This window comes from Leucopleurus acutus (genome assembly GCF_964270905.1).
Source record: "Leucopleurus acutus genome assembly, chromosome: 7".
NCBI classification, from domain to species: domain Eukaryota; kingdom Metazoa; phylum Chordata; class Mammalia; order Artiodactyla; family Delphinidae; genus Leucopleurus; species Leucopleurus acutus.
The window spans coordinates 50,800,951-51,030,357 of NC_139150.1; the positions used below are offsets into that span (position 1 = coordinate 50,800,951).

A 229,407-nucleotide genomic window follows, 5' to 3' on the forward strand; every position below is an offset into this window, starting at 1 on the left:
TACAGCCATGACCAGTAAGATCTGAACTGTGTCCAAACAAGTGCATGGAAACAGGCCCTTATTGGGAGATAAGTTAGCAGAGTGAGAAAGTCAGAGAGACAGCCAACATGGTGGTATTCTGCCTTCTCAGCAGGAATTAGTATCAACTCATGTACCAACCCACGTGATATAATCAAGACGGGGCCCGAAAACGTTCAGCATTCATTCTCAGAGTCCTGCTAAGAAATGACCTCCCACCTGTGTAATGAATGGCTGAATTTGAAGGAATGCAGCCTGCTTAATAGCTAGTATTGATATTATTTACAAAACAAGAGAGAAAAACACCCTTTGATATGTTTTGTTGAAAGTGTGTCATTGTGGTTTGTAGAAAGCTCTTGAAGATGTGAAGGGGGTGGCATGGGGACTTTGGAGATGGGAAGGAGGGTGAGTGGCCATCAGGTGGTTGGTGGGCATGAGGTGGGCTATTAGGAGTTCTACAACTTTCACCCATGGGAGACCTAACCTGGGATGAAAAGTTAAATCCTCCCGCTGCTGAGGAGAGCCTTCTTAGGTCTGTCCGGGAGCACCTAGGGCTCAGGGTCAGCTGACTTCTGGCACTGCACTCTCCTCCGTTATTCCAGAACCTTCTCTCACCTGACGCCAACGATGCACAGATGCCCTGACTATTCCCAGCCCACTGATCCTCTCTCAAAAGGGCAGGTTCCCTTGTGTGATAAAGCAGATATCAGATGACAGTGCAGCTTTCAGAGACAACCGAAGACCCTGTTGCATTTGCAGAAACTGACTAAAACCCAAACAAAACAGACATTTTTTTCTTTCCCCACCTACCCCGCCCACCACCAAATCAACCTTTGTTTTTTTTTCAAAGTCATAAGAGGCACAAACAGGTAGCAAGAAGGCATGAGTGAAGCGTCCCCCGCCGAGCGCGTTCTTTTGGCTGTGGTGAGTGATCTGTCCTCCGTTCAGGTGATGACAGTAGGGCCCCTCCGGCCGGTTCTCTCGTGAATCTGGGATATTTTCAGCGCGATGGCTATGAGAGGGCTTAGCACTGCCTGGAAAAGGAGGAAGAAAGTCTGTGAACAACTCGAGTCAGTCACAGGAGGGCCGCAGGGATGGGTTTCTATTCCAAGCATCTGGATTCAGTTCTGATTTGTGGATCTGGACACCTGTTCGCTGGTCCCTGGTTTCCTCTTCCGTAAGAGGAGACTCAGTGGGCGGGCGGTTAGGGAGAGGAGAGGCAGCAGTTGATCTCCAAAGTCTTACCTGGCTCCCAAACACATTGCTCTAAGATAGGAACTTGCACAACCCAGCTGCGAGAGTATTGAAGCATTTCGGGAACAGAGCGCTGTGAATCAAGGAAGTTCAGAAAACCCCACAGTCTTCCTCTGCTACATTCCCTCCCCAACACATACCCGCCCCCGCCCCCCGCCACACACACGTGCGTGAACTTGAGGAAGAACACTCATTCTACATCCTAAGTCCATGGACCTGATGAACCTACTCTCCTGATGTTTTGGAGAAGACAGACCAATCCATCAGCTAGCGCTGCAGAGAATAACAGCTCATTTCTTCCCATCACATAACACAGTGGTTCATGGGGCACCTCAGCGTCCCCTAGAAGGAGGTGGGGAGGTTTGGAGGCCTAGGGAATAGATTCTTGGAAAGGTGAAGGACATGAAGGGGAGTGAGAATCACGTCTTGCCCTTTAGCTGCTCATCATTTCATGAGACTCAGGCAGCGTTTTCCAAAGTGAGAGCACACACCACTCAAGATGATTTTAGGTGGTGCAGGAGATGATTTTAGATGGTGCATGGGCATGGCACCGGAACACTGAGAAAGTCAGTCTATTTTCCATTCTTCTTCAATCCTCCTAATTTCATCAAAGAGAAAATCTATTTGCTGCCAATCTTTAACACTTTTACCAGGACAGAGCATGCCTCAGGCAAGGGTTACCTAGATAGAAGGTAATATCATTGTATTTTTTATTGCATTTGTTTTTTATGATGAATTTTATTTATCAAGGGATGCTGTTTTATTTATCAAGGGAGTTTACCTAGGTATACTGTTTTTTCCTTGGAGAGCACTGATGTAAGCTTTCTAGAATAAAAAAAATAGATTTAAGTGAAAACAAAGTTAAGTCCATTTAAAGATGAATACTAATATAGGGGTACTGGCAGAAAAGAAGTTTGGGAAATACTGGCATAAGGGGAAAAAAGATATCATATTGAGGAAAATAAAACCTGTATTTTTGGAGGGGAGAGAAAGATTCTATTACTTGCAACCTACACGTATTCCTAACAGATAGAGGGACGGAGGGAATGCATGCATTCTAATCAGACAGCAAGAGCCCAAGCAAACACCCAGGGCGCCAGAAGCACAAGTAGCCCAGTTGTCCTGAGGGAGTGTGGACACAGGGCATTCCTGAGCCATAAGTGAGCAACACTTGTTTGGAAAGACCTAACCACCAGGGCCAAGTGTAAGGTTTTAATTCATTAGGTAAGGGGAGATGTTGGAGGTTCCTGAGCTAAAAGTTGACACTGTCAGAACTGTGCTTTGGAAAGAATGCTCTAGCAGCAAGTCTCACAGTTTAATATATTTATGGCTAAATGTATTACATTATCTCACTCTATAGAGATGACGAGATGAAGCAGCACAGATGTAATCCTGGAAGCCAGAAGAGAAGTGAAAATCTAGAGCCTTTTCACAACTACACAAGCAAGTGCTGCTTCCTTCTGGTTCCACGTCCATAAACTTGATACACAGAAACAGAAGCATTTCTTTTCCTTTTAATAACCCAACTGGTGCCCAGAAAAATTTTCCACTGGCACATTTTGCCAGGCCCTGTTCCACAGGATGCCCACAGGGCAGCATCTGGATTCTTTAAGGGCCAAGCATCCACTTTGTATAGATGTCAGAGTATTAGCTTTCCTCCTCTTCCTGTCTTCTCTCCCCTCTTTCCTTCTTCCCCCCTTTTCGGCTATCTAAGTCTACATAACACCTATAAGAGAGGTAAAGTGAGGACAGAGAAAGAGAATAAAGCTAAAATCAATCACTTTGAGGTCCTGGAGGATGAATAAAGCTAAAATATCTTATCAATTTAAGAAAATGCAGTGAAACTGAATTTGAAACCCTAACCCTAACCCTCACTTTTTTTAAAACCGAAAATTAAGACCTATTTTGTTTGACAGCATTGTAAGTTTCAAGATTAAGGATTTTCTACTCCTTACCTTTAAGTGGTGGTACCTATCGGCAAGAGGGTAAGGGAGCACAGTTGTAACCGATACTGTAAACACTGCAGGTGTTCTGCTAACTGATCTCTGCTGAACTCTACAGATGAACCTATGGTGCCCATTTCTTCTGTACCATCCTGACTGAGGTCCACTGCACACTGGATGTCTGTGACCAACACATGACTCTCTAACATGCTCACCTACTTCTGCCTCTAGCAGTTATGTGCTTATTAGGAGTCAGTTACGTTTGTTCCTAAATATGTTAATGCCTGTTGTACTTGTTATTGAAACTATGAATTTATTAAATTATATGTAAACCACGGAAATGTGAGAATAAATAGGAAGAGTTCTTTTTATGAAAATTAAGTTGAATGTTTTGGAAAGAGTTAGATAATGGTGATTAGCCATGCCTGTCCAATTAGATGTGAGTGAGATGCTGTAAAGTACTGGGGAGAATTTTTTAAAGTATAGAACGTTCTTTTTGCAGATTGCCTCACAAGTGGCCTTAAGTTCCCACTGACAATAAAGAAATTAAAGGTGAACATTACAGATGATGAATTATGAGTGGGAATCTTTTGTAGAAAGATAATCACAACACCAAAGAGTATGCTCATATTGAAAGAAAAGGTGTTGGACCAAAATTAAAAGATTGACAAACAAACATACATTTATATGTTTTGTGCTAAAAAATAGAATGGTCAAGATATGTGTACATTTAATTACCCCTTTTAACTCTCTTTTTGGAGTAGTGAATTAAGTACTTGTCCCTTATCCTGACCATGTCAGAGAAGAAGGCTTCCATGGTAATTATGCAAACTGAAAGGAAGGAAACACATTTTTGGAAATTCTCCATGAGGAAGACCTTGAACATGGGAACTCCCACCCTGAGCAAAGAGTTCCAGGCCAGCCTGACACAGAAGCTGTGGAACAATCTGCCCTCAAGAAACCGTGAGGGTTTGGGAAGAAAAACATCAGTGATGATCACCATGGACTGAATACTACTGAGGTCCTTTCACACATTTTTCAGGAACCCAGAAAGTCTTCAGATGCTTGTAGGATCCTAGGGAATTCTGGGAGAGATCCCTAAAAGTGCCCAAGTTTGAATTTTTTGCCAGCCTTGTGAAATGGGAGCTTCAAGTCATAATTTAAGGATCATAAAGTATTTGTTTTTCTTGCTTGAGTGTGCATGTGAATGTGTGTGTGTACACAGAATGCATGGTCTAGAATGAATGGTTACACCATGAGAGCACGAGCTTTGTCTAATTTAGGGCTAGAAAAGTGCTGCTACTTCGGAGGCATTGAATAAATATTGGTGGAATAAAAGCATGCTATGTCAGCTTGATGAAAAGAAAATGATGAGGCTGATAGAGACTTCTGTGGCCATTCATGAAGGGCACTCTGGGTGAGCCGGAGGGTCAGTAGTACCGAATTTTTACTGTCACGTTTTTCTTTAGAAATCACAGCTTTGGTACGTGTGACTCCCAGATACTTTTCTCATTTCATCAACCATTCATCATGGAAAGGAGAGAGAGGGAGATTCATTTTTCTGAAGCAATTGGAAAGGCCCTCAGACTGGGGAGTGAGAAGAGGGGTAAAAAATTAGAAGCCTGCGGATGTGAAATTTCTGAGAAGAAGCTGGACACAGCTTAAGAAACAGAGAGGAGAACAGGATGATGTAATTTGATTCTTTCACGTGACAGATGAGGAAACTGAGCCCAGAGAGGAGATGTGATTGGCCCAGGGTCACACATCTGTTTGGTGGTTGAGCTGGGATAAGAACATAGTGATTCTTCCTCTACCGCCCTTTCCATGCCACAATTCTGAACACGAGACCCGTGAATGACAAGGAAAAACAGAGCGGACAAGATGAGCCTAAGAGGAGAGATAAAGAAAAAGTAGGATCGTCATCCCACTGTACTAGACCAGTCCCACATCAGATGAGGGGTCAGATAGGACTGATTAGCCATCCCCACTGGCCAAGAACAGGTGGACAGTGGGGAGAAGAGCATTTCCGGTTTTGTGAATGTATTAGACGTTCCAAGATGACTCTTGGTGAATGAAGGAAATAAACTAATAGAGACTATAATCTATTAGAAATATAGCATCTTTTTTGTAATTCCAGTGCTTCTTAGAGCGCTTGACATAGCTTTTCTACACTCAAGGGTAGGCAGAGAGTGCTCATCCTGCAGCAAACGGCATCGGCAATGCCTCCATTCGAGGGTACTCACACCGCGGCCCCATTCAACCTTGGAGGTTTGGGTGGCTTTTGCTGTCATCTCAAGTTAATAAGCCTAGAGAGGGAAACGGAGTCTGCCTCTATTTCAAATTCTGATACTTAGCTCATCATGGATTTTTCTGCATTGGTTTTGATTTTTTAAAGTATCGCATTACAATATTTATCTTGAGTACTGAATTTTTTGGCACCCCCTGAAATTCTACACCCTGCTAACCTCAGCCTCATCCTAGCCCTGTGTGAGGCTTTAACCTGTTCATACCCCCCCCCACACGGAAAGAGGTTTCTTCTTTCCCTTTCTTTTTCATCTTCTCTCTCGTTTTATATTGTTGTTGTTTTGATTCACATTCATGTAAATTGGAGCCATAAAAACCATCCCCTAACAAATGAACTTCTTACCCTGACCGGCAACAGACAGGAGAGGTGTAAATGATCTGAATGTCACAAGACTCAAAGTAAATAGTTAACGGATTTTTTTTGGAGAAAAACAAATGCTAACCAGAAACACAATCACTTATTAAGTAATATTTGTTCGAATCTGTGGAGGGAGCCCAGGGCTTGGCTGGTCCCAGGGAGGACTGTGCATTAGGAGAGTCAGAGGAGTATCCACGTGGGAAGGAGGGCGTGGGGAAGACGGTACTTATCCTAGTTCATGGTGTGAGGCAGGTAATAAAACCTAGAGAATGCAGATCATTCAACAACATAAAACACTGCCATTCCAACATCCACAAAATAGGGATACAACAAATGCCACGTTCGCCTGATGCTTGGAGGCAACTTGCATCAACACGCCTGCTTGGGTTAAAGATGAACCACCTTTCTCTCATGATTTCATTCAAACATTCATTTTTAGTCCGTGTGCAGTCGGCTTAGTCTAAGGCAGTGGTTCTCAAACTTGAGTGTGTAGCAGAATCACCTGGAGGGCCTGATAAAATGCAGATTGCTGGACTCCTCCCCTGGAGTTGCTCATGTAGGACATCTGGGCTGGGGCCCAAGAATCTGCACGTCTAACAAATTCCAGGTGATGCTGATGTGCTGGTCCAGGAACCACACTTTGAGAACCACTGTCCTAAGCAACGCCCATGGATGTGCCTGTCAAATGCCTTGCTCCAGCTGGAGCCTAGGTTGCCTTGTTTGTTCACATGGTCCCACTCCTTGGCCACAGCTGACTGGACCAGGAGTAGGTCCCTGACCTACAGGCAGCTGATCCACAGGCTGGCCAGTGACTGAGCGATGGCCTGAGGCAAAACCTGAACCAGCTGATCAGATTTTTTCTGATCAATTTTTTTAAACTGGTAAGTAATGAAAGAATAAGCCAGCCAGCGGTGGGAGCTAAATTAACCACGAGGTTATAATTCACTAATCACAAGGGCATAAGGCACCGGGGTAATCCAGGATTACGAGAAAGCAGAGATTCTGAGAAATATGAAAAATTCTAAGAAATTTAGAAAAGATCTTGGAGAAATAAAAATTAAACAGAGCAGAGGGAAATAATAAAGAGTTGGGAGAGAGAAAAGGATGGCGTACGTCGCAATAATCTCGAAAGTAAAGATCTACTAACTCCTGCCAGGCGGGCCTGAATCAATAACTTGCTTGAGGTCTAGTGTCTGAGACCTGGCCCTACTCTTGGATTTCTTGAGTTACCTTTGGTCTGTTTGTGCACTAAAATAAATCAAAATTTTAAAACAACAAAATCACACTAATAAGCAAACCCCGAGTATGTTTTTCTTGGATCACTTTGAGGAACCACCACTATCCAGCTTTCTACCACCGGTGAGAAAAAGCTTTTTTTCCTCCTAAAACTCAACCTCTTGCAAATTGAAAGTAACTTCCTCACCAAATCAGCTCACGGCACCACCTTCCCCTTTCCGCTACTAGCAGATCCCACCAATCTCTCCATCAGCTGGGCTGGAAGTGCACTTTGGTGAGTCTTTCTCTCTTTCCCCACATCTAAGCAATCACACACTCCTTCTCATCCCATGGCTCCTCCCTTTAACACAGTCCCCTATTACCCCTGGCTTGCAGGAGTCTGCTAACTCTTCTCAGGCTCACCAGAGTGCGCTTTTAGGAACCCTAATGTAAAAGTCCTGGATGGTTTCCTAAGCCTAAGGTCTGCCCTCGCAGTATGGCTGTCAGCTTCTTGACAGTTGGGTCTTACCCTCTGTGGTAGGCAGAATACTATGCCTCAACCCCCAAAGATATCAGGTCCTATCCCCTGCAATCTGTGAATGTGACCTTATTTGGAAAAAGGGTCTTTGCAGATGTGGTTAAGTAAAAGATTCTGAGATGACAAGATTATCCTGGACTTTCCAGCTGGGCCCTAAATGCAATCACAAGAGTCCTCAGAGGAGAGGGTCAGAGGGAGATCACATGCACACACAGAGGAGAAAGTGATGTGGCGATGGGGACAGAGATGGTGGTCACCAGCCAAAGAACGCCTGCAGCCACCAGAAGATGGAAGAGGGAGGAAAAGATCCTCTCCCAGAGGCTCCAAAGGGAATGTGTGCCTGCCGACACCTTGATTTCAGAATTCTGGCCTCTTGAACTCCGAGGGAATACATTTCTATTGTTTTAAGTAACCCAGTTTGTGGTAATTTGTTACACAGCAGCCAGAGGAAATGAACACACCCTTCCTTTCCACCATTCCTCCCCAGTCTTCTGCCTGCTCCTTGTCTCACCCCACTGCACCCCTTGAACAGTGACCTCTCAGCCCATGCTCTTCTCCACTTTTACATGTGTTGTTCTTTCATTTTGGACCGATGCTGAAATCTTAGCCATCCCTCAAGGCCTTTTTCATGAAATCTCTCTGATAGTCCCAGGAAGGATCTCTCCATTCTCTGACCCCTTCACTTGCTTCTCTGATGATTCCTTTTTATCTTGATTTACAGGAATTTGTAAGGGTTTTCTTTTCTTTCCTCTATCACATTTCAACTAAACTCTAAGTTACTAGAAGGCAAAATTTTTCCTAAATGTGTCTGTTTCCCTCCCTACACTATGTCTTGCCCATAAGAGATGCTGAAAGAAATGGTGGGCTTGGGATATTGTTTCGAGTGCTTAGTGCAGTGGGCGGTATACTGAGAAACTAACTTGTGCTTTGCACCCCCTTCATCAGGAAGGTTCACCAGGACGAGATGAGACTGTCCATCCAGTCTCCCTCCTGCCTCTTCCTCAGCCCAAGGGGAAGCCAGGAACTGCTCTGCCTGTGAAGAGTTAGCAGGTGCCTGGGTGGTTCTAATTAGCACTAACTGCTAATGTGGAGATAGGGTTGAATGAAACCTTCACAATTCAGAGTTCAAAGAAAAGGAAAGCTGTCCAATCCGAGGAAGCAGGAAAGGGAAAAGAACTCTGAGAAAAGGATGGCCTGTGGCAGTGGAAAGGGCTATTAGGGAAAAGACTCTGTGCCCCTGCCCAGAGCAGTGCCCCAGACAGAGGACAGGACAACAGCAGAGGTGAAGGCAACCACAGAGACCTGCGCTCTCCCTCAGGACGGCGTGTGCCCTCCCCCTGCTCCATCCCCTCTGATCTGGAAAAGGGGAGGAGCCCCAAATGGCTACTGCTGAGCTTCTTGCCAATTCAGACAGGAGTTAGAGGTCCATACAATACAGAAATGTGACATTCCTTGCCTCACAGGAGTCGTGGAAAAGTCCATTCCTGCTATAATTATAAACTTGGAGGCGTCCTCTGGCTTTGTTTCCAATACATCTCAGCATTGGAGAAAGTTTCTTTCTTTTCTGTTTTTTTCTGAAGTCTTTTTGTAATTGAAGTATAGTTGATGTACAATGTTGTGTTAGTTTCAGGTGTACAGCAAAGTGATTCAGTTATATATTCAGTTATACATATATAATTCAGTTACATATATATATATATTCTTTTACAGATTCTTTTCCCTTATAAGTTATTACAAAATATTGAGTATAGTTCTCTGTGCTATACAGTAGGGAGAAAGTTTCTGATTACATTGCCCTTCAAATCTTGAACACTTACACAATGTAACAGAGAGAGCCAAGTATAGGAATCTGTAACTAACTGTCAGGGCAAATTTATAAGGGCCCTGCCCAAAGAGGCAAGCAGGGGTGGAAATCTATGCCGGCTTCTCTCAGCAAGCCAGGCATCCTGGCAAGGGGCTGCATTTTCCCAGAGGAAGGGTGCCTTTGTCTTTTCACAAAGATGCCATCCCCTAGCCTCACCACCCTGTGCATTCCCGCTGATGGAGGCTTTTTCTAATTTGCACAAAGGGGGCCTAGAGGCGAGATGCTGCCCTGTTTACAGAAGCCCAGATTTTGGGTAACAAAGATGACTAGCTATTTCAAATCCACCTGAGAAGTGTCTAGAAGAGAAACTGTAACAAAAAAAAATCAAATACATTTGTTGCTAATAAAAGTTAAGTGAGGGCTTCCCTGGTGGCACAGTGGTTAAGAATGTGCCCGCCAATGCAGGGGACGCAGTTTCGAACTCTGGTCCGGGAAGATCCCACATGCCGCGGAGCAACTAAGCCCTTGAGCCACAACTACTGAGCCTGCTCTCTAGAGCCCGTGAGCCACAACTACTGATCCTGTGCACCACAACTACTGAAGCCCACACGCCTAGAGCCCATGTGCCACAACAAGAGAAGCCCCCTCTGGCTGCAACTAGAGAAGGCCTGCGCTCAGCAACGAAGACCCAATGCAGCCAAAAATAAAAATAAATAAATTTTAAAACAAAGATTAGTCCTTAAAAAAACAAAAAGTTAAGTGAAAATGCTGCAAACATTTTGCTCTTTAATATAATACATACAACCATGGTCCTAACTGTAATCCTCTTTTCATGTAATAAATCTATCTATCCATCTTGATCCAAAATGGACCTAAAATTAACCAAAATAGAGGATATGAAAAATGACTATAGATAAATCTGAATTCCGAGCCCAGCCCTGAGGGAACCCATCTATTTTGTGAATGTCAGAAAACAGGCCTCCATAAAAGCTCTCTTCTGAGGGGGAGAAAGCCATTCCAGGATATAAGCGATGAGATACTCGCAAATAAGTTCAATCAAAGCAAGAACTAAGCTAGCGTTCTGGGAATGCAGTAATGAGCCTAACAGAAACCACACTGACCAGGCCAGCTGGGCCTCCTTCTCCACGGCCCTCCCCACCTTTGCAACTGACTTGGGACTTCAGGAAGCAAAAGGCAGTGCTTAGGCAGTGCTTATTTTATCCAAAATAAATCAGAGGAGTCATGAAGCCATTTTTCCTATTTATTCCTATAAATTGGAGCTGCATTCGGTCCCTACTCAGAAGTATCGTGTTGGGCTGGGGAAGGAGAGAAAACAAACATGCTGGCCAGCATTTGGGGGCACAGCCAAAAGGCACTAAGCAGAATCCTGGTGGCCTTTCATTGTCCTGTCACGCAAACACAGACCAGCCTGCGAGAGTTCACAGCTTCCATTTTATAGAAACGCTCCCCTGGTCACTCTTTCCCTTTTCCTCTTTCCTCTCTTCTCTCTTTCTATCCCCTCATCTGCCACGAAAAACGTTGCAAAAAAGGTGGGAAATAGCTAAATGGTTCAGATCGTCACAATTTCTGCTTTCCTCCTCCAATGTCCCTATCGTGTCTTCACGTTTCGACTCCACAGCAGACTTCAAAGGTTTCCCTGATGTAGAATGCACTTTCCAGTTTAGAGGGAACCTAGAGTTGCCCACCTCCCTACCGCCACTTGCAAAACTGTTACCAGAAATATAAACTGCAAGACTGAAAGCAGAGGTTTAGAAAAAAAGAACTACTCTCCAGTTCAAGTTCTCAAAGGACTCTCCTTGTAGCCATTTGCCTCCTCTTTTGAAGCCAAGGTCTAGGTTATTAGTAGTCGTCATTTTTTAAAAACTAGGTTCCTAGGGTTGGAACAATAATGTGATTCAGCTTGGCTTTCTGCATATAGATCCCAGAAAGCCTGGCTCCTTAGAGATGGATTAAAAGCATCAACAGAAGTCTCCCAAAGATTGGTCAGCAGACTGCTACCTGAGGACGAGGTAAGAATCACCTGGGGATGCTGTTGTGGGCTCCAGTCATGGAGATGCTGTTTCAGTGAATCTAGGGACCAGGCATGGAATGTGTAGCTCTACAAGCTCCCACAGTGATTCTGCTGCATACCCAGGTCTTGAAAGCACACTTATTCTAGAATCTGCAGTGAAGAATGGTGGTTATAAGCATGGACTCTGAAGCCAAACTGCCTGGCTCTGCCCGTTATGAGCTGTGCAAGCTTGGGCACCCGCCTTAACCTCCCTGAACCTTCATTCTCTTTCCGTGAAAGAGGGAGCACTTACCTATTGTGATGGGGCTAGACTGGGGCATGCAAACTGGAGATCCATGGCCACCAGATCCACTCAACCATCTCTTATTTTTGCTGGCACAAACTTAATATATACTTTAAAAAATATGAACTGAATGCCTTTAGATGGCATGCCAGTTCTAACTAACAACTTCCTACTGTCCTATGCCCTGCTGCCCTATTCACATGGGTGAGCTATCTGCCTGTCATTTGAATTTCTGACCCCAGGGTTTGCCATGGGGTGCATACCCTGCAGTCACCCATCCCTGTCACAGGAAGCTGGCCGCTGTCAGCGATGTGGGTGCTGGGTCTGTTGGTGAGAGGATGTGCACGCCCCCAGGGCTGCTCCTGAGTGCAGCTTTTGCTCCTGAGGGTGGCTTCACATGGGGAAGAAGAGACCTATGGATACAGTACCAAAAAGCTCCTGACTGAGTTTCGAGGTGTCCTGACCCCAGATCTTACACCCTCTCCACCCTGGAGGAGCACCTGCAGCCAGCCTGGGTTTAGTGGCTGTACAACTTGAGGCCCAATATGGAACGTCTATCAGGACTATAGGGTACCCCCGGAGACCTGTGATCCTTAGACATAGGTGGTCATAGGTTTTTCCTCAAGGTGCACTTTAGGATCATGAAACCAAGCTTGGAACCTCAGCCAGCTTCCCTGTACCTTCCTCAATCTGCAGTGTCCACTGGACGTTTTTTGTTTTAGATGTTGGGGGTAGGAGTTTATTAATTTATTTATTTTGGCTGTGTTGGGTCTTCGTTTCCGTGCGAGGGCTTTCTCTAGTTGTGGCAAGCGGGGGCCACTCGTCATCACGGTGCGTGGGCCTCTCACTATCGTGGCCTCTCTTGTTGCAGAGCACAGGCTCCAGACGCGCAGGCTCAGTAGTTGTGGCCTACGGGCCCAGTTGCTCCGCGGCATGTGGGATCCTCCCAGACCAGGGCTCGAACCCGCATCCCCTGCACTGGCAGGCAGATTCTCAACCACTGCGCCACCAGGGAAGCCCCCTCCACTAGACTTTTGAATTTGGTTCATTTAACAGAAATTGAACACGTTTGCACACTGTTCATATTCAACCAAACTAACTCACCTTTCCACACTTCCAGAAGACCAGTTACAAATATTTGGTTCCAAAGCCCTCGTAGGTCTAGGCTCAGAAAGACTATTCCAGATAATACATTTAAGCTTCCTTTCTTTCATGGCATTACTGGATCACTGTGGTGTCATCAGTGCCACACACCGATACCTACTGTTTCTCTCCTCCCTGCCACAGAAGGCTGAGCTTCCAGGCCTTCTCATGGTAAGGCAGGGCCCTTTGACAATTTCCAGGCAGTGGGTGGTCACTTTCAGCCAAAGCTCTTCCTCTCCTTATGGTAACCAGCTGCTGGGGAGCAAATCTGCCACTCCAAAGTGTCTCTTTGGCACGTAGGTTATTTCGAGCTGAAAACAATGAAGGCCCGAAAGACCCAGGAAGAAATTTTGACTTTCCCCCTAACTGCCTAAAAAATAAATTAGATAGAGGGCCTGTTCCCAGAATAGAGCTTTCACCAGAGACATCTGCAAAGAATATGGGCTTGGTGTCGGGGGAGAAACAGGGCCTAGAGATGCATCGACTCTAAGTCCCATTGTTTCTGCACAGCCCAGAAAACATTTATTTACCAAACCTTTGCTTTTCCATCTCCAGATCAACTGCCTTCCCCCTTTTTGAAGTCCCAAGCCCTGACAACATCTTCTTTTATCTTTAGCTGAAGATGGTATTTAAGGTGAAGGTTTCAGCCATTTGGGCAAGTTACTCAGTTTTTCTGGGTCTCCCCAATTGTAGACATGTTATTAAAATTTTGTCTGATTTTCTCCTGTTAATCTGTCTCACGTCAGACCAGCCAGAAGAACCTAGAGGGTAGAGGACAATTTCTCCCTCCCTAACACAGCGATGTTCTAGACACCTGTTCTGTACACTTGGACCCTGGAGTAAGAACACAGAGGCAAGCACCCAGCCAAGCTGTGCTGAATATATAATAGGAATTAGAAGTAAACCTTATTTTCAGTGGTGGTTTTAAGCCAGTGAGATTTTGGGGTTGTTGGTTACTATGGCACTGGTCTAGCCCATCTGGACTAATGAAAATATTATTCACTAAAACGAAGTGGGAAATGCCATTTCAAAAACATTTTCCAAATCAGAAGGTGTGAAGAAAGAGAGTATGTCTTGGAAACTCTATACTGCTGAACTATTGTTTGCCTTTAGGCCTTAGGCCATCTTTATTATATTGGATATTCTGAAGCCAATTAAAAGGATAAGAATGATGGATTAGTTTTCAAACACGGCTGCAAATTCTTTGGGATTCTTTCCATTAAGAGGTGGGCCTAGTCCCTCTTCCCTTGAAACTTGGCAGCCTTATTCAACCAATACAGTTTGACAGAAGTGCTGTTCTGTGACTCAGTGAGCCTGGGTCACGAAGCCCGGCGGCTTCCCCATATTGCCCTCAGCAATGTTGTATGCAAGAAGACTTACCATCTAGAGGCCAAAAAGGTAAAGAGGCCTCCAGAAGACTCCGGCTCCCAGCCATTTGAGTCACTCCCAGTTTTTCTAGTTTTCCCATCAGAGACCCCAGACATCAGGGAGCAGAGGCAAGCTATCCCACTGTGCCACGTCCAAATACTCCTAGCCTACAGGGTCCACGAGCGGGCATACATCATTGTCGTAGGGTGCCACCAAGTGTTAAGGTGATTTGTGAAGCAACAACAGGCAACCAGAGTGAAAGGTGAGCCGTCTACACAGGACTTTAGGCTGATACGTTGCTTGGCCATTCATGAGGCGGGGAAAGAGGTTAAGGCTTGCGTACAGTGAGAGGACTTACAGTGTGTTGGTTAAATGCACGGATCCATTAGGCTTGGGCTTACTTCCATCTCCAGCCCTCACCAGATAAGGTTCTTAATCTCTCTGTGCATCGTCGTGTTTTACTGCACACCAATTTTGAAACTGGGACACTAATAATCGTTCCTGCTCCACGGGGTGATAAACGTGAAACGAGATACAGCATGGTCCTCAGCAGCATCTCCAGCCCTGCACTTGTGACTCTGTCACTGAAGGCTGCCAGGAGGCCTCACCCTGCTCAATATGCAGCTTGCACATATGAACATCAGATAATTCCCGCTCTTGCCTAAGCAGTCTTGGAAGCCAGAAGATGTTATGTTTCCTGGCCGGGTTTAGGTCACAGGCAATAGAATTGGCTACACAAGGAGACAGAGAATTGATTTATTGACGTGCAAAAGTCTTGGGAAAAGGAAATTCCTTTCCTTGCTCTCATCTATAGTTTGTGCCTCGGGTTCTGAAGTTTTAATTCTTCTTCAGCAGTTTTTAATAGCTGACACTGAATATGTACCATGTGCCAAGCACTATTCCAAATTCATGCGTTGAGTTAATCTTTATAATAGATGGTTATATTTTATGTAATCTCTAACAGATATATCTATCATGTGAGGTAGGTAGTATTATCCCCATTTTACAGATGAGAAAACTGAGGCTCAGAGGCGTTACATCACTTGCTCAAAGACACACAGCTGGTAAGTGGCAGAGCTGAGCTCTGAACCCCGTTGGTGTCATGATTTTAACAGCAAAGCTGGGCTGTATCTCACTACCCTAGGCTGCCCTTCTACTGAGGGAAAAATTTCCATTTTCTGAATATTTAAAATATTTGTCTTCATGCCTTTACTGTAAAAGGTTTCTCTGTTTCAGGTACGCTATGAAAACTACCTTTTTAAGGACTGTGAAATGCAGCAATCACAGGGAAGTGCATAAAAGTTACATACTTGAATAACATGTAAAGCTGACGCTTGTACTTCTGAGGCCCTTGAGCATTTGAGTTCTATATGAACTCATCAAATTTTTTCCCTAGTTAGCATGACATACTGTCAGCACATATAGCCCATGTCCAAGATTTTTCTTTAGCAATGTTCTTTATGAGATTAAAGGACTTCCTTTTGATTTCTATCTGCAGAGTTTTTATCAAGAATAGATGATTTAGGAAAGCATTTTATCAAAGGCTTTTCTGTATCCATTTTGTTATTATTGATACTTTCTAACTTAATTGCCCTTGTGATAATACTCTGCATTGTTTCATTGCCTAGTTAATTTTTATACATGGTTAATTTTTGTTTTGTTTTTTTGCGGTACGCGGGCCTCTCACTGCTGTGGTCTCTCCCGTTGCGGAGCACAGGCTCTGGACACGCAGGCTCAGCGGCCACGGCTCACAGGCCCAGCCGCTCCGCGGCACGTGGGATCTTCCCGGACCGGGGCACGAACCCGTGTCCCCTGCATCGGCAGGCGGACTCTCAACCACTGCGCCACCAAGGAAGCCCCATAGTTAATTTTTATAGTGAATTTTTATACATGTTCCCTGTGTCATGAAAAGAATTTATATGTTGATATTGTTTGCTGTAGTATCTATATAAGTCCATTAAATAAGGCATGTTAACAATGTCGTTCAAATATTCTACAGCCTTATTAATTTTTCTATCTCCTTGTTCTAATAATTCCTGAAAGGGCTGTTAAAATATCCCAGGGCTATTGTCAGTTTCTCTATTTCTTCTTATAGTTTTACCAGTTTTTTGCTTTATAAATTTAAAATTATTAGGTCTTCCTGGGGGGAGTTAAAGTTTTGATCATTTTGAAGAGTCCCTCTTTATATTAAGCAATACTTTTGACCTTTATCTGAAACTAACAGAGTCAGATTTTTGGTTGTTAGTTGTATATATTTTTCCATTTTTTTAACTTTCAAATTTTCTGTATTTTTATGTAAAACGTGTCTCTTATTATGAGCTTATATTTGTCTTTTTAAAAAAATCCAAACTTTGTCTTTTCCCTGGAGCACTTAGTTCATCTATATTTAAAGTAATAACAAATACATTTGTGTTTAAATCTACCATCTTATATGCTTTTTATTTAACCAACCTGTTTTTCTTTCTTCTCTTGGATTGATTTTTTTAAGTTATTCTCTATTTTTCCTCTCTTAGGTTGGAAGTTATATTCTATTTTTGTGTGTATGTCTGTGATGGTCCCCTAGAAACTACAACATGAATCCTTGACCTATCAAAGTCTAATAATGATCCATAAATTTACTTTCTTCCAAAATATGCAAGGACCTTAGTATATCTTAAGTATGATTACACTCACAGTTCTTAGAGCTATTATGGTTGTCTATTTTAGTTCTTTATAATATTAATATGATAAAAATTGTCAGCACCATAAGACATTACTATTAAGGTTTTATACAGCTAATGTTCACATAAACCAACCCCTATTTTTAATTTTTCTTTACTTTTTGTTCCTCGATGCATGTCTGAGGTTCATGGGGGATAATTTTCCTCCTAACTGAAGAATATCTTGGAGAATTTCTTTCTGTATGGGGCTGCTGATAGCTCATTCTCTCAGTTTTTGTCTGTCTAAAAAGTCTTCATTTTGCTTTCATTTTAGAAAGATCGTTTCTAGACTGTCACTTATTTTATTTCAGCCTTCTGATTGTCAAGGTTGCTGTTGAAAAATTAGTTGTCAGTCAAACAACTTGTCTTTGATCGTCTGTAGTTTTAGTCTGATGTGTCTAGATGTGAATTTATTTTTATTTACTCTGCTCAGGCTTCTAGCACCAGTGGACTGCTTTCCTTCATTGGTTCTGGGAAATCCTCAGCTATTATCTTTTAAAGTTTTACCTATACGCCAGTCTCTCTCCTCTCCTTTTGAGACTCCAATTAAATTATGCTGGACCTCAATGTATCCTCCATGTGTCTTACCCTCTATTCTATATTGTCTATTGATTCTGGTGCACACTGCTTTGTCTCTTCAGGTGCTTTGTAACCTTTTACCGTTTGCTGGCCATTTTGTTTGAAAAAGTTATTATAGAAATAACTTGAGACCTAGGATACCACTAGCATCCTTCATCACCTCCTGTGAGATCCCTGCGGGCACTAGTAGTTCAGAGCCGTGGCTTTATAACCCCTGGATTACAGTCTGTAGTCTACCTTTGGAATGATTCCCTTCAAATTTACAATCTAGAACAGGGGTTACGGTACCAAGATCTCTGCCTTTGGTGAGTTCTTAGCTCTAACTATTTTTCCTTCAGCCACAGGAATGTGCCACACAGGTCTGCCTCTTAGCCTCCTTCGGTTCGTCCTTTGGGTGGCAGAGGCAGGTGGAAATAGACCAGGTTCTGCATTGGACCTGATGCCTGTCACCGACACCTTGTGTAATTTGCCAAAAGCAGCTCTTCTTAGCCCTTCGCCTGGGTAGGCAGATGCCCCGGGATAGAGAGAGCTCTGGCTCATTTCCCTGAGCCCCAACCTCCTTCCTATTCATGTTGCTATCTTATTAGGTCATTGGTCATTGATGCTTTTCCCAAAGATACTTTTACAGATTTCTTTCAGCTTTTCTCTTTTCAGAGGGAAGGTTAGTTTGAATCATCTAGCCCACCCATACTAGAAGTCCTTCACACAGACAGGGTTTTGTTTTGGTTTTGGTGATCATTTTCCTGCCAATATTAAATTTCCTATGAAATCTAGATTTCTGAAAATTCGGGGGATCTGGCAACCCTGGGCTCACAGATTAACAAGGCAGTAACTGGAGAGAGCTGAGTGTCACCAGAGTTCCCACTGTGCTCTATGGTCTTAAACTAGCCCCAGTCTAGAATTGGCTGCCTGTCTTGACAGGCATCTGAATCGGCCACCACTGAATACGCAGTAATGAAATAGAAGCAATTAGATGATGTCAATATTAATGAGGATACATCTTACCTGGATAGTTCTATATCCAGGAATCTAGGACATTCTAACTTACATGTTTTCTTTTTCTGAAATAGGCAGTCTCACTGTGAGGGGCTTGAAGGCTGTGAGTGAGGGCCGGCAGATTTGCACGAGGAGCCATAACAGTTTTGGGGAATGAAGGGGCTGAGGTCGCCCCCAACCTGCGGTCTCTGAGATTCAGATTCTCCACGTGGACTGAGCTGTCTCCTCTCAACCCAGCCCTCCCAGGGGCACTCCCGAGGCTGGCAAAGCAGCGTGCAAAGGAAGCCACGGAGAGACATGAGGAGACTCTAGGTCCACTTTGGCAGGGAGAACTCCTGGCTGAGCGCTGTTCTGAGAACACAGGCTCTTTTCCTTTCCCACCTTGAGAAACCACCGAGGCCTAGGGGGATCTTCAGTGGCCTAGCCCACCATCTCCTTTCAGGCCCACCACTGGGGAGCCCACCCTGGGGTGGTGATACTACTTCTCCAGGGGAAAAGTTAACAGTCTCTTTGCATGTCCCATAACTGCCACCCCCCAGCCCACTTGATGTAACTGGTCACAGGTAGCATTGTGGCATTCTCTAGCCTCTAGAAGGTACAGCCTTCTAAGAGAGGACTAGTTCTTTGGAAAGGATTTGAGGACATAAACAGGGGTAGGAAGTCTAAAGGAGAAACTAGACTTCCCACTGCCCTGGAATTGTGGGGCTCAGGGGTTGCATCTGAGAATACTCTTAGAGGATGGGTTGGGAGCATCAGTGATATACCAGACTGAAGACGGGCACCCTGATTACTCTATTTTTTCATAGTTGGGTGCACATCCATATATATATGTGTATATATATATATATTTTTTTTTTGTTGTTGTTGTTGTTTTTTGCGGTACGCGGGCCTCTCACTGTTGTGGCCTCTCCCGTTGCGGAGCACAGGCTCCGGACGCGCAGGCTCAGCGGCCATGGCTCATGGGCCCAGCCGCTCCGCGGCACGTGGGATCTTCCTGGACGGGGGCACGAACCCACGTCCCCTGCATCGGTAGGCGGACTCCCAACCACTGTGCCACCAGGGAAGCCCACCCTATATTTTTTGATACCACATAGCACAGCACCCTAGCTAAGACCATGGGCTCTGGGGCCAGAGCCTAGGTTCAAATACCAGCTATATCATTTAGAAATAGTAGGTTATTCAAATCCCCAGGGCCAAAGTTTTATTATTTGCATAACAAGAATGGATGAGTACGTATCCCATTGGACTGTGGTGAGAATCAGATATAACTCACACAAAACACTTAGCATTCTACCCTAACCCAATACAGGCAGGCATGTAACACAAGCTCATGAATATATTATTACTGTTGTTGTTATTCTTGAAGCAGGAAGCCTGGCTTGCTAAGACCGCAGGGGGCAGAATTGAGTAGACCAGCATTCCAGCCCCAGCGTGTTGACCTTTGATAGACAGACAACAACTCCTCTGCCTTGTGCTTCCTTGTCCATAAAATGAAGTTCATACGATCTTTTCTGACGGAAGATCAGATACAAAAAGATTAAGAATATCACCAGTGTTCTCAGCTCTTTAAATGAAAGACACCCAAAGTCACTCTGGTCAGAACTAAGATCTCTCTGTATCAGTCAGATGCTCTGGGCCCCAGGAAATCCCTTCCTTTTTTGTTTGTGTGCACGGGGGGCCCCTCTATCCAGCCAGAGGGAACACAGTCAGATGGCAGGTGGACAACACAAAGCTGAAAACAGACGGAACAAGCGTGCCTACACTTGGAACACATTCCTTCAGGGTGTGTCTGTGTCTAAAGCAGTAAGTTAGCAAGGACCACCACAGGAAGAAAGGGCAGAAGCAACCGGGGAAGAAAGAGAACTTGGGCTGTGAGGCTGTCTGAGCAGGGGCAGCACAGCGGAATCCTCAGCGCCAGGCTCTAAGGCGACAGCAGCGAGCCCTCTACGTACAGCCTTCCCTGCGATATAAACACCGCGCCTGGAATTTATGGGCGGTGAATATACATTTTACGAGTGCAGTGACTGAAAGTTTCTTCCACTTTTGACAAAAGAATATGTTCTTCCGTGGACTTTGCCTCTGTGACGTGGCTGCCATACTGCCCTTAAGTCCTTGAAGGATGCTGTTGGCCTTTTCATCGAAGTGGTGCTAGACTGTCTACCTACAATTTTGGCAAGGCTTCCTATCTCTGTAAAATCAAATCAGAACTTTCTTCATCCCCAGGTTATTTTGAATCTTTCAGTTTGACTAGTGTAATTGTGTGAAGAAAACACAGTCTAACACTACGGAGTTGATACTGAGGTAGGGTTTCTATGGTGATGCAAAGGAAAACTGACTTTCTTGTTTTGTTAAGTTTCTGAGAAGTGGAAACAGGTCTTCAAAGGTCTTGGGACATTTGTCTGGGTTATTTTCTGCACTTTTTGTAATCTTCCAGGAGGAGAGAATAGCAGAGGCCAGTTACCCCTATAAATGCCTCCTAGTGGTTTGGCTTTAGACAGATTTATCTGGTCTGGAGGGAAAGTCAATCCTGCCAAACAGAGGTGGAAATAAGGATGCTGAAGGTTACCAGAGCAGGAACGCTCAGACTTGAATGTGGACACAGATCCCCTGGGGAGCTTCTTAAAATGCAAAATCTGATTTGGCAGGTCTGGGGTGGGGCCTGAGATTCTGCATCTCAGAAGCAACCAGGCGATGCTGATGCTACTGAACCAAGGACTACTCTTTGGGTAGCAAGAGTTTCAGGTACTGATAGAAACAGTATAAATTATATCTGCTTTTAAACTGCTTAGGGAATCGTATTCATTACACGGACGGTGAATTCATCAGGACTGCAAATTCTGAGCAGTATCAAAATGAAATACCCTCTGTTGATGTAAGTGGGGGTCGGCAGTTGGATTCACCAAGAGAGAAATGCCCAGGTGGTTAAAGACAGCACAAAATGTACAGCTGGAAAATCTTAGTCAGTTATCAAAGTATCTTAGCTTTTGTTAAATACCATACTGCCCATCCTCATTGTGATACCTGAGGCTGTAACTAAAAGCAAACCAAGAACAAAAGGCAACAATAGACTTGGCTTCCTAAGGGGTGTGGGGCTTCTGTGGGCGGTGGGTTTGCGGGTCACTGAGAGAGCATCTGAAATGCAATCATGCCTTGTTAGCCACTCCTGGGAGCCCCATTCACACCAGGACACAATGTCAGGGCACTCCTGGCTTTGCACAAGTAGAAGTGGCCCACACTTGCTGCCCACGTGTTCTAAGTACTGTCCAGGACTCTCTCATGCCTTTCTTTTTTCCCACCATTTTCCCACAAGTTCCTCCTGAACAGTTCTCCTTTGTCTTCCAACATGGTTCTAATGCTGCTCATCTGAAAATCAGTTGTAAGCAACTGCTTTAAACAGAAAAAAGAAGGAATCCTTCCTATAAGAAACCGAACACCTGAAAAAGGAATTCGATTTCATGAAACAAACACACTCGAAGACATTTTCCTTTCAGGTTTTCTTGCCATCAAATGCTGGGGATTCAATCTCAGAAGGCCAATTTTGGAGATTTCCAGGGATATTTGATACTTGTTTTGAAAACATTAAAATTCATCTCTCTATATAAACACACATGTGAATACGAATGTAATTGTACCTTTTACAAAATGTATTGTTGAGCCAAACTCATTTGGATGTATGCTTCCCTGAATATAATCAGAAATTGTGCATAATGTTCAAAAAGGCCAGGGTCAGCAAACTAGAACCTCGGGCTAAGTCTGGTCTACCACCTGGTTTTTGGATAGCCTGTGAAGTAAGACTTAGCTTTACGTTTTTAAATCATTGAAAAAAAAATCAGAAGAATATTTTGTGACGTGTGAAAGTTATATGAAATCTAAAGTTTAATTTAATACCCATAAATAAATTTACTTATTCATTTATGTATTGTCTGTGGCTGCTTTTATGCTACAGCGGCAGTTGAGAAGTTGCAACATGGACAATATGACTAGTGTTATGGGTTGACTCGTGTCCCCCACTCCCCCATTCAGCTGTTCCAGCCCTAATCCCCACTACCTAAGAATGTGACCTTTGGAGATAAGGTCTTGACAGAGGCAATCTAGTTAAAATGAGGTCATGAGGGTGGGCGCTACTCCAATATGCCTGGTCTGCTTACAAGGGGGGAAATTTGGACACAGGTACACACAGAGGGAAGATGATATAGAGACAGAGGGAGAAGACAGCTATTTACAAACCAGGGAGAGAGGCCCGGAACACATCCTTCCCTCACAGCTCTTAGAAGGAACCAACTCTGCCAACACCTTGATCTTGAACTTCTAGTCTCCAGAACTGTGAGACAATACATTTCTGTTGTCAAAGCACCCAGTCTGTCAGACTATTACATCAGCCCTAGCAAACTATTACAGCGAGCAAAACTTAAAGTATTTACTATCTGGTTTTTACAGAAAAAGCTTGCTAACACCTACTCCATGGGACTAATTTTTAAAAAATTTTTATTGGAGTATAGATGATTTACAATGTTATGTTAGTTTCAGGTGTACAACAAAGTGAATCAGTTATACTATATCAATACATATATCCACTCTTTCTTATATTCTTTTCCCATATCGGCCATTACAGAATATGGAGTAGAGTTCCCTGTGCTATACAGTAGGTCCTTATTAGCTATCTATTTTATATATAATATAAAATAGTATATGTCAATCCCAATCTCCCAACTCATGGGACTAATTTTTTGCATTTAATGCTGTGAAGTCAGCGAGCACACGCCTCATAACAAGCAACAGAGACTCCAGAAATCCTCTCTTTATCTCACACCTATCCTAGTCTTTAAATACTTTTTCTCTGGCAAATGAGTTGGGAACAACCAACCAATGGCACATTATCTTGGATAAAACAGAATTATTGAACAACCCCAACTCAGTACCTCTCGCTTCAAGCCAGGAGGGCAGCAAATTTGTTCCACTAGCTCCATGGATGTAAGAATTTTAAATAACGGGAGGAGGGAGAAAAGGAAAGGAGAATGCACAGACAGGAAGAGAATTTCAAATTCATTTTTGAACCTTTCAATACAGTATTATGTAACTAAAACATTGTGTCACAGGGCCCCGGCACCCTCTTATAAGACCAACATCTTTAAAAGCTGCCGGTTCGCTTGGGATATCTCCCATAGATCCAGTTGGCCCTCAGAGAATTTAATGGCAGATGATAAGACAAGACAAGTTAATTCCATTATAAAACAAATTGCTAGTTAGTCTGGGGCTTTTTGATCCTCACATGATCAAAACTCTGGTCTACATTGCTATTAATAAAAATAATGGCAAGAACGAAATTATTAATGACAGCAAACATTTCGTGAGCATTTTTTATGTACCAGGCATTGTCCAAAACACTTTAAATGAATTAGTTCATGTAATCATCACAATAATCCTATGAAATAAGTATTTTTATCCTCATGTGACTGATAAAGTAACTGAAGTTTACAGAAATTAAGTTGCCCAAGATTACAGAACTGGAAAATGGCAGACCCAGGGCTCAAGACCAAGGATGTAGGGTTCCAAAGCCCAGCCTCTCAACGTGGGCCACGTGGCCTCAACGGTATATGAAAAAAGCAAAATCTTGGTGCCTCCACAGTTTTATTCCCCTGAAAAAGTCACTGTGTTTTCTTCCTCTTTGTATTAAGCATGTCTCCATTCTGATGCTTTGACATTTGGGACCTTGCTGACACTGGAAGGGACAGCTCCTTCAGGATTAGCTAATTTCTAGAGAGAGTAGAGAGCTCTCCTGGGGGCCCCCTCTTTTACAATTAGAGCTCACTCCCCAACCACCTGCTTTGTTGGGCTCTCACACTCAGACCACTAGCCACCTGCCCTAATCACCCCAGGGCCAAGTACCCGACAACTAGGAACGTAGGAAGCCCTATGCCCCAGCGCCTGCTGAAATTGTTCAAACTAGCTAATCCTAAGCCTACGAACCCTGCCTCCCTTCTTCCTTTCCATGGAAACCACAATAAAAGCTCTTAGCTACATTTCCCCCATTCCTTCTGCCTCATAACCAACCCTGGTTCCTCCCCCTCCCCGTGGCAGTGCATGGAGTGACTTGTCTCACCTCTTGGGAATGGTGAGTAACAAGCTACCTTTTCAATGACAATCCTCTCCTCACCTACTGGCCTCACCATACCGCAATAATAATAAAACCTACATTTTAAAACACTCTTATAGCCTCATCTACCTCCCATGCCCCTATAATTAAGTTTCGAATACCTACCAAACAATGCCTTACATGATGACTTCTACCAACAAAGGTGCTCGGAAATGAAACCAAGCAACCAACCACGCGCTCCTCCCCTAAAAAACAAACAACGAAAAACAGTACAACAAGAGTTTCATAAACCTTTCGTTGTTTTCCCTCCTGCCTAAGGCTGAAGTATTCTGCTATTGATATGCTGCTCTCCCGTTCTCCCAAAGTTTGCGTCATACCTCCCAACTTTCCTGGGAAGCGAAAACAAAGGATGCGGAACCGCCCCACCCCCCAACCTGCATCTTGAATAGGGTTTCTCTTTTGGGGATTAGGGCATCAAACTTAAAATCAGCCAAGAGCAGACAGGAGAGCTAAAAACAGCCACCTTCCTCACCTCTACTGCCCAGATCCCGCGTTCATCATGGGAAAAAAGCGTGACCATGGTGGGGAAGCCAGACAATGCCGCCTCCTTCTCAGGCTGCTTCAATGCATGGTCTCGTCCTGAGCCTTCTTCTGAATGTCACAGGCAATCTCAAGGTTCACCATCAGTGTTTATTTGCCAAGGTACACTCTTAACTTATGAGTGAAGCAAAGGATTTACTCTCCACCAAAGAAGGGCACTGATTCAAAGAAAGCCTGAATCACCACCGGCCTATGAGCCTTCAGTAGCTTTCTGCTGAAAGGCATGGAAACTTGGTTGTGCTGTGCGTCTGGGCTGGAACAAAGAGGATGCTGGGAAAGCCAGATTGTGCCGGCCACAGCTTGTCAAGCCCATTCACCTGGTGAGAGGAGTTATGGCCAGTGACCCTCTGTACTTGTGTGACCAAGGCAAATTCATTCATGCTCCCTTTTCAGGCTGAGTAAACAAGATCCAGCAAGACTCCAGGTTAACCAATAGCTGGTTAAGTATGTGCTTTGGGCACAATAAAGCAGAAGCGCCAAAATAAATAGCCTTGTAAGGAAAAAAAATACCAAAGTTTTGTTAGATTTCCTTACCTTTATTTTTAAAGCTGATTTTGTTTTTAGTTTGAATGACACGCGGGGATGTGGGGAGAGGAAATCTAATTTGTTTTCAGAGCTTTCGGTCTGTAAACCTTAATTCAAAATTGACCCAGAGCCAGGATCAAGGCATGACTTTTAGCTGTTCTACTTCTTAAGACCACTAGGTTCTTGGGATAAATTAGCAACATCAAGACAGTCTGACAAGATTTGGAGCAAGGGTCTTTTTTGCATATACTGCAAAAAAAGGAGGATTTAAGATGGGCCCTATTTGTGGGATTGACATGAGTGACAGCCAGCTGTCATCAAGGCACACGCTTTCCCACAAGTCCCTGAATGTCCACAGTGTGGGGGGACAGGGTGAGTCTCTGCCCCAAGCCAGCACACACTCAGTACCTTAAAGGGAGTTGTGATCCCAGCAGAGGCCGAGGGAAAGGCGCATTGTCGTCAAAACCCTAAACAGCCCTGGATTGCGACAGTCACTAGCCCCTTCAAAACACCTGCCAAATTCCAAGCCCAAGGGAGTTTATCACACACCATCAGATGACCATCCCAGGAAAGGTCCCTCAGTTCCAGGGAAAACAATCCACAGTAATAGCAGAGCGTGAGTCCAGATTTCAATATCCAAGTGAGAAAAATAAGGACTGTTTGCCCTGTCTTTTTTTTAATGGGCAATTCACCTAAATGAGTAGAAATAAAGAAAACCCATACATGTTTGCTTCTTCCTCAATTTTAATTCAGCTCCAAGTGACTCTGATTGGTGAAAACAGTTGTACTAAATTCCTTTCTAGGCCACTAGAGGGAAATCTAACCCACCTCACCAGAATTTGTTTCTTTTCTTTCTTTTTTAAAAAGTAATAATCACAGAACCAAAATTTTTAGGCTGAAGAATACGTTGAAATGTTACCTTCCTCTGTTCCTTCCACCCTTGCCCATATTTAAAAATTATTTGAATCTTTGTGGTCATGGAGACTTCTAGAAAAGCACAAACCAGCCATCTTAAGTTGGGAAATTGTTCTCACAGGCAATCTGAATCACTTCCAGTTCAGCTTGAATTTATTTCCTCAAATTACATATTCATCAGTTATGGAGAACAGCTGGTCATCTTTCTCTGCATCACATTATTCTTTAAATTCCTGAAGACCTCCAGCTCACGCCTCTCTTTCAAGCAAAATGAGCCAGCTCTTCAACTTGGCCACAGAGTTTACATCCCAACCCTTTAACCGCGTGCTGCTCTTCTCAGCTCTCTCTGCATCACTCCACCCTCCCCCATACCTCCAAACTACAGCAATACAGACTAAACTCTGAGGAGAAAAATGAAGTATTTCATGGTTTTCCTTGCATGTATGGCTATTAATACATCTGTGTGCTGGTTTTCTTTTTGAATACGACATACCGTTTTTGATACATATTTATGTAGTATGATTCCAAAACCATGTGTATACATGTGTGTATATGTATATAAATATACAAACACATACATAAACACACACATGTATACATACATATACATATATATTTTTTCATCTTGTTATGAAAATTGAATGCCTAAGTTAACGTCCATTTATGTGTCACTTCTTTTTTTCTTTTTGCAGTACGCGGGCCTCTCACTGTTGTGGCCTCTCCCGTTGCTGAGCACAGGCTCTGGACGCGCAGGCTCAGCGGCCATGGCTCACGGGCCCAGCCGCTCTGCGGCATGTGGTATCTTCCCGGACCAGGGCATGAACCCACGTCCCCTGCATCGGCAGGCAGACTCTCAACCACTGCGCCACCAGGGAAGCCCTATGTGTCACTTCTGAATTCCATTCTATTTCCAAGTTTTCCACAACACGCCCTTTATTTCAGTATCTAACTTTATTCTCCAACTTTTTAACCACTTACTTTAGATCCCTATTAGCTATAAAACATAACTGGTATGTATTTATAACATTATTCTTTTAATAATTTTTAATAACCTATTTATTGCTAATTCAAATTAAGGAGGAGAAAACTGGTTGTTCTCAAAGCACTCACCGTTATCAACATTTGTAAGTGCAGTATAATAAAGAATAGATTCGGTCTTTGTCCTGGCACAGAACTTCCAAAATCCTTTGAATTTCCTGAGTGACAGGAGTGTCAAGCATAATAAGCCCGTTTCAACCATGCCTGAGTTTATGTTAAGGAAGTGACTCTTGGTGAGCGCCCAGACAGCATCAGGATGAGGACTGTAGCCCAAGGAACCAATCAGGTGATGAGAGGATTGGAACCCTCCACCCAACCCCCATGTCCCAGGAAGGGGGAGGGGCTGGAGACTGAGTTCAATCAGGAACACTCAGTGATTTAATCAATTGTGCCTAGGTAATGAAACCTCCAAAAACTCCTAAACAATAGGGTTCAAAGAGCTTCTGAGCTGGCGAAGACCTCAGGGCGCTCCGGCAGCAGCATACCAGAAGAAGGCGTGGAACCCTGAACACCCTTCCCTGTGTACCTTGCCCTGTCTCTTCCATTGGGCTGTCCTCGAGTTGCATCCTCTATAAAAAATCACTGAGAGTAAGTAAAGTGCTTTTCTGGGTTCTGTGAGTCATTCTAGCAAATTATCAAGCCTAAGGGGGAAATCATGGGAACCCCTGAATTTGTAGTCAAATGGGCGGAAATGTGGGGAGCCTGGGTGCCCATTTGCAGCTAGTGTCTGAAGTGGGGGCAATCTTGTGGGACTGAGCCCTTAACCTGTGGGTCTGGGCTAACTCAACGTAGTTAATCTCAACTGAATTGAACTGTTAGACACCCAGTTGGTGGCTAAGAATCAGAGAATTGGTTGTTGGTGTGAGAAAAAAGTCTCTCAGTAACACTGAACCGAGGCTCCAGGTGCAACCTTGGGTTCCAGCACAGGTAAGAAGAAACTCTCTCTCCTCGGGACCTCCTCAGGACCTCAAAACACGGGTTTTATTAAGACCTAGTATGAATCTCCAATCCAGACCTTACCTGATCCGTGGGACTGAATGTTCCCTGACTCAGTTTACTCACTTGCAAAAGCGGGACGATAATTCCACTCTGGGGGCCACTGGAACCATTAATAAAATATTGGATACATCTAAAATACTGGGTTGGCCAAAAAGTGTGTCTGGGTTTTTCCATACAATGTTTCGCCCTTTGGGCCAACCCAATATGTAGAACGCACCTTTTGGCCAACCCAATATGTAGAATGGTGCCTGGCACATTGTAGACCTTAAAAATGACAACTGGTTTTATTCAAACCCTCAATCACAGAAGAAAACCTGATGGTAGCACCAAGGTTCATACTGAGTACAGTTTCCTGTGTGATACAATCAGCGTGAGATATTGCAAAGTAATTAACACTGAATACAGATCTTCCTTGATCTACGATGGGTAACCTCCTGATAAACCCATCTTAAGCTGAAAATACCACAAGTCAGAAATGCATTTAACACACCTAACATACGGAACACCTTAGCTTAGCCTAGCCTACCTTAAACGTGCTCAGAACACTTACATTAGCTTACAGTGGGGCAAATTCATCTAACACAAAGACTATTTTATAATAAAGTGTTGAATGGCTCATGTAATTTATTGAATACTGTACTGAAGTGAAAATCAGAACGGTTGTAGGGATACAGAGTGGTTGTAAGTGTATCCATTGGTTGTTTTCCTTTGAGATTGTGGGGCTGACCGGGAGCTGTGGCTCAGTGCTGCTGTCCAGCATCACCAGAGAGTATGGGACCACATATCGCTAACCCAGGAAAAGATCAAAATTAGAAGTACGGTTTCTACTGAATGCTTATTACTTTCGCACCATCAAAAAGTAGAAAAATCAAGTTGAACCATGATAAGTCGGGGACTGATTGTATTTACGTTCATTTGGCAAAATTGTACTGGACATTTACCATATGCCAGGTGGTATTCTGTGCATTAGGGATACAGTGAAAAAAAACTAAGCGCTGGCCTCCTGGTGTTTTATTCTACTGGGTGGAGACAGACAATAAAACAAATAAACAAGTAAATATATATGTGACGGGACTATGTACTATGGAGAAAAGTAAAGCAGGGCAAGGGAGCTAAGTCGCACTCGGGTATGAGGGCTATTTTATGTAGAGTGGCCAGGGTAACCCTCATTGAGGAGTGAGGGGGAAGGCCATGCAGATATCAGAGGGAAAAGCATTCCAGGCAGAGGGAACAGCCACTGTTAAGTGCCATGAGGCAGAGTATTCTTGGCATGTTCACCAAACAATGGCTGCAGTGGAGACAGAAACAGGATGAGAGGTAGGAGGTGAAGTCAGAGGGAGAAAAGGGGCCATTTCCAGTTGCGTCTGAGACCACAGGAAGGGTATCGGCTCTTCTCTGAGTGAGCTGGGGACCCACTGGAGGATTTCAGAGTCATGAGGTGATCTAACATGTTTTTTAAAAAAGTCTTCTGGTTGCTGTGCTGAGACTAGGGTGTGGGCAAGACTGGGAGGAAGGAGGCCAGTGAGGAGAGCACCGCAATCGTCTAGAGAGGACAGTAGTTTGGCCCAGGGTAGCAATGGTGGGGATGGTAAGTCGGGGTCAGGCTCTGGTTGTGTTCTGAAGGTCAAGTTGATAGGATTTGCTCTTGGATGTGGGGTAGGAGAGAAAGAAAGGAGTCAAGGATGAAGCTTAGATTTCTGGCCGAACCTACTGGAAGGATGAAACTGCCACTTACTGAGATGAAGAAGACACTGAAAGAAGCAGGGTTTGGTGGGGGAGGGGAGCAGAGCGCTGGCAGGCGTCAAGATGGAAAGACCTACAAGACATTCACGTGGAGTCCACCGGGCAACTGGGAAGTCTAGAGGACAGCGGCCCATGCCTGCAAGGGCACTAAAAACAGGTGTTGTCCCTTCGACCATTTTAAAGATTTCAAGGTCGATCAAATATACTTTAATTTTTTTTAAAAAAGTTTAATTCTGAAAATGGAAAAAATATCTAAATAAAAATCAAATTTCCCCCTTAAAAATTTTTTTTCAAGGTCCTGTTTTTAGGGCTTCACAGTTCATCTAACTCTTAGCTGTTCAAGTGCGGCCCCTGTACCAGCAGCACAATATGCCTTGGGGCTTGTTAGAAATGCAGACTCTCCAGGCTTCCCCAAACCTGAGTCAGAATCTTCATCTTGATAAGATCTCCAGGTGATTCATACACACCTTAAAGTCTGAGACGCACTCGGCTAATCAGAATCATCTGGGTAGCTTTTTAAAACTATAAGTCCAGGCGGAATAATTAAAGTCAATCTCCGAGAGTGGGCCCAGGCGTGTTATCCTCACCAAGGCCCCCAAATGGTTCTGATGTGCGGTCCAGGTTAGAACCACTGATCTAACTCTTCCCTTCCTGGCCTGCTCTCTCTGTACTACTGGGTTTATATTGCTGACGCTCTTAGAAACCCGTCTCCAAAGAGGTGTGCAGATCTCAGAGAGCAAGAAGGTGTGTAGCTAGGGTAACCAGCTGTTTATCTGGGATCAGTGCCCCCTTTCACTCTCAGAAGTACCGTGGTTTAGAAGATAAATTATATGCTCTCCCAGCATAGTACAAAAGGGCTCTGGGCTTTATATTGCTGGATTATAAAGTCAAAATAAGAACAGCTAGGACAAAACACCAGATGGCCTTTGGTTTGACAGACGAATCCAGTGTAGAGAGACTTCTGGTGCTTAGATATTAGTTTTTAAGGTGTTGTATGTACAGCTTATCAGAAATACATACATAAATTCCCTCAATTTGTAAGGAGGGTTAGAGATGATCAGTCTCCTTCCAGGGGCTGGATGGGGTGGAGCGCGGTTACAATCTGCAATTATAGTTCCAAAGCCAACTGCTGATTAGCAGGGAACTGATTATCAGCCTGTGATTACCCCAGGCCTTAGCTAAACTTCTCCTTCCTTTTCCTTTTGGATCTTTCATTGTTTATTAGCTATTCCACCCTCAGGCTCAAAGGGACAAGGAAAGAAGGTGAAGAAAAAGTGAATTTAGCGGTCCTGCTAATAAGCTTGGTGGGAAAGAAAATGGAAATAACTGGACTGTTTCTGGTTACCTGTGAATTTAAATTCTTTTGGCTCATCCCTTTTTCCAAATTATTCCCAGCTGGTGTGAGGGCTCATTGAAGGCCTACTGATTGCCAGTAAAATTCAAGTAAGCTTGTATTTTGAAAACTGTGTCATCTCCAAGAAATAGGCCTTGGAAGCTTTCCTTCCTAATTTACCAAGGACACAGGGTGAGGGCAAGGCAAGCACCTCTGCAACTCATCAGAGCCCTCCCCCCGCTTCCTCCCCTCACCACCAATTCTTAGGTGCACATGAACAGAATTTTTTAAAAAATACTTTCTGATGTAGATAAGAAATTATTTTACATCAGCTTAAGACAAATAGCATAATCACTGTTAGACAAAAGGACTCAAATGGAAAATCTACACTCAGGAGTAGAGACTTACGTGCATACAGATTGTATCACAAGTTTTCCTAGTTGCATCACTAGGATAGTTATGAATACTTCCACAAGGCAACCACAGTATAAATGTTTAAAACATGTTCTGTTCACATGTGTCTAAAACGTCTGGAAAAGAAACTATCCATGTGCAAAGTAGAAGAGCCAGATGCTGATAAGCTAGTTAAAGGGAACTCCTGTTAAATGACAGTAATAAGGGAGTCTTCTTGTTAAATAACTTGTTAGCGTGGGTAAAACAGCCAAAAATACCTGTGGCATTAGAATAAGATTATCAATGGAATCTCTATTAGACCAGAGACGTACTTTTATGGGCTTCTGAGTGCAAGTGGGAGTGTGTGTGTGTGGGGGATCTGTTCTCTGCTTTCTGGGCTCTGAGTCAGAACAAGCTAAAAAGGTGGAAGAGGGACTGCCCTGGTGGCGCAGTGGTTGAGAATCCGCCTGCCAATGCAGGGGACACGGGTTCGAGCCCTGGTCCGGGAAGATGCCACATGCCGCAGAGCAACTAAGCCCGTGCACCACAACTACTGAGCCTGCGCTCTAGAGCCAGTGAGCCACAACCACTGAGCCCGCGTGCCTAGAGCTCGTGCTCTGCAACAAGAGAAGCCACCGCAATGAGAAGCCCGCGCACCGCAACAAAAAGTAGCCCCTGCTCGCAGCAAGTAGAGAAAGCCCGCGCATAGCAACGAAGACCCAACACAGCCAAATATAAGTTAATTAATTAAAAAAAAATAAAAAGGTGGAAGAGGTCTCTGTAGCTAAGAAAGCACCACACGCTGGTGTTGCCCTGCCAGGCCCTGGACCAATAATAATATTAGCAGCTTGAGCAGAAGGCCTTATCTTTGATCTCTGTTAACAGTTAACCGCAGGCTTTTCCTTCCAGAGCTCTTGGAAGGCAGAAGCAGGTGGTCCTGGAAAGCAGTGCTGGAAGGAGGCCCCCCAGTGGTTAAACTTAGATGCCTAGGGACAGTTCAGCAGTAATTGAGACAGGTGGGCCTATTGAGAGATGCTGCTTCCTCTTCCTTAGGGGTTTAGATGCCTTTTAAAATCTTACTCTAAATTGTACCTTGACTGAAATATATTACACAGTACGGCTTAAGATGGTGAGCCAGGGCTTCCCTGGTGGCACAGTGGTTGAGAGTCCGCCTGCCGATGCAGGGGACACGGGTTCGTGCCCCGGTCCGGGAAGATCCCACATGCCGCGGAGCGGCTAGGCCCGTGAGCCATGGCCGCTGAGCCTGCACGTCTGGAGCCTGTGCTCCGCAACGGGAGAGGCCACAACAGTGAGAGGCCTGCGTACCGCAAAAAAAAAAAAAAAAAAAGATGGTGAGCCAGTGATGTCTGGTCTTTGAACAAGGCGTTCTATTTTTATCTAAAATTTTTAGCTAGATCATAAGCTAAATATTCTGAGGCCCACCTAGCTACGTCCGGCAAAACCCTCACTTAGGGTTACAAAGGGAAGGAATACCAGCGATCAGAAGAAGAGCCCTATCAGTGAAGGGATTTCCCAACCATTCAAAGTGGCAAACTTTAAACCAACAGGATGGGAAATACACAGCAATGGCGATTATAACCAGCACTACTTATGGTTTCTTTGATGTATATACTTACCACACAACCTTCTAGCAGCAGACCTGTGGTGGTTTTCAACTTCAAAGTAAACCTTAAAAACAAAGTGGTACCACTTGGCCTTTGGGGACCACCTCAGAGAGAGACTCATATGTGTATAGGGTATTTTTACATGTGTCTAATGGCTTGGACATACTTCTGCAGTTAGTGCAAAGGTAAATAAAAATAAGAAAACATCATAACCACTTACCCCGTGCAAATAGGGAAAGGAATGTTGAGGAAAAAATAGCCTCGAATCAGAGTGAGCCAGAGCTGGTGAGGCCAGGAATAGCATTCCTCACCCTGTACGTAGCTCTGGACTTTCAGGCCCTTGCTTTAATCTCACTTCCCAACATGAGACGTAGAAGAGTTTTATATGGAAAGACAGTGTTAGCCTCCAATTCTTGCATGATTTGGTACCATCTGGGGTGAAATATACTCAGTAACAAATTATGCTGGCAGAGCGCAGCACATCCCTGCGTGGAGAGCCTGGGATCCTGAGAAGGAAAGGCCAAAGTCTCAATGCTGGCTTCGTGCTCTGCCCCTTCACACTCTCAGTGACCCTGACAACAGAGGCCTCCCAGGCCTCTTCTTCCCCATCTGGGGTAATTTTACTCCAGATAGATCCACTGGTTACAGAGTCAGGTGTAAGGTTCTATGGTACCATTTTCATCAAGTTCTTTGAGACCCTCCAAAGAAAGATACTATTAAAAACAAAACCAAAAACCACTAAATTACTTACAAAGAAAGATAACCCTCCCTGGTATCTTATTCCATCCATGGCGCAACTTTGGCAAATGATACCTGAAAATCCTGGGCAACTCTACACTGAGAAGCAGTGAGTTTTTCTTTGCTTCTCTACTTCTCCACAAAAGAAGCATTGCAGTTGGAACCAATGGTTTCATCTCAAGGAACCATTTCCTCAAGGACTCTGCCTCAAAACCCAGGCTGAACTAGAGACCAAGGCAGGGAGGGGCAGCTAGCAGTGTAGATGGAAGTGCCCAACATTATAATGGGTACTTTCTGGTATTCAGTAATGTTGCCGGGAGCTTTAACGAATGCGGGGGTGAGGATGTGGTTGTGCTGTTGCTTCTCTAAGTGAGTTTTTAATTAGCTCTGTGCTGACAACTTGAGGGGGCCCTGCCATACACAGGCCAGCCCAGCTGTGTCAGCGTCCTCCCTTCACTTTAAATTCAGACCAGCCACGGCCCCTCCTCTCACAGTGGGCCACGCAGCAACCTCAGAGAGGACGCCCTGGGTAGCATCTACAGTGGCACCTCACGGACATGGTCCAACCCAGAGTTTTCCGAACACTTGGGAACCCACCATTTACATGAGTATAGACAAGGCTCTGAAGAGTTTGACCCGCTTGACTCTAACTCAAAATTTCCTTAACTGGTGTATACAAGGTCCCTCTCTTGAGCTTACCACAATCAACAAACTGCAGAACAGTCAAGAGAGGCAAGTGGTTTCGGAAATGCTGGTCTAAACTCATAGATGCTTGAGAGCAATTTTTCTGTTTCAAACACTGCAATAAATGAGTTAAATCTGCTTAGAGTCACTCGCAGTTTGTCCTTGATAGCTGGAGCTATCAATACACCTCTCTAGAAAGTAAAATCACCCCCACTAAAGCTCCTTAAGTTTTCCAGGAGCAGTAAGACACACAGTGCTGAGAGCACAGCTCCATTCAGGTACCTGGGGCTCCTGGTCATGACCACTGGGATCCCTCTCATAGCTTTCTGCATACAGTCTGATGGTGGCCCGCACACCACTGGAGGAACTGAGCCGGAAGATGAGCCGAGATGCATCTGAGAAAATGATCCTCAGGCCCTAAGACCAAGAATATCAAAGGATGGATCAGTGAACAAATGAATACACAGCTAAAAATGACGAATACTGACCTTGGAGATTAGTGTATTCTTATCACGCAAAGATGCTCGGCATTGTGACAATTTATAATTGGCTCTCTACATGCACCAAACAGGACAGTGAGGTAAACCTAGAAGTTACTTAAGGTTATCTATTTGTCTCTATTCTATTTCTGTTGCCTTCTGGTTCATGTTGGGGGAGGGTTAGGAGCAAAACTATGAACAGATGCTCAAGATCCCTTGGTCTGGTGATGTAGAAATCAGAAAGCGGTAAAGGTAACAAGGATGGGGTGGTATTTAATAAATGTCCCTGGGGTAATACCTAGGAATAAACCTACGTAATGAGACAAAAGACCTGTATGCAGAAAACTGTAAGACACTGATGAAAGAAATGAAAGATGATACAAACAGATGGAGATATATACTATGCCCTTGGATTGGAAGAATCAACATTGTGAAAATGACTATACTACCCAAAGCAATCTACAGATTCATTGCAATCCCTCTCAAACTACCACTGGCATTTTTCACAGAACTAGAACAAAAAATTTCACAATTTGTATGGAAACACAAAAGACCCCGAATAGCCAAAGCAATCTTGAGAACGAAAAACGGAGCTGGAGGAATCAGGCTCCCGGACTTCAGGCTATACTACAAAGCTACAGTAATCAAGACAGTATGGTACTGGCACAAAAACAGAAAGATAGATCAATGGAACAGGATAGAAAGCCCAGAGATAAACCCACGCACATATGGTCACCTTATCTTTGATAAAGGAGGCAGGAAAGTACAGTGGAGAAAGGACAGCCTCTTCAATAAGTGGTGCTGGGAAAACTGGACAGGTACATGTAAAAGTATGAGATTAGATCACTCCCTAACACCACATACAAAAATAAGCTCAAGATGGATTAAAGACCTAAATGTAAGGCCAGAAACTATCAAACTCTTAGAGGAAAACATAGGCAGAACACTCTATGACATAAATCACAGCAAGATCCTTTTTGACCCATCTCCTAGAGAAATGGAAATAAAAACAAAAATAAACAAATGAGACCTAATGAAATTTCAAAGCTTTTGCACAGCAAAGGAAACCATAAACAAGACCAAAAGACAACCCTCAGAATGGGAGAAAATATTTGCAAATGAAGCAACTGACAAAGGATTAATCTCCAAAATTTATTAGCAGTTCATGCAGCTCAATAACAAACAAACAACCCAATCCAAAAATGGGCAGAAGACCTAAATAGACATTTCTCCAAAGAAGATATACAGACTGCCAACAAACACATGAAAGAATGCTCAACATCATTAATCATTAGAGAAATGCAAATCAAAACTACAATGAGATATCATCTCACACCACTCAGAATGGCCATCATCAAAAAATCTAGAAACAATAAATGCTGGAGAGGGTGTGGAGAAAGGGGAACACTCTTGCACTGCTGGTGGGAATGTGAATTGGTACAGCCACTACGGAGAACAGTATGGAGGTTCCTTAAAAAGCTACAAATAGAACTACCATATGACCCAGCAATCCCACTACTGGGCATATACCCTGAGAAAAACATAATTCAAAAAGAGTCATGTACCAAAATGTTCATTGCAGCTCTATTTACAATAGCCTGGAGATGGAAACAACCCAAGTGTCCATCAACGGATGAATGGATAAAGAAGATGTGGCACATATATACAATGGAATATTACTCAGCCATAAAAAGAAATGAAATTGAGCTATTTGTAATGAGGTGGATAGACCTAGAGTCTGTCATACAGAGTGAAGTAAGTCAGAAAGAGAAAGACAAATACCGTATGCTAACACATATATATGGAATTTAAGAAAAAAAATGTCATGAAGAACCTAGGGATAAGACAGGAATAAAGACACAGACCTACTAAAGAATGGACTTCAGGATATGGGGAGGGGGAAGGGTGAGCTGTAACAAAGCGAGAGAGTGGCATGGACATATATACACTACCAAACGTAAGGTAGATAGCTAGTGGGAAGCAGCCACATAGCACAGGGAGATCAGCTTGGTGCTTTGTGACCGCCTGGAGAGGTGGGATAGGGAGGGTGGGAGGGAGGGAGACACAGAGGGAAGAGATATGGGAACATATGTATGTGTATAACTGATTTACTTTGTTATAAAGCAGAAACTGGCACACCATTGTAAAGCAATTATACTCCAATAAAGATGTAAAAAAAATAAATAAATAAATAGAAAAAAATGTAAAAAAAAAAAACTCAAAATGGATTAAAGACCTAAATGTAAGGCCAGACACTATAGAGGAAAACACAGGCAGAAACTCTATGACATAAATCACAGCAAGATCCTTTTTGACACACCTCCTAGAGAAATAGAAATAAAAACAAAAATAAACAAATGGGCCCTAATGAAACTTAAAAGCTTTTGCACAGCAAAGGAAACCATAAACAAGATGAAAAGACAACCCTCAGAATGGAAGAAAATATTTACAAATGAAGCAGCTGACAAAGGATTAATCTCTAAAATATACAAATAGTTCATGCAGCTCAATAGTAAAAAACAAACAACCCAATGCAGAGATGGGCAGAAGACCTAAATAGACATTTCTCCAAAGAAGATATACAGATTGCCAACAAACACATGAAAGAATGCTCAACATCACTAATCATCACAGAAATGCAAATCAAACCTACAATGAGGTATCACCTCACACCAGTCAGAATGGCCATCATCAAAAACTCTAGAAACAATAAATGCTGGAGAGGGTGTGGAGAAAAGGGAACCCTCTTGCACTGTTGGTGGGAATGTAAATTCATACAGCCGCTATGGAGACAGTATGGAGGTTCCCTAAAAAACTAAAAATAGAACTACCACATGACCCAGCAATCCCACTACTGGGCATATACCCTGAGAAAACCATAATTCAAAAAGAGTTATGTACAACAATGTTCATTGCAGCTCTATTTACAATAGCCAGGACATGGAAACAACCTAAGTGTCCATCGACAGATGAATGGATAAAGAAGATGTGGCACATATATACAATGGAATATTACTCAGCCATAAAAAGAAATGAAACTGAGTTATTTGTAGTGAGCTGGATGGACCTAGAGTCTGTCATATGGAGTGAAGTAAGTCAGAAGGAGAAAAACAAATACTGTTTGCTAACACATATATATAGAATCTCAAAACAAAAAATTGGTTCTGAAGAACCTAGGGGTAGGACAGGAATAAAGACACAGACATAGAGAATAGACCTGAGGACACAAGGAGGGGGAAGGGTAAGCTGGGAGGAAGTGAGAGAGTGGCATGGACATATATACACTACCAAATGTAAAACAGCTAGCTAGTGGGAAGCAGCCACATAGCACAGGGAGATGAGCCCACCTAGAGGGGTGGGATAGGGAGGGTGGGAGGGAGATGTAAGAGGGAAGGGATATGGGGATATACAGGTACATATGGCTGATTCACTTTGTTATACAGCAGAAACTAACACAACATTGTAAAGCAATTATACTCCAATAAAGATGTTTAAAAAATAAATAAATGTCCCTGGGGCCAAAGTTTGTCCCTTATGAACCTGCTGAATGCAGTCAGGTAGGCAATTTATCTATTACAGTATGACAAATTACCCGTGTTAAATCTACCCTCACATGATCTTAGACTTTGCTTAAGTTCTGCTCTGTTTCTGTCCTCATTCCCACATTCCTCTGGTAGCCATGGAAGCCTACAATGAAATGCTCAGGGCTGGAGCATCTGCCGGGTTCTGAGGGTTTCTGTGTACGTCCTCATCCTCTTGGTTCTCTCCTTCCTTCCTACTGGTAAGACCTGGCCACCAGGGTGGGGTCGGGGCAGAGCTGTGGCAGCACGTCACACTGCTGCCCAGGATTTGATTTTTGGCTCGGAACGTCACTATTCTCTATGCATCTCTTCTCATTAGTGGCAGCAACATTTTAAAAAGTATGACTGGGTCTTCCCTGGTGGCGCAGTGGTTGAGAGTCCGCCTGCCGATGCAGGGGACGCGGGTTCGTGCCCCGTCCGGGAAGATCCCACATGCCGCGGAGCGGCTGCGCCCGTGAGCCATGGCCGCTGAGCCTGCGCGTCCGGAGCCTGTGCTCCGCAATGGGAGAGGCCAGAACAGTGACAGGCCCGCGTCCCACAAAAAAAAAAAAAAAAAAAAGTATGACTGTAAGATCATGTTGTGACTTCTGTTGAAGGAAATTGGTTTCCTTAAGGCAACTGTGAAAGTTATTGTTATAAATAAGCATACTGGCAGGGGCGAGAAGAAAGAGAGCCGGGAACAAAATAATATGTCTGGTCACTTGTTACTTCCTAAAAAATAGAAGTCTCAGGCAACTTTGATACCAGTCATTTTCCCTAAGAAATTTACCCTGGAAACGTCTCTGGCCTCAAATCCTGCTTGTTAAGAATAGCATTATTAAAAATATTCATACATGCCACGTGAACTTGATCGCTAATCTCTTACTCCCTCCCCCATCTGGTGATATCTGCTGGGAAACACTACGATTCCATCTGTGTGGTTTTCTGCTTTTTAAGTTGTGTAGGCATGCTTTGTCCCAATACCCAAACAAAAAGCTTAGTCTCTTTTGGAGGGTTCAGTGTCTGCCACAATTTGTGTAATGAAAAGGAGCCGTGTCCTTTCCTGGCAGCCCATCACTCTGTGACACTAGCTACGCAAACAGGTTGATTTTGTCTGGGATTCATTCATTAGGCACACATTTTACAGCAACCCTTAGGCATCTGGTATGGGGCTAAGCCCTGGGTATATGAAGATAAAGACAGTATTTGCTCTCCATAAGCCTGAAATATTCTATCACAATGAGCAAAATTATTTTCTTAACCACCTTATGCTGCTGGAGAAGTGAATAGTTAGGAAATTCCCAACAGAGCAAACAAAACAATTCCCTGCTATCCAGAAAGTATGGTATACCAAATTCTGTTCAGACTGACAATGAAGCCCCAAAGGTTGGTTCCACCATTATATTCACAGCCATGTTTATATATATATATATTTAAAATTTTTTAAATTAATTAATTAATTTATTTATTTATTTTTGGCTGTGTTGGGTCCTCGTTTCTGTGCGAGGGCTTTCTCTAGTTGCGGCGAGCGGGGACCACTCTTCATCGCAGTGCGCAGGCCTCTCACTATCTTGGCCTCTCCTGTTGCGGAGCACAAGCTCCAGACGCGCAGGCTCAGTAGTTGTGGCTCAGGGGCCTAGTTGCTCCGCGGCACGTGGGATCTTCCCAGACCAGGGCTTGAACCCATGTCCCCTGCATCGGCAGGCAGACTCTCAACCACTGCGCCACCAGGGAAGCCCCACAGCCATGTTTTTACAGACTTTAAGGCCGAAGCCCTAAAGCGCCTGTTGTTGCAGATACTAAATCACTTGAAGCCACCTCTTCTGAGGACTTCCCAGACTTAACCCTTTAAAGTAGTTCCATTACACAACTGACTTCCCAGATTAGTTTATGGCCAGTGGGGGGTACTTACGAATTCAGGCCATGATAAACCTTCAACATGTATTATCTGCTCATAGCTAAGCCCCTTTTACAGTGAAATCATGTTTTGTTTTGTTTTGTTTTTTCACTAAGTGTAGCCATATCTTTGGCTGTACTCATGGAAGGTCGGTTAGAATCTGTATCGGGTAGCCTGGAATAGATTTTGCACTCGAAAAGATGATAAGAGAGTGAATAGCACACATCAGCCTGCTGGAAATAATCCAGTGTCTTCTCTCTGTCCTAAGGAACCATGAGATCTTAATAGAGAATCCATGTTGCTTTGTGAGACCTCCCAGTGAAGACCATAACAATTCTCCTTCTCCACATGGAACAGAAAATGTTTAGACCCAGCCCAGCTCTCTGCTGCAACGACCGTAGTTCCGTGTCTGCTGAGCGTCACTTGGATGTGTGAATAGTTGTACTGGATTGCTTTGGGGTCTGCATGTTGTGCCAATGAGCTTAATGAATTTGTAACCTCAACATGAACCATGTTCTCTCCAGCATGTATCATCACCTGCTATCAACTAAATAATAAGGCCAAAGTAACCACTGACCAAGACTTGCCAAGTTTCGAAATGTTCCATAATTCCAACAAAAGAATACCAATAATATACTTGGCTTTAGAAAATTTTTTAGGTTAAACCACGGGTTGGCAATATAGTTTGTCAGCCAAATTTGACCTGCCACCTGTTTTTATAAATCAGGCTCTACTGGAACACAGACATGCCCATGCACTTATGTGTTGTCTGTGGCTGCTTTTGTGTTACAACTGCAGCACTGAATTGTTATGACAGAGATCGTCTGGCCCACAAGGGCTAAAATATTTACTATCTGCCCCTTTACAGAAAATGTTTGCTGACCCCTGGTAAAAACTACTCCATTATCCACAACATGGAACACTTACCCTTCAACTCTACCCCAGAAAATGAAAAATATAACCGTATGCCTATGGAAATCCCAGAAGAGAGAAACTATGAAGACTGTTATAAGGGTATCCCCCAGGCACTGCACCTTCCAGTCGTAGGTTCATCTGGACATATATTTGGCCCAAATCAACTTACTTCTGATCACCTACTCATGACAGAAATAGATTTATTAAATCGCATTTTTGTTTTATATCCTCACTTTTATTGCAGGGTCTGCAAGGCACTGTTATAAAATCCATTTTTCGCAGTCGCTATAGGAGACTGTGTGAAGCTCCACGTTAGACATCTCCTCAAGAGCCAAGTTGTTAGGAAAGCCTTTCCTTCCCTGAGGAAATGGTATTTTTTTTTTCTTTCTGACAACAAGAACTTTATAACTAACCATAGTTTCCTTTTTAATATGGCTGCCAGGACACTTAATGCCAAATTTGAGGTTCAGCCCAAGTGGATCCTTATGACTTGCATAATTTAAAATTTTTCTTCTTCTGTTCTTGACTCTCTACTCTTATTTATATTTTCCCCAGTCTTGATTTCTGTTTCTTATTTATATTCTAACAACTTCATTATGTGTGTTTGCTGCCACAAATCCTCTTGAAGAAACAAGGCCCAGTGCAAATGAATAAAATAAGTTCCCTTTACACTCTTAACCCTAAAGTGTGGGAATCACTGAATTATGCCGTTGGGTCCTTCATTAGCTGATAAGCTCTGGGAGGGAAAACCCTTACGTTCCTTGTTCACCGTCTATTGATACAGCCTAGGACAAGCCTGGTACACAGTAGGCCCTCCACAGACACTTGCTGAATGAATGTCATTACATGTCCAACAGCTGGTGTGAGCATTACCGGAAGGCCTCCTTCCACATGTAACAAGGCCAACTGGAAACACACTCATATTCTTCACTAATGAACTGGGGCTACATATTCACCTTGAAGGGCAATTGTGAAAGATACTATGTCTACTCATCCTTCATTTTTAGGGCAAGGGTCGGTTTTAGCTAAAAACAGTGGAGTTGAACCATGGTAAGTTCCTGTCCCCAGCTGTGTGATCTTGGACAAATCATTAGCTAGCCTATTGACTGCAAAACTTACTGCACACTGAAATCAGCTAGGGGTCTTTAAAAAATTAGTGGTACCTGGCTCTCACTCCAGACATTGTGATTTAATTTGTACGGGGTGTGACTTGGGCACTGGGATTGTAAAAGCCCTCCAGGTGATTCTAATGTGTAGCCAAATGCGGACAGCACTGTCGTAGCCATTTTCTTCTAGGTCACCTCCCTCATGTACCAAGTGACTGACTATACCACACGTCAGTCTTAAGGAAGATGCCTTTAAGATCTGAGGTTTCTTGCATATACTACCATCAGACTGGGATCTTAGGAGGCCATAACGCAGGGGCCTAATAAAACATCAGGTTGCTGCTGAGTCCTGACAGCCTCCTCCTAGCGCCTTGTCAGCAGCAGAACCACTAGAAGCATCTCCTCTTGAGCATCTGACATTAATCGTTTCTAGCACAATCTCCTAAGGAATTCCTGAAGCAACAGTGAAGGAATCCACGATACCACCGTAACCATAGCAGCTATAGGAGCGGGAATTTCCAGGATGACACAACAGCCCCAAGCTCAAAGAAGGGATGAAGATGCTCTCCTCCATGAGAAGATAATGTTAAGTGTGGGGTGGGGTACACAAAGGGCACTGCACTTCCAGCCCAGGGGAAACACTTTGCGTGGCCATAGTTGTATGCCTCAGTGACCAGGGTGGGGTTTTGCCCACCTTAGCTCTGTCCCAATGAGAAAGAATTGTTAAAGAACTGCTCCACACAAAAATCCTGCAATCTGCTTCCAGTTATCTCTGTAGCATTTCTTTCCCTCCCCAGATTTGCCCCCTCTTCGGTTTGCCGTTTGCGGAGTTTGGAAACAATATAGGAATAACTAGAGAACTGAGCTGAAATTCTGGCTTGGCTTGTTAGCTGGCGGTCTCGAGTAAGTCATTTAAGCTCTCTAAGCCTTAGTTTCCTAAAAAGCGGATGAAAAATAATACACCCTGGCTTACTGGATTGTTGTGAGCAACAGATCAGAAAATGTATGTGAAAAGTGCTTTGAAAATTATAAATCACTATCTAAATAGAATTATTTTTCTTATGTTAAAGCTTTTAGTGAAAATGGTGCTATGCTCTAACTTGTCTAACTTTCCAGATTTTGCAGAAGGTTGCTATATAAAGCCTAAATGGCGATGGTTTGTGGTGCGATGCTACATACTTATTTTTAAATTAGGCAGAATTAAGATTAATTTTATTTTTAAAACTTTGCCATGTCCTCTGAAATCACTACTAAACACAAAGATCTGTTACCATTTATCTTCTCCGTATCTCCCACTGAACTGGCTTCCTGGCAATAAAATTCTCTTTCCTGGATGGTCAATTTACAATACTAGGGTCTTGAAAGGAGGACCTCAGGGTCATCCAGGCCATCTCCTCCTTTTACTGAAAAGAACAGGGAAGTCAGAAAACCTGCTCAAAGTAACACAACCAGTAAATGGAGGAGCCAGGGTTTCAGCCTATGTCTTCTCACTGCAGGCTTATAATTTTAGGTTGAACCATATGAAACCTCTGAGAGCCATACATTGCTTCTCATGTGAAATATTTGAACAATATCTCATATGTTTTGTATGGTCCTGCAAACTGGCACAGAGCCTTTTGTAGAGTAGGTATCTGATAAATGTTTGATAAATGAATCTTGGGTTGTTTTCCTTTTTCTTTTTTTTTTAAGCCCTTGTGTAAATCAACGCAGGGAAATCTGCAAGTTGCTAAGTACAAGCAGAGCTGCCAGATGTGAGTTTGGAGACTATAGGACATGTTGCAGCCAGGCGGGGAAGGAGGAACTGTACATTACCAACAGTTATTTGGCAGCATCTGACCTAGTCGAATACCGACTTAGGAAGAGTTCCAGGGGAAAACAGCATATGGCCCTGAAATCTGGTACAATGTCGCATATACAGTCAGTTGGCCACCCCAGGCATATGAACCTGGAGACAGGACAGGCTTGGAAGAGAGTGACTCTGTGAGATTAACTCAGATGTTATCTCCCACAGGAAATCCCAACGATTTATCTGGAACGTTTCAAGGTGAAAATATCGCTGTGCAACATCTGAACCATATTTTGTAGAAGAAAGCATGCAGCTTATAAAGCAGAAGATTTGGACTGGACAGACATTTCTTGCCACGAAAAAAATCACCTAGAATTACCCCATTTTTCTTTGTTTAAGTCACAGAGTTAGGTGTGAGCATGAGTTCACCAGCGGCTGAGCTGGGCAGCTGCTAGTGAATACCATGCCCCCATATAAATTACAAGCAATGCCCTCTCTGGGTGGACAAATTACGGGAGAGCATCTTTCCCCTTGGCTGGTCTGGATTTCAGCTTCTCCTCCAGCATTAGGCCCGTGCCTTTGTGCAGTGCACTGACTACACAGCCATACCCAGCTGCCCTACCCCTGGGAGCAATTCTCATCTAGCCTTTTTTTTTACAACCAACCAGCACTCTGGGGAGCCAACAATTGCAAATAATTATCTGGGGAAATCAAGGTCAAATGGCTTCTTAAGTGCACTTTTACAACACACATCCAGCAAAAACCACATTAGGTGATGAGAAGCGAAGTGGGAGGTGAAGACATAAATTAGTCCTCACCCAGATTCTAACTATCAAGTCTGGAACAATGGAACTAGGTCACACATGTTCCATTTCCCTGGGTCTTTGGCCAAAATGGCCAAAATGGCTGCTGATGCCTGTTCACTCAACACCAGGGCCGGGTCAGGGATATCTGGGATTCAGACATACTTTACCCAGACAACAGGGGTAGCTTCCTCCCTCGGTTCCTGTGATAGTTTGCAGCTTTTTCCTTTAATATTTATGTTTCCTGGTGACGGTTGCCCCCCTGACTACACACAGACATTAGTAGTTCAGTAGGAAGAAACTGGGATGCCATTCCAGAAGGCTTAGATTCTTACCACACATCTTAGCAGGATTCTACTACCAACATTTTAGAAGATAGCCCTAAAGCAATCAATTATGTCAGGAGAAGGTAATTCATTATAACAAAACTCCAACAAATCGGAAGCAGGGGAGTCAGAACTTCCCAACTAACCAAAAACAGTGTCTCCCTCTCTCTGTTTCCAAATCAGCCAACAGGTCGTTACAAAGCACTGAAAATATATTTGGTCCTTGGAAGGCAAATAGGCAAAATCATAGGAAAAGTAGCCATTAGGAAAAAATTTCTTTAATCCATAGTTTTCAAGGTATCCTACTAAGCGGCCCAATTGTCTCTATTTCCCACAACTACAGTGTTGCAGAATGAACACTGGAGTTGAGAATCATAATCACAGCTATTGTAACATCCCATGGGGAATGTGATTGCCCATAGGAAACCCAGCTCTTTCTCTGGAAAGCTAAACAACTGTCTAAGTACATATGATGGAAGAAAAGCATGTAGTCTGATAAGATAGTTTCACTGGAGCCAGCTTCCAACCATTCTTCAGGACCCAGCTTAAGTATCATCTCCCCATGGAGAGCTTTCCAGAGCCCTAGTCTAGGTTTGTTTCTTCTGCTATGCACTTCCAAATAAGTGATTTCTCTGTAATACTGTTAAACAAACTCTGTAGTCATTACAAGATTAATGTCAGTCTGCCTTCCCTGCTAGCCTGTCCTGTGTGCTGTTTTATCCTCAATGCCCAGGAAGCTGACTGCATGTGGTAGGTGTTTGGAAAATAGTCATTAAATGGATGCAGACGTGAATGAATCAAACTTCTACTACCTTCACCATGTTGTACTAAGGTGGGAAAGGAAGGTGTATTTATTAAGGGAAATTTTTTTAGACATCACAACTTGCAACGTAAAAAGGATTTTTTTAACCCAGGTTTGATCACAGTATACATTTAACGATTACACCTCACTCCCTAAACATTTCTGTCACTCAAGGACTGTTAATAGGTACCAACATTCAGATTTAGCTAAATTCCGTAGGTGGGATAACCAGTCTGACTGAAGTGATTTCTTAAATTCTACTTCTAGATGCCCAAAGCACACTCTAGCAAATGGCATATTATAAGACAAGGATTGTTAATATGACAGTCTCTCACTTGGTTCATTGATTGGAATGTAATAAAAGTTGAAGCTTGAAGTTAAAGGATGACCAGTTAACTCTGAGTAGAGAGCCCCTCTGGGGCCCCAGATTTTCCAGCTAAGACTGTTCAGTTGCCTTCATGTGAGGCCACCAGAGACGAGGCCTCAGTAAACTTCTCTATATCTGTTGACCAGGAGTTGGCAACACCGCAGTATATATTGAAGCACCACATGTCCGACTGAAATGTGATTTCAAGATTGCCAATTCACTTTCTTTATTATTTCTAAATACCAAAATTAAGAAGTACAGACACCTTCTTGTATATTAAAATAACAACACTAAAAGCAAACTGACTTCAGAATCAGTCTTCAAAGTGTGCTTTGTCTCTGAACTAATTTCAAATGGTTCTTTTTTCCAGGTTAAGGACAACATCAAAAATGTTTCCACACAGCCTGCATAACTTGAAGAGGTATTAATAAGCTCAAAGTTAGTCTGACATAATCAAATTGGATTTGGTTTTCCACATCAGCTAACTGGTATGCATTTATTTACATCAGTTTTTTTTTTTTTTTAAATATCAGCTGAACTTTTACTTGCAAATGACTTCAGCACTCATAGAATTTAATGAGTTTTGATCTTTTAAATAGAAATAAAGGAGTTGGATGAGACATAAAGAGAGACTTGTTTGGTTAAATATTGCTCCTGAAGTATCAAGGTTTCTCATTTCAAAGCTAATTTTCAAAATACAGGTCATAGTTCTGGACTGATGCCCACCCTGGTGGCAATATGCCATCACTCAGTGCTGGTACCATTTGTGAAGTTGTCTTTCTTTCACAGCACCGGCATTGGAGCATCCCTTCTCCCAAAGCCGGAGAGTCTCATAGTCAGGGCTAGAAGGATGAGATGGGGAGGAAAACACTAACAGATAATCTGGGTATTGATAATGTTCCCAGGGAAAGTGATAGTTGAGGGAAGAGAGCACGCGCCAAGCACCGTGGAAAATCTTGATATTTGCACAATGAATCCATCCTTGAGGAAAGACTGGGCCACCCTTCATGCCTTCAGGAGCCGTCTAACCCTTCCTCATCTCCCCCATCTATTTATAAGGCATAAATCAAGAACCTCTTAAATTAGTCAGCAGTTTGATCCAACTGCTCCCCTACTCTCACAGTAGCTACTGGCTATTTTTCCCACTCGTATTTGAAGAAACCATCATCATTCATTCATGTGACTAGATTTTACCAGAAAATAACAAGTGACACATCCTCATGGGACCACAGAAAGACGAGCTGCGATTGTTGAACCACGCCTCTCAATTGCTATTTCTAAATCAGAGCCTCTCTTGGGTTCTGTTTAATGGAAGACACACATCAACTTTTCTCCTGGCACCCAAGGTCACAAAAATATCAGACACTTGGAGGCAGCCATAGTAAATTCCATGAGACCCGACAGGCCACAGTGAGGCCAGTGAGGTCCCTGGGAATTCACATCAGGGGATGAGTACTTCAGGGGGTTCCTTCTTGCTCTTTGAATGACCTCCACAGGATCTCACAGGCAGGATAGATTTTTTTTTTTTTTTTGAGGTACGCGGGCCTCTCACTGCTGTGGCCTCTCCCGTTGCGGAGCACAGTCTCCGGACGCGCAGGCCCAGCGGCCATGGCTCACGGGGCCAGCCGCTCCGCGGCATGTGGGATCCTCCCGGACCGGGGCACGAACCCGCGTGCCCTGCATCGGCAGGTGGACTCTCAACCACTGCGCCACCAGGAAAGCCCGGCAAGATAGATTTTGCTGAACATTTCCATAGGAGTGGAGTAGATGGTGGGTGCGGGTGGGAGGGATGGCTTATCACCAGAACAGGATTTTCATTTCATTTTGGATGGAGAAGCATTTCTTATCTCTAGAGATACATGTAAAACGGCTTTTTTTTTTTTCCCACGGTCTGTTTCCTGACTCTGACCTCAAATCAAGGACAAAAAGGGGACAGAGCTGCCTTAAAAAACCTTTTTCTTTCTGAAGCAAAATGTATGTGTGATGGAGGGTGGCGGGCCGTGGGGGGAGGCAGAGAAATGTGAGTTTGAATCAATTCACAGATAGCTCAGAAACTGACGGGGCCTTCCCGTATCTTCGCGTGACACCCTGCAAAGTTGTTGTTGTATATGCTCTTCCCCACTGCTTTGCTTATCATTTATGGTTCATTAAATGCCAAAATCTTTCTTTCCCAAGGATGCTCTTTTAGCATAACTTATTTTAGTTAACCAGTTATTAATGTTTATTAGGTACTAGGACTTTATATCTATTATCTGATTGAATTCTCCCAATGGCCGTATGAGTTAGCCACAATTACTATTCCTATTTCCACAGACAGGAGAGAAAGGCACAGGGAGGTTGAGTAACTTGCCTAAGATCACCCAGCCAGGAGGTGGCAGAGCCGAAGCTCAAATCCAAGACAATCTGACTTTAAGCCTATACACTTAAATGCCACTCACGCCCTTTCCTCAGACTGACATGCAGTCAAGTTAAGGCTTCTGATAAGGGGGAAGGAACTGATATTTCTTGAGCATCAAATGAGTACTAGCTACTGTGCCTGGGTGCTTTATAAGTCTTTCTCCTAAAACCTTCTCCATAACCCTATATGGTAATTATCAGCATGCCTTCCCCCTCTCCTTCACTGTGTTGAGGTTCAAAGAAGTTAAGTGACATGCCCGAAGCCACAAATCTAGGCAGTGACAAAGCCAGCCTTCAAACCTATGTCTGTCTGACTCCAACATGACAGAACACTGGAGAAACCATAGCAATCGGCCTCCGACAGCAAACAGAGATGTTACATTATTATGTTTCCTTTCAGTTTTGCTAGGTGAAGCATACTTCTGTTTCTCCTTGTGGAGGTTAAGTCTCCTTGTATCTTAATTTTGAAATAACCCATAATATAGTAGACTATTTTTAAGTTACAGTATCCTATAATTGAAAAAACATAATAACAAGGGTTGGTGGAAGTGTGCAGAAATTGGAACCCTCATACACTGCCAGTAGGAGTGTAAAATAGTACAATTGTGTTTGGAGACTATCTGGCAGTTTCTTTAAAGGTTAAACAGAGAGTTAACCATTTGATCCAGTAATTCCACTCCTAGGTATGTACCCAAGAGAACTGAAAACCTACGTCTACACAAAAACCTACATGAATATTCACAGCAGCATTATTCATAATAGTAAAAAAGTAGAACCATCTCACATGTCCATCAACTGAGTGGATAAACAAAATGTAGTTTATCTACACAGTGGAATTATTATTCGGCAATAAAAATGAATGAAGTAGTGATATATGGTATAGCACGGATAGACCCTGAAGACATTGTGCTAGGTGAGAGCAGCCAGTCACAAAGGACCACATATTATATGATTCCACGTATGTCCAGAATAGGAAGACCTATAGAGACAGAAAGTAGATCATTGGTTCCCAGGGGTTAGAAGGGAGATGATAGCTAAAGAGTAGATGGTTTATTTTGGGGGAGGTTGATTTAAAAATGTGCTAAAATTGATTGTGGTAACAATTGCACAACTTTCTCTATGTACTACAAACCACTGAATGGTACACTTTAAATAGGTGAACAGTATGTTATGTGAATTATATCTCAATAGAGCAGTTATATATTTATATTAAAAAACTGCACCATGAAAAAAACCAATATTATGCATTTGACAGGCTCTCAAGAAATACCTACTGAATGAATGCACCAAAGCACTTTATGACTATTTAAAAATAATACTAGTTTATTTAAATTCAAATATGTCTTTTAGGAATGGATAGTTTATTTTGCAACAACGTTGCGTAAACTATGCCCCAGACTCAACGGTCCCCTGAGGTGAATGCTGATACTACTGACATCCCACGAGTGCTGAAACATGGTCCTCAGTGGTGAAAGATTAGCAATGGCCACACCTGTGGAGGAATTTCCCCTCTGTTCCAACAGGAACAACTGTGGTGAAAGAACCATCTGTGGCTTGCTGACAATAGGGATGCCGCTGAGTGTTAACTGATCTCCCCAAACCCTCACTGAGCCAAACCCAGACCAGCAAGAATCTCTAGTGTGACTCAGGGCCACCAGCTAATGACGGTATCACTTGGGTCCTGGAATCCAGGAAGATGAACAACTACCCTTCCTTTGTTACTTGAGAAACTCCCAAGAGCAGGTCCTGGTAGCACTTATCTATTTATGGTCACCTTTGAGGACAGATGAAAGAGTATGGGGAAAACATCAATAAATGCCGGAGTAAAAATAGAAACCAATATTCAGGGCTGAAGGGGAGGAACACAGAATAAATCGAAGTCCAAACTTGAGATCCAGTTGAGGAATTAGCCTGGTGTGAATGATTAAAGAAAAGCCAAGAAAAAAAAAGCACCCAAATGCTGAGTGCATTGAAGAAGAAACAAGGTAGAGTATTAGTAGATTTAACAGCAAAACAAATGAGCTCAACAAACAAGCTCTGCATGAGTTGATATGGTCCAGAACCTACCAATGACTAGACATTCCCTTCAAGGAATAGTTTTCAAGCCTTCCTCATCAGGGAACAAAAAACCTCTCAGGGATACTTTAGAAAGCATGTATTTTACGACTCTTAAATTCTACAGTAACAACAACAAAATAAGTCTTGGATTAGGGAGGTTTGTTCTGAGGACCCTGTGTGAAACAGAAGTGAAAATATGGTACCAAACTGGAATAGATTATCTGAGACATGGAGGCTCAAAGATGCACATGTGCTGTGTGCTGGCTTCATATCTCCAGGGATTCACTGGTATTATTTTGGAGAGAATTCAATCCATTCTACAAGAAAGCATCCTTGTGCAAAACAAATCACAGCTACAAAGCCTTGCGTAAAGGTTAGGAGTTTTTATGTATGCTATTTCGTTCTATTTCTTAAACAACTCTGTGAGATAGATGTTTCACAGATGAGGAAGAAACTGTGGCTCAAAGAAATCCAACAACCTTCCCAACTAATAAGTGGCAGGGATAGGATTCAATTCTCGGTCTTCAAACTTCTTAAACACTATTTTCTCCACTACCCTACATCTTTCCAAAGTAAGACTGTAATGAATTTGTCCAGCCATGGAAGGCCTTCAAGAATGAAAGACTGACATTTTGATAGAGATGAAAGATCACTACAAAACTAAGCAGACCAGAGGGAGAAGATAGCAAGAGTAACAGGAGGGTAATGGGCTTTGGAACATCGGCAAGTCAGGGGACCCTAGGGCAAGGACTATGTATGAAACACCAGTCAAAATAAAAATAGCAATATCTACCGTTACATCTAGTCCCCTAAAGCCTACAGCTTCTGATTTATTTTGTTGTCTGTACTTGGTGAAGCACGTATAAGAAGATAAGAATTTGGGGATTTTAGAATGGAACTTCTCTTAACATTACTCAGTGTCTTATTTAGACTATAAATGTTAAAATGTGCTCCCAGAGTGGCCAACATTGCCATAGCCAATAAATAAACAAAATCGAGAAGAAAAATAATGGTAATAGCTTTCAACATCTCTCATACAATTCACAGAGATGAGATCATAATAAAAGTTGTGGTTGATTTTGCCACTTATCTTTCATTTAATATAATTCTCCACCACAAATCTTACTTTGGGGTTTGTGGGGCAAAATTTCCAATTGTTTCTTCCCCTACCAGGAGTAACAAACCCATCTGGCTAAGCGCCTATCATTGACATAAGGTAATGACATAAGGTAATAAAAGGTGAAACACCCCTGTACCTGGGGGTCCCAAGGAAAGGGATCCCTTGCTCTTGGAAACTTTTCTGGATCTGTCACCAGTCATGGCCACTATATAGAGGGACTGCAGGCTGCAAACGTTTCAGAAAGAAATGTTGGGTCTAAATCTATTTGTGGTGTTGGCCCATCAGTTACCAAGTGGGGAGAATACTGGACAGAGAGCCAGGGCCCCGTATTCTAATCCACTCTCTGCCATTAAGGAGGTAGGTAACCTTCGCCGAGGGCTTTCCTCTCTCCCGGCCACAGGGCTCTCATCTGTAAAATGAAGGGCTCGGAGCAGATCATCGCTGAAGATCTCTCCAGTTGTAGGATATTTTGCACCCCCACCGCACACCACCCCTCCTCTGCTTGATAACCTGTTCTGGCGATTTCATAGCAAGTACCTGTTTCTTGGTCACAGTGCCATCCACGGGGTCCACGTACTCAAAGCTGTCTGTCTTCGCCACACTGTAGACGTGGCTCCCCACGGCAAACTGCTGGCCGATGAAGGACTTGTCTGTGACCAAGGCCTCCAGGTCCCTCATGATGTAATAGGTCGTCTTGGGCTCTAACCCCTCGTAATCAAACCTGGTGAGGGAGGAGCAGGACACAGGATAAACACAAATCTTATCAGAGAACCAGCAGCTGGGTGGGCCTCTCAAGGTCATTTAATCATTGGTTTTGTTTAAAGAAGAACAGCACAGAGAAGCATCTGCAGCTGGTCACCCCTCTTCCCCCTGCCAGCCCTCCATTCATTCCCCACACAGCAGCCAGCATCATCTTGTAAACATCAAATCGTGCCAATCCTTTCCTTTAAATCCCTCCAAAAATGCCTGTCATGTTGACAGCAAGAGTCAAAACCCTAACCACAGCCTACAAGGCACTGTGGGATCTGACCTGCCCACGTCCTTGATTTGACTCTGTCCCACTCTCGCTCTGGTTCGCTATGCTCCAGCCACATGGGCCCCCTCTTCAGTCCTCAGAGACACTTTGCCCTTTCCCTTCGTTGGGCCTTTGCTCTTGCTATCTGTTTCCTTTCCCTGGTACAATCTTCCCCAGGCTACTCAAATAGCTGACACTTTCCCTTCCTTCAGCTTCCAAATTTAGTGTTACCTCTAGAAAGTGACCTTCTCTGACCAGTCATCTAAGGTAGCTTCCCTCTATCTCTCCCCCGCCTCTTATCATCCTTTATTTCTTCTTTTGGTAGTTACCCCAATCTGTATTTACTTTGTTTATATATTTGTTTCCTTATTTCTTGTCTTTGCCCCTGAGTACTGTAAGCTCCAGGAGGGTAGAGATCTTACCTGTTTTGTTCTCTGTTGCTTCTGACAAGTAGTGTTTTTTGTAAGTGATGGAATGAAAGATGGGAGGATGTGAAGGAAGAAAGGAAGGAGAGAGAGGAATCAAGGCAGGGGAAGAGAGAAGGAGGAAGGGAATTCAATGTACCATAAAACTCTCTTGGAAACTTGGAAGAAATATCACAATTGTTCCATTAAAAAGAAGGTCCCCCTAGCCAAGAACATCAAATATAACAATGGGGCTGGGAGGTGATTAGGGAAAAAAAAAAAGACTAAAAATAACCCTTATCTCATTTGTTGTTGTGGAGTTTAAATATGATAATGCAAACCAAGTAGTTGGCACAATGCCCGACACCAGTGCTTAAAACTATTAATTACTTTTATTCTTAGTCACTGCCATAAGGAAGGGTCTTTCCCGATGTCAGATGGTTTTGACCAAGTCCTTATGGCACACCCACAGGGCTCTGTTTAAGAAGGAAGCCCTAGGTGGGGCAGCTGTGCTCACGCAGCTGTGGTGGGATCTCATATTGGGCTCTCTGTAAACAGGAAAGAAGGTGAGTTCTCAGAGTGAACTAAAGAAGGAAGATCTGAATAGTTGTTACTACTTTTTCCCACCCAAGACCTTTTGTGACTTCAGCAGACAACAGGGTATTGGCCAAAAGGAATGATACCATGGCTAACAATGGGTCCCCTGCACCTGCATCCCCCCTCTCTTCTGTTCTCTCTTACACAAGGTGTGTGTTCTAATCCTAGATTCTCTTTAAAGATTACTTTTTGGGAAGGTAAAACCTAGCCAAGCAGAGAGGGGCAGGAGGTTGGGATAAGAGGGTGTAGCAGGAGACAGAGAGGCACTGAAAGAGATTCAGAAGTTGAGAAAATACGCTAATGTGACAGGTCACATCCAGTCTGTGGCTGAGGTCATCAGACCAGCTGCCCAAATGCTCATCTTCATGCACACGCAGGTTCTAGCACTACCTTCCCCTCACTACCCCAAAACACCCCCTCTGACCATCGCCCCCACCAACACACTTTCAAGGAAAGAAATTTCAAAATGGAGAATTCCTTCTGGGGTCCACTCACACAGGAAAATCATCTGGGTTCTCAGATACAACTGCAGGCTCAGTATTAGTTAAGCCAGAATTGCTTAATTATCTCCTCCCCGCCAAGAAAGCAGTCAGGCTAGAAACCATTTTCTTTCACAAGCACTTTTAACCTACCTTTCCCAGAGGCTGAAGGAAATGCTGACTTTCATTCTACCTATTCCCTTGCCTTTTTCTTTATCTCTGTGATCTCCTTGTACAGAAATCTGAAACATAATTCAAAGTCCTACAAGAATTTATACCTCCACTGCATTATATTCTCTAATATGGTATTTGTTATGAAAAAAGTAATTGTCATGTAACCTCTTGGCCACAAAAAAATGAACTATATTACAAATACACTTATCATAATACCATGTCTTCAAAATGCTGGCAGAAAGCTAGATAATCATTCCACAAATTATGAGGAACGCATCCCTGACTCAAAGCGATCTCACTAAGCCAGAGGCTGGCAGTCATAATATATTTTATCAGGTTGGAGTTTTTGGAGCAGCTTCAGGCAATAAAACGATTTGCTGTGCCAACTGGTCCCTCTGGTATGCCAAAAAAGCCCACAGGAATCAGGAGTTGGGGCACTTGTTAGAAATACTAGTGAATAAAACAAGTTCCCGCCTGCCTTGAGAGTCCTTATTTTATAACACAATGAATAATTTGAGGTGATTTCCCGCCTGTCACATCCTCAGCCTTCTTAACTAAACAGACACCAAGAATATGATGGCGCTGTCTACATTTCCCACAGTACTGCAGTCTCTTTGATTCTACTGAAAACTATCACAGGCTTCCTTATTCTCTGATATTTATCTAAGTAAATGACCTCTTAAGAGAAGAAACAATCACCTTATAAGGGAAGTCTAAAGCTTTCTTTCTGTGCCTTAAGCTCTTGAAACGCAACCAAACATCCAAAGTAGTTAACTATTCATAAGCAAAGCCAATGAGGCACCGTCTCTGTTTTTAATACACAGAGAGCCGCTGAGACTACCCAAGGATTCCCTGCCCTAATCCCACATTCTCCACAGTTAACATCCTTTCCGACCACTGCTCCCCCTAAACCATGGCTTGGTACTAGCATATCTAGCAGGCAGCCACACAGCCAGAAGACTCTGCCCCCATCGCTTGCTTCAACAACAGGAAAGTGGTAGAAACCCCTAACCCTAAGCTCTTTGCCACTGACCTTTCCCCTCCCTCCTTCCCAGGGTAATATTTCTTTTTTCTGTAACTCCTTTCATGCGGACAAAACTTTAGCAAAATCTGGGGCTCCTGAGCCATGTGGTCCCTTCAGAGGATGCCAGCTCAGGCATCTTGGTCACAGTTTGGACCATTAGTGGGAACTTCTGTCTTTGCCTCCCTTTCCTTGATAATTATGGGTGGAGAGCCAACAAGGAAAGCCCCCAGTATGACTGTACAACTTTCATGGCCACCAAAGGACCTTTCAGGGTTCTGTAGTTCAGATTCCCTCTGGGGGTGGCTGCCCACCATACAGGCAGGATGAAAAGATGACAGAGGGGTGTCACCAGGGGAGGGGTACTCCTTGACACCACTGTTACCACCTCTCAGGGTTATCTGGCTCCAGCGTCTGTGCTCCTCAGATCTTCCTGAAAGATGCCTCCCTCCTAAGGTTCTAGCCCACTTTTTTTAAAAAAAAACCTTCTCTAAGAGCAGTTTCCCAGGGTCCATACAGAGACCCTTGCCCTTCTCACCTGCAGTAGTAGTGGCGGCCAAATTTGGCCCAGTGATCTCGGACAATTTCCTCCACACTCTGCTTCCGGGCAGCGATAATGGAGAGCCAGACCAAGACAGCCCAGAGGCCATCTTTCTCCCGGAGGTGATCAGAGCCTATGGGAGAAAGGAACAGTCTGCTGAAGATTTGTTCACGGGGGAAAAGTTAAAGCTAAATGAACTATGAAGACCAGTTAGCACTTGAGTGTTACATTGAAATGGTAGGATATATTTATCTATTGTGTGAAAAACATGTCCCACAGGACTTCCCTGGTGGCGCAGTGGTTGGGAGTCCGCCTGCCGATGCAAGGGACCCGGGTTCGTGTCCCGGTCCGGGAGGATCCCACGTGCCGCGGAGCGGGTGGGCCCGTGAGCCATGGCCGCTGAGCCTGTGCGTCTGGAGCCTGTGCTCCGCAATGGGGGAGGAGGCCACAACAGTGAGAGGCCCGTGTACCACCAAAAAAAAAAAACCATGTCCCATAATAAACTTGCATTTCTAAAAGTATGCAACTGAAATTCAAGTAACATAAAACAATATCAAAAAGTAAAATAAAATCCTGGAAGTTGTTGAAAGGATCCAAGAGCCAAGCTGACATCACATTTGACTAATGGTATCGTTCATTCAGTAAATATTCGGTGATCCTTACAGTACACCAAGCATTGGTCTAGGTACTAGGGATATGGCAGTGAACACGATAGCTCTTTATTCAACAAGTTTGAATTCAAGTAGGCAGGGAGGCGACAGGAAAGTAGATGAAAGAACAACATGTGTCAAATAAGGACAAGAGCTATGAAAAAAATTAAACTGGGTGATAATGTCACAGAGCACGATATCAGCAAAGACTTCCTTACTAGGGCAGCGCAGCTTACCTAGAGTAGGGTTGAATGGTACTCCCTAACCCCACTCTACCCGCCGAAGATATGGCCACCCAGAACCTGTGAATGTGACCTTATCTGGGGAAATAGTCCTGCAGATATAATTAAGTTAAGGATGTTGGGGTGAGATCAGCCTGGATTATCCAGGTGGGCCCAAAATCCAATGACAAGTATTCTGAGAAGAGAAGACACAGGGAGGAGAAATCCAAAGGAGGAGGTTATGTGAAGACAGAAGTAGAGATGAGAATTATGCTGCCACAAGCCAAGGAAGGCAGGGAGACACCAGAAATTGAAAGAGGCAAGGAAAGATTCTCCCCTAAAGACTTCAGAGGAAGCATGGCTCTGCCAGCACCCTGATTTCAGACTTCTGGCCTCCACAACTAGAAGAAAATTAACTTCTGCTGTTTTAAGCCACCCAGTTCTCGGTAATTTGTTATGGCAGCATTAGGACACGAATACAGGTAGTCAGGGTCAGCCCCACTGAAGTGATGATACGTGAGCTGATACCTGAGAAGAAGGAGTCAGCCGTGCAGAGATCTGGGGACAAAGCACAAAGTCCCTGAGGCAGGAAGGAACTGGGAAGCTTATTCCTCTAGCTATTTACATAGAAAGAGAGGCAGCTCATATTGTGGCATTCACACGATCAAGTGTGCAGGCTAAACAGGTAGCTTCCTGTGCAAAAAGAACCCAGAGGAATATGTTGGAGGCTCATTTAAGCCTCTGTCTGTTGGCCAATTGTAAGCTCTGTCCTGAATACAAAGGAATGTGTTGTAGTGTAAGAAAGGTGATATAATGGAAAAAGCATGGGGAAGGCTTTGGAATTAGGGTTTAAAACTAAACTCTTCTACTACCCCAGAATGTGAGAAGTTATCGCAAAGTTGTTAACCTATCTGAGTCTCAGCTTCTCATCTGTAAAATGGGGACACCATCACCCATCTTGTCGGGTTGTCATATGAATTTAATCACACTCAGTGGGTAGGCTCTGGAGTCAGATTGCTCACATTCAAATTCTGGCTCAGCCACTGACCTTTGTGTGACTTGCTGTCCTCATCTGTAACATAGGGAAATCATAGCCCCTCCCTCATGGGTTACTATCATGATGAAGTAACTAAATACACCCAGGTATTTAGATCAACGACTGGGATGTCACAAGTGGTTGTCTTGTTGTTGATCTTATTGGTAATTCACATAAAGTACCAACCTGGTGCTGATTCCTCAAAACGTGCTTTGAGGCAAATTGTTCTCAGTCATTCATTTAATTTTATCCTCTGACTCTAGCTACAGCAATGTCTTAAGACCAGGAGACTGGGACCAGGGGTTGGATCATTTCTTCTTGCAACAGAGCAATAAGAATGGACAACAGTACTTGGGTTTCAGGGCTATGAAACATAGAAACTCAGAAAGGAAGACCCAATGATACAGAACTGTTTAAACTTTGAAAATGGACTGAAACAATACCTTAGTTAAGTTAGGCAGCTTTGAGAACGTCTCACCAAAGCTATGGACCATTTATACTTCTTGGTACATTTGCAGTGTTAAATGTTAAATGTTTTTCCTCAAAAAGAAAAACATACAACCTTGAGAGGACAGTGAAGATACTTAAAAGGAGAAATGATCAAGTCTTTGACTCCTCCATACACTGGTCAATGGTCTGCTGATGACATTTTTAGATGTCTGGTTGTGAGAACCAGACATCTTCTAGTTAGACATCTTCTAGCCTGAGAAGACCCTGGGCTTTTAATCATCACAGCATGGAGTGACTCTAGTCCCATCCAAGGCACTCTGCACACTGCTACAAAAATGGAAGAAATTTGGAAGATGCTGGGTTAGCTCCATGGCCTAGTGCAAAAAAAGAAGTCTAGGAAGCCCTGCCCAGTGGGATAATTTCAAAATCCTTTGTCCTTTTACAGCTGAAAAAAAATCACTTTTATTTACTGTCTAGAGAGAAATATCTTTTTGTTTTAAAACATGGGCTTTGCATACCTTGAACCTCCAGCTGGATTACATTTCCTAGAGATAGACCCATTAGATGATAAGTGTGACATCTGATAAGATGTCATAACTTAGGGGAGAGAGACATAAAGTTATTTTAGCAGAATCAAAAAAAAAAAAAAAAAGCCCACACAAACCCACCTCAACCCTTTGTCACCAGCCACATAGTAAATTGTGAACTGGCTTGGATATTCTCACCTACAAGTTAAACATTGCCCAGATTCATAAGGGGCCAATGATCAAGAAAAATTAACTGTGCTCTTTACAGCTGTTTGAGGTGGGGGATAGAGAGACACTGATGACTTGCAATTACACACACATGATTCCACTGAACTCTCATAATGTGCTTTAGAGGGGGCTTTGGGGAAACAACTTTCCTTTTAATAACTCTAAGACAAGTGAACTATAATGCCGTATCCGTGACAGATAAATTCAACAGGAAGTGCAGAAAATACAAAGGCATCAAATGGTTTCCTAAAACCCCACTATAAACAGAGTGAAAATGGATGCGAGAAATGCTGACACTATATATGACAGGATTAATAGACTTTATATTAAAAATGTTTTTATAAGTTAATCAGAAAAAGAGGAACCCCAATAGATAACTGGGTGGATAGGCACAAATGAACAATTTTCAAGAGAAAAATATTAACAGTCAAAAACATTTGAAAAAATGTTCAATCTCACCTCAGTCAAAGAAAAGTCCATAAAATGGAATCCCATCTGGGGACTTTCAAATTAGCAAGCGTTCATTAGGGGCAGGGGAACACCTAGTACTAGCAAAATACCAGTGTAAACGTGTACAGTTTGGTGGAATAATTTGGCAATAATAATCAACAGCCTTAAAATAGCAACCAGCTTTGGACCCAGCTATTCTATTTCTTAAATTTTAGTCAAAGGGACATTCACTAAAGCAGCTTAAAGGAGAGAGAAAGTTGAAGAAATAATAAAAAGGAAAAAAAATTGTTTCTAAAAGAAGAGGGAAAGTTGAAAAATGAATACTAATTGTTAAAGAATAGGAAATGGTGGAAAATCCAGACAAAAACTTGTGTAGATAGATAAAATACTGAATAAGAATCTTTGGTAACACACGGAATGATGTTCATCCAATTTTAATACAAGTTAAAAAATCAGGTTACCAAAAAAGAGTATTCAGTATTTTTTTGGTAGAAAAACACATTTAGATATGTATTTATGTGTGTGCACAGGTTATCAACAGGATACACGCCCAGCTGTTAACGGTGTTATCTCTGAAGCAGTAGAACTGCGAATGTTTTGCTTCTTTTTCCTTTGCAGTATTTCCACAATAAATGTCTATGATTTTCATTATAAGAAAAAAATTTTAAAGTGGTCAACGGTGTGTACAAATTCACATTTGAAAACATGAAATCCCATCTGCCAAGGGTTAGCTGGGATATTAAAGGGATCAACACCGCTGATGAACAAGTGATGGATTTTGAACCTATTGCTCATCCCATTTCTTAGATTGAGTAATAGCTATTTAGAGCATAGAGGCTGTGTCTGACTCCCTCATGGGGCTCACAGGTTTTGGGATTAGGTTCAGGATGTACTGTAAGGCTTTAGGACTTGACAGAAAATGAGAACAGGGAAGGCAGTGCACTGCTGAGCTGTCAACATTAGCCTTGGGGGAAGCTGGGCTTAGGGGATGTGTTTCGTTCACCTCACAGGGAGACTCCACTAGCAAGGACAAAGCTTCAGATTCATCCCAATAGCCCCTAGGGCATTTCTACTATTGCTGACAGCCCACGAAGAGGGGCTCACTCAGCCTGTGTTTCACTCCCTATCTTCCCAGGCAAAATCTCTACACTCTGTGAACAGTTAAACAGTTGTTTGGGGAAAAACAAATAAAATAGCTCTTTTACTTCATATATGCACAGCTGCTCCATCTTTAGAACATGAGATTCCAGAAAAAAATTCTTCGGCACTAATATTTATACATGCATACTATTGCCTGTACAATTTTTAATAGATTTTATTTTTTAGAGCAGTTTTAGCTTCCTAGCAAAATTGAATGAAAAGAACGGAGAGTTCCATAAGAGTCTCTGTCTTCACACAAACACAATCTCCCCACCATCAATATCCTGCACCAGAGTGGGCTGTTTGTTACAAATGATGAACCTACACTGACACATCATCACCCAAAGTCCATAGTTCAGGTGAGGGTTCACTGATGGTGTTGTACATTCTATGGGTTTTGACAAACCTATACCCACCATTACAGTATCATACAGAACAGTTTCACTGCCCTAAAGTTCCTCTGTGTTCTGACTATTCATCCTTCCCTCCCTTGTAGCCCCTGGCAACCACTAATCCTTTTATTATCTTTATTGTTTTGCCTTTTCCAGATTATCAAATCATTGGACTTTTTAGTTTGGCTTCTTTCACTTAGTAATATGCATTTCAGGTTCATCCATGTCTTTTCATGTCTTAATAGCTCATTTCTCCTTAGCATTGAATAATACAGTACAATTTTTGAAGTTTGCTTCCTCTGGATTTCTGGCTGGTGGTGCAGCCAGAGCTTGCCACCTGGTTCAGAACACTGCAAGAAGCTTTAACCCATATTTCCAAAGCCTGTAAGTACCACTCAACTGGCCTTCCTCTATCCAGGCTAGCCCAGCCCGAAGCCCACTCAGACTTGCTTTGACCAGCCTGGAAAAGCAGTCACCCCCACCCAGATACCAGAAGGAAGGGGCTCAGCTCTCCCTGCCACAACTCCAGGAAAAACTGACACCAAAAACAGGTCTATTTATTTCTTATCAGAAACATCCCTACTCTTCTATTCCCTAAAACTAGACTTTGAATTTTCTCAAGCTTTAAAACCATATTACTTTGAGCTAGGCAGTACACCAGTAAGTATACTGACATAAAAGAAACGGGGGAAAAAAAGGGAGTACTCAATCTCAAAGGAATTTTCCTCAAATGGAAATGCCAGCACGGGCAAATCAACTCAATAAAACACCACACATGTTACTAAAAGATCAAGTCATCTCAGCTGAAACTCAGATCAGGAAAGTCTGAATTTGTCATTTGGGAAAATATAAATCATTATGCACCTGTTGCCAACTCCAAGCTAGAAATAAGTTAGTGGTTCTCAACCCAGGCTACCCATTAGAATCTCCTAAAGAACTTATTAAAAATACCAATGCTCAGGCCCCACCCCGGATCAATAAAATCAGAATTTTTGGCAATGGGACCCAGGCATCAGTATATATATATTTTAATTCCTTGGGTAATTTTTATGAGCAGCCAGAGTTGAGAACCTGTTTTAAGAGAAACCTACTCAAAACAGTCCCATATCGGGGGCAGATTACTTAGGGGTAGTGAATTAGGCCTCTTCCTCTATTTGCTCAAATTTGGCACTAAAGGAAAGTGGTCATTGGTCTCTAGTTCAATGGATGCCCCTGGCCCTAGTCACGGGGGGGGGGGGGCCTCTCACTGGAGCCAGCTTCAGTATCATGGTGTTCCCCCACCCCTTTTGTCTGGAAATCTTGTGAGGGCCTTGCCAAGTGTGGGGTAACCAACTCATCCTGGTGTGCCTGGGACTCTCCCCATTTTAACAGGAAATGAACAATGTCCCAGGAAACCTCTCCATCCCATGCATACCAAGGTGGCCGGCCAGCTGATAAGGAAGGCCACTTGCTCAAAGAGGCTCCTGACGGTTTTCAGGATATGTGCATATACAGCACGTATCTAAGCACACATACTTCCTAGAGCCAGAAACGATAGGAAATATATCTGTACACTTGCTCTTGATGCGGAGTTACACAGCAAGATAAATTCCATTTTTGGAAGAATAACAGCAAGGCACCGGGCACTTCACTCAGTACTTTATACATCTATTATCTAATTTTGACAATGTGATAGCTTCTCTTTACAGATAAGAGATTGAGGTTAGGTCATTTGCATGAAGTCACATGGCCACTAAGGGGTGAAAAGAAGATTCACACCTGGGCAGTTTGGCTCCAACGCCTGTGGACATAACCACTGCTGGAAATGCCCAGTAAAGCCAGTGGTCCTCAGGAGCTGCAATGAGGCAGATAAAGTGCCCCAGGTGGTTAGACCTGAGGCAACCCTTCTGAAGATCTGGGTGACGGACTGGTATTTTTTCCTCCTCACACTAGACATTCAGGAGAAGTTGCCAAATTTCCCTTTACTTCTCCTCTCCTATCGATTTACCCTTTTCATTCACAGACGAAGTTTTCATTAATTTGCAGTGAAATTCTTTCCATCCTCTTTTTATCCACTCAAGGATTTGTCTTTTCAAAATAGTGAAGTCATGAGGGAACACTGGGAGGCAGCCCTTGCAGGGAATCGGAGATTTGAGAACATGCTATTGAACTGTGACAGGTTGTTGTTTTTGTTGTTTTTTTTCCGTGTCTCAAATTGCTCATGTTCAGCTCTTTAAATCTGGCCAAAAAGCAGGGCTCATGGAAAAATTGTCACTTTTCCATGCTTAAAAAGAAATGCTTCTTGGGCTTCCCCGGTGGCGCAGTGGTTGAGAGTCCACCTGCCCATGCAGGGGACACGGGTTCGTGGTCCAGTCCGGGAAGATCCCACATGCCTTGGAGCGGCTGGGCCCGTGAGCCATGGCCGCTGAGCCTGTGCGTCCAGAGCCTGTGCTCCGCAACGGGAGGGGCCACGACAGTGAGAGCCTCGCGTACCGCAAAAAAAAAAGAAATGCTTCTTAAAAAATTAATGCTCTAAAATGTTTACAATTGGAAAACAAAGCTGTCCTGCATGTAAGCGGGTCAGAGCCAGCTGTCAGCTCAGAAAGGTAGGATGGCAGTAACCGACCGTGTAGCTCATGCTGTGCTGTGGGCATCCTGGCTCCCAATGCTATGTAACAATAAATTTGATGATGATGATGAAAATAATAATAATAGTGTTTGACACAATAATGCAGCAGGGCTCTTGGCTAGTATCCTGACCGTTGCAACACCCTGTAAACTCCATGAGGGAAGGACCCGTATCTGAAATGACTCATCATTCTATCCTGGCCCTGGCTCATAGAAGGTGCACAGTAAACCTTCACTGAATGAGTAAATGAACGATTAGGTGAAACTCTAGTATGTAGTGTGATTCATCAGATTCACTCCTCACTAAAAGCTAGAAGCAACCTAAAAAGATATATGGGAAAAAACTTTATAGATCATCCCATTGAACAGATTCAGCTTACAAATGAGGAAACTGAGGCCCAAAGAAGTGATCTGTGTAAGGAAGTTCAATGACAGAGAGGGGGAGTCAAGGTCTAACTGGGTCTAACTGGGACTGTCATCTCCTGGTGCTGTGTTGCTTACATGACACCATTCTTCCACGTCCCCGGCATGCATTCCATCCCCATCTAAAAGAATTAACCAGATGGGAGAAAAGGACACCTTTGGCATGTCCTTAAACAGGAGCAGCAGAGTAAGACTGGGTTTGAATCCTGCCTCTGCCGTGTGAACTTGGCCAGTGGTTCGACTTTCCTCTCTAAGCCTCAATTACCTTATCTGTAGTCATAATGGTCCCTAGTTCATTTTAAAGTCAAGAAGTCTCAGTGAAATGACATATAGGAGGCCCTAAGAATGTACTTATCACTCAAGAGATGCTCAATAAATAACAAGTATTAGCACTGTTTCATTAACACAGCAGCCTACAGCGGCCAGGCCATCTATCCCAGCTATCCCAGAGGAGGAGCTACCCCAGAAAGCGTTAACTACGTCAGGGCTGGTCAGCTGACACTTGTCCCTCACAGGAGCAAGCCAAGGTACGGGACAGTGGGACCTCCTGACTCGTATGTCCCATCCCATTTCTTTGTCTCCAGTGCTGATGGGAACAACACAACCCTCTAAGAATTGTTCCTTGCTTGGTCATAAGCTGAACCAGAAATCTCTCGAGCAGGTTTAAAGCCTGCACCACAGGGTTGAGGACCTGTCACTCTTTAGGCATTGTACTTTGTTCTCAGTGGGGCTACCTGGCACCCGGGAGACAGCAGCAGGGGAAGCCTCAAAGCACAACTTTAGGGACTGCATCTTAAATACCAAGGGATGGGCCCCCTTGTTAAAAGCCCCCTAGTAGACACTGTGAAAGGAAACCCTTAGTCTGTTTGGAATTCTTCAATCCGTGAAGATTGAAGAATGATTTCCCAGGATTCCCAGTCCCAGCATGCACGGGTAAGTGTGGACACAGCCTCAGAGGGAGGCCCCATTCCTTTCTTTCTGCTCCACACTTTGGTGTCACACAACACCCCCTCTTGCCACTTTTCATCATTGAAAGGGTCAGTGGAACTGGAACTGTGGCGACCCCAAGAAAAGGTTTTGTTTTGTTTTGTTTTTGATGGAGACATTCTTTCCACTCCAGGTGGGAGCTCTCTTTCCCAGCACAGGGGTTGGGAGTTTGTAGAGGGTCCAGAGGAGAGTTTCAGTTTTCAGAGTTTACAAGGAGGCTCTTGGGGAGCGTCAAGCACAGCACCTCTGTGCTCTGGCCCAGCCTAGATTGAATTGCACATGTGCACACAGCCTGTTTCAACTTGCCCAGCAGAGAAATTGCTCTCCTTGTGCTGATAATGCTGTCATCACGGCCTCCTCACGTCACATCTGCTACCCAGCCAAATTTACACAAATCGGCCAGAAATAAGAGAAAGAAATGTGGTAGAACCTCAATAATCTGGAACTCACAGATATATGGGCCTCCTTCTCTGGCCTAGAGACTGGACAGATGTGAAAACTGCCAAATGTAGAGTTAATGATTATCTAAATAGGGAATGAACTAAAGCTTTCCATTATTGTACCTTAAAAAAATCTGGCATTAAATAAAAATAACTGTATAAGTAAGAGACAGTTAAACCTATTCAATATTCAACAGCACTCCTGTGAACCTAATCTTGAGTTAGGATGTACATAGTTCATGTGTGAAATACAGATGAAGAAGCAGGTATGGAACTTGAAAGCGTTATATACTGTTTAACTGTTACGGAAAATAAAATGTCCATTCACAAAGCAACCAGAGAGTAAGTCAGTAATATGAACCATAAGACAATAGAGCAGAGAATGTCTCTGCTAAAGGCTGTAAGAAGATCTTTATATACAAAAGATCACTAAAGCTGGAACCTGGCCGCTACTGAACACGTCTATTTACAGGTAATTGTCAGCAGCCTCCACTCCCCCCCAGGAAATAAATATGTTAATAAAATGAATTATAAATACATAACAGGATTTAAATTTTTTAATCTGTTCATTAACACAGGTCTTGGGAATGAATTTTCCTAGAAGCACTTTGTTCGCTATTAATTTGTGCTAATAATGATGTGATAATTGAAAGTACCAAAAGTTTATTTCAAAATTTTATATAATTCCAATTTTAATATCATTCATAAAATCCTTCCTCACCGCCTTCCAACTGGTCTATATTTATGTGGTTTTGTTTTCATGAATTCTCCCAAATCTTGGGATACCCTAATACCCAGATTTCCAGAAATACAACCACTCAAGAATGATAAAAATATAACTACTAACAATGCAAAGAAGAAATACCAAAATGGAAATTCTTTGTTTCTTCCTCCCTTCTTTCCTTCCATCCATCTACCTTCTATCCACCTTTACTCCCTTCCTCTCTTCCTCCCTCCCTCCCTCCCTCCCTTCCTTCCTTCCTTCCTTCCTTCCTTCCATCCTTCCATCCAACCCACAATCACTCAAAGCCTATCATATATATAAGAAATAGAGCTGAGCAAGAGAGACATGGCCCCTGTCCTCAGGGCATTTACGGTTGCATGGCAAGCAGAGGGATCCAGAAAAATCTCAAAAGACTGGAAAGATACTCGAGATTTCCTGTGAATGAAACACATACATACTCTGGGCCTCTTCCTTTTGTGCTAGAGACTGGAGAGATATAAAAATTGCCAAGGTCAAGAGCACCAGAGTTCACAGTGAAAAAAGTTGGTGTGACAATGAGGGACAAGTCATGTTGGTGCCAGGAGACCTGGATTCAATTCCAAATTTCCAGAAAGAGATGGAGGTATACAAAAGGCTTAGCAATGCCCCCAGTGCATACTAAGTGCTCATTTAAAAAGATAATTGTTATTATTGTGAAGAACTCAACAGAGAGCACTTTCTTGGAAAGAGAAAACACTGTTGTATTGCCTGATTTTATTTGGCAAATTTATATGGCTACTGACATTAACTTTTTAAAAATACATAACAAAAGTAATAGTAATACTCAAGATGGTGATCAGCTTGGAGGTCTTCCAGGCATTCACAAACAGAGCAATTGTTTGTTACCTGTAAAGGGACAAGCTTTGGCGTGATAATTCATACACTCCCCAGATGGTATGACTTCTTACAAAACTGATGACAGTGATAGCAACCAATAGAGCATCATCAAGAAATTGCCCCCAAACCTCAAAGTTTTTGGTTTTTTAGCTCTTAGTTTCAGTATTTTAGTACATCCCCTTTTGTGTATGGGAACAAGTCCAGATTCCTTCCAATTTGGAACTGGAGAGAGTTGGCCAGAATGCCATTTAGATGAACAGCTTTCTTCTGTTAAAGGATTTGTAAAATGTTCTCCTTTCTCTCGGAAAAGAGTTTTCCAAAGCCCTTCCCAGGAAGTGGATGAATATCTGGCTCTAGCACAAAAGATGATTTGGCTTCTGAAATGACCTTGGTTCTTTGACAGAGCAATAAGTATAGGCTTCCTATTGTCCAGGACCTGCACCTTTCCACAGGAGAGAAGCCTGAACTCTGATCCTATCACCAGCTTGTTACCTTGGAAAGTTCTGGGAGCTCAAGATGCCGGCTGATTTTCCCCTGAGGGAAATTTCCACTCAGGGTATATCCTTCTTCTCTTGCGCAAAAAGCTTGGCATTCCTGAGCCTGAGGCAGATCCATATTTTCAAGGTTTCTTGGCACTAAACTCTGCTTTCCTAGTTGGTACACAGCTCCATGCCCCAGGGGCACTGAAAAAGGCCTCCACTAGAGAAAGCTTTGATAAGTTTTAGAAGTGTCTCCCTAGTCTCAGGTCTAAAATCTTGCCATCTCTCTGCTTTCTCCTTCCTTAATTAGCCCACTCGGTTTTGAGAACTATATCCCAAGGTAGATGGGGAGCTCCTGTGATCAGCTGACTTTTACAGGCTGGAATTGTAAGGGGTCAGAGAGACCATGTGGCTTGTCTGTAGGTGGCAGGTGAGGGTCTTGAACGTACTCATCAGCCTCACATTCCAGGCCTCTAGACTTCCTGAACCGAACTTAGGGTGGCATCTCAGACACACTCTTTCTACCACTCCTGATGAAAAACAAATACTGGTTTTCACTAGAGTAATGTTTCCTACTCCTGACTGCACATCAGAATTACATGAGGATACTTATTTAAAATGCAGACTCTCAGGCTCCACCTTGCCAGGGATTCCAAGCAAGGATAGGATAGAAAAATCTATATTTTTAGCAAGCTTCCCAGGTGATTCTTACACATTCAGCTCAGTGCCTCTCCAAGAACCGGCATTAATGAGGAACAGCATGAATCCACTTTTTCCTTCCAAGACTGAGTGGTCCAGTTCCTCAGGCCTTCTAACAGTCATTCACTGTCGGGTGCTGGAGAGATGGAATTAGCCATTGCTTTCATCGGAAAGACTGATCAGCACAGTGGAAAGCAGCATACACCGTAGGGCAGGAGACCTTTTAGTTCAACTGTAATTTAATTCAAGTGGAGGCCTTTTCCAGGCTCTGGGGCCCTGGGTGAGTCACTTAACTACTTCTTGGGTTCAGGAGCTTCACCTGGCAAATCAGGCCAGTGTCACCAGAACCTGAAGAATGGTGGGGGTGGGCAATACCTTTAGAGCTCTACACATTGAAAAATCTCTTGTGCTCCTTGAAAGGAAAATGGCAAGCAAATATAACAGTGAGAGGCTTTTAAAAGTCCCTTCTAGTCCAGCCTACGTGTTGCAATCAGCATAACAGTCTGAAAGCAAAGCTTGCTGGAAAGTGGCTGCAAGCAGACCTCCCCCCGGGAAGACCATGGTTTCCTACTTCCAGTTGAGTCAAGTCTCAACGTCTAAGCTAGGCAGGCAAAGGGCTTCAGAAATGAGCCCCTCCCCACTGGTATTTCCAAGACTGTTTCTTGATACTCCCTTCTCTACCCTACGCTATACGTCAGAGGTTAGTGAACTACAGCCCATGGGCCAAATTTGGACTTAGGCCTATTTTTGTAAGTAAACTTTTATTGGCACACAGCCATACTCATTTATGTACTGTCTATGGCTGCTTTTGTGTTACAGTTACTGAGTTGAGTAATTGTGGAAGAGACCATACATAGCCTCTCAGTTCACAAAGCCTAAAATATTTACTATCTGGCCCTTTACAGAAAAAGTTTGCCAACCCCTGATATAGACCAGTCTTTTTCAGTCTTTTGGCCATGACCCACAATAAATACATTTTACTGTGAGATCTAGCAAACACGTAGATACCTGTGCACATATTTACATATAAATATTTCTCAAAATAACATTTACCTTTCCTAAATACAATGCATTCTGATAGTTTCTAGCCTATTATGTTTTCTTAAAAAACTGTTCACGACTATACCAACCTCATGACCCCAAATTAGTCTTGATTCATGTTCGGAAAATACTTCTCTAGACAAACTGAACAGCTGGCTACTTACAACACATGGCCCCTACTCTCCCACTTCTATTCCTTTCTTGATATTGCTGCCCCCATCTGACAAGGCTCTGTCCTTTCATCTTTATGTGTGCAAATCCTTCCCATTCTTTAAGAACTACGCAAATTCCATTTCTTCCAGGAAGTCTGCTTTGAGCCTCTAGTTCCAAACCACTTTCTCCTTTTCTCATCTCCCACAGCACTTTTTCTATTCCTCTATTGTGGAACCTTAAAGTTTCTGCTTTGTAGAAAACTCACCTGTGCATCTTTCTAACTATGTACCCTAAAGATCTTGAATTTCTTAAGGCTATGGTCTTTTTTGTATTCTACACACCATCCAATACAGTGCCTTGTACTCTGTAAGTACTTTATCTTTAATTTTAAAGACTATAAACTTATGGTCTATTGTAAGCACTCAACAAATGTTTATAAAGACAGAGAGAGAGAAAGAGAGAGAGAGAGAGAGACAACCTGGACTTATCAGTTTCCATTCCAGTTGCTAGATTTGTGTTATGTTAATAACCAGCAGGGAGAATTATTATATACAATATACGATCCCTGATTTTTTGAGTCACAGTCACTGGTTTAGACACACAGAACACCAAAAAGGATACACAGAACACCTATTTTTAGGGCCTCAGCAGAGAAAAAGTATAACAGTTTCAACTATCCCAAGCAGACCTGCCATCCATAAGTTCTGAGATCAAACAGTAGTAATTGAGAGACCTTGATATGACCTCTCTTTTTCCAAGGAGAAAAAGGTGCCTGCCAACCCTTCTGCACCATTAATGCTATTAGCGTCTAGCTGATTTTGGTAAAAGGAGAAAATTTCCCAGGAGAAAATTCCTTCAGGAACCCTGACATAGCCTGAAATGCTGTCATTATGACTAGTTAGAGTGGTTTTACTGCAATCTGTTTAAGCATGACCAAATAAGACTTATTCTTAGGAATTCAAGGATGGTTTGGTATCAGCAAATCAATCGTATTTCATTACATTAACATAATAAAGGAGAAAAAACATTAATATATCACTTGATTCTGAAAGGGCACCTTCCATCAGCCATTTATAATATGATTCTAAGAAATATTAGAATAGGAAAAAAAACTACATAAGCATGATAGGGATTTTACCAATATTAAAACAAAATCATCAAAATAGATGGTAAAATACTGAATTGATTTCCATTAAAATCATGAACTATCACAATTGTTATTTAATATTATTTTGAAGATTGCAGCTAGTGCCATAATATGAAATAAAAGATCTAAATATTAGAAAACACAAAAAATCTTTAGTCATAAATTATATGACTGTATACCTAAAAATGTAGACTTTTTAGAAAAGAAAATGTCATAATTAATGATAGAATCTGTTAAGGTGGCTGTGAACCAGAGAAAAGGCATATTAATCAATAGCTTTTCTTTATCTGTTATATGTTTATATGTTATGTAAACAAATTAGAAAGGAAAACGAAGATATTAACATTAAAATCAAAGCTGTTAAAAGCTCTATAGGACATATGACCCAGTTTCTTCAATGAATAAATTAGAAAGAGAAAAGGTAAAGGGGAGAAATGCAGATTAAAAGAGACTTAAGAGGTATCAACGAGTTATGATGTAAGATCTTTTGGATCCTAATTGTAAAAATTTATCGAGGGAAATGTTGAGAATAGGAGAAATTATTAAGAAATTACTTTTGGAGTTCCACTTCTGTACTTCTGTTTAGGATGTGGAAATCTATAAGAGAATGTCACTCCCATCCCAGTAATAAGAAAAGGCCAGGAAACTACAGTATAACTTTAAAAAAAAAACAAAACCATCTGAGGTCACAGGAAATAAAGTGAATTCCAAAGAGTCTCAAGGCAAGACAGGACACAAACCATCTCACCTTTAGCAGAGCACAGGAGAAAGAGGATGCTTCCATACAAGTGAATAATAAGAAGTCACATAAGAGTTTTAAACATTCTTAAAGGCCAAGTATAGCCTATTATGATAGTTTTAAATTGCTTGGAGTCCCAGATATGAAGGGCACATTCCAAGTTATTTCCCATAGGCTCCACTGGGTACTCACAAGAAAGACTGGAAAAAGAGAGAGAGAGACTTGGTGGTGCTGACATGCAGGAAATGATCAACTCCAGCCAAGAGATAAGCCTGAAACCCTTCTAGTTCCCCAAACATTTCTTTCATAGGAAACAAAAGCCTTAAGCTCCTGGATGAATGAGCTTCAAACCTTCTCATCCCTAGGATCCAGGCAGAGGTCCACTGCTTCTGAAATAGGGGTTGAAGTAAAAACTCTCTGTCCCTGGACAAAGAGTAGGAAACCTTGGGCCCAGAATCCTACACCAATACTAAACAGACCTGCTGCCACTAGAAAAGGGTCAAGTACCTAATAATAGAGGTCTATTTTGTCTCACAGACATGCAGTAACTGCTGAAACCTGTGAATGCAACAGAAACGCTGAAAAATCTCCTCCATCTCCCCATCATCACTTTCAGTACATAGTAAAAATATCCCACTACCAGAAGAATTTGAAGCCTGTGATACATTGATATACTAAAGATTATAACAGAAACAATAAAATCCAAACGAAGCTCAACTCCTGACTATATTTAATGTAACTTTGCACACTAATGCCCTGAGAGAAGAAGAGGTATGCCCATTTCTGTGTATAAATATTATTTACCTGAGTCTCTACTGTTCTTATATACATACAGTCCAGCATTCAATGAAAAATTATGACATGCAAAAATCAAGAAAGAGTAAACCATTGCTTTATCAAAAGACAAAGCACAACAGAACTAGAGTTAGAAAATAACCAGTTATTGGAACTATCAGACAGAAAGTTTACAATAACTATGTTTAATATGTTAAATGATCTAATGGAAAAGATAAACAACAGACAAAAACAGATCAGGAATTTCATCAAAGAGATGAAAATTATTTAAAAAGAGTCAAAGAGAAATACTAGAAATAAAAACTACAATATCAGAGATGAAGAAATCCTTCACTGGGCTCAGCAAAAGACTGGACACAGCTCAGGAAAGAATTAATGATATGCCAATAGAGATTATCTTGACTGAAACACAAAAAGAATAAAGAGTAAACAAAACCAAATAGTGCATGTAAGGGCTCTGAGACAACACATGGTCACAAATTATCTAACATTATGTAATTAGAGTCTCAGAGGAGAGGAGAGAATAAGGAAAGAGAGATATTAGAAGAGATAATGGCGGAGAATTTTCTAAAATTAATGAAAAACAACAGATCCAAGAATCTCAAAGAACCCTAAGCAGGGTTTAAAAAAAAAAATACATGTACCTATACATTTTATTAAACTGTTAAAAACAAAAGATAAAAAGAAAATGTTGAAGCCAGCCAGAGGTGGAAAGTAGGCGAAATTTATATACAGAGCAATGGTGGTAAGAATTAGAGCCGACTTCTTGGAAACTGTGCAAGCCAGAAGACAATGGTGTGACATCTTTAAAACAGTGAAAGAAGAAATTATTTTTTTAACATTTTAGGTGTGATAATGGTACTACAGTTATATATATATATATATATAAAATATATATTTTTTTCTTTTTTTCCCTCAGTACCCCTTATACTTATAAGATTCACACTAAGGATTGCTTCACAATAATCAGAGGGGAGGGCTCTTCTTGTGGATGAAGGTAGAGATAAAGTAAGATTGACCAGGAGTTGATGATGGTTGAAACTATGTGATGAACACATGGGAATCTGATATATTTCCTCTCTCTCTCTCTCTCTCTCTCTCTAAAAAGAAGAAGAAATGGGCAGAAGACGTGAAGGTGTCATAGCACATATCCCACTAGGTTTCTCTGATTTTTTTTTTTTTTTTTTTTTTTTTGCCTCTAACTCTTTCACCAGCCTTTCATTCACAGTGGACTCACAGGTCCCCAAACTAGGGTCACAGAGTTCTGCAGCCACCCTCTCCAGTAACACCAACCCAATAAAGCCTACCAGTGCCAAAGCTCTCTTCTCCACACAGAGAGCACCGGCCTGAGTCCATCAAATTTGAGAAGAATCTCCATCCAGCTGGGGTCTCATACACAGGGACCTTCATTGATTTGGCCACTCTGAAAAATGAAATTCGAGGTAACAGTTAATTCATATTTCTCCTTTCCTTTTTTTTCCCTCAGCACATAAGGAAGTCTTTAAGATCTGTTACTGCCATAACTAGATTTTAGAACATCCTGAACAACATGGACAGTTTTCAAGATGTCAAGACATAAGGTAGAGAATGATAAATAGCCTATTCCAATGGTACTCAATTTTGCTTTCCCCATAATATAGAAGATGTTCAGTTAATGTATAGCATATTCTCACATTTATGTTTCACTTCTATATATATTCCTTTATATTGGTGGTAAGATCCCAGTTGGGGAATCTCGGAATTTAAATTAAGGTGGTATTTGGGTGCAAACACTTTGGAACATTGTTTGACAGTATCTACTAAAGATGAATATACACATATCCTATGAACCAGCAATTCAACTCCTAGAAGTTAATACTAACGATGTAGTAGACACTGTGGTACACTGCTCAGCTTCACCTCCAACACGCACACGTGCACACACACACACATTTTAGGACTTTTAGGACTGGAACACTCTACCAGCTTCTAGGAATGTTGATGGCTTCTAGGAATGGTGACAGCTCACGGATGTGGCCCCCACTCTCTGCTAAAGAGAGATGTCTCACTCAAAATCATGCTCCCTTCCTTGGGGCAATCCACATCCAATGCCTGGCAAATGAGAGATGTATAAAGGTCTAGGCTTCTTGCCCCTATTTGGCACAACTCTGTAGGGCCATTTCAGCTCCAACTTCTCTATCTGATCCTCCTTCCTCACTCCCCCATAGGTATTGCTCTTGAAGGAAACTTTGATCTTGATGGCAGAAAGGAATAAAGTTCCTGCAAGCGAATCTATCTCAGAGCTGCTTCCTGGGGAGCCCAGCAGGTGACATTACTCAACAGAGTATGTACACAAGATTTTTTAAAAAATGATCATAGAATCACAATTGGTAATAACTGAAACAAAAGTCCATCAAAGTAGAAGGGACAAATGATTTGCAATATATAATGCAATAGCATAAATTTCATTGAACTAGTGCTACATGCAACAACTTGAATGAATCTCACAAACATAATATCACGTGAAAGAAACCAGTATCAAAGGAATACACACTATACAGTTCCATTTAGATAAAATTTAAAAACAGCTAAAACTGAGCTTTACTGTCAAAACTCAGGCTCAGAGGACCCAGGAGGTCAAGTATTTTGTTCAAGATCTCACAGAGATAAGAGGCAAAGCTAGATTCTGGACCCAAGTCTGCTTAATTTCTGTCCATGTTCCATTCCACTACACCACGCTGTCTCCCCAAATGTTTTAGTGCTTCAAGACATATACAAACCTCAAAGTTGGCTGGGGAATGAGCTGCTGCCACAGACACTGGCCTGAAGAGTTTCATCAGCCCCACATGGAGGCAACCCAAAGAGAAAAACATCAAATGCCTGCCACCAGCAAGGTTTAGTCCTTTGATGACTATAGGTGCAGAAGGTGACCATGGAGAGGAACCAGTGAGGGTATCTCGGTGAAGAAGAGGAAGAAAAATACACATAGGACAAAGGACACGATGTAATAGTGATTTCTTTAGGTTTGTTTTGTGGCCACCTAGAGGAAAAAATATCTAGAACTCTTGCCAGAGGAACATAACACTTCTCTTTCCATTGAACCCAAATGTAATTAATGTGCTCACAATCTTGAAAAAACTGTGTGCCAAGTCTCTTTCAAGTTTGCTTTGAGGGACTTCCCTGGTGGCACAGTGGTTAAGAATCCACCTGCCAATGCAAGGGACATGGCTTCCATCCCTGGTCCGGGAAGATCCCACATGCCGTGGAGCAACTAAGCCCATATGCCACAACTACTGAGCCTGCGCTCTAGAGCCCGCAAGCCACAACTACTGAGCTCGTGTGCTGCAGCTACTGAAGCCCGCACACCTAGAGCCCACAACAAGAGAAGCCACTGCAATGAGAAGCCCATGCACCGCAACAAAGAGTAGCCCCCGCTCACTGCAACTAGAGAAAGCCCCCGCGCAACAATGAAGACCCAACGCAGCCAATAAATAAATAAATAAATAAAGGTTCAACTTAAAAAAAAAAGTTTGCTTTGAAAACAAGCACCTTTTGGATGCTTGGGTGTTACATCAAAGGTTCTCTTTTCCTCAGTAGTCTAAGAAAGATATACAATCATGTTTACATCCTGGTAGGAATAATGAAATAAATCCTCTCCAAATTGGAGAGCAAAGGTAAGCTTTCACAGCCATTAATTTAAGGTCAGAAGCTCAAGGAAGGAGAAATCATTCACACTGAAGCCTTCTAGGGCAGCGCATAATAAAGCTGGGGTCAAAATTAATTTAGCTAAAATGAACGCATAAGATTACGAAATAGAATATGCAACATGGGGCAGAGGTGAGGGTAAGAGAGAGGCTAGAGGGTGTGGGGATATATATTCTCTGGCCAAAACATTCTTGTTGGTTCAAAGCCAAGTTGGCAGAACTGAAAGGAGGGGAGAGGATTTCCCCAGCTCCACCCTTCTCAGCTGACCACTGTCAGGAGGTCATCAGGCTGAAGGCTGAGGCTGGATTTTAAAGGACCGGATACTTTTATGACTATGAGCCACATCTGCAGCTGTACAAGCTAAGATAACAATATGGGTAATTAAATTCCCGGATCCTGAGCATGAGTTGATGTGTCCTACAGTCAGAAAGGAATGCCCCTCCCTTCTTCTACTGAACTTGGGATCCATCCCAAGCATAACATTCAGCAGATACCAGGCTCTAGACTGGTTTTTGGCAGGAGGCCCCAGTGGAGTCTCTGGTACAAAAGCTAAAAATGAAGCTGCTCATGCTGAGGGTCTGCACCCCTCTCCTCGACTACCAGCACCATGTGTCAGAGACAAACAAAACTCACTTTCTAGGAAAGACCAGCATATGAAGGAAAAGAAAGAAAATGAATCTGGGCCACAGTTTTCCTGCAAATGGGAGTGAGCCTTGGTAGCCGAAACAAAACAAAACAAAACAAACCATGGTGGGCTTCCCTGGTGGTGCAGTGGTTGAGAGTCCGCCTGCCGACTCAGGGGACGCGGGTTCGTGCCCCGGTCTGGGAGGATCCCACTTGCCGCGGAGCGGCTGGGCCCGTGAGCCATGGCCGCTGAGCCTGCGCGTCCGGAGCCTGTGCTCCGCAACGGGAGAGGCCACAACAGTGAGAGGCCCGCGTACCGCAAACAAAACAAAACAAAACAAAACAAAACAAACATGGTGGATATAAGCTTCTTAGTGTGGATTTTAAAAACCTCTAAAAATGTGGCTTCAGGTTGGAAATAGCCTCAACCTATTTTGCCAGTACTTTCTCCCATGATACTCCCCATATGCCGCTAAAAACTGATCCATCTCTTATTTTCTAAATATGCTCTTGCATTTTTGTTGTTGCTTTTTACAAGTCCTTCTTTATGTTTTTCGTATTACCTGGATTAATCCTCCTTTCCAATCTCTCTCAAAATACTTCACTTTGCTTCAAAACCTATCTTAAATGCCCTGCCATCATGAATCCTGTGGCAAAGGCTGCTAGTGGTCAACAAAAGTATCTTTTCCTGGACACACAGCTGGGCTACACTTCCCAACCTCCCACGAGGTTCACTGTGGCCACATGCTGAGTTCTAGCCAACGGAACCCCAGTGGAGACAATGCACACGCTTTTCAAATCTGGTTATTAAAATTTCCCATCCTCCATGCTCTTTCTCCTTCTGCCAGTCTAATGTGGACAAGCCCAGCAATCCTAGAAGCCACATGTTGAAGATGGTGGACCTACAAGTTGGAAGGATCTGGGTCTCTGAATCACCATCTGGAGCAGAATTAGTCACCAATCAGGAACACTTGTTTTTAACTTCTAATGACTGAGAAATAACCTCTTGCCATGTTTGAGCCATTGTACACTTTGGGATTAGTTCTGTAGCACCAGCTCCATTATCGTAACAAATACAATTCTTTTTTCATTGCTGTTATCAATCCAAAGTAACCCTTCCTGCCCTAGGCTTCCTCTCTTGGTACGGGGTTTTTATGTGCACATTGTCACTGTATATGTTGTTACCTTCTTAACACTCTCCCTCCACACACAGATACCACCACTACAACCACCAGTGTGTTAGTTCTTTGAGGGCAGGGGCTGCATCTTATATACCTTTATAGCTCTTCAATGTCTAGGATAACATAATACCTTGTCACACTTGCCCTCAATAAATTCTGCATGATTTGAGTTGACTAATATCTATTGTTTAAGGAGTACTGTCGAATAGCAAGGGGAAAAGTATCTCTATTTTATGGTCTTTTCTCATTGTAGGTTCCTTATATTATATTAAGAAATAAGTAATTTCTGCATGTTTTATTTAAATTAGTCATTTTGAGCAAAGAGAATTTCTCCAGGTATTAATTGGTGGGGCTATCAGGATAAGACAAAGGCATTTCTTGAAAATAAAGATGTTACAGAATTAGGGCAGTGAATATATGAGAGTCAAAAGTCTGAGAAACAGAAGGACAAATTATTTCTATTTTACCAGTCTGGTGGTCGCCTTACCCTCATGTGCTCAAACAAGATAACAGATACAAAAGCATCCTGAAAGATCCCTAAAAGCTCACTACATGTAGAGGTGCCAGCACACCCACCTTTGCACCTCCCGCATCCAGCGCCGTGCATGTCCACAGTAGGTATTAAAATGTGTATTAACTTAATTACACAGTACTACATCAGTGTATGTGACAATATTCTACTGGAATACCAACAGTTACTAATGACTCTCTTTTACCTTGCGAGAGAACAGCCAAATAAAAAATGACTAATTATATCAAGTACATGAGGCAGCATCAGCTACTCTTGGAATTCTACTTTAAGAAAGTTCCAATAGATTTTAAAAGGACAAGATCCAGGTCGCTCTTCCTTTAATTTATCTTCAAACATCCACTTTCTTAAGAGCTGAGCACACCTCTTGGTTCTATTTTCTACATACTGAACTCTCAGCCCCTTCTTAAAAAGCCTCCATCTACATAGATTAGGAGATACCTGCATCACATATATCCAACAAAAGACTTATATGTGGTTTATATGTAAAAACTCCTACAAATCAATAAAAAAGGCAGATAACCTTTAAAACATGGGCAAAAATCTTGATTAGGCACTTTACAAAAGAGGATATTCACAACCCACAAAATGAAAAGACAACCTATGGAATGGGAAAATATATTTGCAAACCCTATATCCAATAAGGGGTTAATATCCAAAATATATAAGGAATGCTTACAACTCAATAGCAAGAAAACAAACAATCTAATTTTTAAAAAATGGTTAAAGGGTCTAAATAGGAAAATAAATTTTTCTGAAGAAGACACACAAATGACCAAGAGATACATGAAAAGATGCTCAACATCACCAATCATCAGAGAAGTGCAAATCAAAACCACAATGAGATATCACCTCACACCTATTATTGGGTTTTTAGCCAATCTGACAGAATGGCTATTATCAAAAAGACAAGAGATAAGAGAGCCAGTGTGGATGTGGAGAAAAGGGAACACTTGTGCAGTGTTGGTGGGAATGTACACTGGTACAGTCACTATGGAAAATAACATGGAGGTCCTCTCCTCAAAAAATTAAAAAAGAACTATCATATGATCCAGTAATCACACTTCTAGATATTTATCCAAAGGAAATGAAAACAGGATCTCAAAAGGATATCTGTACTCCTATGTTCATTGCATCATTATACACAATAGCCAAGATACAGAAACAACCTACATGTCCAATGACAGATAAATGGATAAAGAAGATGTGATATATAAATACAATGAATATTACTCAGCCATAAAAAAAGAAGGAAATTCTGCTATTTGCAACAACATGAATGAAACTGGAGGGCATTCTGCTAAGTGAAATAAGCCAGAGAGAGAAAACCAAATACTGTAAGGTATCACTTAAATGTGGAGTCTAAAAAAAAAATAAAGCTGAATTCATAGAAATGAAGAGTAGATTGGTGGTTGCCAGGGGCTGGGGTGGGGAGGTGGAATGGGGAGATGGTGGTCAAAGGGTACAAATCTCCATTTATAAAATAAACAAGTTCTAAAGATGTCTGTATGTGTATAACTGAGTCACTTTGCTGTACAGCAGAGATTGGCACAGCATTGTAAATCAACTATTCTTCAATAAAAAATTAAAAGATAAATAAGTTCTGAAGATCTAATGTACAGCACAGTGACTATAGTTATTAACATGTACTGTGTACTTGAAATTTGCTGAAAGCAGAATTCTCACTAAAAAAACTATGTGAGGTGATGAATGAGTTAATTAACTTGATTGTGATAATCATTTCACAAGGTCTATCAGTATCAAATCATCACGTTGTATATTTTAAATATATTATAGCTTTATCTGCCAATTATATCTCAATAAAGCTGGAAAAAACCAAAAAGCTAGTCATTGGTGACAGAAGTCAGGATAGAGGTTATCTCTGGGGAGGAGGGGGAGGTAGTGATTGGAATGGGGATCGAGGGAGCTTCAGGAATGCTGTTCTGTTTCTTGATCTACGATGGTAGTTACATGGGTGTGTGCTCTTTGTAAAAAGTCCTTGAGCTACGCATGAGATGTGCCTTGTTAAATATACATTATGCTTCATTTAACATTTATTTATTTATTTTTAAATAGACCTTTACTGGAGTATAGTTGCTTCACAATACTGTGTTAGTTTCTGTTGCACAACAAAGTGAATCAGCCACATGCATACACATGTCCACATATCTCCTACCTCTTGAGCCTCCCTCGCATCCACCCTATCACACCCCTGTAGGTCATCGCAAAGCACCGAGCCGATCTCCCCGTGCTATGTGGCTGCTTCCCACCAGCTATCTATTTTACACTCGGTAGTGTATATATGTTCATGTTACTACTCTCACTTCGCCCCAGCTTCGCCCTCCCACGCCATGTCCTCAAGTCCATTCTCTATATCTACCGCTTTATTCCTGCCCTGCAACAAGGTTCATCAGTACCATTTTTTTTTTTTAGATTCCATATATATGCGTTAGCATACAGTATTTGTTTTTCTCTTTCTGACTTACTTCACTCTGTATGACAGACTCTAGGTCCATCCACCTCACTACAAATAACTCAATTTCATTTCTTTTTATGACTGAGTAATATTCCATTATATATATGTGCCACAACTTCTTTATCCATTCACCTGTCAATGGACATTTAGGTTGGTTCTATGTCCTGGCTATTGTCTATAGTTCTGCAATGAACATTGTGGTACATGTCTCTTTTTGAATTATGGTTTTCTCTGGGTATATGCCCAGTAGCGGGATTGCTGGGTCATATGGTAGTTCTATTTGTAGTTTTTTAAGGAACCTCCATACTGTTTTCCATAGTGGCTGTATCAATTTACATTCCCACCAACAGTGCAGGAGGGTTCCCTTTTCACCACACCCTTTCCAGCATTTATTGTTTCTAGATTTTTTGATAATGGCCATTCTGACCAGCATGAAGTGATATCTCATTGTAGTTTTGATTTGCATTTCTCTAATAATTAGTGATGCTGAGCATCTTTTCATGTGCCTCTTGGCCATCTATGTCTTCCTTGGTGAAATGTCTATTTAGGTCTTCGGCCCATTTTTTAACTGGATTGTTTCTTTTTTTTGATATCGAGTTCCATAAGCTGTTTCATTTAAAAGAAAAAACCCCTGTAGTATTTATGACTGAGTACATGTTTAAATTAGCCTTATTTACATCATCCCAAGAAATAAACTACTGAAGATGGAGTTTAATAGCATTCTGGACATGCTGGTTAAGGTCTGGTAGACATGGAACAAAACTGCCTGCAAGTTTGTCCCCTAGTGTTTTCACATGGATGAGTTCACTCCCAGATCCCTTCTTTGATATCTGGCACTGCTGGCTGGAGCTGCTCTGAGGTAAAAGGCTTATGTGAGTTTGCACTTTAAATGCATTTCTAAGGCAGCCTACTAGCTCACCAATAAGAATTAAGCAGAGTTCAACTAGGCCTTGTTTTCTAATACCAATCTCAAAGTTCACTCCTTCCTCATCCTTTGAATGGAGCAACTCACACTTTCAGGTAAAATAAATATAAAACATGAGGCTGTCACAATAAAATGACCACAAAAGTTTTTCAACCATATACATAAATATTAATATATGTCAACTTTAGCAGTGAGCTGCTTGTTCCTGGGGCCTGTAGTATCTCAGCCTGGTCTAAACCTCAAAACTCACATACTAAATAACATCTCCCTTGCCTGTCTTATCGGGGAAGTCATAAGGATCAAATGAGATGGTATAAAAAGAAAAGAAAGTGCTCTAACAACTGTGAAATGTCCTACGGTATTACAACACTATTACTGTTCTAGGTATTGGAACGTTCACTTAATCCAAAGGGAAATGGACATATCATTTAAAGAATATTTATTTTTTTAAAAAAGCAAAATATAACTATGTTTCATGCTCCCTAAAAAATTCTAGATTTGGGGCAATTGTAAAACAAACAAAGGTGGACCCCAAACCCAGGGGCTTTTGCTGCTTTATCTAAAAGCTTCTGTACTTTCATTTTAGGTAAGTGTTACAGAGGAAAATAGGATCCTTCCCAATTAGATTTTAAGTTTTGTTAGGAAACATAAGGCAGGCACATTTCTGAGGATGTTCACTTAAAAGAAAAATTTGGCTTTGGACTTGCACCAAAGATCCAAGAGAAAAATAAATAAAATTGAAAGAATCACAGGTTCACTCTCTCAAGCTAGCAAATACTCGGAACCCTATGTCTGGGAATCAACAAGTGTCTATGTTTACCATCTTGATGTTTGAGAACTTTGATGTAAATTGTTCCTGGTTCTAATTATTTTCAAAAAAGAAAAACTGTTGAGGGGCTAGGGCTGGCAAATATTAAGCCCCAAGTGTTCCAGTTAAGCTGAGAGATAAAGAGAAGACTGACTGTCAGCTGTCCTTCAGATTCCCATGAGATTGCTCCCTGAAGAGCAAAAAGTGAAGCATCTTCTTGTCTTTTTGTTTTGCTTTGAATTTTAAAGTATGTTGACACCTTACTGAAGCTTTTTTAAAAGCCTATATAATACCCTTGGAAGATTTAGAATCAATTCCTTTACAACTGTAGACAAAAAGTAGTAAATACTAACTGATGTGACAGCTCTAACCCAGCAGATAAAACATCTCACTAAACAAAGCTTCTCTTTTTAAAACCTTCTGTGTTTCCTCTTCTGGATTCAATCAGCATCTTTTCCTGGATGGTATTAAAAAATCTTATTGCTCTTATGTCATAAAACAGGAGAAATGGGACATCTGGGCATGGAACATTAAATAAATATACAGCGGCTGTAAAATGATACTTTTTTTTTTTTTTTTTTTTTGGCGGTACGCTGGCCTCTCACTGTTGTGGCCTCTCCCGTTGCGGAGCACAGGCTCCGGACGCGCAGGCTCAGCGGCCATGGCTCACGGGCGCAGCCGCTCCGCGGCATGTGGGATCTTCCCGGACCGGGGCACGAACCCGTGTCCCCTGCATCGGCAGGCAGCCTCTCAACCACTGCGCCACCAGGAAAGCCTGATACTCGTTTTAAAGGAAGAACAAAACCCAGAGAAAAGAAGTATTTGTGTAATGCTACATCACCATTCTATGGGTAATACCATGAGCAGAGGTAAACATTAAAATATCATGTCATTATCACTTTTCTCAAAGATCTGTGGCTTAATGTATGACCCAGTTCGCCGTTTCCTGGGAAGTCATGTCAAGTCATCAGGCAGCCATCCCTAAATGGGCTCTGAGAAAACGAGTATTTATCAAGGGACACAGAAGCACCCACCCCAACTGAAAGATATCACATATTCAAGGCTGCACTTACCCTTCCAGGATGTCCATCCTTACTCAGGATTGGGTTTAATTTTGCTGATAAGTATAAAGAAAGCTCATGCCACATTAATTTATCTTTTTAAAAAGTTCTGATTTAATAAGACATAGTTATGTGGAAAGAAACTATTGGAGAAGTTGATGTCCTTTTGTGGGAAATGATGTTTACAGCACAAGGTAAAGCTGAGTGGACAGGAAAGGTAGGCAGACGTGCACTGCCGTGGAATCAAGTCCAAACACCTTTGCGTGGACGAGAGGATGGACTCTGAATTCTGACTGCCTGAGTCCCCACCCAGCTCCACCCCTTCTTGGCTGAGTGACCTTGGCCGAGTTACTTAAACTCAATAAGCCCAGCTCTTTCACCTGTGAAATGTAATAACACTGAATCTCCTTATTCAGGGAGGACTAAATGGGGTGATCCTTGGGAAGCCCCAAACATTCAGGGAAGTGCACGGACAGCAGCAACAGCTGTTAGCATTGTTACCTCTCCAGCTGCTGCTTCCTGCATTTCCCTCTATCCTCCTGCCAGAGCACACTGCTATTTTGGTAGAGCCTCCTTAAAGCACTATGCAGCTTCAGATCCTGGCACACATAGTTCACATAGATGGGGATACTCTTCATATCAGTTAGAGTCCCAACAGGAATAGATGACACACTCAAATTGAGTAATTTGAGGAGAGTTTAACACAGGTGCTGGGCTTTCCCGGTGGTGCAGTGGTTAAGACTCCACATGCCAATGCAGGGGACACAGGTTCGACCCCTGGTTCAGGAAGATCCCACATGCCGCAGAGCAACTAGGCCCATGTGCCACAACTACTGAGCCTGCGCTCTAGAGCCCGTGATCCACAACTACTGAGCCCACACGCTGCAACTACCGAAGCCCATGCACCTGGAGCCCGTGCTCCGCAACAAGAGAAGCCACTGCAATGAGAAGCCCGCACACTGCAACCAAGAGTAGCCCCCGCTTGCCGCAACTAGAGAAAGCCCGTGTGCAGCAACGAAGACCCAACACAGCCAAAAATAAATAAATTTTAAAAATCAAAACACAGGTGCTATTTACGCAGGTGTGGGCAGTGGAGAAGGGGAGCACGATGGACAGTACAGTACCCCAGGGCAAGTAACATCAGGGCGAGCATTACACCACCCCCAGTCTCATTCCTGGAACCAGAGACAGAGCTGGGTGGAGAGGGCTGCCTGGCAGGAGCCATGACCTTCAGAGGAGACATGTTGCCAGCCCATAGAAAACCGTCAAGGAGACAAATCAATTCCTGACCCCATTCTCCTCCAGCTGCCTGACATCTGTAGTGCCCCCAATTGTCCAAACCCAACTGAAATCAGGAGGGAAGATGAGCCAGTTGATACAGTCCATAGAGGTCAGCCTGTGGGACAGAGTGTAGGGAGAGAGTGGAGAGGCATCCCGGGGCAAATGGAAGATACCCAGCACTCTTTTCATCCAGCCCCCTACACTCAGGCTATTTCGACTATCCAGGTCAATGTGTCCAGTCCCTTCTTTGTGCTGCCACAGGAAACCCTACCAATTACACACTCAGCACAGGTTATTGCATTAGATGTTGGGACAGCTGACTGCCTCTAATCTGTGAGCCCCTGGAGGGTAAGGGCTCCGACTGGCAGAGAGCAAGTACTTAATGACATTTGTTAATTCCATGCAAACATTGTGGGCTCTATCGGAACACAGACTTCTCCTACATGGGTACAAACGTCATTTAGATTCCAGAACTAAGTCCTTCAAATACCAGAGGGAGCAAGTACATGAGACCATTGAAAGCTCAGGATAAAATTATGTTACGGTGGATGAACTTCCACGTGGAATTAATTACAAAGAGTTGGCTGAAAAGATTGATAGGCAATCCAGGCAGTCCAGGGGCAGGGCCAGTGAGGGTGATTGGCAGCAGGGCGCTTCGCTCTCTGAATCTGGTCCTGGGGTTCTGCCCCCAGGGGGGCAGCAGGGGAAGAGGAAGGAGATGGGGAAAGCGGCTGTTCGCATTCAGGGTGACCCATGCAGTGGGACAGACTCTCTCTCAGAGGGCCTAGTGGTCTCTGGAGGACGGGGACCAAAATAGGTTGGTGAGAACGCACAGTTCCTGAAATTAATTGAAGAAGTAGAGTCTCCGTGGGGAATTACAATGCTTCTCAACTGTTCTTTCCCCCTTTTCAGAGGCTGAGGCACGGAAATGTTTCTCTGTGAGGATCCATTCCGTGTGTTTGGCTGATTGCTGGGCCTAACTGGGGACCCACAGAGGAGGGACAGGGTCAGCAGAGGACACGATGGCTTCTGGGCATTGAGAACCACTGCAGGGGCATAGTCTCCTGTGAGAGGAACAATTCTCTTCAGGTCAAGACACCACTTCCTGCGGTGAAGGGATGATACAGATGAGTGGAGAGGTAGAAGCACTGCCTTTTCCATCGGCCCAGGCTGCAGCCCAAGCAGTGCCCTGGTGCTAAAGGTACTACATCATCTTTGAGACCCAATAATTTCCAGCTTTCAAAAAACCGTGGTAGCACACTACTTTTCTTAGAAGAGAGCACTTTAATGCACCTGTGAAAACACTGTCATAATAGATATTTAAATGTAAGTGTCCTCAGTGTGAACATTGCCCCCTTGGAATGCGGGGCCCTTACACAATGCACAGCCTGTGCAACTGGATGCAGAAGCTCTACCATCAGTTTCACCTGCATGTAGCCAGAGCAGAAGCTATGGCTCTCAAGTCCCTTAAACACATTCCTGGTGTAGCAAGGGGTGGATCACACCCTCCGCAATGGTCCTATGACTAAGGGTGGACCCTAAAGCCTTTTGCAGTCTTTGGACTGCTGAAGACACAGCTTTAAACAGCACATTTTCTTTTCCTCCAACCGTATGCCGTACCCAATAGCATTCAGAAGTGGTGAACTCTGTGAGTGTGCAGGTGTGGGTGAGGCCTCAACCCATATCATACCAACCATATTAAAATATATCTACATCTCACATAAAAACTGACTTCTTGCTTTAAAAGAAAGGATTTTTATAATTTTGTTTTTGAAATGAGGCTACAAGTCACTCAATTAACTATTGACAAGATTTCTCATCTATCATGTACACTTGGGAATCCTTTCAAAATGAGAAAATACATACTACAAATTATTTTCAAGTGTTGACTACTTGGATACTAAATTTAATAATAAAGTGACAAAATGTTACATTTTTACATTAAACTAAGCAGTTACTCATGTCGATGTTGCAGTTTTCTTCATTTTGGAGTTAATACCATTGACCCTTGGACAATACAGGGGTTAGGGCCACCTACCACCTGTGCAGCTGAAAATCCGCATATAACTTTACGGTCGGGCCTCTGAATCCATGGTTCTGCACCTGCAGATTCAACCCATCTCAGATCATGTATTACTGTAGTAGGTATTTAGTGAAAGAAATCTGTATATAAGTGGACCCGTTTAGTTGAAACCCGTGTTGCTCAAGGATCAACTGTAATTGTTTTCAGGTCTCTATTTTTAAGGCTATGAATATCAAAGGCCCTAGGAAAGAAGCTGAGGATGCCAATGAGGGATAAAATGACCCAAGTGCATGTGGGCATGTGTGTGTATGTGTGTGCTTGTGTGTGTGTGGACATGTGGGGGGGTGGGCATGTGTATGCATGTGTATTGTGTGTATGAGTGTGTGTGTGTGGCGGGGTGTGTGGGTGTGTGTTGGGGGCAAGGGCAAGTGGTGTAACTCTTGTCAGAATCTTAGGTAGTTTCTTGCACAATAAGGTTTCGGGGAGAATGCTTCATCTTCCCCTTCACTTTATCCCCACCACATTCTGCATATACTACACTTATTTTCAGCAGGTCCTACAAATTTATTTCTGAACATTCCATCCCAGAATTCTCTCAGCCAGCTCTCATTTTCTCTGCCAATATCCAATGCAGTTAATAATGCCCATCTGGAAAGCCAGCTATGGAGGCATGCAACCCCAGCACACTAACCTGGCACTAGGCTACTGACTGAGTTTCTTGGAAAAAGCTCAAGGCAATGCTCCAAAGGTCAGAAGAAAAATATGGTCATTCACTGTAACAGACTTTCTAGCTGGATGCAATATGACAGTTGGGGTTCTTTCCCCTAGTGAAACCAAATGTGCATATTCAACTCAAATAAAAGTAGCAAAATGACTTCCTATGATGTAAACTTTTATAAACTTAGAGTAAGATGACATCTATTGGGTACCCAGATAGTGGTTTTTTGTTTTTTTTTTTTGCGGTACGCAGCCTTCTCACTGCTGTGGCCTCTCCCGTTGCGGAGCACAGGCTCCGGACGCGCAGGCTCAGCAGCCATGGCTCACGGGCCCATCCGCTCCGCGGCATGTGGGATCTTCCCGGACCGGGGCACGAACCCGTGTCCCCTGCATCGTCAGGCGGACTCTCAACCACTGCGCCACCAGGGAAGCCCCCAGATAGTGTTTTTAAAGGCCTCACCTGGCACACAGCTTGGACGAGTCTCCCTCTTCTCTTGTCTAGCTGGCGGTGCTTAATCACTCAGTTTCACAGAAGACGCCAGTGCTACCCACACTTTCTTGATAATAACAATCATCTGGGGTACTTATTAAAGGTACAGATTGCTAGGCCCCTCCACAAGAATATCTTGAATTAGTGGGTCTTGGTGTCTATACTTATAACAAGTAGTGTTTCTTATTTCTAGAAGATTCTTATTCTAGGAGGGTTTATAAAAAGCTGTGAGTGAAGACAAACTATATGCAAATGATGGTGATCCATTAAGCAATGCAACCATATATATTTGTATGTATATATATAGACTTTGGGCAAGATAAAAACCTTTATTTACAAACATTCTATTACTTTAAAGATATATACAGAGTAAAGGATTTGGATTAAATATGACAAATATATATATGATATATATATACATATATATATGTGCATGTATTCAAAATGCTAATACCCAAATTTTGCTGTACATATTGTACAATGTTTAAGAAGTCCTCAGAGGATATGATTCGATTGGGAGTCCAGACTTAGATTGGCATTGAACATCAGGGCTAGCCTAGATGTGAGTCTGTCTCAAGAGAATACGGAAGATGGCAATCAAACCCTGGCAGGCTGAGGTTCAGCCCTCGGCGCACCACAGCACTTGCCGCAAATGTGAGCGGGACATCTGGCCCCCTAGCCTGTAAGTACCGCACTCTCTGAAATCTGACAAGCCTGGGTTCAAAGTGCAGCTCTTATACTTTTCATCCTGTGACCCTCATAGGCCACTTATCCTCTTTTATTTGCGGTTCACATCCAAGAAACTGGAATAATAACAATACCTGCTACTGAGAGGAGTGGGTTTACTTCCCCACTCACTTCTCCTGTAGTGCTCTAGCAGTGGTCCCCAACCTTTCTGGCACCAGGGACCGGTTTTTTGGAAGACAATTCTTCCATGGACCATGGGTGGCGTGATGGTTTTGGGGTGATTCAAGCTCATTATATTTATTGTGCACTTTATTTCTATCATTATAGAAATGCCTCAGATGCTCAGGCATTAGACCCCAGAGGTTGGGGCCCCCTGCTCTAGGGAGACTGGGCAGCAGAGTGGAACAAGCTTGGGCTTCTTGGATGGAGCAACCTGGGTCAAAATCCTAACTCCATCTTTCACTAACTTTTGCTGGTAAGTCGCTGCATTTCTGTGCATCTCAGTGTCCTCACAGGAAGAGATGGGGGTGTTTGTGACACAGTAAACATCCCAGAAAAGCAGCACAATTTGACAGGCAGAAATCCTCACCTTCCTTGGGGTAAGTGGGTCTACTGAAGGCTTCAAAGAAAAGTGACTCATCCATTAGCGATAGCCTGCAAGGAAACAGGGGCTGCCAGAGGGGTTTGAACCTGAGAGATGGCTGTGTGGGATCGGGACCTGCCACCACCCCGCTTCCCTCCACTGTGGACTGGCACAGAGTGTTTCCTGGGAAGGTGCTGCATGGGAACTAAAAGGGCTATGACCTTGGGGGCCCCAGGGCACTCACAGCCAAGCTTGGCATCAAGGGAAAGAGTCTGTCCTCCCTTGAAGAAATACTCTGCAGTTTTACCTTCCAGGGACTCCAAAAGCTTGCAATTTCCAGATAAGCCAAGCTTTCTGCCCCCCAGGACTCAGGAATACAGCTTCCCTCACTTCAGCTAGCTAACTCTTATATGTCCTTTAAGTCTCAGTTTCTGGGAAGAACCTCCAGACCCACAGAGGTTCCTTGAAGGCAACAAGATCACCCCATCACAGGTGTCTCTTCTGCTCTCCCATAGCCTCGTGCAAAACATCACTGCCCTGGCCCATCTCCTCCAGCAGCTTCAGGAGGACAAGGGCTGTGTCCTTCTCTGAAGACCAACTCCTAGCATAGGGCCAGGTACTGAACAGGTGCTTGAGGGATGTTTACTGATTGAAAAACAACCTCTGAGCTACATTCTAACAGGGTCAGGAGGGATTATCAGAAACTCAGAGGTGGGGAGATTCTACTAGGCAGAGCTCCACCTGCCTGAGAATCACTGCAGGGGACAACAGGTGCTCCTGATGGGAGTGGGTTATGCCTGTGAACAGAAAAGCAGTTTGAGAACCTCTGACCTAACCCGAGAAGAGAAGGGAGGTCTGTTAATGAAATTAGCAAGGGCCCCTGGGGTACTGGATAGAAGCCTCTGGACGGGACCAGGGCTCTGCCTTGAAGGTTCGGGGGCATCAAGGGACGTCCCGTGCAGGCTTCCCTAAGTGTTCTCCCCAGCACCCCCCCTGGCCTGGATGATGTAGCTACCTGGTTGTCCTGGCAGCATGGCTGATGCTGGACCTGCCTGAACAGAGCGGCAGGAGTTTGAAGGAGACCCACAGTCGTGTTACTGTCCTTTTGACCTATCATGCAGGACTCTGTTTTCTGTGAAATGTAGCTCAAGCGGGTGGAATTCAAAGAAGGAAGTGAGTGTGATTAGCTGCACCGGAGGAGACAATCTATGTGCCTCCAAGTGGAAGCTCCCCCTCCTCTCAAGGCCTCTCTTTCTCTTCCCCAAACTTAGCTATCTCTTTCCCTTTGAATTCTAACCCGGAAGTGACATCAGTGCTCCTTCCTCTCCCCATCTTTGGTACCATGGCTCTAGGAGTGGAGTGTCTACCCTTGGGGAAGGGAGTTAGGGATGCGGTGGGACAGAGCGAACACTTAGCGAGCACTGACTAGTACCAGGCACCCTGCTGGGTGCTTCCCTATGGTAATGCACTGACTCCTCCCAGCAATCCCACAAGGCATTATTTATCCTCCTCCTTGTGCTTCATTACCTGTTGCCTCTTCCAGAGAAAGTGCCCCAGCCCAGAGGCCCTGCGGCCGGGGTGATCTGAGCTGATGGGACCAAGGCTGAACCGGGTGTCCACCAGGTGGACAGAGTCAGACGAGACCTGTTGGCTCTTTTTTTTTGGCCGTGCGGCATGTGGGATCTTAGTTCTCTGACCAGAGTTCGAACCCGTGCCCCCCGCGTTGGAAGCACAGCACCTTAACCACTGGAGCACCAGGGAAGTCCGTCCACCTTGCTTACTATCAGCACTGAAGAGCCCTCCGAACTGCAGTTTATTTCCGTGAAATCTCTATAGGATTGCTATCAACCCTCTTTGTCCTGGTTCTATACTTGATTCATTTCTGCCCGTGGCAACCAAAATACCTGGATTTAAACAACCATTACCACCAGACTACACACCACAAAACTGAGGTACCTAGAGATTAAGTTGTTTGTCCAATGCTGTAACAGATAAGTGGCTGGGCAGGGATTCAGGCCCTGGCCTGCCTGATTCCAGAACCTATTCTCTGCACAATGAGTTGTGCCAAGACATTCTTCAGGGCTGCTAAGAAGACTTCTGGATGTGTTTTGAATTCAAAGAAAATGTTGGTAAAAAGAGTGCTGTATTGGAGCAGCGGGAGCTATAGGAAATTCTTGCTGCAAAGAGCAGAACGATAGCTCTCTTCTGGCAGCAATAGTAATAATAGTAACGGTTAACAGGTATCAAGCAGTTACTTACTATGCACCAGGCACTGTGCTAAACACTTTAAAATGGATTTTACCACCTTTATCTTCCCCATTTTTAGATAAGGACGTTGGGCCTCACAGAGGTTATTTATGTAATGTGTCCGAGTTCTCAGAGCTAGGAAGAGGAAGCTCTGTGGTTCAAGGCCAGCCTCTCTGAAGTCGAGACCTCATGCTACATGGAGACAAATGCTACAGTGCAGACAAGACTCATCTGAAATCTTAAGGAAGCCGTGGTCACCTCACTGCAGCCATCATAATAATTTGTAACAGGGAGCGGGGTGAGGGGTGTCCAAATGAACATCAGGATGTATAAGTTGTGAAGTTCTCACTACAAGTCAGAAGGCCAAGTGGTGAGATAGGCTTTTAGTAAAAATGAAGAGGCCAACAGCGCTAGGCAGCGAGCACGGTCCTCCGAGGTTTTCCTCCCCTGAGCTCAGCGCCAGCAACCCCCTGTGATTTATGCTCCCGAGTGACACAGAGCTTGCAGGCACCAGCCCTGCAGTAGCGAGGAAAATGGATGGACTGCCTGGGGATGTTTTCCCTGCACGCACCATGTTCCCTTAAAAGGCCCTGAGTGTATATACAGTTCTGACATGAGTGCAGGACCAAATAACATGGGGCCTCTCTTTCCCTTATATGGTCAAGTATGACAACAGCACCATCCCTCCTAATTTATGAAGCGTACAAGTGGAGGAATGTCGATCAGGAGACGTGGGGAAGTTTCACCAGAGAGAAGATATAAAGCTCATCTCGCTGGCAAAGGACTTCCAAGACCAAGTGGAACAGAATGCATACTTGCTGAGGTTTTGTTGTTTTTTTTTTTTTAACTCCGAAGAATAAACACTTTCATTCCTCTTTCAAATATCATTTCTCGAAGCCAAAGAATATGCTGAACTCCCCTCAGAATCAGATAAAGAGAAAAATAAAGCAAGAATTAAAACTTGTAGAATGTATCCTTCATGCATACACCCCCTCCAGCCCTAGCCTTTGTTTCTCCATGCAACACACACACACACACACACACACATACACACACACACACACACACACGGCATATACACAACCACTCAAGTATCTGAAAAGAAAGGACAATTTCATTTGAAACATAACACAGAAATGGGACACAGTCCTACTTAGGAACAGTCAGCTGCAAATACAGAGAGTTCTTAGCTACAAAGGGCCTTAGCCATTTTGTCAGAAGTTACAGACCAAGTTTTCCCATCCAGTCTCTGTCCTAAGATAGGAACCAATGAAGACAAGTGTATGGGAAAGTGCTTTGTACATCATAAATCATATGACATCCACAGTTAAATACTGTGTTAATGTCCTCATAGCATTGTTATTTTTAAATCACTATTATTTTGTGTATTATATAATACACAAGTAGGTTTCTTGGATACAAGCAAGTATAAGTTATATCACAACTTAAACTACTTTCACCTTGGCTATACTTCACTTTCATTTGGCCAGGACTCTGAATCTATTTGGACTACAGTCTGGTCCACATGACCAAATTCTTCCGCCTCAAAAAGCCAAGAAACCTTTGGATGTCCACTATAGGTTTTAATGGCACACTGTACAAGCTAGTAGAGAAGGATTCAGGCATTTTATACACATAAAGCATATTCCTTCACCATTTACAAATGACATGTATGCATGGAGCACCTTGAGTGAGATATTCTTAAAAAGCACTTGGAGATCCCCAGACAGAGGGTGCAGTACAAATTATAAGACTCAGGAAAACAATGGACTGTGCATCCTTCAACATAACTCCCCACATGAGATGTGTTTAATGTGCAAGTGTAGCCTGGAGGTTCAACTTCTGAAAACAGAAATTTAGAAATCAGACTCTGCTGACCCCAAACACATGTCCTCACCTAGAAAGGTCTATTTAAGAGCCTCGTAAGATTGGTACAATAAGGAAAACTCTCAAGGTACTCATGGCCAACTCTCTACCCCACAGCTTTATTACATGGCTACCCTGGTGGCAAACAGAGTGAGAGGCCTGAGGACAAAATGCAGGAGCCCTGGGCGGTTGTGACTCTTGTGCCCCAATGCAAAGGCAGTAGAGTCCCTGGCTACCCTGATGTCCACTGTCTTCCCAGCATCTTCACATTATCTAGTGGGCTTAACGAGGGAGCTTTCAGGGCCATGCCCGTTGCCCTACTTTAAATATTTTGTAATAACTGTAGCTCCAACTGAGAAGGTTTCCTTTCGTTTCACTGAAAACCAACCAGTAGGTATGCAAGTCTTCAGGCTTGATCAACTGCATCAGAACTCTCTGACCATTTCGTTTAAAATGTAGATGCCTGGGCTCCACTCAGCATGGCCGAATCCGAATCTCTGGGGACAGGGCTTTGGAATATGCGTTGGAATAAGGACATCTCTACCCACCCAACCTCCACAAAGATTCTTATGCATGCTAGCATTTAAGAACCACTGCTATAAGCACTCAAAACATCCTGTTGAATTTAACACAGTCTTATACCCAGCTAAGGAATACAGTCATGGCCCTGGCCCCAAAATATACCTCTCTTAATATTTGTAGCAAAAAGAGATCTTAGGGAACAGCAAATCCAACCTCTTCATTCTTTAAATAAGGAAAGCAGAGGTCCAGGAAGAGTAACTAACTTGCCACGGCATCTTACTGCCACCTTACGGCAGAGTCCTTTGGGAGTTGGGATCCTGGTCCAGTTCCTAGACTACTGCTTGTTCTGCCGTAACACCTTCCCCACCCCTCCCATACCCACACTCAGTCACACACTCTCCAGAGCTGTTTAGTTTAAAATGTAGAATGCCCGTACTCCAATAAAAACTAATTTTTAAAAATGTAGAATACCCCACCATGGTGATCTGGAAACTGTTGTTTCTGTCTGTCCAATATCCAACCCCTTCTCAAGGAAACACCTTTGGTAGACCTACCCCCTTCTCCCACTGCATGTCACTCAAGGTGGCCCCCTCTTCCCTGGCCAAAGAGCAAGCATGTGATTCAACCTAGACTGAGCTCTGAGTGAAGTGACATGGGGAAAATGTATAAAGTTTCTTCCTTGATCTGGAAGGCAATTGTCTAACAAGATTGTCCATATATAATTCCTGGCACCCAGGTTCCTATTATTTTTTGTTGTTGTTGTTCTTTAATCTGTAGATTTTTTCTTTTCCATCACAGTTTATTACAAGATATTGAATATAATTCCCTATGCTATACAGTAAATCCTTGTTGTTTATTTTATATATGGTAGTGTGCACCTGTTAATCCCATACCCCCAATTTATCCCTTCCCACTTCCCCTTTGGTAACTATAAATTTGTTTTCTATGTCTGTGAGTCTGTTTCTGTTTTGCAAATAAGTTCATTTGTAATGTCTTTTAGATTCCACATATAAGTGATATCATATGATATTTGTCTCTCTGTCTGACTTCATTTAGTATGATAATCTCTAGGTCCATTCACATCGCTGCAAATGGCATTATTTCATTCTATTTTATAACTGAGTAGTATTCCATTGTATATATGTACCACAACTTCTCTATCCTTTCATCTCTTGATGGACACTTAGGTTGCTTCCACATCTTGGCTATTGTAAACAGTGCTGCTATGAACACTGGGGTGCATGTATCTTTTCAAATTAGAGCTTTTGTCTTTCTAGATATATTCTCAGGTGTGGGACTGCTGGATCATAGGGCAACTTTATTCCTAGTTTCTTTAAGGAAACTTCATACTGTTTTCCATAGTGGCTGCACCAATGTACATTCCCACCAAAGGGTTCCCTTTTCTCCATACTTTCTCCAGCATTTATTATTTGTAGACTTTGTAATGATGGGCATCCTGACCTCAGGTTGCTATTATTTTTGAGACCAGCTTTTCCTTTGATTCTGAGAGTTACCCCTTATTCTTCTATTGCATTCCTTTTAAGTTGGTCTGTCACTAATATGCCAAGAACCCTACTTGACCCCTGCTTACTTAACCCAAAACCATAAATGGGCAAGCATTTGATTCAATTCTATGGAAAGGGAAGTTGGTGTTAAATATCTCTTTGCTGGAAACAGAAAGGATATGAGACTTTGCAGTTGGATGAGTGGGGATGCAATACTGAAAACCCCTGTCTCCATCAATAACCACCACTCTACTCTTTCAAAAAAGCCTAGTCTTTTGCCTTGATCCCCAAACACTCCATCTAAACTAAAGGGCTTAAGATACTATCTGTACAGCTGAAAACAGAAATAGTCATGAACCCACAACTGCAAAGTGATCTAAATGACCCTGCTAAGTAGTGCAGTCAATCTCAAGATCCAGTGCCCAGAAGTTATTGGGCTCACCGTATCTACACAAGTAGACAGATTCTCCTCCTTGTCAGTCTGGGTTTTATCTTTAATGTCCTCTCCCCAGGGCAGCACTGTGGTCCCTGACATGCAGCACATTTGCGTGCAATTTCCACATAATAGGAGCAAGGCTTGTTATTTTAAAGCTGTAAGTGCCATTAAGAGGTCTTCCTGCCAAAACCCATATGGCTCTTTTGTTACAAAGCTATACAAATATTTGTGTTTTCCTTTTGACTTGGCAGCAAGGCAAACTTTCAGATTCTTTACTGCTCTTGCATTGAAATGTCTTCTTGTCTCCTTTTGCAGGTTATTTACTATTTACTGTGATTCTCTAAAATGAGTTCTAAGTTGTTGAAGGAGAGTTCCAAAACTGTTGTTTAAGAGGCCCATCATTGGGTAGTTGCTCCAGAGAAGTACTGTTCAACCCAGACAGCAACTCAGCATTAGGAGGAAAGATTTTTCAATGTATTTTAATTAACCCACAATAAAATGGACTTTTTGGTGTGTTTTGAATTTTGACATGTGTATAGATTCATGTAACTGGCACCACAATCAGGAGACAAAACATTTCCATCACCTTCAAGAAACACCCTCATACAGTCACACCTATCACCCGCCCTGGCCACTGGTAACCACTGCTCTGGGTTCATCTCTTTAGTTTTGTCTTTTTGAGTACCATATAAATGGATTCACACAGTATATGACATTTTGAATCAGGCTCCTTTTACTCAGCATAATCACCTGACAGTCATCCAAGTTGTGTGTACCAGTAGTTCCACTTTATTGCCAAGTGGTATTCCACTGTATGGATATATCACAATTTGTTTATCCAGTCACCTGTTGAAGGACTTTGGGTTACTTCCATTTGGAGAATATTATGAATAGAGCTGCTATAAATATTTGTGTCCAGGTTTCTGTGTGAACCTAAAGTTTCAATTCTCTAGAATAAATACACAGGAGTAAGATTACAGTCATATGATAATCATCTGTTTAACTTTATAAGCAACTGACAAACTGTTTTCCAGAGCAGCTGTATGTCCCATTTTGCATTCCTACCAACAGTGTATGAGAGCTCCAGATGTGCATCCTCATCAGCACTTAGTATTAGCAGGACTTTTTATTTTAGCCTTTTTAATCATTATGTAGTGCTATCTCACCCTGGTTTTAATTTGCATCTCCTAAAGGCTAATGATGTTGAATATCTTTTAATGTGCTTATTTGGCATCTGTACATTCTCTGTGGATCAAATTTTTTGCCCATTTTTAATTGGACTGACATTCTAATTCTTCCAATGTGTTTTAAAAATTATACTTTCTTCTATGAATTGCTTTAGCGCTTTGGTCAAAAATCAACTGGCCATATTTATTAGGGTCTCCTTCTGGACTCTCTATCATGTCTCATTGATCTATATGTCTGTCCCTTTGCCAATGCCACGCTGCTTTATGCTAATTAGAAAATGTGATTCCTCCAGCTTCATTCTTCTTTTTCAAAATTGTTTTGCTTATCTTAGTTCCTTTGCCTTTCAATATAAATTTTGAAATCTGTTTCTATCTACCAAAATCCTATGGGAACATTTATTGGAATTGTATTAAATCTAGATATTAATTTGAAAATAAATGACACCTTTGCTGTGTTGAGTTTTCCAATCCATGGACATGGTATGTCCCTCCAATTTAGGTATTTTTTCACCAATGTTTTGTAGTTTTTAGCATATAGATCCTTATGTGCTTTATTAAATTTGTAGCTAGGTATTTTATGTTCTGAGCATTGTAAATAGTACTGCTTTTTTTCATTTCGGTTTCCAACTGAACATTGATAGTATAAGGAAATACGACTGATTTTTGAGCATTGACATTGCATCCTATGATCTTCCTTTATTAGTTCTGGGACTTTTTTGTGGCTTCCTTGGGATTTTCTATGTAGACAATCGTGTCACCTGTGAATAGGAATAGCCTTATTTCTTCATTTCCACTCTCTATATGCCTTTTAATTCCTTTTCATGTCTTATCACATTGGCTAGGACTGCCAGTACAATGTTGATTAGTAGTAGTGAGGGTGGACAACTGTGTCTTGTTCCTGATCTTGAAGGGGGAAGCATTAAGTTTTTCACCATTAACTATACTTTTAGCTGTAGGTTATATTGTAGATGCCCTTTATTAGATTGAAGAAATTTACTAGATTGAAGATTATCAATTTTATTCATCTTTTCAAAGAACCAGCTTTTGGATGTTGATTTTTTAAATTGTTTTACTGTTTTCAATATCACTGATTTCAGCTCTTATCTTTATGATTTCCTGTCTTTTACTTGATTTGTATTTATTTTGCTCCCTTTTTTTCCAGATTCTTAAGGTGAAAGCATAGATTATTGATTTGAAAACTGTCTTATTTTTTAATATAACCATTCGATGTTATAATATCCCCCTTCTGTAATGCTTTATCTGCATCCCACAAATTTTTCTGTGTTGTGTTTATTTTCATTTAGTTCACAATGCTTTAAATTTTCCTTGAAACTTGCTCTTTGACCCACAGATTACTTAGAAGCATATTATTTAAATTCCAAATATTTACAGATTTTCCCCTTACCATTCTGTTACCAATTTTTAGTCTAATTCCTTGATGGTCAGGGAATACACAATTCTTTTACATTTTGTTATTTTTGTTTGTTTTAGTGGCCCAGGATATGGTCTACCTTGGTGAATGTTCCATGCACCTGAAAAGAATACATATTCTGCTGATGGTAAGAGTGTTCTATAAATGTCAATAACACATGGTTGATGGATAGTGTTGTACAGTATTTCCATACCCTTGTGGATTTTCTGTCTAATCTATCTGGTTTTGTCTGTTCTATCAGTTTCTGGGAGAAAATTGTTGATTTCTCCAACTAGAATTTTGAATTTCTCTATTTCCCCTTCTTGTTCTGTCCATTTTTGCTTCACATACTTTGAAGTTCTGTTATAGGAGCATATACACTTAGGATTATTATGTCTTTTTAGTAAATTGGTCTAACATAATTTCAGTTTTCAAAGACTCTGCAGTACTGCTGAGTTCTCAAAGCCAATGTGTACGGTTTAGGGTCAGATCCATGCATGCTCAGCTCAGAAGGGAACCCAGTAGCTCATACACATGACTTGAGGGTCATTTTCCCCGACCCCACCCTCTTTTTGATCTCCCTGATACTTTCCAGCTTTCCTGGAGTTCTTTTTGGTATTCTGACCAGAAAGCTGGCACTTTATTTACTCCACTCTGCCACACACTTCCCACGTCTGCCCCTGTTTCGGGGGATAGGGAGAGTCAAGCAGTGGGAAGACAGAGAAGAAAAACAAAGCAATGGTGTTTCTCTCTACTCTCTTGGAACTACTTCTCCAAGTGAGAGGAATGTTTCCTTCCCCCTAAGTTTTAGGTTCCTGCTGGCCACCTTACTACTATTGCTACTGCTACCCCTGAACTTCTTGGGAGCTATGGCATGAGAGAATGGAAAAAAAGGAGGAAAAAAAGAAAAATGGGGAAATTCCTCACACAAACTCTCTGTGTGTTAGGCTCCTTGAGCCAGAAGAAGAGGACTTATCCTGGAGTTCTGTCTGTGCTGATGTTCACTTCCAGGTTTTAGACTGCAATGAGTTCAAGCTGGAGGATACTAGATACACCCAAAAGGTAAACCCATTACCAGTTTGGTGGTACTTTAAGTTCTGGTCTTCCCCAATCTGTCTGCTACTATTTACTTTTTCCAGTCCTCAAACAGTCATTCCATACTCCTGTCCAGATTTTATAAGCTACTTTCCGTGGAAGACAGGGTGTATAAAATGTGCTTACTTCATCTTACTTAAAATCAGAAACAAGAGGAAAGCTTTTTCAACCTTCAGATTCCCTGGCTTCACACCAGACCTACAGGCTCTTAAAGGGGAACTGGGAAGTGGGGAACAAAATGTAGATTTTTGGAAAGCTCCAAAGGAGATGTTGATGCACAACTGCTGTGGAGAGCCATTTCTCAGAATATGGTCAACCAGCTACAGATAACCTGCAGCTGCTCAGATTCTACTCCAGATCACTCTGATAGTGGCTAAAGTTTAAAAACTCTGGGTCCTTAATCAAAGATTGCAGACTCAAATGCCGCCACAGGCCACACAGGTTAAGCAACCAGTTGGACCTATGACACCAGAGAATTATGGGGACCGTGGTGAACTAGAAAGTCCATGTCTGCTAGGGGTAGCCTCCAGTAAGCTCCAAACAACTACTCCTATGCGGGAATTCAGGCCCAGTAGCACCAGAACTGCAATTATTCAATAAAACAATAACAATCTGGATTTTTATACAAAATCTACCAATTTTTTTTCCAATTTTTAAATGGTAGCAAAATAATTCAAAAATGTAACTGCAGGGCATCCATTTGGTCTAGAGAGAAATTGGTAGCATTTCTATAAAGTAATTTGGTTGTGCATTATATAGTATATGTGTGTGTGCGTGTGCATGTGCATGTGTGTGTGTGTGTGTGTGTGTGTGTGTGTATTCCTTTGAAAAATTTGATGTCAGTCCTTGAATACCTGCAGATCCCCTACATGTAGCCAAACTATTCATTGTTTGGAAACTTTGTGGTGCAGCAACATGTGTAAAGTATAACACCCTTTGGAAAGAGGTATTTACCAATTTATAGACTGTTGCCCATGAACTGGGCTCCCTGGGGTATTACTAAGAATTCCTTTTTCTTTAAGGCATATCATTTAATGGAACTTGCCAAGCTTCCTTTTCCCCCATTAAGAATATTTTTTAGCAAAGCCTCCTCTTTCAACAAGAACCTGGAGGAAATGAAGCAAGGGGAGTAAATTAGTAAAAGAAAGAAAAATCTCAGAAATTATTGAATTTATGTTGCCAAGAATTTTTAATTTGCAAGTTACTGAAGGGTATGTGACATGTCTCATTTGATTTTAATTTCAAAGTGATGTGACCTGACAGAGAAAATGAAGTGAAATGTATGCTACAAACATTTTTGTATACAAACCAGTTCTCAGTTATTGTCACTACTAGAAAATCAGGAGTTAGTTATGCATAAATATGACACCATATTTAATTTTAGTGAAGAAATTCATTAATAAAGATGAATTTACACTTAGTTCCAAGCTGGTTCACTTAACTGGTGAAAGCATATTGCTATCCAAACTGAAGTTAAACACCTGAATGTCAGGAAATATATCTGAGTACACAGTGTGGAGTAAAAAGACTGGGCCTTGGAGTCAAATAAAAGAGAATCTAAATTCCAGCCCCTTAACCTACTAGAATATGACCTTGAGCCTTGGTTTCTTCATCTGTAAAATGCAGTTAATAATGAAAGTTTTTAACTCGGGTTTCAAGGAACAAAGTCTCAATTCAAGTTAACCTCAAATAATAGGGTAGGATTCTATGAGATGAAGTAGTCTATATACATTGCAGAATGAGAACACAGATATTTTGATCACGAGGCTTTAAAAGAAATCCAAGAAACACTGAATAACCAGGCTTCACAAACATACATTTTTCAAAAGCCAAGGAGGAGACATGGCTTGTCACAACCCTGACCCAGCTATTCCTTCTCACTGGCAGCATCATCTTCCATTCTATATGTTTTTTGTTTTAATTTATCTTCTAGGTTCTATTTTCTCATTACTCTGGGTCTGGCTTACCTCTAACTTCCACTCACTCATGACTGTCATAGCCCCACCAGATTCCTCTACCTTATGACCTAAAAGCTTCTGCTCCTGCTTAAGGAGGATTCCTACCTGGTTTAGTCACATTCACACGACTAAATTCAAGATGACTAAAAAAAAGAATCTGATCGTGTTTTAATTTCCTGTTTATGAAGACCTTTTTCTCTATTTCAAGGGACACTGATCAATCTGTGAACAGGCCACATTTGAGCTGATCAGCCACCCTTGGCCTAATCTGTTATGGCTCAAATTCATTTAAAAGTCAAAGTAATATCACTCTTCGGCAAAATCTGTGATGCTCATTCACCCCGGTTAGGTTGCAACATCACAGAGAAATCAAAAATTCTAACACTAGGTTTCAGACCTTTGGCTATCTAGCACATGGATTACTACAAACACTCTCTCACAGAGTAGGCGTAAATGTATCCCAGCTATGCAAATTCTAACCCATACCTGTGTTGGTCTGAACAGATTTCAAATCCACTTTGATATCTGCGGTATTAAACCAGGACTGTTTCCTTGAGGGACTCCTAAGAACTGGTGAGTAATATATTTTACAGGGGATGGTTCCAAACATCTGCAGACTTGTTCAGTTAAGTAAATAAAGAGTAAAATCCCCATCGTTCTACCTTTCCCCTTCTTTTGGCTCTGAGCCCTCAAAAAGCAGAAGGTTAAAAGAAACCAAAATAACATTTTTCCCAACCTCTTCATTTTATTTATGTATTTGATTTTTACAAGGTTCAGTGAGCAAAACATGGCCTTTAAACGAAAGATTACCATCACATGAGTGCTATATCTGACTTGGAACTTGATTCAAACCAAATCTGTTCGTCGACCAACAGGTCAAATGTGCCCGGTCCAAGTACTGGGGAATGTTTAAGAGCACACATAAACACACAGCCATCAAACTGACTTGAATTGGACAAAATAAACAAAATCTGGCCTAAATGGGAGTTTTTTCAGTACTGTCTCTCAGCTTTCAAAAAGCCCTGAAAGAAAAATTCACAGCTTGAATGTCTCAAAAGAATCCTCCAGTGGGTTAATGGATTTGTTTGCTAATCAAAGCTAAATTAGAAGGAACTTAAATTACCTTTGCTCTCGGCAATCTTTTAAAGAGGAGATTTTCATATTGGTTTGGGACTGTCCTATATAATTCTCTGAAATTGGGGAGCATCAATTTATAAATGTAAAGGTTCATGAGCTACTGCAACTCAGAGATTGTCATTTGCTCCTCTTCCCTCATTTCACTGAGAGGAAGCCAGCACAGAGGAGGGAAGAAGCAACTTGCTCAAAGTGCACGACTAGGGAATAGTAGCATTCAGATTAGAACCCATGCCTCTGGCGGCAAGTTTTTTCTTTGGAGAGGGGTGTTAATTCTGCAGCAGCAAGTACAATTTTGAAAGCATACTCTCTTTGACCTAGAAAGGACACTTTTAGGAGCCAATAGTATAGAAATACTAGTAAAATGTGCAACATATATATACCAGGATATCCACTGCACCATTGTTTGTAGAATGAAAAACTGAAAGCAACCTACATGGCCAACAATGGGTGAATTGTTGAGTATAAGATTCCATTATCACGCAATGGAATAAAACAGCTGTTAAAAACTGTACAGTATATTTAAATGTTCTGCCATGGATATTCGTGAAAAACTGTAAAGTGAAAAGGCAATTTTCAGATCAAAGAGCAAGTATGACCTCATTTTTTTGTTTGTTTAAAAAACAAATTAAAACTGTATGTGCATATGTGCGTTTGTGTGTGTGTGTATGTGTGTGCGTGTGTGTACAATGTCTGGAAAGCCACACACCACAGTTTAAAGTGGTTATGTATAGAGAGAGGAATTTTAAAAAACAAAAAGCAACACAACACAAAGGCTCCAACAAGAATAACAGAATAATCTGAGAATATGTTAGTAACCTGAGGCAGACTGCATTCAGGAAAGACTCCTGGGCTGCAAACAGCTAGCACATGAGCAGTGGGAACTCCGAGGGGTGGACTGGATGGAAGGGGGTGGGACGTGGGGGGCGCAGCTTTGGCACTGCATTGATCTTCAGTAGCCACCACCACCCCTGTATTCTTTGATGTGAAAAATGACGTTCTCTCCATCTTGTATAAAGTGCGTTTCAAACCTAAGTTTCATTCTCCCCAGCACTCGCCTTCTAACCAGCTGCCTCCTTTACCTATTCCTAGAGGGAAATTCTGGAAAACCACAGCAGAATCCTAGAAAATCCACCCTTTGAGATGGAACAGACTCAGACTCTTAATAGTGCATTTTGCCCCTGTATCTGTTCTTCTTCTAGAAGAAGACTGTAAATATATTATCAGGGGTTTCTCTGAGCACACATTCCATTGCCACAGGCTTGAGAACTGTGGACAAGTTGCCTGTTATGGAAAGCTTAACCTAAGCTAAGTAAAGCAAGAGCTTTAATAGCTATATTAAATCCCTGTGTCCTTTTTTAAAATGCTTTTGAGACAGAGACGAAATTTATTATTATGTGAGTATTCCTAGCCTCACTCTGAACCCTGGAGGCCTCTGCTCCCCAGTAAAGATAATATTGTCTCTGCCTGCTTAGTGTCTCCTCTTTGCCTAGCCTCTAAAGAGATTTTTTCTTATCTTGCCATCTTAATTGCAGGGTCCCTGTGACACAAAATAAGAAGAATGGGAAGAAAGAGGAAGGACTAGAAAGACAGAATCCAAGAGGTAAAAAAAAGAGTGGAGGGCACTGGGGAGTCATGGAAAAGAGAAAGTGGAGAAGAAGGCTCCAGGGGGTCTCCAACAATAAGGAAATGGAAGAACAGGGTTATGAGAATCTTAGGCAAGATCTGTACATTGGATCCCCTTTACCATGTTCTGAGAACTGCAAGCAAAATTTAGAACCACTGTTCATTTGCTTTTGGTTGTTTCTTTGAATGTCACACTGCTCTGAGACTTAGTCACATAAGGCCAGAATTTATTCAGGATATAATACATTCCAGGGGAACAGGCAGGTATGATATTCATAGAACTGTATTTAAAAGAACCATGGTGAGAACCAATAAGGAAATAGTGGATTGAAACAATACTATAGAGCAAATACACTTAACAGACATATATAGAACATTCCATCCAACATCAGCAGAATACACGTTCTACTCAACTGCACATGGAACATTTTCCAGGAGAGATCATATGTTAGGCCACAAAACAAGCCTAAACAAATTTAAGAAGACAGAAATTACACCAAGTATCTTTTCTGACCACAAGTATGAAATTAGAAATCAATAACAGGAGGAAAGCTGAAAAATTCACAAATCCATGGAAATTAAACAACACACTTCTGACAAACACTAAATCCAAGAAGAAAGAAAAAGGAAATAAAAAAAATGATCTTGAGACAAATGAAAATGGAAGCAGAAAAAGCATTTTTAAGAGGAAAGTTTATAAATGCATACACTAAGAAAAAAGAAAGTTCTCAAATAAACAACCTAATATTATACTCCAAGGAATTAGGGGGAAAAAAGCAGCCCAAAGCTAGCAGAAGGAGGGAAATGATAAAGATTAGAGCAGAAATAAATGAAATAGAGAAAAGGAAAACCATAGAAAAGATTAACAAAACTAAGAGTTGATTCTCTGAAAAGATCAACAAAATTGATAAACCTTTAGCTAGACTCACCAAGAAAAAAGAGAGAAGAATCAAATAAATAAAATTATAAACGAAAGAGGAGACATTATCAGCTGATACCACAGAAATACAAAGGATCATAAGAGACTACTAGAAACAATTATTTGCCGGCAAATTGGACAGATTAGAAGAAGTGGATAAATTCCTAGAAGCATACAAACTACTGAGACTAAATCATGAAGAAACTGAAAACCTGAACAGACCAATGAGTAAGGAGATTAAATCAGTAATCGAAAACCTCCCAACAAAGAAAAGCCCAGGACCAGATGGTTTCACTGGTGAATTCCAGCAAACATTTAAAGAATTAATGTCAATCCTTTTCACATTCTTTCAAAAAGTTGAAGAGAAGGGAACACTTCCAAACTCATTTTATAAGAACAGCATTACTCTGACATCAAAGCCAGATAAGGACACTACAAGAAAAGAAAACCACAAGCCAGTATCCCTGATGAATATAGATGCAAAAATTCTCAACAAAATGGTAGCAAACCAAATTCAACAGCACATTAAAAGGATCATGCACTTGATCAAGTGGGATTCATCCCTGGGACACAAGGATAGTTCAACATATGCAAATCAATGTGATACATCCATTAATACAATGAAAGACAAAAATAATACGAACATCTCAGTTAGATGCAGAAAAAGCATTTGACAAAATTCAGCATCCATTCATAACAAAAACTCTTAACGGGGTTTCCCTGGTGGCACAGTGGTTGAGAGTCCGCCTGCTGATGCAGGGGACACAAGTTCGTGCCCCGGTCCGGGAAGATCACACATGCCGCGGAGCGGCTGGGCCCATGAGCCATGGCCGCTGAGCCTGCGGGGAAGAGGCCACAACAGTGAGAGGCCCACGTACCGCAAAAAACAAACAAACAAAAAAAAACTCAACAAATTGGGTACAGAAGAAACGCACCTCAACGTAATAAAGGTCACATATGCAAAGCCCACAATTAACATCACACTCAACAGTGAAAGGCTGAAAGCTTTTCCTCTAAGATGAGGAACAAGACAAGGGTGCCCATTCTCGCCACTCTAATTCAGCAGAGTAGTCAAAGTCTTAACCAGAGCAGTTGGGCAAAAAAAAAGAAATAAAAGGCATCCAAATTAGAAAGGAAGAAGTAAAGTTGTCTCTGTTTGCAGATGACATTATCTTAAATATAGGAAACTCTAAAGATTCCACCAAAAGACTGTATGAACTAATCAATGAATTCAATCAATTTGCAGGATACAAAATCAACAAACAAAAATCAATTGTGTTTCTAAACGCTAACAATAGATTATCTGAAAAAAAAAATAAAGAAAACAATCCCATTTACAATAGCATCAAAAAGAAAAAACATCCTTATTTGTCAAACCTTAAAAAAAGAAATCATTGAAAGAGAGAGTAGACTGGTGGTTCCAGGGGTGCGTGGAGGGTTGAGGGAAATGGGTGAAGATAATCAAAGGGTACAAACATCCAGTTATAAGATAAATAAGTTCCAAGGATGTAACATACAGCATGGTGACTATAGTTAACAATACTGTGTTGTAGACTTATAAGTTGCTAAGAGAATAGATCTTACAAGTTCTCAGCATAAAAAAAGGTAACTACGTGTGGTGATGGATGTGTTAACTAACCATATTGTGATAATTATTTCTCAATATATCTGTCTATCAAATCATCACATTGTGCACCTTAAACTTACACAATGTTATATGTCAATTATATCTCTATAAAGCTGGAGGGGAAAAAAAAAAGTCATGGAGTAAAATTCATTGCAAAAACCATTTACTGAGAAAATTTAAATATCTGATGCTTATGTGCATATTATGATTGATTATCCTAATTTCAAAAGACAAAGGACTTGAATTTAAGGAAAGAATTAAGTGAGAAAATAATATTCTAATTAGAAAAGAACAATCATCTAGAAGTTTTCAAACTTTCTGGCTGTCTTTATTTCTGACCATAAAAGAGACAAGATATGGAGAACTCAAGTATATACACATACAGGTATGGGAAAGGAAATCTGAGATTTCCCTTAAAATGAGAAAGTTGAAGCCATTTTTACACCTGGAAACAAGGGTTAAAAGTCCTCAAATTAGAAATAACATCCAAGGAAATTTGATTCCTGAGAAGTTGATGGATGAATTTAACGTCATTGGGTCTTGAGAAAATCAGGATTAAATAAGGAAATAAGAATATGTGAAGGTCAGTGAGGAAAGTATATAAATGCTCTCCTAATTTTGCTCTAAATTATTTACCTCTTATATTAATGATATGCTAGAAGAGATTAAAAACAATGAAAATATCTGTAAGTAGAATTTATTTTAATAGAGTAAACATTCTGGAAAGGAAAAGCATGAAATGTATTAATTTGATTATCCATGAGACATGGAGCAGTGCAAGCCCAGCTCAGGGCTATTGCTCATGCACATCCAGTGCAAGCACAAGAAATGGAATATGAAACAAAACTGTAACAGCCACTCTAATCTGGGCTGGAAAATTCAACTTGTAAAATGATGACAAATATCTCAAGGTTAAATTTCAAAACTGTAGAGGAGACAAATGGAAACTGTATATTTCCAAAAGTATTCATTTTTGAGAGCTATTTCAATAATGTATGCTTATTTTGCAGAGTATTTCTACATTTCAAATGATATATCTCAAGATAACAACAGAAGGTTTTCAATTGGGTTTTGCCTTTCAAATAAAGCCGAAGGGTGTTAAGAGAATAAAGCAAATAATAACCAACCTCAGGTACCCAGATACTGCTCCTCCCCCCAGCAATAACAACACTGAGTCCTATTCTAGATCACTGGCATTCTTCCCTGTGTAACAGGATCATGACGTTCAAGTCCATCCCTGGCTGTTGTTCAAAGGATGAGTGTGGAAGATAGGATAAAAAGAAACTGTCTTCAATTGCAACAACATAGATTATCTCTCAGAAAGAATTCAGAACTGTGATAGCCATTAAACTCTGGGATGGAGGTCTGAGAAAAACTGTGGCCTGTTCTTCTCCAGATGCTAGGACAAATAGGATGAGTGCTCTTTAATCCAAGACTGTGTAATTCCTAGGAACCAATGAAAAACTGTACTGGGGGGAAATTTTTTACCACATTTCATTCCAAATATATTTTATACTATTTCATTCCAAAATATACTTGTTTCATTTAACTTCCAAAAACACTGACCATGAACATTGTCAAGCAGTGAGTTTTGTCTTTTGTGGGATATAAGAGCAACAAATACTTCTCGAAGGGAGAGTATTAACTGGCAATTTGGATGAACTCTGAGGTAAGATTGTGTTTTAAGAAACTTGTGTTAGCAGGAAGTGCAGTTAAGTGTCACTCTACTGCTTTAAAATCTGAATTGATTGGTTTTATTGGTTGATTGATTGGCTTTGTTGGTTGGTTTTGTTAGCTGGTTAGATGGTTGGTTGATTATTTTTAACAATTGATTGTATTTACTCTTGCAGAAATTAAGAAAATGGAAACTCCCCACAGCAGGCATGCATTTAGTTTAATTAGAGTTCTGTCTCATTTCAGAGGCAGAGCATTAATATTTTCTTGAGACCCTTAAGGTGACAATGGAAACTAATGTATACTAAAAGCCTATCATGTGCTAGGAACTATTCTAAATGTTTTTTTTTAACATCTTTATTGGAGTATAATTGCTTTACAATGTTGTGTTAGTTGCTGTTGTATAACAAAGTGAATCAGCTATATGTATACATATATCCCCATATCCCCTCCCTCTTGCGTCTCCCTCCCACCCTCCCTATCCCACCCCTCTAAGTGGTCACAAAGCACCAAGTTGATCTCCCTGTGCTATGCGGCTGCTTCCCACTAGCTATCGGTTTTACATTTGGTAGTGTACATATGTCCGAGCCACTCTCTCACTTTGTCCCAGCTTACCCTTCCCCCTCCCTGTGTTCGCAAGTCCATTCTGTAGTAGATCTGCATCTTTATTCCCGTCCTGCCCCTAGGTTCTCCAGAACCTTTTTTTTTCTTTTAGATTCCAAATATATGTGTTAGCATACAGTATCTGTTTTTCTCTTTCTGACTTACTTCACTCTGTATGACAGACTCTGGGTTGATCCACCTCACTACAAATAACTCAATTTCATTTCTTTTTATGGCTGAGTAATATTCCATTGTATATATGTGCCACATCTTCTTTATCCATTCAGCTGTCGATGAACACTTAGGTTGCTTCCATGTCCTGGCTATTGTAAATAGAGCTGCAATGAGCACTGTGGTACATGACTCTTTTTGAATTATGGTTTTCTCAGGGTATATGCCCAGTAGTGGGATTGCTGGGTCATATGGTAGTTCTATTTTTAGTTTCTTAAGGAACCTCCATACTGTTCTCCACAGTGGCTGTATCAATCTATATCCCCACCAACAGTGCAAGAGGGTTCCCTTTTCTCCACACTCTCTCCAGCATTTATTGTTTGCAGATTTTTTGATGATGGCCATCCTGACAGGTGTCAGGTGATATCTCACTGTAGCTCTGATTTGTACTTCTCTAATGATTAGTGATGTTGAGCATCCTTTCATGTGTTTGTTGGCACTCTGTATATCTTCTTTGGAGAAATGTCTATTTAGGTCTTCTGTCCATTTTTGGATTGGGTTGTTTGGTTGTTTTTTTTATATTGAGCTGCATGAGCTGCTTGTAAATTTTGGAGATTAATCCTTTCTCAGTTGCTTCATTTGCAAACATTTTCTCCCATTCTGAGGGTTGTCTTTTCGTCTTGATTATGGTTTCCTTTGCTGTCCTAAAGCTTTTAAGTTTCATTAGGTCCCATTTGTTTATTTTTGTTTTTATTTCCATTTCTCTAGGAGGTGGGTCAAAAACGATCTTGCTGTGCTTTATGTCATAGAGTGTCTGCCTATGTTTTCCTCTGAGAGTTTCATAGTGTCTGGCCTTACATTTAGGTCTTTAATCCTAATTTTAATCCTAATCCTTTAATTTTGAGCTCATTTTTGTGTATGGTGTTAGGGAGTCTTCTAATTTCATTCCTTTACATGTAGCTGTCCAGTTTTCCTAGCACTGCTTGTTGAAGAGGCTGTCTTTTCTCCATTGTATATTCTTGCCTCCTTTATCAAAGATAAGGTGACCAGGGCTTCCCTGTGGCGCAGTGGTTGGGAGTCCGCCTGCTGATGAAGGGGACACGGGTTCGGGCCCCGGTCCGGGAAGACCCCACATGCCGCGGAGCGGCTGGGCCCGTGAGCCATGGCTGCTGAGCCTGCATGTCAGAGCCTGTGCTCCACAGTGGGAGAGGCCACAACAGTGAGAGGCCCGTGTACTGCAAAAAAAAAAAGATAAGGTGACCATATGAAACTGTGACCATAATCACAGTTTCAATTTCAGTGCTTGTGATTGGACTGTTTATATTTTCTATTTCCTCCTGGTTCAGTCTCAGAAGATTGTGCTTTTCTAAGAAATTGTCCATTTCTTCCAGGTTGTTCATTTAATTGGCATATAGTTGCTTGTAGTAATCTTTCATGATCCTTTGTATATCTGCAGTGTCGGTTGTTACTTCTTTTACATTTCTAATTCTGTTGATTTGAGTCTTCTCCCATTTTTTCTTGATGAGTCAGGCTAATGGTTTATCAATTTTGTTTATCTTCTCAAAGAACCAGCTTTTAGTTTTATTGATCTTTGTTATAGTTTCCTTCATTTCTTTTACATTTATTTCTGATCTGATTTTTATGATTTCTTTCTTCTGCTAACTTTGGGGGTTTTTTGTTCTTCTTTCTCTAATTGCTTTAGGAAGTTTATTTGAGATTTTTCTTGTTCCTTGAGGTAGGACTGTATTGCTATGAACTTCCCTCTTAGAACTGCTTTTGCTGCATCCCATAGGTTTTAGGCCATCGTGTTTTCATTGTCATTTGTTTCTAGGTATTTTTTGATTTCCTCTTGATTTCTTCAGTGATCTCTTGGTTATTTAGTAGCGTATTGTTTAGCCTCCATGTGTTTGTATTTTTTACAGTTTTTTTCCTGCAATTGATATCTAGTCTCATAGTACTGTGGTCGGAAAAGATACTTGATATGATTTCAATTTTCTTAAATTTACCAAGGCTTGATTTGTGACCCCAGATATGATCTATCCTGGAGAAGCTTCCATGAGCACTTGAGAAGAAAGTGTATTCTGTTGTCTTTGGATGGAATGTCCTATAACTATCAATTAAGTCCATCTTGTTTAGTGTATCATTTAAAGCTTGTGTTTCCTTATTTATTTTCATTTTGGATGGTCTGTCCGTTGGTGAAAGTAGGGTGTTAAAGTCCCCTACTATGATTGAGTAACTGTCGATTTCCCCTTTTATGGCTGTTAGCATTTGCCTTATGTATTGAGGTGCTCCTATGTTGGGTGTGTAAATATTTACAATTGTTATATCTTCTTCTTGGATCAATCCCTTGATCATTATGTAGTGTCCTTCTTTGTGTCTTGTAATAGTCTTCATTTTAAAGTCTATTTTGTCTGATATGAGAATTGCTACTCTAGCTTTCTTTTGATTTCAATTTGCCTGGAATATCTTTTTCCATACCCTCATTTTCAGTCCGTATGTGTCCCTAGATCTGAAATGGGTCTACAGTAGACTGCATATATATGGGTCTTGTTTTTGTATCCATTCAGCCAGTCTAGGTCTTTTGGTTGGAGTATTTAATCCATTTACATTTAAGGTAGTTATCGATATGTATGTTCCTATTACCATTTTCTTAATTGTTTTGGGTTTGTTATTGTAGGTCTTTTCCTTCTCTTGTGTTTCCTGCCTGGAGAAGTTCCTTTAGCATTTGTTTTAAAGCTGGTTTGGTGGTGCTGAATTCTCTTAACTTTTGCTTCTCTGTAAAGGTTTTAATTTCTCCATTGAATCTGCATGAGATCTCTGCTGGGTAGAGTAATCTTGGTTGTAGGTTCTTCCCTTTCATCACTTTAAATATGTCCTGCCGTTCCCTTCTGGCTTGCAGAGTTTCTGTTGAAAGATGAGCTGTTAACCTTAGGGGGATTCCCTTGTGTGTTATTTGTTGCTTTTCCCTTGCTGCTTTTAATATTTTTTCTTTGTATTTAATTTTTGATAGTTTGATTAATATATGTCTTGGCATGTTTCTCCTTGGATTTATCCTGTATGGGACTCTCTGTGCTTCCTGGACTTCACTGACTATTTCCTTTCCCATATTAGGAACACTTTCAACTATAATCTCTTCAAATATTTTCTCAGTCCTTTTTTTTTTCTCTTCTTCTGCGACCCCTATAATTCCAATGTTGGTACGTTTAGTGTTGTCCCAGAGGTCTCTGAGACTGTCCTCAATTCTTTTCATTCTTATATCTTTATTCTCCTCTGTGGTAGTTATTTCTACTGTTTTATCTTCCAGGTCCCTTAACCGTTCTTCTGCCTCAGTTATTCTGCTATTGATCCCTTCTAGAGAATTTTTAATTTCATTTATTGTGTTGTTCATCATTGTTTGTTTGCTCTTTAGTTCTTCTAGGTCCTTGTTAAACGTTTCTTGTATCTTCTCCATTCTATTTCCAAGATTTTGGATCATCTTTACTATCATTACTCTGAATTTTTTTTCAGGTAGACTGCCTATTTCCTCTTCGTTTGTTTGGTCTGGTGGGTTTTTACCTTTCTCCTTCATCTGCTGCATATCTCTCTGTCTTCTCATTTTGCTTAACTTACTGTGTTTGGGGTCTCCTTTTTGCAGGCTGCAGGTTCGTAGTTCCCATTGTTTTTGGTGTCTGCCCCCAGTAGCTAAGGTTGGTTCAGTGGCTTGTGTAGGCTTCTTGGTTAAGGGGACTGGTGCCTGTGTTGTGGTGGATGAGGCTGGATCTTGTCTTTCTGGTGGGCAGGACCACGCCTGTTGGTGTGTTTTGGGGTGTCTGTGACCTTATTATGATTTTAGGCAGCCTCTCTGCTAATGGGTGTGGTTGTGTTCCAGTCTTGCTAGTCATTTGGCATCGGGTGTCCAGCACTGTAGCTTGCTGGTCATTGAGTGGAGTTGGGTCTTAGCATTGAGATGGAGATCTCTGGGAGAACTCTTGCCGATTGATATTATGTGGGGCCGGGAGGTCTCTGGTGGTCCAATATCCTGAACTCGGCTCTCCTACCTCAGAGGCTCAGGCCTGACAGCCGGCCGTAGCACCAAGATCCTGTCAGCCCCACGGCTAGAGTGCCTTCAGAGTTGGAGAAGCTGCCCTGAAGTGGCTGTCCTTCTGTGCTGCACATTAGAATCACCTGCTTCGTCCTTGTTTCGCTGCAAAGGCAGGGTTCCACAGAGAAAAACAGTAGCCTTGAAAATAGTCACAGCCCTGAGATGGCTTTCTTTCTTCCTTGGTGCTTAGTCGGGTTTCTCTTGCTCACAGGGGGGCTATGTGCAGTGGCCTCGTACCTGGCTCTTCCAACTCTAAATATTTTAGATTATCATTTCATATAATACTTGCGGCAAGACTGGTATAATCCTTACAACAGAACAATTACTGAAGCAGACCCTAGAGTGTTTTATCCATATACCTTGAACCACTGCATAAACCTAAACCGAGACAATGTTCATCTTCATTTTGCAGATGAGGAAAGCAAAGGACAGAACAGTTAGAAGATTTGTCCAAGACTACCCAGCTAGTAAGCAATGGAGTTGGCATTTGAACCCAGCCCTGCACCATGGATTCCACCTCCCCAGTTATGTGACAATGAGTCTATGCAGGAAATCTGAATTGTGGGGATCGTTCTCCAAAACACACATACTCAGAGAAATTCCACCAGTTGCACTGGACTTCTGTGCACGCAAGGTTGCAGAATGTGAAAGACAGAGACAGCAACCTACAGGGGAAATTGGGTCTCTGGCAGCTGCTTTGAATTAACATTAAGAGCCAACATTAAGCAGTGAGAAGCACAGAGCAGAGTGTCCTCTAACAGACACTCCTGGAAATCCTGATTCCATGCAGAATCACAAACTCCAGATCTATATTTCCATACTCCTGACAGGTTGTTAGCTTGCAGCCGAAACACAAGATGTGATCCTGGCTCAGGAGAAACAGGAATTAGCACGCCTGCCTGAAAGCCAGGGGCAAAGCAAAGAATACGCACAGATACTTTTGAAATAGGAGCTGAAATCAAAATGTTTGAAAGCATTTGCTCATTAATATAAATTTGGAATAAAGAAATCATCTATGGGTGGTCAAAAGTAAATCAAACACCCACCAAACCTCTAACTACATCTGCACATATGAAATTGCCACCCATACCCCACGCAAGACAACTGTGCTAGATCCATCTCCCTTTTGACTTTTAAAACTTGCAGATCATTAATACTCTGTCTGAAACATAGAAAAACTGTTCAGTCCCAATTGTTTAAGTGACAATCTTGGGCAAATAACATCTTTGTGGTCAAAATAGAACATTAATAAATATTGTCAAATTGAGTTTCATCTGTATGTGAGGTCCAGTGCATTTATTTTTACCAAACTCTACAGATGACTGTACTACAAAGCATAATCAAGTGTATAATTTTTAGCCAAATTTGGGGAGCCCTTTAACAGAATACTGTAAAAGGAAAGCCCCAATGTTCTATCTCATAAAGAGAACTCCAAGTCATTGCTCAATAGTGCGGTTGTCCAACATGAAACAATCTGGGGTCTGAAAACCGTATCAGAGTTCCCTGAGGGTTTCCACAGAAAACAACAGTAATTAGAATTCTGGAGCAGAGCTGCTGTCTTTGACAATCTCTGCCCTCAGAGTTCAAGCTGAGCCAACACTACAAGAGGCTTCAGAGTAGACCCAAGATTGGCTTTCAGCCAGCCTTCAATAAATTACAGTGACTCCTGAGGAATCAGTTGCAAAACAACCCAGAGTCTGAGGCCAAGGCAAACTTTTCCGAACTGTTTATCAATTTCTACTCCCCTTATCAAAGTTCTCCAGCAATAGGCAAGTAGCATACACATGATATTTAGACATGGACTTATTCATATACAAGTCAAAAGCTCTGCATTCTGATCCTCCCTGCATTGGCCAGAGACCCCCAGCATCCGTGCCCACAGCAGGTGGCCGTATGATGCTCAACAGGATCAAACAGGGATCTTCTGCTCCAGAGGGGATTTGGATACCCTCCCTAGCCCCGCTGTGTCAAGGAACTCTGTTTTCACATCCTGGCTCTTAGAGCACAGTCTGGAGTTCTCGGACACAGGATATGGTTATCAAGCAACACAGCAGAGGCCCCTTCTGTCATCTTAACCTCTGTAACAAGATCTTGCTTACAGAATGACCGATATTAGGGCGAGATGATTAAAATATTTGACCAGAGCAAGAGCCTTCCCTGAAATCATGTTACATGGGTCAGGTCAGCTCCACCCTTTAACCCCTTCTTGGGGAATTCGCAGACTGAAGACCAAAGTCTTCCACTCCCACTGGGAATTCTGCTCTTAGGGCAATAAGGCCACCTGTGCTACATTTGCCTCTCTAGCTCCAGTCTCTAGCACCAGTGTCTGGCATTTTTAACAACTCTTTGATGAATGAATGTTTTGGCAAGTCAGGTGATGGTAAGGAGCCTATCCTGCATTAGCCATCTGCTCGGTTTATTTCCACTGAACCATCACTCATTGAGATCTTATGACAGGCCAGGCCACACTAGGATGCAAAGATGATTAAGGCACAGTCCTGTCCCAGAAGACCAAGTAGTCTAGGGGAAGGCCTTATAGTTGAATCGTTTTGATAGAGTTTAAATATGGAAATACGGCCACCAAATGCAGATTCTGAATCCTGCTGGCTGCTTTCAAGAGGGCATTTAAGCATTCTGACATTCTAGGAAAGTTACCAAAGGGAGGGGTATTTGGATGAAGGGAAAAGCTCAAAAGACAGGATAGATTAAAAAATGTTCATTCACTTTGACTCCATAATCCCTCCTCTGGAACTAGTCCCAGAGCAATTGGTCAAAAAAAAAGCTTAAATGTACAAAGATGTTTTTCACCATATTATTATAATAGGGAACAACTGTAAACCATTTAAAGGTCCATCACTAGAAGAAAAGCTAGTAAATTACAGCACAACATAACGTTAGATGTAAAAAGTAGAACACAAATTTGTATAGGGTACTGTGATTGGAACCATTTACACATAAACAAAGACCAGAAAGGAACTAAAGTGATTACACAGATGTGTAAGGAACCTGAAAATTGCAAGCTGCTTTTACATATTCTCTTACTGGATACTCCCAACAACCCTGGGAAATAAGTAGTATGATTATGAAGCCACTTTTTTTTTTAATGCCTAAGGAATGGAGATCCGGAGGATAAGTGACTTGTCCAAGGTCAGAAGAGAAAACTTAAACACTAGAAAGACATCTACTCTCAAAGTCCTTCTTTCCATTATATTACTCTGTTTCTGGAAAATGCAAATCATTGTTGGGCTAGTATAGGTGAAATATGTGCTAGTTTTTAATTACCAATATACATCTTTAAATAATTTAAAGTGCTTTCAGTAGTAAATTTAATTTTAAAAATATATCTAGAGTAGCATAGCGGGGTTTCACACATCAAATAACAGCAATAAACAACTTTGTTGAGAACCAGGAGGTGTTTCTTTTTTTATCTAAAACTGAAAATCAGGAAAATGAGAATCCTAGTCTTCTTTCAATACAATTCATCTTGATCCCAGTTGCAGAAAGCCACTTTGGGCATCCCTTGTCATTTTTTGTGTCCTGGTTTTACTGCAGTGAAAGTTAAAACTCTGCTTTAATTTATAAGTCAATAAAAGTTGCTAAGGTGTTATCTTACTGTTTGACCAAGGAATACAATTGCTTCAAGATGGTTTCCCTCCCACATGCCAAGCAGACAATCTTTTAACCTGAATGTGCAGCACTGAACTGAACTGTATTAAAAATATTTCTGGAATTTAGGTATCTTAACTGCAAAACAGGACAATGCATAGGATAGACTTTGATTCAACCCCAGCATTCTCTGAGAGTATGCTCTTGATTTTCTCTCTCCATTATGTATATTAAGGAGTGTAATATCAAATATACATTTGCAAAATTCCAAGCCCACTTCCCTCTAAGATACACACACCATTGAAAGCTTCCACACTCCTTTTACCAGCAAAGTACCTTGGAATCTGCATTACTCTACACTTCACCTCTCTCCCTTTCATGGTGGATTGGATTGTCATGACATCATTAACCATATGGGACACTGTCACCATGAGCCTTGCCTGTCATCTTTTGAAAACAATGTAGCTATTTGGATGTTTCTACCATGTCATCAAGGGAGTTGCCTCTCTTGCCTTCCTCTTGCTCTTTTTTTCTCTCACCTCTGTAGAAGTTCTGATACTCTGGATTGTTCCTAAGCTTGTCCCTTTGCCTGCCAAGGGCAGAAAACAGGATGCGGTGACCTTGACTACAAAGAGCATACAGGAAAATCCTCAAAAAACAGATCTCTCATTAAAATTTAATCATTTATTTGGAATAAGAAACTTCATTTTTTTAATGAACAGCAAATGAAATGAGATTTATATCAAATTTGCCTTGCTAGAAATATGTTTAATCACATAATAACATTAATTTCAGATAGAGAGGGAAGAAGGTCAATTTTGGACATCAGAAGACATGTCTGTGTAGGGAGGGCAATGTGAAATCAGAGTGTCAGATTTTGGAAGGGATCTTTAAAACCAAATATTTCAACCTCCCTCCTGTAAAATCTATGACAATGGAGCTGACTAGCTTCTGTGGGTTTCAGGGCTTCCATTTCAAGCATGTCCATTTAATTCCTTTGCAGAGCAGAATTAATAATTAAAGTTTCTCTTATATTGAGTTAAATTTTGTCTCTCCCTAAAACTTCTACCAGCATCTCCCCTCTGATTAAATACAGAATAAACCCATTGCTTTTCCACTTAGTGGCTTAGGTTAAGATTTCTCCCAAGTGGTTCCCAAGGAACCCTAGTTCCTAAGAGATGTTAATAGGTTCACCTGGGTTGGGGGTTCTTTTCTCAAATAAGTTTGGGAAAGACTGCATTCTTTACCCCTCTACCGGAGAATCACAGCAACCTGTTAAAGGCTGTGAAAAGTTTTTTTAAAAACAAACAAAACACTCTATTCTATCTTTATTTCCTCCCTTTTCAAACTTATTTTGCCTGTGGAACCCCTCTGCCTTGCTTTGGAACACCAATTAACACTTCTCACGAGCAGTGTTGTTGAGAAACACTGTGGGAATTACAAAGCTGAGTCTTGTCCTTGCTAAACATCTCCGGTTTTGTCAAGAGCTCCACACGGGAAAAATTTCAGACACTTCACACTCCTTGTTCATCATGAGGTCAGCGGTGCCTGAAGGGCAGATCTGGGGAGGGAGGAGTGAGGAGTTCTGAAATGATGTTAGGAGAGAAATGTCCACAAACTGCATCTCCTTCTAATTTTGTCAAGGGACATGGCGGCAGTGATATCTGGATGAGTTTGCAAATAAAACTCAGCCTCCTCAAATTCAGCCCCATCTTCCCCATCTGGGTTAATTCTGTCTCCCCAATGCTGTCCTGTTTCCCTATCCACTTCCTGCTCCTCCCATGGCAAGGAGAGAAGAAAGAGAAGAAGGAGGTAGGATTATGTATCTGCACACCACACTTTGCCCGCTCCAAGTGTAGTGTAGAATTATTAATTATTCATGGAATGCTAACGGATCTCCAAGGACCTCAGCCCCTGAAGAAAAGGGAGAGTGAGAGAAATGGCCTGCCTGAAACTGTTACCATTCCCGTATTATTCCTGATTCAAATCGTGACTGTGCAAAGCTCTGCAGTCCGGCTCCTTAGAACCTTCTCCCTTCAAAGAGGCTTTGCCACCCTAAGAGCTTTGCGACTCTTAAATTCAAATTATTGTGCATGTTGTTAAAATATTTTTACCTTTGCAGAATGTTTTTATCCTATTACTGATTGTCCTATTAGTATGCTAATTTATTTTATTTCCTTTAATTATCTCATCTACATGTTTACTTTTTTTACTCTCCTAAATGGGGAAGAGGGAGCAACAGGGCATACAGGGAATCTTGAGGATCAGTGTGCTACCAAGGTGGGGAGTGGGGGAATTTTGCCCCACCCTCATTATCTCCTTCAATCCCTCCCCATAATTTAACTAAATGTGAACAAAAACTGAGTCCTCACTGTGCAAATGGAGTTTCAAGACAATTCCTCTAGACCCCTTCCGAAAAGATTATGATGATTAAAACCCTCCTATACAGACATATTGGAACCAATTGATGTTATTAAATACCTTGTCAAGTCATCAAATCATTATTTTATTCTTGTTGGGGATTTTTCCTCATACTTGTTCTGTCAAAAGTGAGGAGAATTACAGTAAGTTTTCTCACTTCTATGGAGTTTCTAAAAGAAATTATTGCATATTTAAGAATATTTATATATTTTGATGCTGATATTTAATACATAAATATTTATGAAAGCTATTTTAAAACTTACTGATCTTCATTACTTGAACGTTTTCTTACCTTGCTTTTTGCTCTTCTTTCTTTTTTTTCTCCTAACTTTTTATATATCTTTGCCTCATAATTTACTTTTAACCATTTAAACTCCACTCCGAGAGTCTTTGCCCTTTAAAAAGATACATTAATTCATTTACATTTATAATCCATACATGCACACAAGTCAGGGACTTCCTTCTGTCATCTTGCTCTGTACTTTCTGTACTTTATACTGGTTGCTAACTCTGTCTACTGCTATAGTGCCTCAATTTTACTGCTTTATATTTTCTTCAGTGATTTGGCAGGAGTATATCCCGTTCTTAATTCTATTTGTGGTTTATTCACTCAACACACATTTGTTGAGTACTTACAGTATGAAGGTACTGGACAAACTGCTTTAAACTTCAAAAAAATTATAATCAGTGTGCAATGTTTTAAAATAAGGTTAGGAGTAATTTCTTTTACACACTTATACTTTAAAAGTTTGGTGTTTTGATCATTTAATCAACAGCCTTTAATTGCTCATTTTCATTCTTAATATGGATAATGTAAACTAAGTTAAAACTCATCACTTGACTCTCATACTTGTTCTGAACCTCAATACAGATGTTTAAGTCTTTTCCCAGATGCATCTGAAATGTTAAGATCTGAGGGACAAAAAAACAAATGTAGAACTGTCTAACTTTCTAAGATTCAAAGAATTCTTTACATGCTGTTTCAAGTGCCTTTTGAAATCGGAAAGCCCATTAATCACATAGTACAACACAGTCATTTAAAATCATCTCCAAGTCCTCCATGACGAAGAACTTGGGAAATTATATCCTATCCTTAATTTTTTTAAAAATCTTTTTTGGGGTATAATTGCTTTACAATGGTGTGTTAGTTTCTGCTTTATAACAAAGTAAATCAGTTATACATATACATATGTTCCCATATCTCTTCCCTCTTGCGTCTCCCTCGCTCCCACCCTCTCTATCCCATCCCTCCAGGCAGTCACAAAGCACTGAGCTGATATCCCTGTGCTATGCGACTGCTTCCCACTAGCTATCTACCTTACGTTTGGTAGTGTATGTATGTCCATGCCTCTCTCTCGCTTTGTCACAGCTCACCCTTCCCCCTCCCCATATCCTCAAGTCCGTTCTCCAGTAGGTCTGTGTCTTTATTCCTGTCTTACCCCTAGGTTCTTCATGACATTTTTTTCTTAAATTCCATATATACGTGTTAGCATACAGTATTTGTCTTTCTCTTTCTGACTTACTTCACTCTGTATGACAGACTCTAGGTCTATCCACCTCATTACAAATAGCTCAATTTCGTTTCTTTTTATGGCTGAGTAATATTCCATTGTATATATGTGCCACATCTTCTTTATCCATTCATCTGATGATAGGCACTTAGGTTGTTTTCATCTCTGGGCTATTGTAAATAGAGCTGCAATGAACATTTTGGTACATGACTCTTCTTGAATTATCGTTTTCTCAGGGTATATGCCCAGTAGTGGGATTGCTGGGTCATATGGTAGTTCTATTTGTAGTTTTTTAAACTACATATAGTTTATGTAGTTCATACTGTTCTCCATAGTGGCTGTACTAATTCACATTCCCACCAGCAGTGCAGGAGTGTTCCCTTTTCTCCACACCCTCTCCAGCATTTATTGTTTCTAGATTTTTTGATGATGGCCATTCTGACCGGTGTGAGATGATATCTCATTGTAGTTTTGATTTGCATTTCCCTAATTAATGATGTTGAGCATTCTTTCATGTGTTTGTTGGCAGTCTGTATACCTTCTTTGGAGAAATGTCTATTTAGGTCTTCTGCCCATTTTTGGATTGGGTTGTTTGTTTGTTTGTTATTGAGCTGCATGAGCTGCTTGTAAATTTTGGAAATTAATCCTTTGTCAGTTGCTTCATTTGCAAATATTTTCTCCCATTCTGAGGGTTGTCTTTTGGTCTTGTTTATGGTTTCCTTTGCTGTGCAAAAGCTTTGAAGTTTCATTAGGTCCCATTTCTTTATTTTTGTTTTTATTTCCATTTCTCTATGAGGTGGGTCAAAAAGGATCTTACTGTGATTTATGTCATAGAGTGTTCTGCTTATGTTTTCCTCTAAGAGTTTGATAGTTTCTGGCCTGACATTTAGGTCTTTAATCCATCTTGAGCTTATTTTTGTGTATGGTGTTAGGGAGTGATCTAATCTCATATTTTACATGTACCTGTCCAGTTTTCCCAGCACCACCTACTGAAGAGGCTGTCCTTTCTCCATTGTACATTCCTGCCTCCTTTATCAAAGATAAGGTGACCGTATGTGCGTGGGTTTATCTCTGGGCTTTCTATCCTGTTCCATTGATCTATCTTTCTGTTTTTGTGCCAGTACCATACTGTCTTGATTACTGTAGCTTTGTAGTATAGTCTGAAGTCCAGGAGCCTGATTCCTCCAGCTCCGCTTTCCATTCTCAAGATTGCTTTGGCTATTCGGGGTCTTTTGTGTTTCCATACCAATTGTGCCTATCCTTAATTTTATACAGACACAATGACTCAAATATATAGGATAACATATAAGCAGAACTCAGAATTAATCGTATGTAAATGCAATATTGAGGAACCCAGATTTAGATTACAACCTCTCTCAGCATGGTTTCTGTAAAATCAAGCTTGAGTTTTTATTTCATTCATGTTTATTACATGATGATATAGCTCTTATCCCATTTCATAGACCCAAGCTGAGATCTGGCAAACTCAGGCACCATAAAATATCTGGTTGATTACTCTAAGTTTTAAAAAAGGATTTTAAGGGAAAAAACTTTTGTTAACTAAACTTTCAAAAAATTTGCTCCAGAATATTAGATCCCAAACTTTGCTAAACTGCTTATTTTAACTAAGTCTTCAAGCAGATTCAGGGTACACTCAACACAGTACCCTGTTTTAAAATAGGGTAACCAAATTTACAGAACTATAAGTTTGCTAAATATTCATTTAAAATTCTATATAATCTTTCTTCGCTACAAATTGTTGGTACCCATGTCTTAATCTAATATCCACTTATGAAGCAAATATCTTGTATCAGCCAGGGTCCAATCAGGAAAGCAGAATCAACTCTAGGTATTTCAAGCAGTAGGAATTTAATATGGAGAATTAGCTATCCAGGAGCTGGAGGAGTAAGCAGCCAAACAGAAGAGAGTGAGACCACCAGAGATTTGCAATATCAGGAAATGGTCACAACCTTCAGGGTTACAGGGGCAACAAGAGGAGCCCAGATGCTGCAGCCATTCAAAAGGAACTAGCTCCTCGCCTCTGGGGTGAGGTAGGAAGCTGGCAGTCGTCAGAGATCTAGGGAAATGTAGCTCCCTGAGATGTAGGGCCAAGGAGGGGAAAAGCAGTGAATGGATTTAATGCAAAAGTGAAGATGACCAGGACACAGGCACCCACGTGTGTACATGTATGCACACACACACCCCACACACACATGATTCATTCATCTATCTTTCCTCGGCTTTGCCTTCCAGAGAAGAAACCATCCATGACCAAAGCAGGAATCCCAAGTTAATATAACTTCTTTCAAAGCTTCTATGATCATCATAATACCTTACACTTCTCTAACACTCCACTGTTTCACAGCACATTCAAAACCATCCATGCATTTTTATTTTAGTTTTTACAACCACCACATGAGGCAATTCATGTATTAACAGTCTCATTTTACAAATGAGGAAATTTAGAGAGATTAAGGTATCTAACTAGTACACTGCAGAGTTAGATCTAAGTCCTGGATTCTCCAGGCACCAGAGCAGGCTCTTTATTGTCTGCCTACTGATAAGTGCCTGAAGGTCACAGGTGAGCAAAGTAAAATCTCTAGGCTTTAAGTCACCACATCTGGCCACACACTAAGAAACGAGGCTATATTAAGCTGATGACAGGCAATAGCCTCTCTTAATCAATATGCTTCAAGTTACCCATTTTAAGAAAAATTCATCATGGCAATAATTTGTATGGCGCATGACTGCTTACAAAGTGCTCCCCATTTCCCCATGTGATATAATAATATTCATGAAATACATCATGGTACCTAACCCATGTCTAATCTACAGGCATTGTAAGTGAATAAGCTCAAGGTCAGTGAGGTGGGTTTTTTTCCTCATGGATAATATGAATCTTGTGACCTACTGCATGAATTCAAAGAGATCCTTTTCCTTCATTTGTACTCAAAATCACAGTTAGAGGACTTTTCTTCAGATGTGACCTATTTCTAACTATTTCCCTGACCCACAAAATCACAGACAACAAAGCAGCTCTGTCTCTGTTTGGAACACACCACACCTCAGAGGTTTGCTTCTGGGAGTAACAGAGTTTCAGGGTCTTCAGAGTCCCAGAGTGAGGGCTGGGCTATGCCTGCCCCCAGTAAGGCAGGAATGGCCAATCCCATTAGATAGCTGGGATTCCTCCTGGTGTACCTTTGCACAAAGTGCTGGATGGTAACCTGATCTAGTCTGCGAGGCGTGACAGCTCCAAATACTGGAATCAAGGCACTTTCATGCATTTGGCAACTATTCTTAGCCGGGACTCCAGATGAAAAGCAGCCGCACCGTTCAGTACAGAGCATCACAACCTGATTGGAATCTGACTGTAACAGCAGGGCTAGCACTCGGCAGAACAAGGATTTCCAAACAATGTCAGACCCTGACAGAATTCTCGCAAGAGGGGAAAGGGCCATCTCAAAAAAGACACAAAGCCTACCCTAGTTGTGACACCAAAAATTCTCTCATTTCTACCACGAAAGTGTTCCGTTAGGGCTCTGAGAATATGCAGAGGGCATGGTTCCCTATGGGTGACGGACATTTCCAGACTGGGAGCATTTAAATGCTACATAAAAAGAGCAGTGGGTACTGGTTCCCAAGAAATGCTTCTAAACAAAGCTAAGCGTTGGAGGAGGAGATGGTTTGCAGAGGAGCTGTGGGAGCCTCCCGGGTCCTAGGCCCTCTCCCAGATCCTCTCAAGTATGGCTTCATCCGCCTCAGCTTCACAATGCCCAGCTGGGTCAGAAGCAATACCCACTCTGGCCCTGGCGGAGGCCAAGTCACCCCAGGCAGGGCTCCACCTACAACCACTCTTCCCAAGCAGGGCGCCCTCCTCTGTCTGGACGCCTGGCTGGCGGTAGAAATGGAGGAGAAGGAACAGAGCTGAGGTCTGAGAGCTGATCATTAAATCTACGTGTGTTCTCAGACACAGAAAACAAACTTACGGTTACTAAAGGTGGGTGGAGGCGAGGGGTAAATTAGGAGTTTGGGGTTAACATACACATACTACTGTATATAAAATAGATAACCAACAAGGACATACTGTAGAGCACAGGGAACTATACACACTACTGTGTATAAAACAGATAAGCAACAGGGACCTACTGTATAGTACAGGGAACTCTACTTAATATTCTGTAATAACCTATAAGGGAAAAGAATCTGAAAAAGCATAGATATATGTATACGTATGTGAATCACTTTGCTGTACCCCCGAAACTAACACAACATTGTAAATCAACTATACTTCGATAAAAAATAAAATAAAATTTAAAGATAAGTTAAATTTAATTAAAAAAATAAAATATACTAATTAAGTAAAAAAAAAAAAATCTACCTGTATTTTGCTGTTTTGCCCATAAAACGTCCAGTGATGGGTGCTCCGCGTATTTATGGAAAACTGTGAGCAGCCACAAAGCTTGAAAACTTTAAGCAAAGCCCTCAAGACATTGTCTGCTGCTCATCTTCTTCTCTCTCAGACAACTGGAAGTACACGTCATAGTGCCCGCACCTCCCTCCTAATTAAAGCAATCATAATACGCTATGGAACTGAGATCAACTGCGTGTTATAGTAAATCATACTCATTTCGTAAGTCTTCTTTAATCTGATTCTTTTCTGTCAAAATCCCAAAGCAGAGGTTTATTTCTACATACACCGTGGGAGGTGGGGGGGGGGCACCTGGTGGAGTATTAAGTAAAAGCTACAGCATTTTAAAACAGGCCACCAAATCCTCACCACCTCTTCTTTTCTCAGTCGACTCTTAGCTCGCATAAGCCTGGTTCCTCAGGCCGTATCAACCTCCCTCCTGAACTCGCATCTCCCCACACCTCCTTCCTCCCTCGGACTCTGACACCCAAATCGAGAGGCTGTGGGCTGGCAGGAGGGGTCCAGGCACACGACCTGGAGGGAGGGGTCCTGAAGGCAAAGAGACGAGGGCCCTGACAGGGGTGCCAGCCACGCCCCACTCCCACCGGCCAGTTGCTAAAACCGAGTCCCACGGGCTCAGATGGGATTAGGTGAGATGCCATCCAAGGCACGGCACCTCGCAGGGCAGGCGCGTCAGGAGCAGTGAGTCATCTGCACAAAGAGCGGCAGCAAGGCGAGAGAAACAGAAGCAGCCTGCAGCGGCCACGCAGAGCCCGGTTCTCTTCTTTTCTGAACACAAGGTATCCTTTCTTTTATCGCCCTTTCAGTTCAGGACAAGCTATCAGTGACAGGGTCTGATTTCCAAAGCGCTTCTCTCTCACACCCTCAATGCGACAGGATGCCAACTGAAAGGTCTGTAAGCTAAAAATAAGACCACTTGTCTGTCAAGTCGAGCACAGGGCCCAGTGGGTTCACAGCCCAGGAGGCCTTTGTCTAAGCCGAGGCAGAGTGGGAGGCGGCAGAAAACTCATGGGGCAAATTCTCAGGGGACTCCTTCCTCTGAGCTCACAGAGGTAAATATAAAAGCCTTCCAGTAGGTTTGCCCACTGGAATGGGGCACTGGCGTTTGGCAGGCAGATCTGACCTCTGGAGTTCATATGAGCCGGAGATGCCTTTGGTCAAACTCAGCAAACAAAACGTGGGACCCTGCAAGCAGGTGAGTGTGAGGAGACCATAATCCAGGGACGTGACAGACAGAAGAACAAAGCAGAGAGAGAGGCCCTCTGTGACCCTAAGAAAAACAGCTCTGGCTCTTGTCAGGACAGAAACAGAGCAAAAAAGGAGAGATCAAAGACGGGAGGATTAATCCCCTCTCTCCAGTGGTGTCAGAGAGGGCCTTGGGAACTGTCTCAAATGAAGGGTAAAATCCCACTACTGGGCACATGCCCAGAGAAAACCATAATCACAAAAAGACAAGCACCCCAGTGCTCACTGCAGCACTATTTACAACAGCCAGGTCACGGAAGCAACCTAAATGCCCATCGACAGACAAATGGGTAAACAAGATGTGGTACATACATATACAGTGGGATAGTACTCGGCCATAAAAAGGAATGAAATTGGGTCATTTGTAGAGACGTGGATAGACCCAGAGAGTGTCATACAGAGTGAAGTAAGTCAGAAAGGGAAAAGCAAATATCGCATAATAACGCATATATGTGGAATCTAGAAAAATGTTACAGAGGAACCTGTTTGCAAAGCAGAAGTAGAGACAGAGACGTAGAGAACAAATGCATGGATACCAAGGGGGAAGGGGTGGGGTGGGAGGAATTCGGAGACTGGGATTGACACATATACATTATTGATACTATGTATAAAATAGACAACTGATGGGAACATACTGTACAGCACAGGGAACTCTACTTAATCCTCTGTGGTAACCTAAATGGAAGGGAAGTCCAAAAGGGAGGGGATATCTCTATGTGTATGGCTGATTCAGTCTGTTGTGCAGTGGAGGCTAACACAACGTTCTAAAGCAACCATACTCCAATAAAAATTAATTTACAAAAAAAGAAGTGTAACAGGCAGGGAGCAGTTACTGCCAGAGGTTCCATAACACAGAAAGTGAAATTCAAGTCCCTGAGAAGCCAGGGGCAGTGGAGAGACATGGTTCCACTGAGCAGAGCTAAGAGGCTTCCCCTGGCTTCCTCCGAAGTCTGGCAGATACCATCAAATCCCGGGAAATGTGGATGTCAACACTGAAGAAAAATCTTTCTCGATGGCCAGGAAAAGAAGGCAGGCCTCAGTGGCTACAGCTGAAGTCAATAGGTTTTGAAGACAGATTTTGACCCCAAATTTAGCAGCATCTATATGCTTTCAGCCTCTTCTTGCCTGATTAGGCATATAATGTACCTTTTCCAGCATTCATTTCATTTCTCAATACACCTTTGTGGTTAAAAATGCCTATCCTCTATTTTGGATATTGCCCTGAATGATGGAAATGAGAGGATGTGTGACCCAATGGTCCATGAAAAAAGTCATCCAGGTATTTGATCAAAATTCTCCACAAATGGAGATGTGGCACAAGCATTTCACTCTCCCACCAGGGCCCAGGAGAGTACACTCCCTCGTTCTTTGACTCTCACTGCTTCTTCCCAGAGGTCCCCCAGGTTTGGCAGAAATCTCGGAGTGAGTGAAGAGCTATCACATGTGCTTCTCAGCAGAAGTAGCCTGAAAGGCATAACCCACTGTCAAAGAAGGGACTCCAAATATAGTCTGTCACTATGTCTCACCGTTTTTTGACAAGGAAATCCTATTTCACAGGAACCTTCCACTAAACCTAATTTAAAAGCTGTATCTACTTTATCCATCTTTGCAGCAGACAGTATAAAGACACCAGCAGGCCTGTATCCCGTCAAGAGGGTGGTTATCTTATCAGGATGGAGGACCTAGCAAGAGGATGGCTACTCATGGGACCCGAGCTTGCCCAGTCTTCACACCTCCCGTTGGTATTTGATCCTGGCTTTCCAGCCAACCTGCTGAACCCCGTGAGGAAAGAAAGAATCTGTCAACATTCAGAACTGAGGAGGAAACAGCATTTTTGAGATAAAATTCCCTTTGTGGCAGATGTATATTTTTCTAGCTTTATCTAGTTGTCTTTCCTCAACAGACTCGCACAGCAGTAGATTTCATAAAATAACAAAATCACACGTAATCATGAAAGCTAGAAGCACCCCCCCTTTGAGATTTCCTGCTTAGAGGGGCCTGAGATAAAGTTCTAGAGCTGGGCACATTTCTGAGTTATCTCACCATAATTGTGTAAGGTTTCTCTGTGTGCCTTGATTATCTCATTCCCTGCTTTTCATAAGCCCGGCACAAATAATTGGATCTGCATATTCGGGGAAATTTTAGGGCTTTAAAATATATCAATACCAAATGAGAAGAAAGAGAATAAATATTCCTGACGTCCTAGTTTGTGTTCCCCAGGAGCAGGATCGAATCCTGAAGCAAGGACTCAAGTGCACACATTGATCTGTGGGGGAAGGAAGGAAGTGGAGAGAACACAGGTCGGGAGAAGGGAAGTAAGACACAGAAGGGAAGAAAGTTAATAAAGGTTGGGTTCTCAAGCCAGTTATCACAGTAGGTGACTGAAACTTAATCCTGCAAAGATGCTCTAGGAACCTGTGAAAACACATGCCTCAGGATCCTGCTGAGGGGCAGGGGAGCTGGGGTATTTATACACCAACTCTCTTCGGGCACTCTTGCAGCAATCCCAACAGAGCCATCCATAACTCCCTGTGTGGACTCCCTTGGACTCAAAGTACTTCACCTAATATTTAATTTTTTCTTACTATTTCAGCGTGGGGTTTTTTGAAGATTGCGCAAAGTCATTGGCTAACCAATAATCAGATAGGCAGAGCATTTGTAGAAGGAATTCCTCAGATCTTACATCTTCCCAGAAGCATGCACAATTTATTTCAGACCTGATGGCAATTCCACTCTCTTTGAACTCTCCAGAGACAAACACCAACTTTACTCTTCTGAATGTCAGTTATTTTTGGACAGTGTCAGATACCAACTTTACTCTTTTGGATATTGAAAACTGAGGCAGTTTTCTCTGCAAACCAATTCGAATCCTACAGTAACAGCATCTTTAATTAACTCTAGGTAGTAATCCTGAAGATGGGGGGTAGATGACAATCTCTAAAATTTTGTGAGTGTGAGTGGGTGTGAGTCTGTGTGTTTGCATTCTTGTTTCTGAGATATTTTGATACGTTTGGGGAGAATCCTCCTCCACAGGGAGCCATTCTTACTTCGGAGAGAGAATGTGGTGTAGAATGAAGGTTGAAAAGTGTACACTCATCACCGAAACCCAGAACAGAAATGTGATGAGGGAGAGAAAACACCAAAAACAAAAGAGAGTGACATGAAGAGAGAGCCAGACAGGTTAGAAATGGTTTGCTTTAAATAAGAAGTAGCCTCAGGATTCTCTCAAATAATGTCGCTTGTTATGTCCATATTTTGACAAATGGAACCACGTTGTGCTGCCTGTGTCCAAACAGTCCTGATCTCAGGCCCAGCCCTGGCTTGAGAAATGGAACCCACACAGTCACGACAGGTTTCCTACCACATCACTCATGTTGAGGTTGGAGCAGATGAAGGTTAGATATTTCCTGTCAAACTGTGAATCTCTCCCCAAAGAACACATCAGTGTCCTCCATCTCTTCAAGCCACACATAAGACCAGGGGCCTCCATGCAGCTGGATTTCTCCTTAACCTCACTGTTCCATTTGCTAGATCAGTTATCCCTAAACAACATGCTCTGGAATTCTGTGTGCTTCTCATAAATGGAACACGGCACCAGTTTTATAAAAGGGAGAAACTATTAAGAGAATGGCCCCCGGAGCCAATTAGAGGAAATACAGTCTCTGACATGCAGCTGCCATGACTAGTTGACACTCTTGGCTTAAAAATACCTAACACGTTTAGGGGATGGAGGGGGCACCCAGAGCATGAGCCCTGAGATCTAGAAATTCCTGTGGAAATGGGTCCAATCAACAAAGTGTGATTTCATCAATTAAGGAAAACCCGGCCACTTGCGGAGAAAATTTGGCAACTCTGCAGCAGTGCACCCTTTCCTATTTTAGGAAATAGAGAACACTGAATAAACAGAACGTAGGAAATACTAGCATGTGATATTTGTCAGAATCACGCTATAAATGTCTGTTAACTCTATGACTCTCGACTAAAGTATCAGGAAGCACAATATGCGTAAGGCTCACTTTCAGTTGCCAGAAACATTCTGATAGAGGGAAAGAATTTTCTTCAACAAACAATTCAGGAAAACTGAAGATTTAGATGAGGGAGGAAAAATCAGGTAGACTATGTTACTAAGTAATAATAACAGCAGTATCCACTGAGTGCTTATTCTCTACTGATCACTTTACATGTATTATCCTATCTGAGTTGTACAACAACCTAACAAGGTTAAGTACTCTACTTTTCTTTTTCTTTTTTTTTTTTTTTTTTCAGTTCCCTGACCAGGGATTGAACCAGCGCATCTTGCAGTGCGGAAGTGTGGAGTCTTAACCCCTGGACCGCCAGGGGAGTCCCAGTACTCTAATTTTCATTTAACAGATGAGAAAACAAGCACAGAGAGGTTAGGTAACTTCCCTACATTTACACAGCTAAGTCACGGTAGATCTCTCACACTTGAATTCAGGTCTTCATGAAACTAAAGCTCTTACTCTTTACAGTCACACCTTTTTTGCTCACAGTGGATGGTTTGCTCCAGAATGTTTTCTGTTTTCCAGATCTGACTCATCCCTGCTTACCACCATGAGCGACTACTATGGTCAAAGCATTATACTCAGATTTAAAAAGAAAGATAAAGAATAAAATGTGGTCCCTGTGGAGCTCATTCAAGGGCTTCTCACTAGAGACAGTCATAACCTAAGAGAAGAAAGTTCCATTACAGCCACAAGTCTTAATCCTGGTCCAGGCCAGCGTAAATGGTTTCCTCTCAGCACTTTCATGGCTCCTAGTATGGCATTCCTCACGTTGCATTGTAAGTGCTACTCAGGATATCTGTCTCTCTCACTTAGTCATAAATTTTTTGAGGGTAAGCACGAACTGTATTCACTTCTAACACCATCTCACCCGGAGAAGGTATTCAATAAATGTTATTGATAAGTAAGTGAACAAACTGTAATAAGCAAGTGAAATCAAAGGCAATGGCATTTTCAGGAAACATCCATAATTCTACAATGTCTTTTGACACCGGGGAAACACTTTAAATGAATTAGCAGCTACTGACAGTTGCCCACCCGAAGTCATTCACACTAATTTACTCATTAACAGAACAATGACTTTATTATTTACCCTCAGCAAAAGTGAATGTACTATAAAAAAGAAAAAATACGGCACTGGATGGTTTCCGGAAAAGTTTCCTTGACTTTCAAAAGACACATAAATAAAAGGCAGTCCCTTTTCTTCCATAAGACCACATCATATGTAGGGGAATGATCTAGACTTGCTGGAGCCGATCCATGAGGAAAGCTCACCAAGAACAAAGACCACACCCTGAGGATGACAGAACCTAGCTCCTTAATGATGAGACCAAGGCAATGAGTTAGCCCCCTCCCCCTTGGAGCTACTTCCTTTTAGACATTTTATTTTTATTATTATTTTTTTGTTTGTTTGTTTATGGTACGTGGGCCTCTCACTGTTGTGGCCTCACTCGCTGCAGAGCACAGGCTCCAGACGTGCAGGCTCAGCGGCCATGGCTCACGGGCCCAGCCGCTCCGCGGCATGTGGGATCTTCCTGGACCGGGGCACGGACCCGTGTCCCCTGCATCGGCAGGCGGACACTCAACCACTGCGCCACCAGGGAAGCCCCCTTGTAGACATTTTAATATGTGAGCTACACCTTTCCCTTACTGTTTATGTCATTTAGAGTTCAGGTTTCTGTTACTTACAACTAAAAATCACCTTGTTTCCTTCCCCAAAACCTTGCTTCCCAATCTTTGTTGTTATATCATAACTCCACAGGTGAGGATCAGTGTTAGTGGGTTTCTTCCATTCTGAGCATCAATTTACTTATTTATAAAATGAGAAATAAGACTTTTCTCATTCAGTTGTCCTTTCGGTTTATCTTTTCTTTGGTAGATTAGGAATATCATATCCTCTTCCTCCTCATCATCATTCATATCGTCATCATTTATGTCATCATCCTAACTTGTTCAGTAAAGAAAAGAATAAAAGATTTTCACCATGTCAAATGTTAGAGAAAATAATATTTTATAACTGCATAGATTACAATATTCTATACAGAATGTTTAGAACATCACCTAAATTAAACCCATGGCAGAGACTGCCAGTTGTCCCACTATAACTATTCTCCCCTTCCTTCTTGATAGAAAACCTTTGATTTTGAGCTGTGCACATGGTCATTCAGAGTGAAGACTCCATGTCCCAGCTTCCCTTGCAGCTAGGTGTTGCCATATCATTAAGTTCTGGCAAGTAGGATATAAGCAAAAGCATCAAATATCTAGGCTGTGAACCTCTTTAAAAAGATTGTGTATCTATCTTTGCTCTTCCTTTTGCTCTTCTTTATCCTGTACTCCAGTAGCTGCATAAAATGCAGACATGGTAGTGGGAGCTCCTGCAATCTTGAAACATGAGGGCACAAGCTACACCCACATGAGGCAGAGCAATGAGCTAGAAGGAGTGTGAGTCCCTGGGAGCCCTGTGGAGAAGGGCCACTATACCAGCCCTGACTACTTCCCTTCTAGAAGGGGAGAGCCAGGCTTTGAGAAATGATAAGAATCAGTAGTACAGTCAGAAGTACCAACATGCTCACACACATATCTCCTTTTCTGTTTGATTCTACCGTATCTCCGTGAGAGCTCCCTCTCGTCACCCTGCCCTGGCTCGATGTCATGCCCACCCAGAGCCACAACACAGCCCCTGATCTCTGACCTACTTCAGGAGTTGGTCCTCAGATGGAAATTTCCACCAAAAATCCAAACAGCCTTGTCCAAATCAACTCTCATTCTCAAATGTCTCATGCTCCTGGCACCCACCTGCTTTGATAATATTCACGTAAATATACCTCATTTAGGGAGGAACATTTACCCTTCCACCCCCCAAGACTCTCCCTAGTGCACCAGAGGACTTGGCTAATGAGTCTGCAAATAAACGGACTACAGAGGAGCTTATAAACATTTTAGAAGTCATTATAAAAGCAGGAAACAACCATTACAACAATAAATTGGGATTGAGATGCTAAGTGTTAAGAAAGGAAGTAGCTAGTGGTATATTAATAACAAAGAAAGCCACTTTCACAAATCTCTCCTCTGTCCTCTCCTCCCCACACACGGGTATATCACAGAGCAATTGATTTGGTCATAATGTTTCTCTTATTTTACCTTTTTAGCTTTTGGCTGAATACTGAACGGACTGTGAAATGGGCAAGTGCTTATGTTACGCACACAAACCACATTATGTATTTTAATGGGATGTATATATGACACAACACCAAAATCCCAGCATCAGAATTAGCAGGAGGAAAAAAACTTTGAACTCTGTATGGAGGTTTCATGGTTCTGGCCAAAATACAGACAGACACAGGTGTGTTTTAAAAGAAAAAAAGAAACCCTATGTTTTCCCATAAAGACAGTTTTTCTAAAGAGATGGGATTTCCAGGGTCCAACAGTTCAGGGTCCAAGTGCTTCTATGAACAAAGAACTTTTCATCTGTAACAACTCTGAAGGATATTAATAAAAAGGCAAAAGATCAAATGGCAATGGGTCTAATCCTCGATCCCTAGTTGAAAGGTTCCATTTACACACAGAGAAGAGCTAAAGAAAATGAACAATCATTCCTTACAAAGTAATCTGAAAAACTACCAAATGCAGATATTTGAGGGTCACACAGCAGTCTTCTAAAAGCTTGTTGTACTGTGAAATGTGAGGGACCCATAGAAGGAACACCACTCAATAACTGTTAGCTACATGGGGGATATGGGCTCTAAGTTTAGTCCCAGTGTCTTAGTGTGGAAGAACTGCAGACTAGTTATTAGAATCCACTGCCCATTCTTGAGTTTGTTATCTTTAAAATTCCATCATCATGATAATAACAGCTAACCTTCCTGGAGCTCTCACTGTGAATGGCACTCCTCTAAGCACTGTCCATACATTACCTCATTTAATCCCAATGAGAATGATGCTGTTATTATCTCATTTAGCAGGGAAGACCCTGATTAGGGAACCAGCCCAAAGTCACAGAGCCAGAGAGCAGAGGATTCAAACCCAGGTAGTCTGAGTGCAGAGGCCAATGAAAGTCAAAGAGAACCACGTTCCACTCCATGCACGCACACATTTGGGTACACCGGCAGGCAGAAATGTCTGCACTCCTTAACCTATGTCCTCTTTTTCTAGCACACGTACTCTCTTTTCTCTCCCACTCCTAAATTTAGTAGAATCTGTGTAAGGCAAGCTGCAGGATACAACGTCATGATTTGGAAACACTCTCCAAGTCTATCATTAACATTCAGACTGAAGTCATGAGCCTTTGTGAATCTAGCAGAATACCTTCCATGGAGAATATTAATAAATTTTGTTGATGGTGATGTTTGACAAAGGAGGAAAGGATGTGGAAGAGGAGATGAATTTCAGCAGCGTATCCAGCACCTAGCAGTGTGCCTGGCACATAGTAGGTGTTAAAAATGGTTTTTGAAGAATGACAAAGTGGAAGGTAGGTAAGGAGAGAGGGAGGGAATAAAGGAGGGAGAAAAGAAGGAAGCAAGGAAGGAAAGAGGGAAAGAGCAAGAGAGATGGAGGAAGGGAGACAGAAAGGAAGGAAGCGTAGAGAGAAGAGGATGGGAAAGAGGACAGATGAATCCTCAAGCATATGCTAGGATCAGGGTAAGCACCACCACTCTAACACTGTTGTCAGTTACGTAAGTAGCAGAGGATCGGCTGGGGTATGAGGAGGTAACAAGAAAAAGGGCCTCTTGAGTTCTTAACTAGGTCCTGAATTCTCCCTCCAGAACTGCACCCCAATGCACTCACCCAGCTCACATCCCCTTGTCATCTATTGGGTCCTAAATTGCTACCACTACTCCTTCTGGAAAGAGAAAGAAAAGATCTTGCTTTGGAGGAAAACTGCATCCATTCTCTGTCATTTGGTATGGGAAGGAATGACTGTCCTCCTAGCTCCACTTAATAAGGGGAAAAGGCTTAAAACTTTCAGCATCTCCCACCCTTCATGGCCTCAGTGAACCGATGGATCAGAGATGATACAAACCCCAACCAAAGTCAAGACTCAAGGACATGTTCTCAGTTGCTTCTTTCTAGAAAAGCTTTGTCACACACACACACACACACACACACACAGAGTTTTATCCTCCCAGTTTGGGATTAACATATACACAATACTATACATAAAATAGATACCCAAAAAGGACAGGACCTACTGTATAACACAGGAAACTATACTCAATATTTTATAATAATCTATAAGGGAAAGAATTTGAAATATATATATATACACACACACACACACACATATATATATATGTGTGTGTATGTATATATCTATCTATCTATATATCTGAATCACTGTGCTGTACAGCTGAAACTAACACAACATTGTAAATCAACTATACTTCAATTTAAAAAAACCTCCTCTTATAGTGAGGTGGATGGACCTAGAAACTGTCATACAGAGTGAAGTAAGTCAGAAAGAGAAAAACAAATACCATATGCTAACACATATATATGGAATCTAAAAAAAAAAAAAAATGGTTCTGAAGAACCTAAGGGCAGGACAGGAATAAAGACACAGACATAGAGAATGGACTTGAGGACACGGGGAAGGGGAAGGATAAGCTGGGACGAAGTGAGAGAGTGGCATGGACATATATACACTACCAAATGTAAAACAGATAGCTAGTGGGAAGCAGCCGCGTAGCACAGGGAGATCAGCTTGGTGCTCTGTGACCACCTAGAGGGGTGTGATAGGGAGGGTGGGAGGAAGGGAGATGCAAGAGGGAGGAGATATGGGGATGTATGTATATGTATAGCTGATTCACTTTGTTATACAGCAGAAACTAACACACCATTGTAAAGCAATTATACTCCAACAAAGATGTTTAAAAAAATTAAAAATTAAAAATATTTTAAAAACTCCTCTTAGACAAGGTAGTGTAAGAGCGTGAGGCCTAGAAATCATGCAGACATTTGCTCCACCAAAGGGAGAGCCTGGAGAGCCAAAGGCAGGGAACACCTGAGGATGAAAGTAATACCTCCTAAGGCCAAGCAGAGAGGAGGGAATATTCAGGTATCACTAACCTGCTGGATCAAGGTTCACCTGAGGCCAAATCTACTTCAGTTAATGTGGACCAACACATTCCCTTTATTATTTAGGTCCCATTTCAGCTAGTTTTCTCTCATTTGCAGCACAAAGATCCTGACTGATACAATCTCTTTGTAAGTCCTGGATAGAGAACTTGCATTCTTAAATACAGGCAACAACTTACCAAACAATTTTCCTCCATGCTAGGATATAAACCACTGATGCAATCAGGGACTGTAAAAGAACTTGGAATTCCAAATGACAAACTTAAACCTCAGGCAGAAACCTGATCAGAGATGAGATGAGTGGACTCCCAGGTCTGAATTCTATCCTCACCTGTTTGGGGCATACAGACAGGAGCTGACACCATTTCTTTTTCTTTTTCTTTTCCTTTTCTAAGCATCGATATCTTATATACAACTGGCAGCACATTATTTACTAAAAGATCCCATTGTACTTAATTGGTATCTTTTATGTTTCTGCTCATCAGTGCTGTTTGCCTAAGATTAAAAACTCTTAGAAGGAATCCTATCAGCTTCACCCACTTTACACAGAATGTTATGGAGAAAGGCTGCCGAAACCTGATAAAGGTTTTTTCGTAGAGCCACTGCTGATCTTACTACTGCAAGCAAATCCTGAGGTAAGGGTATAAAATTCAAATGCTGCCTTGAACTCCGGTCAACAGTTTCCTGGAAGTCTTAAATTAAAGCCAAGAACTGCTTCTTCCAGAGCTTTACTAAACAGCAGTGATGTTCAAGGTCAAATTACAAGACATCTTGGGGTTGAAACTAATTCTGCTTGTCTGATGTCATCCACCGCACACATAGGTCCCCCAACACAGACACACACACCAATAGACACAAATGACATTCTGATATAATCAGAATGGTCTCCTGCTCTCAACAATAAGGAACAGCAAAGAAATTAGGAGACTTGGAATTAGACAATCTGGCACCAGTCTTGACTGCTTCCAGATTCTTGATGGGCAACTGTAGGCAAGTTACTTAATCTCCAAATATTATATTTTTTCTATAAATAAAATGTTGATAATAGCACTTGATACAAATACTTCTGAGGGTTTGTGTGAATATCAAACAAGATACTGTAACAGAATCCACTGTAAATAAAAATGCATTTCCTCTTACTCTGTGCTGAGCGGGCAAAACTTTGGGGCAGTTTCTCGATTCCCCTGTGCATGCTTTTTCGATACTATTCTTCCCTCAGCCTGATGGGTAAGTGAAATTGATGATATTTAGCAATTTAAGCAGTGTTCCAACAGGTTCAGCTTAACACTACCCTAACAGGTTGAGGTTTAAAATCCATTAGAAAACATTTTTCGGTGAGAGTTACAAAATTCATTTCAAACTATAAAGCGAATACAAAAAGTCCATTTTTTTTTTGTACAGAAAGCTCTTTCACTCCAGGAGGATCTTCAGGTCTGAGATGATTTATCATAATCTTCCATCATGTAAAAGCACTGTAAAGTGCCAAGCTTCTCTGGCTGCTTGACAAAGCATACAGTTACACTGACCAAGCAAAGAGTTACGCTGGGCTATCCTGTCTTCCTTACATATTTACGTCACTAAGAAATTTGACTAATGACCTTGAAGTCTTAGAACTTTCAGCTCTAAATGGAAGTCTTTTGCAAGACAAGCCTGCAGGTAGTACACTGACGTTCTGGCTCACCACAGAGAAGGAGACAGTGTACAGCGACTCCGAAGACCACTGGACTCATCTGAACCAGCCGGTGTTTACTGACGGTCTGGTAAATGCAAGCCTTGATGCTGAGATCTGGGGTCATTCAAATAGAGTCACGATCCATGACCCCAATCATAAAGGGAGACCCAAGACAAGTTCTTTGTTTTGCTTTCAAATAAATAGGGTTTGATTATTTTTATCACCTTTATCAAGGTATAATTGATATAAAATAAAATTCACCAATGTTAAGAGTATATAGTTCCATGAGACTTGACAGATAGGTAGGTAGATAGAGTTGTATTGCTACCACCATAATTATGATATAGAACATTCTTATCAGCCCAAAAAATCACCTCATGCCCCTCTGCATTAACGAATGGGATTGATTTTTAAAGTGTATAAATATCTTTAAGTCACAAAAAAGAAAGGAGGCTATTAACCAAATGCACCTGCCAAAAACTAAAATTGAGATAATAAATAAAAGCAGGTCGTAAAGTCAACATTCCCACTGGAGACCAACTGCATCCACTTAGCTCTAGACTGACTGGCATCGAAACCCCTGCTTAAAATGCTCTTTAATCCCCAATCACCCAGAGTGGTGTAAAGGAACTTCTTTCAGTACTGGCAGAACCCACCAATGGTCAGAATTACTTGCCAAGTGCCAACAAGTGCCAAGTCAGTGGAAGGGCTGAGAAAAGGATGCTGGACACCATTAACAATGACTATGCCTTTCTAGAAACAGAACCAAAGAGTGGCAAAGAGTCCTTGCAAATACAGCAGGCCAGAGAAAGCTGATTTCTAAAAATGGTTTGCCTGTGTTCACATGGAAGGGTGATGATGATTATATGTTTTGGAACCCAAGTCACTTAATGCTCATCCAAAATTGTTTTTCTGATCAACACGGAGAGCAAAAACCCAAGACAGCTCTGAACAACTGACAAAAGATGGTTTATCCAACATCTCCAAAGCTCTTGCAGCCTCTAGTCTTAAATGTTACCAATTTATTCCTCTCGCTTTAGCTAATTAATTTATAAGTGCCCTCTACTGAACGTAGGCATGAAATTGCTTTCTCATCTGACACCAGCTCTCAGAAATACTGACAAGCAGGCCTCAATCATTGCCAGCATCCTCTCCAATAGGTGAACACAAAAAGCATAGAGGAAGGCAATGCTAGGCATGCTCAAACTGTCCTACTTAGCTCCTCGCTCCTCACCCTACTTTGCAGGGCAAGAAATAAAGAAACCTTGAGCTTCCCTGGTGGCGCAGTGGTTGTGAGTCCGCCTGCTGATGCAGGGGACGCGGGTTCGTGCCCCGGTCCGGGAAGATCCCACATGCCACGGGGTGGCTGGGCCCGTGAGCCATGGCCGCTGAGCCTGTGCGTCCGGAGCCTGTGCTCCGCAACGGGAGAGGCCACAGCAGTGAGAGGCCCGCGTACCGCAAAAAAAAAAAAAAAAAAGAAAGAAAGAAACCTGAGCTTAAGTTCAGGCTGTGGTTTTTAGTTATTGACTAGGAAATAACTGCTGTGTCGTTGCTTCCTTTTATCTCATCTTTATTGTTATAATCAATACCCACATATCATTACTAAAATCCAACTCACTACAAACTTACCTAAATGTAAATTAAAATCATAAGTCAGGCACAGTTTTATTAGACCCCAAAAAAGACTGTGCAATTATACATCATTCATTTTCTTATCATTCAGTATACTTACTTTCCTGTGCAAGCAGGTGATAGCATCGACAAATTTAATTTGTAAAAATGTCCAAAGAAGCATGTTTGTTCGTAGAGCTGTGGCATTCTAGTTACTTTTTCTCCCAAATAAGAAGTATCCAAAACGGGAAAAAATCTCATTCATTCATTTAATAAGTGCATACTGAGAACCTATTCTATGCCAAGCTACTGGCTAAAACCTTCACCTTTGGGGGGTTTACAGGACATTAGGAGACAGACAAGTATATGTTTTCAATGTCTGTGACAATTGTGATAAAAGGATCTCTAAAGAGCAAGTTCTGTGTATTGCTTTGGGGTAGAGAAACATGACATCAAAGGAATACTTACTAAGAAGGTGATGCTGATTCAAGTCTTGAAAGATCAGGAAGAACAAAGTGGGGTGGGATGGGGCAAAGGGAACACATTTCAAGGAAAGAGAGCAGGATATGCAAAGGCACATCAGTGTGAGAGGCCATCAAATTTGGGAAACTGTAAGCAGCATAACACGTCTAGAGGGCAGGATAAAAATGGTAGGCAAGAGTGAGATGTAAGTAATCCAGAGATTATGCATGTTTTAGAATCAGGAGATAGGATCTCATTCTGCAGGCTTCTGAAGCCACCAAGACTTTTTTTTTTTTGCGGTACGTGGGCCTCTCACTGTTGTGGCCTCTCCCATTGCAGAGCACAGGCTCCGGACGCACAGGCTCAGCGGCCATGGCTCACGGGCCCAGCCGCTCCACGGCATGTGGGATCTTCCTGGACCAGGGCACGAACCCGTGTCCCTTGCATTGGCAGGCGGACTCTCAACCACTGCGCCACCAGGGAAGCCCTCCACCAAGTCATTTTAAGCAAGGGAGGGAGGTGCATGGCTCTCTGCCTTAGAACAATCGCTCTTGAGGTGTTCTAGAATATGGAATAAAGAAGAGGAGGTCTGGGGCCAAGGAGACCAGTTCCCTGACTATTGCGATAGTGTAAGCAAAAGATTATGAGAACCTGAAGTAGGAAAGTAAAAAATAGGGACGGAGAGGAAAGAATGACTCAGGAACTATTTCAGGGATTTTTCTAACAGAACCCAGTGACTAATGGTGTGTTGGGAATGAGGAAGAAGTAGAAATCTAGGATTATGATAGGTAATTCACTCAGATAATAAACATAAAAAGAACAATTTTAGGGAAACATTTTTAAAAATTGCTATTTACACATAATAAATTTGAGTTGTATATAGCAGAGCTGTCTACTGACAGCAATTTGGATATAGAACACAGGTTCATTTCTGTCTGAAGAAAAAGGATGAAAATTAGAAGTGCCTAAAATTAACAAGGGCCTAATATCCACAATATGCAATGAACTCATGCAAATCCATCAAAAAGGGGAGAAAACCCTAAATAGAAAAACGGGCAAAGGACAAGAAGAGACAATTGATAGAAAGGAAATCCCCAAGTATCTCAAGCATCTGAACAGATGCTCATTAGTAACGTGAGAAATGAAAATTTAATACAGCAACGGTATACTACTCTCTATCTATTCTACTGGGGGAAAACTAGCAAGCTAGACAATAAAAGTATTGGCCTGGTCTTGAAGATGCAGGAACTGGTGGGCAAAGCAGGCTAGTGAAGCCATTCTAGAGTACATCTAACACAGGATTTGGTCAAATTAAGTATACACACTGCCTCTGACCCAAAAACTCTGCCCTTGGATACACATGTGAAAGAAATTCTCACATAAATCCCAAGGGGCTATTCATTGTAATGGGAGGTAAGAGGCATGCTGAGTGTTCACAGCTGAGGGAACAGAGGTGACCTGTGGATACACACGATGGACTACTATGCAGCAGTTAGAAGCAACACACTAGATGCACACAGAGCCACTGAGAGGATCTTAACACAAAGTCTTCAGTGGAAAAAAGAAACCAAATACAATCTATTATACAGTACTAGTCACAATCATTTAAAATACATGTGAATAAAACAACATACACAAACAAAAGGACACCCAATAAACACACATTTGTGGTTGTCTCTGGGGGGAAAGGTAGTCAAAGAAAAGAGAAATACGTTAATTTTTTAATAATAAGAAATGTCTCCCACTGGACAAATTACGAAAGGATTATTCAATGATGAGCATGATTAACTCAACTCACTACACCCGAGTTCCAAAAAACTAGGACAAGGATAAGACTGGGAGACAAGCGGGTAGAGATCACCAGAAAGACTGGCCGTTGTACTGGTTACGCTGCTTATTCTTTGTTTGCCCCCTTCCACCTTAAGAGTCCCCATTACGTTCTATGCCCATCTCTGCCCTATTCACTTCCCTAGGAGGCTGGGCTCCACAGGTTACCCTCTGTCTTCCACTTGGGTTTGGTCAAGAGGAGGTATCAGCAGGAAATCAGAGGGTGGGAAAAGAGAGAAGTTGGAGTATTTATACCTCCCTGACAAGCTCAGTCCCTGACAACTCCAAACCTCACCAGGCTATGGTTACCCTGATCCCTCCCTTGACCCTTTAGTCCTGGAAGGATTCATAGCTTTTTGATATTGTGAGTCCTGGGATACCTCTCCATCACTTCTTGATTTTTTTGGTTTCCTTCATTATCTTCACCCATACCTCTGTGGACCAGGTCATTAAGCTACTATTACAAAATTCTTTTTAGCAAACCCTTTTGAGGGTGCCATCTCTTTTCTCCCTTGACCCTGACCTAAATACCTATGGAGAGTTTTAGGGCAATAAGTACTCCAATAAAGGGTATTTTCTCTCATAATTCCTATCACTCTATAGCACAAGGGATGTATGGGAGACTGAGTAATTACATATTAGCTCACAACACTATCTCTCCCCTTACTGCCGTGCATCCTGACTGACCTTGGAGACAAAATGGCACAGATCTAAAGGATGTAGCAAGGACCAAGGTCAGCGTAGATCAGTAGATACTTGCAGGATTAACACTGTTTGCATTCCAGTGACTGCCTGAATATGTTTAAGATAAAGCTACAGTACATATTTCACATTGGGGATTGGCAACAAATAGCTGTAGACTACATTCTGAAAAAATAAGTATTTTCACATGTGTTATGGGCCATTTCTAATCTCAGCATCAAAGCCAGGTCCATCTGCACGTTTCCAATCTTTGATCCTACCCATAACCTCCTCAGCAAGTCCTTCCCTGGCTACCTTACCTTAGTAGGGTGTTCCACACCCGCCCATTATTACCACACCAAGTTCATTTCTCCTGAACATGCATTACAATTTGTGCTTATATTTTTTTCTTTACTTGTTATTACTCAAATTCTCCATTAGACTGTAAATTCCATCAGGGCAAGGGACAGTTTTCTAGGACCTAGAAGGCCCTTAATAAATATTTCTTCAGTGAATAAATGGTGAAAAACAGGAGTGACACAAAATGCAAAAACCATCATGTTTATGGGTGGTGGACCTTATATGGCGGACTTTGTAGTCAAAACATACTTTTCAGATCTCGCTCCCTTGTAGTGTATACAAGGATGCTTGCTGTGTTTGAGGCTCTAAATATCTCTAACGAGGAGACTTCAAGTCTGAGTGTGTTTGCCTTACTTAAAACAGCATTCAGCACAGCCCCAAACACAGATGGGCACTTCATAAATATTACTGAAGAATGATGACACTGAGGATTATTTAATACCTCCTCATGGGGTGGAGACAGACCTTGGGCCACAAACATAGCGTGAATGTGCTTTACTTCTCAAATAATCTGAAGCAAAATTATTTCATCTGCAACCACAAATCAGACACATTCAGAATGACAAAGCCCCAAAAGAATGCCATTTTCAAGACTGAAACTGTATTATTCTGGGGTAAATGGAATCCTTGTTTCAGTGATACTGTAAGAGCAGAAATTAAAGATACTAAAAGTCTTCCCTCGGGGAACAACTGTTATCTGTGAACAATGAAAGTCTGTCTGAATAATTCATCAGCTTCAACGATGCAGGCCCCCCTTATTGGGGAATTCCAGGAGTTTGGGCAAGTGCATCATTGAATGTGTCTCAGCCACTCCGTTGCCATTCTGCCAGGGACTGGCATTTATGGGTACATTCCTATGATTTTATTAATTAAAAAAAATAACCTATATGGGAAACCACTGTCAAGATAGAATTTTGAGGGTGCATTTATTTTACTAAGAAGAAAGAAGCTCATAAAGCGTCCATCATGAGAATCCACCTGGGACTCCACAAGAGATCACATACCCAAAACAAATCACCACGTCAGAGCCCCACAGAATTCTGAATCCCAACCAGCAAGCATGAATAATCCTTTTAGATGGTCACTTACATATCAGAACAGGTCCTTTGTGAAATTTCTAAGCAAGGCCTCTGGTTTCTGACCGAAACAGAGATTTATTGGGAAGGGGGGATGAAGTGAAATCAAGAACTACTGGGAAATTTCCACGAGAAAAGAGGACAAATGGTTTTTGTTGTCAGAATAAAACCAGCCTCTCCTGGCCAGGGTACGGAAAGCTGCTGACTACCCCACAGGAGAGTTGAGCAATATTTTCAACTGGTTTCTCAGGGACCATCCTGATTAAGTTGTAGTTATGGGGCAGATGCAATAGTTTCAAATCCTGGGTTGCTGTCTTATTAGCTGTGTAACCTTGTACAAGTCACTTAACCTCTCTGATAACTGGTTCAACATCTTTAATATGTTGAGAGTTAATGCCTACCCAATTACCTTACTAAATTATTGCAAAAATCAAGTGAGTTCAAATTTCCGAAAGTTCTTTCTAAATTATAAGATTCTGTATAAGTGGAAGGTGTTATTAAATATGCTCGCACAATATTAAATACCCCACATAGGACTCAGAAGCCTCTATGACTCTGGGTTCTCCATTTCTAGAGATGGCCTGGTTTTTGCTTTGCTCTCTACAGTTTCACTGAGTTTTTTTTTTTTTTTTAAAGAAAGATGTAAACAGAGGCAAAGGGGAAAAAATGGAATCATACGTCCTACTTTTTGGTGCTGCTAGGCAAGAATTTTAGGCTGACGCTTGGTTCATCACCATGACTTGATATCAATATCACCTGAGGGATAGAAGTAAAATAGGGAGCATCCCAAAGGCATGTGATTCATCTCCCCACTGATGGAAGAACAAAACATCAATTTACAGGAACCAGTTATATTTCTAATTACTAGCAGCAAACAACTGGAAAACTAAAGTTATAAAACTATTCCATTTACAATAGCATGAAAAGATATAAAATACTCATGAATCAATTTAACAAAAATTGTGTAAGACTTCCACACTAAACTACAAAACATACATAAGAGAAATTAACCTACAAAGTATGCAAAAGAAATTAAAGAAAACTAAATAAATTGAGAGCTATATCACATTCACGGACTAGAAATCTCAATATTATTAAAATGCAATTCTTCCTAAATTTCTCTATGGATTCAACACAATCTCAATCAAAATCTCAACAGGCTCTGGTAAAAAAATGACAAGTTGATTCTAAAATGTACATAGAAATGCAAAGGACCTAAGATACATAACTTTGTCTATATGGAGAAAAAGAAAATAGAGTTGGAGGAGTCACCTGATTTAAATATCTACTTTAAAACTCCAATAATCAAGACAATGTAATATTGGCATAGGGATAGACAACAGATTAATGGGACAGAAGGGAGAATCTTGAAATAGACCCACATATATATGGTCAACTGATTTTTAACAAACGCATCAAGGGAAAAGTAAATTGTTTTCAATAACAACTGGATATGGGGAAAAAGTGAACCTCACACAAAAATTAATTCAAAATCGGGACTTCCCTGGTGGCACAGTGGTTAAGAATCTGCCTGCCAATGCAGGGGACACGGGTTCAAGCCCTGGTCCAGGAATATCCCACATGCTGCGGAGCAGCTAAGCCTGTGTGCCACAACTACTGAGCCCGCGCTCTAGAGCCCGCTGGCCACAACTACTGAGCCCGCGTGCCACAACTACTGAAGCCTGTGCACCTAGAGCCCATGCTCCACAGCAAATGGAAGCCACCACAATGAGAAGCCCACACACCACAACAAAGAGTAGCCCCCACTCACCACAACTAGAGAGAAAGCCTGCACACAGCAACGAAGACCCAATGCAGCCAAAAATTAATTAATTAATTTTCAAAAATTAATTCAAAATCATCATAGACTTAAATGTAAAAATTAAAACTACAATGATTCTAGAAGAAAACATAGGAAAAACATCTTTTTGACCTTTGGGTAAGCAAAGATTTCCTATAGAGGATAAAAAAAAGTATATACCAACTATATAAGAAAAAAAAATTAGCCATCATCAAAATTGAAAACTTATGCTCATCAAAAGACACCATTAAGAAAAAAAAATGGTTCTGAAGAACCTAGGGGCAGGACAGGAATAAAGACACAGACATAGAGCATGGACTTGAGGACATGGGGAGGGGGAAGGGTAAGCTGGGACGAAGTGAGAGAGTGGCATGGACTTATATACACTACCAAATGTAAAATAGATAGCTAGTGGGAAGCAGCCACATAGCACAGGGAGATCAGCTTGGTGCTTTGTGACCACCTAGAGGGGTGGGATAGGGAGGGTAGGAAGGAGACGCAAGAGGAAGGAGATATGGGGATATATGTATATGTATAGCTGATTCACTTGTTATAAAGCAGAAACTAACACACTATTGTAAAGCAATTATACTCCAATAAAGATGTTAAAAAAAATAAAGAATTTGAAAAGGAAAGTGAAAGACAGGGGGAAAATGTTTGTAATACATATATCTGACAAAAGACTTATTATCCAGGGAAATCCCTGGTGGTCCAGTGGTTAGGACTCTGTACTCTCACTGCCAAGGGCCTGCTTTCAGTCTCTGGTCAGGGAACTAAGAAAGATCCCACAAGCCAGCGGCGTGGCCAAAAGAAAAGAAAAGATGTATTATCCAGAATATATAAAGAACTTCTATAAATCAATAACAAAAAGACAAACAGTGCATTTTTAATTGAGCAAATACATTTTGAACCGGTACGTAACAGAAGAGCTCACAAGTGGACAATAAGCATATGAAAATGAGCTCAACATCACTAGAACGATGTAAATCTAAACCAAAATAAGATAATATTTTGCACTCACTAGAATGGTTAAAATAAAAAAGACTGACGACACCAAATGTTGTTGAGGATATGAAGCAACTAGAACTCTCACACATTGCAAATAGGAGTACACGATGGAAAATAGCTTGGCAGTTTCTTGTAAAATTAAACATACATCTACCCTACAATCAGGATTCTACTCCTAGATATTAACTAAAGAAATGTAGATGTGTCCACAAAAAGACATGTAAGAATGCTTATAATGGCATGATTCATAGTAGCTAATAAGTGGAAACAACCCAAATGTTCATCAAGAGGAGACTGGAAAAGTAAACTGTGATATATTCATACATTGGCATACTACACTGCAACGGAGGAGGATGAACTAGTGACAGATGCAATGGATGTGGATGAATCAAAAAGTATATATTAAATGAAAAAAACAGTAACAAACGAGTGCATAGTATATGACTCTATTTATGTGAAGTTCAAGAACAGGCAAAACCTAAATACAGCAGCAGAAATTATGACAATGATTGCCTAAGGGGTATTGCAAGGAGGATGGGGGAACTATAGCGGGTGATGGGAATGTTCTATATCTTATTCTGGATGGTTGTTACCCAGATGGATACATTTTTCAAAACTCATTGAATTGTAGCCTTAAGATTATTCATTTCACTGCATATAAAATTTACTTAATGAATGATTCAATGAATGGTAACACCATGCAGAGATAACCACACAAATCCAGAAGGTGGGATTCTGCAGGACAACTGGTCAGGTCTCTTCAAAAATTACTGTCATTAAGTAAAAGATAAAGGGATTGTGGTAGATTATAAAAGACTTAAGAGATGTAACAACCAGATGCAATGTATGGTGTTAGACAGGATGCTGCTTCGGGCAAACCCTCTATTAAAGACATTCTGGGGACACTCGGAGGAAATTTTAATATGATCTTGGTTTTAGATGACATAAAAATGTATTAATACAAAGTGGGAGATTGTTGATAGGAAAAAAAAACAAGTTACAAGGCAGTCTGTACTTTCAGATCTCCTTTTGGTTTTTACAAAAAGGCAAATATGTATTATATATTGTGTATATTATATATGATTTAGAACTATGTATGTATATTATATATGTATATAAAGAGATCCCATAAGGAATATACATTTATCAATTAACAAAAGTAAGTCAGGCAGAGAGATATGATGTTTACATTTTCTTATTTTTCTGTGTTTTCTAACTTTCCACTATAAACAAATACTGCTTCCACAATAATATATGTTGCTTGAAAATATTAGTCTCTGAAATTCACTGTTTTATAAGACAAGGTAAAAGATGGATGGATAGGGCCAGGAGAAAGAAACCTCAAACTGTTCTATCTACTAAGTGAGTCTCCTATTGGGCATTTTCCAAGAGTATCTTATTTCATTCTCACAACAAACCTATGATGTATCTTCCCCGTTTTTACATAACTGATGATGATACAAACGAGCATTTTAACATAATATTACTTGACCTCAAGACTCATGTTCTTTCCACCTCACTTACATATTTAGTAAGTTTTCTTACTAAACATTTGTGAAATATTTACAATGAACCAGGCATTCTGTTACATGTTTTACAAGAATCACCTCAATCCTACCTCATAACAATCCCTGTAAGGATGATACTGTTATAACCCTCGTTTTAAAAATAAGAAAACAGAGGCACAGAAATCAAATAAGTCCCCCAAGTTCCCAACAGCTAAAAAGTAGCAGAACCAAGAATCAAGTTCAGGCCACCTGATTCTTCACACGCCTACCCACTATACTACAGCATGTCTCTAAGTTCCCATGCTTTCAACAAGTTCCCAGTGGAGTAGGGGAGTATAAGTGACAGCTACCAGCAAAGGGAACATTGATATCAGAGGCCTGCCATGAAGGCTTTCATGGTGACATCCTTGCTTACCTGTCCAGGGCTGTGCTGGTGGGCATACTCCTCCCAAACCCTCGGACCCCCATCTGACGGAAGTACGGAATGCAAGAGAGGTTGGCGGCAATGATGGCCAGGGAGTCGGAAGGGCTCACGAAGAAGCCATTTTGGCCTAGGATCATATAACGGTCCTGTGGGAAAGAATGTGTGAAAATGTTCAGGCAAAGGCATCTGCTGCCAGCAGCCCATTCCCATCATCATTACAAGCCACTTTACTGCCATTCCACATTTAAACAACATAAAACAACTTGAATGAAGCCAAAGAGGGCATGGGAAACCAAGATCTCTGAACATTATAGGGCCCACAATCTTGACACGACTGGGAATATATCCCACCTGTCGAAATGTGGATGACTTCCTCAGGCTTCAGTAGCCTCTATATGCTTAATTCACACTTTCCCCCAAACATAATGGAGAACAGAGATTATTGCTAAAATAGCTCGCTTCTTAACATGGTGATTTCAACAAAATCAGCCATAATAAAGACGTATTGCATGCATTTTTTTAAAAAAGAAATAACCTCTTTATAACATAAGCTTACTTGAAAAAAGAAAATAATGGCTATTTAAGCGCAATACTTGGCCATTAGATAGAAGGGCAGATGCAGAGCCAGTTAGGGCTCATATGCCCCATACATGTCAGCCCCAGAGGTATCCAATAGCTCTCTGGTTTCCAGTGCTTGGCTCATTATATAGCAAAAGGACCAGCATGCAGAAAACTTTCCTACTTACCCCATCAGCATCAAATGCAGCTCCAAACCCATATTCCCCTCCTTTCATAGCTTCCAGAAGGGTCGTTGCATATGTCAGGTTGGGGTCAGGATGCTGCCCTCCAAAATCTTCCAGGGGAACACAGTTGATTGCAGAATTGGCTGGGGCCCCCAGCTCATCACACAGGACTTTTCTCACATAGGGTCCCATAACTGAAAAAAATACACAGCAATATGAGATCTTTGCAGAACCTCTGCCCCCCCCCCGCCCCCGCAACCAAGGGTGTTTTGCTCTGCTTAGAACAAGAAGGTGACTTAATAGCACAAGAAAAAAAAAGATAAATTCTACAATTTTTCTCAAGACACAACACAGAATAATATTTACTTCAACTACTACTCACTGAGCATCTGCTATGTGCCAGTGACTGTGTCAGGCATATAGAAGTTGTATTCAATAATCCAGTTCCATGAAATTTCTCTCCAAAACTTATCTAAAATATTGCCAGAAATAAATCAACTACCTAACTATGATTTATTGACTGTTACTTTTTATGTACGAAAAGCTTCAGCTGAATATATGCAAAAGCACTAACAGGCCCTAGCAACATTCTTTGTCTCTACAGTTGTTTTAACTCTGCCAAGTGTATAATTAAACACTGTAAAACACTGAAGCATATAAAACTAAGCACATTTTACAAAATAAATGTTAAGGAGCTGTGTTTTCCAGTTCAACACACAGCCGTGGAGTGCCTAACACGGAACTCCTATGTGAAGAATGGAGGGCATCAAGGGATGCAAAGCACCCAATTCCGACATTACTGGGCTCTCAGTCTAGCAGTGGGATGAGTCAAATCTACAGGTGAGTGACTGCAATGGTAAGACTAGTTCTATTCAATGTATATTTATGAAATAATACGATCCAATGGCTTGAAAGAAGAAATGACCACAGGCAAGGCTTCAAGAAGAAGGCAGCATTTCTGGGAGGACTTGGAAGAATATAAATTTGACAGGAGTGAGGATGCCATCCAAATGGAAAGAACACTATAAGCAAGGGAACGGAGCCTGGGGTAGAACATACAGCAAGCACACTTGGGGATCAGCACATAATCCTGTTGGCTGAAATATATCAAAGTACTGCTTTCCATTTATTTTCCACTAATACAATTCAAACCTCAAAGAGTGAACATCTTTTGATTTTTTCCTGCCCAGCACCCCTTTCCCCTTCCTCCAGTAGCAGCATCTTGGGTTTCCTTTGGAGAACCAATCCTTTTCCCATCTCAGTTCATGTGATCAGGATGTGGCTAAACCCTACTTACCCTAAGGCTGGGGAGGTGACCTAGGTCTGCCACTCAGTATCCTCCATCCCTCAACCAGAGTGACTGATTCAGAGACGAACGCACAGTACAAGCTAGGCAGTGAGGCTCAAATCCAAAACATCGCTCAAACTGTTTGGAAAGAGAAGCTGTCTTCCCTCTAGGCCAGATAAAGCTAAGGTAAGAAACTGAAAGAGCCTTTTCTGGGGAAAAGAACCAGCCCAATAGGAAAAAGCAAAACAGCCCAGCCAGAAGACCTCAGAGTGAAGCCCTTGGAAGATAAGTTCCACACATGGGCTCAGAGCTCCCAACAAAATTTTTAGTACCTCCCTCTTAAACATGCCAGGCAGCCAACGACCACCAAACTTTTGAGGAATGCATCTAACATGAGACCAAAACAAAGAGAGTAAAAAGCAACCTGGAGAAAGCAGAAACTACACAGAGAGAAAAAATATTTTAAAGTATATTTCAGTCATATCCTAATAGAGATCAACAAGATGTGACAGAATGGCTAAAACTGAAGAGACTGACAATACCAAGTGTTGGTGAGGACATGGAGAAACTGAAGCCTTCATACTCTGCTGGTATTGCAAACGGTACACTTTGGAAAACAGTTTGGCAGTTTCTTATTAAATTAAACATATACATCATATGACCTAGCATTTCCACTCCTGGGTATTTATCCATCCAAGACAAAGGAAATCATATATCCCCATAAAGAACTTGTTCATAAATCTTTATAGCAGCTTTGTTTTGTAGTAGCCAAAACGTAAAAATAACCCTAATTGTATCAACTGGTGAATGGATAAACAATATGTAGTACATCCTTACTATGGAATACTACTCAATAGTAACAGGAATAACTAGGAATAGTAACAAGGAATAACAAGGAATAACACCATGAAGGCATCTCTAAAACATTATGGTGAGTGAAAGAAGCCTGAAGAAAAAGGCTACATATTGTATGCTTCCATTTATACGGCTTTCTGGAAAAGGCAAAACTGGGGCAGTTGGGGGGGCGTGGTGGACAAAAAGCAGATGAGTGATTGCCAGGGACTAGGGGAAGGAGGAAGGGTAAGACTATAAAGAGCCACAACAGAACTTGTGGAAGTGAGAGAAATATTCCATATCTTGATTGTCAGAGTAGTTACATGACTATATATGTTTGTCAATCCTCATGAAACTGTATACCAACAAGGTATCAATTTTACTACATATAAATTATATACCTCAGTAAACCTGACTTATTAAAAAAAGATATGGCATTCATGAAAGATGAATAGGAAGCTATTTTTACAAAGAGATTATTTGGAAAACAAAACAAAAGTTTTGGGAAATTAAAAATATGATAGTGGAATGAAAAACCTAATGGAAAGACTTGGAGATAAAGCTGAGGAAATCTCCCAGAAAGTAGCAAAGAACAAAGAGAAAGAAAATGGGTGGTGGGGGAAAGAATAGGATAATTAAAGGATCAGTCAAGTAGGGCCAATATCTAAACAACAGCCATTCTGGAAAGAAAGGAAAGAGAAAATAATGGAGGAAATCATCCAAGAAGTAATGCAAGAAAATTTCCCAGAATTAAAGGACACAAGTTTCTAGATTAAGAGGACCTTCCAAGTTCTCAGCACAATAGAGGAAAACAGTCTCACACTAAGACTCATCATTGTGAAAAGAAGGAACACTGAAGATATGTCAAAGGCCCTAAAAGCCTCCAGAAAAGAACAGAGAAAGATTTCACACCATAGATTAAAAATCAGAACAGCATCAGATTTCTCGAGTTCAGTAGTAATAGCTAGAAGACAATGGAGCAATGCCCTCAAACTTCTGAAGAAAAATAATATCCAACCTAGATTTCTATATCCAGATAAATAGCAATTCAGAGTGAGCACAGAAAAAAGGCATTTTCAGATATACAATGACTCAAAACATTTACCTCCCATGAGCTTTCTCTCACAGAGTTCCTGAAGAACTTGTTCCTCCAAAATGTAGGAGTAAATCAAGAAAGTGGAAGACAAAGGATCCAGAAATAGGAGAGTCACCATAAGAAAGGGGTAAAGGGAATTACAGGATGATGCTAAGTGGAGATTCCAGGACAACAGCAGCTCACAGAGCAACCAGTGCAGAGCAGAGGAGATCCCAGGTCTCCAGGAAAATGAAGTGAGAGAAGATTTAGACACTGGGAGAATATGAGGGTTAAGAGTGGTAAATACACTTCACAAAACCTAAACAGTGAGAAAACAGGACAATTACTAATTCCACAGAAGAAGTTGTTCTGTAAGGAAAATATAATTACAGTATTTTTCATGGCTCAGCAGTGTTATGATAATGTAGACAGTAGATACCGATCTTCCCAAAACGATGATATAATTAGTTTAAGGAACTGTGCTTGGATTTAGTGACCGGAGAGGGTGAAAAAGAGCTACAACCTCATCTTCCATGGTATGAAGTCAGTAATGCTCCAAACTGAAAAATCGACAAGGAGCATTATAATCATAGTATTTAGTAACAGGAAGATCAATACTTTAAAAAAAAACACTGAAAGAGTTTAAAAAAAAAAGGTAGCCTCTGAAAAGTAGGAAATTGGGGGAAGGAGTTGGGAATGGATTTTTTCATAATAAACTTTGAACTATTTGACCTTTTAAACTGTGTACGTATCAAAAACAATTTTGAGGGCTTCCCTGGTGGCGCAGTGGTTGAGAGTCCGCCTGCCGAGGCAGGGGACACGGGTTCATGCCCCGGTCCGGGAAGATCCCACATGCCGCGGAGTGGTTGGGCCCGTGAGCCGTGGCCGCTGAGCCTGCGCATCTGGACCCTGTGCTCCGCAACGGGAGAAGCCACAGCAGTGAGAGGCCCGCGTACCACAAAAAAAAAAAAAAAAATTTTAGTAACTACAGTTTTGCTATCTCCACTCTAACAGGCATAGCCTCAAAACCTTTTGTTCAAGCTTTGTTTTCATTTGCATCAAAAGACAGAAATTAGAGCCCTGAAGTTTTCCAGAGCATCCCAAATACCTGAACACACACACACACACTGTATGAATATCTATAAATCCAGCCTTCCTCTTAATCCCAGAAACCCAACACACACTGAGGTCTCCTTTACCATTTCTTGCCCACCACTTGGTAGGAGAACACGCATTTACCTCCGTGCATGGCATCAATTCGGATCTTCAGTTGGCTGGGCCCAGTCAGCAGACTCTTGATGGCATTAAAGTCAAAGATGGTCCGAAGGAGGTTGAGATAGATATCCACTGGGTCCACTATCTCCACTAAGGATAGGAAAGCAAAAGGAGACACCAGTGACTACCCATGAAGAATACTTGGAAGCATAAAAATGCATGAAATTAGGATCACAATCACATCATAACCCCATACATTTACGTGGGAAGCGAAGTAACCATTTGCAGACAAAATCACAAATTAAAGCACAATCAAGATGCTGCAAAGTTTGCAGGTGATCGAAAGGTGTGAAAAATCTCAAGTTATAAATTCTTCTTTGCAAGTGAAAAAAATCAACCACAAGAATAAAGTAGTTAAGATAAAACTATGCCTACTGTCCCTACTCCCACCTTCTTTCCCTCCCCCAAACTGCAACACCTCAATGCTAAGAGGCATCTTGGCACAGCCGGTTGCCTTTCCTGTGGGGAATGGCCAAAGAATGACTCAACTGGCCTGAAACAAATCAAGAAGTGACCTCCGCAATGACCCCTACTTTCCAAATGCCACGGTGCCAACCAGATCCAGGTTCTGAATTGGTGGTGAAGGATATTTTTCTGAGTTTGTGTGAAGTCTCCTGCATGCCCAGTCTAGTACCAGTTTCAGGGTGAGCGCCAGCTATTTAGAAATCCTCATTAAACACAAATGTTCTCCAGTGTCCTGCACCACCCAATGACCAGGCATGCAAAACAAGTCTTTTCCACTTATTTCACAGATTCATAAAGCCCAGAATACATCACATTTTTCAACCTTGGCAATCAGTACATAATTAATACTCAGAAAGTACTTTTCCTAGAAGTAATAAATATTTTATTTTAGGCACTAAAATTTGTCCACGAGCCCTGCTTTTTAAATTCGTAGTTAAATTTTGAAACTTATGTATGCTGTTTCTCAAATTTTTCAAAAAACATACTACTTTAGAATCCTGAAACACTTAAACCTGCACTAAAGATATTACCAATCCACCTTTAACAATTTTTAGTAAATCCAGGAGCAATATTTGATGGATGAGATTTTATATGTGATATGAAGCTGTCCCTTCATCTAGTCAAATACATGTCTAAAAATATTTTTTCTTGCACTTAAATCAAGGTAGTATGTGTGTCCATTCAAATATAACGTAATTACCGTTTACAGAACACAGATAGTTTTTAATCATCTTTTGATATTTGGAGGATATTAATCTATAAGATAAATTAAAAGTTAATCTCTATGAACTGTACATCTAAAAATGATTAACATGATATACTTTACGTTACATAAATTTTACCACAATAAAAAACTAATCTATAAAATAAAAGGTTATGGCTTGAAGTTTTACTCACTCTACAATTTAGGATATTTTTGGCAATTATTTCATTCTGGTTCTTTTCAGAAATTCCTGAACCACTTGTCTAAATACATTTGGTATTTATAGCAGATAACACATAGTACCAAACAGAAATGTAAAAAACAAGGAAGCAAGTAGAATTCCATGAAAACTGAAAGTTCACATCACATAGTTCACGCTCTTCATCCTTTAAGGTGAAATGTCAAAGACTGGTTTGTTTCCAATTAACTCAAGCCTTGCTCAACATTTAAAACAGCAAGAACACAGTACATAAATTATCCCAAATAATTATCTCCAAATTCTTCTTGGGAGCCAGGGAATGTCTCTATCTACCTCGTGGTATCTGTAGCATTATAGAAAACTCATCAAGCTAGCAATGTGCCTGGAGCAGTGGGCCTGAATCTGAGCTCACCAAACATCTGGGTCTCTTGGACAACAAATACAATTGGGAAGATACCATAAATAAATAAATAAAATTTCTTCCTGATGGTAATACCTGCTTTTTCTTAGTCATCTTATTTGCCAGTCCTTCTAAACATATGTAATCAAGTACACTTAAATCATTTGTTTAACATAAAATATCCCTTGCGGACTTCCCTGGTGGTGCAGTGGTTAAGAATCCGCCTGCCAATACAGGGGACACTGTTTCGAGTCCTGGTGCGGGAAGATCCCACATGCTGCGGAGCAACTAAGCCCGTGCACCACAACTACTGAGCCTGCACTCTAGAACCCGCGAGCCACAACTAATGAGCCCTGTGCCACAACTACTGAAGCCCATGCACCTAGAGCCCATGCTCTGCAACAAGAGAAGCCACCGCAATGAGAAGCCTGCGCACCGCAAGGAAGAGTAGCCTCCGCTCACCACAACTGGAGAAAGCCTGCGTGCAACAACAAAGACTCAACACGGACATATACATACATACATACATACATATATACATAAATAAAATTTGAAAATAAATAAATAAATAATATATCCCTTGCTTTTAGTTGTCAAGCGATTGTGCAAGCGTGTGTGTGTGTGTGTGTGTGTGTGTGTGTGCAAACTCTCAACTAGATTAGTAAAATCAGGAACTGTTGCTTCCAATAAATATCACATGGTTTTCAATTAATTTCTGCTCACTAGCTAAGCAAGCAACTGACTCAAAATCTTCCAAGACAAATGTGGTAGAGTTGGCCCAACACTGTGACTCCAAACAGTCCATTTCAAGCTCTTTTCTGTCCCTAAAATACCATGTGGCCATGAGCCAGGTATTTCACCTTTTTAACTAAATTAAATTACTTGTAAAATAAGGATACCATCTTAACACAAACTGGATTTAAGCTTATAGGGGCACTGAAGGAGTAAAAAATTGTTAGTTTTATTGCTACTTATATGCCTTCTAGGAAAAAAACAATAGGATAATATGAAGGGTGAAAAAATGATATGCATATACATGGCATTAATGTTGTTATATGGTTCAATATTAATCTACAAATTGAAAGGTTATAATGGAGGACTTAGAGGCTTTATTCATTCTATAGTACAGGATAATATTTTTTGACAACTTCATCCCAGTTTTTCAATTCTTGAACCATTTTCCTAAATCCATTTGGTACTTTGTAAATTCCTTTGTAAAATCTCCTAACACGGAGTGTAATGTAGAGCAGGTGATCATCAATTGTGCATTGAATCAACATGAACTGCGTGGTTCTGGCTTGGAAAAGAAATGCCTACCTTCCATGGGAAATTTTAATAACCCCACTACCTTTTAAGGTCTCTTCTTAATTATCTAAAGTATTTCGGTATGTTCACCTTAATTGCTTAGAAAAGCAAAGACACGTTTTGGCTTCACAGCCTATTCCTGGAACACTGTAAAAGAGTCAGCCATGAAATGTTCCCTATGTCAAAAATGATAGAGAGTTTGGAAAGTCGTTTTTGAAAGTTTGCCAGTTCTAAATATCTTGGCTGCCTTTATTTCTCTCTGCACCACACTCAGATTACATCTACTTATCAAGTGCCACTCCTGAGATTGATAATTCCATCACTTTCGTGTGTGCTTTTCCCTGAAGAAAAAACCAGAGTCACCCCCATCCACGGAGTTATTCTGATTTCTTCAAAATACTGTTTCTCTGTTACCTCTAAACGGTTTGAATTTGTTCTCCAGGTCAAACTCTTGTCTTCCTAGTCGAGACAGGTCGATTCGTAAATCAGGGCATATGGCGTATTCCTCGATTGTTTTGCTGATCTGATAGATTTTGTCTGAGACGACATCTGGCGCAGGACCTAAAATTCGAAAATAATGCACCATCGAAAATAAATCTGGTTAAAAATTAAATCAGAGAAATGTTAGTTCCTCCTCCACCAAGCAGAAGAAAGATTCATTTTTGCTCTAGACAATGGTCACCAGTTCACAGTTCGATGTACCTCGATATTTCTTATCCTTCCACTCTGGAGGAAACGTGGCCAGCCTCACCTGTTCCATGTAGGCCAATAACCCACATGTTGGTTTGTTTTAATCCACTTCTAAACAATAATATGTCTTCCCTAAAAATAGTTGCACACCTGCCAGGGAGACCTGGTTATGTCATCAGCTTTATTCAGGATATGAGACACAAACAGGATATGCATTTGACAGAACTGAGGGATTCCAGATTTTAACTGCAGCTTCCCAAGTGCACCTAGAGAAAGAAAATACGATTTCTACTCCCAGATCTGCTGCCTATTTGATGCATAAGCTGACCAGGATACATTATTTTCCCCAACTCACACTCTCTAGTGACTCCCAAGTTTTTAAAGTGAGGTTTAAAATATCTGATGCACTTCCTCACAAGGTCAAGTTGACAGTTAAGGTGAAGTGATAGGCTTTAAATGAACTGAACATGAAATCAGTGGTTGTCCTCCTTTAATTTTTCTTTTCTTTTTAATTTTATATCTTCATGCAAGCAACTTTAGGTTTTTTACAACGAGTTTGGGAATCAAATAAATAAGTAGATTGAAAGATCTAAAACATAAATAATTGATAACTTTGTATATTGATCTCACTCACCAGCTATATTATAACTTTCTACTGAACAGAAATTACTTCTTGATTTCTTTTATATCCCAGCACTTAGAGCTACACTGCCCAATTCAATAGCTGCTAGCCACATGTGGCTCTTGAACATCTGAAATGTGACTAGTCAAGCTGACATGTGCTGCAGTTACAAAATACACATCAAATTTTGAAGAGTTATAGAAAAATAGAATACATTACATTAATAATTTTTATAGTAACATGTTGCAGTGATAATATTTTGGATATATTAAGTTAAATAAAATATATTATTCATTTCACCTGCTTCCTTTTACTTTTTTAGGTCGCTACTAGAAAATTTTTAATTACAAATGTGGCTCACAATATATTTCTTTCTTTTTTTTTTAACATCTTTATTGGAGTATAATTGCTTTACAATGGTGTGTTAGTTTCTGCTGTATAACAAAGTGAATCAGCTATACATATACATATATCCCCATATCCCCTCCCTCTTGCATCTCCCTCCCCCACTCCCTATCCCATCCCTCTATGTGGTCACAAAGCACCGAGCTGATCCCCCTGAGCTATGAGGCTCCTTCCCACTAGCTATCTATTTTACATTTGATAGTGTATATATGTCCATGCCACTCTCTCACTTCATCCCAGCTTACCCTTCCACCTCCCCGTGTCCTCAAGTCCATTCTCTATGTCTGCGTCTTTATTCCTGTCCTGCCCCTAGGTTCTTCAGAACCTTTTTTTTTTTTATTCCATATATATGTGTTAGCATGCGGTATTTGTTTTTCTCTTTCTGACTTACTTCACTCTGTATGACAGACTCTACATCCAGCTCACTACAAATAACAATTCCATTTCTTTTTATGGCTGAGTAATATTCCATTGTATATATGTACCACATCTTCTTTATCCATTCATCTGTCAATGGACACTTAGGTTGCTTCCATGCCCTGGCTATTGTAAATAGAGCTGCAATGAACATTGTGGTACATGACTCTTTTTGAATTATGGTTTTCTCAGGGTATATGCCCAGTAGTGGGATTGCTGGGTTGTATGGTAGTTCTATTTTTAGTTTTTTAAGGAACCTCCATACAGTTCTCCATAGTGGCTGGACTTTTTACATTCCCACCAACAGTGCAAGAGGGTTCCCTTTTTTCCACACCCTCTCCAGCATTTATTGTTTGTAGATTTGTTGATGAGGGCCATTCTGACCGGTGTGAGGTGATACCTCATTGTGGTTCTGATTTGCATTTCTCTAATGATGTTGAGCATTCTTTCATGTGTTTGTTGGCAATCTGTATATCTTCTTTGGAGAAATGTCTATTTGGGTCTTCTGCCCATTTTTGGATTGGGTTCTTTGTTTTTTTTTTGATGTTGAGCTGCATGAGCTGCTTCACAATATATTTCTATTGGACAGTGCTGCCTTAGAGCATAGCACTGTTACCGTCTCCCAAAAAAGGTTCACTGAACATATAAAAAGGAATAATGACCAAACTCATCAAGTTGCATACCTTAAATGTGTGCCGGTTTTTTACATATCAATTACATCTCAATAAAGCAGCGGGAGGGGGGGAAAGGAACAGCAATAGCACCATTTCAGTGGATAGAAAAGAGCCTAGTAGATTTTACCCACGTTTTCTCACATAGGAAAAGTGAAGACCACAAAGAAGTAAACATAGCCCTTCTCAGCTTCACTCCTTACCATTTTTTGTTCTTTTGCAAAACTTAAAAAGTAAAGAGTGCTATTTACTTTTTGCATTTGTTTATGCTTGCCAGAGGACACACGTCTATCCCTCTGCCTCCCAGGCACCACACTACGTTCTTGGGATGTTTCCATCACATTTTAAAAGTCTCCATCTGAGTTTGTTTGCCAAAGCACACTGATTTCCAAAAGCAACACTGATAACCTCTGAGTTCATCAGCATCCTCTGCATCCCTTCACATCTTCCCAGTTCTTGACATCTTCCACTCCAGTGACTTCCCTCTTCATTTTAGTCAATTCCTAGTACAGTCCTAGTACTGTCTTTTGATATGCTTCTTGCAAAAATATCAAATTTGAGTATCTTAATCCCACAAATTCCTAATCTTTCATCTACCCTACTTTGTACCCCTGTGAACCTGTTCCTCATTCCTATACTGATGCCCAACATCACTTGATTACTCCCAGGCCATCGGTCCATTTCATTTCACTGGTCTCTTTTCCCAGAAGGACCCTATGGTCTAGCATTTGAGCCTTGCCTTTGTTAGTACAATAAGACAAGCCAACATTTGTTGAAACTTACACATACCACCTTTCACATCGTACGTGGAATTCAGCATTCACAAAAAGCAGATGAAGTAAGAATCATTAGTATCCTCATTTTCCAAATAAGGAAACTGAAATTGGAAGAGGTGACCTTAACACAGGTCACATCACTCGTGTGACAGAGGCTGGGTTTGACTCCTAATAGTCTGATGTCAGCTCAGACACTCTTAACAACTACCAGCCCACCTTATGCTCTGCCATGCCCACACTGCCATTCCCCAATCCCGGGACATCACCATCATCTGCTCCATTGTTGCTATTCCCACACTCCCCCCATGCATTGCTGAAGGCAGTCGTGAAATTACACCAACTGGCTCCCCCGAAAAATGAGACTGCTTAACTTCAACTCGGTCCTCACAACCCCTCAGGAATCCTCAACAAATTTCCCAGAGGACCTTTTAGAAAACATCTCCATTTATCCCCTTCTCTATCCTTTCCCCATTATCTGAGCAAGTTACATTTCCTCTTCTTTTTTTCCAACAGATATAGGCAACTATTTCCCAAAACTTCCACTCTGCATCCTCAAACTGCTTCTTTCCCTCATCTCTGCCTCCTTACTCAGAAGTTCTACCTACTTCTTAGAATCTAGGTTCCAAATGAGCTCCACAGCTTATGAGTTCTGTGACACTGGGCAAGTTTTTTAAACCATGAGGATTAAATGAGAACATGTATGTAAAGTTCTGACTATGAAGCTTGGCACACTGTAATTATTCAAAAAAATCAGTATTTTTATTACTGATTCCTTTTGTCCTCTAGCACCTTCTCCCCTATTTAAAAACATGCTCAGAAAGGTCCTGTCCTCTAAATAATTTAAAAGCAACATAGCTTTAGATGTGTCCTATTTCCCTGGATGTGCCTACTAATTCTATAGACACTTCGCTTTTAACTTACGCCATAAGATGTATTTGTATGACACCCAATAGAAGAGATGAATGCCTGCAACTTCAGATGAAGGATAACATGGTAAAACTCACTCTAAGTGGGAAGAAACCAACTGAATCTCTCCATGCCATCAGGAATGTTAGTCTCATTAATGATGCCAAGACATGTAAACATGAAGAATTAAATGTAAGAGGAAGGACTTTCAACAGAGTTAAAGGCTAAACGATAAGTTCAACCCCCTCCCCCTATTCAGGATATGACTGAACAGGTCTCATAACCTCCTGTAATTCGGTCTACGAAATGGTTATTTAAATAATATCTTCCCCTTTTATGCCTCACAAGTTATCATAGAGATGACTGAGATTCTCTTGCAAGACACGAAGTCAGACATTAATTTAAATGCTTAAATACACAATTTAGTTTGGCAACTTATATATTACATTGCTCTACAAATTCCCATTTTCTGAGCTCATGAAATGGCCTGTGTTATCAATGTGCAGAACACCTACGCACTGCATATTCTTTCCTGAAATATTCAGTAGCTGCTGCAAGACTAGATGTTGGCCCTAGGTGTGCTTCTTAGTGAAGCAGGGTTTCTTGAATCACACTTTCAAGAATGAGGCTCCTCATAAGGTGTTTTTTTTTGTTTGTTTTTTTTTTTTTTCTTTGCGGTACGCGGGCCTCTCACTGTTGTGGCCTCTCCCGTTGCGGAGCACAGGCTCTGGACACGCAGGCTCAGCGGCCATGGCTCACGGGCCCAGCCGCTCCGTGGCATGTGGGATCTTCCCAGACCGGGGCACGAACCCGTGTCCCCTGCATCGGCAGGCGGACTCTCAACCACTGCGCCACCAGGGAAGCCCAAGGTGTTTTTTTTAACACGATGAGAGTAATGTTCTTTCTCTGGATAATGCCCAAAATGGCTGCAAGGAGGGGGCAATCATGTACTTCCCCTTCAGGACGTGCTATTTTGCCTGGGCCAGGAATGCTTCATAATGGCAACAGTTGTTGGTTAAAATTCAGCTCCCACCCACATATACACGAAGACTCAGTATTCTAGATTAAAAGAGATTTAAGAGACTTAAAAAACAAATGCAGGGGGGTGGGATGAATTGGGAGATTGGAATTGACATATTTACACTACTATGTATAAAATAAGTAACTAATGAGAACCTACTACATAGCACAGGGAACTCTACTCAGTGCTCTGTGGTGACCTAAATGGGGTGGAAATCTTAAAAAGAGGGGATATATGTATACGTATAACTAATTCACTTTGCTGTACAGCAGAAAGTAACACAACATTGTAAAGCAACTGTACTCCAATAAAAATTAATTTAAAAAATAAATAAATAAAATTTAAATTTAAAAAAACAAATGAAATGCATGGTTCTGGGATAAAACTTGGTTTGAACAAAACAGATGTAAATAACATCTGGGGGATACTTGGAAAATTCTGAATACAGATTAGGTTTTAGATGATATTAGAGAATTAGTATTATTTTTGTTAGGTGTGATCATGCAGCCATACAGGAATACGTCTTTATTTTAAAGAGATGTCAGAAATATTTGGGTGCAAAATATCTTCATGCTGTAATTTACCTTTAAGCAAAATGGAAAAACAAAGTAATGGAAACATGGTATCCATTTATTATCCTTCCTGCCTTTACATATGTTCAAAAAAATTTTTAATTCACCCCTATACACGTATCCCACCCCACTAGGACTTCTAAACTATAAATTTCTATAAATATAAGAAAAAGTGAAATAATTCTAGGCATGTCAGTGAGAGAAAGTCAACACTATAGGAAAGAGAGAATGTAGGACTTATGCTAAGGAGTCATCTGTCTGACCATGTGACCTTGAGCAAACAGCCTCTCAGGGCTTTGATTTCTTCACCTATAAAATGACAGGAATGATCTAAATGATTTTGAGGGTCTGTTCCAACTTTAAAATCCAGAGTCCTTCCATGTCAGATAAGCATCAACATTCAACCGTTTCACTGTGCTGAGGAGTACAGAGGACCAAAATGGGTTTGAGATCCCGTTATGCCATTTCCTCGTCATGTCACCCTGGGCGACGTGATGCTTAATTTTATGTGTCAACTTGCTTTGGCCACAGAGAGCCCAGATGTTCATTTAAACGTTATTCTGGGTATGTCTGTGAGGGTGTTTCTGGATAAGATTAACATTTGAATCAGTAGACTGAGTAAAGCAGATTGCCCTCCCCAGTGTGGCTGGGCCTCATCCAACCCACTGAAGGCTTCGACAGAACAAAAAACTGAGAAAGGGAGAATCCACTCTCCGCCTGACTGTTTCCAGCTGACACACTGGCCCCTCCTGACTCAGACTGGACCTTACACTCTGCTGCTTCTCAGGCCTTTGGACTCAGATCAGAACCCTAACATCCATTGGCTCTCCTGGGCCTCCAGCTTGCTGACCAAAGATCTTGGGACTTTGCAGCCTCCATAATCACATGAGCCAATTCCTTATAATAAATCCCTATACAGATCTTCCTCAACTTACAATGGAGTTATAGTCCGATCAACCCATTGTAAATTGAAAACATCATAAGTCGAAAACGCATTTAATACACCTAACATCATGGCTTAGCCTAGCCTACCTTAAGAGTGCTCAGGACACCGATGTTAGTCAACACTTTTACAAAATCATCTATCACAAAGCCTACTTTAAGGTAAAGTGCTGAATATCTCATATAATTTATTGAATACTTACCGAAACTAAAAAACAGAAATGACTGAATGGGTACAGAGCGGCTGTAAGTGTACTGGCTGTTTACCCTTGTGATTGGGTGGGAGCTGCATTTGCCGCCCCTGCCCAGGATCACGAGAGAGAATCATACCACGCACACACTGCTAGCCCAGGAAAAGATCAAAATTCAAAATTCAAATGGAGTAGTTTCTATTGAACGCATATTGCTTTTACACCATTGTAACGTCAAAAAATCTCTAAATCAAACCATCGTAGGTTGGAGCCCGTCTATGTGTCCTATTGGTTCTGCTTCTCTGGAAAACCCTGACTAATACAGGCACCTCACTAGAAATTTCTGAGCCATTTTCTCTCTTCCTTGCTTGTCCACCATCAGTGGGTCACTGTAAGACTATGACAATATAAAAAGAAAGAAATCATGACAACTAAGCCATATTCTGAACCACATACCTCCATTGGCAACATTAAATTTCACTCCAAACTCTCCCCCTGGTCCTCCAGGGCAGTGGCTGGCTGTCAGGATGATTCCACCAGCTGCCTTGATCTTTCTGATAATGCAGGATACAGCAGGTGTTGACAAGATGCCATTCTGTCCAATAATCAGCCGACCAATCTAGATTAGCCAAGGAAAAAAAATCAACCCAGTTACATGGGATTGAAGTGCATTTCAATGAGAAAGTGTCCCAGGCTCTATTAGCACACACCAATCACCTGGCAAAAAGAACTGAGTGGGGCTTTCCTGGTGGCACAGTGGTTGAGAGTCCGCCTGCCGAGGCAGGGGACATGGGTTTGTGCCCCGGTCCGGGAAGATCCCACATGCCGCGGAGCAGCTGGGCCCGTGAGCCATGGCCGCTGAGCCTGCACGTCCGGAGCCTGTGCTCCACAACGGGAGAGGCCACAGCAGTAAGAGGCCCGCGTACCGCAAAAAAAAAAAAAAAAGAACTGAGTGGGGTTAAGGTGGGGGGCATGTGTAAGGGGGTGGGGGGAAGGGTAGCTCAGGCGTTGTCTTTCCTTCCCCATGTCTTCAAGACCATTTGGGACACCCACATCTCAGTCAGTTATTAACCTGTAAATGGGATCTGCCTCATTGATTTTCAGTAGTTTAAAACACCTGCTTTTGCTGTACACCTGCAACAAATGACATCGTTAATCACCTATACTCCAATATGAAATAAAATTTTTTTTAATATATTAAAGAAAACACCCACTTCCGATGACCAAAGGGTTAGCTTGAATCACACAAGAAGTTCTTAGTTTATTACTGGCTTAGAAACCCCACGTGTACATGCTGGAAATTACAAAAAAAAAAAAAACAGAGCACTTGTCTGCTTCAGCTTCCTTCTCTGCCTCAGCACAAGCTCACACAGTAGGGACCTGATCTGCTACATCCTCATCGTCTGCAAGTGTATTTTAACTGCACTGGGAAGGCCCAGTCTCCTGAAGGCAGAAGTCCTATTTTGGCAACATGTGCTAGGGACATTGGAGAAATCCAGCCATGCTAGGCAGAGATCTGGAGGTCATCCATCAGTGTGGCCAGACTCTCTATCGCTACAAAACTGATTTTTTTAAAAAGAAAAAAAACAGCATAGCCCTGCAGAGCATTACTCCATATGCTTTGTTTTAAAATAGGGCCCAACGTCTTCCAATCCAGTGGTTCTCAAATGTTGCTACAAATCAGAATCATTAGTGAAGCCTAGAATTCTAGTACTAAGTAGTCTAGTAGTCTAGTCCAGTACTAAGACTGCATTCCAGACCAATTATATTGGAATCTCGGGGTGGGATCCTGAGCTCCACAGTTGTTACCAGTATTCAGCCAAGTTTGGTGATCAAACCCCCTCGCTACTCAAAGGGCCAGAGGCATGGGCATTACCTGCGAGCCTGGGAGAAATGTTAAACCTCAAGCCCTACCCCACACCTACTGAATAAGGATCAGTATTTAGCAAGACCCCACCCCTTCTCCACATAATTCATTTGTCTATTAACGTTTGAGAAGCACCGACATAGCCCAGCAACCAAAACCAGCTCCCGTGTCCAGCTCAACAGCAGTTACCCTGGCACCAACGATAGCATTGCTGGAAGTAGGTCACTGACCAGATATGACAAGGAGAAAATAGACCAAAAAAAAAAAAAACCTTTAAAGGGCAAACACAAGAGCTCCAAAAACAAAGCACTCTTGCGATAATTTAGTATAGAAAGACCCACTCTCTCCACAACCTCCCCAGAGCACATATTTGCAAGTGGATGAGGCAGATTATAAACAAATAAGCCTAATAGTAGGAGTGGTAGTAGTAATTACTAGCTGGGTACATACTGGAAAAAATCAGCAGGTTTCGGTGACAGAGAGTAACGGGGAGTTAATTTTAATAGTAACAGTAACAATTATAAGAGCTAAGGGAGCTTGGATTTTATTCTAAGTACAAGGGGAATCCATAGAAGGGTTTTAAGCAGTGGAAGTGACCTGATATCAGTTACATTTTTTAAAGATCGTGGGCTGAGCAATCCAAAAGATCGTATTAAAAAGCAAGTCATTCACATCAGCAAAGCATTCCAATGTCTGTCCTCGTCTCCCACCAACCCCAGGTAAAGTCAAAGTCTTCATGGTCTACCAGGCCCTACATGATCTGTCTGCCATCACCTGCCATTCTCCACTTCCCTCCCTCCCTCTGCTCCGGCCACACTGGCTGGTTTGCTGTTCCTCACACACATCAAGTGTGCTCAGTGCCTTTCCATTTGCTCTTTCCTCTCCTTAGAGCACTCTTATCCAGGTATTCATAAGCCTGCCCCACCCCATCCTTTGGGTTACTGTTTCAACATCAACTAATCAAAGATAGCACCCTTGACAGCCCTATACAGTAGGGCACCCATAAGTCCCTAATTTCTCTACTGGCCTCTATTTTCTTTATCCTGTTTAGTCTTTTGTATTACACATATTACCCCTTAATATTTTCCATTTTATTTGTTTATTTTCCCACTATATATATGTTCTAAGGACTTTGGTTTTTTCACTGCTATACTCTTAGTATCCAAAACAAACTTAGCATATACTAAGTACACAATAAGTACATGTTGAATTAATTAATTGAAAAAAATGAATGAATAATGAGGGGGTGGCTGCAATATGCAAAATGCATTAGAGACTGACAAGAGCAAAAGGAGAAAGATCAGATGGAAGGCTCTCACGGCAGAGCTGAGTGTGGACAACATTTTGGACTAGACCAGAGGCGGCAGAAATGAAGAGAAGTGATTACATTTGAATATATTTTTGGAAGGAGAATGAACAGAACATGTGGGTGGAAGGAAATATGGAAGAGATATACAGTAGCCAGCCCCTAAGATGGCCCCCAATGCTCTATGCATTCTGGCATTCATGCCTCGGTGCAGGACCCTCCCACAGCAAACAAGGCAGATCTGAGTGATTAGTAGAACACTGCAGAAGCGATGGTGTGTAACTTCCAATAAATGACATTGCTGCTTCTGCCCTGCTCTCTTGGATTGTTCACTCTGGGGGAAGCAGCCACCATGTCACCAGGACACTCAAGGAGCCCTGTGTAGTCACCTGAATGGAGAGGACCTGAAGCCTCCCACCAACAGCCAGCACCCACTTGCCAGCCATGCAGGTGAGCCACCTTGCACTAGATCCTCCAGCCCTTCAAGCCTTCATATGACAAAGCCCCCACCAATATGCAACTGTGACCAAGTCAGAACAACCTCCCTCCTGTCCCAGAGAAACTGTAAGAGTAAATATTTGTTTATTTTAAGCCACTAAGTTTTGTCATAATTTCTTACACAGAAATAAATAACTAAAACAGGGGCAGTGAGGAAAGGAGCCAACTCACAGCTTCTACCTGTAATAACTCGATGGATGGTGGTGCCATTGACTGAGAAGGGAAAGACAAAGGACAAAAATCACACTCATACTTTATCCAGAGCCAAGATAAATCATGTTCCACATGCTTTTGTTAAAATTTATTTAGTCATTCAACTTATTTTATTGAGTATTACCATGAAACAGGCAATGTAGAAGACCCTGCAGGTACAGTAATGAATACAAATTAGTCACTACCCTAAAGGAGTAAACCTGCAGATTCAAGAATGGGAAAAATATTTGTAACTTTTGTTCATAATTTTCTCTCTCTCCCATTTTTCAGGATTATTCTTAAAGAAATAATCTTTAAAGGGGAAAAAGGTATTATGTGTAGACACTTCCTATAGTGATATTCATTAGAGGTAAAAAAATTTTTTAAATCATTATAAATGACTAATAATGAAGAACCTGTAAAATAAAGTGTGATGTATCAACTTACGGAATATTCTTCAGCCATCTAAAAGGATTATTATGAAGACCGAGCACCTGTGGCAGACCACAGAAAGTTATGCTCCCCTTTCACAGGGCAGGACTGGTGCTGGGCAGCAGCTGCCCAGCCAGGGGCTACACTTTCCAGACCACCCTTGCATCTAGGTGTGGCCACATGACCAGTTCTCGCAATGAGTGATACACTACTATGAGAATGAGAAAGAAGTAATGTGTGTTCCTTCTGGGATAAGGATGTTAAGGAGTAGATATGTCTTCTCCTCACTGCTTATTTCCCCTTCCACAGACTCAACACAGGTGACCACACAGCTCGAGGAGATGCCAGAGCAAGAAGATGGAAAGAACCTGGGTGCCTAACTCACAGGATGGGCAAGAGTCTTTGTTCACCAGCAAAATCCCCATTGGACTATTACGTGAGTGAGAAATAATTTTCTATTGTTTTTAAGGGAATAAAAATTGCCGAGGAGACCTTTAACTCTCCTGGCGGAGGAGTAAGACATGGAGATCACCTTCCTCCCCACAAATACATCAGAAATACATCTACATGTAGAACACCAGAACACCTACTGAATGATGGAAGAAGACCTGACTTCCCAAAAGCCATGTGACTGACAGGGTCTTCATGCTCCGGCCGGGTGTCAGGGCTGAGCCTCTGAGGTGGGAGAGCCGAGTTCAGGACATTGGTCCACCACAGACCTCCCGGCTCCACATAATATCAAATGGCAAAAGCTCTCCCAGAGATCACCATCTCAATGCTAAGACCCAGCTCCACTCAATGACCAGCAAGCTACAGTGCTGGACACCCACAGCCAAACAATTAGCAAGACAGGAACACACCCCCATCCATTAGCAGAGAGGCTGCCTAAAATCATAATAAGGTCACAGACACCCCAAAACACACCACCGGACATGGTCCTGCCCACCAGAAAGACAAGATCCAGCCTCATCCACCACAACACAGGCACCAGTCCCTTCCACCAGGAAACCTACATAACCCACTGAACCAACCTTAGCCACTGGGGTCAGACACGAAAAACAATGGGAACTACGAACCTGCAGCCTGCAAAAAGGAGACCCCAAACACAGTAAGTTAAGCAAAATGAGAAGACAGAGAAACACACAGCAGATGAAGGAGGAGGGTAAAAACCCAGCAGACCAAACAAATGAAGAGGAAATAGACAGTCTACCTGAAAAAGAATTCAGAGTAATGATGGTAAAGATGATCCAAAATTTTGGAAATAGAATGGAGAAAATACAAGAAACGTTTAACAAGGACCTAGAAGAACTAAAATGCAAACAAACAATGATGTACAACAAAATAAATGAAATTAAAAACTCCCTAGAAGGAATCAGTAGCAGAATAACTGAAGCAGAAGAACGGATAAGTGACCTGGAAGATAAAATAGTGGAAATAACTACCGCAGAGCAGAATAAAGAAAAAAGAATGAAAAGAATTGAGGACAGTCCCAGAGACCTCTGGGACAACATTAAATGCACCAACATTCGAATTATAGGGGTTCCAGAAGAAGTAGAGAAAAAGAAAAGGACTGAGAAAATATTTGAAGGATTATAGTTCAAAACTTCCCTAATATGGGAAAGGAAAAAGTCAATCAAGTCCAGGAAGTGCAGAGAGTCCCATACAGGATAAATCCAAGGCAAAACACACCAAGACACATATTAATCAAACTATCAAAAATTAAATACAAAGAAAAAATATTAAAAGCAGCAAGGGAAAAACAACAAATAACATACAAGGGAATCCCCATAAGGTTAACAGCTGATCTTTCAACAGAAACTCTGCAAGCCAGAAGGGAGCGGCAGGACATATTTAAAGTAATGCAAGGGAAAAAACTACAACCAAGATTACTCTACCCAGCAGGGATCTCATTCAGATTCGATGGAGAAATTAAAACCTTTACAGACAAGCAAAAGCTGAGAGAATTCAGCACCACCGAACCAGCTGTACAGCTGTACCAGCTTCTCTAGCAGGAAACACAAGAGAAGGAAAAGAACTACAAAAACAAACCCAAAACAATTAAGAAAATGGTAATAGGAACATACATATCGATAACTACCTTAAATGTAAATGGATTAAATGCTCCAACCAAAAGACATAGACTGCCTGAATGGATACAACAACAAGACCCATATATATACTGTCTACAAGAGACCCATTTCAGACCTAGGGACACATAGACACTGAAAGTGAGGGGATGGAAAAAGATATTCCATGCAAATGGAAATCAAAAGAAAGTTGGAGTAGCAATTCTCATATCAGACAAAATAGACTTTAAAATAAATATTACAAGAGACAAAGAAGGACAATACATAATGATTAAGGGATCAATCCAAGAAGAAGATATAACAATTGTAATTATTTATGCACCCAACATAGGAGCACCTCAATACATAAGGCAAATGCTAACAGCCATAAAAGGGGAAATCGACAGTTACTCAATCATAGTAGGGGACTTTAATACCCTACTTTCACCAACGGACAGACCATCCAAAATGAAAATAAATAAGGAAACACAAGCTTTAAATGATACACTAAACAAGATGGACTTAATTGATATTTAAAGGACATTCCATCCAGAATAACAGATTACATTTTCCTCTCAAGTGCTCATGGAACATTCTCCAGGATAGATCATATCTTGGATAACAAATCAAGCCTTGATTAACTTAAGAAAACTGAAATCATATCAAGTATCTTTTCCTACCACAATGCTATGAGACTAGATATCAATTACAGGAAAAAATCTGTAAAAAGTACAAACACATGGAGGCTAAACAATACACTACATAATAACCAAGAGATCACTGAAGAAATCAAAGAGGAAATCAAAAAATACCTAGAAACAAATGACAATGAAATCACGATGACCCAAAACCTATGGGATGCAGCAAAAGCAGTTTTAAGAGGGAAGTTTATAGCAATACAATCCTACCTCAAGAAACAAGAAACATCTCAAACAACCTAACCTTACACCTAAAGCAATTAGAGAAAGAAGAACAAAAAAACTCCAAAGTTAGCAGAAGGAGAAATCATAAAAATCAGATCAGAAATAAACGAAAAAGAAATAAAGGAACAATAGCAAAGGTCAGTAAAACGAAAAGCTGGTTCTTTCAGAAGATAAACAAAATTGATAAACCATTAGCCAGACACATCAAGAAAAAACGGGAGAAGACTCAAATCAATAGAATTAGAAATGAAAAAGGAGAAGTAACAACTGACACTGCAGAAATACAAAGGATCATGAGAGATTACTACAAGCAACTATATGCCAATAAAATGGACAACCTGTAAGAAATGGACAAATTCTTAGAAAAGCACAATGTTCTGAGACTGAACCAGGAAGAAATAGAAAATATAAACAGACCAATCACAAGCACTGAAATTGAGACTGTGATTAAAAATCTTCCAACAAGGTTTCCCTGGTGGCGCAGTGGTTGAGAGTCTGCCTGCCGATGCAGGGGACACGGGTTCGTGCCCCCGTCTGGGAAGATCCCACATGCCGCAGAGTGGCTGGGCCCGTGAGCCATGGCCACTGAGCCTGCGCGTCCAGAGCCTGTGCTCTGCAACGGGAGAGGCCACAACATTGAGAGGCCCGAGTACTGCCAAAAAAAAAAAAAAAAAACCTCCAGAACGTAGGCATAGAGGGAACTTAACCTCAACATAATAAAGGCCATATATGACAAATCCACAGCCAACATCATTCTCAATGGTGAAAAACTGAAACCATTTCCACTAAAATCAGGAACGAGACAAGGTTGTCCACTCTCACCACTCTTATTTAACATAGTTTTGGAAGTTTTAGCCACAGCAGTCAGAGAAGAAAAAGAAATAAAAGGAATCCAAATCAGAAAAGAAGAAGTAAAGCTGTCACTGTTTGCAGATGACATGATACTATATGTAGAGAATCCTAAAGATGCTATCAGAAAACTACTAGAGCTAATCGATGAATTTGGTAAAATAGCAGGATACAAAATTAATGCACAGAAATCTCTTGCATTCCTATACCCTAATGATGAAAAATGTGAAAGAGAAATTAAGGAAGCACTTCCATTTACCACTGCAGCAAAAAGAATAAAATATCTAGGGGTAAACCTACCTAAGGAGACAAAAGACCTGTATGCAGAAAACTGTAAGACATTGATGAAAGAAATTAAACATGTAACAAACAGATGGAGAGATATACCATGTTCTTGGATTGGAAGAATCAACATTGTGAAAATGACTATACTACCCAAAGCAATCTACAGATTCAATGCAATCCCTATCAAACTACCACTGGCATTTTTCACAGAACCAGAACAAAAACTTTCACAATTTGTATGGAAACACAAAAGACCCCGAATAGCCAAAGCAAACTACAAAAAGAAAAATGGAGCTGGAGGAATCTGGCTCCCTGATTTCAGACTATACTACAAAGCTATAGTAATCAAGACAGTGTGGCACTGGCACAAAAACAGAAATATAGATCAATGGAACAGGATAGAAAGCCCAGAGATAAATCCATGCACCTATGGTCAACTAATCTATGACAAAGGAGGCAAGGATATACAATGGAGAAAAGACAGACTCTTCAATAGTGGTGCTGGGAAAACTGGACAGCTACGTGTAAAAGAATGAAATTAGAACACTCCCCAACACCATACAGAAAAATCAACTCAAAGTGGATTAAAGACCTAAATGTAAGGCCAGACACTATAAAACTCTTAGAGGAAAACATAGGCAGAACTCTCTATGACATAAATCACAGCAAGATCCTTTTTGACCCACCTCCTAGAGAAATGGAAATAAAAACAAAAATAAACAAATGGGACCTAATGAAACTTAAAAGCTTTTGCATAGCAAAGGAAACCATAAACAAGACGAAAAGACAACCCTCAGAATGGGAGAAAATATTTGCAAATGAAGCAACTGTCAAAGGATTAATCTCCAAAATATATAAGCAGCTCATGCAGCTCAATATCAAAAAAACAGACAACCCAATCCAGAAATGGGCAGAAGACCTAAATAGACATTTCTCCAAAGAAGATATACAGATTGCCAACAAACACATGAAAGAATGCTCAACATCACTAATCATTAGAGAAATGCAAATCAAAGGTACAATGAGGTATCAGCTCACACTGTTTGAATGGCCATCATCAAAAACTCTAGAAACAATAAATGCTGGAGAGGGTGTGGAGAAAAGAGAACCCTCTTGCACTGTTGGTGGGAATGTAAATTGATACAGCCACTATGGAGAACAGTATGGAGGTTCCTTAAGAAACTAAAACTAGAACTACCATATGACCCAGCAATCCCACTACTGGGCATATACCCTGAGAAAGCCATAATTCAAAAAGTGTCATGTACCACAATGTTGATTGCAGCCCTACTTATAACAGCCAGGACATGGAAGCAACCTAAGTGTCCAACGACAGATGAATGGATAAAGAAGATGTGACACATATATACAATGGAATATTACTCAGCCATAAAAAGAAACGAAATTGAGTTATTTGTAGTGAGCTGGATGGACCTAGAGTCTGTCATACAGAGTGAAATGAGTCAGAAAGAGAAAAACAAATAATGTATGCTAACACATATATATGGAATCTGAAAAAGAAAATGGTTCTGAAGAAACTAGGGGCAGGACAGGAATAAAGAAGACGACATAGAGAAGGGACTTGAGGACGTGGGGAGGGGGAATGTAAATTGGGATGAAGTGAGAGAGTGGCATGGACATATATACACTACCAAACGTAAAATAAATAGCTAGTTGGAAGCAGCCGCATAGCACAGGGTGATCAGCTCAGGACTCTGAAACCACCTAGAGGGGTGGGATAAGGAGGATGGGAGGGAGGGAGGAGATATGGGGATATATGTATGCGTATAGCTGTTTCACTTTCATATAAAGCAGAAACTAATACACCATTGTAAAGTAATTATACTCCAATAAAGATGTTAAAAAAACATCAAGTTTTTTTGCTATAACAAAACATTTAAGTTTTGTTAAAACATTTAAATATTCAAGTTTATTTGCTATAACAACTTACACTTTCTTAAGTAGCAGAGAGGGAACACAGACAATGCTTTAACGCTAAGTCAAAATGCAGATATCTAAATAACTTTTAAGCTATTACAACAATGTACAATTATGTACACTTTGGGGCCAGCACTTAGAAAAATACAGGAATAAATATGTACGGTTTATTTGTTAAATAGGAGAGATTATAGATACAGTTTATCTTATTAAATTTGAATTTTTTTAAAAGGTAATATCTTCTCTGTTTAACATTAAAGTGGGAAAATACACTTGAATAAAATTTCAACCTGAAACATTTTAGTTGTCAGTGGAGGATTAATAGGAGATTAAATTCTAGTTATCTGGAAGTTTTTGCTCTGTGGATCTGCTCATTAACCCACCAATACCAAAAAAAATGAGGTAATGCTGGACACTGTATATAACTCTAGTTGAGGGACTTCTGAGAGGAGACAACTGCTGGAGGGGATGCAGGAGAGCGGGTGATGAGGCTTCTAAGATAAGACATGGAAAATCGTGAAGATATTTGTGCCCCATGGGAATGCTCACCAAAAAGTGACCTCAGCAAAGGAGGATTTAAATAATCAAGTGGCTAGAAGGACCAGCTCTGTCAAACCAGTCTGCCTCTTTCCCCAGCCACTCCTGTCATTGCCCAATGGGCTCGTGAACAGGGTGGCCGACGGCTGCAGGGAGGGAGATCAAGCGTGGGCTCAGCACATGGACCTCCACTCATCAAGGCTGACCTGGCTGCGGCCGGCCACCGCTGACGGCCCTATGTGCCCCCAGCAGAGACCAGCCCTCAGTCCAAACTCCACCTCTGTGTTCACATTACCCTCTCTGTGTGTCTGTTTTCTCCTCTTCTGTAAATTCTCCCTCTCCTAATTAGCCCAAGGCAAATGTCATCAGAAAAGCTATGACTTTCAAGATCTAGTAATTGATCAAAGAAACATAACCTTTGGAAGCCCTGTTGTATAAAGAAAAAGCAACGCAACTTAAAGTTAAAAGATCTAGATATGGGTCTTTGCTCCACCCCTGACCTAAGGCAAATTGCGTCACTTGTCTGAGGCATCTTGTCTTCATCTGCAAAGTTGAGAGGGTTCAGGGTCATGAAAATTCATGTAAGATGAGATTATATAAACTCTTCATGAAATTCAACATGACCCAAATCATGCTATTGCCTTCCCCAAACCCCTTCCCCTCCCCCAACATTTAAAATTCAATTTTATACCTTAAATAACCCTTAAACTACCATTTCCCTTTCTGAAAAAGTCTTAGAAGTACTATTCTCTGCCAATGTTGCAGACTGCTACCTTGCAAGAAAAAGATGGTCTACTTACATCATTGGCTTTGGTTTTGTTTACAGCATTGAAGCAGGCAACATCTGACTTCTCTTCCTGAGTGAAACCCAGACCACAGGCTGGGGAGGTCTGAGCCATGGCACTCTGCTGCTCCCTCGCTGACCCTCCCAAAGGGGCACTGGAGGAACTGTCACACCCATACCATACAGTCTGTCTTTGACTGGAGGAAAGGAAACCCCACCCAGCCCTGCAGATGGTGCACCAACCTGGGTGGGCTTTACTGCTACTGAGAAACATGTCCTTCAGTTCCCACTAGGAAAGGGGGGCAAAGTAGACCCCAGTCCAGTGTTGCTTACACACAGATACAGACAGATACCAGGATCCACAGGTAGCCATGAGAACACTGTCACACCAGCGCCTGCAGACACATACGTGAGGCACACACTTTCCCAGACACCCAGATACACAGACCCAGCATTAACTTGTTCTTATCCAGTCATGACTGCTAAATGCTAGGGAAAGGGAGGATGTAGCAGGTAGCCATGTGCAATTACCATCAATCATTTCCCTCAGTGCAGTTACTTATAATCCCTCTGAGTTTATTCTTCTAACTAGATGCCGGCGTCTTCCACCAACTCTTACGCCTCACCTAGATTGCATCACCATTTACTCCACCCATGAGTGGGCACAGCAAGTGCCTCAGGAATCGATATGCCCTTCCACATACCACAGACCAGTGTCCTGAAATAGAGAAAATTTTATTTCATGAAGCTTTCTCCCAGCACATCCATACTTTACACCACGTGCCATATACAACGAATTTTGTTAATGATTTTATTTCTGATGGCTCCCTCTTTTCAGAACACTAACAATTACTCTTCTAACTTAGATTTAGTACGAGTTCAGTTTCTAATTAGCTCAGATTCAAGTCCCAGAGAGCAGCAATATACAACTTAAACCCTCAGGGTAGACATGGAATTTTGATACCAAATGATTTTTCCCCAGTAACATAACAACTAAAGAAAGCAGGATTGTTTTCATGTGTGAAATCACTTAAATAAGATTTCCACTTTCTGGTTTCCTTTTAACTTTAAGTAAGTCATTAAAAAAAAAAAGAGTCCCACAGAGAGAAAAGAAAAAGTAAGCATGACATTCTTCAATAACCTCTGGTCACTGCGTCACATCCCTGTCATTCCCAAAGTGACTCAGAGAGAGTAAAAAGGGCACTAAACAGAAACTTCCTTGATGTTTCACAGACAGAGTGCTGTACAGGACCACACAGCCACCACCGTGTCCACCTACAAAGTGCATGGAAAGCCATAAACACAAAGATGCCTGTTTCTCATCTTCTTGGTTAAACAAAAAACAAAAGCCATGAAGGAAACCCAGAGCCACGCTGCTGTGGATGGCCAGGCTTCAGTCTCTCGTCCCTGCTGTCAGAGAGGAGTGCCAGCCCCTGATCACTGCTGCGCATGAGTAAGCAGGAGATGGCTAAGTGGAATTGTGAGAAATAACAAACTCAAGACATGGATGTAGTTATCCAAACATCAAGGGACTTCTCCATTTGCACATGGATAATTGTGCAGTTATACGTTTCGTTACACGGAGACCAGATGGGAGCAACCGAGCTCATCCTCAGATGCGTGTTCCCCTGGAAGCCTTGACACACATACCCAGGGGCTGGAGGGTGAGACGAGAGTTCATTAGAACCAAACCAAGCTGTATTTCACATTTGATTCCCAACATCTGAACAGGTGCAGAAAAGTCACAGGCATCTGGAAGTTTGGCCCAAGTTCTATTCCTCAATCAGCCCACCAATTCTCAAGGTTCTCACTGAGAAGATCAGGTACTCTAGCTTTTCTTGGGTGCAGAATGGGGACAATGAAATTGGAACTTATGTTCCTACTGGTAATTCAGTGCTTGGAAGATACTGAAATCTTTACCTTAAGATATAGAACTCGGCTCACTGAAAGAAGAAAGGGCTCTATCTGCTGCCATTTTATGAGGTGATCAACCCAACCAGGTACCAGGATAAGAACTATTGGATCCATCTGGGTCAAGAAAGCAGGCCTGAGTGCCCTGAGATAAGCTGAGATTTTGGCATCCAACGGGAAATGATGCAAAAATGGACTTGCCACCTGCCGGCTATATGACTTTGGACAAGATCCTGAACCCTCTGTATTTCAGTTTTATTACCTAAAAGATAGAGGGTGAAAAAAAGTAACACAGCCAAGCTCCAGTTCAGCATCTGACACCCAATAAATCTTTGATATATTTCCCTTGCCTTCCTTGCTGGTGTCATTTCTTGATTCTTAATTATGAATTTCTAATTCATAGTAGTTGAATGCATTTGTTGTTTCACCAACCTGCCATGGTTTTCTAATTACAAATATATATACGACTTTTATATATATGACAAATATATGTATATATAGTATATGTATGACATTTAGAAAGTACTCATAAGCAAGAAGAAAGTAAAACTCATCTGTAAACCTAAAAGTGACCACAGTAAACATTTCATTGTCTAACCTTTGTCTATGTGTCTTGGGATATCTCTCTCTCTCTCATTTACATATTTATATTTTTACAAAAGGGATTGTCGTGTAGTCTACATCTTTCACTTAACATATCTACCCCTTCCGTGGAGTCTATCTTTCTCTGTCACTGACTATTTTTCCACAACATGATTTTAGTGGCTGTATAGTCTTCCATTATTTAAATGTACCATGGTTTACTGACCAATATAAAAGTGTTCTTTTACCTAAGTTTTTATATGTGAAACTAAAAATGTTTTTAGATGTGAAACTAAAACTATCTAATTTAATCCTATGGGATAAATTTAACTCAAAGTAGCTTGCCACCAATTAAATAGAAAATTAGTTGTAACACACCTACGTAAGTGCAATGTCTTCTTTCTTCTTTAACCACCGGAACTGCTCATTAAGAAACTGCTGAAGTCCATGGTGATTAGTGACAGGACCTCATGTCTGTATCCTCGTCTTGGCCCAGATCTTCCTATTTTCATTGCCCCATTTATGCCTCTGACTTGCACCGTCCACTGGTATGTCCTATGCCAGACTGCTAACTTACCCACGTTACTGAGCTCACAGCAGAGAGCTGTCCGTACAAGATCCTGCCTGGAATGCAGGATTTATACTACTTATACTTCTTACTATTGGTCCATCCAACTCCAGCACAAGTTCTATTTATTATCATAGAAACATAGGTCATTTGGGAACATTTAGTCACCTCCTTCAACTCTGTGCTGTCTTCAGATACTTCTGTCACCTGGGACTCTGCTCTACTCTCTTTTTGAATATATCCAGGGAAGAAGATGTATCTTCGGGGAGGGGGTGTCCTGGGCACATGTGTACACACATATGCTATTTGATAAACTATCTAAATGCTTAAGAACACTTTCCATCTGGAACCTTTATAAGTAGACAGTACACACACACACACACACACACACACACACACACACACACACACACATATAAAATCCCAAAAGAAAAAACTGACTATCTTTGGCTCTTTTATACATAGAATACATATATAGAGATTCATATACGTATTCCTCTATATATGTGTGTGTGTATTTTTTCCCGGAAAAATCTCAGTCTCTCTTTATAGCTATGTGTTTTTCCCTGAGTAGTTATCACAGTCAATTAAAATACATATATGTGGATCTTTAAATAAATTCCATCAGACCAATATCTGTCTGGTTGGGAAATAATTACTGTCCATTTGCTAAATGCCACCAACCCTTATACTATGTTCCAGTGAACTAAAGACCTCTGGCAATCACAGATTTACAACTCAGCAAGATTAAACAATTTACTGTTATTTATGACAGCAAAGCTAGGTCTTCTGTATTATATTCCACGTTAGCATCTGTCACTTTACATTTGGGAGATCCTGTCCAAAAAAAGATTATGCCTCCTAACCAAACATTCAGCAGGGCTGTAGGAACAGGCACCCTGACAAACATCCTGACAAAATGCTTTAAAGCATCGCTAGAGCTTGCAGCTGTGCATTTTCAGACTACTCAGCAGATGAGCGTGGAGTCTCTTAGCCTCTGCTTCGTCTGTTCCTCTCAGTAATCCCTCACATGGCCCAGTCCATTAGGCTTGAAAATCCGCATGAAATGAGTAGATTAAGATCTGGCCTCAGTTGGGGCAGTGGAGCAGGTATAGAAGGGTGGGTCTGCTCCTAACGTAGCCTGAGCCTCAGAAAGGTTTAAGATTGAAAAGCATGGCATTGACTCAGCTGATTCATAATAGGAAATAATGCACAGACCACGCAAAAAGAAGTCCTTTATGTTGAGTTAAAGTCTACGCCAGAGCAGCTGCTGCCACCTCAAGTACCGTGACAGGGTGTGCACACATGTGTGTTTGTGTGTGCATGAATGAGTGAGTGTGTGTGTGTGTGTGTGTGTGTGTGTGAGCGTTCATGCTGGGAGAGGGGAGAGTATCATGACTTCAGCAGTCGCCACCCAAGCCTTAGCCAGCGGCCTGCAGAAATGCCGAAAGTCTTACTAAAGCAACTGTGATCACCACATCGATGGGCGCCTTCGATCAGTAAGGCTACTGAGAATAAAAAGCATATATGCACATGTCCTTTTATTTTAATCAGAGAAAAATAGTTTGGTAATAGTGGTGCTATATGAATCAATAAAATAATTGACAATAATCCATTACCTCATTCAATCCTCCCCAAACCCTTGGAAGATGTGGGAGGCAAGTATTACGACAGTGCCTATTTTTATAAACGAGGAAACAAACCCCAGAAAACTAGGTGACTTCCCCACAGTCATACACGTTGCAAATGATAGTATAATGATTCAAATTCAGAGCTTCTCCTTTTTTTCTTAACTACTCTCTAGTGATGTGTTTAATTATGAAAGCAAGGCATATATACATGTGTAATTACTTAATAAAGAGAAGTATATGAGTAGAAAGGGAAAGGATTCCCCTCCCCCACCAAACACACCCACATACCCCAGATATATTCACTGCTAACTGTCTGGACTATGTTCCTCCAACCCTATTTTCTATGCCTAATTATATACACAAAAGTGGGATCATGCTACACATGACCCTCTACTAATTGCTTTGTTTCACTTTAACCAACTATCATCCACATCTTTCTCATGTCACATATAGATCCGCCTCCTTCATTTATGGATATTAATGCATTCCTAGTGTGGTTGTGTCATAAATTATGTACCTGTTCTCTACTGCTGAACATATAAATTGTTTCCAAGTTTTTTTTTAATAAAGCTGTTTTGTTTTTTTAAGTTTTTTTTTTGGGGGGGGGGGTGGTCCGAGCTGAGCAGCATGTGGGATCTTAGTTCCCCAGACCAGGGATTGAACCCACACCTCCTGCATTGGAAGTGTGAAGTCTTAACCAATGGACCACCAGGGAAGTCCCTCCAAGTTTTTCTTTAGCAAAATGCTGCAGTGAGTATTCTTGTACATAAATGTTTCCACATTTGTATTAGAAAATTTATAGGATATATTCTTAGAGTAAAGGATTCTTAGATTATTGGACAAGTACTCTATTAATTTAGATACATACTGCCAAATTGCCTGATCAAAAAGTTGTATCAATTTAACTTCCACCAACAGTGTACAAACATGACAATTTTCCAACACCTATGCCAGCTCTGAGTATTTTCCGTTTTTTTCAAATTAATGGATTGTTTTTATTTGTATTTCTTTGGTTACTAATGAGGTTGATCACCTTTTCATGCATTTGTGGTTGCTGTTGACAATATTTCTTTTAAACTGTTTGAATTTTCTTATTGATTTGGGAAAGCTTTTCATATATTGTAGATATTAACCATCTGCTGTAAAACTCTCCTCCTAGTATTCTGTGAGGTCTTTTGTCAAGCAGGATAAACTCTGGTCCTATGATTTCAAATTCTTTTCTATTTTTTATTATAAATGTCTAAATATAAAACTACATATCCCTAGCTACCAAACCGGACTCTTATTAGAGGAAAACAATAGAAAGGCAGTAAGTATTCTATTTGTACAAAGCATCTATTAGTAGAGACTTGGAAAGGGAAAGAAAATTGTCTGTGACTTTATGCCAAGAAAAAGAATTTCTTTGGGGATTCAGTGTTCCTAAAAATTTTTTTTCTTCAAACAAATACAGGCATTACTCCAAAATTTGACGTCACTAACAATGCAGGAGATGAAAGGTATTGAAAGGCTCAGAAAATGTGGATTTTAACAAGTCTTGTGTATACCCCAGATATCCTCTTATTCATAAGTAATGCGAGTCAAGTCAGATGAAAGAACCGAAAACTTTCCCTTTGGCTATGCAAGTATAAACAGTAAAGGCATACTGGCCAAATCTTGAGTGTTTGCAATTAGCTGTCAAGGCTGTAGGCTAACAAAGGACATTGCAGCCCTAGCTTTTTACCTTCAATTTAAAAATCCCTGGGAAATTCAGACCTTTTTTTTTTTTCTGCTGCCTATTATTCCCAAATAATCCTATTACAGTGTCCATTCATGTCACTGTTGTCTAACAGAAGAGTGGCCGGAGCCCAAAAGATGAAGGGTAAGGTTGGTAAAGCCAATACCTCTCCTTAGATTCCCCCAAAATAGGTTCCAACTTCTATTCCTCAAGGCTGTACAGAAACCAGCAAACTTCCAGAGTTCACAAAGGGAACAGATGTTTTATAAAAAATTCTTAGGGCAGGTTTCAGACATAATGTTGCTGATGGGTATCTGTCTTTTCAATAAACATCATTATATTTTATCACAAGATTTAATAAAGCAGCTTAGTTAAAAATGCCATCTGGGTCTCTGGACACATTAAACAAAGCTTAAAATAACCCACCCCAGCAACTGGGAGGGCCCAGCTGTTCTCAAAACCTCTCCCACTCCTTTTACTTCCTCATAAAAAAGTGAATGAGGACTTGAGGCTAAAAGTGTCAAGAATGAACAGACCCAAACAAGGAGAAGGGTGGAACCAAGGGCTCCCTAAAATTTGCTATTTGCTCAGATAATAGATTTTCCATCTCCACAATTCAGGGGATGAGGATTTGGGAAGGGAAGCAAGATAAAGTTATGGGAGGCTCTTTAGGGTTTTCTAATATATTACAAACCAGCCCTTCCTAACATCTGGGCCATAGTAGCCCATTCCATTCACCTATTCTGTTGTGAACACCCATAGAAAATACACAGCAATCACCATCCACTTCTTTTGCCTTCTAGAGATAGGACCTGGAGCTAGCCACGCCCAGATTTCCAGATCCATTCCAGGAAAGAAGCCTTAGTGTTACAGTACATGTTTCCCTCTCTTGCTTCCTTCTTCTTTCATCACTACTGGCCACCCACCACCATATCCCACTCTGCTTCTCTTCCAAATATATGTTCCTTGTCTTTGGGACCAAACCAAAATTTGTTGCCCAGATAGTTCTCATAAATGCCAAGGCAAGTGTATTCTCATTCTTTGGAAACAGACACGTCTTTATGACCTGTTGTAATCAAATAAAACCTGTGCCAGCATCTATCCGGAGGGCACGCCCAAGCCCCTCACTGATCTAGCATTCCTCGTATCATTTCACTTCATTTTCTACCTCTAAAAGATTTCACAAGCCATTGAGGAGCTCTTGAATCCTGTAAGCTGCACTGTATGCCAATCTTATTATCATTAATGCTGATCATCATATGGCCAGTACAGTGCATGGCTAACTGGCAAATGGATTTTCTCTTGGCTAAAACTTGTTACAGAGCTCTAGGTTGTCCATACAGGCAGTCAAATCATTATTATCTGAGATGTATTCAGCCGACCATAGTAATACTCCCTTGCATTTCTTAGTGCTGTGGATGTTTCAAAATGCTTTCATATGCAGTGCTTCATTTGACTCTCAGGATAATTCAGAGATGCTATCATACCCAATTTATAGATGAGAAAACAAGTGGTTTCTTGGTATGTCAAGAGGCTAAAGCATTTGCACTGCAACTTGTATGTCAGAGCTAGGAAAATAAGGCAAGCCCTCCAGCTGCTGATACAGTGCTTTTTCTACCATACCTCATTGCCTCCTGGGCTAAAGTCAAAAGAGAGTGTGGTTACTGTATGAAGAAATCTGGTTTGGGTTTGCCAATTATGTATTTGTAGTATTTGTCGACCTCCCTTTATTTAACCGATAGCTGCTTTTGATTGTAACAGTCTGGCTCCATTAAACACACACACACACACACACACACACACACACACACACATTTTAAATGTTAAATTATAGAACTGTGCTGTCCAGTATGGTACCTACTAAGCACTTGTGGCTATCTAAGTTTCAATCTTAATTAATTAAAATTAAATAAAATGTAAAATTCAGTTCTTCAGCAGCATCAGCTGCATTTCAAGTATTCAACAGTCAAGTGTCCTAGTTGGCTAGGACAGTAGAGATTACAGAACATTCCCATCATCACAATAAGTTCTGTTAGACAGTGCCAATATACAATGTCATCTCAGAAAAAGAAGACTTTAGAAAAAGTCAGAAACATCTTCAGGCAGATACAGTTCTGTCACCTGTCCAATATTAAAGGTAGTTTAGGACTAAAAAAGAAGATTTTTACAAAGAGGAGGAAGAAAGACAGATGCCCTTAGCTGCAAATGGATCTACCCAGAGAAGGGCAAAGGCATTCCTGTAGCCATTATGATGCATTTGGCTTTTCAGTTCTTTAAGACATTAGAATAAATTGATACACAGAGGATCTAAACCCCTGAGGAGGATCTAAAGCAGATGGAAATAGAAATAGGATAAAAAAATCAATTAGTTTCAAACTAAGTCTGATCTCAATTCATTTAAATGACACTATTTACTTCATATACTTAGTTTTTTGTTGTTTGTTTGTTTGTTGTCCTATATAGCATGACATAGTTTGTAACTTCAAAAGGGGATTAAAATACTTCTGGAGTTTTTTAGATAAATTCACATAGCCCCGTAAAAACTACTAAAAAAAAAAAGGTAGTTTCTTTTCATTCTTCAATAATCTATTCAAATTGATTATATAAAAATCCAGGAGTCCATAGTGATATTCCAAAAAGTGAAAGCAAAACAAAACAAAATTCATGTGTCATCAATGGAGGTGGCTATTTCACCAAATTCTTACTCTGAAAATTGGTAATTAAAAAAGAGAGAGAAATAAACACATATTCTGTCTTTCCAGAAGGAACTATATTACAGAATAATCAAATAGCCTAGTAGTGAGGAAATTACCCAGTTTATAGAAAAATGCCAACTAAAACATGTAGATGGAATTAGAGAATTTGAAAATCATCATTTTGAAACCCCTAATGAAATAATCAACTCAAGCCAGTATCATTAATGGATGCTAAAACAATTGGGTAAAAATTGATAAGGAACTGAATATTCACATGGTACAAAGTGCACCCCACAGCCTACTGCTAGTCCCAAAGGGGAAAATAATGGACCATACCACCATAGCTCTATAATTATCTCAGCATCACGGATGATGGAACAACCAGAGACTATGTTTCCTTGTATTATGCAACTGAATACACACCATCACCTATGAAATAATCTTATAAAAAAATACCGAACCTGACTCTAATTAAGCCTTTAGACTGATTTCTAGTTCTCACACACACACACAGGGAATAGAGTGAAAAGTTAAATGACACCATAAAGAAGTAATCAGAAAATTCCAGAAAGGAGGTGGAGGAGACATTCTATAGAAAAACCAACCGACCTAGTCTCGGCAACAAGTCAATTTCGTTAACAAACTAAAAATAAAAAGGGAGGTACTTTCTAGGTTAAAAGAGACAAGACAAATGTAATGTGTGTTCCTTGATTAGAAGAAACAAGCCTGAACAAATTAGGTATAAAAGACATTTCAGAATAATTGAAGAAATCTGAATGTGGACTGGGTCATAAATAATGTAAAGAAATAATTTTTTATTTTGTTTGGGATGTTAATGATACTGTCACTATCAAGGAAAATGTTCTTCTTTTTTAGAGATCCATACTGAAAAACTTAGGGTAAAATGTCATGTTCTTTAATATATTTTAATATACTTTAGACCCTCGAAAAGATGAATCAAACATAGAAAAATGTCAACAATCTAGGACAAGGGCATATGGATGTCGTTAATCTATTCTCTACACTTTCCTGAAAGCTTGAAAGTGTCATAACTTTATGAGAAAGTTTTTTAAAATCTCCAGTTGTACAGGTATTTGTGTAGGAATCTATTTCAAACTTTGAGATATTAAAATATTAATAGTGTAGTTTATTGTTTTAGAAATTCCAAACTTCTGTTTTCCTCCAGCAATTTCATAAGCGAAGAGCAACAACCATTTTTTATAGAAAAACGGCTTTGTAAAATTAACTTTTTCAATCAAAACCAAGGTTTTTCAGAGAGAGAGAATGCAGCCCACCTGGTCATATTCAAGTCAGTTCAAAGAGAATAAATTCTATCTTCTACTATTTTTTTTTTTTACTATGAATATCCAATGGGAAATCAAAAAAAGGCCAAAGCATTTGGAATTGAAGTTCCCCATTCCTGAGTATAATCAGCAGGCCAAGTCAGGAGGCAAGTGCATCCCCATCAATTTGCAATCATGCAAGACCAATTTTGTTTACTGTGGTCCCTTTTAAACCGCCTCTCGCCTGAAGTCAGCCTTCTGATTATTCCCTTTGCTTTAGCAAAAGCTCCCACGAAGCTGAACAAAATGAGGAAAAGACTGGTGAAAACTGGCTGTTTGAAATCGTTACAAGAGTCAACCATCCCTTTCCCCCAATGCCCGTCCATCTTAGAATTAATACTTTCAGATTATTTAAAAGACGGTGTGGGCTTCCCTGGTGGTGTAGTGGTTGGGAGTCCGCCTGCCGATGCAGGCGACGCGGGTTCGTGCCCCGGTCCGGGAAGATCCCACATGCCGCGGAGCGGCTGGGCCCGTGAGCCATGGCCGCTGAGCCTGCGCGTCCGGAGCCTGTGCTCCGCAGCGGGAGAGGCCACATCAGTGAGAGGCCCACGTACCGTAAAAAAATAATAATAATAAATAAATAAAAATAAAAGACGGTGCTTCTGTGTGGACTTTAGTTTGTCATTCTGTCCTTCGTAACAACTGGTAGATTAAATTTGACTCTATTTTAGGTATATATTAACGTATGCTAACTATCTCCTAAAATAAACTCCACTCTTAAAGTCAATAAAATGTGTTTACAGAGAAGACCCACCGAAGTTAAGAGACTGAAGAGTCCTTAGGGTAAAGTGTGCCAAGAAATAATAAAGCATAATAATAACGCGTCCATGCAAATCAACAACTGTAACTCCAAAACTTTCCTGACCCGCAATAAATACTGGACAGGCCATGTTTTTCTCACTCCTTGGAAAACCTGGCCCAGGAAGCAGTATGAAAGCTGCCACAGCTCTCCCAAGGCTCATTATTCTCCATCATTCCATGGGAACGGCTTTGTCAGACAAGAGTAAAAGACCATTTGTTAACCTCTCTCCAAATCCCTGATTCAGGCCAACTTTCATCAAACCCAAGTGAGGAGCCAGAGAGAAATACAAGTCTTATAATCTCCAGCAGCATCATCTGCTGGGGCTGGAGATCACAGTCCCACCACCCAGCTCACCCTCACCCCAGCCAGGCCCTGTTTCACCCAACTGCTTTTTGGTTAGTAAAAAAAAAAAAAATCCTCTTTCCCTATTCCAGAAACACTGAAAAGGGGGAGTTAGAGTAGACAAATGTGAAGCATGGACAACCTCAAAGTTGTCTTTCTAAGCAAGAAATGAGAAAATTAAAAAGGATAGGGTTGGAAAGGAGGGAAGGAGGGAATTCAAAAGCCAGATCATTGTTTAGTTTCTCTTTTTTAAATGTTCACACTCACTTATACATCTGCAGAGGTTTCACTTAAAGGGAAGTTCTATGTGTGTGGATCTGACTGCATTAACAAGGCTTAAGTTCCTCTTTTAGACAATGTTTCCCACAGAGAATTCAGGGACCCTTGAAGTCAGTATCCCTCTTGAGACACTGCTGGCTTTGGAAAGGAGGAAATCAGGGTATGGGGATATGTCAAAAGGTGCATCTAGTTGTAGGATAGGGAGAAAGGAAGGAGAAAGAGAAAAACTCAAGGTCTGAGAATTCAGATTGCAAAAGAAGACTACTTAAGTGGTGTGAGAAGGGAGAGGAAAGGAGGATGAAAACTGCAGGGGAGAAGAGGCATGAAATGTTGTCAACTGCCAAAGGGCATCTTGGAGAGAAGTTGGGAATTGCTTCAAGAAAAGCATTGCAAATCTCATTTCTGACCATTTAGAGATTTGCCTCCCCGGAACTGAGAGCCCAGTCTGTATAGGTTCACACTGATTCCCGTCCCATTCTTTCCCTAATCAAATCAATTATGAAATATAACTCCATGAACCAATGATATTAAAAACCTTCAGGGTCCACGCTTGCTAAATATGTCAGTAACCAACACTGGTGTGTGTGTGTGTGTGTGTGTCTTCGGAGCCAACACTACTGTTAAATTTGGCAGAGCCAAGATGTGGAGTAGAAGAAGACTGCAAATAGGATACAGAAGTGGGGTGGGGAGGGGGACAACTATCAATATATTGGTAGCGGGAGGGTAGTGAAAACGGTCAGAGCAAATATTTTTAAAGGGTTGGGGAAGAGAAAGTCGAGAACAGCGAGCAGGTGCAGGACATGGTCAGAGTCCAGAGAGAGTTCAGGGCGATGTGGCTGGTCGGTCGGGATGCCCGGCTGGGCTCAAAGAAGGGCGAGCAACCCTTAAGGCCTTTCGGAGCGGCGGGCGCGACACAGCCCGGGCGTCCCGGGTGCGCCGGGGAGGCTGCGGGGAGCTGCGGTGGCGGGACGCGGGCGGAGAGGACCTGGGGGAGCGGCCGAGCCCGGGAGCAGGGTGGGGGTCGAGGCTGGGCCTGGGGCAGGCCGGCGGAGAAGGCAGGGTGAGGAGGGGGACTGCGGACGCGAGGGGCGGCATGTCACTCACCCCGTTGGCCGCGGCCATCTGCACCACGATCTCCGTGGCCGTCCTGCTGAAGTACCTGCCGTCGCTGCCCACCACCATGGTGCAGCCCTGGCGGTCGCGCAGGTCGATGGACGACAGCACGCTCTGGATGAAGTTGGGCAGGTAGTTGCGCTGACCCTCGAAGAGCCCGGTGGGCCGTCGCAGCCCCCCGCCGCCGGCCGGCCGCTGGTCCTCGTAGGGCGCCGTCGGCACCGTCAGCACCGGGATGGGGCTCCCCTCCATGGCGCCTCCTGGCCGGTCCTGCCGCGGCTCCGGGAGCCGGAGGGAATCTGCAGCCCGACGGGGCCCCCACCAGCTTGGCGGCGCGCCCGGGCTCCGCCTCGCGCCGCGGCCCCCTCTGCGGCCGGCCCGCGCCCCGCGCCCTCCTGCCGCGCCGACCGCTCCTCCCTCTGCGCGCGGCCCCTAGCTGCCCCCGCAGAGTTTGGCCTCTACCTTCCAAGAAAAGTTCGCACCCGCCCAACTTCCTCTCCGGCCGGAGCGCCCGACGTGCCCGCAGCTTCTTCTCCCAGCTGGACTTACTTTCGGAGTGTCCCAAAAGCCCCTTCCCAGTGCCAACTACCCCGATCCCGGGGACGCCTCCTCGCGCGCCTAGCCCGAGCCTTCCCCGGTGATCGCGTCTCCCCCGGCACACCCTCCGCTAGAAAACAGCCGGGGAAGGGGTGGTGAGAACTTGACCAGGATTGGGGGTCCTCTCCCCGTACCCGCGGCCCCTCTCCCCTCCAACCCGCAGCCCTGCCTCCCGGCCTCCCAGGGAGTGAGCGGTTTACAAGCACCAGTTTCTCTTTTGAACAAGGACAGGGGTGGAGTTGGGAGGGGGCTGAAACCTTTTGCCATCAGAGAACAGCCCCAGCCAAAAATAACCCTGGAAGAGCGAGCTGAGAATTGTTATCTTCTGCCAGCGCTGAAATTGGAGGCTGGGCGCTGCGAGTGTGTCTGCGTGTGTACACACACCCCACCACTACCATTTGTTGCAGGGAATCACATACTGTCAGGCCCTTCAATCCAGCAGGATCCACCCAGCCATCCACACTTTTCCCCAGGCTCTCTGAAGGCAGCACACTTCTCAGGAAGAACACTTTTTTTTTTTTTTGCTTGTTTGTTGTGGTGGTCACAACAGCAGAAACACAGATGCGTGGACGCGTATTTCCTTTTTCTTCTTGCCCTTTCACCCTCCCTGGCCCAGCTCCTGCTTAGAAACAGGCTGTCCCACACTGTATGTGTCCACACTGCGGAGCTCTTACCAGGATTCATCGCTTTCACTAGGAGGAGGGTAAAGCCCTTTGTAAGGTCCTACCAGGAATGAATGAACAAACCCAAATTAAACAAGGACAGGGTACCAGGAACTGGGCTTGCTCCTTTCACAAGCTTTCTGGCATCTGGGGGTGGGGTGGGGTGGGGGGGTGGTCAGAGATGTGCTGCCTTCTCTCCATAAAGCCCACCAAAAATCCCAAATCAAGAAATTCCCCATAGAAAATAAATTAACAGGCAAAAAGGATAAAGCCCCAAAAGGGAAGAAACAATTCTCATTTTTGCTTCTATCTCCTTTCACCCTCAAAGCATTTTTGCGCCCACTAAAGTCACTGAAATCTCCTGCTTCTTCTCCTCCTCCAAATATTGTCCACTTCCTGGGACTAAGCTGGATTTGCTGCAGGATTATAAAGTGTTTGATCACAGTAAGATGACTGTGAATAACAGCTCACACTTATATGTTGTTTTGCAGCTGACAAAAGGCCTTGCATCTGTTTTCTCTTTGGAGGCTCAAAACAACTAAAAGAAGTAGTAATGGCATTCATATCATTCCCATTTTACAGATGAGAAACAGGAGGCTTTCTGTGAGGTTGAAGGAAGTGGCCAAGATGGCACCTACATTCAGTACAAATTCTTATGTGGCCCCTCCCCTTTTTATTAATATCATTAAAGTGTGAAGTCATCAACTGAATCCTATTGAGACTCTAGCTTTTCTCTTCAACAGTGAAGGGTGTGTGTGTGTGTGTGTGTGTGTGTTGTTGTTGTTGTTTTGCCTCTACTCTCTCCATTCCCCTGTAAAGTTCCTGACTTTATGGTTGAGGGAGCCTTGTCTTAGCACCAAATAGAATGTCAACACTTCTAAGGACCTGTGCACATCTCTATGATGGGGGATTTTTTTAACCACTTTCTAATAACATTTCATTTTGCAAGGAAGGACAGTATCATTCCCAGGAGAGGGTGGTAAGTCCTCTGTCCCAGACAAGAAGAAAAGGATGCAGCCTCCAAGCCTCAGACATAACCAGAAGGTCTCCAGGACTCCATCTCTGCACTTCTAGGACCTGCCTCTCTCTTGACATCACCATCATTCTCTCCTACCACAGCCCAGCTCCTTCCCCAGGGCTGAGGACAAGTCAGGCACATCTCAGATAAGATTTTACAGCTTTACCAGCCAAAAGGAAAGTCTCTTCCCTTGGTTCTAATCCCCAAACTCTCAAAGACTCTGGTCCAGTTTGAGGCAACGCAAGCAACCACAAAGCAGGAACCCCACAGTGAAAGGGACAAAGTTCCTCCAAAGTCAGGGGGTGCTGGTCCCCAAAGGCAGGAGAGATGGGCAAACAAACCGTAACTGCCCACCACATAATTGACACTTTCAATGATAAAGTCTTTTGAATATTATTTTTCTGTTCTCTGAATTCACATAGCACTTTGTACCACTCATAAGGAATGTTTCATGTGCTGCTACACCTTTCTATATGTCTGCTCTCCTCCAGCTGTATGTGGCCTTGGAATAGTTCCTTACCCTCTCCTCACCTCAGTATCATCATTGTGAAATGGGGATTATTATAATCCCGACCTCATAAATTGTTGGGAGGATGAAAATATATTAGTACAGTGCCCGACAAACAGAAGGGCATTCAATAAATGTTAGATATTCATATTATTGCCATCTATATATAGTATTTGTCATTATTATCAATGTTTTATATACTAAGAACTACATTTTATATCTTTGTAGACCACCACTGTACGTAAACATCTTTGGGCAAAGGTAATATTATATAAAGTTTGATTGAATTAATCTGTGGCTTTTGACAATGGAAACTCAAGGTATACAGAGTAATTTGCCCTTGAAACATACAAAAAGGGCTTATGAACTAAAGAAATCTCTTCAAAGCTGCCCCCAATTTTGATCAAGTTAATTCCAACAAATGTGTCACAGTGATGGAGAAAAGGAACCTGAGAGGGCTCCACAGGTAAGAAATGCCTGCCCAGAGTTGCTCACTGGTAAAATGAGAAGGTCGGATTAGATCAGTGTTTCCCAAAGGGTTTTCCTTGTAACACAAGTGCCTCCCAAATGCTGCATAAGCGTTTCATAGTCAAGTAACTTTTTAAAATCCTGCATGCTCTATCTCATTCTTGGAGTTTCATGATACGCATTTTCACACTGACACCTCTGAAAGGGCATCAGTTCAATGTCTTCTTGAACCAGTGCTTTTCCCAACCTAAACTCACACAACTAGTTTGCTTAGGGAAAGGGACTCAGACTAGCTTTGGAGCTACAGCTAGGACAGTCCCCTCCCCACTTCATGTGTCCTCAGTGGGCTAGGTCAGGGATAAATACATTTTCCTGATTCTAAGGGGCTGGTCATCCTTCTGTGCTGAGTTCAGAGCTTCTCTATAGCGTGGGTCACAATGAAGTGGGCCCTGTTCGCCTACAGATGCCTTCCAGGCTTCTCTGAGCCTCCAGGGAAAGGCCTCTCACTGAGAATTCTTGGCATGAAACAGGGGCAACCGATATATCCTTCCTTCCCCTTGGGATTTCCTTGCTCTTAAAAAGGTGTCAGCTGCTATCATCATGTAGAGACTCCACTAGCTGGCTCACCTAGACCAGCATTTCTCACAAAGAGAATGTGGGGTAAAATATATCTTGAAACACTTCAGACTTTACCCACCCTCTGGGAGATTCACAAAGCATATTAGCATATGAAAGACTCCGTGAAGTTCCGCGGGAAAAATACCTATTTAACTTTAACCCAGCATTCCCAAATTTTATTTGACCATGGGGCCCATTTCCAAAACACCTATTAAGAGATCAAGGACATTAATATTCCATGAAACACTTTAGATCTCTGGGATCCCTTCGAGCCATATCATTCTATGATTTGCTTTTTTACTTATGAGGCATTAAAAGATTAACTTCTATCAGGCTTCCATTTAGGAACTTATCAGAACGTACAAGCGGGGGCACTGGTAAAATTGCCCAGTTAAAAAAAATACCCTTGAGTGATTATGAGACTTAAAATGAATTTTATACACACACGCACGCGCGCGCGCACACACACACACATATACATTTACATATAATTTTATTCTCTATACTCTGTTCTTCCACACTGCCCTGCCCCCGATCCCCTGGCTGGCAGAAAAGGCTGGCACAGGTCTGGCCCATGGTAGTTTTATATTCCTGTTGAGTCGGAGTCCACTTCTGTGCACACAGGGCATGCTAAAAACACACTGTTGACTCACTGACTCTTAAGAGCAGAAGAAATGCCAAAAGTACAGGACAAGAGGCAGAAAAGCAGGTGGAAAATGTCACGGGGCAGTCCTCTAAGGAAGCGCTAGTTCCCTTTTTAATCTGCCCAAACACCTTCTGGTGGTATGGAAAGTCAGTTATATATTTCTCCTAAAACGCCACCTTCCACGAAGCCTTCTGTTCCCCAACAAATGAAATAACATATAGTAAATCCAACAGAACTTTGTTTCTCTACTTCCTTCAGTGTAAGGCCACTAAAGTGAGTGTTCAAGTGATGGAAATGTGCATGTCACATGTGTATCTTATAAATGGTTGTGAACTTGTCTCTGTGTTCTCACATCTAGGCTTCAAAACTTTGTTGCCAACCTTCATCAGTGACTACCCAGTCGGCCTTGGACAAGTCGCTTACCCTCTCTAAAGCTCACTTTCTGCATCTGTAAAATGGGCATAATGCTATCTACCTCCTAGGGTTGATGATCATATTCAGAGACCTAATATGTGAAAACTGCTTAGCACAGGGCCTGGAACATAATAAGGGCTTAATAAGTGCTTGCTGTAATTATTATGATTATTATTATTACTATCACTAAAATAGTTATTATTGTTATTATAATCATTACTATAATTATTATTACCATAATAATTCTTAATCTTTGTATCAAATAGTATTGTCTTTGAGGCATCAATGGACTATGTCTGATTAACTTCCAGCACAATATCTAGCATAAGATCACATGCAAATTAGGGAACTAGTGTTAAGGATGAAAAAAATTATTTTTATTGACCCTTAGACTTCATACGTAACTGGGCAAAAAGAGCCATCCACCTCACACATGGAAACTCCAGTTCCTCTGGAGTTTGTTTTTGGAGGTAATTACAGGATGCCTAGGAACACTGAAATGCTGTTTATAAATCTCCTGAGACCAGCACAAGGTGATGGGCACAACCAATGCAGATGTGGCCTCCTGACTGCTGCATGCACTGGCGTCAACTCTGAAAAGCACTTGATGTTAACTAACTTGTAAAAACTGTGCTTTTTGGAAAGCAAAAGGTTTCACTTTAATTCAGTTTTACCTAAACATAATAGGCCTCTGATCTGCCAAGAATGAAGATTTGATTTCCGTGTGTCCCCCACAGTATCTAGAAATATCAATGATATACAGTAACAGATTATTTAAAACTTTAGAGTGTTATCAAAGTTCTTTATTCTATAAAAGGCAAATAAAGTTTACTTTTCTAAAGGAATCTCAATACTTTTTAACAGCTGAATTTTGTTTCTAAAGGCTTCAAAAAGGAACACAATTTAGATCTTTATTGAAAAGGGAATGTGGGCTTCCCTGGTGGCGCAGTGGTTGAGAGTCCGCCTGCCAATGCAGGGGACACGTGTTCGTGCCCCGGTCCGGGAAGATCCCACATGCCACGGAGCGGCTGGGCCCGTGAGCCATGGCCGCTGAGCCTGCACATCCAGAGCCTGTGCTCCGCAATGGGAGAGGCCACAACAGTGAGAGGCCCGCGTACCGCAAAAAAAAAAAAAAAAAAGTTAATGTATTTTCCATGTTTTACTTAAATTATATTGCATTAGTCATTTGCAATCATAGTCTACATGGAATTTTCCTTTGGTGGTTTTTACGTTTGAGTTTTAGGAAGGGACCCCCAACATATGGCCAATCTCTGAATAAATATTTTAACATTCCTATGTAAAGTCATTTTTTGAAACGCTGTTTTATATCCATCTATGCCATGGAGCTAAATAACATGGCTTGCCGTACAAGCCAGTATACCTGCCTTATGAATGGGTTTTTTTCAACCATGAAGTCTGGGTGAATTTGCATGACTGGTAGTGAAATACTGTGTTATCAGACCCAGCCAGTTTGATGCTATCCTCAAGTCCCTCTAGCCCAGCCCAGGTCCAGCTCAGGTTTTACTCACACACTTAACCAGGAACTTCTATCCCCAACAATTCTATGCACCCTGCCGGGCCAATTTTCTCTGTGAGATTCTTCCAACATTTTCCCCATTCCCTCAGAGTACATCTACAGAGGACACACACATTTGAAAAGTGACTCAAGCAAATAGAGAAACAATGCACACAACCACTGCATTTTAACCTAGGATTTTCTGGACATGCTGTTTTAACCCAAAAATGATGCCAGTGGTTGGAGTTTCATAGACTAAACTATGGCTCCCAACTTCACAGCCATGCCCATGGGTACCTTCACTGTTTTGGCATTTTTCTTCCCGCTGTTTCTAGTGTTTTCTTGGAAGCCAGAAAGTAGTCACTTTTCATTTATCATGGAATTGATTTCTTCCAACTTTCGGTAGGAGCCAAAATCAACCTGGAGATTTGTATCCAACAACAGCTCTGTTTGTGCGTCTGAAATCCCCAACAAGTGTGACTGACTCAGGGACACCGTTCATGACAGCAGCTCAGAGCTCAACAGTAACGTTTTATCATTGACCCTGCCAGGTGTCCAACATAGGGTGTTATTCCCTTTTACTGTGTCCAAACTTCTGATAGATATTAATCATTGGGATTCAAGAATGAGGAAATGGACTTTCTGAGAATTCTCAGCAATTCCAGAATTCATGTTAGTATTCTGTAATGTTCATAACACTTGTACTTACATGTTTTTGAAAAATAATAAGTGACCATAATAATAAGTAGAGAGGGGCTTCCCTGGTGGCGCAGTGGTTGAGAGTCCACCTGCCGATGCAGGGGACACGGGTTTGTGCCCCAGTCCGGGAGAATCCCACATGCCGCGGAGCGGCTGGGCCCGTGAGCCACGGCCGCTGAGCCTGTGCGTCCGGAGCCTGTGCTCCGCAACGGGAGAGGCCACAACAGTGACAGTCCCGCATACCGCAAAAAATAAATAAATAACTAAATAAAAATAATAAGTAGAGAATCGTTTTTCTGTGATAGGATTACATGAAAAGTTTTCGTGGTCTTTTGTTTAACAAGATATAATACCAAATGTATGGTTTATTATTATGATTAACCAACAAATTGTGACAAGATTATTGAATTCAATAACCTGTAAAAATGATCTCTACCTGATAGACACAGGATCATAGAAAACATTAAAAAGAAATGAACGTTAACACAAAATAAATGCTAAATAAAAATAATTTTTAAATTGGAAGATAATTCCACAAATATTTAAAGATTCTCATTCTTTAAATGAAACTTTTAACCCCACAAAGCATCAATTGTTCTAATAGAATTCAAATAATGCAATATTTGGATCTCCTGGCAAGGTGAAGAGGACTACAGAGAAGTAATTGTCAGAATAGCCAATTTAAGGACATATTTTGCTTCCAAAACCTGGTATTTCTTAGAACACCACTAATACGATTTGTAAGAAGTATCCTAAGGCCTATAAACTTACTAATATTTATCTGCAAGAATTATTCACTGTCAGCAGTGGACAGAGCAATGAAGACACTTAGAGCAACAGACACAAGAGAGTCTCCCTGATGCTTCTCTTCCACTGCTCATGTCCCGGTTCCCAAAAATGCTGACCTGGACCTTGGTCTCTGTGCATCAATAGTTCCTGCTCTTGCTTTCAACTTGAAGTCAGTGAATTTCTTCAAACCAGTACGGTCTCTACACGGACTATTAAGCTTTAATTCTCACAGGAGAATTATAACACTTCTTCCAGTTTTCTGGATTTCTCAACTGATAGCTCTCAGAATCTAGAATTTGGTAGTCCATATAAATTTCCCTCAGAAACGTCAGAAGGGAATTCCCAAATGGGCAAGTGTTTTTCTCTATATTCCTCTTCACAAGAAACCATAAACACAGAGATTTCCCTCTCATCACCAAATTTTCTCTGCTCACTATCGTTGTCACGTCTTTAGATGCCCTACTCACAGTTTCCCCTCCTCTGGAAACAGTCCCAATACCATGGGACAGGTTCTCGGTGGTTATGTCCTTTCTGCATTACCCTGCATTCTTGACCATATACTGGCAGCTGACCTAGGGAGGACACCTGGCCCAACTGGATTCTCTTACTGTCTCTGGAATTCGAATATTGGAACCCAGACATACAAAGACTGGGGGCCACTGTGGCCATATTGATATTGATATTGATGACAGGTGTGGGAGGGGTTGAATCTGTACCTACCTGTTGCTCAAATCCCAGGAGCTGTCCTGAACTCCTCTTTCCCAGTCATGGGGTACTTAAGATGCCCCAATAATCTTTATGAAATCCCTCCCTGGTTTAAGCTAGCCAGAATTAGTTTCTGTTGCCGCCAATCAAAAGCAAATACATAATTATTCCTTGGCCCTAGTTCCTTTAATTTTTCAGGAAAAGTAGTAAAAAGTGACAACATAAGATACCATTTATGTAACATTTGGAAACACACAAAGAAATACTTTGTACAGTTTATGATGCACTCATATGTAGTATGGACATAAATCATCAACAGTGTGCACATCTATATCAAGATCATGGCTGCCTTGGGGGACGGGGGAGAACATGGGCCCGGAAGAGGCACAAGGGGAGACTTCAACAGTTACAATAATGCTTGATTTCCAGGTGCCCATACAACCCAGTTAGCCTGAGCCTGTTGAATTTACATTTGTTAACCCAGCATAATTATCAACAGAAGGCCCTTCTTTCTCAAGAGTATCCCAGTTTGGATACTAAGCTCTATGACCATGCTTTAAGAACACTTTAAATAATTATAGAAAAATACTTCTGCATATTTTCCTGTATGGTTGAAGTATTTTATAACAAAAATAATTCAAACTTATTACACATACAGAATGTAGCTGCCAAAGCCCCTGCTTTGATATCCCAGCCATGAATCCCTCTAGAGCACCTTCCCCATACAATGCTTGTGAGGATTCAACGAGACCAGCTCTATGAAGCACTCATCAGTGACCTGAACTAAGAGACAGTCGCCATTAAGGTGACATTTCTTTATTCTAACCAAACTCCTGGTAAGTTATTTAGGGACATTTTAATTTTATTTTTTTTCTTTTAAATTAGTTTTATTAGTTATCTATTTTATACAAATTAGTGTATATATGTCAATCCCAATCTCCCAATTCATCACACCACCACCTGCCCCCCACTTTCCCCACTTGGTGTCCATATGTTTGTTCTCTACATCTCCGTCTCTATTTCTGCATTGCAAACTGGTTCATCTGTACAATTTTTCTAGGTTCCACATATATGTGTTAATAAACGATATCTGTTTTTCTCTTTCTGACTTACTTCATTCTGTATGACAGTCTCCAGGTCCATCCACATCTCTACAAATGACCCAATTTCGTTCCTTTTTATGGCTGAGTAATATTCCATTGTATATATGTACCACATCTTCTTTAACCATTCATCTGTCGTGGACATTTAGGCTGCTTCCATGACCTGGCTATTGTAAACAGTGCTGCAATGAACATTGGGGTGCATGTGTCTTTTTGAATTATGGTTTTCTCAGGGTATATGTCCAGTAGTGGGATTGCTGGGTCATATTGTAATTCTATTTGCAGTTTTTTGAGGAATCTCCATACTGTTCCCCATATTTACATTCCCACCAACAGTACAAGAGGGTTCCCTTTTCCCCACACCTTCTCCAGCATTTGTTGTTTGTAGATTTTCTGATGATGCCCATTCTAACCGGTGAGGTGATACCTCATTGTAATTTTGATTTGCTTTTCTCTAATAATTAGTGATGTTGAGCAGCTTTTCATGTGCTTCTCAGCCATCTGTATGTCTTCTTTGGAGAGATGTCTATTTAGGTCTTCTGCCCATTTTTTGATTGGGTTGTCTGTTTTTTTAACACTGAGCTGCATGAGCTGTTTATATATTTTGGAGATTAATCCTTTGTCCGTTGATTAGTTTGCAAATATTTTCTCCCATTCTGAGGGCTGTCTTTCATCTTGTTTATAGTTTCCTTTGCTATGCAAAAGCTTTTAAGTTTCATTAGGTTCCATTTGTTTATTTTTGTTTTTATTTCCATTACTCTAGGAGGTGGGTCAAAAAAGATCTTGCTATGATTTGTGTCAAAGAGTGTTCTTCCTATGTTTTCCTCTAAGTATTCTATGTCTGGTCTTACATCTAGGTCTTTAATCAATTTTGAGTTTACTTTTGTGTATGGTGTTAGGGAGTGTTCTAATTTCATTCTTTTACATGTAGCTGTCCAGTTTTCCCAGCACCACTTATTGAAGAGACTGACTTTTCTCCATTGTGTATCCTTGCCTCCTTTGTCATAGATTAGTTGACCATAGGTGCATGGGTTTATCTCTGGGCTTTCTATACTGTTCCATTGATCTATATTTCTGTTTTTGTGTCAGTACCATATTGTCTTGATTACTGTAGCTTTGTAGTATAGTCTGAAGTCAGGGAGTCTGATTCCTCCAGCTCCATTTTTTTCCCTCAAGACTGCTTTGGCTATTTGGGGTCTTTTGTGTCTCCACACAAATTTTAAAATTTTTTTTTGTTCTAGTTCTGTAAAAAAATGCCATTGGTAAGTTGATAGGGATTGCATCAAATCTTTAGATTGCTTTGGGTAGCATAGTCATTTTCACAATACTGATTCTTCCAATCCAAGAACATGGTATATCTCTCCATCTGTTTGTGTCATCTTTGATTTCTTTCATCAGTGTCTTATAGTTTTCTGTGTACAGGTCTTTTACCTCCTTAGGTAGATTTATTCTTAGGTATTTTATTCTTTTTGTTGCAATGGTGAATGGGATTATTTCCTTAATTTCTCTTTCTGATCTTTCATTGTTAGTGTATAGGAATGCAAGAGATTTCTGTGCATTAATTTTGCACCCTGCAACTTTACCAAATTCACTGATTGGCTCTAGTAGTTTTCTGGTGGCATCTTTAGGATTATCTATATATAGTATCATGTCATCTGTGAACAGTGACAGTTTTATTCTTCTTTTTCAATTTGGATTCCTTTTATTTCTTTTTCTTCTCTGATTGCCATGGCTAGGACTTCCAAAACTATGTTGAATAATAGTGGCGACAGTGGACATCCTTGTCTTGTTCCTGATCTTTGTGGAAATGCTTTCAGTTTTTCACCATTAAGAATGATGTTTGCTTTGGGTTTGTCGTATATGGCCTTTCTTATGTTGAGGTAGGTTCCCTCTATGCCCACTTTCTGGAGAGTTTTTATCATAAATGGGTGTTGAATTTTGTCAAAAGCTTTTTCTGCATCTATTGAGATGATCATATAGTTTTTCTTCTTCAATTTGTTAATATGGTATATCACATTGATTGATTTGCATATATTGAAGAATCTTTGCATCCCTGGGATAAATCCCACTTGATCAATGTGTATGATCCTTTTAATGTGTTGTTGGATTCTGTTTGCTAGTGTTTTGTTGAGGATTTTTGCATCTATTTTCGTCAGTGATATCGGTCTGTATTTTCTTTTTTTGTAGTATCTTTGTCTGGTTTTGGTATCAGGGCGATGGTGGCCTCATAGAATGAGTTTGGGAGTGTTCCTTCCTCTGCAATTTTTTGGAAGAGTTTGAGAAGGATGGGTGTCAGCTCTTCCCTAAATGTTTGATATAATTCACCCGTGAAGCTATCTGGTCCTGGACTTCTGTTTGTTGGAAGATTTTTAATCACGGTTTCAATTTCATTACTTGTGATTGGTCTGTTCATATTTTCTATTTCTTCCTGGTTCAGTCTTGGAAGGTTATACCTTTCTAGGGATTTGTCCATTTCTTCCAGGTTGTTCATTTTATTGGCATAGAGTTGCTTGTAGTATTCTCTTAGGATGCTTTGTATTTCTGCACTGTCCATTGTATCTTGTCATTTTTCATTTCTAATTTTATTGATTTGAGTCCTCTTCTTTTTCCTGATGAGTCTGGCTAAAGGTTTATCAATTTTGTTTATCTTCCCAAAGAACCAGCTTTTAGTTTTCTTGATCTTTGTGATTGTTTTCTTTGTTTCTATTTCATTTATTTGCTCTGATATTTATGATTTCTTTCCTTCTGCTAACTTTGGGTTTTGTTTGTTCTTCTTTCCTCTAGTTCCTTTAGGTGTAAGGTTAGATTGTTTATTTGAGATTTTTCTTGTTTCTTGAGGTAAGCTTGTGTCACCCTAAACTTCTTTCTTAGAATTGTTTTTACTGCATCCCATAGGTTTTGGATCATCGTGTTTTCATTGTCATTTGTCTCCAGGTATTTTTTTATTTCCTCTTTGATTTCTTCAATGATCTCTTGGTTATTTAGTAACGTATTGTTTAGCCTCCATGTGTTTGTGTTTTTTATGCTTTTTTCCCTGTAATTTATTTCTAATTTCATAGCGTTGTGGTCAGAAGCAATGCTTGATATGATTTCAATTTTCTTAAGTTTACTGAGGCTTGATTTGTGACCCAAGATGTGATCTATCCTGGAGAATGTTCCTTATACACTTGAGAAGAAAGTGTAATCTGCTGTTTTCAGATGGAATTTTCTATAAATATCAATTAAATCTATCTGGTCTATTGTATCATTTAAAGCCTGTGTTTCCTTATTAATTTTCTGTCTGGATGATCTGTCTTTTGGTGTAAGTGAGGTGTTAAAGTCCCCCACTATCAGTGTGTTACTATCAATTTCCTCTTTTATAGCTGTTAGCTTTTGCCTTATGTATTGAGGTGCTCCTATGTTGCGTGCATATATATTTATAATTGTTATATCTTCTTCTTGGATTGATCCCTTGATAATTATGTAGTGTCCTTCCTTGTCTTCTGTAACATTCTTTAAGTCTATTTTATCTGACATGAGTATTGCCACTCCAGCTTTCTTTTGATTTCCATTTGCATGGAATATCTTTTTCCATCCCCTCACTTTCAGTCTGTATGTGTCCCTAGGTCTGAAGTGGGTCTCTTGTAGATAGCATATATATTCGGTTCTTGTTTTTGTATCCATTCAGCAAACCTGTGTCTTTTGGTTGAAGCATTTAATCCATTCACACTTTAGGTAATTATTGATATGTATGTTCCTATTACCATTTTCTTAATTGTTTTGGGTTTGTTTTTGTAGGTCTTTTTCTTCTCTGTGTTTCCCACTTAGAGAAGTTCCCTTGGCATTTGTTGTAGGGCTGGTTTGGTGCTGCTGAATTGTCTTAGCTTTTGCTTGTCTGTAAAGCTTTTGATTTCTCCATTGAATCTGAATGAGATCTTTGCCAGGTAGAGTAATCTTGGTTGTAGGTTCTTCCCTTTCATCACTTTAAATATATTGCGCCACTCCCTTCTGGCTTGTAGAGTTTCTGCTGAGAAATCAGCTGTTAACCTTATGGGAGTTCTCTTGTATGTTATTTGTCGTTTTCCCCTTGTTGTTCTTAATGATTTTTCTTTGTCTTTAATTTTTGTCAATTTGATTACTATGTGTCTCGTCATGTTTCTCCTTGGGTTTATCCTGCCTGGGACTCTCTGCACTTCCTGGACTTGGGTGGCTATTTCCTTTCCCATGTTAGGGAAGTTTTCGACTATAATCTCTTCAAATATTTTCTCAGGTCCTTTCTCTCTCTCTTCTCCTTCTGGGACCCCTGTAATGTGAACGTTGATGCATTTAATGCTGCCCCAGAGGTCTCTTAGGCTACCTTCATTTCTTTTCATTCTTTTTTCTTTATTCTGTTCTGTGGCAATGAATTCCACCATTCTGTCTTCCAGGTCACTTATCTGTTCTTCTGCCTCAGTTATTCTGCTATCGATTCCTTCTAGTATATTTTTCATTTCAGTTATTGTATTGTTCACCTCTGTTTGTTTGTTCTTTAATTCTTCTAGGTGTTTGTTCTTTAGTTCTTCTAGGTCTTTGTTAAACATTTCTTGTATCTTCTCAATATTTGCCTCCATTCTTTTTCTGAGGTCCTGGATCATCTTCACTATCATTATTCTGCATTCTTTTTCTGGAAAATTTCCTATCTCCACTTCATTTAGTTGCTTTTCTGGGGGTTTATCTTATTCCTTCATCTGGTACATAGTCTTCTGCCTTTTCATTTTGTCTATCTTTCTGTGAATGTGGTTTTCATTCTACAGGCTGCAAGATTGTAGTTCTTCTTGCTTCTACTGTCTGCCCTCTGGTGGATGAGGCTATCTGAGAGGCTTGTGCAAGCTTCCTGATGGGAGCGACTGGTGGTGGGTAGAGCTGGGTGTCGCTCTGGTGGGCAGAGCTCAGTAAAACTTTAATCCACTTGTCTGCTGATGGGTGGGGCTGAGTTCCCTCCTTGTTGGTTGTTTGGCCTGAAGTGACCCAGCAATGGAGCCTACAGGTGTTTTGGTGGGACTAATGGCGGACTCGGACTCCAGGAGGGCTCACACCAAGAAGTACCTCCCAGAACTTCTGCTGTCACTGTCCTTGTCCCCGTGGTGAGCCACAGCCGCCCCCCACCTCTGCAGGAGACCCTCCAACACTAGCAGGTAGGTCTGGTTCAGTCTCCTATGGGGTCACTCCTCCTTCCCCATGGCTCCTGATGCACACCCTACTTTGTGTGTGCCCTCCAAGAGTGGAGTCTCTGTTTCCCCAAGTCCTGTCGAAGTTCTGCAGTCAAATCCCACTAGTCTTCAAAGTCTCATTCTCTGGCAATTCCTCCTCCCGTTGCTGAACCCCCAGGTTGGGAAGCCTGACGTGGGGCTCAGAACCTTCACTCCAGGGGGTGAACTTCTGTGGTATAGGTGTTCTCCAGTCTGTGAGTCACCCACCTAGCAGTTATGGGACTTGATTTTATTGTGATTGCGCCCCTCCTACTGCCTCATTGTGGCTTCTCCTTTGTCTCTGGATGTGGGGTATCTGTTTTGGTGAGTTCCAGTGTCTTCCTGTCGATGATTGTTCAGCAGTTAGTTGTGATTCCAGTGCTCTCGCACGAGGGAGTGAGCACATGTCCCTCTACTCCGCCATCTTGAACCCAACATCAGGACATTTTAATTTTAATATTGTATGTAGGTTATACATTCATAAGGTTCCAAATTCAAAAAGTACAAAAGGGCAATGAGAAGTGTTCCAGCCCTGCCCTTGTTTATCTCCCTGAAGACAACTAAATGTTTCTAGATTTTTTAATACCCTTAAAGAATATCCTGTGCAAATAAGAAAAAAAAAAAATATATATATATATATATATATCTGTATGTGTATTACCCCATTAGAAGTGCACAAAAACTCTTTGAAAAGATATCATTATTACTCCCATTGTACATGATGAAATTGAGGCTTGGAGCAATTAAGTGACTTACCTAAGGTCACACAGGTGGTAAATAGCAAAACTCAGGTTCAAATCGCCTAACCACTACAAGTATTGTCGCAAATTTTGAAAAAGAGAAGTGGAATTAACCTACTACAAGGAAGGCATAGTTCAGGTATCAAAGAAGCAGGCACCCACATTCCCAGCTCATCTGGAAAGCTCAACTTGCCCCAAAATATCTCCCCTTGTCATAAGAAATTCCACCTTTTCAGATTTTTACTTAGGAGTTTAGAGTGCTCAGCTCTTCTCCTAGGGCTCCCTAATTAAAACAGAAATAGAAGTCCTGGAAGGCTGAATATATGCTAACACTTGGAAATTTGTTGGCTCTCCTTCCTAAGGCAAGGCACTGAAAGGGAGAGTCAGATGGGGTGGGCAGGGGGCATCCTCGAGGAGTGGGGACAGGAAACTGAGAGGCTAGACAGGACGTGACAAAGAAAACCACCTCATGGTTTCTCCTTGAACCTGCCCTAACTTAGGTTTACTAGGTTCAGCCACTGATCACCATCAGAAGACCAGTCAATCTGAGTTGTTTTTAATATGATGACGAACATCAGTTTCATCCTTTCATCCAACATTCTCATCTGGCTCTTCTTTCGACCAAGGACATGTACACTGCCAGGAAGCGTGTGGGCAGTTAGTTCTCCCGCTCAGGAATCTGACGGTTCTGAGTTACCCAGGATCACCCACCTTAACACCTGCCAGTTTGTATCCTGAGTCCTAAGGAGCACTCCCCCTCCCCCCATGCCTCAAGTTCTGGATATAGCACAGCCTTGAACACAGCAACATCCAGCCCTCCAGCAGGAAAGTCCCAGGTATCCAGAGGCAAGAAAATGCGAAGATGAACTTAGGAACGATGAGCCGAACTGTGTTTCTGTTTGAACAAGGATATTAAGGGCTTCATTCAGGTTACATCAGAGCCAATCCTCAGAATCAAGAGGAAGCTCATCCCTAATACACAGAAATTATAAGATGGAGGGAAAGGAGAGGTCAGGCCTCACCTTGGCAAGTGCCGATGACCGGCTCAGGATGGTATAAAATATTTGTTCTGAAGGCAGATATTTGCCTGATCATTTGGACACTGCTTGCACAACCAGAAAAATCAGTTAGGAAAATGTGTTGCTGTGTGAGGCTTAGAACTCAGTTATCTAAAACTGCAAGGCAAGGCAAAATTTTCATCCAAAGTGAGTGCCTTTGTTTGTCTTGACTGATTATTCTAACATCAACAGCCTCTAAATAAAGTGTTGAAGATCATGACATAACTCCATCTTTCTCATCCCTCCCATACGGTTTCAGTTGCCCAAAGTCCACCATTAACAACTCTTCCTGCTGAAATCTGGCTCTCTGAGGAAGAGCATCCAGAAACAGAAGACACAGATCAGGGAGTTTCCTCCTACTAGAACTGCTGCTTTAGTTTAACTTGAAAAACCCCACACCCAGTTCCTAATGTAAAACATCTGAACCACCAGGTCTTCCACAAGCAAGACGGTGCTTACGCTCTCAGCGCGCTCCATCCTACATGCAACCAGCAGATTGCTTGCCGAGAAACAGAGCCTGGCTGCCAGGAGAGCAACATTCCACCAGACCCTGATTTAGCAAGACATTTCCATATCATACCCCCAACCAGCTGGAAATCTTCCACTGCTTTTGTGCAAAGATCTAACTCATCTCGCTGAATTTGCTGATTTAAAAGTCTAATTCATTGCACAAAAAGTGTGACAGAAGGAAACCAAGTATACCAGCCTTCTCCTGCCAGATTGCCCCAGACTAAAGCTCTTGTATGTTCATTCTGTAAAAAATGGTCCAAATATGCTCTGCAGGAGATGCTGGTCCATTGGTCATCCTCCTATTCTTGCTGCAGAACCTTGGCTGACGGCACTGGAGGAAAAACAAGTTTATCAATTACAAGAGCAACTAAGCTCACTCCTCCGTGAAAAATATTAACAAGCCTAATGTCTCTTAAGCTTATGAAATAAGCACTGAAAATCACAAAGGACTCACAGTTTTCAAATGTGACATACTTTCTCTAAGCAGTGAGCTACCTAGAGATGCAATGTTTACATTGCAAACCCTCCCAGAGCAGGGGTCATGAGGCTCAGCTGTCCTTCAGTGTTCAGGGATGAGCCATTAAGTGCAACGGAGCCTGCCAGGGGACAGTAACTTGGAGAAGAAGCCCAGGGAAAAAAACGAAGTGAATCCATCTGCTAATTATAAAAATAACACACACATACATGTAGCTATACATATACATTTTTTTTAAATATGGCTTTTACACACGTAATCAGCCCATAATGACTTCTCCTGGCTAATCATCAAGGCAAAAGTCTTCTCTTTTTCCTGCACCTTTCTAGGCTCCTTTTTAAAAAAAAACTTCTTCTATATATAAATGATCAATTCATTTTCTGTAATTTGTAGTCCCCTCCCCATTTCCCCCACACTATCTATTTACACCATTGTCTGCCACAGCTCCTGGGCATCCTCAAACCCCCAGCTTCTCTCTTAGGTTAGGACAGGCATGTCCAGCAGGCACCAAAACCTCATCCCTACTGCTTTAATTTTTTTATTGCCTCTAAGAGAAATCTCAGGATTGCAAACTAGAAGGAGGCAGAGATGTCTCCACATATCTCAGTAGGAAGAGAATATCATATGAAAAAAGATTATACTACGAGTCAAAAGGAACAATCCTTCTGATAACAAATCATCCTCTAAACGCACTTAGGTACCGATTGGAAGTGTACATGGGAAAATGATCCAACAGCACCACTTACAGTAAGAGCTGTTAAGTGCAACACTGTTGGTCCATGTCAGCAAAGAAAAGCAAGCCAGCTCATCAGAAAGGTTGACCTCCCCCATTCTCTGCAGAAAGACTGTGCACGGGACAGGAAGCCAGTGCAATTAGTTTGTCATCATTTGAAGGGAACACACAGATTCCAGCAAATCCTGGGGAGGAAATGTTCTTATCAGGCTCTGCTGACCGATGAGGAATGACTCCCACCTGAGACAAAGTGATTTTCACCAGAGGCTCCTAGTTCCTGGAAAGATAGACCAGGGAATCCTCTATTACATCTGGTATATATAAATAAAGCATTTCTTCCTTTGTAATTAAGGCTCTCCCCAAAACTCACACCAATCCAGACTTTATGAACTGCCTCTTCCAACTTGCTTTCAGGGTCTCCAGGTCAAAAAGAAATATAGCACAAAGATGCTTTCTCCTGAGGGATCATACATAAATTCACTCAGTCTGTTTCTTTTCCACATAGAGCAACAAAGCCATAAAGACTTCCATCCACTCTTTGTCTCCTTCTTGGTTAAGGTAAAATAAATCTTAGACCTCTGTCTGCATATGGCAGGTTACAGGCGAGTGAGGCTTGGCTAGGGAGATTTGACTTGGAAAAGTCCTCTCTAGGCCTCTGTATGCAAGCGAGCTGGCGTGGAGAGGTGCAAGCAATTATGGCTGCATTTCAATTCCCCAAACCCTGTAATTAAGAAGAGGGAGGAGATATGGGGATATATGTATATGTATAGCTGATTCACTTTGTTATAAAGCAGAAATTAACACACCATTGTAAAGCAATTTATACTCCAATAAAGATGTTAAAAAAATTTTTAAATAAAATAAAAAATCAATTTGATAAATAATAAATTATATTGTTATTCTTAAAAATAAAGAATGGAAAATTTTGTCTGTCCCTTCATATATGTGTGTTGATGAAAGAGAGAGTTTCAACTATCCTTTTTATTGACTACATTGTTTAAATTCACCAGACAGTGACTCAATCTTCACTTTGCTTGGATAGACCCAATTCAGGACACATTTTCAACAGCTTTAACCTCCTCAAATCAAAGAGAAGAATCAGCAGTATTATTAAGTTCAAAGTTCAAATAAGGTCTTTTCTTATCTCATTTTTATTTGTAATGCGCCCATTCCTCCAAATGCCATAATCAGCTAAGATCACAAACCCTGACTGGGCACCCATATTATTAGAAAATGCAATTCTTACAATTCAGTGTGTAACTACACTTTTAATAAGCCCTCCACTCTTCCCCATGTATTCTCCATTAGACACCCCTTCTCAAATTTAAAGTCATAGATATAAAAATGTTATGCCTTTAGAGAGTCTAGTGACTGCCCAATCCTGTAATTTGATGGGTGAGAACACTGAAGCCCAGAGGAGGTTGTCATTTGTTCCCAAAGCCTTAAATAAATAAAAGGGAAGATGACCAGCTGACAATTCCCATTCATGTCCAAGGGCAGAGGCCTGCCCTTGGACATGAGTCCAAGGAGAGACTTAAGAAATACTGATACCTGGGCTCCACCTCCCAGAGATTCTGGCGTAAGTGTCTAGGGTTTGACCTGGCCCTAGGTATTTTTTTCAAAAGTCCTCAGCTTATAAAAAGCTGGCAGGTTGGGCTTCCCTGGTGGCACAGTGGTTAAGAATCCGCCTGCCAATGCAGGGGACACGGGTTCGAGGCCTGGTCCGGGAAGATGCCACATGCCACAGAGCAAATAAGCCCGTGTGCCACAACTACTGAGCCTGCGCTCTAGAGCCCGCGAGCCACAACTACTGAAGCCCGCATGCCTAGAGCCCATGCTCTGCAACAAGAGAAGCCACTGCAATGAGAAGACCGCGCACCGCAACAAAGAGTAGCCTCCGCTCGCCGCAACTAGAGAAAAGCCCACACACAGCAATGAAGACCCAATGCAGCCAAAAATAAATAAAAATTTAAAAAAATAAAAATAATTTTTAAAAAAAGCTGGCAGGTTATAAGCGAGCAAAGCCTGTACAGCCCGGTTTAAGAAAGAGGAGTCTAGATCAGTGGTTCTAGAACTTTAACTGCCTCAGAACTACCTGGAGGGCTTGTTAAACTACAGATGGCCTGGCCCCTCCTCCAGAGTCTCTGGTTCAGGGGATCCTGGTGGGGCCTGAGTATTTGTATTTCTAACAAGCTCCATGCTAATGCTGCTGTTCCAGGGACCACATTTTGGGAATCCCTGCTAGTTAGACAGACCATACGAGATCAAAGCTCAAACTCATTCCAAGAAATTTTCTAGACCCATAAACAAGCTGGAGTTGAAGCAAGCACCTTAAGGATGAAAAAAGTTTAATTATGAACACTTAAAGTATTTCGTCTGTCCCCTCATATACTCATATTTCTCTCAATGTATAATACTCCCAGCTTGCTTGTTTTCATCCTCATAAATAACTTTTCCATCAGAACAAGTTCTAAATATAAGCTGTAAAAATATCTTGGGATACAGCCCCTAGAAAAACCCTGAGTGAGTCTGGCTCTGGGTTCCAGTCCAGATGGGCGGGTTGCAGCCATCCCTGCTTGTGTGAAGGGCGCCCCCTGGAGTTCTGCCACAGATGGTGCCCAGCATCTGACAGTTGGCGGAAAACACAGCCTCTTTGCTTTCCCCTCAGGAAGCCACCCCAAACTGCTCTGAGGAATCCCTTGAAACCCATGTTACCTCTAGGACAGCAGGTTTTCCCCAAAGCACTTTGCCTTTGCATCAGATTTATTATACGGCAACAGAGAAAAGAGCAACGCCGAAAAGACTTCTCTCTTTTTAAATTCATACTCCATTCATAGCACACTGTCATTATCAGTCTGTGCAAAGCCTCTCTCGTTTTATTTTTTCCCTCTTATTTCTGATCCTCAGCAACAAAGAAAAGAGCAACGCCTAAAAGACTTCTCTCTTTTTAAATTCATACTCAATTCATAGCACACTGTCATTATCAGTCTGTGCAAAGCCTCTCTCGTTTTATTTTTTCCCTCTTATTTCTGATCCTCACACTCATCCTCCCTAATTTTTAGGCAACCTCTCTAATATGTTAGAGATATGTCCTTCAATATGCATGTATCCCTGTAGAAATGAGTAGGGCTGCTCTGTATGCGTATGTGGCTTTAAATTACATAATGGCATCGTAATAGAAATCTCATTTCTTATCGTTAACACTCAACGTCATGTTTTTAAGACCTACCCATGTTGCTTTGTGTCCACCTAAGATGCACCCAACCACATTTTGCTTATTGAGAAGTTGCCTTTACACATGTGTTTCTCACAGTGAAATCAGGATGCTGTTGAGTCCGAGTGTTTCAGACCAAGCGAGATTGTCTGCTGGGGTTAATCTGACACCAGATGCATTTATCCCTGTTTTAGGACTGTAACTAATTCCTTTCCGCTCCATGTGGTCCTGCTCTCTAGCTGGCATCACAGGTGTCTTCTTTGAAAAGAAAAAGATTGTGTCCCTTGGTTTCCTGTCAGTCCCTCACTTTTTTTTGGACGGGGGCTCTTTTTCAAAGAGTTTGCACCAAAAAGCACAGAGAGGGACTCCTCCAAGGGAAACGTCTCTATCATCTACAACTTATCCTTGCTTAAACAAGATCATTCCAGCCTATGGAAATCGTTTTCTTTAAATAAGAAAAGTTGCCTCAATTTTGGATTGCAGGTTTCAGATCAGAATGAAAAAACAGTCAAATTACTAATCAGAGACTCTTCTGTTCTTACTCTGCTTACTTACTCCTCTTGCAGATGTAAGTAGTAAATCCAAAACCAAATTCTCTCGAGATGTGAACTCCCACCAACACCCATGAGGAGGCAACTGGGCTCACACAATAGCACTTAATTAAAATCTATAATTTCCACATGTATGTGAGATAAAAAGAACGCATCTTTGGGCCTATTTCCAGCCCAGGCCTTCAGAATACGTGAACTCGTACTTCTTTATCAACTGGACCCCATAGAGTGATAAATATAAGGTACCAAGATTTAAAATGCAAGTAATACTTTCCTCAAGACTCTGAGATGAGCCCTTCACAAGTTTGTAGTAAAAAAATATTAAAAATAACTACCATATATTACGTGTTTATAACGTGCCAGGCACTGTACTAAACATTATTCATGTGTTTTCCCATTTAATCCTCATAAGCCTATGACATAGATTCTTTTTAATCCCCATTTTCAAGATGAAAGACCTAAGATTCAGAGATGAAAGAAAAAGAAAACTTTAATCCCATTATGCAAGATTAACTCATTCCCCTGAGCCAAAAAATACATCTCCCTCTCCTAAAGAAATAATGTTTAACTTGTTTCTCTCTCAAGCGCCCATCCTCTCTCTCCTCCCTGACTTCAGCCAGCATCTGGAATTCTCTGGGGCGCCCATCTCCTCCGTGTTCTCTCCTCCCTTGCAGTCTGGGTGCCTCGCACAGCAGTGACACAGAAAGCCATTTCCTTGGTCCACAACTAACTCAGACTCTGAATCTCTTTGCTCGGCCGCCCCGTGTTTTCAATCCTCTCCTGCCTTGATTTCTCTGGCGCTAGATGGTCTCAGTTTCTTGTGTCTCTTTTCACATCTTCTGACCATTTTGCCAATTCTTCTTCCTTTGCCACCCTCATGCAACAAGGCCCAGCACAGCTCCTGCCTCTGCCTGTTTCCTTAGTCCCTGCTGGTGTCCCAGGAGCTCCCCTTGCCCCCAGACTGGAGCCTGTGTCTGGGGTAGTTCCCCTCCCCACCCAAGAACCCTCAGCCCCTGCCCGCCCGTGGTTACCCCAAGAGCCTGCCAATTCCTCAAACTCTGCCCCTTCCACAATTTCCCAGCGTTGGCCATTTATTACCTGTGTGAACCTAGGCCTCAGTTTCCTCCCATATAAAACAAAGAGCATGAACTCAATGATCTCTAGTGTCCGTTCTAGGTGTGCCCTTCTCGTATAGTTCCTCTCCATAAACAGAGCAAACTCAAGCCTCTTCAGCCTGGCATTCAATGCCCTCCACTCTCTGCCCTCTCCTCACCTGTAATACCCTACAGGTCTCTCAGCCTTTCCCTGAAACAGACCCAGAGGTGCTTCTCTGCCGGTAAGCTCCCTTCTTTATCTCCAATATCTGCTTGCCAAAGTCCCGGGTCAGCTCCAAAAATCTTCAATCCTCGAGCAGTTTTCCTGGTTGAAAACCATTCTGCTCGCACTGCACCTGAGAGTCCACCGCAGCACTTGTGACGGTGTACGTAGATTCAGAGCCCGGTGAATGCATGCACAGCCCCGCCATCTACCTGCAAAGCTCCGAAGGCAGATTAGTCTCCAGACCTGGAGCCAGACAGCTTAGGTTTGTTTTGTATTTGCTCTTTATCTTCTGAATATTATGATGTTTTGACATCTTCAAACACCTTTCTAGTTGAGGAGAGACTGCTCCTCCCGGGGTCAGCCAGTTCTTAGAGATGACAAAGGGCCCAGCCAGAGCATACTTTTGATAGGCACACTAACCAATCCAGAGCCATCCTTTTTCTGTCTGGCCCTTACAACCCAGGAAACAATATTCCTCTGGCTTAATCATCCCAGGGCCAAGTACCAGGCAACTGGAGACCCTCTAGAGCCCAAAGCCCACCAAAACTTCTCAAAGTAGCCAGTCATAGATGGGAGCCCCAATAAAAGCTGTGGCCTAAGCTCTCCCCTCACAGCTGCCTTCTGCTTCTCTGTACTATGGAGGCCAGTGAAAGCCTCTCTCATAAGAGGATTTTTGACAGAGATTTGAAGAAAGTAAAGGAATGCCACTTGGATATCCAGGCAGAGGGATCAGCAAGTGCAAGGGTTCTGAGGAAGAAGAGAGCTTGGCATGAATGAGGGACAGCAAGGATAGCCTGGAGTCTTAAGAGATGAGGTTTCTGGTGCCCTTTGACTGCTGCAGAGAGCCGTGCCCTCCACCACACAGCCCCGGCAATGCTAAAACATACCTATGCTAGGGATTTGTCCCCAGATTTCCTTTCATCACGACTTATCTTCCAGTATCCTACCTCAGAAAGCAAACATTTCCTGCTTTCTCTTAATAATGACTAATCCAGCTCCTTCCCAAAATGTAAGGCTAGTGAGGACACAGACTTGGTCTGTTTATTCACTGATGTATATACAGCTCCTATTTCAGGGCTGGAAACCAAACAGGCCCTCAATAAATATTTATTGTACAGAGGAACTGGAAAACCTAGCCCTGTGACATGGTAATGAGGCAGCTGACCCTCTTGAAGGCAGGAGATTTAAGTTCTAGACGTGTTGACACAAAGAAATAAGAAGACAACCTCTAAAAATCACACATGTCTCTGAGCCTCACTTTCCCCCGTAGAACTAGAACTGGGCCTGGCAAAATCCTGCTGCAGGTATGACCACGCCCAACCATGTGCCCTCCCATGCCCAGCAGACTCTCCAGTGGACCATGGCTCTCTCTCTGTCTAGACAAGACCTCAGAGTCTTTTCTAACCCAGGCTCTTAGCAGCCACTACCAATTGGTCAGAGATGATCCTTACAATGAACCCAATTTGCCATCCTTCATAAGATTCTTTTCAGCTTTAATATCCTATGATTCACATCTAAGCAAGTCCCTTTCTTTGGCCACACGGAGGCACATGTTACTGCAAACACAACCAGTCCTGGACTGCAGGAAATCACACTGCTCAGGGTCAGGTGAGCCCTGCTGGCTCCCTACCAAGGCTCTTCTCAAGCAGAAGCAACCAACTGGTAGTGCTTGCTTTAATTCTAGCAAACATTTTTTCACCAAAAAACTCATTCAATGCTAGCTTTTTCAGACTCTTTCAAGGCTGCCAGGATTGATCCTTTGAGTAAACTGAGCGCTGTGGTTCCCCTCAAATCCTATCCAATAGGGATTCATAAATACTCCACACATAAATACACAAGCCCTAAGGCTGAAAATCGGAATGGCCAGTCTTTGAGCCTTTAAATAACTCTGTATCTCTGGCCAATAAGAGGGAGTTGCTGGGCTTCCCTGGTGGCACAGTGGTTGAGAGTCCGCCTGCCGATGCGGGGGACGCAGGTTCATGCCCCGGTCCAGGAAGATCCCACATGCCGCGGAGCGGCTGGGCCCATGAGCCATGGCCGCTGAGCCTGTGCGTCCGGAGCCTGTGCTCCGCAACGGGAGAGGCCACAACAGTGAGAGGCCCGCGTACCGCAAAAAAAAAAAAAAAAAAAAAGAGGGAGTTGCTGAGGTCCTTGATTTGGTTGTGATGTTCTTGGTCCCAGACCCTTTGGCCTGACCTCTCCTCCTCAGGCATCTATTCCTGACCTGCCCCTGACCTCTTCCTGTGCCCTAAGTTTCCTCGCCCCTCATCTGACTTGGATGTTCCTCTTTCTTACAGCATGCACTTGCCTCTCAGGATATGTCATCTTTCAGCCACTCCGGGTGACAAGTCCAGCCCAATTCATCCCGACCTCATGCAGACCCACGACGATGGCATTTCTGCTGAGGGAGAGAAATACACAAATATCCAGATACAGAGCAGGACCATGAAGGTCCCCAAAGTCACATGGAGAAACGTGGAAGGCAGAGCACACCTCTTTGTCTCAACTTCCTCCCAAAACCACTGAGGAAAGTGTTTTAATGACACAGACCCATAAGGACAAAGAAAATTGGAGAAGAATCAGCAGCAGAGACATTAACAAAATTTTAAAAGCTAAAGATGGATGAACGATAGCTGTCTTAGTCAGCCAGAGAACATCAGCTAAAATAAAGCTTTATTACATGGGCCCTGTAACAGGGGACTTATAAACATTATGGAAAATGTCTTCAACTCTGTGTTCTAAAAAGTCACCAAGACCTTGATCAGATACTTGTTATCAAAACAACTTCCTTTTCATGCGTTCTACCAAAATGTCTCCATGTCATCATCAATGACTCTATACTCTTCTTCTTACTCCATTTCTCACAATGATGGTGCCTTGGGTGCCTGAGGGGCTCTGAACCCCTATAAACTCCAGGGACCCACTGCCAAAGTCATCCCAAATAAACACACAATGGAAATGAAAATGGTGTGCTTGCTATGCAAGCACTGCTCCAAGACAGCTCCCAACCCTCCAACCCTTCACCCCAAATCACCATCCTAAACATTTCTTCCTTCTGCACAAGTTTTGACCTGACTGCTGGGGCCTCAGCCACTGATTCTTACCCCTTATTATTCTGCCTCAAGATTGCATTCTTTCCTCCTTTGAAAATAATTCTCATGTCCACTCTGAGGAATCATGCTTTCATTCTTTTTTTTTTTTTTTTTTTTTTTTTTTGTCCCTGGACCTTGTTAAAAGCTGTTCCTCAAGCTCCCAGCCCTTTGTGCTACTTGCTACTACCTGGTAATACACTTCCAGAGCTAGCGCTCGATAAAATGGAGGGCGTAACCATAATAGTTATTCTTTTGAAGACTTTTCTGGAGTAATACCTGAGATAACCTCAGCAGAGATACAACTTCTGAGGCTATAGTTTAGCAGAGACAGGGTTTAGGGAAGCTTGAGCCCTGGAAAAGTTAATATACCCATGAGAGGGTCTTTCTCAAGAGAGTGGTGGCTGAGGGCTTGATGCCATCAAAAAGCCTAAATGCAGGTGCTGCAGGGTAAAGAGGAAGCCGTGAACATTATTCTCAGATACATATATGTCACAGCTTATATTTTGGGAGGAAAGTCCTGACTCCAAATTGTACTGATTGCCCTGAGTTTATGCTGTGTGATGTAATAAAAAGAGCAAGAGTTGTGAATTTTTGATAGGGGTTTGAAGCCCAAGTTTACAAATTACAACTTGTGTGATCGTCCTTAGTGTTTCTGGACCTCAGTCTCCTCAGCTGCAAAAGAGAGGTGATGGTAATACCAGCCTCGCATGCCCGTGTCAAGAACTGAAAGTTCTCATCAGGAGAAAAAAAAATTGGTAACTATGTGTGGTGATGGATGTTAACTGGACTTATTGTGGTGATCATTTTGCAATATATACAAATATCAAATCATTATGTTGTACACCTGAAACTAATATAATGTTATGTCTGAATAAAAAATCTAAAATAAATTAAAAATAGAAAATATATATTGGTCTTAGGGGAAAAAATGTTCCACATTTAATAGCAAGGTAAAATAAAAGCTTTCTCTTACTTTTATGTGGCTTCCATGTAAATTGTCACACTGATAATGGGTTCAAACTGAAACTTTAAAGGAAAGAATTTTAAATAATATACGTAAAAGTGTTTCATATGATGCTCATTACACAGTTGCCCTTCGGTAAGTGATGAGTATTGTTTTTATTCTCAGTTGGACAAAGGCCCATTTCATTTCCACGTGGATGTGAGTCTCAAGAGCACCTCTGCTAAGGGCAAGGTTTTCCTCATAATTAGTTTAAAATCTTCCCATACACTTGAGTAAATTTTGATTCAGTCGAGGTCCTCTGTTATAACAGAGAAAAGACAAAAAAGTTTTAAGAACAGGAGTTACTAATCAATGCCTTATCAGATCAGAGAATCTGACTTCTATGTCTTCGTGGGACCAACCAGGATGAGTTTCATGCAAAATGTGCTCCAACAGAAAAGATAAAACGATGATTTTTCAATCCTGGCTGCACATAAAAAATCCAAACAATTAATTTAGAATTGCTTGAAATGGAGCCCGGCATCAGAGTATTTTTAAGAGCCCTCCAGTGACTCTAGTGTATAGCCAGGATGAAAAACCACCAGGATTTTTTTTTTAATGACCTATTGGATGGAGGGCAAGAGTTTACTCATGTAAATATTTGAAATGTTTTCCAAACCACCTGAGTCTCAGCATAGTTGCTGTTAATCATTTTCTGAAAAGTGGCCAACAACCTGGAAGCAACCAAGATGTACTTCAGTAGGATGGAGGAATAAACTGTGGTACATCCAGACAACAGAATATTATTCAGCACTGAAAAGAAATGAGCTATCAAGCCATGAATGCATATTACTAAGTGAAAGAAGCCAATCTGAAAAGGCTATTTACTGTATGATTCTAACTATATGACATTCTGGGGAAGGCAAAACCATGGAGACAGTAAAAAGATTAGTGGTTGCCAGGGTTTAGGGGGAGGGAGAGATGAACAGGCAGAACACAGAGATTTTCGGGCAGTGAAACTACTCTGCATTATACTATTGATATAATGGTGGATACATGTCATTATACAGTTGTCCAAAACCATAAAATATACAACACTAAGAGTGACCCCTAATGTAAACTATGGACTTTGGGAGACAATAATGTGTCAATGTAGGTCTGTCAGTTGTAACATAGGTACCTCTCTGGTGGGGATGTTGATAATGGAGGAGGCTATGCTTGGGGAGGGGAGGGGGTATGTGAGAAGTATATGTACTTTCCACTCAATTTTGCTGAGACCCTAAAACTGCTCTTAAAAAATAAAGTCTATTAAAAAAAAAGAAAGAAGAAACCAACAGTCCGATGCAAGAGCCTTTAGGTCAAAGTCATGAAGATTGAGATCCCAGGAAGTACCAGGATGCCGCAGGCATAGTTGCTCATTACCTGAGCCCAAAAGAAGAAGTGGGTTTGCAGGTGAAGAAGCATGTAGACTAAAGCTCCAAAAAGGAGATGGAGGAGAAGCAACAGGAAATCTGGACGTGGAGCAGCAGCCAATGTGACAGCAAGACTTGAAGATGCAGAGCAAGGTCATCACCGAATGACCCTAGTGGGTGCACGTGCAGCCACAGCTTCCCTTGACCTTCAGCCTGAGCCCTCCTGCTGGAAGGCTTGCTCTGGATACCAGCGCGTCAAGCAGATGCTGACACCATGAGGGTTATTTTTTTTTTAACATCTTTATTGGAGTATAATTGCTTTACGATGCTGTGTTAGTTTCTGCTTTATAACAAAGTGAATCAGCTATACATACACATATATCCCCATATCTCCTTCTTGCGTCTCCCTCCCACCCTCCCTATCCCACCCCTCTAGGTGGTCACAAAGCACCAAGCTGATCTCCCTGTGCTATGCGGCTACTTCCCACTAGCTATCTACTTTACATTTGGTAGTGTATATATGTCCATGCCACTCTCTCACTTCGTCCCAGCTTACCCTTCCCCCTCCCCGTGTCCTCAAGTCCATTCTCTATGTCTGTGTCTTTATTCCTGTCCTGCCATTAGGTTCTTCAGAACCAATTTTTTTAGATTCCATGTATGTGTGTTAGCATACGGTATTTGTTTTTCTCTTTCTGACTTACTTCATTCTGTATGACAGACTCTAGGTCCATCCACCTCACTACAAATAACTCAGTTTCGTTTCTTTTTATGGCTGAGTAATATTCCATTGTATATATGTGCCACATCTTCTTTATCCATTCATCTGTCGATGGACACTTAGGTTGCTTCCATGTCCTGGCTATTGTAAACAGAGCTGCAATGAACATTGTGGTACATGACTCTCTTTGAATTATGGTTTTCTCAGGGTATATGCCCAGTAGTGGGATTGCTGGGTCATATGGTAGTTCTATTTGTAGTTTGTTAAGGAACCTCCATACTGTTCTCCATAGTGGCTGTATCAACTTACATTCCCACCAACAGTGCAAGAGGGTTCCCTTCATGAGGGTTTTTTGGGGTTTTTTTTTTCGGTATGCAGGCCTCTCACTGTTGTGGCCTCTCCCGTTGTGGACGCGCAGGCTCAGTGGCCATGGCTCACGGTCCCAGCCGCTCCGTGGCATGTGGGATCTTCCCGGACTGGGGCACGAACCCATGTCCCCTGCATCAGCAGGCGGACTCTCAACCACTGTGCCACCAGGGAAGCCCCATGAGGGTTATTTTTAATTGCTATGTGTTGGTTGCCTTTCTAACAGGCATAGAGGACAAAGGTACTTCCTCACTCCCTTTGAAGTGAGGCATGGGCATGTGATTTGATCCGGGAAATAAGATGTAAATGAAAGTGAGTGGGCTCTTCCAAAGGAAGCTTTCAAAGCCATCACACACTTACCATGCTTCAGTCAGTGACTAAGGGTACCTCGTGTTAGAGCTAAAATTAAACTTTTTTATATTAAATCACAGAGATTTGGAGGTTGGTTATTACTGTGGTATAACCTGTATCTGTTGATTAATATGCCACAGTTTGGGTTTATGAACGCAGCTCTTCCAGCTCAGGGTTTCTCAACCTCAGCACAATTGATGCTTGGGGTTGGATGGTGTATTGTGGGGGTTATTCTGTGCACTGTAGGGTGTTGAGCAGCACCCCTGGTGCCCCGTCCCCAGCCGTGACAATACAAAACGCCCCCAGACAGTGTGACTCCACTTTCGGGAGGTACCTAGTCAGATACATAGAGACAGACAGTAGAATGGTGGTTGTCAGGGGCTGGAGGGAGGAAGGAATGGGGAGTCATCGTTTAATGGGTACAGAGTTCCAGTTTTACAAGATGAAAAGAGTTCTGGAGCTGGATGGTATGGCTTTAAACACAACAGTGTGAATGTACTTAAAGCCACTAAACTGTACACTTAAAAATGGTACACTTTATGTGTGTTTTGCCACAATTTTTTAAAAATGGAGGGAAAAAAATGTCTCCAGATATTGCCACACGTCCCCTTGAGGGCAAAATCACCCCTGGTTGAGAACCACTGTTATAGCTGCAGGGGCACCTCATTGAAATGTATGTGTGAAAATGCAGGGCTAGGGCTCGGCTTGGTTTTACACCATAAAGGGTTAGAATTTCAGCCCTCCTCAACTGGTTTTTATCTGCTCTGATTTTCAGCCAGGATCTCCACAACAATTAAATAGTTTGATCCAGAAAAGGCTCCTCCCTATAGACCCGAAACTGATGTGAAAGAAATAAGCCCTGTGAAAACTCTTACACTGTTTTAAGCTTTCCCCTCCGTTTGATAAATCCTAGGGATTTTATTTGGACTAATTCTTCCTAAAATCTACTGGTTCCTCACGCAGACTCTAAGGTTAAAGGGCAAAGGGACGTCGAAGCAAAAGAATGGGGAGACTGGAGGGCCTCCCCAGCAGGTGTGTGACTGTCATTCGGAAGTGCTCATGGGTTTCCCTTCTCGAGTTCACCTTGAGCAGTAGTCCTCACGTCTGAGAATAAACTAAGGCCAACACAGGGGTTCACATGGTGATTGGCTCTGCTCTCCGTGAACTGAATTCCATCTGACACTGAAGCAGCAGAGGGCTTCTTACGTCCACCCGCACTGCCACCACCCTGCCTGATTACCACGGAGAATCCTCTTTGTATCTCAGCACTGGGGCTTCATTCTTACCCCTCCATCCTTTTCCATAATGACTCCCCCCACACTGCTACAGTCTAGAGCCATGACATAGAGGGCAACCACAGTGCCGGGCGAAGACTTCATGTCAAAGTCAGGCGTGGGCACCCTTGATGGCAGGGCTTCTCTCTCCGGCCCTCAAGGACATTGTCCAGGTTGACACTGAAACTGCTCCCCCAAAGCTCTCTAATAGGCATGAACAGATTACCCTCCTCTTCTTGGTTCCCATGGCCAGAATCCTTAACTAATCCTCTACCCATAAAGTAGGGCTAGTTTCACAAGCTGTTGTTTCAGCTGCTTACTTCGACATCTGCTCCTCATTTGCTTACTGAACACCTCCTACACGCACGGAGCCGCAGCGTCACGCTGCATCCCGCTCAGCTTTTTGCCCCCTCCATCCTCGAACACATCTGCATCTGCACACACCTGCCCCACTCGCTCCCACCCCAGGGCTGCACACCATTGATCCATCCCCTCAGGGGCTTGCACCATCAACTCCTTGCTCTCAGTCCGGAATCTAACCTTCCCATCCCCAGGGCACCTTCATTTATTCAACACAGGTACATGTTTAAGCCTCTCTCATCTTGGGAAAAAAAAAAATCCTCCCTTTATCGCCATCTCTCTCTCTCCAGCTTTTTTTTTAATTGTTTTATTTCACTCATTTTATTAAAAATATTGAAGCAATCATAGCAAAGTGTAAACTATCAATAAAGTAGTAATAGAATTTTTTCATTTCTCAAAATAAAAGAAAAAACTTTCATTAAGAATGCTTCAACATGCCGTTCCTAGCTATATTACATCATTTTTATAGGGAAAACCCGTAAAATTCACTTCTTCATTACTTCCATGGAATACAAAAGTCCCGAAGGACTTTGTCTAAGTTCATGCTAAACATCAGAGAAACAGTTCCCTCTCCAGCTTCTGAAAGCAGAGTCTGTAATATTCTTTGCTACTCATTTACCCCTGTACTGAGTTGATCAGTGCTCCCCACAAAATTCATGTCCTTCCCAGGAACCTCAGAATGTGATCTCAGTTGGAAATAGGGTTGTTACAGATTTAATTAGTTAAGTAAAGGCTCCAGTGTGACCAGTGTCTTTATGAGAAGAGTCGTCACAGACGGCACACAGGGAGAAAGCGGCACGACAGTGGAGGCACAGATTGGGGTGATGTGCCCCCAAGCCAAGGAAGGCCAAGGGTTGCAGGCAGCACTGAAAGCTAAGAGAACGGCATGGAACAGATCCTTTCTCAGAGCCTTCAGAGAGAGCACGGCCCTTCTGACACCTTGACTTCAGACTTCTAGCATCCAGAACTAGAGAAGATAAATGTCTGCTGTTTTAAGCCACTCAGTTTGAGGCACCTTGTTAATGGCAGTCCTAGGAAACGAAGACACCCCTTAAGTCACCGTGGCTTTCCTTCTGGCTTCAGGATTCTTCTGCACGTGACCTGCTAGGGCCAAATCCAGTCTTCATTGTATGTGACCTTCCTGGACTCAGGCTACTCATTTATCCCCTGCCATTGCTCTTCCGCATCTGTAACATCGCTGGCCCTTGGTTCTCCGCTGCATCCTTCTCAGCCCCTCGCTGCCTCCTACTCGCTGACGAGGGGCATCCCTGTGTTCACCCCCTCTCTCTTCCACTCACCCCCTGTTGTGATCTCATCCAAACGCCAGCTCTCCTCCCGCCTACAAGCTGAGGACGCTGCACCCCTGCCCGCCAAACCACTCTCCTGAGTTCTAGGTTTTAACTTCCTACTGCCTCCTGGACATTTCCACCTGGCACTTGTACACGCACCTCAAATACTACACAGCTAAGATGGAAGCCATCGTCTAGAACTCCCTTCTCAGACAAGCCTGTTTCTCCTCCTCCAATGTGTCCACGCAGGGGCACAGGTCGGACATCAGACGTCTTCCTGGACCCCTACCGCACCCTTCAAGGCCAAAGGATGTTGCCCGTGAGGGTTTGGGGACTCCATGCCCTCTGTCCATCCCTGCCGCTGCTTCGGCTCTAGCTCAGACTGTCACCATCTCTGTGACTAGAACCAAATCCCCCTTTAAGGCTGCTCACCGGAACTGCTTTCTTATGCTACCTTGAGGCAAGTCACTTCCCTGGTCAAATGCTTCAGAGGCTCCTGGTTACCTGCAGGACAATGCCTTCAGCACACCTCGGCTTGGAAAAATAAGGCTTCTTAGCACTTGGCTCTCAGAAGTTTAGCGTGAAACGACTCTAGATTCAATTCCAAAATGCACCACGTGCTTGCTGTGTGGCCTTGGGCAAGGTATTTAACCTCTTTGTGCCTCAGATTAGATTCCTCATCTGTAAAATGGGTATAATAGTAGTACCTATCTCATTGGGTTGTCCTAAAGATTAAATGAGTTATGCTTAAAGTGCCAGAACTGTTTCCAGCACGTGGGAAGTGAGCACTGAACATTAACTGCTGTTGCTATGGAAACTGCGTTCTTCCTCCTTTCCTCCCAGCTCCGCATGTACCTTGTTCTCCAGCCAATCAGAATCACTCTCTCATCACACTCTGTGTTCCCCTGGTTCCCAGCCTCCACACACACTGCCTGGAATACCTTTTCCCTCTCCCCTCTCAGCCCAAGAACTCAGTGAACATGCTTCAAGACTCATCTCCTCTGTGGAGCTGCCCTAGCCGCCCCTCTGCTGGGCTCAGACGTACTCCTCACCGGGCCCTCATCAGTTCCTCGTGTGTTCCTCTGTCAGAGCACAGATCATACTCAATCATAACAAAATGTCTCCTGCCTCTCGGTTAAGTCCTCAGGCAAGGCCTGTGCCTTATTGATCTTGGCAATGCCAGCACCAGGCATAAAGCAGCTCGATAAAGGCTGTAGAATTAAGTAATGAGTAGTACAAGGCGGAGTAGAGGTGGGGTACACATATGTCCTAGGCCGCCTGGGATGGTCCAATTTAGGCGATGGTCCTGACATAATTATTAAAGCACCCCCTTTAACGCTTAACAGTGTCTCCACGTGCATAATAAATTATAAAGTCACTCTAGGTATTAGAGCTGAGATTCTCTATCTGACCCAATACTCCCTTTGTCTAACGACTATTCTGGAATGCCCCACGTACTATCCTTAAAAAAAATTGATAGATAATAGAATCTGAATAGAATTTCCAAATAATTGATGCAATGCCCTAGATAGCAGGTAAAGAAGACTTAAAATGAAAGTAGCTCAAAATAAAATTACATGTATTTTGATGTAATGCAATGATATACGTAATGATATAATTTTATATGTATTTATAAAGTACATACAAATATGTATTTATAAAATACAAAAATAAATATGTATTTTATACATATAAATATGTATTTTATTTATACATATTTGGGTAAATAACTTGCTTCTGGCCAAGACAGTAACAGAGACCAAAATTACCCTCCCACCTCAAAAAACTAAAATACTGGACAAAAGGCATGAAACAATGGTCTTCAAGACACTGGAATTAAGCAACAAAGGACACTATTCCCCAGATTCAGTAAACAAATGAGGTGAGCTCTTCGATTGTCCCCGTTTACTGCCTTGTGGGGCTCCCTGGCCACAGCACAGGGAGGGGGATGCAGACAGAGCCCAGGGGTCTCCCTGAGGGCGGAGGGCAGAACTGGGGATCTGGGAAGGCCAAGGTAGCTAGAATTCACAGAGCAGGGTACTGTGGAGAAGAGCGCTGCACAGAACTGCAGGGAACACTCATCCCCCTGTGTATCTAGCAGAGTACTGACTAGAGCATCCATGCGAGAAAACTACCTGAAACTGGAGAGAGAACGACCCATGGGGGAAAAGCACTGGGTGCTCACATGCGGCCATGAAGAGTGCCTGGTGCCATCAGTTAGAGTAGGAAACCCCAATTCATGAGGCAAGAGTAGGGGATGCAGATGGGTTTTGCCTCAGTAGGGGGCAAACAAGCCCTAGACTAAATGCTGTTCTTACCACCTAATAAAGCCAGATCTGAAAGGACCACACCCTTTCCAAGTAGCTGAATGCTGTGACAGAACAAAGCTTAAGAATATTTATAGGGATAACATTTATCACACGCCCAACAAGATAAAATTCACGATGTCTGTTATCCAATCAAAAGTTCTCAGGGCTAAAAAAAAAAAAAAAAAAAATGCTCAGGGCTGTGAAGAGGCTAGAAACTATGATACACAAAGATCAATCAAAACCAATCCAGAAATGACACAAATGATACAATTAGTATACAAATATATTGGAACAGTTACTGTAACTGGATTCTATATGTTCCAGAAGCTAAAGATTTAGCATTTTAACCAGAGAAATGGAAGATATAGGAAAAGACTCAAATTGACTTCTAAAGATGAAGACTATAATGTATGAGATTTTAAAAAATACACTGGATGGGATTAATAGCGGATTAGACACTGCAGAACAAAAGACAGGTAAATTTTAAAACACAGCAACAGAAATTACCCAAAATGAAACAGAGAGAAAAAGATACTAAAATAAACTAACAGAGCAGCAGTGAGCTGTGGACAACTTTAAGTAGCCTAATGTATGTGTATCTGGAATCTCTGGGGGGAGAAGGGACAGAAAGAATAGTTACAGAAATAAAGGTTAATAATTGTCCAAATGCTCAGGTAAGACCGTGAACTAGTTACACGCTTACGTTTAAACACGTAGATTACCATGACAGCAACAGCTACAAATGCAGACCATTGCAGAAGGTGATTCAAATACCATGAATGGTTTTTTGCCTTGGGTGGGACCCTAAGGTATATTTCAGGATGTTCATCAACCCTAAACCTCACCCGAAAAAATGTCAGTAATGCCTCCCAATCACTGCACCCAAAACACAAGAATCCCTCCCTAGAGTGAGGTGCCACTTCTCTGAGGGCCATTGGGCTACAGTAGACAAGGACCAGCAAATTATGGGCTGCATTTGTATGGCCTGTGAGCTAAGAATGATTTCACATTTTTTAAAGATTGTGAAGAGAAGGAGAAGTACGAACAATAGTAGAAGGAGGAAGAGATGAAATAAAGGGAAAGAGACAGATTATAAGTGGCCCAAGAAGCCAAATATAAGATTTTGCTGACCCCTGGTCTAGACTCCAGAGGGAAAAGGACATCACATGGCCCATTCCTGCAAGGCGTTTATAACCTAATGGGGAACGCATCTGTTAGGATTCAATCCAAGAAGCAGAACCATGATAAGCAATATGCAATAAGGGATTTAGTACAAGGATTAGACTTTGTGCAACTGTGGGAGCTGGTGAAGAAGCCCACAGCAGGCTGATGCCTTCGTGCCTGGTGGGGGCCGGAGGTCACTGCAGGTAGACAATGCATCCATCTGGAAGAAAAGCTACACGCGACGTTGGGGAAAGCAAGGACAAACGGGAACCCACCAGAGCCAACTGCAACCGATGACGACAAACTAGAATCTGCATCTGTCTCTCTACATGTGCTAATTCTTTTTTTTTTTTTTTTTTTTTTGCGGTACGCGGGCCTCTCACTGTTGTGGCCTCTCCCGTTGCGGAGCACAGGCTCCGGACGTGCAGGCTCAGCGGCCATGGCTCACAGGCCCAGCCACTCCGCGGCATGTGGGATCTTCCAGGGCAGGGGCACGAATCCGTGTCCCCTGCATCGGCAGGCGGACTCTCAACCACTGCACCACCTGGGAAGCCCGCTAATTCTAATTTTTAACGTGTTGTGGTGACGCCGTGTTATTATGCGGGGCTTCATTGACAGGCAAGAGCATTTCTCGTTGTAAACAAGGAGAGTTTGCCCAAAGGCTATGTACTTCACTATGCTGGTCCTTGGGAAGCAATGGTGTACATGCTTGTCCCTCACACCAGAAGGCTGAGCTAAGCTAGCAGGAGACCTACGCTGGGAACCTTCTAGCAGGAAAGAAACCGCATGCCTTGTACATCACCCATAAGAGGCAGGAACTACAGGACGCCCACCATGTAAAGACTGACCAGGACTCAAGAAAGAGGGTATCAAGGAAGGTTCCACCGATACTTAGGGACACATTACAGTTATTATCATCACTAAATAATAGCTGACATTTATAGAGCATTTAGCCCGTGCCAGGCTAACCATTCACATGCATTATTTCATGTAATCTTTACAATGAAATCTATAATTATCACCATTGGATAGATGGGGAAATCGAGACTTTGAGAGGTTGTTTGTCCAAGATTGCAGCATTAGTAAGAGACAGAACTGGAATGCAAACGAACACACTTTTCATCCAGAGACCCAATTCCTCACTACCATCTATCCTTGGAAACTGGGCTAGTCCCTGAAAAAACTTGAGTCTAAGTTTTATTTTAACAAACAGAAGCTGTTTCCCTACAGTAGGTACTTTTTTTAAATTGGGGTATAGTTGCTTTACAATGTTGTGTAGGTTCTGCTGTACAATGAAGTGGATCAGCTATATGTGTACATATATCCCCTCCCTCCGGGACCTCCCTCCCACCCCACCCTCATCCCACCCATCTAGGTCATCACAGAGCACCGAACTGAGCTCCCTGTGCTATACAGCAGGTTCCCACTAGCTATCTATTTCATACATGGGGGTGTATATATGTCAATACCAATCTCCCAATTCATCCCACCTGCCACCGCCAGTGTCCACATGTCCATTCTCTCCCTACAGTAGGTGTTTAAATGGTTTTAGTAAACATGGGAAATCTACTCCAGGATTAAAGTTTCAAAGCTATTGAATATAAAATATATACATATATTTGTATATGTCATATACAGATATGATATGTGATATCATATTAATTAAGTGCTGAATGCTGTGAATCTGGAAATTCAGACAAACAAGAAATACCTAACAGCATCATATAAAACACCAGCTGCTTACCAAACAGGTATTGAATGGTTAAGAATGTGACCTATTCACAGGGATATCGGCTCGGTGCTTTGTGACCACCTGGAGGGGTGGGATAGGGAGGGTGGGAGGGAGGGAGACGCAAGAGGGAAGAGATATGGGAACATATGTATATGTATAACTGATTCACTTTGTTATAGAGCAGAAGCTAACACACCATTGTAAAGCAATTATACTCCAATAAAGATGTTTAAAAAAAAGTCAAATTCTTGAAGATAGTCCAGTTTCTTCAACAGAAACAAAAATACAATTTTAAAAAAAGGATTGATGAAACCTAAAAGGAAGAGACTATAAGAGACTATATCAGCCAAATATAATGTGTACCCCTTATTTTCATCTTAATTCAAACAAGCCAACTAATCAAAAACAGTTTTGAGAGAATTGAGGATATTTAAGTATAGCCTGGATAACTTGATCCTATTAATGAATTACTTAGGTGTGGTGATTACTTAGGTATGGTGATATTGTGGTTACATCAATGGAATTCTTACCTTTTAGAGAAATGTT

The 229,407-nt window shown here is 41.8% G+C and overlaps 1 protein-coding gene across 1 annotated transcript; it reads right to left on the minus strand.

Annotated features, from left to right (window-relative positions):
• Window positions 1-901: 901 nt before the first annotated feature.
• Window positions 902-190,552, minus strand: PGM5 (phosphoglucomutase 5; the record flags this gene model as incomplete). The annotated part of the gene is made up of 11 exons (XM_082841975.1): window positions 902-1,052; window positions 35,504-35,638; window positions 53,375-53,558; window positions 57,066-57,201; window positions 74,580-74,695; window positions 150,134-150,288; window positions 150,889-151,079; window positions 155,322-155,447; window positions 158,844-158,990; window positions 166,099-166,261; window positions 190,292-190,552. 11 exons carry the CDS (start codon window positions 190,550-190,552, stop codon window positions 963-965), a joined length of 1,704 nt encoding a protein of 567 aa, XP_082698101.1. The 3' UTR covers window positions 902-962.
• Between the last annotated feature and the right edge of the window lie 38,855 nt (window positions 190,553-229,407).